General features: G+C 35.6%; 6 protein-coding genes across 6 annotated transcripts in view; 4 read left to right on the top strand and 2 right to left on the bottom strand.

Moving 5' to 3' along the window:
* The window catches only part of LOC144376689 (tripartite motif-containing protein 43B-like), a 5,675-nt gene extending 809 nt beyond the window's left edge, over positions 1-4,866 (top strand). Inside the window, exons 2-6 of the mRNA XM_078044949.1 lie at positions 359-466; positions 1,759-1,971; positions 2,565-2,587; positions 3,351-3,448; positions 4,367-4,866. Of these exons, the coding sequence (XP_077901075.1) occupies positions 359-466; positions 1,759-1,971; positions 2,565-2,587; positions 3,351-3,448; positions 4,367-4,866 (942 nt within the window). The remainder of the gene's footprint in view (positions 1-358; positions 467-1,758; positions 1,972-2,564; positions 2,588-3,350; positions 3,449-4,366) is intronic.
* Positions 4,867-74,889: 70,023 nt separating this feature from the next.
* Positions 74,890-84,809, top strand: LOC144376688 (tripartite motif-containing protein 64C-like). The gene is made up of 7 exons (XM_078044948.1): positions 74,890-75,309; positions 76,058-76,153; positions 76,804-77,034; positions 77,797-77,819; positions 78,721-78,818; positions 79,861-80,010; positions 84,355-84,809. The coding sequence occupies exons 1-7, from the start codon at positions 74,890-74,892 to the stop codon at positions 84,807-84,809; spliced, it is 1,473 nt and encodes a 490-aa protein (XP_077901074.1).
* A 30,184-nt stretch (positions 84,810-114,993) lies between these two features.
* LOC120889673 (putative N-acetylated-alpha-linked acidic dipeptidase) lies at positions 114,994-248,754 on the top strand. Its single transcript, XM_078045127.1, is given in 15 exon segments — positions 114,994-115,088; positions 115,446-115,529; positions 116,782-116,827; positions 116,829-116,904; positions 119,487-119,569; positions 120,917-120,989; positions 121,135-121,140; positions 143,871-143,907; positions 162,067-162,091; positions 239,872-239,963; positions 240,744-240,831; positions 242,640-242,904; positions 243,182-243,263; positions 246,893-246,985; positions 248,565-248,754. Coding segments are annotated over 15 exon segments (1,335 nt in total).
* On the bottom strand, positions 139,395-145,874 carry LOC144376853 (tripartite motif-containing protein 51-like). The gene is made up of 6 exons (XM_078045126.1): positions 145,464-145,874; positions 145,083-145,178; positions 142,911-143,141; positions 142,224-142,246; positions 141,285-141,382; positions 139,395-139,903 (listed from the first exon to the last, which is right to left on the bottom strand). The coding sequence occupies exons 1-6, from the start codon at positions 145,872-145,874 to the stop codon at positions 139,407-139,409; spliced, it is 1,356 nt and encodes a 451-aa protein (XP_077901252.1). The 3' UTR covers positions 139,395-139,406.
* On the bottom strand, positions 176,161-204,549 carry LOC144377447 (tripartite motif-containing protein 43-like). Its single transcript, XM_078048857.1, has 7 exons — positions 204,399-204,549; positions 182,050-182,468; positions 181,132-181,227; positions 180,313-180,543; positions 179,533-179,555; positions 177,837-177,934; positions 176,161-176,764 (listed from the first exon to the last, which is right to left on the bottom strand). Exons 1-7 carry the CDS (start codon positions 204,547-204,549, stop codon positions 176,250-176,252), a joined length of 1,533 nt encoding a protein of 510 aa, XP_077904983.1. The 3' UTR covers positions 176,161-176,249.
* A 24,420-nt stretch (positions 248,755-273,174) lies between the features above and the next one.
* LOC144376687 (tripartite motif-containing protein 64-like) lies at positions 273,175-283,112 on the top strand. The gene is made up of 7 exons (XM_078044947.1): positions 273,175-273,585; positions 274,355-274,450; positions 275,105-275,335; positions 276,124-276,146; positions 277,045-277,142; positions 278,189-278,338; positions 282,658-283,112. Exons 1-7 carry the CDS (start codon positions 273,175-273,177, stop codon positions 283,110-283,112), a joined length of 1,464 nt encoding a protein of 487 aa, XP_077901073.1.
* Positions 283,113-288,358: the final 5,246 nt, after the last annotated feature.

Raw genomic sequence — 288,358 nt, 5'->3', positions numbered from 1 at the left:
TCTGATCCTCTGGACTTAGCCTTCCAAGTCACTGGCATTTACAGACATGCACCACCTTGACCAGCTGAACAAAGCTTTTATATTGGAAACACATTTAGTAATACTAGACGAATATGAAGGAGATCAACAGGAGAGAAGCATTAGCAGATACAAATGATGAGACAAAATGCCTACCTGAAAGGTAGCCAACTTCATAAAATTTCTTAGTCTGTTGCATAATAGAAACTTAGAGGGTGAAACAGGCACACAGGTGCATTTTATTCTCACTAAAGTACTTTTATTTTACATCCCTTAACTCTGTCCATCTGTTAGGGTCTGAAATGTGTATATCTGCTTTACATTGATAATTCCCTTACAGGAGAAGCTATTGAAGCAAATGAGATCATTATGGGGAAAAATTCAAGAAAATAAGAGGAACCTGAATGAGGAGAAAAGAAAAATTCTAACATGGGATGTAAGTATCAGAGTTATTGCCCTAGGAAACAGCTTGAGACAGTTGTGCTACAAATTTTCCCTTTAAGAACTTGTGCAGAGGGCTGGGGCTGTAGCTCAGTGGCAGAAGGCTTGCCTAACATTTACTGGGTCTTGGGTTCTATCTCTATGTAAGGCAAAATGAACTGAAGTCATCATGTGACCTTAGGGTCCTCTGTAGAACTACAGGAGAAATAATTGTGCCTTTCAATGTGAGTTCACACTTATTATTTCTAGCTCCTGTATTAACAGCCACAAAAAATAACATCAAAACAAGCTCAGCAAATGGTAATATGAGGGAACATACAGGGATTTGAAGACATTCAGTAACATTAAGGAGCTCAGACAAAATGTCTGAAATCTAAGATCAATCTGAGTTTTGACAGTTGAATCAGTATTGAAGACCTGTCATAATTATTTAAGCCAGAAGCTGAGGTAGGAGATGAATTGTAGAAATTCAAGAGCATATAATTGTGCATTCAATGTATTTCTTGCTGATCAGGACAATGAGCTCTTGGAGATAGAAAGGAGGTGTGAATAGCAAAACGGGAAGTGCACCTGTGCTGCTGAAAAGATTGCACAGGAGCCAAACACTATGGGTTCAAGGAGAAAATAGAACATATTAAAAAGCTGGGGAATGGGGAGACACAACACAAAGGACTGGAGTGGATACTGAGAGGAGATAGGCAATGAAATGAGGATTAATGTTCTTAATGTAACGGGGCAATATAGAGCCTGCAACCTCAGGTAAGAAGGTAAAGTTCAGGAGGGTACTAATGCTTTTGAAACCTTAGGCTTAGATGCTTTACGAAGACCTTATTGTGTAGCTTCTAATCCTGATTGTAATATGTAATATTTCTGAAAGTTCTACATGGTCAGTTTATAGATGTAGGGAGATTTGAGAATAGAAACTAACATTAAATAAAAATCTCACATAATGATAACAATGTCAATGATTTAAAAGTAGTCTTTCAGATTTGAAGGGTATAGAAAGGGCATTTTCCAGGTATCTCAGAAACTTGCTAAAGACAAGCACTTTTGAAAAATTCCTGGATGGACACATGTTGAGGAAAAGTAGATTGATCTTTTTTATTAATAGAGGAAAATAAATAAAAAATTGTGGATTCTGAGAATTGGGAGGACCTGAATTGAGGATATATATAGCTGATTGGTAGAGGAATGAGCCAGAGAGAAACAGGTAAGGGTTAAGGAAGGAAGGAGGTTACAGTTGTCCTGAGTGTGTGACCCAGGAAATTCACATCCCTGCAGAGTTATGTACGTCATCAGGAAAACATGATCAAGACTGAGTATAGTAAGCTGTACCCGGTCCTCTGCATGGAGGAACAGAAGCATCTGGAGAGTCTACAAAAGGAAGATGAAAATATTGTAGAGCAACTCAAGAGAAGTGAAGCTAAAATGGTTCAAACTGAGAAACACCTAAAAGGAATGTATGAGGAGCTGATGAGAATGTGCCATAAATCAGGGGAAAAGCTGCTCCAGGTAAAGACTTTGTTGGTTTTAAACTCCATTTTCTACACATCTTTACTCTTCATTGTCTCTTCAGTACTAAAAATATATTTTGCCACCTTCCATACTTCTGATGGAGGCCATTCCACAAATGGGCATAATAAACTAATTCCTAACTATGAACAAGTTGTACAGAATTGTAAGAGTAGCATCCCCAGAGAATAATCTCTTCTAAAATTCTGATTTATCTTATTTCTAATAACAATATTATTGTGGACATTTTATTTTTGTCTCAAATGAGCAATATTTGGGGAAAGGTAACATTTCCTTGGCATATCCTGAATTTACATCGGCTCTATTTTGGAATACCTCAGCTCTTAGGAAAAAGTCCTTGGAAAGACCTCTTGACAGAGAGCTGATGGTTACAGAAATGCCCACTTAACTGTGGTTATCATGTCTTTTACTCACTCCTAGGGTTCCAAATGCATCAAATTTAGAGGATATCTATGTGTTGTACTGGGATTATACTTTAGAAAGGAAAAGAAAATCCAATTTAAGGGGCTTGGGCATGGTTGTGATTGGTATTTTGGAAGGATTCTTATCTTTTTTTTTTTTTCTCTTTACAGGATTTGGGAGACCTATTGATAAGGTAAATTTGGCTTTCAATGTGAACTGAAATGATAGGAGGGCTGTGAAAGATATAAAACTTTTTTTCTAACAAAATAAAGCCATTATGTATTAGATGAGGTTTAATTATGACACATAAGCAAAGACTAAGAATTATCTGTAAATACTGAAAATGACCCTCAATTAAGAATTGGAGATTCTGCCACAGACCCATGTGGAAAATAAACATCGTCTGGCAGAAGAGAGGATAAGAAATCATCAGAAGTTAGAATATTGAGGAAAAATGATTTTTCATCCATACCTGTCAAAGTAATATCACTGGTTCCATAATTAAAGAACATTTGAAAATCATATCAAATATATGTATTATATTGCATTATAAATGTATATGCATAATTTTAGTATATAGCACATCATCTAGGGTTCTCAAAAACTTTTGAATACAAGTATGTGTGTATGTGTTTTACTGCACATAGTTTCTGCCCTGTAGAATTTGCTAGAAGACAGCTACTTGCAATTTTAGGATTCAAAGCCATAAAAATCTTTAGCTACATAGACTGTTTTTTTCCGGGTAGTAGATGAGTGAGGCAAGTACATTTGGGTGCATGAAAGGAAAGAGAAAAGAAGGAAGGAATAATACCATAACAATGGTACAGTTGTAGAAGATGTTTATGGGAGTAATTCACAAGGAGGGAACATTTTCAGTTGCATGCGTATGTCTTTCCTCAAGCACTGTGGTGAATTCTTTAGCACTCAAATGACTAACTGCATTCTCCTTCTTCTAGGAGTGAGACAGTGCAACAGCATATGCCTCATCCTGTGAGACCAGTGCTCAGCATAAAACCCATCACAGGACTGATAGACAGGCTCAACCTCTGTCGTGGTGAGTGTCAGCCCACTGGTTGGACTGACTATGGAGAGTGTAGTTCAGGGATAGTTTTCTATTGAGATTGTTTCCCCCTTTATTGATCTTTCATTTAAGAGAGAAAAGGCTTCTTTCCAGGACAGGTATTTAAATGATAGATGATGATAGAATAGGTATTTATAAATAACTGTGCTGCCATAATACAGACAAAAGTAAGAGAAAGTTAGTGAATGAATAAGTCCATTCACATTTCCAATAAATTACTTGTAAAAAAAATGCACTTTGTGCAGTGGCACATGACTGCAATTCCACGAGCTTCGGAGTCTGAGGCGGGAGGATTGCAAGTTCAAAGCAACTTAGTGAGGCCCTAAGGTTCTATCTCCTGTACTTAAAAAAAAAAAAAAAGCCTCCCTTCTCTGTATAATTCATGGATTTTTCACAAATTTTATTATTATACATATATTTTTATATTTTGAATTTGAATCTGTTATTTTTCTAGCTAGAACAGCCTTTGTAGTCTTGGCCTACTTCTCAATGAAGTAGATTGTCTTATCAGAGATAATTTAGTTTTACTTTTTAAACTTAAATTTGTTTTTAACTGATACACAAAAGTAGAAATTAGAGATATCTATGGACTTCTGTGTGATATTTCAATGCATATATATATATATTGTATAATGTTTAACTTGAGTTAAACATATCTATCTCCTTAAACATTTATCATTTTTGTTTTTGGTAAAAACATGCAAACTACTTTCTTATAGCTTTTTTAAGTGTACAGAACATTATGGTTTTCTAAAATCATACTACTGCATAATACCACACAAGAAGTTACTATTAGCTAATTATAATTTTATACTCATTGATCAATCTTTTCCCCTGATAACTTTATTTTTTACAATAAATTTTGACTGGAGTATTCTTTTCTTTTCACAGTGGAAATTTCCCTCAGTAATGAAATAAGCAATCATAATATCAGGCTTTTTGAGGATGTGAGAACATTTGTACTTGGACAAGACCATCAAGATGCATCTCTGAATTCTGACAGATCCAACTATTTTGCTGCATGGGGAGCCCATATCTTCATCTCTGGGCAACACTACTGGGAGCTGGATGTGGATAACTCTTGGGACTGGGCAGTGGGAGTCTGTAAATTGTCCTGGAAAAATATTGGCACTATGCTTGCCACTAAGGAAATATTCCTCCTCCTGTGCATGAAAGAAGGTGATCATTATAGAATTTTGACCTCTCCCCTGGTGACTTGCCAATATATAGAGAAGCCTCTGGGCCGGATTGGTGTGTTCCTTGATTTTAAGAGCAAAAGTGTGAGTTTTGTGAATGTTGCTACGAGTTCCCTTATATGGACATACCCTGCTGGTTCCTTGAATTTCCCTGTCAGGCCTTTCTTTTTAACTGGCCACAATGATCAGGAATAAGTCAGGAGCTTGATTGTCTGGGAACTCCATGTCTAAGGAAGTCCTCAGTTGAAGAAAATAAATAATACTGTTCACTCTTTTACTGTTTTTCTACTTTATTGTAACCTCATTTTATTATTAAATATGAAGATAATGTAATATGCAAATTTTGGAGTATTTTAAATTCAGAGCATCTCTTCTGGCCCATTATCTAAAGTATAATCTGTGCTCGCTCACCTGCTTTGTGAGCTTACTGGAGTTCTAAATATACTAGATGTGTATTTCTAGTTTAAGGATCTAATAAAAGGAATGAAGTTTACACATTGGGAACCATCATGGTTTTTCACAATGCAAATGTCAGTCTAAGATCTTATCCCTCATGTAGTAAACACTGCACATCAATTCATCCTTAAGTGAGAGAAAAAAAATCTATTTTACAGGGAAATCTCCGGACTGCCAAGATCAGGAAAAAAAAATCTATTTTCATAACTCAGAGTAGCTGGTTCTTTTCTTTTATAATAGAATATAGTACAAAAAATAAAATGCCTTATAGTTAGTCTACATTCCTAGCAGTTTCACAATGTCTAGAACATAAGAGGAACTTAACAAATATTTGACTTATTATTAATGAGTGAACAATTGCTATGTTTTATGCAATGGTAGTTTAGCGGGGATGTGGCTCAGGGGCAAAGCAGTTTCCTGGAATGTGTGAGGCCCTGGGTTTGATCCTTAGCACTGCATATAAATAAATAAATTAATTAAATAAAGAAGTATTAAAAAAAAACAATGGTAGTTCACATTGTGCTGTTTCATAATCTCTGCTATAGCATCACATAAGACTTAATATCTTTACTAAATAACATTTATGAAAGGAAGAAAGCTATTTCTTAAAAATTATTCTTCAAAAGACCAACTAATAATAGAGAACAGTAATGAAAATAAATGCTATGAAATATTAAAAAGGCTTCTAAAACACTGGGTAAACCAATTGAATAGGACATGCTAAGACAATGTGGAATATACCAATGATCCAGGTTTGTGGTTCTCAAAGTTTGGTGCTTTTAGAAATGCAAATACGTGATGCAAGTGTGGTGTTGCAGCCCTTAAAATCCCAGGCACTTGGGAAGCTGAGGCAGGAGATTGGAAGTTAGAGGTCAGCCTCAGCAATTCAGCAGTATCCTCAGCAAGTTAGCAATATGATAACTCAAAGTAAAAGAGTAAAAAGGACTAGGGGGATTTAAAGTGGTGGTAAAGCACCCCTGGGTTTCATCCAAAAATGTTTTAAATTATTATTATTTTTTAAAAATGGGAATCAAGTACAACTAATTTCACACTAAATCTTCTCTCTCTTCCTCTCAATACATATAGAAGCAAACTTCCCAGTCAACCCCATGCAATTTTTTGGTGTTTGTGTGTGTGTTTCTTTTTCTTTTTCTTTTTTGCAAATAGCAAAACCACTTGTGCCTAATTGTACTGGACAAGTAGAGGTAGATAGAACTCTGAATGATCAATAACAAAATTCCTTTATAGAAGTCAAGCCCAGAATCTGCCAAGGTGCACTGGAGGTGAATCTCCAGGGGCAGATGCAGTTCAAATATAACAGTAATCAGAAGCCAGAAAATGTGGTGAATACAGCTCACTGTACTTCTCCTTGAGAAACCTCTACTATCTGATCCTGTCTGCCCCACACCCCCAACACCACAAGAGCTGAAATTCTGTCAGACCAAACCATTCAGATCTTGGAAGAGGAGGACGCAGCAGAGAGCCAAGGGTTTTCCTTACCATCTGTCCAGTGCTTTGCATCTGAGCTGGAATCTTTCTCAGATGAATATCAAGGTAGATGACTTACCTAGTATATGCATCAGAACCACCTGCCAAAGTTGTTTGAATATTTATTGCTGTGCTTTGACCACAGAGAGTCTTTATTCAGTAGATCTGAGATGGGAAAAAGTTCAAATTTTAAATAAATTATAAGATGCTATTACTGATGCTGATCACCGGACCATAATTTGAAAAATCTTTGATTTAGCCCAATATTAAAGATGATACTTTTATATTGTACTTGAATGGAAAACTTTTAAAAAATACATACATAAACACATATGTGTATGAATATGCACATAGTGTGTGCATGTATTTGTATGTATATATTGAGAAAACACAAAAATTGAAATATAGGCTATAGACTTACTTCTGTAGCTTCTTGTTGCCTTTATTTGGGAGAAGAAAGTGATGAAAAAGCATGAAAAACAGCCCCTTTTTTCCATATAGCTGCAGCATCTTGGGAAGGCATTACAATTCTAATACACATATATATCACAATTTTTCATATCTATGTTTGTATATAAGGTATGTTGACACCAAATTCAAATCTTCCTACATGTATTTTGTATGATGTTGACCATCACCTTCCACTATCCTTGCTATTCCCCTTACCCCGCCCTTTCTCTCTAACCCCTTTCCTATCTAGAGGTAATCTTCCTCCCATGTTCTCCCTCCCTACTCCACTTTGAGTCACCCCCCCCTTATATCAGAGAAAACATTCAGCATTTGTTTTTTGGGGACTTGCTAACTTCACTTAGCATAATCTTCTCTAATGCCACCCATTTACCTGCAAATGCCATGATCTTGTTCTTTTTTAGTTCTGAGTAATATTTCATTGTGTATATATGCCATATTTTTTAAATCCATTCATCCACTGAAGGACATATAGTTTGGCTCCACAGTTTAGCTATTATGAATTGTGCTACTATAAACATTGATGTGGCTTTTTCCCTGTAGTATAATGTTTTGGGGACCTTTGGGTAATCTGACAAGAGGAATAATTGGGTCAAATGGTGATTCCATTCCCAGATTTACTGCTTTCCACAGTGGCTGCACCAATTTGCACTCCCACCAGCATTGTATGAGTGTACCTTTTCCCCCACATCCTCACCAACACTTATTGTTGTTTATCTTCATAATAGCTTCCATTCTGACTGGAGTGAGGTAATATTCTAGAGTAGTTTTGATTTGTATTTCTCTGATTGCTAGAGATGATGAGCAGTTTTTCATATATTTGTTGATTTATTGTGTATCCTCTTCTGAGAAGTTTCTGCTCAGGTTGTTGGCCCATTTGTTGATTGGATTATTTGTTTTTTTGGTGCTTAACTTGTTGAGTACTTTATATACCCTCAAGATTAGTGCTCTAACTGATGTGTGAGGGGTAAAAATTTGCTTGCAGGATGTAGGTTCCCTGTTCAACTCACAGATTATTTCTTTTGCTGAGAAAAAAACTTTTTAGTTTCAATCCATCCCATTTATTGTTCTTGGTTTTAATTCTTGTGCATGGTGAGAGATAGGGATTGAATTTCATTTTGTTGCATATGGATTTCCAGTTCTCCAGACATTTGTTGAAGATGCTATCTTTTCTCCAGTGCTTGTTTTTGATCCTCTGAGGCCTCTATTCTGTATCATTGGTCTACCAGCCTGTTTTGCTTCCAGTACCATGCTGTTTTTGTTACTATCACTGTGTAGTATAGTTTAAGGTCTGGTATAGTGATACCACCTGTTTCACTCTTCCTGCTTAGAATTGCTTTAGCTATTCTGGGTCTTTTATTTTTCCAGATGAATTTCATGATTGCTTTTTCTATTTCTATGAGGAATACAATTGGGATTTGCTATAGGAGTAATGAGAGTAAAATTACTTAATTTTATTATTTTCTTTTTTGGAATTTTACAAAATCCTGATAATTCAAATTCATTTGTTTCTTGTATAATTGCAAGTAAAATATAAATATATTTTTGCCTTGCTTGGGGAAAAATAATGTATTGTTTACTTAAAGTTTTCAAAGGTTTTAAAGCAAACTTTTAGTTTTGCCTAAAGAAATAAACACCACTTTCCCCTGAGAAAATCTACCCAACATCCTTCCAAGATGAATCTGAAAGCTGATAACAGAGTGAGAGGAAAGGTTCAAGTATGTTTCATTTTTGTTTGAACAATTCACTGGTATCTACTGCCACCACAAAAATGAGAATAAGATTGGATTGTTATATGGCAAGGTTCTTGTCATATGGTTACATGTTATTTGTTTGTTTATTTATTTATTTACTATGAAATCTTAGAACAAGAAACCCTGAAATAAAGATTGCTTAGAAGTTGCCAGAGGTTGGATGGCAGGAGCCAACAATGAACAATAATTTAGTTTGGCAATTTTATTTTTTCACATTCTGTGCATGTTTACAAACAGACCTTGATCCTAATTTGGGGCTGGTCCTTAATAAATTTCCTTCTGCAGCTCTAACCATGAAGAATAGTCCAGCTGAGCTGCTCTCCTGCAGAGAGCTCTCCCAGGTTCCCCCACCTGAAGCTTATAGCACAATTGTTTGGCTAGACTCTCAGAGCCATAGTTGTGGCTACACCTATTTGGATGCTGGCACCCCACTTTCTGGGTCCACTAGAGGGGTTGTTAGTTCTGTCAGAGTTCTGCGTGCACTTTCACACCAAAGCCCATTCTTTGAACTGTCCTCCATCCTCCATGCTCTGTTCCTTTCTGTGTGTGAGAAAATACTGATTCCTTTCATGAATTGGATGGAACATCTTTTCATGTGTTTGGAATTTTCTTTAAATAATCTTTCCACTTTTTAATTTAGTTGTTGCTTTGTATGAACTGTTTAAATTGAAATATCCCAATCTATGGTAGATTGTCTTCTAGTTTGTGTGGATAACAAGAAGTCATTTTTATATACATACAACAAATTGAAAAATGTATTCAAAATAAAATGACTTTCTGGCTGGGTGGTGGCTCACACCTTTAATCCCAGGCACTGTGGAGGCTGAGGCAGGAGGATTGCAAGTTCAAAGCCAGCCACTGCAAATGTGGGGCACTAAGCAACTCAGAGACTCTTTCTTTAAATAAAATATAAAGTAGGGCTGGGGATGTGACTCATGTTCAAGTGCCACTGAGGTCTATTCCTGATATCACCCTCCGCAATTAAAAAAAAAAAAGACTTTCTGGACCCTACATGGTCATGAATATTCTGGCTGGTGCCTAACTTTATATCCTTCTTTATTTCACTCTTGTATCAGGGCCACTCCAGACTCAATGGTTTTCTTTAGTCATTTCAACTTATACTTTCTCCCACTTAATTATCTCAACCAAACACACCCTAATCATGTTTTATATTTAAGGTTAGATTTTTGTTTTTTTACACTGGTCTGGGTACACTCTTCAGCAATTATGATCACTGTGACTAGTATTTTTCTTTGTAACATTCAACCTTTCTGAAAGTATGTGATTACTCTTATACTCATGTATTCAATGCCTTGCTCTAAAAGTACACTTTAGCTTTCAAGAGAGCAGTTAGCTTTCCATGGAGTAATAGTCTGCTATCTTAGTAGTCTCTTCATGATGGCTAGCACATGTTGTTAATAAATAAAGAATGAAAGAATGCATTCCAATTCAGGAGTCACTGAATAAAATACATATTAACCAACAAAGTCTCTAATTACAGTGAAAGCAGACCACTTTAAACTATCAACCTTAAATAGATATGAATTTAATCAAGTAATTTGAGAGAGATATACATTTCTTTGAATAAACACAGGATTTATATACATATTTGTTTCTTTAGTTTTGTCCTCACAAATGAAACCAAGTGTACTTAACCAAAGAGCCATGTTCCCAGAATTTTTTTTTCTTTTTTTCTTTTGAGACAGGGTCTCCTAATTGACTAGGGGCCTGGTTAACATGCTGAGACTGGTGTGAAACGTGAGAGCTTCATTCCTCAACTTCCAGAGTAGCTGTATTATAGGCAGGGGCTATTATGCCTAAACATTCACATTTTTAAGAGCCTTATAGGTTGTGTATCATGGTGTGTGTCTATAATTCTAGGTCAATTGATCCCCAAAATTAAATGCTAGCAACAGACCCACACTCTGAAAAACATTAAAAAAAAAAAAACTAAATGCAATACAGTGTTTCTTAATCTATTTCAGAAAGCTTTTTGAAATTTATTCTTATTTTTTTAAATTGACAGATAATTTTATGAAAAAATGCCATAAATCTGATGGACATTTTTTAAAAATTTTTCAGATAGAAAAACAATAATAATATGTGTGTGTGTGTGTATATGCGTGTGTGTGTGTGTGATCACACCCAACTCTTTTTTTTTAATCCAGTTCATGTTGAAAATATTCAAAATCCTCCTGATTTTTAAAAATTTCTTTATCTGACATAGGTAGCTTCTTTTCAATCTCTGAAAATAGAAAGACATGAAAGAAAGGGTATTGTAGTGGTCAACCTGTGACCCTCTAGTTGCAAAAAATAGTCTAAAAATGTGCTTCTGTTGGGCAGTTTATTTTATTTTTTCTCTTTTAATTTCAGTACTGGCAACTGAAGGCAGGGCCTTAAATTCATACTATGAAAAATCATTCACCACTGAACTACATCTGCAGCCTTTTTCATTTTATTTGGAATCAGGGTCCTCCTAAATTGCCCATGCTGACCTCAAACTTTTGGCTCCCCTCCCTCAGCCTCCCAAGTAGCATGAACCACTACTGCAGTTCATTCCCTGGTCTTGATTTTCTGGCAGACCTGGGAGTGTCTATTTTCTTTCATTATAATTTTACTCCCAATTGTTGGAACATCATCCTCAGTTAAAATAAAATAAAAACAAAATGAAAAGTCCTCAGCAAACAATTTTGAGGTAGGAATGAAAAATAAAAAGTGAAAAAAATAGTAGGTGTGGTGAGACATGCTTTTAATCCTATAGATTTAGGAGACTGGGCCAGGAGGATTACAAATTGAAGGCCAATGTGATAAATTTAGGAAGGCCTTGAACAACTTAGCTACCCCCTGTCTCAAAAGAAAATAAAAAATAAATAACTAAATATGTGTGGGACATGTAGCTCATTGTTAAAGAACACCTGGGTTTAATTCCCAGTACAAAAATAAATAAGTAAGTAAGTAAGTAAATAAATAAATAAATAATTTTAAAAAGGAATGATAGAAGAATGAAAAGAAAAGCAAGAGATAAAAATTCAACAGAGATTTCAAAATTTAAACATCCATTGACTGAAAAAGCAAATTATTAAAATTCTGAAGTTGTTGTAGAACAAAGTATTACTTAATGACCTAATTGTTTCAGTTAAAAAGTCTCTTTGCCAAACCTAAGTGATGTGAACTTTCTTGCATCTGAACCCAAACCTCATCAAACTTTTTACCCTACTTCATAAACCTAATCACTGTGATCTTATAAGTTGTTCCACCAATTTCAGATTAAATAATGGACAGTGGGTGTAGTCTTAGGTCAGGCCCAGGTATTTAAGGAGAGTGCTTATCTGGAGAAATCCTCTACCTCTAAGGTACCTCTAAGGAGCAGACTGAATTTTTTGCTGCTGGGCTTTAGAGACCTGAGAGTTACTGCTGACCTTGATATTTACAAATCTTCCAGAACTTCCAGACCTGGGATCTTCCATAGCTGACTGTGGTTGGGAATTTAGAGTAAAAGCTTTCAAGCTGTCCTTTTCTCCTAAAAATTGTTTAAATTTACTTGTCAAGCTGTTTGTGTGATGTCAAAGTAAAATCCTACTTTTTTCTTGATTAAAATATATATAACTAGACCATTTGTAAAATATTGTTTTCTGCTAAGTGATTTGAGTGATTTTCATTCTATTACCTTGTGTTTTGTTAGAATTTGCAGGTCTTAACTGAAATATTTCAGCAGTTTTATGAATTTTGGAACCCCATAAAGTGCTTATAATATTCAGTATATTGTATGCATGCAATAGTTTTATGCACAAAAATTTAGAATTTTTTTTGTGATATGGTTACCAAGGATTAAACTCAGAGGCCCTCAATCACTAGGCCACATTACAGGCTTATTTTGTATTTTATTGAGTATCTTACTGGGATCCTTAGTGCCTCACTTTTACTGAGGTAATCTTTGATCTTGTGATCCTCCTGCCTCAACCTCTAGAGCATCTGGGATTATAGGTGTATGCTACACACCCAGCTTCAAATTTAAGTGTATACTTTGGATTGTAAAACCCTTGTTGTAAAAGTCCTATATGCTGTCCCTTTATAATCTTTTTTTTTTAAAAAGAGAGAGAGAGAGAGAGAGAGAGAGAGAGAGAGAGAGAGAGAGAATTTTTTAATATTTATTTTCCAGTTCTCGGCGGACATAACATCTTTGTTTTTATGTGGTGCTGAGGATCAAACCTGGGCCACACGCATGCCAGACGAGCGTGCTACCGCTTGAGCCACATCCCCAGGACCCCTTTATAATCTTTAGTTCACAAAGTAGATTTAAAATGTCATACACTAGATGCAAAAATTGTAGAAGTTTACAAGTGAAAACGTTGATCACTATAGAAATATACTAGAAATTAAGATGCATTTATCATGCTTACCAATTGCATTTCTAAACTAAAGTCTAGTCTCTCAAATTTCCTACAAAGAGGAAAGCACCATTGTTACCATTTTTAATTTATGCTCTCACTATGTTTTTTCTGTTTTTTTTCTTTTTCTTTTTTTTTTTTAACTGGGGATTGAACCAGGGCTAATCTATCACAGTATTACAACCCATTTTGAAATGGTTTCACTAAGGCTGGCATGAACTTAGTTTCCTTGTGCCTCAGTCTCCCCAGTACCTGGGATAGTAGGCATGCACCATTGCACTGAGTATCCAGTTGATTTTATTTTAAATATCAATTGATTAAGTTCTGCTGATTATTACTGCAGCATGCATACACATTATCTCAAGATATGAAGGCGCTCTCTGACAGCCAGAAATGAATCTGGGAAAAGTTATTATCTTTAATGAGAATTAATGGAAAATTTTATCTTTTTAATTTTCTGTTCAGACCTGGGGCTAAAATTCAGGACTTTACTTGTGCTGGGAAAATAAGTGCTCTATCACTGATTACATCCCAGTCTTATATTTTAATTTTAAAATTAAAAACCCTAATTCATTTATTTATTGGTTCTGGGGATTGAACACAATGTCGCTCTACAACTGAGTTATGTCATGACCCTTTCTGATTTCTTTCTTTCTTTTGTCTTCTGAGACAGGATCTCATTAATTGTTGTGGTTGGCCTCACATTTTCAATGTCACCATAGACTGCGGGCACACCTTTTGCTGACCCTGCCTCTGCCTCTGCTGGGAAGAAGCCCAAATGCCCAGGTGCTTTCCTGAGTGTAGAGAAATAGCAGAGAAGACATACTACAGGACCAACTCCATCCTCAAGAAGCTGGCCTCCTTTGCAAGTGAGGCCAGATCTCACTCAGAGAGCAGCTCTGGGGAGGAGTTCTGCAGGACATATGGGGAGACAAAGGGGCTGTTCTGTAAGGTCAACAAGAGCCTGCTCTGTTCACCTTGCTCTGAATCACCCAAACATGCAGTTCACAGCTACAGCCCAGTGTCATGTGTGACAGAGGAGTACAGGGTGAGTTATGGCCATGAAGTAATTTAGATCTTGTAGTGTACAGATGAGATAGAAAGATGAGAACCTATGTTAATGGGGCAAACGATCATGCAGATAGAGGTAGTGGTGTTTCAGTATAAATTTCAAGATAAAAATGCTTCAAATGCTTCCCAGTTTTGTAACTATGATCATAACTAAGTTCAATGCTCATGAAGGAAAGTACCCTAGTAAGATTGTCCAATAACAGAATATGGTGCCCATTCCATTTTAACTATTTAGCAAATAGAGGCAGGAGAATCTCAAGTATCAGGCTAATCTGGGCAACTGAGCAAGCACTAGCCTTTTGATTGTTTGTTTAAGAGGTTGGGGATATAACTCATGGTAAATGCTTGCCTACCATGTGTACAACCTTGGGTTCAATCTCCAGTACTGAAAATAAAAATAAATATATTGTTCAAATATATAGAATTGGGGCAGCAGTAGGGCAGATGGCTAGCACTAGCAACATAGGCTTCTTTTACTGCAGGCAGGACCCTTTCACCCTGAAGTTATGTAAAAACTGCCTTCTCAGGAAATAGACTTATTATCTATGATATCTTCAAACTCTTATTATTTTTAATTATTTATTTTATTATTTTTTCTTCTGATATTCCAAATAGTAAAATTAATTAAGATTAATTTGTAAAAATATGACTCTTCTAACTCAAGATAGCTCTTCTCCAAAACACTACATTTTTTTCCCAGTACACAAGGATGAAACCTATAAGACTGTCTTCCCTCAGACTAAAGCCTATGGTTATTTTTCAGGAAAAACTTTTAAAGGAAATGGATCCTTTATGGAAAATAACTCAGGCGATGCATGATAATCTAAATGAAGAAGTTAGGAAATCTGAGTCTTTTGTGGTAAGTATGAAAAGGTTTTCTTTCTTTTTGTACAGACTAAAATGATCCTATCAGGTCAGTTTGAGTTGTCATTGGAGGGTAGCATTTTCCTCTCAGAATAAGCAGGGAATTGTGGTACTTTTACAGTTATACTGGCTAACACAAGCTTGTGTGAAGAATACTAGTAGGTGTGGTGAATGATGCATGACTAGTATTACTTGTCCAACTTTGGAGATTTGGATAAATCTTCCCAAACACTGAGGATAAGACAGTATTGCACTACTTAGTTGGAAGGAGAGGAGAGAGAGAGATTTTTAACTATGGGTGAAGTGGAGCATTTTTATTTTTGTTTTCTTTTAATGTTTCATACAGTATGTATGTAAATATTTAAAAATATTTAGAAGAATAAGACAAAGTAACAGAAGAAATGACAGAAGATTCAGTTAAAAAAGGAAATAATAAAGAGTCATGAAAGTACCACTATGGGATTGGAGCTTGTTTTTCAGTCCTTCAAAGAAATACCATACCTATTTATGTTTATTTCCCATTCATTTCCACTGCCCAGCACCTAGAAATCTCTTAACTATTTAGGTCTTTGTGGATTTATGTTCTAGAAAGTTCATGAAAATGGCATTATATCCATCACTGTCTGTGTCTTCTTTGTATCATTTAGTGTAAAACTGTCAAGGTTCATCCACATTTCAAAATAAGTTTTTTATCTACATATTTGAGGCAAGCACTTGCAGAAGGATGAAGTGACTTATATCTTAGTTAACTAAATAACTAAAAGCACCTAAAGGTGCTTAGATTTCTCTCAAGTCTGACATAGTTGGGTAGATCCTGGTATCTGACAGATTATCATCTCTTCAAGTCCTAGTCATTCATCACATCTCAGCTCAAAAGATTTTCAGGGAAGCCATCCCTGCCTCCATGGACCAGGGCAGTTCCTCTTATTACACACTCCAAGCATAGTATACCATCTCCTAATTTCCAACAAGCTCTCATCAAATGATAGATACTTATTACTATTATACTCTAAATTCCAAGATCAGAAGGTAGTGTTTATCATGATTACTAGCATATTCCCATTATGCAAAATGCAATGCTTAGAAGGTAGTACATGATACAAATGGAGTGAAAGAATGGATTAATAAACCAATAAAATTTAACACCAACAAACACTATTATAGCATTAGAATGCTCCCCAAATTGCAGCTAACAAGTAAGGGCAGAAAATACCAATGAGTAATGTCAACAAAAGACAAGACAAGTAATAGATTGATTTCCGGGTTCACAATCTGCTATAGGTGGGATCTAAAAGTCCCTGCAAGGGCCATGTGTTTAAAGGCTTCTTCCTGAGATGAGCTGTTGATTCATCGGGTATACAACTTGTGTGATACGAATGGTGAAAAAGGAATCTTCAGATGGGTTGCCCAGCACTGTGCATAGACACAGATATTTTTCTTGGCAGTGAGTCAGATCCCTGAGCCTTCCTCACCTGGGTGCATCTGTACACTTTTTTTTTTTTTTTTTTTTTTTTAGAAATCTACATTCAATGAAGACATGTACCACTTCAAAGTGATTTTGATTGCTTAGAAAGGAGAAGGCCACAACATCTCACGTTTGCTCCCTCCTTTGCTTCTGGAGCCCCCTTCAGTCAAGTGATGTCCCTGCACCTTGTTCTGAAAATAGAGTTACAAATAGAAGCATGAGTAAGCCTGAGAAGGAATCTGAGCTGCTGTTCAAGAGGACCACCTAGAGGAGGCTCAGGCCAGTAAAACTTGGGGCAAAAAGTGATGACCAATAACATGTTTGGAGGTTGTCCTGAAGAGGTTAAGTGTCATATTAAGGAGGAAATTGATTTGCTTGCACAGCTTGGGCATCAGAGTGGATGGTATCTGGTACTACCAAGATAACAGAGCCTTTGGGCTTCAGAAGACTTCCAAGAGGAAACTAAAGTCTGACAGCATACATAGGGCCAGCCTTCAGAATGTTCTGAAATTGGCCACGGTTGTGGTCAACATGTGGAGATATATATGCTAATTGTAGGTCATGGACATCCCTTTCACGATCACATTTGATCACCAGAAACAGAAACGTAGTGTTAATATGGATATGAATATAGCCATATGCCCAAAGGGGACTGACTGTAGAACAGCGATTCTGAAAAAGTATCTTTTACAGTTTCTGAAAAAGTATCTTTTACAGTTGTGGTAACTAAGTACTAGGGGGCGCCTGGATACCTTGACTTTTGAAATGCTGATCCCATTTTTAGTTTTTTTTTGGATCACCTGTAGGCAGAATTCTTTTTCCAACAGATCAGAAAGTTATGTGATCTGTATGACTGTCAGAAGTCATGCACGTGGAAACTACACTTTGAGTGCTTTATAAGCGCATTAAAAAAAAAAGCAGTGTCAACAACTTAATTTTATAATGATTTAAAAAATGGTAGGGGATGACAATGAAAACATGATCTCCAATTTATGATTAGAAGAGCTGTGGATGACAAATATAATAAAGAAAATGTCATAATGTCATGCTTCCAACTACATCAAACCATTACTTTTCATTCAGGAGACATTCTATGCAATGGAAAAATTACATATATATATATATATATATATGTAAAATTAAAAACTAATAAAATTACATATATATATATATACATATATATATGTATATATGTACTTTTCTAGGAATATAGGCATACAGTTATTTTCTTAATTTTTGCAATTAACTCCTCCAGTAAAATCAACTTTGGGCTATCAATATTTAGGCCTCGTATTGACATAGAAATATTATGAGGCTTTTGTTATTCTTTTTCTTTTTCTTTTTCTTTTTTTTAGTGGTGCTGGGAATGAATTCAACTCAGTCCCACTAGAAACCAAAACTCCCTAGTTTACACCAGTTCTCTACCAATGAGCCCCTGCCCCAGCCTTTCCTGTGCAAATTTAAGAAATTCATCCAAGCTGGGTACAGTGGGGCAAGCCAGTAATCCCCAGCTGCTTTAGATACAGAGACAGGAGGATTCCAATATTAAAGTTAGCCAGAAGTTAACAGGGCCCTAAGCAACTTCTTGAAATATAATTTTATAATAAGAAATATAAAGTCCGGGTACAGTAGCACACGACTGAGATCCCCATGGCTTGGGAAGCTGAGACAGAAGATTTGGGAGTCCTCAGCCATAAGCAAAGCACTAAGGAACTCAGTGAGACCCTGTCCCTCAACAAAACACAAAATAGGCCTGGGGATGTGGCTCAGTGGTCGAGAACACCTGAGTTCAATCTCCAAGGCAAAAAAAAAAAAAAAAAAAAAAGACTGGGGATGTGGCTCAGAGGTTTAGTATCCCTGGGTTCAATTCTACTACCAAAAGCTGGGGCGGGGGGTAGCATTCATCCATCATGCAACTTATGAAACTTATATTCTATTGTTCTTCCAAGACTTTCCAGAGATGAAGAATAATACATAACAGAAGAAACTTTCTGTTCTATCACAGCACACCCTAGGGATATGCAGAACTCAGAGCAGAAGCTTGCCTGAGAACCCACAGGATTATGGATTCAATTCTATATTAGATCCTCTCAATGAGCAGAGATCATCAAAGCCTCTGATCAAAGGAACATTCCCCTTTAGAAACCAATGACTATATCATTGGTGACTTCTGTGGACTAAAGTCCCAAAGGCTGAACTTTCTTCTTTCTTTAAGATAACCAGAATCTTTGTATTTCTCAAGGTCTAGTGAGGAAGAGAGAGAGAATACATTCAATAATTTTAGAAGCTAGATAATGTCAGAGAAAAATGGGGAAATTTGATTTTCATATAAAATAAGTGTAGAAAAATGTTAACAGTTCTTATATCCTTAGGAGTGTAGAATAAAATGTATATCCAATTAAACCCAAATGGGAATTTTTGTCATATTTATAGGACTGAGTTGTTGCAGATGCAAATGATTCTTGCAATGAGTCCAGAGCTCACTTTAGGGCACATCACTGGAATCCTGCACATGTCAATAGCTTCAGAGGTAAGAAACAGTCCTCTGGCAGTAAGCCCTCAATTTCTTTCTTCAGTGGTTCTCTGAAAGAAGCAATCTAAATTTTTAATTTAAAAAATTGATATGAAAGCATATATTATTTTCTATAATATTTGTACCTTCTTTCCTTGTATATTCATATTACAGTGACCAAGATTGACCTTTTATCTACAGATTGTGAATGCAAAATTAAGACCACACTTTAGGTACATCTGAACACAGCCACAGCAAGGAAAAACAGAATATTAGCTTCTGTGAATATGAACAGATTCAATGCTTACTTTTCAGAGTAGCAATTAAAAGTTTGTGTTTATAGAGTTTAATTTTGGAATTTTGAGTATGGCATAGTGGTTTTTAATTTGCCCAATATTCCAATTTATCATGAAATGTACAAAACATAAATTATTCAGAAATCACAAAGTTTTGACCAAAATAATGGATATGCACAAAAAAGGAGACACAGTTTTCATAAGCAGAACAATCCCAATGCTATCAGATAGATTTCTAAACAGATGAAAGTGAAGTGATCTGTGAACATATCAAAACTGAGTTAAGCCCTTACTAGAAAACAGGTCTGTACAGAAGAAGGCTGAAACCCAGGTTAGGAGAATACCAGAGTCTCAGATAAGGCAAAGAAATAACATTCTTTACAGAAACTTCTCAACTGTGCACATATTGTCCTTCATCTATTTTTTTTTTTTTTGATGTTTGGAAAAGTAACAATCACAGCTGATCCTACTGATCCTACCTATATCATAGCAAATTGATGTCTATTTTGTAACAGTATTACAAATAACAGAATTACAGTTTTCTACAAAAGTAAAAAAAGAAACATTTAGTATTTCATGAAAATAATCAGCTAGAGGTAAACAATAAAAATAAATTGATGCTTCTCACACTTATCTACCTTCCTTCCTTCTTTTCTACTTTCCCTCCCTCCCTTCATATCTCTCTCTCTCTCTCTCTCTCTCTCTCTCTCTCTCTCTCTCTCTCTTTTCATAATGTGAAGGAACTCTGAGTTCTGCAGAGGTCATCATAATCCTGCTTCACACCTGAGTGAGGTTGAACTCTGCTCTTCTTATTCAACATTCTTTAGTGAGGATGAGAGACAAATAAAATAATAATTGAACAGAAATCCTGTGCCTCTCAGAAAAAGGTAACACAGTACTATTTGCCAATTGGAGTTTTGTCTTCTGCAGTGAATAATACTGTGACATAGGAAGTGGCTGACACTACACAAGCTGTATTAAGTATGTCAGATGTGTGACATTTGGGGATGACCAGCACAGTGCACCTGGGGAGACCCAGACAGTGCAGAGTTATGCTGCATGGGGGACTAAGGCCTTCAACTCAGGCAAGCACTACTAGGAGGTGGAGGTGCCTTCAAGCCCTGCGAACTGGATTCTGGGTGATTGTAAAGATTCCAGGACAAGCAATATTGATAAAAGTGTTGATTTTGATGAAGTACTTCTCCTATTTTCTTTGAAGAGAAACATCATTATAATCTGTCCACCAACTCCTCTCCCCTAATTCATTATAGGCGACAGCCTCTGGGTAGGGTTAGGTTGTTTCTGGATTATGACAATGGAACTGTGAGCTTGTATGATGTTCACAAAAGATCCCTCATATATGGTTCCCTTCCTTTCTCTTTCACCTCTCCTCTGAACCCTGTTCATTGTCTTGGTTCTCCATGAAGTCAAATTTCATGAGTACTAATTAGTGATCTCTCATATCAGCAAACTGAAGACCTGAGACCCACTCATGTCAGACAACAATTGTATATCTGAGATCTGTGGGCACTTGTAACTTTAGGAAACATTGTTATTCTATGGTTACAAAACAAGTTATCACATTGAATGCATTAATTTGCTTATTGAATTTCATTTTGATAAACATGTTTATTATGGAGCATTTACTAGAATGTCAGCAATTGCTTTTAAAAATAATGCTAGTGAGATAAATTCATATACCATGAAGATCATTCTTCTAGTGTATTTCATTAGTGATTTTTAGCATCTCTAGAGTTGTGCAACCACTGTAACTATCTAATTCCAGAAAAATTTTCATCACCTTCCCACAAAATACCCCATGCCCATTAATATTTATACTCTACTAATCCTCTGCCTTCTCCTGACAACCCTCAATTTATCTTGCATTTATTCAACTCCCACAGTAGGGACTGGGACAGTTGGGGGATGTTATGAGGAGCCAAAACATGAGATAAACACATTCATTTCACCTGCAACATGGAGTTTGACAGTTAGCTGCTGTCAGACTCTCATCAATCATTTTCATCTTAAAATCTTCAGTGGAGCACTACAAGCTTGTTGCTGATATGGAGTAATGAATCTTAGGATCACCTCATTGTATTTGGTGAGATGGTATTGGCAAAGTTTTTACCAGAAATCAAGAAGTTTTAAATTGTTAACAGTGCTGCCTAGATAACCAAAAATATCTATGAACTCTTGTTTAGAAAATATAGCCCATTCAGGCTCACCTGGTCATCTGCATTTCAGCTACTCTATATAACCTTTGACTAAAAGATTTAGAGAAGCCTATACCCTAAGGTCAGTAATCAACTTGATATCACCGATGGGCTGAATAGCAAGAACTCAAATGCACAGCCATAGGCCTTTTAAAACATGTGTTATTTTATGGCTCAGCTTCTTTGGAACACAGTCTACCACATTGTACTTACCAGTTTTAAAGTGCAACTGTTTCAGAGATACTCAAGAAGCCCAATTTAGAGAAGGTATGATAAGGAAGTGGATGAAGTGAAAGACTCTTCGCTTGGGGGAAACTTGGGAGTTGTATTAGATTTTCTGTTTTCTCTGAGAACTAAAAAGGTGATCAGCATTCTTTGCGCTTAAAAACAATTTCATGTGTTAGGCAATGTGTGAGGAATGAAATTGTTAACCCATGAGAATGTAAATCCACTGCAGACTATAAAGCCACCAAGTTCTAAAGGACCTCAGGCTCATTGTTTGAAAGAGCAAAAAACTGACAAAGGTCTTTTATTTTAATTTACTTTATTTTATTTTGGGGTACCAGGGATTGAACTCAGGGGCACTCAACCACTGTGCCACATATCCAGCCCCATTTTGTATTTTATTCAGAAACAAGGTCTCACTGATTTGCTTAGTGCCTCACTGAGTTGCAGAGTCTGGCTTTAAACACAAGATCCTCAGGTCTCAGCCGCCCAAGGCCCTGGGATTGCAAGCACGGGCTATCACGCCCATCCTGACAAAGATCTCTAAGACAGATTTTTATGCCAAAATCCTACTAGAATTTATTTCTCTTCTACAATGTTGTTCCCCACAGTGTGGTAGCAGGGTTTTTTTTTGTGTGTGTGTGTGTGTGAGTGTGTGTCTTTTGGGTATGAAAAAAATTGAGGTGATAAGGCTAAATAAATGCAGCACTAATTTTTATGTGTTGTGATCAGAACCTTACTCTTGATTATAAAGCTTCTTCTCTGAGACTCAGTCACACATTGATTTTAACTTCAGCTTCTCAAAATCCATACACATGCAAACAAACAAAAAACTCTATGTGAGCCTTTATTGGAATGGTCCATTTAAAGAGAATAACCATATTGTGTCTTCTAGTCCACAGATATGGGGTATCTATTCATTAAGTTGTAGTTTTAAAATTTTCTCTCAAGCTGCCAGTTGTGATGGCTCACACCTGTAATCCCAGTAGCAGGTTGGTAGACTGAAGCAGAAGCATCTTAAGTTCCAAGCCAGCTTAACAACTCAGTGAGATCTTGTCTCTAAAATAAAAATATAGGATTTGACTCAGTAGTTGAGATCCTGAGGTCAATTGTCCATTCCACCCCCCAGGGAAGAATATATATCGCAATAATATTTTTTATTTTATGTTCATAAAGTTGTACATCTTTCATTATATTTATTTCTATGCATTTGATATCCTTAAGATTTATATGTATTTGGATTTTATTTCACAATTCTGTTATTTGTAAGAATAGACTTGATTAAATTGTTTCCTAATTTCTCTAATTAATTGTTTATGGATTTAGGTAAATTTTATAATCACACAAGCATGTGATATAATCTAATGACACCAGGACCAACATTTAACAAATTATGATAGCTATTTGTAATATTACAAATTATAAATTATGGTAGATTTATTTATTTCTGATCCTTACATGATTTAATTCTCCTTACTTGTTTCTGGTCTAGTTGTAGTGATGGAGACATCCAGAATAGTGCCGAACCCAGTTGGTGAAAAGGGTACCCTCCTGTCATCCCCAGTCTATGTAGAATTTTTCAAATTCTCCATTAAATATGATAAATGGCTGTGAATTGTTACAGGCATTCTTTGTTATATTATTAAAGCTCACTATTATTTTAGTTCACTGATAGATCTTTTTAATCATGTACTAACAATGCATCATATCAATTGTTTTTCCTGTTATTGTGGTTATTTCTGATATTAAGTTACTTTTTCTATGAAAAAAAGTCCATTTGATCATAGAATCTTTATCCTATATGTGTAACTAAATTTGATGAGGTAATAACTTATTTTACAATGTTACCTCTATATTTACATGAATCTCTGTATAATAGTTTTTATTTCTTGTAATACCTTTGCAGACTAAGATATAAAAGTTATAAATAGGGAATTATTACTTCCCTTTTCCATTCTCTGCAAGACTTTCTCTAAATTTGTATTTCTTTCTAAATGTTTGGAAGAATTCACTGAAATACATTACTAAATTTTTTTGTGAGTTTTTTCTTTGTTTGTTTTAAAATAGTGGTTCTATTCTCTTTAAGAAAAATTATGCCACTAATATCTTCTTTTTTGTCAGCTTTGTTCATATATTTTTAAGGAATTTGCTCATTTCATCTGAATTGTCAACTGAGTAGCATACAATATTTCAAAACTCCTCTTACTGATTTATTAATTTGTGAGGGCATGTGCATTTGTGTTCTTATCTTGATCCTATATTCTTAATTAGAATTTCCCATCCCTTTGTTAGATGAGTACTAGAGATTTGGCAGTTAATTAATCTATTTGAAGTGCTAGATTTTGTCCTTTTTGATAGGTAGGCAGATAGATAGATAGATAAGTAGATAGACAGATTAGAATTTTCTGAAATGATTAGTAGAATTTTACTTTGTTTGACATGGATTTGCTTTTCTTTAACTCTTTCAGCCATGTCTCCTCCTCTCCATCTCCCTTCTCCCTCTCTGCCCTTCTTCTCCTTCTCCCATACTTTCTCCTTCTTTTCTTTTCTTGATGTTTCAGGTTTAGCATTTATTAAGCACCAGACACAGGGTGATAGACCCAAAGTCACATCACACCTCACAATTCTGCTGGGAGACAGGGGTTATTGTACTTTTTGACTCCAGGTTCATTTCAACTCTGTTCCATCATTTTAGAAAATATGCACATAAACTCTTCTTAGAAATTTAGAAGATTATAATTTTAAAAATTAACATGTGTGTGTGATCTGGGGTTCAGCAAAATGAGTATTCATATACTGTTAGTTCAGAGTCCCCTTTCCTCTGGCTTCTGGCAGGGGATGAGATTTCTGGTAATCAAAACCTCCTGGTACCTATTTTCTCCTCCTCTTCCCTCCTGCCTGGGTTAGAGCTACCTCTGAGGTTTACTCTGACTTTCCAGCACAGAAGAAATGGGGCTCCTAGCAATAGAATGAGCAAAGGAAAACCCAAGAGTGATGGACCCTCTCCCAGTGGTTAGCAAACACTTTGTTTTCTCTTAAGAAATTCTTAATCCTCCCTCTTGGACACACATGTGGATTTAATCAAGGCAAACCCAGAGCTTTTTGTGGTATGGGAGCAAAGCACCTGAAGAGCCACCCACTTGAGGACTAGGAGGCTTACAGCATAGGACAGAGGCCATCTTTCCTGACCACTTCAACTTAATGTGTAGGAAAATGAGGCAGAAGGAGGAAGTGAATTCCCAATATCCCAGAAATGTCAAAAAAGATGTAATAAACCTAGCAAGGAAGATTTGAATTCATAAAATCCACACATATAAAAGACAACAAGCAGGCACTGAAGTGACAGTTCTGTTTTGACATAGAACTTGAAATGCACTTCTGTTTTTTGAATACCAGGAAACCTTAGCTCAGGATTCCAAATCTATCCTATGGTCTTTTGACAGTCACTTCCACTAAGCAATTCTGCCTAGCCCTGTGCCCGAAGTAAAGGATCCACTCAGCCTTTATATCTTCCACAATTGATGCATTAAATATTGTGTACTTTCTTCAAGCACTTATTTTGTTTAGATGTATTCTTAATATTAGTCAATTAAGAATATCACCTTGGGCTAGAAATGTGGCTCAAGCAGTAGCGTGCTCGCATGGCATGCATGCAGCCTGGGTTTGATCCTCAGCACCACATACAAATAAAGATGTTGTGTCTGCCGAAAACTTTAAATAAATAAATAAATATTTTAAAAAAATTCTCTCTCTCTCTCTCTCTCTCTCTCTCTCTCTCTCAAAAAAGAAAAAAAGAACATCACCTAATTTTTCTTTAATTTATGTGTTTGCATGGGAACTACCTAGAAGGGGAGAATAGGTGTCCAGTGTTAATAAGGATTGACAGCACAAGGCAGTGACTTGTAAGACATCAGAAGATTTCATTGCATCTCCTTTACTCTACCCTGTGTCACTGGTAGCCTGATTCTGAGGGCTGAGTTTGCCAGTTTTCTCTATAAGCTGATTTTTAACAGGGACTTGTAGAATATTCAGTGAGAAAAAGAAGTCACTGGGCTTCTCCTTCTCCTGTACAGGGCACCATCTCCTCCATGCCTCTGTCCACCACTCTGGCCCAGGGGGTATGTAATATCACACTCTTCCTTCCATCTAGGGTGGTAGTGGATCTCCAATGATGCTACTTTCTGGCTTGTCCCACTGTCTGGTTTTCCTTTCAGCTCTTCCTTCTCCAGTGCAATCAACCCTTGGCATTAAATTGCCTCTGTTTTAAATGTACTGCATGCTTTCAGTTTTCTTCATTGAATTATACTGATACAAGTCCTCCACTTCATATTTTTAAAAGTCCCACAACCACAAGTTATATATATTAAAAAAGCAAGTAACAAATTATCCCTTTAAAAATGAAATAAATAAATAAAGTAGTAAATTGTCTTAAAAGGGAGTGTGACTCATTATCATTTATAAGAGGAAAGCACTGTTTTTCCCTTTTTCTTTTCAGAGATTTGATTTATACATGAGTATAATCTGTCAATCAACAGATTTAAAATATTTTTTTCCAATTTGCGTCTACAAATTAAAGGTTTTAAAGATATATAAAGTGTACTTCATTACCTGTATTCCAAATTGATTCCACATGATCCTCCAATTTACACAAAATGCTTTGTCCTTAGCACAATTTTATTTATTTATTTTTTGTGGTGCTGGGCATTGAACCCAGGGCCTTGTGCATGCAAGGCAACCACTCTACCAACTGAGCTATATCTCCAACACCTTGGCACAATTTTCAGTGTCTTGGGTTGAAGAAAAACTAAATTAATACACTCAGCATCATCAATAGCATGGTAAATGATAGGAACAGACTCCAATTTGTGAAAATATTGGTCTGTTAGCTGGTATGGTGCAGGTTAGAAATGGACTCTCAGTGACAAAATTAATGGCATTCAAATAGGTAATTAAGTTATTTTCTTAACTTAATTACCTACAATACATTCCACCTTTGGGTGAACAGGAATTATAAATCCTTTGAGGCCAGTAGCTTTGCCTAACAAAGGATGCCCTAGTTAAGTCTATAAGCAAAGGAGAATTCTGGAAGCCTGTTTTCAACTGTAAGGAGGTAGTGCCTCAGCAACCTTGGAAAGGCTTTACTCGCAGTACTTAAAAAGTCAAAGAACTCAACACCTGGCATATAAGGAGTGCCTACCCAATTAATGTTTAGCTATTATTAAATTAATAATGGTCTCCTAAAAGATTTACAAAGCCATTAATTTGCTGACCCAAAATGTGTTACATGTCATGTAATCAATTAATGGACAAAGAATTCCAGCAAGGGTTCTTAGTTGATTCTCAGAACAGAGACCTCTGAAGATGGTGCTGTGTGATAATTAATAAACACAGTCATCCTTTATGGTTATGAATCTGAAACTTCCCCTTCTGAGAATCTGTGTTGTAGTGAAGTACTGTTCTTGGTGTGGGTGGACTGCTCACTCATGCCCTTTCCAGAAGTGAAAATGAGAATCAAAGGACTCAAGGGCAAAAAAATATGACCTGATCTAACAAAGAAAATAGGCAGCTCTGGCTCTGGGTGGGAAACTGTTCTCAGGAGTGGCATTGTTGTCCTTGGTAGAGAAAATACAATATTGGCAGATGCCAAACTATTCAATAGAAAACTTCACATGCATAAAACTTCCTGGAGAATTTATTTCAAATTTCTGTTCTAAAGTTTAATGGAGAATCTTCCATATTTATTTTGTGATTACTTATGGAGGTTTGAGCATTAGCATAAAATTCTTTCAATGAAGCAATACTACCAGGTTCCATATGTGCATTAGGGTGGCTGTGTAGTAAAATTTTCTCTTTTTCTTCTATAATTTTGGCCTTTTGTGATGGTGCCATTTTACAATAAAAACCATGATTGTTTTTAGATTTTTAGCTAATATAAAGCTTTGAGATTTTACAATCTCTCTCTCTCTCTCTCTCTCTCTCTCTCTCTCTCTCTCACACACACACACACACACACACACACACACACACACACACACACACACATGCATGCACAAAGTTTTGCTTTGGGCTTGGAGTCAGAATGGTTTTGGCTTCTTCTGACCAATATGGTTTATATTTTATTTTTTTGTAATTGCAATTAATCATACTGTATTATCTTTAATTATTGCAACTTCCCCAACATTCCACACAGAAATCATTTCACCCTTTGGTTTATTTGGCCATCAGTTTCTTTCTTTAGGAATGGACAGAGGATTGCTGTTCCTTGGGGTAGAAAAATCCATAATTTGTTGACTTTTTCAATAACAAAATATTGGCAAGATAGGTGGCATCACTCATATGATCCATATCAGAAAAGCCAGGATGTATCTCTGTTATGATCACAGCAGGACTTCCTGGGTTAGCTCCTCCAGGCACTATACACAGATAACCAGTGTCAAATTGTTAGAGTTAGTATTCTTTTCAGTATTCCAAATCAGTCTGAACAGGGCCATTTTCTTCCATAAGGAGAATCAGGGTGCAAGTGATGTGAGTATTGTGGGTCACCAGATGAGGGATTTCTTTTTTGCCCACAAAGATATTTCTCACTTTGAACAAATTATACTGGGCTTCCTCAGGTGTAATGCAATGAATACCAAGGTGATCCCTGGTGTTACAGATCAGACAGAAATCATCTGTAATCTTGTCACTGCTGATGATATTATAAAATCATCAGAATAAGTCACATCAGTTCAGACACAGTCATCAGTCTTAATGAGCTGTCATGCAGACCTTCTTTGCTTCTTCTTTTGTCAGGGCATAGTTAAGTCTGTTCCATAGGAAATGTGAAGTCTATAGTGATAAGAGGAAGATATTCTCTCAACTTTTGGCATGAGTGTAAGGGAAAACATGAGTGAACAAATGATCTTTCTCTAAGATTGAATTAACAAAACTGGGAACAGTGATGCATGTCTGCAATCCCAGCTGCAAAGGAGGCTTAAGCAGGAGAATTGCAATTCACAATCAGCATAAACAGCTTAGCAAGACTATGTCACAAAATTGAAAAAAAATAAAAGAATAAATAAAAAGGTCTAGGAAAGGGGCTCAGCAATTGAGTGCCTTTGGGTTCAATCCTAGGTACAATAAAATAATAATAATAATTGAAGAAAATACTTATCATTGATCTCGTTTTCACATTATATTTCCCTGCAGTTCCAGTTCTATTTTTTTTCTCTCTTTTCAAATGTTACTTCCTTACATTCTCTCAATTAAGGAGATCTTAAAATCATAGAAAATTTGACACTAAATTTTTTTATATATTTAATTGGTGTGTTATAATTGTAATTTTTTAAATATATATTTTATTTGATAAATAAAATGGATAAAGGTCCACTGACTTGAACTACTCCTCAAAAATCAAAACCAAAAATAGAGCTATTTATGCTAAGGTTCCACATCACTAAATGAACACCAAGTTGTTCATTGGACATTTTGAGAAACCAAGAGAGAACAGCTAATCATCTAAACAGGCCAGGTTTTGCCAATACAGGAGGAGAATGTTCTGTGTTTTATCCCTTACAAGGAAAATAAGATTCTTAACCAGCTCACCTTGTCTTACACCATTTCCTAGCTTCTGCTCAAATTACATTATAAAAATATTTGTTTTGCCAAATGTGGCATAGTGCCTCTTTGTTTTTGTTTCTGTGTTTTATTTCCTTTTTTTTCTTTTTTGCAGCTCTCTATAAACAAGATGAAATTAATTAGTTGCAAATAAAGCCAATTATATTATTTAACCAAATTTGGTCAAATTTTGTCTTTCAATGAATCAAAGGGAAAATCTTAATTAAATTCAAAAGTCTTTAAATAAGCAATCATAAATAAAACAGGGCACTGCAAAATAAACCTAAACTAGTTCTCAAATCAGGCAATCCCCAGAACTAAAACAAATTCAGGGAAATCCAGTCCAGAACTTGATCTAACAGCATTTATTGAAACTGGAAGTGAGGTATAAGGACAACTTAATTGGTTAATGGGCAACAGAGGCTTCAGTGATTAATTGAACTTCAGATACTGTGGTAAATCTCCGTAATGACTTGGTCTGTTAGTCTTCTTTATTGTTATTGTTATTATCATTTGGTTCTTCGAGTTGAACCTCTCTTGAGCCACTGGAATTGACAGCTCGTGCCATAGTGCCTGGCTTGGTCTGTTAGGTTTAGGGTGGGAGCTCAGTCCAAATCAATGGCCTCCCATGAATTGTATTTAACAGACATATCCAGAAAAATAGAAAAATATGTGTGTGTGTGTGTGTGTGTGTATGAGAGAGAGAGAAGTGAAAATTGTGTATATATATATATATGAGAGAGAGAGATATGAGAGAGATGGGGGAGAGAGAGAAGAGAAAATTGGACCCCAATCACACACTAAACTTAGTTGAGCTAGAAGCACAAATAACATTTTCTGATTTAAAAGTAGTACAGTTTCCATCACCTAATGACATTAACACATAATCCTGAATCATTGGTCTTTAGCAGTAAATCAAAGTGAACATGACCACAGAGTAGTGGGAAGATTTTCCCCCAAGTTCACAGGGTCCTCAGTCACAATTGGATCCATAAAATGGATACTGCTGGTAAATTGAGGGCTCATGGGAAGCACTCCATTTATGCTGTTGACATTCCTTTGTTTAATTTTGCTATACACTGTTTTCTTTTAGCTACTGTATTTGCAAATTCAATTAGTTCCTTGACTTTTTGTTTTCTACAGTGTTTCCTTCATATTTTGACTTTCTCAGCATTGTATCATTAATGATGTTCTTTACAATTTCATCTGATGTGTTATAACTGAAACATGCCTTGTTTGCCACATAAGTTTTTATTCTTATTTCTATGAAGAATTATACTTCTGCCAAAAAGAAAAAAAAATGAGAAAACAACAAAGAGAGCCTTGTATCTTTGATGGAATTTTTAATAATTCTAGAGTTCTCGCCTTGAATTTACTTCTCTGTTTTATATTCTAAGTTATAAAAAAAATGTGGGAGTCTGAAGGAGGAAGATCACAAAATTAAGGCCAACCTCAGCAGCATAGGGACATACTATCACAAAATATAACAACAAAAACAAACGTGGGCAGTATGCTCAGTGGTAGGGTGCCATTGCATTTAATCTCCAGTACCACAGAAATATTAAGAAATAAATGTAATTAAATATACTCAGAATAATCATTAGAGTAAGAAGTTCTTGTTATAATGGTGGGAAAAAAGTACCAAATAGTTATATAATTTCTTCCTGGGATACATCTTCCCTTGTGCCATTCCCTCCCCCTCCTTATATTTTGCAGCCACCACAAGGGGAACAGTTTTCCTCCAAAGAGCAACTTTACTTTTAATGCATAGTAATGGAGTCAACCATCTATAGATTGAAACCTCGAAACCAAACTCTGAGGCTCAAATAAACTTTTCCTCCTCTATGTTGTTCTTTTCATGTATATTGGTCACAGTGAGGGAAAAGTTCAACAATATATTTAGCTAATAAAGAGCTGTATAAAATTAACAGAAGGAGAGAGAGAGAGAAAGAGTCAACTATAAACTCTGGTTTGTACAGAGAAGATGAACAATGGAATATTTCTGAACAAATTAATAATTTGGAGAATTTTTTTCCTGTGTTAGTCACCCATTTAAGAGATTAAAAACAAGTAAGGTGCTTCTTACCCAGATAATAAATGAGGAAACCCTCAACACCAGGCTTTAAAAGCAGAGTTCACTCACTCATGAACTGTACTCACTCCTGGTTGCAATTCAAAGTATCCTCTCATCCCTGAATAAAGATTACCTTGCATTCATCTGAGCACAGTGGCCCACACCTGTCTTCCCATCCACTATGAAGGCTAAGGCAAGAGGATCACATTTTCAAAGCCAGTCTCAGCAAAGTAGTGAGACCCTCGCAACTTACAGGTATCCTGTCCCAAAATAAAAACTAAAAAGGGCAGGAGCTGTAGTCCAGTGGTTAAAGCTCCTGGGTTTAATCCATGGAATAATAACAATAATAAAAAGATTACCTTATTGCACTGAACATTATCTCTTGAATGTGTGTTATGTTGAGACTATCATTTATTTATTTTTTTCTGAATAAATAAAATCTCAGTCATTGAGTCTGCAGCATACCCAGATATATCTTGATGCTTTGTGTACCATAAAGATAAGTTTGAACCTATAGAATGAAAACAGATATGCTGTGGAAAACACCAAGTCATTTTCTGAGTCGGGTCTCCTTGTAACGTTTGTTTTTCAACTTTCCTACTGGATGGAACATGGCAACAAATTGCCCATTTTTGCATACACAAATAAAAATCCAGTCATTGAAAGTCTTCCTTTTGACCATATCCTATATTTGCAGAAACCAGTGAAACAATACACTTTCCACTTACTTTAAGATTCACGTTTATTAGCCTGTACTTACACTGAGTGTCAGTGAGAAACAAACTCTGAGAACACATGCTCACACCTGTAATACTAGCAACTGGGAAAGCTGTGTTAGGAGGAGAACATTTGAGGCCAGCCTCACCAGCTTCATGAGACCCTAAGCAAGTTCAGACAACGTCTCAAAATAAAAAATAAAAATAAGCTGGGGATGTGTCTCAGGGGCTAATTACCCTGAGATCAAGTACCAGTTTCAACAGAGAGAGATAGAGCAAGAGAGAAATGAACCCACCATGGTGGAATTGAACATATTACAAATGATACAGTTCCTTCACAAGACATTATTTTTCTCATAGATATACACCCACAATAGATATTTTCTTTCTTTTTTTATAAACAGAGATATCTCATTTGTTATAAAATATGTATTCTTTTTCATCTGTATTAGTCTTTAAAATGTAAAACTTTTTGTTTTTAACATAATTTATAGCAACTTTGGCTTAGTAAGTGATTTAATAATATGTCAATTCCATTCTTGATTGTGTCCATCATTCTAGGTCAAATTTTATGCTTTCTTATCATTATAAATCTTCATATTCCACTGATACATATTTTTATCTTTGGGTAAATGTCAAATTCAACCTTACATCATAAAATAAGGTAATAATTTCAAATTCAAAATAGTGGACCGTCTTGAACATGCAAATTTGGAAATCTATCTCTTTCTTGCCTTTCATTGACAATTTTTTCTCCTAGTATGTTTGTAGCAGTTTGAAACTTTCCTCAATCTGCCATAGTATGTGCTTACACTATGTTTTCATTTCTAGTGTGAGACAGGGATACTAAAAACTCTGTAGATCTAAAAACTCATGTTAAGCATAAGAAAGGAATTTTTGTAAATATGCACTCTATAGGAAAAATTTAAACTAATTTTAGGGTTTTTTGTGAATGCAATTGAAATGCAGTAATGAAGCTACTGTCAAGGTTAAGAATACATGAGTATGAACATGAATGGAAGAAACTGCATAAATGTCATCTTATTAGCAGGGTAGGCTGCAACTTTATCTACTGAGAATAAGGATGGGAGACTGGGCATGCTGGTAGGAATTGACACTGTAGATTAGCCATTGGTAGAAAGGAGTGAAGAGAATGCATATTAAGGGCTTAATAATTATTAAAATTTTATTAATTATTAATTAATATTAATTAATAACATTTTAATATTTGCTGCCAATATTTATTTTGGATGCTCTTTTCAGTTTATGGGTGAACTCTACTTGCATTATATTATCTGAGCTCACAGTCATTGGAATGAATGTTGGTCTATCACTTAAGCCAACTCATCTGAGAGGGAACACACAGAACCCAAAGTTAAAGCTCATTTGGAGAAAATCACTTTATTTCAAGACCCTTCAATTCCTCCTGACTCTTCTTTATAATTAGTGTAGTACTGGTGGTTTTCTTGTTTTTGTTTTGTTTTGTTTGGTACTGGGTATTGACCCAGGGAACCTCACCATTTAGCTACACCCATAACTCTTATTTACTTTGGAGACAGGGTCTTGATAAGTTTCTTAGGACCTAACTAAATTGATAAAGCTGGACTTGAGCTAGTAACTCTGCTGCCTCAGCCTCCCAAGTAATTGAGTTTACGGGCAGGCTCCACAAAACCCAGCCATATAAGTGATTTTGTATTTTAAAAATACAGCATACAGGGCTGGGGATGTGGCTGAAGCCCTGCTCTTGCCTGGCAGCCTGTGGCCCAGATTCGATCCTCAGCACCACATACCAACAAAGATGTTGTGCCCGCCCAAAACTAGAAAATAAATATTTAAAAAATTCTCTCTCTCTCACTCTCCCTTTAAAAAAATACAGCATACATTTACATGTAAGGCACACAATAAATGCTCAAGAAATGTAAATTCCATAAATCTTTCCACTAGGACTGATAAGTAATGATCCAGGCAAAGTGAATGTAGGGAACATCAAGGCTACATAGTGAACACTTATTATTGGGTATGACAGACAGAAATATCTACCTTGCTTTACATTTTCATTTTTTATTATTAAACATTTGTTGATTTCTACAATACATTCAGGAAGAGCATTGGATGGCAGAAATACATTGATAAGCATATGATTAATTATGACATGACAACAATTAAACATCAACGGAGAGGCTGGGCTTATAGCTCAGTTGGTAGAGTACCTGCCTTTCATGGATAAGGCCCTGGGTTCAATCCCCAGCACCACATACACACAAAAAAAATCAATGGAATATAGTATGATGGTGTTATGGAAAATCAGTAGGGAGTACACGTCTGTATTCGCTTTCTCTATCTTCCCATCTTATGTCTCATGCCCTGTGGGATTATCATAAATCTTAAATCTCCCCACACAACAACCCTTGCTAGAAATCAAAATCTGCATGCAGAACAAATGTTCTACTTCCTAGCTATAGCCTCAGCTCATATTAGATTGACATAAAAAAAGTATGTGTGCCCACCATGATTGTAACACACACACACATACACACACACACACACACACACAGACACACACACACACCCTTACACTTTTTCTTTTTTTGGGTGAACTGATTATTAGGACTTATTAGATCTAGAGGGAGATTTTAAACTGACATGTGCATTGTGGATAGCCAGATCTCAGTAAATGTGCAAACTCTTGTGTTCCTGCAAGAACATTTGGAATCACAAACAAATGTTTTTGTAACCATACAAAGGTAACACAACATTGAATAAACCACGCCCTATATTAAAGATAATAGGCAACTAAAGAGGATTTTTATTAAAGGGAAATTGAGCCAAAAATATTTGCATTGTATCCTAGTTTTAAACTTAATAGGCCTCTCAGTGTCACCAGTTGCTGTGTGTGCATGTGGAGGATGGAGCTAGCTTGCAATAAACACCTCGTTGCTGCTTACATCAATCATGGGTCTCTGGTGGTCTTTTGGGGGTCCCGAATTTGACATAACAATGGATCACTAGGCAATGCTGAGCTGACATGGATCTGGGACAAACAGTCTGGACCTCTCAGAACACACACTGAGCCCGGATCAGCTGAATTTAAGCACTCATTCGCCTGCTTCCCGCAGACAAACTGCTGTGACTCAGCACTAATCCATCCAGCTGAAACAATTGGTTGGCCCTTCTGATCCTATGGAGAGATACCACCATGGCAGAGAACTGACGTCACCAGACTGCGGCGGAGGACATAACTTCATTGAAACCTGCAGCTACAGTAACTTCTTCCCTTCCCTTCTAATACCTTTCCTCCCAAGCATCAAATAAATTTATAGGAGTAAACAGTAACTCAGCAGTCAAACAGAACAAGAAGTAACATGAGAAGCTTGAAAAAGCAAGGAAGAAAAGGAGTACAAACAATGCAGGACAGCCTAAATATTCAGGAGAACCTAGAGTCATCAGAAGAATGGTCATATAAAGAACTCAAGGAACACCTTAGACAGATAAAATGGAACCTTAAAGAGAATACGAGACAGCAAATTCAAGCAGCAAAAGAACACATTGAGAATGAATTACATAAACAGATAAAATAAGAAGTTAAGCATCTTTATCAGGAGATAGAGATTATAAAAAATAATCAAACAATAATTCTAGAAATGAAGGAAACGATAAACCAAATTAAAAACTCAATTAAGAGTATCACTAACAGAGTGGACCAAGTAGAAGCCAGAATGTCAGATAATGAAGACAAAATATATCATCTTGAAAAGAGTCTAGCCAACTCAGAAAGGCTGGTAAAAAATCCCGAGAAAAATATCCAAGAGTTATGGGATAACATAAAAAAACCAAACTTACGAGTCATCGGGATAGAAAAAGGTACATAGATTCAAACCAAGGGAATGAGTAACATACTAAATGAAATAATTACAGAAAACTTTCCAGAAATAAAAAATGAAACAGATATACAAATTGAAGATGCATACAGGACACCGAGCACACAAAATCACAGTAGACCAACGCCAAGACACATTGTTATGAAGATTTCCAATATACAGAACAAAGAGAAAATATTAAAAGCTACAAGAGAAAGGAGGCAGATTACATTCAGGGGTAAACCAATAAGGCTAACAATAGATTTTTCATCACAGACGCTGAAAGCAATAAGGTCATGGAACAATGTATTTCAAACACTGAAAGACAATGGATGCCAACCAAGAATTCTGTATCCAGCAAAATTAAGTTTCATTTACCACAATGAAATAAAAATCTTTAATGATAAACAAAAGTTAAAAGAATTTGCAGCCGGAAAACCAGCATTGCAAAGCATTTTGAGCAAAACACTACACGAGGAAGAAATGAAAAACAATAACCAAAACCATCAGTGGGATGTGCCTCAGTAAAGACAGAGGGCGAGGGGAAAGATAATCATGGAGAAACAAACTAAATTTAAAAAAAAAGGATAAATAATCAAACATGGCTGGAAGTACAAATCATATATCAATAGTAACTCTAAATGTTAATGGCTTAAACTCTCCAAAAAAGCGACATAGGCTGGTATCATAGATTAAAAAAACAAATCCAACAATATGCTGCCTCCAGGAGACACATCTGATTGGAAAAGACATACACAGGCTGAAGGTGAAAGGATGGGAAAAAATATACCACGCACACGGTCCTCGTAAGCAAGAAGGGGTGGCAATCCTCATATCGAATAAAATCGACTTCAAGACTAAGTTAATCAAAAGAGATAAGAAAGGACATTATATACTGTTAAAAGGAAACATTCACCAACAAGACATAACAATTATCAATATTTATGCACCAAATAATGGTGCTTCGACATTCATAAAACAAATTCTCCTCAAGTTGAAGAATCAAATAGACCACAACACAATAATTATGGGTGATTTCAACACACCTCTCTCACCATTGGACAGATCCTCCAAACAAAAGTTGAATAAAGAAACTATAGAACTCAATACCACAATCAATAACCTAGACTTAACTGACATATATAGAATATATCAACCATCATCAAGTGGATATACTTTTTTCTCAGCAGCACATGAATCCTTCTCAAAAGTAGACCATATATTATACCATAGGGCAACCGTCAGTAAATATAAAGGGGTGGAGATAATACCATGCATTTTATCTGATCATAATGGAATTAAACTGGAAATCAATGATAAAAGAAGAAAGGAAAAATCCTACATCACATGGAAAATGAACAATATGTTACTGAATGATTAATGGGTTACAGAAGACATAAAGGAGGAAATCAAAAAATTCTTAGAGATAAATGAAAATACAGACACAACATATCGGAATCAATGGACACAATGAAAGCAGTTTTAAGAGGGAAATTCATCGCCTGGAGGTCATTCCTCAAAAAAAGAAAAAAACAACAAAAATGAGCTCACACTTCATCTCAAAGCCCTAGAAAAGGAAGAGCAAAACAACAGAAAATGTAGCAGAAGGCAAGAAATAATTAAAATCAGAGCGGAAATCAATGAAATTGAAACAAAAGAAACTATTGAAATAATTAACAAAACTAAAAGTTGGTTCTTCAAAAAAATAAATAAGATCTACAGATCTTTAGTCATGCTAATGAAGAGAAGAAGAGAGAGAACTCAGATTACTAACATACGGGATGAAAAAGGCAATATCACAACAGATGCTACAGAAATACAGAAGACAATTAGAAATTATTTTGAAAACCTATATTCCAATAAAATAGAAGATAGTGAAGACATCGATAAATTTCTTAAGTCATATGATTTGCCCAACTGAGTCAGGAGGAAACACACAATTTGAACAGACCAATATCAATGGATGAAATTGAAGAAGCAATCAAAAGACTACCAACCAAGAAAAGCCCAGGACCAGATGGGTATACAGCGGAGTTTTACAAAACCTTTAAAGAAGAATTAATACCAATACTTTTCAAGTTATTTCAGGAAATAGAAAAAGAGGGAGCTCTTCCAATTCATTCTATGAGGCCAACATCACCCTGATTCCGACACCAGACAAAGACACCTCAAAGAAAGAAAACTACAGACCAATATCTCTAATGAATCTAGATGCAAAAATCCTCAATAAAATTCTGGCGAATCGGATTCAAAAACATATCAAAAAAATTGTGTACCATGATCAAGTAGGATTTATCCCTGGGATGCAAGGATGGTTCAATATACAGAAATCAATAAATGTTATTCACCACATCAATAGACTTAAAAATAAGAACCATATGATTATCTCTATAGATGCGGAAAAAGCATTCAACAAAGTACAGCATCCCTTTATGTTCAAAACTCTAGAAAAACTAGGGTGACAGGAACATACCTCAACATTGTAAAAGCAATCTATGCTAAGCCTCAGGCTACCATCATTCTGAATGGAGAAAAATTGAAGGCATTCCCTCTAAAATCTGGAACAAGACAGGAATGCCCTCTATCACCACTTCTGTTCAACATAGTTCTCGAAACACTGGCCAGAGCAACTAGACAGACGAAAGAAATTAAAGGCATAAAAATTGGAAAAGAAGACGTTAAATTATCACTATTTGCGGACAATATGATTCTATAACTAGAAGACCCAAAAGGGTCTACAAAGAAACTACTAGAACTAATAAATGAATTCAGAAAAGTGGTAGAATATAAAATCAACACGCATAAATCAAAGGCATTTCTGTATATCAGCAACAAAACTTCTGAAAAGGAAATGAGGAAAAACACTCCATTCACAATATCCTCAAAAAAAAAATAAAATACTTGGGAATCAACCTACAAAAGAGATGAAAGATTTATACAATAAAAACTACAGAACCCTAAAGAGAGTAGAAGAAGATCTTAGAAGATGGAAAATATACCATGTTCATGGATAGGCAGAACTAACATTATCAAAATAGCGATATTACCAAAAGTTCTCTATAGGTTTAATGCAATGCCAATCAAAATCCCAATGGCATTTCTTGTAGAAATAGATAAAGCAATCATGAAATTCATAGGGAAAAATAAAAGACCCAGAATAGCAAAAGCAATTCTAAGCAGGAAGTGTGAATCAGGCGGTATAGCGATACCAGATTTCAAACTATATTACAGAGCAATAGTGACACAAAACAGCATGGTACTGGTTCCAAAACAGGCGGGTGGACCAATGGTATAGAATAGAGGACACAGAGACTAATCCACAAAGTCACAACTATCTTATATTTGATAAAGGGGCTAAAAGCATGCAATGGAGGAAGGATAGCATCTTTAACAAATGGTGTTGGGAAAACTGGAAATCCATATGCAACAAAATGAAACTGAATCTCTTTCTCTCGCCATGCACAAAAGTTAACTCAAAACGGATCAAGGACCTTGATATCAAATCAGAGACTCTGCATCTGATAGAAGAAAAAGTTGGCTCCGATCTACATATTGTGGGGCTGGGCTCCAAATACCTTAATAGGACACCCATAGCACAAGAGTTAATAACAAGAATCAACAAATGGGACTTACTTAAACTAAAAAGTCTTTTTCTCAGCAAGAGAAACAATAAGAGAGGTAAATAGGGAGCCAACATCATGGGAACAAATTTTTACTCCTCACACTTCAGATAGAGCCCTAATATCCAGAGTATACAAAGAACTCAAAAAATTAGACAATAAGATAACAAATAATCCAATCAACAAATGGGCCAAGGACTTGAATAGACACTTCTCAGAGGAGGATATACAATCAATCAACAAGTACATGAAAAAATGCTCACCATCTCTAGCAGTCAGAGAAATGCAAATCAAAACTACCCTAAGATACTATCTCACTCCAGTAAGATTGGCAGCCACTATGAAGTCAAACAACAACAAGTGCTGGCAAGGATGTTTCTCCACAAAATTTTTAGTTTTCTTATTTGTTTTGGGAGAATAATTTGTAGTATTTCAAATTTTGCTGGTAAACTAACTACTTGGTAGTATGTTTAATATATATATATGTGTGTGTGTGTGTGTGTGTGTGTGTGTATGAATATATATATATATATATATATATATATATATATATATATATATATATATTCCCCCCCTTTTGCTAATAGAGTTATCCTATTCCTTATGTGAAGTTTGATATTAAATTATAAGCTTGAGTGAAATAATTGCTTTTTATGTTTTATAAATTTAACTTGTGTCCCTATAAACTTTTGCATATGCATCTCTTATAGCACATAGGATACTGATTTCCACACTTTCCTGGCCACCCCTACTTGTAGAAAGTTTGTTATGTGCCTTATTGGTCTATGAATCCCTGGCATTTTCAAAGGCTCTTAAAAAGTGTAGGTGCTCCAAAAGGTATCTGAATTGCACTTGTTGAAAATTAGTTCCTTTGACTCTCATTAATAGAAAATACAAACACTTTATACTATTATTGTTCAATTATCGGTAAACAACTAGGGAATGTTAGTTTAGTTTGCTGCCTGATTTTGGTACAACTTGTAATATTCTGAGTCTAGAATTCCATAAAAATGTAGAATTGTAAAATAGGTCATGTTTTACTTCCTTATTTTTCTCATTTATGAAACCAGAAAATGAGTTTAATGTTTAACACAATTACACAAACAATTGGTTGAATAAAATATTTATATTATACTTTATATGCATATAAACACATATTACTTAATGGCTTTGACAATCTTTCTGACAAGAAGAAGTCCTCAGAAGAATACATTCTGGGGACTGGGATTGTGGCTCAGAAGGAGAGCACTCACCTTGCATGCATGAGGTGCTGTTTTTGATCCACAGCCCCACATAAAAATGAAATACAGATATTGTGTCCTCCTATAACTAAAAATATAAATATTAAAAAAGATTATATTCCCTTAACCAGTTCACTTGCTTTTATTTTTTTTCTAAGAAATGGGAAAATATATGGTTTTGAGAGTCACATAGCCAAATTTAGAAAAGTAGACAAAACAAAATTATACATTTTCTAAAGAAAATGGTTTGATAATAATTTGATGTGGTCTTTTTTTCTATGCACCTTATGGATTTTTCTTAATGTAGTCATTCCCATACATAATAACATGATAATTTCCGTTTAATGTCAGAAACTCATTATTGTAGTTCTTTTATTTATTCATTTGCTAGACCAGTGGGTGACACCCCAACTCCACAGTTTTTAAGGACTGCTAATATAAAGATTGCAATTTTTGTTTTGTGTAACTATAATTAACTCCCTGGTTAACAACAGACATGTAAGTCTTACTGCATCTATTTTTTTTAAGTATTTTCCTTTTTTCCATTAATTTGTGTAGCTTCAAAGCCCTGATGATGGTTTTCAAGGCAAATCTCTTTATGAGAGCTGGAATAAAAAGAGTTCTTCACCTGAGTTCAGTGGCATGCCCAGGTAAACAAAACAGCAACCCAGCTTTCTGCTCGATTTGATTTTTGGACTGGGATTGTTTAGAAAATATCAGAATATTTTCTTTCAATGATAAATTTAAAAATTAAAGTTCAAAATACTTTAAGATCAGATAAAACAAATGCTTGAGTCTCAAATCCAATATTATGATGTGTTTTGAAGTTAAATCTGTTGTCTATCGAAAAATGAGTGTTATTAGAAGGGGTACTTGCATATGGTACATACATATAAAGTTAGAATAGAGATAATGGTAAAAAGTAATTCTCATCATATTTCTATCACCTTATCACTTGTCTTCTTTCTGAACACCACACAGTTAACAGATACTTTGGTTACTTTAATATTGAACACAAGCATTGCTTCTGCATTGGTTGTATCCCCATAAGCAAGGGAAAAGAACTATCTCAGTTGTTTGAGAATGTTGATATCAGCAACATGTATAATTTAAAGTAATAAGGGAATAATTTACATCTGAATTACCTGAAAAAACTGGTTACTCATTTCACTTTATCACATACCACAAATACAGATGTTAAATGAAATAATCTAAAGGAAAATATTTTCAAATTTCAGGAATCTTTTTTAAAAGGAACTTATAAACTAGTCATAAAACTGGATATTTTGTGATCAAATTAATGTTTCTCTCATTTTTTTCTTCATGTTTAAGAGTGTCATACTAGGGATGGAGTTTAGTTTAATTGATCTTTAATCTAAAATTGATGAAAAATTACTCTAAAATAATTCTGTTTTTTTCCCCTAAAAGGATTAGTAAATTGTGGTCTGGTAATGATTTTAGGTGTTCTTCCAAAGACTCGGAATTGCTTTAGGCAGAGCATGATATACTAAAGATTGGGTAATTGTCTTTCACTAAATTCTTCAAGATTATTTATGAATCTATTTTAGCCAAACAAATAATTTTGACTTCAAAAAGTGGCTCAAGCATTAAAGGAGGTGAGGAATATGAAGGCAGAAAGGAGACATGGTAGGTCTTGGCAGTGCTGGTCCTTTGTGGGGTGGGTCCTGCATCTGATGTCTGGGCCCTTGTTCACTGCCCATGGCCCCAATACTCCTGACTGCAAACTTCTTTATGTTATATTAAATATATTTTCTGTTTTATTTGTTGGCATTGCATTTATAAAGTCATTTAAGTCATATAGGAATTGTCTCTTAAAATGTTTATATTAGTGCATTATAGTTATATGTAATATTTGGGTTCATTTTGATATAGTCATAGAGGCATGGAATATAATTTGTTTCATTTCAGTCCCCAATGCTTCTTCTTGCCCTCCCCTGCTCCTTTCCCATTTCACTTCTTCTAGTCTAATGACCATCCTTCTATTTATTTATCATTTTGTTAAAATCGGTGCTTTGTAGAACATAAAGGTGGAATGCAGCTATACGCACATGACATAATATCTTTAATTTTAATACAATTCAAAATTAATCCATATAAATACCTATATAAACATTTCTATTTTTATCTCTTATAGATCCAATTATTAGATTAATCTTTAAAAAACAAGTGACATAATGCACAATGAAGATATGAGTCATATGCCATTCCTTTTGTTGTTGCTGCTACTATAAGTTTATATTTTTGTTTTTATCAAAATAACATAGATGCATAGTTTATAAAACCTCATAACTAAAACTAGTAGCTTCTTATATCAGTTTGGTACTTGTCCCATTTGATTTCTATTTGTCAGGTGAAAAGTCTTTCAACTTTTAATTTTCAATATGTATCTACCTCCATCTTTATAAATTATCAACAAATAAATGGTGAATATCAAAAATTCAAGCACCTTGTAAAATGATCAAAAGGCATAAATCAGCAGTTTGAAAAGTTTTTCTTTTCTTCTTTCTTTCTTTCTTTTTTTCTTTTCTTTCTTTTGTTTTCAATGTACTGAGAGGTACTGAACTGCATTCCCAGTCCCCTTTTTACAATTTTTAGTTTGAGGCAGAATCTTCCTAAGTTGCTCAGGCTAGCCTTGAACTTATGATCCTATTGCCTCAGCCTTCCAAGTTGCTGGGATTACAGGCATGCACCACTGTGCCTAGATGAAAAGTCCTTCCTTCTTGGCTTTTTCTTATACTGTTGACTTTCCTTATACCTGTCTGACCATCCGTCCCTCTTCATAGTGTGATTCTGCATTTACTTCTGAACCCCTCACTGCTTTGACAGTCTACTTTTCCACACACTGTTCATCAGAGAATAATTTTTTAATAGAATTTCAGTCTTTAAAAATTTCACATATTTCCCTATATAATATTGTCATGTTTATTTACTTACTTCTAATAGTTCTGTCTTTTTAAATTAGTTTTATTCAAATGCAACACTTTTCTTGACTTTTCATCAGTCTCCTAAAATATTTTCACATCTCTGCTATGGTTAAAGATAAGTCTGTAAGGTGACTCCAAAAGAATGTTTTTATATTATTGTTTATGTCACACATGCATATATTTTACTTAGCACAAGACTAGAGTGAGTTTAAATATTGTAATAGTAGACCCATATTAAGTAGCACATTGAGGTATTTAAGTACTTCATTTTATTTATTATTAGTCAAACATTAACAGTAAATAAAATGCTATTTATTTTATTATAAGCTATCTTACAAGAGATATGTGTTTCTTTTCTAGAAAACGCACAAATTCAGCAGCTATCCATTGTATCATAGTGTCTATGAAACATATGAGTTGGTGTAAACATTTTATGATCCAACGTTTAAATATCACCTCAGCATGGCCCAGGTTCAAGAAGGGATGGTGTTTGAATTGGCCAATTCCATAGTGCTTCCTTTTGACTGTCGAGATTATGCTGTAGTTTTAAAAAAGTATGCTGACAAAATCTATGATATTTAAATGAAACATCCACAGGAAATGAAAACATACAGTGTATCATTTGGTATGTTGCACATCCTCTTTCCAATGTCATTATTTGTATGTCTCCAGTAATTTCTGAAATGCAATGACCTTCCTTAGGACATTTATTTTATTTTTGTTCTACATGATGAAGTATTCTGTTTACTTGTGCAAAAGTACTTTTCGTGTCATGACTGCTCATATACCTTGTAACACACAAAAGAGAATGATCTTCTATATTCTAATTTTTTTACCTATTTAACAACATCATTAGAAATTTCATTCTTAAAGCTTTTGATGATTCCAACTTCTGTTTCAGATGCACTATTTTCTGCAGTAAAGAATTTTACAGAAATTGCTTCTAAGTTCAGCAAGAGACTTCAAGATTTAGACAAAAGCAAGTAAGTTCTACATTTATTTATGTATATAATGGATATAATTAACAGGAAATAGAAGTTGACATCTTGGTTACAAAAGCATCTTTGGGACATTTTGACTGTATTTGTGTCCACTCTACATCACCCTGTGCAGGGTTACCTACCTCCTAAAGACCTATGTCTGACATTGCTTAGTAAACTGTGCTGCTCAGAGATGCCAGTGTCTTCTTGCTGCCAGCTGATGAGGTACAGCATACCACCTAAACACTGAAGGGTCCTCCATGTGTTACCCCAGCTCTCTTTTTTTTAAAATCTCTTGTTCTTTCATTGTCTGTGCATCACACTTCAACCAAATTCTCTTATTTCCAAAAACATACCTTCTTTCTACCTCTTGAAGTTATCACCTCCATGCAGAAATCCTCATCTGTACCTCCAGCTGGTAAAATTCAATTTATCCAGAATATGAATTAATTTGAAACCATTATTTATGTTAAACATTATATATGTGAAATTTATATATGTTAAACATTAGGATTAATTCTATGTAAAATCATAAATGTAAAACAATTTGAACAAAATTTTAAAGTTGATAATGTGACAATACTAAAATACTATCAACTATGCAAACTGCAAATTTCAAGACTCAGCATAGAGTTCTTATACTTCAACTTATTATTTCCACTTATTTTTTTCCTTAAGGATATAGTCTCAAGTTTTGATTAAAAATGTATTACCTAGAGAAAGATAGGAATTATAAAATTATAATATTAAATAAATAAAACAACCTAATGCCCAGTAGGGGAAGAATTTACTGAAAGATCTCCACCAATTTGATCATTTTATAACCATTAAAAATAATCATTCCCCAACACCAGACACACAAAAAGCAAAACAAAAATGATTATTATAAATATTATATATGTGAATATAATAACATGTGAGTTAAACCAAAAACATACAAATTATGTAGGTTAAATTTTTGACCAAACAGAAAAACTTCAGGGGAATAAAGCAATTAGTATAAAAATTGTGTTACATTGACAGTACTATATAGGGAGAAGATTTTTTATCCTTTATATTTTTCTCCAAGTTTTTTATGTATAAAAATAAGAGAAATGCCTTTTTAAGGGGATCCCAAACACCATGTATTCTACAAAACTGATTTTTCTATCTTTAAAACAAATTATGTTTCCTTCTCCCTCTGACAGACTACCTCATGGCTTGAATTATGTTTTTTGATGGAACTCAACTTGACTATCCTTGAGTATTTCTATTTGTTCCTGTCCTCTTTATATGATAATTAAGATACAGTGTGTGTCTTTCTTTGATGTTTGGGAATCCTGGAACACCTGTATGTTGCATATAATAACAGTATATCAAATAAGGAAATGAAGTGCATGATGAGTTTCTAGATTGAAACTTTGAAATCTAAAAAGTCACTTCTGGCCCTTCTTTTCTTACATCAATGTTTTTGCTCATCAGAGAACATGAGGTTTTGACTCTAGTACCTTCAGGTTTACATAATAGTCAACCTTAAAATATATAATTCTCTGAACCTCCCTAGAGAGGCTGGCATGCTCCAGGAGTGAAAAGACTGTTTACTTATCTGTCTTGAGTATTAGCAACCCAGGGTTACTCCAAGTTGAATTCAGTTACTATACAAAGAACCTCTGAAGACTTTTAGTGGTAGCTACAAGATGAGTAATCCAGACAGAGAAAGGGAGAGATAGAAATAGAGACAGAGATGGAGATGGAGATGGAGACAAGAGAGAGAAATATAGTTGGGTAAGAGAAAAAGGAGAGAAAGAGAGAAGGAGAAATAAAAAGAAGTGAGTGTGTGTGTTTGTGTACTTACCTGTGTGGATCCACATGACCTATTGCATTTACAGCAATGCTTTGTGAATTTGATTCAGAAACCTGTAACTTCATATTGAAATTATCTTTCACTCTAATCCCCTTTGTTTATATGGGCTGCTAACAGATAAAGTATGCCTCCTTTACAGTTTCAAAAATACTGAATTCATTATGATAAAAAATGAATGTTGAAAATAACTTAAATCTAAATTTTGGGATCTTAGTTATTTCTATTTTTGTTTTGTTTACATAGTGCAGACAATAGGACAACATTGGTGACCTCCTATTTCACTCAACAGCTTTCTATTTGTAAACTTGGGCAACTTGATAAGCTATTGATTCTTAGTTCTGTCATTTTTAAAGTGAAGCTATTGCTGGGCACAGTGATACACACGTGTAATCCTAGCAACTCAGGAGGATGAGCAGAAGGATCATCAGTTCAAGACTAGCCTCAGTAACTTAGTGATGCCCTAAACAATTTAGTGAGACCCTGTCTAAAAATTTCAAATAAAGTAGAATTAAGAGGCCTGGGGGATATGTCTTAGTGGCTAAGTACCCCTAGGATCAATCCTCAATTGATCAATCCCCAATTTAATTAAGTAATTAAAGTCAATTATAAAATTATATTTTTAAAATATGGAGGTAGTATCTTTCCAACATGAAGGATTGGCCTGAAGATTAAAAATAATATATTATGTTAGCATTCAGAACAGTAATTACTAAATGTCGTTATTGTTAAAAACAACATAAAAATTAAGAGCAAATTAAACCAATGAATAAAACAATTATTCCTTTTCTAGTTTGTTAAGTAAATTATGACACAAGCAATATATTGAATTCAAAACTCATTGTGAAACTATTTAGGACTGTTAGATTACTTTTGATTATGCTGAATCATTTTTATTACAATAACAACCATACCACCAGCGTTTGCAATACAAATTTTGTGGATTTTGTGGTATTGTTTGATACATTGTAGGCTTTCCACTACCTTTGAAAGAACACAAAGATACCATCTCTTATGCTCACGAAAGTTTACCCTAAATAACAAGAAAGCTGGGAATGTGGCTCAGGCGGTAGCGCGCTCCTCTGGCTTGCGTGCGGCCCAGGTTCGATCCTCAGCACCACATACAAACAAAGATGTTGTGTCTGCCAATAACTAAAAAATAAATATTAAAATTCTGGGGCTGGGGATATGGCTCAAGCGGTAGCGCGCTGGCCTAGCTTGCATGCGCCTGGTTTCTATCCTCAGCACCACATACAAACGAAGATGTTGTGTCCGCCGAGAACTTAGAAAAAATAAATAAATATTAAAATTCTCTCTCTCTCTCTGTCCCCCTCTCTCTTTCACTCTCTCTTTAAAAAAAAATTCTGTCTCTCTCTAAAAAAAATGAAAAATGACTCATAATAACAAGAAAATGTCATGAATTGTCACTTAAAAAATATTTATAATTTGCCTGGCACTTAACAAAACATTTATAAATTGTCTCATTTAAATATTGATATGACTTCCAAAGTAGATAATTAAGATTCCTAAGGTGAAAAACGCCTTCTCTGAATTCATTTTCTTAGATTTACCACTTACTATTTCGATTTACATAAAAATGACTATCAAATGTTTCCTTTGGCACAAGTCACTGCTTCCATAGTTTCATAAGTCTCAGCAAAATAGAATTTTATAAGATATCAAAAATATGATTATTACCTGTGTTGTTATTAATTTGTGCATTATAGGAATTTTAAATATTTTTGCTTGCTGGGTAATAAAATTTCATGCACTTATACCTATACTAATTACCTTTTTAGCCTAATATTATTGAGGATTATGAATGATCAGCTGATGTTTCTGGAACGGGCATTCATTGATCCTTTAGGGTTATCAGACAGGTCTTTCTATAGGTAAGAAAGAAAATATGACTCTTCACTTTAATATCACATTTTAAAATGTTGTGCACTGTGGAAAAAAAAATTGATTTCTTGCAAGCTAATAGAATATTTCAAAATATATATAGTGTCAAATATACTATATTGGGTTTTCAAATAATGTAATATGAGTCTTATATATCTTTCTTTTTAGCATTTTTTTTGACTGATTATAAAAAAATGTTTATTTTAGGAAATGTAAAAGATTCAGAAAGACACAAATAGAAAACAAAAATCTCTCCAATCAGGTTTATATTTTCTTACATGATTTTAGCCCTTGTTCTATTTTAAATATAATTGTTTTTATATATATGCATGATAATAATAAATTTAATAAACATGCATTAATATGTAATAAATATATATTTATTTACTCCCTAAATTTGTTATTAAAGGTTTTTGCACCTAAATTTTGTCAAATGTGCTTATTTCTGATAAGTACCCACTGCCCCCAGGTTGCCCATACTGTGAGTACTGCAAAATGGGTTATGTTATGGAACAGCCAGAAGTGGCACCACCTTTCCCTGTAGGGACTGTCAAAAGGTCAGGAGTTGGGAGAAAAGGCATCATCCAAACAGGGTGACTATTTTGCCAATGGTAGCATGGTTGTGTCTCTTTAACACTTTACCTTGTTACTTTGCAACTTATCCTCTTTCAGGGCTAGCACATGACCTGGCTTAGCCCCTACAATGAAAGTCTTCTTTCTAGGTCTTGTAAACATTACAAATGGTTTTTAATGATTCTTCATGCCTTGAGCTAAGCATTAAGTCACATTTAGAATATGACTTTTTAAAAAATAGAAAAAAGTTGGTTGGATGGTTTTAAATGGGAATTTAATGATCACAGCAGTGTTATAAGGCCAGGGGTAGTGTGGTGTAGTAAAACTCAGTACTTATTTTCTATGCACATTAAGACAAATAATTTAATTACAGTCAGTTTCGTCCTCTTTGAAACTAACAGGAACTTTGTAGAATTCACTTTTAAGAATTAGAAAAATTGGCCAGGTGTGGTGGCTCACACCTATAATCCCAGCAGTTTGGAAGGCTGAGGCAGGAGAATCACAAGTTCAAGGCAACTTAATGAGGCTATAAGCAACTAAGTGAGGCTCTGTCTTAAAATAAAATCTAATAGTAATAAAGTAAAATGAAAAAGGGCTGCAGTGGTCTTAGTGGTAAAAGCCCTTTGGATTCAATCCTCAGTATAAAAAAAAATTTAAAAAGAAAGAAAAGAAAAGAAAGAAAGACTTACAAAAAATTGTAGTAAATTCTTGAAGAATACTAAGCACAATCTATACCAGGTAATCAGCAGTTGTTTATCCTTGTTGCTACTGGTGTTAGTCTGAACAACTTTGAGCTATCTATTTAAAGTAAAAGTAGTTAATACATATTTCATAGACTAGTCTTTGGAGACTAGTGAACTTATAAGTTTGCTTGCCAAAGAGCTTACTCAAAGTATAAATTTAGGAATATGAGATCCAAGATTGTATGGTGCTCCTCTTTCTTTCTTGTATGTCATTTGTGGAACTAACAACAAAGAATTTTCTCTTGAAAAGCATGTCATCTATGCTTCAAGCAGCCACAACAAGTATGCAGGGGAATCATTCCCAGGAATTTATGATGCTTTGTTTGATATTGAAAGCAAAGTGGACCCTTCCAAGGCCTGGAAAAAAGTGAAGAGACAGATTTCTATTACAGCCTTCACCGTGCAGGCTGCAGCAGGGACTTTGAGAGAAGTAGCCTAAGAGAGTTCTCTAGAAACCTCAGATTGAATTGGTATGGTATATCAATTAATAAATTAAGAAATAAATGCGAGAGTTTTTTTTTTTTGTGTGTGTGTGTTTACCTTGTTCTTTGTTTTTCTTCCTGGGGACAAATAAAGAAGAAAATAAATATTTTTATTCTGTAATTATGTAATTCTAAAATAGAAAAGTTGGACTGAGTATTCAATGTAAAGAGAAAAACTTAATATAATAACACTCTTATCCAACATTATCAGGAAATCAAGTCAGATGCAGCCATTTCAGATCTAATCACATTACTGCACACATGGAATTCCATCAGCCTGTTCAGGAGCACATGGGAACAATGCATGAAGCTGCTCTGCCCTAAAGCCTGACCCTGCTTTTGGGAGATTCTGATCTAATCATGTTTCTAGTTAATGTAGTCACTCTGGACCACAAAGGATAATTACTTTTGTATGAATATTATATTATATATATAAATATTGTATTAAAAATCATGTATAATATTATGTATAATATATTATATATATTAATATTGTATATATAACATATATAATCAAATGAACATTTCTAAATCCAACAAGAAATATTAAGTAACATTTTCAATAGTTTTGTAACCCACGTTTTGCTGCCCTGTTGTGCCTTTTGTGCCAGACACAATCACTTTTTAAAATTTTATGTTTATCTTTTCTCAGTCTCTCTTTGTTTCCAAGTCCCTCTCTCCCTCCCTTTCTTTCTCTCTCTCTTTTTCTTTAGTACTACTTGAGATTGAAACTAGGATTCAGCGGCACTCTACCTCACTGAGTTACATTCCTGGTTCTTTTTTATTCTTCATTTTTTGGACCAGGTCTCCCTAAGTTGCCAAGACTTATGTTTCTAAGAAACATCTGAAGTGAGTAGCAGCTCCAAAGCTCTGAATGCAGGATAAACTGAGCATATGTTTGTTCCTCATTCATCCACTGGTGCACTAAAGTTGAGAGAATGTCTTCCTCTTATCACTATGGACTTCACATTTCCTATGGAACAGACTTAAGTATGCCTGGACGGGAGATGAAGCAAAGAAAGTCTGCATGACAGCTCATTAAGACTGATGGCAATGTCTGGACTGATGTGACTTACCCTGATAATTTTGTGACATCATCAGTAGTGACAAGACTAGAGATGATGTCCATCTGATCTATAACACCAGGGATCACTTTGCTATTTATTGTAATAACCTGAGGAACTCCAATATAAGTTGTGGAAAGTGAGAAAGATCTTTGTAGGTAAAAAAAAGAATCCCTTGTCTGGTTATCTACAATGCTCACACCATTTGCACCCTGATCTCCTCATGGAAGAATATAGTGATCTGTATGGGTCCTGGAGGTGCTAACCTGGGAAGTCCTGCTGTGATCATAGCAGAGAGACATCCTGGGTCTTTTGATATGATTCATGGGAGTGATACCATCTGGCTTGTCAACATATTTGTTAATGACAAAAGGGACAAACTATGCATTTTGCTACCCCAAGAAAAGGAATCCTTCTGTCCACTGATGAAGAAAGAGACTGGTGGCCAAGTAAACTAGTAGTGAAATGGTTTCTAGTGGCATGTTGGAGAATTCTCAATAATTAAAGATTATACAGTATGATAAATTGCAAAGATAAAAATATATAAGTATGTTGCTCAGAACAAGGCAAAACAATTCTGACCTCAAGCCCAAAACAAAATTTTGACTTTGTGTGTGTGTGTGTGTGTGTGAGAGAGAGAGAAAGAAACTGTGTAAAATTACCTAAAGGTCTTAAAAACCCCATGGTTTTTAATGTAAGGTGGCCCTATTACTAAAGTCAAAAATTATAGAAGGAAAACAGAAGGTTTCCCTATACAGCCATCCTGATGAACACATGCAATGTGCTAGTGTAGCTTCATTCAAAGAATTTTATGCTAATGTTCAGTCCTCCATAAGTATTAATATAAAAATATAGATGGTTCTATATTAAATATTAGAACATAACTTTGAAATAAATTGTCCAAGAAGCTTCTTGCATCTGAAGCTTCCAATTGAAGAGACTGGCATATGCCAATATTGTCTTTTCTCTACCAAGGCTAACTCTGCCAATCCCTAGAACAGTGCCCCACTCAGAGCCAGAGCATCCTATCTTCTTTGTTAAATCAGGACATATTCTTTGCCCTTGAGCCCTTTGATTCTCATTTTCCCCTCTGGAGAGGGTGTGAGTGAGCAGCCCACCCACAATGACAACAGTGCTTCATCTCAGAACAGATTCTCAGTATGGGAAGATGCAGATTCGTAATGTAAAAGGATGACTGCATTTCATAAATACCTCACTGCACTGTCTCCAGGGGTCTTAGTTGCCAGGATTAATTAAGAATTGTTGCTCTAATTCTTTGTTTATAAATTGATTACATGATCTGTAACAAATTTTGGGTTAGCAAATTAATGGCTTTGTGAATCTTTTTGGACACCATTATTATTTTAATAATAACTAAACATTAATTGGGCACTTATTTTATGGCTGGAAATGCATTAATCCTGGCTCATTTACTACTCATAACACATTTCTGATATACTAATTAACAGATAGAAAACCACACATGGTGAGAATAATTAATTCGCTTAACACCAGCCAATAATGGAGCTATTCTAGAGGCCCATTCATAAAACCAAAAGGTACCATATTAAGTTAAACATTGAGCTTTACATTCCTGATGCCTATGGTTAGTATGTTATTTGTAACTGAGTAGTTGTGAATGCCATACTTGAAATATAATCACTCATCATTCCCATCACACTATGATTTATATTACTTCATAAATCTTTTTTAAGAGAGAGAGAGAGAGAGAGAGAGAGAGAGAGAGAGAGAAGAGAGTGAATTTTTAAAAAATATTTATTTTTCAGTTTTCGGTGGACACAACATCTTTATTTTTATTTTATGTGGTGCTGAGGATCGAACCCAGTGCTCTGCGCTTGCCAGGCAAGCATGTTACCACTTGAGCCACATCCCCAGCCCCTGCCCATAATTCTTCTTATTATGATCTTATATAATTTCTTATTGAGTTTTCATGTTTATTCTATATGTAAAATGTACATAATCCATTCATTTTGTTGAGGACTAATTGCCCTCTTAGGAAATGTCCTGAATCACATTGGATTTGCAGAAACTGACCTTTTGGTAGATGACTAATAAATTCAAAGTGCTGAGTATTTACCATTTTGTCCATTCACACTGAAAGTCAGTACCAGGTTATTATAAAAGAAAGTGCTAAACATATTCTACAATACATATAGGCTTTTAACTCACCATTTGTAAAAATTAAGTAGAAAAAATTCATCTAAACTGTTCTGTAGGTTAAAGGATGTTCTTTCTGTTCCTTGACCTTTGAAGTTCTACAAGCATAACCTTGCCTAGATTGTTGAGGTGCTATCTCCTTCCATTCAACACCGGCCTTCCAGAATTCTCCTTTGCTTATTGACTTAACCAGGACATCCTCTGTAAGGCTAAAGCTGCTGGCCTCAAGGGATTCTTAATTCATATTCACCCAAAGGTAGAAAGTTCCTCTAATATATCTTAGCTTAATTACGTATTTGAATGCCACTAGTTTTTGTTAGTAAGAGTCCATTTCTATCATGTCCCACACCATCTAACAGGCCAATATTTTCACAAATTGAAGTCTATTTCCAACATTCACCATGATATTTATGATGTTGAGTATTTTTATTTTGTTTCTGTTTAACCAAGAAATTTAAAATTGTACTAAGGGATTGGGGATATAGCTCAGTTGGTAGAGTGCTTGCCTAGCATGTAAAAGGTCCTTGGTTCAATTTCCATCTCCACAAAAAAAAAATAAAATAAATAAAATTGTGCTAAGGACACAATTGTGTAAATTAGAGAATCATGTGTAATCAATTGGGAACACGTAATGAAATATACCTTATGGATTTTTAAAACCCTTAGTTTGTAGATGCAGCTTGAAAGAAACACTATTTCAAAGGTGTTGTTTGACAGATCATACTCATGTATAAATTAAAAGCTCTGACAAGAAAGCAGCAGAAACAATGCTTTCCTCTCATAAATATGAATGGACCACCCTCAATCACTTTTAAGACAATTTACTGCATTTTTTTCCCTTTTTAAGGGGAAATTGGTTACCTGATTCTTTTTTTATACCTTGTGGTTGTGAGAATTTAAAAAAAATATGAAGGGGCACTGTATCAATAGAATTTAACCAAGAAAAATGAAAGCATGCAGTGCATTTTAAGCAGAGACAATTTAATGGTAAGTATTGGTTACACTGGTGAAGGAAGAGCTGAAGGAAAAACACAAGCCAGAAAGTAGCATCACTGGGGATCTGCTACCATCCTAGATGGGAGGGAGAGTGTGACATTACCTACCCTCTGAGCCAGGATGGTGGACACAGGCATGGAGGAGATGGTGCCCTGCACAGGAAAAGAAGAAGCCCAGTGATTTCTCCTTTTTTTCAGTGAATATTCTTCCAGTTCTTGTTGGAAACCAGCTTATGTAGAAAACTGGGAAACTCAGCCCTCAGTGTCAGACTACCAGTGACACAGGGCAGAGTAGAGGGGAGAAAAAGAAAGCTTCTGGGGTCTTACAAGTCCCTGCCTCATGCAGTCAGTCCTTATTAACACTGGGCTCCTATTCTCCCCTCCTAGGTAGTTTCCATGCAAACACATGGATTAAAGAAAAACAATAATGGTGATATTTTAAATTGACTAATATTAAGAATGCATCCAAAAATAAATGCTTGAAGAAAGTATACAATATTTAATGCAACAATTATAAAATATAAAAGGCCTGACTGGATCCTTTCTTTGAGGCACAGTGCTTGGCATGATTGCCCACTGCAAGTGACTGCCAAAAGAGCATAGAAGAGATTTTGAACCCTGTGTTCTGTGTCAAAACACAAGTGTCACTTCAGCTTCTTCACTTCAGTTGTCTTTTACATGTGTGGGGATTTTTGAACTCAAATATTCCTTTCTAGGTTTCTTAGATCTTTCTTTGTCATTCCCTAGATTTTGAGAATTCACTTCCCACCTTTCACTTCATTTTCCTGCACTTTAAGATGAGGTGGTCAGGAAAGGGTCCTCTGTCACATGCAGTCAGCCTTCCAGTCCTCAAGGGGGTGACCATGCAGGTGCTTTTCTCCCAGACCACAGAAAGCCCTTGGTTTTCCTGGGTCAGATCCCACCCTGTGTGTCCCAGAGAGGACTAAGAATTTCTTCAGAGAAACCAAGAAGTGTTTGCTAGCCACTGGAAAGGCTCCAATACATTTGGTTTTCCTTTTGCTTATTCCATTGCCAGGAGTCCCCTTTCTTCTGTGCTAGAAAGTCAGAGTTGACCTCTAAGGCAGCTCTGACCTAGGCAGAACGAAAGGGAGGAGGAACCAGGAGGTCTCACTACCGGCCAGAAGCCAGACCAAAGGGGACTCTGAACTAACAGTATATGCATACACATTTGCTGAATCCCAGATTTTAATTTTTAAAATTATATCCTTCCAAATTTCTAAAAAGAGATTATTGTAAGGGTAGAAGTGAGAAACAAATATCAAGCTTATTTAATGAATTTGTGTGGATTGGGACAAACTCATATGTATATATTTTCTGAAATAATGCAATAAAGTTGAATTGAATCTGGAGTGAGAAAGAACTGAATTCAGGTCTTGATCCTATCCCCCTACTGGTGGTCTTGGCTTCTGGACTGTACAGTAACCCCTGTCTCACAGCAGAGTTATGAGGTGTGATGTGACTGTGGATCCTGAAAGCCTTGCACACATTGTTTGGCCAGCCCACTGCTTCAGGTGCTTAATAACTGCTAAACGTGAAACATCTAAGAAAAAAAAAAAAGAAGGAGGAAGTATGAAAAAAGGAGAAGCAGGGCAGGGAATGAGCCGGGGGATGGGGAGGAGGGAAAATGTCTGGATGAGTTATTAAAGAAAAGCAAATCTATGTCATACAAACTAAAGCAAAATTTTACTAATCATTTCAGAAAATGCTAATCTATCTATCTACCTATGTATGAAAAAATCCAAAATCTGTCTCTTAAAAAAGATTAATTAAATTGTCAAATTTATAGGACTCATATAAAAAAGGGATAGGAAATTCTAATTAAGAATTTAGGACCAGGAATTAAAAAATCAAATGCACATGCCCTCAGAAATTAATGTAAGTAAGAGGATTTTTTTTCAAAAATTGTATGCTGACACAGTTCACAATTTCGATGAAATGAACAGATTTCTTAAAAATGTATTGGTCAAAAGCTGACAAAAACCATATGATATTAGTGGTATGATTTTTATTAAAGAAAATTGAACCATTATTTTAAAACAAACAAAAACCTCATAAAAATTTAATGATATATATCAGTGAATCCATCTAAACATTTAGACAGAAATACAAACTTAGACAAAGTCTTCCAGAGAATGGAAAAGAGAAGTAATAATTCCCAATTTATAAATTTTATATCTTAGTCTGACAAAGGCTTTACAAGAAATAAAAACTATGATACAGACTCTCATGTAACATAGATGCAGCATTTCTAAACAAGTTTCTAGCTCATCAAATTTAGTTACAGATTAAGGCCAAAGATGCCATGTTCAAATGGAATTTTTTCCTAAAAAGTGTAACTTAACATTGGAGAGTAGAATGAATATAAATAACCACAAACAGGAAAAAACAACTGATATGATTCATTGTTGGTTCATAATTAAAAAAGGTTTCAATCAATGAATCAAAAAGAATAGTGAGCTTTAATAATCTAACAAAGAATGCCTATAAAATCTTACAGCCAAGTATCATATAGTGGAGAATTTGAAAGCTTGTATATGGAGTGTGGGTGACAGGAGGGTATTGCTATCACCAACCAGGTTCACCACTGTTCTGGGTGTCTCTGTCATAGCAACTAGACAAGAAAAGAGTCATAAAAAATAAATCACGCATGGACTAGCAAGAATTAAATCTACCATAATTTATAATGTATTATATTACACATAGCTACCATAATTTGTAAAATTATGGTTTTTGTGTCATTTTATTATATCACAAGCTTGTGAGGTTCTAAAACTTCCCCAAATCCATAAACTATTAATTAGGGAAACTAAAAGCCTATGACTGCACATTTGTGTTGTTTCCATTAAGCATATTAATAATAGCAGGTTGATTATTGACCTTAGTGTCTAGTATTCCAAAAATCTTTAAGTCAGAAGTTTCATTCAGTAGTTGAAATGCAGATGACCAGGTGAGTCTGAGTGGGGCTATTTTTCCTAAACAAGTATTCAGAGATATTTTTTGTTATCTGGGTAACACTGTCAACAATTTAAAACTTCTTGCTTTCTGGTTAAAAAAATGCCAACTGTATCTCACCAACTACAATGAGTTGAACCTGAGATTCATCACTCATCATCAGCAAAAAACTTATATTGCTCCACTGAAGATTTTAATATGAAACCAATTGATGAGAGTCTGACAGCAGCTAGACACATGTGAAATCCACATTGCAGGTCAGATGTATGTGTTCATTCTCATGTCCTGGCTTCTCATAACATCCCCCGCCTTTCCCAGTCCCTGATGCAGGAGTTGAATAAACCCAAATTAGATTGAAGGTTGCCACCAGAAGGCAGAGGATCAGTGGAATGTAAATATTAATGCATTGGGCATTTTCTGGGGAAGTGATGAAATTTTTTTCTAGAATTAGTTACAATGGTTGTACAATTCTCGATATGCTAAAAATTATGAGCAAAACACATTAGAAGAATGCTCGCCATGAATTTATATGAATTTATCTCACTAACATTATTTTTAAAGCTATTCCTGATATTCTAGTAAATGCTTCACAGTAAACAAGTTTATGAAAATGAATTTCAGTAAGCAAATTAATACATTCAATGTGGTAGATTATATTGTAGCCATGGAATAACTGTTTCTTAAAGTTACACGTGCCCACAGATCTCATACATACTCTTGTTGTCTGACTTGAGTGGGTCTCAGGATTTCAGTTTCCTGACATGGGAGCTCACCAATTAGTACTCATGACACTTGACTTCACAGGGAACCAAGGCAAAGGACAGGCTCAGAGGAGAGGTAAAGAAGGAAGGAAGGGAAGTAAACATCATACAAGCTCACAGTTCCATTGTCATAATCTAGAAACACCCTAACCCTACCCAGAGGCCTTTGCATATATTGAATTAGGGGTGGGGTATTGGTAGAGAGACTGTAATGCCTGTTCCTCTTCAAAGAAAATACGAGAAACACCCATCAAAATCAATACTTTAATCAATATTGATTGTTCTGGAATATTTAAAATCACCCAGAATTCAGTTGGAAGAGCTCAGCACCTCTACCTCTCAATAGTGCTTACCTGAGGTGAAGGCCTGGGTCCCCCTTGCAGCATAACTCTCTATTCTGTGGGTATCTCTAGGTACACTATGCTGGTCATCCCCAAATGTCACACCTCTGACATCCTTAATACAGCTTGTAGTGTCAGCCACTTCCTATTTCACAGTACTATTAACTGCAGAAAGACAAAACTCCAATTAGCAAATGGTACTATGTAACCTTGTTGTGAGAGGCAGACGATCTATGTTTAATTATTTCTTTATTTGTCTCTTATCCTCACTAACAAGAGCAGAGTTCAGCCTCACTCAGGTGTGAAGCAGGTTTATTATTATGACCTCTGCAGTACTCACAGCTCCTTCCCATAATGGAAAGAGAGAAAAAGAGAGAGAAAGAGAGAGAGGGAGAGAGAAAGAAAAGAAGGAAAAAAAAGGAAGGAAGGAAGAAAGAAAGGAAGGAAGGAAGGAAGGAAGGAAGGAAGGAAGGAAGGAAGGAAGGAAGGAAAGAAAGAAAGTAGGTAAAGTCATATCGATGTGTGGAGCAGCAATTTATTTTTGTTTACCTCTAGATAATTTGTTTCATAAAATATGAAATCCTTACTTTTGTAGAAAACTGTAATTCTGTTTTTTAATATTGTTAAAAATTCATCACTTTGCTATGATACAGGTATTCATTATGATATCAGCTGTGACTGTTACATTTCCAAACATCAAAAATTACATGACACACAATATATGCACGTTTCAGCAGTTTCTGAAAAGAATGTTCTTGCTTTGCCTTATCTGCTGAGACCCTGGTTCTAACCTTACCTGGGTTTCAGTCTTCTGCTGTGTACAGACCTGTTTTCTAGTATGGGATTAACACAATTTTGACATATTCACAGATCACTTAACATTCATCTGTTTAGAAATCTATCTGGTAGGATTGGAATTATTCCACTTGTAACAATTTTACCTTTTCTTCCTTTTTGCCTGACAATCATTTTTGTCAAAACTTTCTGATTTATGAATAATATATTTTTGTAGAATTTATGATAAATGAAACTAGAATATAGAACAAATTAAAAACCACTATTCTATATTCAAAATTCCAAAATTAAACTAAATAAACACAATCGTTTGATTGGTACTTTGAGAAGTAAGCATTGTATCATTTCATAATCATATAAGCTAAAAATTCTTTTTTACAGTGGCTGTGTTCAGATATAACTAAAGTGTGGTCTTAATTTTGCATTTGCAATCTGTAAGTTAAAAGGTCAGTCGTGGTCATTGTAATGTGATTATGCAAGGAAGGATGGTACAAACATTCTAGAAAATCATATACAAATTTTATGTCAAAAATTTAAAATTGAAAATGGGTATTCCTCATTTCAGAAGCCACTGAAGAAAGAAATTGAGTCCTGACTGCCAGACAACTGTTTCTTACCTCTGAAGCTATTCAGCATGTCCAGGATTCCAGTGATGTTCCCTGATGTGAGCTTTTGGTTCTTTTGCTTAGCCATTTGCATCTGCAATAACTTAGTCCTGTAAAAATGACAAAATTTTTCCATTTGGGGTTAATTGAGTATACATTTTATTCTACACTTCTATGAATTTAAGAAATTTTACCATTTTTTTCTGAACTTAATTTATATCAATATCTAATGTCTCTACTCTTCTCTGACATTATACAACTTCTAACATTATTGAATGTATTTCCCTCCCTGCATTCCTCACTGGACTTTGGACAATAAAAGATCCTTGGTATCTTACAGAAAGCAGAAGTTCAGCCTTTGGGATTCAGTCCACAAAAGTCACAAATGATATAGTCAATGGTGTCTAAAGGGGAATGTTCCTTAGAACAGAGACTTTGATCATCTCTGCCAATGGAGGGTATTTATTACAGTATGAAAGCCCTGATCCTGAGGGTTCTCAGGCAACCCTTTCACTCTGAGTTCTGCCTATACCTAGGGTGTTCTGTGATAGACAGGATCTGGACATTACTCCAATGAGAATGAAGCCCCCTCCTCTTCCAATCCTTAGGGAACATTCCTCTTTCCTTTTCCCCCCAATAGAGTGTCTCCAGTGTGCTCCAACTCTCTAGTTCTCAAGAATATTGGTTATCTGGGTGCCTTAGAAAAACACTCTTTATTATCTTGTTTAGCTGGGGCTTAAAAGGATAGTAGAAATGGGTGAAACAAGCCCAGAATGAGTAGGTATATTTAAATTCATCCACATAAGGAGGAAATTTCTGAGACCAAAAATCTATTGCCTTAGACCTCTTTTCAGACAAAATGCTAAATAGCCACATAGAAAAATGTTAATAATTCAAAACATATATTCTCTATCAACAAGAAAACAAATTTTTCAGAAATCAGAGATCATGGTGGAAAAATGCCTTTCCAACATGCTTTAAAATTCCTGCAAGGAAAAAAAAGAGTTCTAACTCTAACCCTAACCCTTTAGTATTGTTTGTTTGTTTTAAGAAAGTAGTTTTTCTTCTTTCCCTGTTAAGTAGCAATCAGAGCCTATGTTGATAAGAGAAACTCACCCATGAGAGACATCCTTGGTGTGTCCACTGAGAAGAAGGGAGTTCAGAAAGAGGCTTTGCATTGAGGCAGTGGGACCCAGGTTCCCTGTCCCTCACCTCCCAGTTTTATTCTCAAGGAGAGGTCTGACCAAACTGACAACAATTTAAACTAAACAAGAAAGCACATAAAAAGCAGAAAGCATGGGAATTGGTTACCAAACTCTGCAACTTTGTCTATGCATGGACAAATTCCCAGTATCTTCAAAAATTGGTTTCTGGCAAGACAAGAGAAGGTGGTGAAGTAGGTAACTTGATTTGAGAATTAACCCAATGAAGCTAACCTTCCCCTAGCCAGAGTTTTCTGTACAAGTAGTCTCCTGGGAACAAAGAAAAGTATTTTTTCCTATATTATCTAACACAAGGTGTAAAATTTCCCAAGATTACCACAATACAGAGAAACAAGTGATTGGCCCAATGTAGGGATGTGTGTGAAGGTGCACCTGTCTTTGAGCTGAGCACAATGGGCTCTGCAGTCAACATTGCCTAGACAAGAATTCCTCTCTCTTAGAATGGACCTTCCCTGGTCATCTGGAGCAATTCCATGTCAGGCTTGTGGCACATCTCAGTCAGCTCTCTGCACATTTCCTTCAGCCTTTCTGTCTTTTGGGCCATTCTGATTTCACCATCCCTGAGTTGCTGGAAAATTTCCTTTGCTTTTCTGTTCTGTGTTGCCAGTTGAAATCTCTCCTCCTTAAGAAGAAACTGATACATCATCTGATATTGAACTTGATTCATGTTCTTCCTTAAAGCCACATAGTCCTGCAGAGAGACTCATTTAAAAGGATTACATGTACTTATTCTCAAGAGAAACCTTAAAAGTACAAAAATTTGTTCCTTAACATTATCAAGAAAATAATTTATGGATTAGAAGAGAGGACCCAAAAATAAGCCCACACATCTAAAATCAACTGATTCTTGATAAAGGTACTAAAATCAAACATTGTTTGTTTTTATTATGTGAAGATTTATTCTGTCATATAGTATTCATCTCTGAACAGTTTTTGTGAGAGCAATAGAATGTAAGTTTCATAAGCTGAATGGTGGATGAATGCCTTTTTGTTCTTTTGGTAGCAGGAATTGAACCCAGGGGTATTTTACCACTGAGCCACATCCCCAATACTTTATATTTTTTACTTTGAGACAAGGTCTCACAAAGTTGCTTACAGCCTTGCTAAATTGTGGAGGCAAGCTTAGAAATTTCAATCTTCCTCCCTCCATCCCCCAAGCTGTTAGGGATTACAGGTGTGCCCTACTCAGCAAGTGTGTATGAATCTCTTACAGTTGCACAGAAAAGCCTGGGGCTGGGGCTCATTGGTAGAGTGATGGCCTGATCTAGGGAGCTCTGGGTTATAGTGGAACTGAATTGAAGCCATTCCCACCACCATTAAAAAAAAAAAAAGAAAAGAAAAGAAAAAAATCTCATAAATTTTCAACGTGGTGACGTGCCCTAACTATTCCAATCCAAGGTTTATTTTAGTAGAGGAACTGATGACAAAAATTAAGTAAAAGTGGTAAGCCTAAATTCCATTAAAAGCACATGTGGGCACACACACACACATATATATATATATATGTGTGTGTGTGTGTGTGTGTGTGTGTGTGTGTATGTATATGTATGTGTGTGTGTTTGTGTATGTATGTATATGTGTGTGTTTTTGTGTGTATACATATATATATTTCTAAATCATAGAATGCCTCCTCAAAGAAAAGTAACAGTTTGAAGTATTTGGAAACATGACATTTTCTTTACTATATATCTCATCCGCAGCTCTTCGGATCATAAATTGGAGATATGTTTTCATTGTCTTCCCCTACCTTTTTTCCAAGCCATTAAAAAATTAAATTGTTGACACTTTTTAATGCGCTTATAAAGCACTCAAAGTGTAACATCCATGTGTGTGATCATAAGTTCACATATTGTTTTTGATCTGTTAAAAAGAGAATTCTGAATACATGTGACCCCAAAAAGTTAAAAATGAAATCAGTATTTCCAAAGTCAAGGTAACCCGTTGCCCCCTAGCGGTCAGATTCCGCAACTGCAATGGCTACAATTTCAAAATCACTGTTCAATCCGGGGTTCCACAATCAGTTCCGCTTGGGCATATGGCTACATTCACATCCATATTCTTATCTTTAAATTTCGGTGATCAAATGTAATCCTGAAAGGTCCATGACCTACAAGATAGCATAAAAATCTCCACATGCTGAGCAACACATATCAGGTGGCTGATTTCAGGACACTGTAAAGGATGGCCCTATGCCAACAGATTTCAGGCTTCTCTGGGAAGTCTTCTGAAGGACCAAGGCTTTCTGGGTTGCCAGATGCCATACACTGTGATTCCCAAAGTGTGCGTGCAAATCCATTTCCTCCTGAACACCACACTTAGCTTCTTCAACCCAGCTCCCCAGACACGTTCCAGGTCATCACTCTCTTACTCCACATTTGGATGACCTGAGCCTCCTCTAGGAATAGCAGCTCAGATTCCTTCTCAGTCTTATCCCTCCTTCTATTTTTACCTCTATTCTCTTGAGCCATAATAAAATAAGAAATGCTGCTCTAGTTCTTTGTTATAAACTGATTATACATTTTATAACAAATTTTGTATTTGTAAATAAATGATATAAAATCTTTTAGGATTTTTTGCTGTCTTAATGACAGTTAAAACTTTATAGGGTGCTTACTGTGCCCCAGGTAATGCATTAATCCTGACTCTTAATATTCATAACACCTTTCTGAAGTGCTAAAATTATGGAGAAGTTAATTTTTTAAGAATGAAATTAAGCTTGAAAAAAAGAAAAAGAAGATTTAAAAAATTAAGCTAGGAGAGAATAAAGAGCTCAAGACTACCTAGTAACCTAACTATGTCTTGGGATTAACTCAGAAAATCAAGTATAGAAGAACTTAATTAAGCTTCTCATTAATATTTTCCTTCTCTAAAAACCTGAAACCAGGGTGTTACTTAAGACTGAGGACTAGAGATTGGCTTGGTGCTACACACCTTTAATTCTGTCAACTCAATAGGCTGAGACAGAGGATTGCAAGTTTAAAGCCAGACTCAGCTATTTTGTGAGATTGTAAGCAACCTAGTAAGACCTGGTCTCAAAATAAATAACTTTAACAGGCTGGAGATATAACCCAGTGGCAAAGCACCACTGGAACCAGTTTCCAATATTATGAATGAACAAAAAACTATATATATATAATCAAACAACTGAGAACAAGAAAAATACTTGAGAACAAGAAAAACACTGAAGAATAATTCTGAAGCTTTATTGGAAGCAGAATCATTCATTATTCCTCTAACGTGTTGATTTCTATTATTTCATCATTTTTAGTACAATATGGCTGTGTTTATGTGTGTGTGTGTGTGTGAGTGTGAGTGTGTGTGTGTGTGTGTGTGTGTATCTTATCATTTTCTTATCTGAAATTTTTAAAAATTCAATCCATCAGATTTAGGGCCGATCTTTCTCTTTATGAAATTACCTATGACACTTGGGTTTTATAAAAAACAGATCTTTGGTAGATGCCAAAGAAACACAAAGTGGATGAGCTTGAATGTTTACATCTATCACACTGCCAAGCTCCATCCCAGTTTATAACAAAAGAAAGTCCTAAACGTAACTCTGCCACAGGTCTGCTTTTGGTTAACTAAACATTTCTTTAATTGAGTAGAAAAAATTTACCCCAAATTTAGTGTAGGTTTGAGAAGGCTTATTTCCTTAATACTTTTGAAGATACTCTACCACTTAACTACATTTCTATAGCTGAGGTCAAATGCGTGAACCACCATGCCATACAATGTTTTTTACTGTTGGTTCAGTGGTAAGAAGTACAAAGAGAGAGAGAGAGAGAGAGAGAGAGAGAGAGAGAGAGAGAGAGAGAGAGAGAGAGAGAGAGAGAGAAAACAAAAAATGAAAAACAAAAGAAAGAAGTATCAGAAACGCAAGAAATCAAAATCACTCAGATAATTCAAACTTTAAACACCAGTAGAAAATTAAATCAATGTTTACTTGAGATGTTATTGTTGTAAAACAAAGTATTATTTAATAAAATAATTGTTTCAGTTAAAATGTCTCTTTGGAAAACCTAAGTCATGTGAACTTTCTTGTGTCTTACCCCAAATCTCATCAAAGTTGTTTACTCTATTATATAAAGCCAATCACTGTGATCTCATAGTGTGATCCAGCACTTTTAGAAGAGATAACCTATAGTGGGTGTGGTCTTAGGTGAGTCTCAGGTATTTAAGTAGGGCACTTCTCTGGAGAATGGTTCTTCCTCTGAGGTTCCTCTAAGGAGCAGCCCAAATTTTCAGCTGCTGAGCTTTGGAGACCTGAGTGTTACTGGCAAATTTTCCTCACTTCCAGACGTGAGTTTTCTTAGAGCGGACTCTGGTGAGTTGGATACTTAGAAGAAAGGCTTTTCAGTTTACTTTCTTTCCTAAAAATTGTTTGAATTTACTTTCAACTTAATTGGGTTTGTCCAAGTAAAAAACCTTCTTTGTTTTTGCTGATATATATATATATATATATATATATATATATATATATATATATATATATATTTTAAATATTTGTCTCTGTAAAGTTATCTGAATAATTTTTATTCTATTACCTTGTGTTTTATTAGATTTTCCAGGTCTGAAATGAAATATTTTTGCAGTTTTATCAAATTTAGAACCCATATAATGCTTGAAATGTTCAACATATTTTAGCATGTAATAGTATTATGCATATATATTTAGATCTTTTTTTTTTAGTGAGTACCAAACATTGCATTCAGAGGCACTCATCCATTGTGCCATGTCACCTGCCATATTTTGTATTTTTTTTTAGAGACAGGGTCCTATTGAGTTGCTTTGTTCCTAGATTTTGCTGAGGCAGGCTTTGAACACTCCATCCTCTGGCCTCAGGCTCCAGAGCCGCTGGGATTAAAGGTGTGTGCCACCATGGTTGGCTTAGAATTTTACGGTATAGATTTAATTGTAAATAAAATTCACATATTTCTTTGTTTTGATATGATAAAGTTGTCAGAGATGCTGTTTTATATACTCACCTAAGAAATATGTCTGTGGGCTCACAACTACTTGCTGCACAATTAATAATATGACAAACATGAAGGGATCAGGGCCTCCATGTGATACTGGCAGAGTTCACATTATGATTAATAATATTTGTTTTTTATATAGTCTAAGTTTCTCAGGCTGGCCTTTAACTCCAGATCCCACTGCCTTAGTCTCCCAAGTGGTGGAATTATAGGTGTGCAAAACTGACACCTGTTATTTGCTCATTATTACAAAAAGAAAAGAACAATGGAAAAAATGTGAGAACTTTGTTTATTTAATGATTTTTAGAAATAGTGTTTTAAAAAGAATAAAACCATATTGCCACTCTACCAAGGTTGATCTTTAAATCTGGGTGCCTCCCCTCCTGGCATACTTCTCACCAAGATTCAGCTGTGGGAATTCAAGGGTTTTAGAAGGAATGAGAATTTGTACCTGATCTTTTAGTCCTCCAACATACACATATGTACATATACAATTTATGATCTGGTAAGTTTCACAACTGTGCTTATTAGAAGTGATCTTGGATTTGAAAAGCACAGCTGTACTAGGGGTCCATAATCGTCAAAAACAAAGAGTTTATTTTTAATTCTAAATCAAATTTTCTAACAGCATCCACTCCTCTGTAAAATATGAAAATCTGTATTTATTAAGAAGATCTGAGCAAGAGTTGTGGCACATTCCTGTAATCCCAGGCACTCAGGAGTCCAAGACAGGAGAACCACAAATTTGAGGCCAGCCTCTGCAAGTTAGTGAGGATGAAAGACATTTAGCTAAATTCAGTCTGAGAATTTAAAAATAAGAATATATTTTATATAATATATTATATATATATATATATATATATATATATATTACACACACACAAGGCTGGGAATGTAGCTCAGTTTTAAAGCACCCCTGTGTTCAATTCCCAGTACCAATAAATAAAATAATTGAATTTTAAAATAATAAAGGGCTGGGATGTAGTTCAGTAGAAAAGTATCCCTGAGTTAGGAGAAAAAAAAAAAAACAAGTAGGAAATAAAAAAAAAACCTACTATGTATTTTCCCAAAGTATTTATAAAGTTGCTGTAAGGGTGTTGAGAATAAAAGGATTTAATTTTATTATTCTGTTTTTCAATATTTAAAAAAATCATGATGAATTAGTTTCTGCTTCTTGTGTAATTGCAAAGGAAAATCTAAATATGCGTTTGCATAGTTTGTGAGAAAACAATGATGGTTCTTGTACAATTTTAAAAAACTTGGAAAGCTGACTTTTAATTCTGCCTAGAGAAATAAGGACCACCTTTCCTGAGAAAATGTACCCAAGTTCCTTCCAAGGTGGATCTGAAAACTGATCAGAGAGAGAAGAAATGTTCAGGTTTGTTTCACTTTCCTTTGAACTCTTCACCGATCTTTTAGTCTTCCAACTAAAACCACCTGGATACACTTCCATCTAAAATCAAATGGGTACACTCTTCACTGGTATCTACTGCCAACACGCAAATGAGGAAAATATTGGACTTGTCACCTGGCAATGTTCTCTCAAACCCTGATGTTATTTGTTTGTTTTTTTGTTTGTTTCTGGTAAATCTTAGACTCAGAGACCCTGAAATCAAGATTGTTTAGAAGTTGCGGGTGGGTGGATGGCAGAAGCCAACAATGGACCATAATTTGCATATTTTCACACAGAACTGGGTCCCAATTTAGGGCTGCTCCTTGATAAATTTCCTTCTGTAGCTCTAACCAAGAAGAGCAATCCAGCAGCACTGCTTTCCTGCAGCGAGCTCTCCCGGGTTCTCCCACCTGAAGTTTACAGCGCGCGGGCTCGGATAGGCTCGCTGAGCCACAGTGGCATCATAGAAGCTGTTTGGATGCAGGATATCAAATCCTGGGTCCAGCAAAAGGGCGCCAGTTCTGCCTGTGCTCTGCATGCACTTCGACTCCGGAACTCATCCTTCACACTGTTCTACCTGCTCTGTTCTGTTCTGTGTTTGAAAATTTCGAGTCCTTTCATGCATCAGATGGAACATCTTTTCATGTGTTTGGAAATTTTTGATATCCTTTGCCCATTTTAATTAAGCCATTGCTTTGAATGAACTCTTTAAATATTGAAGGACCTCAGTCTCTAAATAGATTGTATTGTTTTCTAGGTTGTGTATATATCAACAAATCATTTCTATATACATGAAACAATGGGCATAGGGAATGTATTCAAAATTCCATATTCAATAGGGAAATGTATTCAAAATTAAGACTTGCAGGGACCTCCATGGTTCTGAATATTCTGGCTGTGTCTAACTTTATATCCTTCATTTATTCCACTCTTGTGTCAGCTCACTCCCCACTCAATGGTTCAGTTCAGTCATTTAAATACGTACACTTTCTCCCACTTGATTATCCCTGCCCACCACACCCTAATCATGTTTAGTCTCTAAAGTCAGATTTTTTTTCTTATACTAATAGGGGTAAACTCGTCAGCATTTATGATCACAGTAACAGTATTTTCCTTCATAATACTCAACCTTATTGAAGGTAAGTGATTATTCCTTACCCTATCTATTTAATGCCTTGCTCTAGAAATAGATATTTGCTCTTTCCCGAGAGCAATTCGTTTCCATAGATTCGTCTGCTTTTTTAGTGGTCTATCCTTGATGCCTAGAACATGTTGTTACTAAGTAAGGAATAAAAGAATGCATTCCAATTTATCAGTCACTGAATAAAATACATACTAACAAACAAAAAGACTTCAATTATAGTGAAAGCAGCTGACATTAAACTCTCAATTTCCATTAGACATTAACACTTAATCATGTAATTTGAGGGAGTGATATACTTCTTTGAACTAATCCAACATTTATATATGTATTTGTTTATTTACTTATGGTTCTGAAAATTTTCTTTCCCAGGAGTACTAACCACTGATCCATGTTCCCAGAACTATTTCTATTTTGTTTTGAGAGAGGGTCTCCTAAATTACTTAGGGCCTGGCTAAGTAATTTAGGCCTTGCCTGGACTGTATATTCCTCCTGCCTCAACTTCCATAGTAGCTGAATTATAGGCAGAGGCTGTCATGCTTAAATATTAATATTTTAAGAGCCATATATGGTGGGTATCATAGTGTGTGCCTGTAGTTCAAAGGAATTAGTGGCTACCTGAGCAATACAGTGAGGCAGTATAAAAAAAATTTTCTTTTAAAAAGCAAATGCAGGGCTGGGGATGTGGATCAAGTGGTAGCGCACTCTCCAGACATGCGTGAGGTGCTGGGTTTGATCCTCAGAACCACATTCAAATAAAATAAAGATGTTGTGTCCACCAAAAACTAAAAAAAATATTACGAAATTCTCTCTCAAAAAAAATCAAATGCAGCACAGTGTTACATAATCTATTTCACAAAACTTTTAAATTTGATCTTATATTTTTATTTGGCCAATAAAATCATAAACTCATGTAAACATGATACTTTGAAGTACAGACACATTGTGAAATCACCAAACCTATCTAATTAATCTATGCATAACCTATTCATCACATAGCTATTTTGTAATAAGAATACTTAACATCCTCCAGGCATGGTGGTGCAGGCTTATAATCACAGCTGTTGAAGAGGCTGAGGCCAGAGAGTCACAAGTTCAAAGTCAGCCTCAGTAACACAGTGAGGCCCTAAAGAATGCTCCTTGTTTTAATTTTTTTTTTTAAAAAATATTGGGGATTTGGATCAGTGGTTAAGTTCCACTGGGTTCTATCCTTGGTATGTATGTATGTATGATGTATAAGTAAGTAAGCAAGTAAATAAATAAATAAATAAAATACTTGACATCCACTGCTATACTATTTTCCAAACACACAATGTATTATTATTAAATATACTCACCATGTTGCACAATGGCTAAATTCTCCATATATACTAATCAACAAAAATCTTCAATTACACTGAAAGCAGCCCACATTAAATGATCAATTTGCAGGAGATATTAATTTAATCATGAAATTTGAGGGAATGCACCACTTCTTTGAACTAATACAGCATTTATGTATGTACTTGCATATTTGTTTTTGGTCCTGACAATTGAATCTAGTTAATGTCATAACAAGCCAAAAATCAGTGATGGAAAAACAAGGATTTACTGCACAGCTGCCCTGACACCCAGTAGACAATGTTTTTATTGTAGCTTAAATCAAAGACTATGTGCTTAGTGCTCAGTCATCCATAAGTGTTGACAAAAGAAGGGTCTAGGTTAAGTGGGACCAGGTTAAGCATTAATTCAGTATTTTGAAATCAGCTCCCAAAGTAACTGCCATTCAAGTCTATTGATTCTCCACCAAGACAAACTGCCAATCCTGAGAAAAGTGCCTCACTCATATCCAAAGAACTGTACCTTCTTTTTAAAAGCAGATTATAATTCTTTGCCCATGGGTTATTTGATTCTCATTTTCCCCTGTGGCGAGTGTGTGAGTGAGCAGCCCATCCACACTGACAACAGAGGCTTACTGCCCCACATGTGCTCAGTGTGGGGAGATTCAGATTCATAACCAAAAAAGGATGATTCCATTTCATAAATACCTCACAAGACCATCTCCAGGGGTCTTTGTTGCCATAAAAAAATAAGAAATGCTGCTCTAGTTCTTTGTTATAAACTGATTATACATTTTATAACAAATTTTGTATTTGTAAATAAATGATTTTAAAGTATTTTAGGATATTTTGCTGTCTTAATGATAGGTAAAAGTTTACAGGGTGCTTACTGTGCCCCAGGTAATGCATTAATCCTGGCCTTTTTAATATTCATAACACCTTTCTGAAGTGCTAAAATTATGGAGAAATTAATTTTTTAAGAATGAAATTAAGCTTGAAAAAAAGAAAAAGAAGATTTAAAAAATTAAGCTAGAAGAGAATAAAGAGCTCAAGACTACCTAGTAACCTAACTATGTCTTGGGATTAACTCAGAAAATCAAGTATAGAACTTAATTAAGCTTCTCATTAATATTTTCCATCTCTAAAAACCTGAAACCAGGGTGTTACTTCAGACTGAGGACTAGAGATTGGCTTGGTGCTACACACCTTTAATTCCATCAACTCAATAGGCTGAGACAGAGGATTGCAAGTTTGAAGCCAGACTCAGCTATTTTGTGAGATTATAAGCAACATAGTAAGACCTGGTCTCAAAATAAATAACTTTAACAGGCTGGAGATATAACCCAGTGGCAAAGCACCACTGGAACCAGTTTCCAATTCTATGAACGAACAAAAAAATGTATATATATAATCAAACAATTGAGAACAGGAAAAATACTTGAGAACAAGAAAAACACTGAAGAATAATTCTGAAGCTTTATTGGAAGCAGAATCATTCATTATTCCTCTAACATGTTGATTTCTATTATTTCATCATTCTTAGTACAATATGGCTGTGTTTATGTGTGTGTGTGTGTGTGAGTGTGTGTGTGTTTGAGTGTGTATCTTATCATTTTCTTATCTGAAACTTTAAAAAATACAATCCATCGGATTTAGGGCAGATCTTTCTCCTTATGAAATTACCTATGACACTTGGGTTTTATAAAAAAACAGAACTTTGGTAGATGCCAAAGAAACACAAAGTGGATGAGCTTGAAAGTTTACATCTATCAAGCTCCATCAACTGCCAAGCTCCATCCCAGTTTATAACAAAAGAAAGTCCTAAACTTAACTCTGCCACAGGTCTGCTTTTGGTTAACTAAACATTTCTTTAATTGAATAGAAAAAATTTACCCCAAATTTAGTGTAGGTTTGAGAAGCCTTATTTCCTTAATACTTTTGATGATACTCTACCACTTAACTACATTTCCATAGCTGAGGTCAAATGGGCGCAACACTGTGCCATACAATGTTTTTCACTGTTGGTTCAGTGGTAAGGAATACCGAGAGAGAGAGAGAGAGAGAGAGAGAGAGAGAGAGAGAGAGAGAGAGAGAGAGAGAGAAACAAAAAAACAAAAACAAAAGAAGTAACAGAAAAGCAAGAAATCAAAATCAATCAGATATTTCAAACTTTAAACACCAGTAGAAAAATAAATCAATGTTTTCTTAATTGAGAAGTTATTGTTGTAAAACAAAGTATTATTTAATAAAATAATTGTTTCAGTTAAAATGTCTCTTTGGAAAACCTAAGTCATGTGAACTTTCTTGTGTCTTACCCCAAATCTCATCAAAGTTGTTTACTCTATTATATAAAGCCAATCACTGTGATCTCATAGTGTGATCCAGCACTTTTAGAAGAGATAACCTATAGTGGGTGTGGTCTTAGGTGAGTCTCAGGTATTTAAGTAGGGCACTTCTCTGGAGAATGGTTCTTCCTCTGAGGTTCCTCTAAGGAGCAGCCCAAATTTTCAGCTGCTGAGCTTTGGAGACCTGAGTGTTACTGGCAAATTTTCCTCACTTCCAGACGTGAGTTTTCTTAGAGCGGACTCTGGTGAGTTGGATACTTAGAAGAAAGGCTTTTCAGTTTACTTTCTTTCCTAAAAATTGTTTGAATTTACTTTCAACTTAATTGGGTTTGTCCAAGTAAAAAACCTTCTTTGTTTTTGCTGATATATATATATATATTTTTTTTTAAATATTTGTCTCTGTAAAGTTATCTGAATAATTTTTATTCTATTACCTTGTGTTTTATTAGATTTTCCAGGTCTGAAATGAAATATTTTTGCAGTTTTATCAAATTTAGAACCCATATAATGCTTAAAATGTTCAACATATTTTAGCATGTAATATTATTATGCGTATATATTTAGATCTTTTTTTTTTTAGTGAGTACCAAACATTGCATTCAGAGGCACTCATCCATTGTGCCATGTCACCTGCCATATTTTGTATTTTTTTAGAGACAGGGTCCTATTGAGTTGCTTTGTTCCTAGATTTTGCTGAGGCAGGCTTTGAACACTCCATCCTCTGGCCTCAGGCTCCAGAGCCGCTGGGATTAAAGGCGTGTGCCACCATGGTTGGCTTAGAATTTTAAGGTATAGATTTGGTTGTAAAACTCTTGATGTGAAAGTTTTATTTGCTTCCCTTTAAAACCTTCAGTTTGCAATCTAGATTTGACAAGTACCCCAGTGGATGCAACAAACTTGTAGAGTTTTTCAAGTGGGAAGTTTGATCACTCGATAAAAAAACTAGAAATTAAGATGAATTGATCATCAATGCATCTCTAAACTGAAGGGTAGTCTCTGGAGAGGAAAGCACCATGGTTACCATTGTTAATTAATGCTCTTTCTCTCTCTCACTGTCACCATTTTTTTTTTTTTTGGTATTGGGGATTGAACTCAGGGCTAATCTACCACTGTATTACAACTCATTTTGAAATGGCCTCACTGAGGTGCCCAGGCTGGCCTTGGACTTAGTGTCCCTTTGCCTCAGTCTCCCCAACAGCTGGAATAGTTGGCATGTGCCACTGCACTGGGGTTTCCTGTTGATTTTATTTAAATAACAATGGATGAATTATTGCTGATTATTACTGTAGAATGTGCATCCATCTTCTGAAAATATGAAGGTACTCTGATGTTCAGAACTGATTCTGAGAAATATTATTTTCTTTAATGAGAAGTAATAGAAATTTTCTTTTTAATTTCTTATTCAGTCCTTGGGCTAAAACTCAGGACATTACAAATGCTGGGCAAGTGCTCTCCCACTGATTACATCCCCAGAATTTATATTCTAATTTTCAATTTAAAACTTAATTCATTTCTTATTGGTAATAAGGATTGAAGACAGGATTTCTCTACAATTGACTTACATTTGCAACACTTTATTTTTTTATTCTGAGACAGTATGCCAATAAATTGCTGAAGTTGGCCTCACACTTTTAATCCTCCTGTCTCAGCCTCTAAAATAGCTGGTTAAGAGGTGCATTGATACTTCCCACTTTTATTTTCTTTTTTGAAATATATTGGTTAGTTATGGTTTGAAGCATAAATTTACCTGTTTGTAGTTTCGGGTGTTGTAAGTTGAAGCCAACAGTGATTAAGTCAAACAATCTTCAAATGAATTAAACTTACTTTTATTTGTCTTTAGAAAAGTACATCTATGGGTTGAGAAGTGGAAAGTATAGACATATGTCATAAAGACTGTCTTTACATTTACTATAGTCATTGAATCAGAGAGAGAGAGAGAGAGAGAGAGAGAGAGAGAGAGAGAGAGAGAGAGAGAGAGATTTTACATGGGTATCCAGAGTAAACACGTAATGTAAGTAAGTCTGAAATCATCCTAAATTTTATTTGTCCCAGTATTATACTTGCCCAAATTAATGAGAAAGTTATTTTTTTTTAAATCTAGATCATGCTCATCTCATTTTATCATTTGTGTCATAGAAGATACTCAACCTGTCTATATTTTTTATATCTAGGTTTGTATTGCAGGAAGTTAATCGAAAGATTATGCATGACTCTACTGAAAAAGCAGTGACCAAAGCCCTTTTATAATTGTAATTTTTTCTTCAAGATAGAAGGATAACACTCTCTTGTCTTCCACTTTCCTGTCGCTTCACCCTCTATATTTTTGGTTTCAGAAACATGGATTCTCATGCCTTGCAAGACTTCCAGAGTGCACTCACATGCACCATTTGCATGAATTACTTCTTAGAACCCATTACTATAGACTGTGGGCACACCTTTTGCCGACCCTGCCTCTACTTCTGCTGGGAGGAAGCCCAAACACCCAGGTACTGCCCTGAGTGCAGAAAAATAGCAGAGAAGACAGACTCCAGGACCAACACTGCCCTCAAGAAGCTGGCCTCTCATGCCAGACAGGCCAAACCTCGCTCTGTCAGCAGCTCTGGGGAGCAGCTCTGCAGGAGAAATGGGGAGACAAAGGGGCTCTTCTGTGAGGTGGACAAGATCCTGCTCTCTGCACCCTGCTCTGAATCACCTGAACATGCGGTTCATAGCTACAGCCCAGTTGCCTGCATGGCAGAGGAGAACAGGGTGAGTGATGTAACCTAGAACCTGTAGGGTCCGGATCAAAGAGAAGAATGAAGACTCATGATAATGAGGCAGATAAGCATGCAGATGGTAGAGGTGGTGATGTTTCTGTGAAAATGTGCTGTATAAATGCTGATCAATTTGACACTAAAATCATAAGTAAGTTAAATGCTCATGAAGGGAATTTCCTCCAGAAATATTGTTTAAAAAACAGGACATGGTGGCTATGCCAATAATTCTAGCTCTTCAGCAAATGTAGGCAGGAGGATGCTAAGTTTGCGGCCAACTTGGGCAGCTTAGCAAGACACTCTCCTTCTTTTCTTTTTTTAAAGGGCTGGGATATAGTGCAGAGGTAAATTATTGAGTACTATGTGTGAAAATTTTTTTCAGTATCCAGTACCAAAAAACAAATTAAAAAGTAAATATATTGTCCAAATGGGTAAAATTGAGCATCAGTACAGCAGATGGCTAGCACTAGGAACATGAACTTCTGTAACTGAGGCCTAAACCCTTTTATAGTGACACTATATAAAAACTGCTTTCTTGGAAAATAGATTGTATTATTTATGGACTCCTTTAAAAATCTTATTTTTCTCTTCTACTTTACCTAATAGTAAAATTAATTTGTACTATTTTGTAAAAATTGACTCTCTAAAACTCAAGATTACTGTTCTAGCAAACACTGCTTTATTCTAGCTCACAAAAGATGAAGCCTACAAGACTGTCTTCCCAATCACTAAAGCCTATGGTAATTTTGCAGGAGAAAATTGTAAAGAAAATGGATCCTTTATGGCAAAAGTCTCAGGAGATGCAAGATAATCTAAATAAAGAAATTTCAAAATCTGAGTCCTTTGTGGTAAGTTTGAAAAGGTTTTATTTTTATGCACATTAAAACGATGCTATCAGCTGAATTGGAGCTAATATTGAAGGATAGTGTTTTCCTCTCAGACAAGGCATTGACATCCAGTAATATTAAAAATGTAGTGGACAACACAAGCTAGTGTTAAGAATACTAGTATATAGGGTGAATGAGGTCTGACTGTTTTTTCTTGTACAACTTTGGAGATTTGGATAAATCTTCCCAGACACTGAGAATAAGACAGTCTTAGTTTTAGAGTCGGAAGAGAAATAGATTTTCAGCTATTGGCAAAGTGGAATATTTTTTAAATTCACAAAACTGTGTGTATATAAATATTTTAAAATATGTGGAAGAATCAGACAAAGGAACAAAAATAAAAGAGAAGATTGAGGTAAAGAAGAAATAATTCATTAAGAACACTGAAGTGGCATCATAGGGAGATAGGCTGGTATCCTGCAGAGATCTTGATTTAATCAGGAGAGAGACAAAAAGTAGAAAGCCCAGTAGACAGTACTAGTAAATATTTAAGACACTTTGCAGGCATCAGGTGGAAAGTATATGAAGTACTTGCTTGATGTTAAGACAATAATATTTGAAGTTTTACATTTTCTTTTGAATGTAATCTTTTTTAATGAATATATCTGCAGGACTATGTAGTTTTAAGGAGGAACATGATCAAAGTTCAATATCAAATGATGCATCAGTTTCTCCTTGAAGAGGAGAGATTTCAACTGGAGACACTAGAAAGAGAAGCACAGGAAATTTTACAGCAACTCAGAGACAGTGCGATCAGAATGGCCCAACACAGGGAAAAGCTGAAGGAAATGTACAGAGAGCTGACGGAGTTGTTCCACAAATCTGACATGGAGTTGCTCCAGGTGACCAAGGAGGGTTTTTCCTGAGAGAGGAATTCTTGTCTGGGCAATGTTGTCTGCAGACCCCACTGTGCTGAGCTGAGTGACAGGAGATCCTTTATACCTCTCATTGTTCAATCACTTGTCTCTGTATATTCTGTTAATCTTGAGAGACTGTAAGTCATTTAGAAGGTAAATAAGACAAAATTCTTGTATCATTAAGACTATGATACCCACAGCGAATTATCCAAAACTTAGTGATCATAGGAAAGTTAATTTTGTTGAGGAAATATTCAGTTTATGTTTCCCAACTCCATTATCACACTCTATTCTCCTGCCCAAAAGCAGCTGAGGCTTTGCCCCTCTCTTAGACAAGATGTACAGAGTTTGTTTATCACTTACAATGCACTATTTTTCAAATAGGTCCCTGTTTAGTTTTAATTTTCAGAGATGGTCAAATATGTTTTGGGAACTAAGACAGGAGTCAAGTGACACTGGAAACTAGGTCCTGTTGCATCAGTGCACATATCCTTTGTAAGCTCCATCCTTCTCAGTGCACACCAAGGCTGTCTTTCACATTTAATTTTGGCTTTGGCATTAACATAGTCTAACGTGATTACTCAGAGAAAAAATGTTACACACACACATAAACACTCATACACACACACACACACACACACACAGAGAGAGAGAGAGAGAGAGAGAGAGAGAGAACAAAGCACCAGAGAAAATGCAGAAAACAGTGTTCACTTTATTAATATTATTTGTTTCTTTTTTTCCTTTTAGGACTTAGGGGACATATTTGGAAGGTGAGTTTTATGTAGTAATCTCTGGTTTATGAGAAACTTGTTTTTATCTTGAAGAAGAGAGATTTTTGTTTTCAGTTATTAACATCTTTGTCTGTAGATATTTAATATTTTGTTTGAAAAGAAGCTCTGAGGTAATATGTTCCTTGGTCTCAAAAATGTCCTTTTGTGGATGAATTCAACTATACCTAAGAATGATTTGGTGTTCTGGGCTTTGTTGCACCCATTCCTTCTATGGACTCCAGCCCAGTCCCAATAAACCTGACTAAGGAAATTTTCACAAGGTATCACACAAAAGAATCCAATTCTAGTGAGGTAGAATATAAACAAGATAGGAAAGAATAATTCTCCCTAGGATAGGAAAAGGAGGGGAGCTTCATTATCATGAGTAACAATGACCAGATCCTGTTTCATCATGGCAAAATCCTTTTTCAGAGGGGAAGGCCTGCCTAAGAACCCTCAGGATCAGTGCTACCAGGCTGTACTAGATTCCCTCCATGGGCAGAGAAGATGAAAGTTGCTGGCTCAAGGAACTTTCCCATTTATAAACCAATGACTGTATCATTGGTGACCTCTGTGGACCAAAAGTCCCAAAAGTTGAACAATCTGCTTTCTGTATGATATCCAGGATCTTTGCATTTCTCAAGGTTGATTCAGAAATACAGGGAGGGGATGGCAATTTTTTTTAAGTTTGATAATGTTTGAGAAGAATAAAGACTGGATATTAGTGCATCTGATTTAGAAAAAAAAAGTATTATACAATCCCCAAAGTGTTGAATAAAATGTATACCTAATTCACCAACATGGGCAATTTCTACAATATCTTGGATTAAAAGTGGTAATTTTGTAATGATTTTGTGTTTGATCTTTGGTTTGAAAGTGTAACTGATGTCATTCTTTACAGAATCGAGTTGCTGGAGATGCAGAAGCTCCAGCCAGTGAACCCAGAGCTCTCTTCATTACACATCACTGGAATCTTGGATATGCTAAACAAGTTCCGAGGTAGGAATGGGCCCTGTGGCATTCAGGTTCAATTATTTTAGTAGGTTCCTCAAAAAAGATGCTTTCCATTTTTAATTTTTTGAAATGAAACATTTATATCTTCTTTTCCTGTCTGGTCATAATACAATGATCTAGACCACATTGGTTAACTTGTAGTTCAGATACATATTTTAATTATGATACAAACAGTACAAGAGAAGGAATATTATTGGTGTTTTGTGGCTATTAAGCAATACAATGCTTACTTCTCAGAGTAGCCATAAATATATTGTGTTATTTCAGTTTATTCTAATTTTGAAGATTTAAATATGATATTTGTGGTTTTCAATCTATTATATATTCAAGTGTATTTATGATGTGCAATGAGCAAATAATAATTACTATTTATAAAATATAAGTTTTTAATAAACCAAAAAAATGACTAAATTTCTCATAAATGGAACAATTTTAATACCATGAGATGGAAATCAAAACAATTGAAAGGTAAGTGATCTTTGAACATGACCCAGACATGTTTGTGCCCCACTAGAGAAGAGTCTAGATATCAGAAGGCTGAAATCCAACTTTCATTGAATGTATGTTCTCAGTAGATAATGTAATTCAGAGATTCTTTTCAGTAAAGGGTACAGGTGGTTGCTTTTCCTCAAATTATTTGATGTGTGATAATGAAGCGGGCACAATCATAGCAAAGTGATGTCTACTTATTAATGGTATTAAAAACAACTCAAGAAGAGATTTCAATTAAAGAAAAAAGGACTTTTGGGTTTTTTTCTGAAACAAACCATCCAAAGGTAGATATTAAATCACCCTTCATATAGCAGAGAATACCTTCAGTTTTCTTTTGATTTCCAAAATAATTTAAAGATTTCTGGGTGCTAATGAGGGCATAGGAACCATTCTTCATACATGATTGAGTTTGAAATCTCACTACTCTCTAGAGTTTCTTTAAGGAGGAGTCAATAAAGAGATTGATTAGGTAGATAATCTTTGCCCAAGGCATGCAGACACCATTTACTGATCTGATTTTTTTTTTTTTTTGCAGTACACAATAGACTTATTCAAGGATGGGCCAATCGCTATATGAGTCTTCCTGATGAAATCAGAAATAGGATATTTGGAGGTGATGGTGCAACTGAAAATCCCCAGACACTGGAGAGTTATGTTATATGGGGTGTTGAGGCTTTTAACTCTGGTAAACACTATTGGGAGGTGGATGTGGGGAACACCTCCAACTGGATTATAGGTGTTTGTAAAGATTTTACAAGTGACAGTTTTGAATTTAAGAAAGGTTTTGTCTTATTTTCCTCAAAGAAGAACAATCACTGTATTCTCTCCACCAACTCCCCATCTTTAATTCATTATTTGCAAAGGCCTGCAGGTTGAGTTGGAGTATTTCTTGATTATGAAAATGAAACTCTGAGCTTCTATGATATTTGCCGAGGTTCCCTCATTTACAGTTTCTTTTCTTCTTCCTTCACATCCCCTCTAACTCCTTTTTTTGTCTTTGGTTCTCCATAAAATTGAGATTTTTTTAGGCATGGTTTCACATGCCCTTAATCTTTGCTACACAGGAAGCTGTGGCAGGAGGACCACAAGTTTTGAGGACAGAATGGAAATTTAAAATAGAGATAAAAATGGGGGTCAAAGGACAGTTGAAGGTCAGTAGTAGAGCACTTTCCTAACTTGTGTGAGTCTGTGTTCATCCACAGTAATGAGGAAAGAAAAAATAAAGAAAGAAATTTGTAAAAATGAAAGAAAAAACTGAGAAAATTCAAAAAACTATGATAATTTGTTGGTGAATGCCCAAGTCTGAAGAAACTGTGTTCTTGGAAGTTATGTTACATGCCTACACATGATGTCTGGGGGTCTGTTTTAACTTAAGGAAGTATAATCATTTTAAGGCCATAAATTGTGATAACCACATTGAATTTATAAATTTGTTCATTAAATTTTATTTTAATAAAGTGTTGTGAAACCACCATTAAATGATTTGAGGTTATTTTTCAGTCCCTTCAAAGAAATTCAATACCTATTAACATTAACTTCCCACTCATTCCCACTTTGCACTACCTGGAATTCTCTTAACTGTTTAGGTTTTTATGGATTTGTGTATTTCAGAAAGTTCATGAAAATGGATATGTGTTGTTTTTGTATCTTTTCTCACTTAGTATAAAACTTTCAAGGCTCATCAACAATGCAACCTATGAGTTTAATATACATTTTTTAAATCAAACCTGTGGCAGAAGGATGAAATGATTTATATCTTAGCTTCTTAATGAACAGAACGCAGCTAAAGTGATTAGATTTCTCTCAAGTCTGACCTAGCTGGATAGATCTAGGTATCTGACAGATAATTTCTGCAAGTCCTAGTCATTCATCATATTTCAGTTCAAAAGTTCTTCAACAAAGTCATCCTGCCTCCATATACCAGGATAGTTTCTCTTATTCCACACTCCAAGTATACTATGCTATCTTCTAATATTCAACAAATTCTCCTCAAATTGATATTTACTTATTGCCCCTAGACTCCAATTCCAAGATCAGAAGGGTAGTACTACCATATTTTTATTATCCAAAATGCAATTCTTAGAAGGTAATACATGGACTGGGGATGTGGCTCAAGTGGTAGCATGCTCACCTGGCATGCGTGTGGCCCGGGTTCAATCCTCAGCAGCATATACAAACAAAGATATTATGTCCGATGAAAACTAGAAAATAAATATTTAAAAAATTCTCTCTCTCTCTCTCTCTCTCTCTCTCTCTCTCTCTCTCTCTCTCTTTCTCTTAAATAAAAGAAGGTAATACATGATACAAATAAAGTGAAAGAGTGGATTAATTAACCAATAAAATTATATCAACAAATACCAGTATAGCACTAAGATTACTTCCCAAAATGCAAATAACAAAGGAAGAAAATACTAATAAATAATTTTAATAAAAGTCAAGTAATAGGTGATTTCCAGATTCATAATCTTTTATGGGCTGCATCTGAAAGTCTCTGAAAGGGCCATGGGTTTAAAGGCTCCTTCCTGAGATGTGCTGTTGGTTCAACAGTTATACAATCTTGGTGGTATGCAAGATGAAAAAGGGTTCCCAGGTGGGTGGCCCCACACCATGAATAGACCCATGAATTGCAGAAGACTGAGAAGTGTTGAAGATGGGATGCAGACTTTTGTCTCAGCAGTCAGTCAGATCCCTGAGCCCTCCTCAACTAAGCAAGTCTGTTCACTTTCTTACAAATCCACATCCAATGAAGAAAAAACGTGCCAGTTCAAAGTGGTTGCGTTATGTTCCAAAGGAGAAGGCAGCCACACCTCACCTTTGGTTTCTCCTGTTTCCTGTGGCACCCCCCACTGCTCTGCCAGGTGACTGTTATGCCCCATACTCGAGAATAGAGGTAAAAATAGAAGCACAGGTAAGACTGAGGTGGAATCTGAGCTGCTATTCCAAGAGGACCACCTAGAGGAAGGAGTCTCAGGTTATTCAAATGTGGAGCAAGAAGGTGATGATCAGAAACCTGTTTGGAGGGTTAAACTGAAAAGGCTATGTGTTGTGTTAAGGAGGAAATGGATTTGCTGGCACACCTCACAGTGGATGGAATCTGGCACCACTGGGATAACAAAGCCATTCCACCTTCATAAGATTTCTCAGAAGAAGCTGAAGTCTTATGTCATACATAGGCCCAGCCTTCAGAGTGTCCTGAAATTGGCCACCTTATAAGTCTTGCTTGCATATGGAGATTTTTATGCAAACTTGTAGACCATGGACATCCCTTTCATGATCGCATTTGGTCACTAGAAACATAACAATAAGACTATGGATGTGAATGTAGCCATATGCCCAAGCGCGACTGATTTTGGAACCCAGGGTGGAAGAGTGATTTTGAAAGAGTAGCCTTGGCAGTTGGGGAAACTGAAGGCTAGGGGGCATACAGTTACTTTGAGTTGGAAAAACGAATCTCAGTTTTAGACTTTTCGTATCACATGTGTTCAGCTTTCTCTTTTTAACAGATCAGAAAGGATATGTGAACTGCATGATTTTTAGAAGCCCCCCCCCACAGAAACTATATTTTGAGTGATTTATAACCACATTAAAAAAAAACAGTGTCAACAATGTAATTTTGTAATGACTTAGAAAACGGTGAAGGATGGCAATGAAAACATAATCTCCAATTTATGATGGGAAGAGCTGCAGATGAGAAATATAATTTTAAAAAGTTATGTTTCCAAATACTTTAAACTGTTACTTTTCTTTGAGGATGCACTCTATTATATGAAAAATTACTATATATATGGAATATAGGCTTACTGTTTTTTGCTTAAAATTTGTCATCAATTCTTCCACTAAAAGAAGCCTTAGGTGAGATAATTTGGCTTCATGACCATGTTTAAAACTTATGAGGCATTTTTTTAAATCATTCTTTTAGTGGTGGTGGGAATAAATTATACTCAGTTCCATCCACCAGAATCCAGTGTTCCCGAGATTTAGTACTCTACTAATGAGCTCAGCCTCACTATTTTCTGTCATGCCTAGTGAGCGGCACAAATCTGTAATCCTTAGCAGCTTGGAGATAGAGGTAGGTGGATTGCAATTTCAAAGCTAGACTCCACAAATTAGCAAGCCTCTGAGCACATTTGTGAAACCCAGTCACAAATATGACTCAGTAGTTAAGTACCCCTGGGTTCAATCTCTGCTACAAAAAAAAAATCATTTATCCAACATTCACCTTATGAAACTTATATATTCTGTTGTTCTCTCAAGAACTTTTCAGAGAGGAAAACTATATGAAAAAATAAACCTTCATATAATTAAAAACACAATATTTCATTTTGGTACCTTTACCAACAATCAGTTGATTTTAGATGTCTGTGCTTATGTCTGGGTTCTCTTTTAACCCATAAATTATATACAAAACGAGTCTTTCAAAGACCTTTGTCTTTAAAATAACCTCATCTTCTCTTGTCAAAATGGAGGCCATCAGTTGGCAAATTCTATTTCCTCCTCCACTAGTCTATCATCTCTACTTATTTTGTGTTTAACAAGCTGCAAACTTAAAGAAAGTTTAATTATAAACAAAATTTACTAAAATTACACAAGAGCCTGGCAGCCTTTTGACACTCTTCCTGGGCATCATATTTATGATTGTGTGTTGATGGAGAAGAAGCAAGGAAAACACTAAATACAAAGGGGAAGGATGAGGGCTGTTGGGTACTTAGTTAACAAGGAAAAACACAACATGCTGAAAAACTAAGCAGGATTTAGAAGTCAGATGAATTGTGAGTTTCTGACATGTCTTGATAACAATTTTGGACTCAATATAATTATGATAGATCAAAGCACCAGGTATGGTGAGTTAAGGACTAAGAAAATACACACATCCCAATGAAAGAGAAAGCAGCAAAGGAGACTAAGAAGGTAACTTCAGGGAACTACAGTTCATGGTATTTAAAGCAGAGCAAAGCCTGATGAGTGAAAAACAATTACTACATGAACTTTACCATAAACAATAATTCTTTAAAGTTCCTCTCTCTGTCAGTTCTCTCTGTCAGTGCAGCCACCATCTTCTCTGAGGACAGGGCAGTGGCACTCCTTGTACCTGGTGAAGGAGTGAACCCAAGCAGTGCAAGGGCCACAAGGGTATGTAGAGCTCATCATCTGCTACAGCATTTACTTCAATTGCAAGAGGAAGAGCACCTCCAACTTCAAGTGCAAACTTCAGGAATGAAAAGAAAAGCAGAAGTTTGCCCAGAAAAGAGTGGGTTTTTCAAGTTACAGGATCTTAAAGATTCTGAAGCTGTTCATAAAGTCTTCCTTGAAGAAATACAGCTTGGTGAAGAGTTACTACCTCAAGGCAAACTTGAGAAAGCTGCAGACCATCTGACAAATGCAATTGTTGTGTGTGGACAGCTGTGTCAGTTGCTGCCTGTGTTAACAGCAAATTCTTCCACCACAGGTGTTGCAGATGTTGCTAACCAATCTCCCAAAGACTAGTCACAGAGTTTTAAGCACTCAGAACTTGGTTGAAAATCCTGTAAATGAAAAACAAATGCTGAAATAATAAAGTCTCACTGAAAAAGATTTTTAAAATTCTTAACTTGAATTTCATAATTTGAAAGTTAAACAGCTCTGGGGTAGGGGAATGGCAAATATGTTTGTTATAGAATGTCCTGCACTAAAATCTACCAAAGTTAATGATTACTTTGCATAGACCCATTTGTTTATCTTTCTCTTTGAAAAAATGTATCTTGGTAGAGAATTGTTTTTCATTTAATATTTAACACACACTGTGAGTCACGAATATACCATTAAAATATACATACAATGTAACATTTATTAGGTTAAAAACACCCAGATCTCAGATTGAAGATAGACAAGAAAAAAGGATTGTAGAAGATAGCTAAAGTATAGAAATCCTTTTAAGTCAGTACATTTTATTGTAAATCAGAAAACTGCATAAAACCTTATCTTTGTGAAAACCAAAGAGTACAATCTTTGAGAGACCATTTTTTTTTTAAATTAAATCTCTTGTACACAGGAGGTCGGCTGCTATGCTCTATTAACAGATTTACCTCTGTTCTATGTATCAATCTTGAAATGTTTTATTTAAATTAGTTAGTTTAATGTGTTCAGGGTATTTTTCTTCTGCTTGCATTAATATTTTCAAATTGATCTTTTCAAAATTGCATAATATCTTGTTGATTTTCACTGGAAGTAAATAGTTCTATTACTATTCTATAAATTAATCTGAAACCTAATATTTAGTTAACAGGATGTTCATATCTCGAAGCTCACATCTGGTATTGTTAGGAGACAAACATTTTAGGTCTTTTTCTCAGGTGCCCTCTGGGGTTGTGGTCCTGAACCTTTAAACAGTGCTTCCTGCTGATGACACAGCATGCTTTAGAGGGGTGATGACCTGTACAAACAAGCTGGTTAGTGAGTTATACTGGTAGATCCTAAAAGCAGTGTGGTGATGACTGGCCAGAGTTTGAACACAGGCAAGAAATAATCCTCTGGTGAAGCTGAGAGTAGATAGAGGGTCAGAGAGAGAACAGAGGCATGAAAGGGGAGGAGCACATAGCCCAGCAGGAAAAGAATGTGCCCAGAGAAATGAGGGCTGGCTGGAGGGGTGAGGGACATCTTAGATTGACCATATTAATAATGCACCATGATCTGGGTGTCACTGGATTCTGTGAAGAAAATTGACTTCATTCCAGCATTAGAAAAGGCAGTGAGTGAGAAAGAGCATTTTTTTGTTTAAATGATAAGTTTGGAGCTTCAAAAGTAAATAACTTTCCTTTCTTTTTTCTTTTGTTTTTTTTTCTTTCTTTCTTCCTTTCTTTTTTGCACCAGGCATTAAACCCAGGAAGCACTTAACCACTAAACCAAATTTTCAGCCCTTTTGATACAAGATCACTCTAAGTAGCTTAGGGGCACATTAAGTTGCTAAAGATGACTTAGAACTTGGGATTCTATTGCCTCAGATTTCTGAGCCATTGGGATTTCAGGTGTGTGCCATTATGCTGGCTAACAACTACAATTTTTGAAAGATACCTCTGGTTAAAAACAGAAGCCAGCTGTCTTTTCCTCAGAAACATGATTGCTGAACCCTCATTATTCTTATCTTGAGTTTTACTTAGTGGTGAAACCAGGAAGTCCTGATGCTGGACAAATGATACTCAGGAATTGAGAATAAAGGAATCCTACATTTAGCAAAATAGCATCTTGAATGCCATGAGTTGACATTGCACACTTACATATAAGTGTGCAAAAATATGATAGTTAACTTTTAAAACCACAAATTTATTATTCAAAGAAGAAAATGGCCTTGATCACTTACTGCCTCTTCTACTGTTGGAGTAAAGTCAATTTTCTTCACAGAGCCCAGTGATACCCAGTTCACAGTGCACTACTACTGAGAGCCATTGCCAAGTAGGAATGATGCATGGCAATTTCTTTGTCAGCCTACTCCATGTTGCTTAGAGGAAGGACTCTCCATTGTGGAAATGGGGTTGCCTTTGGACCCAGGTCATTTGCAGTGACATTGCATGTATGCTTGAGTAAGGTGACCTTGCTCAAGGACCAGGGTGAATCCAGGTTTAGGGTGGATCAGGTTTTAGGGAGTATCCTGCTCCTTGGGTTTAGGGCAGTTCTAGGTTTAAGGTGTACCCTGCTGGGAATAGGGCATATCCTGCTGCCTCAGGCACACCGGCTCTTTGGGTCCCCATTGAGATCTCGGGGATTCAGAGAGTATTTGGGATTCAGAACATGGATTTTGCCCAGAACATGGATTTCCCCAGAACATGTGTAGAGTGCTGGTGTGAGTTGAGGAATAAAGAATTGCTGTTTGAATCTACAAGGCTGTGAGTGGCTCGTGATTTTGTGCCCAGCCAGACTGCAGCACACTACTTTGAAATGAAACCTGTATTTGGGCATATAATATACATCTTTGGGGAAAGATCAAATGTTTCATTTTAATTCGCACTTACAGTGAAAGAACAATTAAAATATAGACCATCCTGGGGATAGGAGTGCTTCTGTGAACAAATAGCTGGAACTATATTTAAATTTTAGTTGAAGTATATAAAATTCCTGTAGTGTACATGATAGGCAATCAGTAAATGTTTGATTCCTCTTATCTCTGAGTAAGTTTGATAGTCTTACCATCTTCTACCTGTCTTTATGACCATTTCAAATTGATGTAGGGACCTTAGTGTTAATGAAATTCAGAAAAGATAATGAGAAGATTGCTGTATCATGTGGATAACAATCCTCTTTACTTGCAATGTAAAAAAAAAAAAGTTTTGTTTTTGCTTGTGCACTCAGTTGTTTACAAATAAATTCTCCTATAGCCTGGCAGTCTTATGATTCCTTTCTTGGGACCTTTATGATCATTGTGTATTGAGAGAGCAGGTCATATTCACTGTGCTGATGAAGAAGAGGGGAAGAGATTACACTGAAGATAGGATGTGGACATTGTGTGTGTTTGTGTGTGTGTGTGTGTGTGTGTGTGTGTGTGTGTGTGTTATCATTGTCAAAGATGAACTTACATGAGCCAAAATTATTTTGTATTCTCTTTACCCTCTTGGATTTACTAATTCCTTGAGACTCAGCTCAGTCATCACTGGAAGAAGGGGAACCTGCCTTTCCTAAGCTGTGCTACTGGGTGTTCAACCCAGGGATAAATTTAGAATCCTTATGTCTCAACCTCCGAGAATAATTTGAATTACAAGCATGCACCCCTCTATTTTGATGTTAGTTACTGCTTTTTGAAGGTAATCATTTATTGAAACATCTCATTTATGTAATATTTTCCATATAACATTTTATTATTAGTTATATTCAGTTAATTACTACTTGGTAACATATTTAGATATAAAAATTTGTGTAGCTGAAACATATCTTTAAAAATATATTAAAGCTACCAAGTGTGGTGACACATGCCTGTATTCCCAGAGAATCAAGAGACTGAGGCAGAATGGTCCAAGGTTTGAGATCAGTGTCAGCAACTTATCAGTATCAAAATATGAAAAGTGCCAATATGAAGCTCAGTGGTTAAGTGTGCCAAGTGCCCCTGAGTGTAATCTCTGGTATCTAAAAAAAAGAAAGAAAAGAAAAGATAAGAAATCTGATATTAAAAAAAAGTCTTTGTTCATATGTCATTTTTTGAATCATGATATCGTTTGACAAATTTAAGTTTACTCAAATTGCTTCAAACAATATCATTACTTTTTTTCATTTTTGTGCCTTTGTCATATTCATAAATTCAAAATCCAATCAGCATGCCAGATAATTGAATCTGCACTTTTACTTTTCTCAAATTACCCCCAATAAATCATTGGTATTCCAATTTTCAATTCTAAAGGCTTGTAGAAATTTGGCAGGAGTGAAAGGATTTAAATGGCCAGGACAAAAGTGAAGATTATAAAGTATTCTAGATAATAAAGAAGAAAGGGCAGACAATTGTGAGAAGAGAAAGATATATTTTCAAATAGTATGTTAAAATATTATCAGCTATGAAAATAGGATTGAGAGAAAGTTGTATAATAGAAATTTAAATATAACATTTCCTCTGGGTTATATTTGAGAAATCACAGAGAGTTGGAATGTTGTTCAGTGGTAAAAAGATTGGCCTGGCTTCTATCACCAGGGCCAGAGAGAGAGAAAAAAAGATAAAAACCAGCACTAAGTGTGTTTGTAATGTATTAAGGAGATTAGTAAAGGAGTTAAATGGATCAAGGAATGGACTTGACCTTTTGTTCTTATGATACTCTATCCTGCATAAATCTAATCAGTATGGGGCTTTAACATTCCCATATAATATAAAGGTTTCCTGAGGAAAAAAAAGAATATATAGAGGCACTTGAAGTTGGCTTTACTGTGGAAATGATGTCCAGAGATTGTAGCTGTTGTCCAGAGAGCCCAGAAGACACAGAACCCCTGAGCCACTTAGATGAATTTTCTTGCAACCACTAACAAGACCAATTATAGAATTTTCAGGTGAGTACAAAATTCTCAGTAAATGAACTCATACTTTTTTCCTTACTTTTTTTTCCTAAATTCACTTGTGAGAAGGCTTTACAAATAGTTGCTGAAGCATATTTAATATAAATCATGTAATTATTTTTAGTTCATGCTTGAACTACAGAATTTTAAACTATCATTATTTTGAAATGCAGAAGTTAATATATTTTATTTTATGTTCCATGTGTGTCCAAAAAACACCTTTTGATGTCATGTAGTTCTATTTTGAGAGTGGTATCTAAGTTTAATTGGAAAACACTGAAGAATTCACAGAATGCTGTTTTCTGAAACTTCAGTTTACAGCTTTGGTATATAAAGTATCCAGTGGAAATCCAGAATCTGGTGATGGCTTTGGAAAGATAACATTGGTGAAAAAAAAATGAGATGCCAGAAATGGGAGGGTTTTCAATATGGATTCTGGTTTAGAAAGGGGAATTTTGATGACCTCCACTCATTCATTCTAAAAGCACAGTGTATTTATTGTAAAATCCAGTTGCCATTTAAACACAGTTTGCATACTTCCAAATGTGGATGACCTTTTGGAAAATAAGTCTGATATGATTGTGGATATGTTGTTCTCAAACACTTATTTTGAATATTAATTTTATAAAACTCTTTTTGAATACAAAAACTCAGAATATATTCTATGCTTTTTTTTAACTATCACTTATAAAATAGTTGGACATTTAAAACAAATGTGGTGATTTTTTTCATTGCAACCATTTTGCAGAGTAAGTTGTGACCATAAACAAAATGTAAGGGATTGTGTTTTTCATTTTTTTCTTTACTTTCTTGGGTGAATGTTATTTTATCTCAGTTATGCTCTCTGTCCTATGATTAAGTTTGTTTTTATTTTCATTTTTCAAAGGACATTGATGTAAGAGGTATTACACCAGAAAAGACAAGATTGGTAAGAGCATAGTAGCTACCATATCTGCAATGTATTCAAGTTTTCTTAGGTTTTAGATGTACTGAAGAGACTATAGAAGGGGTAAAACTTTCATTGAGTCTTCAATATAATAAACAGAAAGCCAACTAAAATTGTGAGTGCTATAAATCTCCTGAAACTTTGCTGTTTGAAAGGAGATATGCTCTAATTCTCTAGAAAATATTTGTTTCCAACTTCAGGGGCCTGAAGCATTTGTCAGTCAGTCACTGATTACAGGCTCACCTTCTACCCATAGAAAACAGCTGGAGGCATGTCTGGGGTGTTCATTGGATTATCTTGTATTATTTCCAGCTCCATATCTGCAGCTTTAGTGATACCTGTTTGGATTGCCCTTAGAAAGTGGCCTTACTTAGGGCACTACAGAAGGGAATTCCTTTCCATTTTAGAGAGTTATCTTCCTTTTGTCATATTATTCTTTCTCCAGGGCATTTTTTATTTTATCTGAAGCTTTTTGAATGAGTAGACTGGCATTTGTGTTATTGATGTATGTTATTTAAGGGAGGTTCTGCTAAGATTTAGCAGGAGCACCCAGGTTAAAAGAGGTTGAGATTTCAAATACTGTGAGTGCAACACATAAAAGGATAATAAATTTTATTTTAGAAGTAGATAATCTTCCATTTATGTTGTTAAGTCTAAACTACTTAAGGAATATATTGCAGATGAGTTTTATTTTTTTTATTAACCCTTAATGAAAGAAAGTAACATTTTGCTCTTTCTCTTTAGAAATACAGTATCACACATACTACAGGACTTCTAAAAATAATTTATCTGCTGAATTGTGAGACTGAAGAATTTTAAACTCTTGTTGAGATGTTTGCACAACTGACACTTTGTCAATGACCCAGAGGGAAATCTCAAAATATCATGATGTCACAGCTAAGGCCTCTGCTCAGACAAAAAACATCCTGAGACTACTGAAAAAATATAGAGAATAATGTCGAATATAATGATAGCAAAGCATTCAACACAATCCTATTACATCTGGACTGAGAAAATTACATAGCTTTTAAGCATTTCTGTTCAGAAATGTATAAATGTAAATGGGTTAGAGTTTTCTTGCAAATTGAGGAAGTTTCATATATTGAATGCATTAGTTCTGGAAGTCAAAGAATCTTTTAAAAAAAAATCTCATGAAAGGCAAAAAAAAAAAAATGAGAAATATCCACACTTCACCCCCCAAAATTCTGATTGCTTTTATCCACTTTTACAAAGAGAAGCAGGCCCAGTATTTCCAAGTGCACCCTGAGATGATCAACAAGGAGTTGACCAAGGTCCTCTCTGAGAAAGAAAAGCAGCTCCCAGAAGAAATAAATCAGAAATATATTGAAGACTTCCCGAAGGAGAAAAAGGAGATTGAAGAAAACCTGGTTCAATTCAGAGAAAATCACCCTGTTCTATCCCAGGACTCCAAGACATCTGATGTCTACAAGAGGTGCCAAACCCAGACCCTGAAGAGACAAGCTATGATTAGCATAAGAACATGACCAGGACAGGAGGACAAGATTCCAAGTTGATATCAATAGACCAGTGGTCTCCGTCAGCGGAAAGAAGAAAAGCAGGGTCTGAAGTCTTCATGGAGGGATTCACTGGAGGTTTCTCACATGCCTTCATCTATCAACCATCATTTCCTCACCAGGATCAAAACAGAACAATAAGGAAGAGTTTGAAGAAGAAGAAGAAAGTGACTCCTCAGTTTCAAGCAGTGAAGATGGACAGGGTGTGTATGGGGGCATTGATCCTAGCTCACTTATCATTCTCAGGGGAATCTTCAGACAGTCTTCATCTGAAATTTATTTATATTCAAAAATTATTATGGTCCTGCCTGAGAAATATACACATTAAAAGGAAGGTTTCCATGTTGGAAAGAAGGAAATATGGTGCAGTAATTTCTACACCAAGTTTGTAAACCTGGGAAAGGAAGAATCAGTGGAAGTGTTACCAAGTGGAATTACACCGAATTAAAAGTCTAAGAATACAGAGTGAGATGATTGTGCTTTGGAAGGCACACAGAACTAAACTGAATATTCTTGAAGTAAGTTCTGTTCTCATCTCTGTCTTCCAGAGGTGGTAGAGGGAATACCCATAAACCTGTCACCCACTTCTTCTATGAAATTTTCCCTCAAGATGCTTCCACTGAATCTTAATTTAGGGATATTGGATGGTAGTGGGTAGAGTTGGTGCCTTAAGAAATTTGATCAACTCCCAGTATCTCTCTCCCATATGAAATTGGGCAGAGCTATGTAGACAGAAACATCTGTATATGTATATTTAACTCCTAGTCCTCCTCAATGAGACTTTGGTCACTAATGTTTAAAAATGGATATTAAAATAATAAAAAAACATCTATTTTGTCTAAATAAACTCATCCATGGAGTCAAAGTTTTATAACTTCGAGAGCAGTTCTTATAAGTGATACCTGAATGTATTCTAAGCAGAAGCTCCAATTTCTTTCTATTTCCCCAGGTGAGTGAATCTCACCTTTTATACTCAGGATAGATAATTGCACAGATATAGACATGATAAATACACGACTCTGACTTTATCTTTTCTGACTTCAGTTTATGCACCAATATAAGAATGTATTGATTATTTTTATTGACTTGGGTTTTGATTGTATATGTAAGTCTAGGACCTTTTTATAATTTCTCCCCTGAATATTCCTTGCTATTTTTATATTTTGTCCTCATGAATGTTAGTATCATAATAGTTGAATCATATTTGTATGAAATACATTGAGTTATCAGTGTTTAAATTGTTCTGAACTTTAACAATTATTTTCAGATAATAATGGAATTATTAACAATTACTGTACCTCTGCTATCTTTTCAGGGCTAAATATGTTGCATGAGTATCTGGAACAAGGTTGGACAAAAGCACTGAAATGACATGATCCTGATTTTCAATCTAAGTTTTATCAAATTTTTGACCATGAAAATCATGCTGATATACACATTTGAAATAAATTAGGATATAGTAAGACAATGCATTATTCTTATTATTAATCAGTTTGAATATATTGTGTTTACTAATTTGTCAAATACCTTTTCTCATAGAATGAATTTTTCTTATTGTATTAGGCAGGGTTTTCTACAAAAATAGAACTCACACACAGAGATGACTTCATTATGAGGAACTGACTCACACAGTTATGGAGGTTGAGAAGTCACATGATCTCCTATATGCAAGCTGGACACTTTGTAAAACTGATGCTATAATTCAGTCTGATTCTGAAGACCTGGAAATCAGTGAAGCCAGTAGTATGAGTCACAGTCCAAGGTTAAGAGAAATACAATGAGATTTCTTAGCTCAGACAGTTTGGCAAGAAATGGTAAAACCTTCCATCATTTGCTTTTTTTGTTATATGTAGTACCTCAGTGGTATGGATGAGATTCATTCATTTGGGGTAGGTAAACTACTGACTCCACTCATTCAAGTTCACACATAAAATTGTCACACTTAGTATTATTCATAAAAAAATTGAGTTTTGACATGCCTAGTGTTATTCCTTTGTCATATTCCAGAAATGAACCCCTTTGACTTTAAAATTATGAGTACAGCTTATGCATTTTTTTCCGCTGCTCTTATGTTGGTAATATTATATTTAGACACTGCTTCTGAATGTTAAACTTACTACCTCTTATTTTTCACATTTCGTAATCTAGATTTGTATTGATACAGCCTCATGCCACTGAGTAATAAGATTTAAGGGAAATGTGATATGTACTAAATATTTACCTAAATTTCAAAGATGTCTTCTCTAGAAAAATTTTTTTAAATGCAAATAAATAAAGGGAGAAATATCTCTCACCAACTCTTCCATACACAGAGTCTGGACTGGATTAGCTTGTACCCTCTTTTACTTTGCAGGAAATAGGATAAAGTATGGAATAACAAATATACAAGTGTTCCCCTAGTTGCTATATGTTCACAGCACTCAAACTACCAGAGGAGGGGCAGGTTCCCCTTCTTCCAGTGATGACTGAGCTGAGTCTTAAGGAATTAATAAATCCAAGAGGGTAAAGAAAATGCAAAATTGTTTTGTCTCAAATAAGTTCTTCCTTGGCAATGATACCACACACACACACACACACACACACACACACACACACAAGAATTATCCACATCCTGTTAATTCTATATTCAGTGTTATCTTCTCCCCTCTTCTCCATCATCACAGTTAATGTGACCTGCTCTCTCAATCCCTGGTACAAAAAATAATTATAATAATTTAAGGAAATAATTAACCTTGTTCTCTATTCCACATTATATTCCCCTGTAGTTCCAGTTCTGTCTAAATTTTCTTCCTCTCTTTCAAAATTGTATTCCTTATGTTTTCTCAATTAAGGATATGCTTAATTTAAACTTCCACCTTAAACCAAAGACATTCTTGTAAGTTTTTGAGTTCTCAATTTTAGGTTTTTGACATCTCAAAAAAACATATGCAGTGGGTAATTGGCCTCAGTCTTTTATTTTTCCACTCAACTTTTCAAAGGAAAGATCAGAGGAAACAAAAACAGGAGATTAAATCTCATAAAATCATAGAAATTAAATGCTAAAATATTTTCTAATATTTTTAATTGTTACATTATACTTGTACATGAGTAATTTTTTAAAAGTTATATTTTATCTGTTAAATAAAATGGATAAGAGTTCACTGATTTGAACTAGTCCTCAACAATTCAAACCAAAATAGATCCACTGGTGCTAATATTCCCAACACTAAATGAAGATCAAATTGTTCATTGGTCCTTTTGAGAAACCAGAAGGGAATGACTTGTTACCTATTTACTGAGAATAAAGAAGGTGGAATGGACTTGCTGATAGCACTTGAAATTGTAGATTAGCCAGTGATAGGAAGGAGTGAAGAAAATTGATATTAAGAGTTGGGAATTATTTTAATAATATTTTAATATTTGATGCCAATATTTATTTTTGGATACTCTTTTAAATTCTAAGGTGAACTCTAATTGCATTATTTTATCTGATGTCACAATCATTGGGATAAATGTTTGTCTATCACTTAAGATGACTCACCTGAGAGAGATCACATAGAATCCAAAGTTAAAGCTCATTTAGAGACAAAATCCTTATTTTCATACTCGTCAATTCCTCCTGGCTCAGCTTCTTTTTCATTATGAGTGCAGTATTGGTGGTTTCCATTTTCTATTTTTTTGAGGGCCACTGGGTATTGACCCAGGACACCTAATCATTGAGATACACCCATAACTCTTATTACTTTTGAAACAGTGTCTTGATAAGTTACTTAGGATCTAACTGTGTGTTTAAAGCTGTCCTTGAACTAGAAACTCTGCTGCCTCAGCCTTCTAAGTTGGTGGGATTACTGGCAGGCTTTACCATTCCCAGTAGTATTATTTTTAATTTTTTTTAATATTTATTTTTTTAGTTATAGGTCAGCACACAATTTATTTTTCTATTTTATTTTATTTTTATCTGGTGATGAGGACTGAACTCAGTGTCCAGGCACACCAGGTGAGTGCTCTATCTCTTAGCCATGGCCCCAGAGCAGTGTTATTGTTGTTTTAAACAAATACATAATACATTTGTATGTAAGCCACACAATATATGTTCAGTAAATTGAAGTCTATACGTCTTTTCACCAGGACCGATTAGTAATGAAACTGGCAAAGTGAATGTAGGTAACTTCAAGGCTACATAGTGAACACTCATTCCTGGGTATGGCAGACAGCAATGTCTACCAAGATACACATTTTCATTTTTTATTAACAAACATTTCTTGATTTCTACAATACATCCAGGCAGAACATTTGATTGCATAAATACCTTGACAATAAATAAAAATCAATGGAGTATTATATCATGGCAAGATAGCAAAGTCAGTAGGGAATACAAGTCTGTATTCTGTTTTTTATCTTCCCATCTCATGTCTCATGCCCTGTGGAATCATCATAAATATTAAATACCCACACATTCACCCCTGCTAGAAATTAAACACTGCATGCAGGACAAATGCTCTACTACTGAGCTATAGCCTTAGTTCCTTAAATTAACATAAAAAAATATGTGTGCCCACCATGATTGTAACACACACACACACACACACACACACACACACACACACACACACCCCTATACTACCTTTTCTCCACCTTGGGTGAATTAATTACTAGGATTTATTAGATATAGAGGGGCATTTCACACTGACAGGTGCATTGTGAATAGCCAGATCTGGGTAGATGTGCAAACTCTGTGTTCATGTATTAGAATTTGATTTGGAATAAAAAATCTATGTTTTTGTAATCATACAAAGGTAACAGAACATTGAGTCAACCACAACCTATATTATGGATAATGGGCAACTAAAGATGATTTTTATTAAAAGGAAATTGAGCCAACAAAATTGTACATTATATCTTATCTTAATATTTAATAAAATAAGATTAGATAAAGATAAGGGAAAGATAGAAGTATAATATTATTGCTTTGCTTCGACTGAGAAGGGGTCTCTGAAATATGGATTTCTGAGGCAGAGAAGTCAGGTTCCTGAACTATTCCTGATTATATGTGAAGTGCAAAACAAAACAAAACAAAACAAACAAACAAAAAAAAAAGCAAGCAAACAAACAAACAAACAAAAAACCCAGCCTAACAGGGAAATTCAGGGACCCTGTAGGATATTTCCATATAAAGGAATGTTGGCACTATTCAAAAAATTCAATCTTTTATTATGAAAATGAAGAAACATACCAACATGATCCAGAGGTCTCTCTGTATTAGAGAAAAAATATTTGTTTTCATATATTTATATTATTCACAAATAATTCATAAATAATTGTATGCAACAAATTGATTTCTGTTAGTAAATATGTCCATAATAGCAAGATTTTCTAATCCATTACCTAACCATTCTCCCAGAACAACAGTGTTGCTTTGTACTCCCACAAGTAGAAACCATCAAGAAAGATCTTCCTAAAATCCTGTGATGATTCCAATCATGAGATGAATTAATAAATGTCTACCTTTCCTGTCTTCAGTTGTTTCTGAAGGAAGTAGACTCTCATACTTACACCCCATTGGTTGATTTTTGTGCTCTTCTCTCTCAGATTTCTCTGGTTTCCTTGGAATATTTCCCAAAAAGATCTCATTTGTTTTAGAAAATTCTCTTGAAAGACAACCAAGTTTGAGAATAGACAAGCACACAGATATTGATTTCAGAGCCACAATGATAGATTTAAAAAAAGTTTTAAGGGGAACAGAAGAATGGTGTTTCCAGTATTGATATGGGTAATTATCAATTTTAGGAGATTCAGACTATAGAAATGCAGAACTTAATAAATAATTTTCCTAGAGAAACTGACACATACAAAAGTTTAGTAAATTCTTAGGTAGTTTGGAATTTGCTTCAGAATTTGGATCTAATGACACCAATGTTCTGTGAGTTTCAAAGTACTATATTCTCTTTACAAGGATTTTGAATCTGTCCCCGGCCCATGGTGCTATCAATTGAACCCAGGGGCTACTGCATGCTAAGAAGGTGCTTTACAGCTGAGCTACATCACCAGGAATTTTTAAAAGTTATTACTGTTTTGGTTAGCATTAAGGTCTAAGCTCCCTAAGTTACCCTCAAACTGAGTATCCTCTTGCTTCAGTCTCATGAGTAGCTGGGATTACAGGGGTGCACTACCACCTCTAGCTGTACTAAATAGTTTTGTTAGTTTAGAAACTCTTTAATACTCATGAGAGCTTTGAAGTTTCGGAAGCAGTATGCCATATAATCAATTTATTATAATAAAGAATAATAAATTAGGTTCACCATTCTCCCAGTCTCCATAAAGGCAGATACAAACACATATATTATTCATAATTTTATCACTGGTATGTACAGCTCTATGAAACACTAAGTTAAGCTGGTGATTCTTGGCTTTATATTCTTAGTCATCCTGCACTCCGACTTCAAAGCATCACTTACCAGGTACTACTCAGTAGCCTCTTCAGTGGAACAGCATCTGTGAGTCCTGTGCTCCTGAGACTTGGAGCAGAGTGAAGAGAGCAGGTTTTTGTCCTCCTCTCAGAAGAACTTTTTTCTCATGGGTCACACACATGTGATCCTTAGAGCTCAGGAAATGCTTGAGACTGGCTTATCTGGCAGTGGATATGATATTCTTCAAAGGAACATTGCTCTTGAAGTGTCTGTGCTGTGATGGCTCCCTGACAGAGGGCAACAGTCAGGAGTTTGGGCTTCTTTTCAGTAAAGGCAGAGACATGCACTAAAGAAGCTATGCCCACATCCTATGGTTACTGGGTGTAAAAGGTAATTCATGCAGATAGAGCAGATGAATTCTTTCTGAAAGACTTGCAGGATGTCTGAGACCATTTATTTCTTTTGTCTCTCTCTTTTTATTTTTAAGGGCTAAAATTCTGAACAATTTTAATTTTAAACCCAGAAAAGACAAAGAATTAAGAAAAGTTTTACTCAAGTCATGATGTAATAATAATCTTATGTTTAAAGAAGAATAGAATTTACTTTTTACATGATACTAACAAAAACTGAGGCATAAAAATATCTCTCAAAATCTGTAGAAACCACTATGACTTCCCTAGTCATCAGCATTCTCATCCTATGTTTTTCTCATGCATAATCCAGTTTCATATAATTTCTAGTGCTCTTCCTTTCCAAATTGAGATGAGACAGAATGGCTCCCACAGGGAAGAGTGGTGAAAAGAAGGGCTGTTTTGCCATTAAGAAAGTGGTGACCAAAGAATACCCGATCAGCAATCACAATCCCATCCAGGGAGTGGGCTTCAAGACGTGTATCTCAGTCACTCAAGATCCAGAAATTTGCTATGAAGGAAATGAGGACTCTAGATATGCACATGGATTCCAAACTCAGCAAAAATTTCTAGAAAAGAAGAACACACAGTGTCTGAATTCTGTATGTATGTTCAATTGTCCAGAAACATAACAAGGATGAAGATTCACCAAACAAGTATTACACTTTGGTAGTCTACATTCCAGTTGTCCCATTCAAAAACCTAGACAATATGGATGAAAACTAATGGCTGATTGTCAAATTAAGTTATAAAACTGCCTTTTAAAAAATAAAGGAATCTCAGTTTCATGGAGATGTGACATTCCTCTAAACAGTTTTAAGCATGGGTGTTTAGCCCAATTTACATTTTTATAGTGTGGTTTCAGAATACCCTTAGCATTAGCCATAATGCTTACTGCCAGTAATTCACATAGAAAAGGGCATGTGAAGGCTAGGGACTTAGCTCAGTGGAAGAGTCAGGCCCATCATTGTGGAGGCCCTGGGTTTGGTTTCCAGCATCATAAAAAAAAAATGAAGAATGTGAAAAAATAAAAACGTGAAAAGGAATGGTCCATTGAACTTTTACCTTAGTCATTTTATTTAAATATTAAATTTGATAGTATTATGATTTCAACCAGAATCCACTACTCCTAAACAATTTCTAAATGTTCAAGTGCTAATGATTAAAGTTAATATTGCAAAACTGTATCAGATTTCAACCAAAGTCTACTGAAAAATATATTAATCTGTTGTGATAAAAATCCTACCTTTATTATATATTCTCCTGTAAAAAATACACACAAATTACAACAGGTACATCTTGCAAATTATTAAAACTATTATCAAGTAACATTCACATTAGAAAAATATGTATTTATCTTAATTGATGCCAGAAAACAAGCAGTGCGTTTTTTCTGTTGGAATGTATTTTGCCACACTTTCTGAACAGGACTCCATAGCTCAATAAATAAGAACCAATACATGGGATGACAGATAATTAAAAACTTTCTGTCTGCACAACAAGAAACCAACAGAGTGAAGAGAAACTACTGAACAGAAGAAAAATTTTGTCATTATCTCTTATGATAGAGTATTAATATTCAGAACAGAAAGAACACAAAACATTGAGCACTATGAAAGCAACTAACCCAATTAACAAAGTAGGCATATGAACTGAAAAGACAGTTCTCAAAAGAAATACAAATGTCTGACAACTATATGAAAATATGCTCAGTGTATAGAGGATGCACACCTTTAGAGATTGGAGAGGCTGAGAAAAGAGGTTTGCAAATTGAAGACCAGTTTCACCAACTCAGTAGACTCTAAATAACTTGTTGAGATTCTGTGTCAAAATGAAAATTTAAAAAAATATGGAGAGGTGGCTCAGTGTTAAAACATCTCTAGGTTAAGTCTCTAGTACCCAAACTTCATTAAAAAAATCAAGGAAGGATAAAAGAAATATTTAATATTTTTATCCCTCAAGGAAATTCAAATAAAAAATACACTGTGATTCTCCCTCCAATGAGAATAGAAATCATCAAGAATACAAAATAAATAACAGCAAATTCTTGTAGGGATGTGAAAAAAGAAAATATTATGCACTTTGGTGAGGATGTAAATTGGTTTTTTAAATACAAAGGAATAACAATGCAACACATAAATTATTGAAGTAAATTAATCATCAAATTAATTCCAAGGGATGTACAAAGTTAAGAAAATAGCAATCTATGCATTTCTAAGAAAGCAAAGTACATCACTTCACAGAAAATAAGTTTATTTTGCTTATAATTGAAGTTCATATATTTGCTTGCTTTGATATGGGGAAGTAGGAGGAATTGCTCTTCTGTAAACTGACCTAAGAAATATGTCTGTGGGCTCACTGGATACCTGCTGCAGAAGTAATAATATGAAGATTATGTATGGTACTGGCAGGCTTCAGAAATCTTCCAGCCAGTCCAAAAGGCACTCTGTGGGTTCTGGAGAAGAATGATTTGGGCTCTTCAAAGTTTTTTTGTTTTTTTGTTTGTTTGTTTTTGTTTGTTTGTTTGTTTGTTTGTTTTTAATTGGCCCTAAAACCATACCCACTTTCTCTAAGAGATTGCTTTCCTTGGAACTTGGGCTAGATGCTTGAATGGATGATCCATTATGTTTGTCCAAAAAGAAACTGATTTAGCTCCTTGACTAATCTCCATAAACAATCTTGTAAAAACTTCCTCTCATCAATAGCCACTGATTTTACAACACTTGAAACTTCATAGATCAATGTTCAATGTAATTTTTTGGAATTTTAAAAAATTTTTTGTTTATGAAATGACAGAAATAAAGTGTCATAAATTAATGCTTTTAGCAAGCATTTTGGGAAACTTGGAAATGTTTTGCTTCAGATTGGCTTTAATTCTGTCCTGTCTTTAGAGAGTTATGTAGTTATCCATTTGTTTATTTTTAAAAAAATTTTAATCCAAGAATATCTTTGATCCCTCTCTACACTGGCGATTTCTCCAGCCCTCATATTACAGATTTAGCTTCCCAAGGCTCCATCAAGAGACAAAATTTGATTTGGCAGTGCCTGACCCATTTCAAGAGTACATGGGAGAAAGGCCAAGATTATTCCTTGCTCAGTGAACATTGTGGGGCTATTTAATGTGTAATTTACATTATACTTATTTATTTATTTGTTTAATTTTTATATAGTCTGAGTTGCTCAGGCTGGCCTTGAACTTGATATCTTCCTTAGTGTTTTAAGTGGTGAAATTATAGATGTGCACAACTGGGACAGCTGTAATTTGCTTATTATTACAAAAATGAAAGAACAATGGAAAAATATGAAATAGTTTATTTACTGACTTTGAGAAATAGTGTTTTAAAAATAATTAAATCATATTGCCAATGTACCAAACTTAATCTTTAAATACAGATGCCTCTCTTTTCCTGGCATACTTCACACCAAGATTCAAGTGTGGGAATACAAGGGTTTTAGAAGAAATGAGAATTCATACCTGACCATTTAGTCTTCCAACATACATATATGTATATATACAATTTATGGTCTGGTTAGTTTTCATAACTGTGCTTTCTAGAAATGATCTTGGATTCTAAAAGCACAAGCTGCACTCTGGAGTCCCATAATTGTTAAATACAAAGGCTTTATTTCCAGTTCTAAATCAAATTTTCTAGCAGAATCCACTACTCTGTAAAGTATAAAAATCTATTTATTAAGAAAATCTGAGCAGAAGTTGTGCAACAAGCCTGTAATCCCAACCACTCCCTGACTAAGTCAAGAGAACCACAAGTTTCAGACCAGCCTCTGCAATTTAGTGAGTGCCAAAGAGATTGAACTAGATCTTTTCTTAAACTTTAAAAATAACATACACACACACACACACACACACACACACACACACACACACACACAGAACTGGGGATGTAACTCAGTTCTAAATCACCCCTTGGTTCAGTTCCCAGTAGCTAAATAAATTGATTAATTAATAAAAAATTTAAAAAGATTAAATTGAAATTTACAGTAATAAAAAGCTGGGATACATATAGTTCAGTGGTAAAACACCCCAGGGTTAAGAAGAAGGAAAAAAAAAAAGTAAGAAGAGGAATGAAAGAAAAAAGAATTTCCTGTTATTTTTTTCCAAAATATTTATAAAGTTGCTGTAGGGGTGTTGAGAATAAAATGATTTAATTTATTATTTTGGGTTTTTTTGGTATTTGAAAAAATTCTGATAATTAATTTCTGGTTTTTGTGTAATTGCAAAATAAACTCTAAATATCTGCTTTTTTTTTTTTTTTTTTTTTTCCGGAGAAAGCAATTGGTGGCTTTCAAAGCTTGTAAAGCTGACTATGAATTCTGTCTAGAGAAATCAGGGCCACCTTTCCCTGACAAAATCTACACAAGTTCCTTCCAAGAGGGATATTAAAGCTGATATAAGAGAGAAAGGAAAGGTTCATGTTTGTTTCACTTTCCTTTGGATTCTTCATTGGTATCTACTGCCACGAAATGAGAATAAAATTGGATTATTATATGGCAATGATCTCCACAAATCCTGATGTTACTTTTTTTTTTTTTTCTCCTGGTAAATCTTAGAACCAGAGACCCTGAAATCAGGATTGTTTAGAAGTTGCAGGTGAGTGGATGGCAGAAGCCAACAATGGACAATGCATATTTTCACAAAGAACTGGGTACTAATTTGGGGCTGCTTCTACTGAATTTCCTTTTAGGGCTCTAACCATGAAGAGCAGTCCAGCAGCGCGCTCTCCTGCAGGGAGCTCTCCAGGGTTCACCCCCTTGAAGTTTATGGCGCATGGACTAGGCTGGGCTTGAAGAGCTAGGATTGTGGAGTCATCTCAGTTGTTTGGATGCAGTACACTAAATCTTCACTAGAGGGGGCGAGGTCTGCCCGCGCTCTGGGCGCACCTAGATCCGAACCCATCCTTCGCCAGGTCCTCCTTGTTCTGCTGTTTTCTGTTTGAAAAAATTGATTCCTTTCATGCATCAAATGGAATATCTTTAAACGTATTTGGAAAATTTTATATCCATTGCCCATTTTAATTAAGTTGTTTTGTACGAACTCTGAATTTTAAAGAATCTCAACAGGCTGTATTGGCTTCGATTTTGTATACATCAGCAATCCTGAGAACAGTGCCCCACTCAGAGTCAGAGCACCATGCTGTCTTTGTTAGAGCAGGTCATAATTCTTTGCCCTCAGGTCATTTGATTCTCATTTTCCCCTCTGGAGAGGGTGTCAGTGAGCAGACCAGCCACACTGACAACAGTCCTAAAAGCACCAGAGATTCTCATTGTAGGGATATTCAGATTCATAATCATTAAAGGATGATTCCATTTTATGAATACCTCACAGGGTCCCAATTGCTAGAATCAAATAAGAACTGTTACTCCAGTTCTCTGTCATAAACTGATTATAAAATTTATAACAAATTTTGTATCTGTAAATAAATAGTTTTAAGATCTTTTAGGATTTTGCTGTCTTAATGACAGCTAAAAATTTGTAGAGTGCTTACTATTTTCCAGGTAATGCATTATTTCTGGCTCATTTAATATTCATAACACCTTCTGAAGTGCTAAAGTTAGGAAGGAATTAAGTTTAAAAAAGAAATTATGCTTGAAAAAGAAAAAAAATTAAAAAAAATAAGTTTGGAGAGAATAAAGAGCTTAAGACTACCTGATAATGCACCTACGTCTTGAGATTAACTCAGAAAATTAAGTATAGAAGCATTTCATTAAGCTTGTCATTAATACTTCCCATTTCTAAAAACCTACAATCAGGGTGTTACTTAAGACTGAGGAATAGAGATGGGCTTGGTGCTACATGCCTTTAATTCGGTTGACTTAATAGGTTGAAACAGAGGATTGCAAGTTTGAAGCCAGACTCAGTAATTTTGTGATATTCTAAGCAACCTAGTGAGACCTGGTCTCAAAATAAATAATTTTAACAGGATGCAGATATAGCCCAATGGCAAAGCACAATTGGGACCAGTTCCCAATACCCCTAACAAACAACAACAACAAAAAAGAGTCAATGAATTGAGAACAAGAAAAACACTGAAGAATACTTCTGAGGCTGTATTGGAAGTAGAATCATTCATTGTGCTTCTAACATGCTGATTTCTATTACTTCATCATTCTTAGTAGTATATGACTAGGAGTGTGTGTGTATGTGTTTGTATGTGTGTGTGTGTGTGTGTGTGTGTGTGTGTGTGTGTGTATAATTTTTCCCTATCTGCAATTTTAAAAAATCAATTCATTAGATTTATGACAGATTTTTGTCTTTATGAAATTACCTACGTCACTTTTGTTTTATACAAATAGATTTTTCGAAGAAAGCCAAAGAAACACAAGTTGGATGACCTTGAAGGTTTACATGTATTCTACTGCTAAGCTCCATTCCAGTTGTTCTGGTAGAAACTCAGGATGAGCACAGCTAGATTCCATTATCCAATTCGGTTTTAGTTTGGGAAATAATTCAAGAATGATTGAATGATTCAAGTATTTATGAAATTGAAATAACTTTTACTTTCTTGTTAGTTTGGCAAAACAGAATAGCCTCTTAATCTACTAACAAATCTCTCTATTGTCAATATTTTAGTTTCTATTTCTTTTGTGAAAATAAAATCAGCAACCTCAACCTTGGGAAGCATTTGTTATATGTAAATTAAATTATTTAATAACTGATACAGATCCTTGAACTATTTTTCAAATGTTTAAACTGTCTTTGGAGGTCTTGTGGGAAAGCTTATTTAATTAAGATGAGAATACTCTGATAATCATTTCACACATACAAATTCTTCGTAAAAGTGGACGTATACTTATAGTTTGCCTTCTACAACATATATGTCCTTTTTTAAGTATAAAGTAATAATTTTGTAAATTGGATTACTTTAGTGAATTAATTTACTTTGGAGTTTCACAGGTCATTTTTTTCCTTCAAAGATGATTGATTGATTTTCATTCATCATTGCCTCTGAATTCTTTAAGTTTCTTAGGCCCCTTTCTTTCATTTTCCCCCTATGTCTCTCTATTGAATATTCACTAAATTCTTGTATGTTTGAGGTAAGCTCATACATTTTCATAAATTTATGTGTACTGTTAATGTACTTGCTTTCCTTCTACCATGTATTTGTCTTTTGTCAGTCCAGATTGTATAGAGTTTTTATGAAGCAAGCATATGTGTTTTGCCATTATGTTCAGTCTAAAAAATGTCTCCCTTTTGACTCATTTCCACTTACACTACTTTAAATTTATAAAAATAATACAAATAAAATAAACATGAGAGTACCATCATGCACATAGATATCTATCTGATATCACTTATACTTTGTTGATCATAAGTACATTGTAGTTGTAGATTTTAATTTTTACTTTAGTATTCTGAAGGCATGCTTAAGGATGAATCAAATATTAATTAAGATGATTTCTTTTTTGGAAATATATAATTTCTTGTGAGATATATATATATATATATATACATATATATACATATACATTTCTCTAATTTCAGCAATCAATATAAAGATACAACAAATTAAGATAGAAAGTGATTAATATGCTTTGCATTCACTTCCATACACATAGATTAAGAAACATTACTTGTTTGAGTTTTCTACCAGATTCTTTGTCATATTCAACAGCATACTTTACTTTTGTAAATAAACATGAATAATCTTCTTCATTTCCACTATAAATCTATTTTAATGGAATCTCTGATCACATTTCTCTGTAATGAAAAGGCAGCTCTCATCTTTCCTATGCAGGAAAGAACAAAGAGGTGACAGATATTTGGGCCATAGCCACACAAACCTTAAATTATTTCTTCTCATGAGGAAGCAAGCTAGAAAGAGAGGTAACAGGTTCTCTCAGCATGTTCCCATCTGTGTGACTACTTTAGCTTTATTGGATCTGTGTATATATGTATTTGTGTGTGGCAGTCTTATTTTATTCTAACCTGTCTCTCCTTGTTTCCACCTATTTTTTCACTGTCTATTTTATTTTTAACTTCTTTATATTTTTCTAAACTTAGAATGGAAATTTTCTATTTTTCACTTTTAAAACAATAACTTTACATGGGTGTCCACCCTTAGAGAGTCTCAGTGGGAGTGAGGCTCAATCCTTAGGGATATCTGATGATACAGATTTCTAGGCCTCACATTGAGCAATTTTGATTTAGCATAAAGGGTCTGGGTCCCCATAATCTGGGAGCCTCACCCCTGCATAGATTGATTCAGAAAATCAAGGAACCACACTTTGATTTTTTCTTTTCTGGGAGGACATTCTGCTATTACTATATATAGTAGCTACTCTTTCATAATAATCTTCTTTCTTGTTTTAATTGCATTAAACAATTGCATTAATATTTTCAACCAAACAATTATCAACATTTTCTCAGAATTTATACTCATAGGCAGGTATAAGTATTTGGATTATAAACATATTTACAGATCTCTATTCCACAAAACTATTGTGCTTAGTTTGCTTATATTTTCATGATAGTAAGTACTGTGAATTAACAATATAGCTTCAATTACAGAAGGCAACAATAGTCCAGAAAAGAAGTATTGCTTATGTCAACACAGATTCATGTATAGAAGGTAAATTTTATTTCATTTTGATGTAAAATGTTTAGAAAGAAAACTTTACTTAGAGTAAATTTCCTTTATAGTTAGTATGCATTATACATACAATCTTCTATATATATATATAATCTTCTAATTCTACAAATTCCAACTTATTATCTATCTTGGATATTTGGTTCCTTTGAGATTATCAGTAACAACTTAATTTTCTATTTTACAAGAGAGAAAATAATAATTCATACTATATATTAGAAATAAAACTAAGCTATTTCTCCTAGATACTTTTTTGCTATATTTACCAGTTTTCAATCTTGAAGTACTACTTAGAACTATAGTATTAACCACATTTTTGCTATGGTGATATAAAAGGCATTTGGCTGAAATATTGTACAAGATATTTTATACAGAAATATTTTCTGTATTAATATTTATAGAATATTTTATGCTGATATATTTTCTATAATAAAAGGGTTTCTTGAAAAGTTGAAAAATATCTTTTGTATTTATTGGAAGACACAAATTACTTCTTTTTAAAATTTGACATACATATGCGAGTAGCCTTTTATTGAATTTTAACTTTTCTAGATTATACATACATCCTCTAACATCTCTTGATGTGCACTATTGAAATGAATGAGTGAATATAGAGTTAATTCAGTAACCTCATAGTGACTTTCCTAAGGCCCCTGACAGATACTACTGTGAGGATGAGGTCTGAATTGTGTGGAAGCTCTTGCCTCAGCCACCTAAGGCCATCTACTCCAATTTCAGCCCAAAATATGTATGGCAGATTCTCTCACTCCTGGAGAAAAAATTCCATCCTTTTTTATTCCATGGGAGTTATGCATTTGATTTAAAGACAGTTATATCTAGTTTAGAATTTAAAATAATGTTAGAATTTAGCACAACTGGATTTTCATTTGGAAGTATGAAATAGTATTTTCATTTATTTTTCAGGTAATTGTACTCTCAGAGTTGACTGTACACCTCTTCTTTACCAGTTGATGTATAAACTGACAAAAGAGGCATATAAGATCTTTCTTACTATGTTTTCTGGTGTCTGGATGCATGAATAATATTTTTTCCCTTAAATTAGTGGGATTTAATTTCAAGCTGGTGATGGTACATGCTTGACTTGTATAAATAACAAATAAAACAAAAATGTAATATGACATTTTCTATATGACATAATTATGAAGATAGTGTTTCCAGCCTCTTCATTCAATAATAGTGCCTATTATTAATCCTGCACATAGTTATAATGTATAGTAGGCCCAATGTTAATCTGACAAAGCATTTTATTTCAGGGGAAAAGAACACTGAACTGCAAAAAACAAACAAACAAACTTTTGTTTTAAAAATTGTGTTCCCCAGCAACTTCTTTCATACAACATGTTCATTGGGTGGTTACTTTGTTAGGATTCAAATATCATGTTTGGCAGCAATGATGGTAAAAATACAAGACCATCAAAAAAAATCTAAAGACTTCAAAAGCTAGATAGGACACAGACTCACTATTTTGCACAGGCTGGTCTTGAACTCCTGAGCTCAGGCTGTCCTCTTGTCTCAGCCTCTCCAGAAGCAGGACCTGTAGGAATACCACTGTGCATAAAACCCAAATTGTTTCTAACCTGAGGATTTTGGTAGTGGGAATTGAACCCAGAGGCACTCAACCTCTGTGTCACATCCCCAACACCTTTTTCTATTTTTATTAGATTCAGGGTCTCACTTAGTTGCTTAAAGTCTCCCTGAGTTGCTGAGGCTAGCTTTGGTTTTCAATCCTTTGCCCTCAGCCTCCCAAGCCACTGGTATCACAGGTGTCTGCCACTGCATCCACCAAATATATACAGCTTTACAGTGGCATAAATTTTGTTGCTTATGTTCCTAAACTCCAGTAATTGATTATTTTTTGTAGATTTCTAGCACATATATTGGTTTTTGAGAGTAGATCATTTGATGAAAATTTATTGGAAAAAGCCCTTCACCTGAAAATAAAGGTTTTCCTGGGTAAATAGTTATATGAATCTTTTCTGCCATAAGATAAATTATGAATTCCATTTTCCCCTATTTTCCATAAACAAATAATCCTTGCTAATATCACCAAAAATTGGAGTGAAGTTGATAAAGGATTCTTATACCAGATTTTCTTCAGCTAATCAGCCAGCGCAGCCAAGTTTTTTAACCTATAACAGAGCACAGATGAATATAGTTGTGCAAGTTGTTAGTAAAAATGTTTTTGCAATATTAGTAGTCACTACTTGTTATTCTTATATAAATTTTCATTGTATTATGTGCTAAATATATTTGAAAAATATAACTTCCCATAATATTGAATAAGGGAAGTAAAACAAATAATCTACTATTTCCTCATAAATTTATGAAGAGGCATGTTAGTAACCACTAAATTGTGTTGTCCTGCAATTAATTTACATTTAATATAAATATTAGTTTTCCTCTTTTCATTCATGCAACTGTAGATTCCTTGAATTTATTTTGTTGCATTAAATATCCTTTATCTGTCTGCTTCCTTCTATGTAAGGAGAGAGGAGGATAAAGAACTACAAGTGTAAATACTAGGTCCTGGGGTACATGCATTTCAATTGTAACAAATGCTGCCAAACTATTTTGGTTCCTGTGATAAGCTGTAAAAATCACATGGCTATATGTGCATATTTTTTCCTTTCAGATGAATTTCAGAAACTTTTCAAGTTCTAAAAACAATTCTTGTTGGGTTGACACTGTTCTTAAAGTCTTAACTATTGCTGTTTGCAGACATGGATCTTGAGCTTTCAGCCAAAAGCTACTTGCCATGCTCTGAGTGTGTCATGTTTCTTATATATCTGGGAATTGTTGTACATGATCTCTTAGTTGTGAATGTCATTTCTTTTTGTTCCAGATAATTCCATCTGTTTCAGAAAACTCAGTTCAAGAGTCAACTGCTTGTTGAAACTCTCCTACTTGTATCTCCCTACACCCCTGATGGAGACACTCTTGTGCTCCTAGGGTTTCCTAAGAAACAGAAAGAATGAGAAAATGGAGAGTCCACCTCTGTTGTGTAGAATCAGCTAGGGGACACCTGGCTCACAAATTTATTTTCACAGCAGATGCTTATTTGGTAAATGCTAAATGATCAGACTGTTGGAAACACTAAGGATATACTAGCAAATAAAAGAGAGTCCTGGTTCCCATGGGACTTACAGCCCATTGGGAATCAGATAACAAAATGACAACTATTTATTTATTTTCCAGGTGAGGAATTTAGGGAAAAAATAAATCAAGGGTCAGAGAGGAAGAATGTAGGTAGGATAGGGAGTGGAAGTAGCAAGCTGTTTTAGGTAAGATGGCCAGGGCATATGTGTCAGATAAGGTAACATCTTACCAGAGGAGGAATAAGAGATGTGGGATGAGAACAGTGTTTGAAAAGGCCTTGAGGGAGTATTCTTGGGAAGAATGGAAGATAAAAATGTGGAGAGTGATGTGGGTTGTTTCATATATCAAACTATGAGGCCGTGATGAAGATGGTGGGATTTATAGAGTGAGATCAGGAGCCATTCAAGAGTTTGAAATCATTTTATGTTTTGAAAGGAGCATTCCATCTAGGAAGTTAGCAGTGGTGTTTGAATAAGCAAATTACAAAGAGAAATAAAATTAAAATTAATGTATATTTTTCTGTCTTTCAGGAAGCTATACCTTAAGAGTTGATTGTATATCACTGATGTAGAGATTGGTACACAATCTAACAAAAAAGGTAAAAAGAAATACATATAACTTAAGAAAATCTAAGTTCTACAAATGATGTTTCCTTGAGGTGCCATTATGATGTTGAACCTTGGTGTTGTTTTATATAGTGTATCTTGTTTTCATGTAACAGTCCACTCCACAGAATGTCATATCTAACATGTTGCCTACATGCTACTTCATCTCCCTGACACCACATTGACATGGCCATTATGTAGCATTATGTCTACTATTTCCAGTTTGAATTGAGGAAAGAGATTGAGGAGTGATAGCCACCCTATTCACCCAATGTGTACAGATGCTTAACCACATCTTTAACTTTAAGCCCTTAATTTTACAACCAGTTTCTCCTTCTTAATATAGTGACATTAATTCTTTCAGGATTCAGAAAGAGCCATATTCTAAATGATAGAGGAAGAGGATGCATAAAAACAACCAATCATTTTGGGGCAGAGGCTAGGTAAAAACTAAGTAAATTCCTTTTCAACTTTTGCCTTGGACTCCAATCCCATGGCTGCACTGAGCCTGACTGATAGTTCAATGTTATCTTAATTCTCACAGCACAGAAGACAGTGAATTTGGTAGAACGGTGGGTACCTACATTTCTATAGAACAGTAATCTGTTTAACCCTCATAATCCATAACTTTCATCCTAATCCAAGTGAGTTAAAATGAAGGGTGTTGGCCTGACAGAGTTTTGTTTCTGCTAAATGTCTGAAAGTGACCTGAAATAAATGGAAAGAAAATAATACAGACAACAGAAAACAGGTTCACTGAATAGAATTACCAATTAAAATGTGATTTCCAAGAAAAACACAATTTCCTTGAAGAAGAATATAAGTTAGAATATATATCATTAAGCTTTAGTTTCAAAAGCATGAAATTTAACCATGTAACTTCTAAAAAATGTAAAAATATTGATTAATCTAGCATTTATGGCCTTCATAATTTGCCTGGAGTCTTATAAATTACCATGCAACATATAGTATATGAAACGCAGTATTTCATGAATTTCCACTATTCAAATAATTCACAATACATGCTAAGGAAACTTGGCTGTCATTTTGTTTGCTAATTGGATTTGTGGCCTCAAATTAGAATCACAAAAAACATTGCTATCTTGGTCAAGTTTAAAGTGTGAAGTGCTTGAAAAATTTTAATTTTGTAGTTTCTTTGCAGAGAATGATTTACAATATTTCAAATTTTGCTGAAAAAGTATTTAATGGATATATATCCATTAAATACTTTTTTATAAAAAATATTTATATAAATACTTATTTAATGTATATATACATTAAATGCTTATATATATAAAATACTAATATATATATTAAATACTAATATATACATATATATACACATTTTGGAGACTAATGGAGTTTTACTATTCCTTATATGAAATTTGATATAAAATTGTAAACTTGAGTGAAATAATTGCTTTTCATGCTATGTAAATTTAACTTATATCCCTGTAAACTATTGCATATTAATTTTCTTTTTAGCCCAGTATTATTGAGGATTATGAATTATCAGCTGATGCTTCTGGAACAGGCATTCATTGATCATTTAGGATTAACAGACAGACTTTTCTATAGGTAAGAAAGAAAATATTACTCTTCAGTTTAACATTACATTTTTAAAATGTTGTGCACCTTGGTAAAAATATCAAAATTGATTTCTTGCAAGCTAATAGAATATTTGAAAATGTATGTAGTGATAAATATAGTATATTGAGTTTCCAAATAATGTAATATGACTATTAAGTATCTTTATTTTTAGCATTTTTTGTGTCTGATTATAAAAAAAATGTTTATTTTAGGAAATGTAAGAGATTCATTAAGATAATAAACAGAAAACAAAAATCTCTCCAATTACAGTAAAATATGAAATCAAGTTTCTATTTTCTTACACATGATTTTTGCCCCTGTTCTATTTTAAATGTATTTGTTTATATATATATGCATAATAATAATAAATTCAATAAACATGCATAATATGTAATAAATATTTTTATTTCCTCCCTAAATTTGTTATTAAAAGTTTTCCCCCTAAATTTTGACAAATTTGCTTATTTATGATAAGTACCCATCCACTGCCCCCAGGTTACCCATACTGTGAATACTGCAAAATGGGTTATATTATGAACAGCCAGAAGTGGTGCCAACTTTCCCTAGAGGGATTATCAAAGGGTCAGAGGTTGGGAGAAAATAGTCATCCAAACAGGGTGACTATTTTGCCAAAGGTAGCATGGTTGTGCCTCTTTAAAACTTTACCTTGTTACTTTGCAACTTATCCTCTTTCAGGGCTAGCACATGACCTGGCTTAGCCCCTTCAATGAAAGTCTTCTTTCTAGGCCTTGTAAACATTACAGATAGATTTAATGATTCTTCATGCCTTCAGCTAAGCATTAACTCACATTTAGAATGTGAATTTTTAAAGAAGAGAAAAAAATTGGTTTGATGATTATAAATGGAAATTTAATTACCACAGCAGTGTTATAAGGTCAGGAGCAGTGTGGTGTCATAAAAGTCAGTTCTTATTTCCCATGCTCATTGAGACAAATAATTTAATTGTAGTCAGTTTCCTCCTCTGTGAAATACTAATGACAACTTTGTAGAACTCACTTTAAAGAATTAGAAAAATTGGCCAGGTGTTGTGGCTCACACCTATAATCAGCAATTTAGGAGGCTGAGGCAGGAGAATCATAAGTTTAAGGCCAAACTCAGCAATGTAGTGAGGCTGTAAGCAATTAAGTGAGGCTCTGTCTTAAAATAAAAACTACTACTAATAAAATGAAATAAAAAATGGCAGGGGATGTGGCTTGGTGGTAAAAGTCCATTAGGGTCAATCCTCAGTATCCAAAAAAAAAAAAAAAAAAGAATTACAAAATTGTAGTAAATTCTTAAAGAATACTGCCGCAGTCTGGCTGGGCACAATTCAGGAGCCACTTGTCAAAAGAAACTAACTTTATTTTTAGAACTACAAATGCCAAACAAAACAGCTCCTCAGGAAAAAAACCCTCAGAGCCCAACTGCCACCACCGGCTTCCACAAGCCTCTCACCCCCACACCAGCCTCTCAACCTCCCACAATCCTCCTGCTCTTGAGGCCGATTGGCTGGGTTGCATGGGCAGAGCCAAAAAACTTCCCCAATGATCAGCTCCGTGGAGGAGCCAATCAGCTAGATGTTGCTGGGGCCGCTGTGAGCCAATCATCAGCTGGCAGTCTGAAGGGCAGGGAAACAGCCTAATGAACATCAACGCAGAGGAGCCAATCAGCTAGATGTTGCTGGGGCCGCTGTGAGCCAATCATCAGCTGGCAGCTGGAAGTTTGCTGGCAGCTGGAAGTTTGCTGGGGCCCCTTTGGCTGTGGCTCTCAACAGAATACCAAGTACAATCTACACCAGGTAATCAGAAGTTGTTTATCCTTGTTACTACTGGTGTTAGCTCTGAACCACTTTGAGCTTTCTATTTAAAGTAAAATAGTTAATACATATTTCATAGACTAGTCTTTAGAGACTAGTGAACTTTTAAATTTGCTTGCCAAAGGTCTTATTCAAAGTATAAATTTAGAAATATGAGATCCAAGATTGTATGGTGCTCCTCTTTCTTTCTTGTATGTTATTTGTGCAACTAACAGCAAAATATTTTCTTGACAGGCATGTCATCTATGCTCCAAGCAGCCACAACAAGTATGCAGGGGAATCATTCCCAGGAATTTCTGATGCTTTGTCTGATATTGAAAGCAAAGTGGACACTTCCAAGGCCTGGAAAGAAGTTGAGAGACATATTACTATTGCAGCCTTCACCATGCAGAAATTGGCAGGAACTTTGAGAGAAGTAGCTTAAGAGAATTCTTTAGAATCCCCAGGTTGAATTGGTATGGTATATCCATGAGTGTCTTGATAAATTAAGAAATAAAAGTGGGAGGTTTTGTGTGTGTGTGTGTGTGTGTGTGTGTGTGTATGTGTTTACTTTGTTCTTTGTTTTAGTTCACTGACACTTACAACTTGTTAAATAAAGTAAAAGTTTTCCTCCAGCTAATAATGATTTTTTTTTTTCCTTTTTTGGTCCAACAGATACATGGGTGGCTCAGCACCACCAGATAGCAGCTGGAAAGTAGGTCTCAAAGTGCCTTATAATGTGGGACCTGGCTATACTGGAAAATTCTCTACACAGTTAAGAGAGTATTTCAATTTAATTCTTTAATACAGATCTTTTAAGAGACTAAAATTGTAGAGAATGACATAAAAAGTAAAATGTGTATAGCACCAGTAGGAAACAAAACTAGAGGTTGAAGTGGGCCACACTTTTAGAGGGGTTGTGGCTCAACAGTAGAGCTCTCGACTAGCACATTCGAGGAATGGGTTTGATCCTCAGCACCACATAAAAATAAATAAAATAAAGGTAATGTGTCCAACTACAACTAGAAAAAAATGGCTAGTGTAATTTAAACAATGATAGAAGATTTAAAAATTGTGGTGTTAATTTGATAACCAGGATTTTTGAGAATGTATGCTTTCTCTTTTCTTTAGAAAAGTCAAGATGCACATTGATTCCAACAGTGAAGTGACAAGGTTTTACAATGTGACTGGTACTCTCAGAGGAGCCATGGAACCAGTAAATTAACTATTTTCTCAGCAAATATTGAGTGAGAAACTCTTATGTTCCAGGTGGTGGTCTGAGCTCTGGGGGCATAAAATGAACAAAGAATATAACACTTTGCCCTAATAAAATTTACCTAAACACTATCTATAATGTAATATGGTATTGTTATACATGTTGTGAAGAAAAGAAAAGTGGAGCTAGCTTGGGGAGATGACTGAAGTGAGTGATAAACTATGAGTGTTTCAGTCAAAGAATTAAAGCAAGGTGAGCAGGGAGAGAATTTTGAGGTGTTTCTCTAAGTTTTCTTGATTTGCTTGCCATATATTTTACATAAGGAAATGTTTTAATGATAACTACAAACATCTGCACAAAAGGAAAAACTCAGAAAACTAAGATAAACTTAAGTTAATAAATTCTTTGTAGAATGTTATTTTCTACAACTAAAGTAATTGACAATATCTAGACACATGCATTCCATAGATTTTCAAATGATGTGCTGATTAATATATTTTATATATAGCCTTCTTTTAGCACATCTCAGTTCCATAGGAACTAGTTGGTTATACATTTCTTACTAAAATAGGTACATGTAAATTTTATATGCTTCTTCTTATAAGGGATCAAGAATGTTTATATCCTTCTAGTGAGTACTGAACAATGTATAACTAGCTCTTAATTGAATCTTATTTTGTATGGGCAATGTGCTAAACATTGGGACTACAAGAATAATAAAGACCTGGGATGAGGGGCCCCTACTTTGTAAGGAGAGCCGTACATTCAATTGTAATCTGTGTTTTATCAGATGTGGAAACTTGCCCTGAGAACTGGGTAGACAGAACAATTCCCTTTTTTCTATGAGAGATAAAAGTTCAGAGAGGAAAAATTAGGACCTGTACTTTGAAAATTTGTAAGAGTAGAAAGTACAGAACTGTGTTTTTTCACTCCGAAAATGTTGGAAGGAAAGTGGTAAGGTAAGAGAGAGTAATAGAGAATTGAAAAGGTAGATAAAAATAAATGTATATAATTGTCCATATACTTTGGATTACAGTAATGTATTGAGGTATGCATTTTCTCTATCACATTCATACTCTCTTCATAGAGAGGAAACATATTAAAATCAGATCAAACAGCACATTTGCACAAGATTTCAAGAAACTTGCTATTTTTCTTGAGTTGTGAGTGCTTCGTGTTTAGACATTGTTGAATCATTTGCAATTTACTCCATTATTGACCTAAAGCCACAGTCTTGCAATGTTGGTTTCTAGACAGATATGTCATTCTTGGAGGTCACCGAGACTCATGGGTCTTTGGGGGGAATTGACCCTCAGAGTGTAGCAGCTCTTGTTCATGAAATTTTGAGGAGCTTTGGAAAACTGAAAAAGGAAGGTAATATAAACAAAAAATAAAAGACCAGTCTCTTTGAATTCTCAACTAAGTCTTCTGTAGTGTTAATTTGAAAATACTATCTTAGCTGTTGCTATCTGTTGGTCAAAATAGAAGACAGCCATTATTGTTAGATAATTTATTTATTAATTTTAATTTATTACAGACTGTGATATTATTAGTAGCATAAATTAAATGATAATCTAACATGAAGGAATTGCACTGTTCTTGGCTGCTCTTCGTAATCAAGAAGATGTAACCATTTTCTTACATAAAATGTCATAAGCCAAAGCTTTTCTGTCAGAGAGCTGCAAACAGAAATTTCTGGGCTGCTTCAGTCTCACTCTTCAGGTCATGAAGACTAAGGATATAGAAGCTATGCCCAGTGAAATACTAATATGGCTGTCTAATGGGATTCTGCTCCCTGTAGGGTGTCTGTTCTCTCCTATTCTCATCCATAGACTTAGAACTACTGATTCAATCATTTTAGAATCTTCATATGAAAACCAAAATAAAAAATGTAGTATCAATGATTTTTAAAGTAATTTTTATACCTTGTGAGCAGCAAGTCTATTCTCTTTTCTGACCCTGCAAACTAGGTGTCTGAGGGCTATAAGATGCAAACATTATATTTAAGCAACAGTAAAAACAACAGTGAAAGTATGTTTAGTTTGCATGCTATTGATTTTCTTTGAGAAACAGTGTTCTCATATAAATGGCTCATTTTGACTTTATAACAACCAGGGATATGATTATGTAGTTATTTTAGTATTTCTTTTGCAGATAAGTTAACCAATTTTAGAGAATTAAATAATTTACCCAGGGTCATGTAGGTAATATGTGGCCCAGTGAGACAATCAGAGTTTAGACTGAAATTTCTGGGTTCTGGTTCACAAAGCCATATTGTCTCTAATTAAAATGAAATACAAGGGTTCTCCATTCTCTTCTCCACAGAAATATTTTAGATTTTAAGAAAATAAATGAATGGAGACCCGAATTTACATATTAAATGAATTGGTAGTATTTAATCTTATTACAAAAACAAACTTCATGATTTGAGTCTGGCATCATGGTTCCATCTATAATCCCAGGAGCTCAGGAGGCTGAGACAAAGGATCACAGTTCAATGCCTTAGTAAGGCCCTAAACAATTTATGGAGACTGTGTCTCTAAATAAAAATGTAAAAAAGGGCTGGGGATGTGACTTACTGATTAAGTGCCCCCTAGGTTCAATTCTTAGTTTGATTCTCCCACACATTAAAGTTTCATGATTTGACATGACACTGGAAAATCTCTATGATAAATGCAAAACATCTCTGTGGCAATTATAGAGTATGCTGAAACAATGAAATGTTAAGGAATAATAATAGGAAATCTGAATAATGCTGTTAAAAAACTAAAAAAAACCAGGATGTTAAATTCAACAACTATAGGATAAGCATTCTTTTTTGGGATGTGTGTATGTGTGTGTAGACACATTTTAATATAGCTTATTTAGCAACTAAAATATAAATATAAGCCAGGATAAATATTCCTAATAAATACACATGAAATATTTACTAACAATGACAGATTAGAATTTTGGGATCACTAGGAGCTTTTTGAGCATTGCTCCATTTAACCCCCAATAGTCAAGTAGTGACTTCACATTTATTCTGTTGTCCTGGTGTGATGAGGAGATAGACTTGGTCAGTTTGAATAACTCACCTCATTACACCTCTTGTAAGTGAGAGAATCAAGACTTGGACAAGATCTTTCTTTAACTCTGAGGCTAGAGTCTTACTGCCCAGCCACATGACCTTCCCCACTGAATTACACATACTTCAGCAGCAACAGGCATTGCTGTTGCTAATGGAGCCCCTGTTCACTAATACCAGAGGCTGGAGTGAAATCATACTGTCAGCTGACACTGAACATCTGTTTATGTGATGTCAGAACCACAGGGAGGAGTTGGAAATGATTTTTCAGTTCTATGGGTTGTCAGAACTCTGGCTTCACCTAGCAATATCTTCTTTCCTTTTAGGCAACTGCAGAACAGAAAGCAGAACAGAAAGCCTTCCAATGCATAGCCAATTATCAAAAATTTATCAGAATATTTTATGGCTTTTTTAAGACTATTATTGTGTCTTTATTTCTTTCTTTTCAATCATGCTATCTCACTTTGACAAATCACCTTTAAAATCTTACAAAAGAAAATTATTATTTTTTTGGGGGGGGTGGTGCTACTCCAGATTAATTCAAGGGCACTTGACCACTGAGCCACATTTCCAGACCTATTTAGAATTTTATTCAGAGACAGGGTCTCACTGAATTTTTAGTGTCTCATGGTTGCTGAGGTTTGCTTAGAACTTGTGATTCTCCTGTCTCAGCCTCCTGAACTGTTAGGATTATAAGTATGAGCCACAAAGTCTAGCCCATTATGATTCTTAAATTCAAAATTCACCCTTCCTAATCAACAAATGATGCTTTCAATTCTTTCTTTTTTTTTTTTTGTATTTGTTTATTTTCCCCCATTTGGGCTTGATAATGTCTTGGGTACAGTACATTTTTCCCCAGTATTTATGTACATATACATATATATTTTAGGATGGAGGCCTAGAAGAACAATTTTGTTTGCAAGCTGAGATGCAGAAGAATTTGGTCTTCTTGGATCTACTGAGTGGGCAGAGGTTAGTGAATAATTTGCTACAATGTTAAATTTCATAGTAACAAAGCAGTGGGCTGGGATATAGATCAGTTCTAGAGCATTTGCTTAGTGTGCACAAGTTCGGTGATTTGATCTCCAGCACCACAAAACATACCAAAACAAAGCACTTTGGACTTAATAGTTAAATTTGTAAAAATAACAGGTGAATACAGTGAGAAAATGCTCAAGCTTTTTTTTTTTAATCTTAAGCAATAAATCCCTGCTCAAATCTCAAGAAAAAACTATCTTCACTAAAGATCTAAGTTTTGTTTTTTAGAGATACAATGTTACTTGTTGAAATTAATTTATCTCTATTTTCTGAATTTATCTCTATTTTCTGGGAGCATAATAGCAAATAAATGGATATTCTGTAAACATTCATTTTCCTTGGTGGGGGGAGCAGAAATAGTGTTTTCATAGAATGTGAGGTAAAGCTTTTATATATATATATATATATATATTTGTTTTTTAGTTGAAGATGGAAACAATATCTTTATTTAATTTTTATATGGTGCTGAGGATCTAACCCAGTGCCTCATGCATGCTAGGCAAGCTGTCTACCACTGAGCTACAACCCCAGCCCTGTGGTAAAGCTTTTTACTAGAAAGATTTATGATGGTATCATAAAAAGCCTAAATGTTTTCAGGATCTGATTTGCCCCTTTTGAATTATTGTTATCATTCAGAGTTACATATTTATTTTCATTTTCATGTTATATTCAGAATGCTTAGGAAATTACATATTTTGGAGACTCGAAATCTACATTAATATCTCAAAAACATTTTGCTATACTTCCTGATAGTGTTCTAAAAGTGTTCAATTATCAACGTTTACCAGTAGGTGGAGCCATCCTACAAGATAACTTGACTTCAGGTCTACAGGATTCAACTTTATAAATTTTTCAAGCAGATTTTGAAATAGCTTATTCAATGTGAATGGGGCAATATTTTCTACTAATAATGAGATATTTGTAGGAAGATTTACACTCAAAAGTCTCCTAGATCATTTCATGTTTGCTGAGAGAATTTTTAAACTTATCTATGGACAAACTACAGTATGATTCAGAAATTCACTTCTTTTCCATGTACATAAACATGTGGACAGTTCATCTTAAATGTTAGTGTTTTAAAGTTTTGTTTGTAGTTTCTAACTGGTAACTTTCATTGAATTCTTTCAAGTCAACTCTCTTTTGAGAGTCTTATATGCTAAATTTGTTAATATGGGCCTATTTCATTCAGAAATTTATATTTAATGTGCCTTTTGCTGGAGGATGGGAGGGTGGTTATGTTGATATTTTTAAAGGTGGATTTTTCTTGTCTTTTTGTGATAGGAGGATTCCAGACTTCTTCAAGAACGTGGAGTGGCCTATATTAATGCTGATTCCTCTATAGAAGGTGAATATAGTAGTCCTCATTAAAAAAAAAAGATTGAATTAGAGATAGCAATTCAATTTATATCCTAACCAGGAAAGCAACCCTTGAACATTTGTTTAAGAAATGTGCTCCTGGTCTGTCTCACTGCTGCCTTTAACTCTGGAATGTATGTGAGCCCTAAGTGAGAGAATTTTTTTTTTTTTTCTGTTTGCTTTATACTCTAGAATGATGATTCAAGGAAGCAGCATTCTATGATGATAACATAGGTTATCTTAAACATAGCAGAAATTTATCTAATAAAATCTTTTGATGAGTAAATCAGAGCATAGTTTTATGATTTAGAATATAAAGTTATTCTCATGATAATACACATATGCTTTTGAAAAAAATGCTGATTTCCAAGATTTCATCTTTCACCAAATGTTTTTATTTTTAAGTTTTTCTTTAATTCAACAATTCAGTACATAACTGAATACTTCTCTGAACTTTTCCAGGAATCTAGGGGAATCAGAGGTTAGGAGGGAATGGTCTTATATTTGGGAGGTCATGGATCACATATATGGCAAAATAAATCAGTCTTGGCTTATAATCAGGTACTAAAAAGGATATTTAATCATTCTTCTCTTGGCAGTTTGAAGAGGAGAGTAGTAACTACTTGAGACCAGCAGTAAGAAAGGGGATAAGCATTTGAGACAGATCTTCAATAATTTGTATGCTTTTTTAAAGGCAAAGAGTCCAACTGAGAGACATTTCTAGTTGATTTTCATGACAATGAAGCAGCCCATTGTCATTGCACTCCACCCCACTGATTCCTTCTGTTCCTTGACCAAAAACAACAGCTGCTGTTCTCTGTACTCAATTGGTGTTTAACACACTCTCTTAGCTTAATTCTTTTCCTGATAGTCTCCCCTGAAATGTTGCCTTTAGGGGAGGCCATATCATTGCAGCACTCATCATTGTCATTGTTAGGTAATTACTTGTTTTATAATCTGCCTCTCTCAATAAATAATACTCTTTAGCAGTATCTTGCCTGCTTACTCCTGGATTCTTAATTTCTCATTAAGTAAGTGTTTATGGCATGGTTGCTGAAAGTGAAGAAATAAATAGGTGAAGATTGGCTGGGGTTGTAGCTCAGTAGCACCCACCTAGCATGTGTGAGGTACTATGTTTAATCTTCAGTACCACATTAAAAAAATTAAAAGATGAAGGTAGTGTATCATCTAAAAAAAAAAAAAAGAAGAAGAAGAAGAAGAAAGAAAGAAGAGAAAAAAGTGAAAAGTGAACTTTTAGAATATTTTCCTTAATGTGTTACAAATTTAGGAGAACAAACTTATTGTAGATTTGCCATGTTAACAAGTGGTATACAGTACCTTATTTATTATCAATCTATTTTTGGCTTCTATTTTTTAAAATGTTTAAAATTTGTCCCTTTTAGATATACATGACAGTAGAGTATATTTTGACATATTGTACATACATGGACTATAATTTATTCTAATTATGGTGTCATTCTTGTGGTTGTACATGATGTGAAGTTATACTGGTTGTGTATTCGTATCTGAATATTGGAAAGTTATGTCCAATTCATTCCATTGTCTTTGCTATTTCTGTCCCCCTCCCTTCCCTTTCTTTTCAATTGTCTAATCTACTGAACTTCTGAAATATAGCACTTTGATGGAGTTAGTTTGGCATTTATACTTCTTCTTTGTCCATGTGTCTGAGATACATTGTGCTAAATTCATTTACAGGGGTGCATTTCACCTATCATTTCCTCCTCCTCTTGGACTAATGTGATGGCCTGGCCTTTCACAACAGACTTGCTGAATTTATTCCTGGCCCTGCCACTTCCTTCTTATGTTCCTTCAGGTTATTGCCTTCTGCATCTATTCCTCACTTCTAAATAGATTACTGAGAGCACCTGTCTCAAAGGGTAAGTTACTAAGGCAAAAGGAGTTCATGATGGCAGAGCTCCTAGACCTTCCTTGCAGAGTAAATGTTCAAGAAATTAATCTTGATTCTTATTATTACTACTACTTAAAATATATGAACAGATGAAACATTTTTGCCCTATAGCATTAATACTCCAAACACAGTCTTCAAATAAACAATATTCTTTTCATTGTAGTTTTTAAGATTTGATTTTTCATATATTTTTAAAAATTAGTGGGTTTAGCTGATTTACAGCATCCGCCTAGAATTGCTTTATTGTATTCTTGTAGTTTTCAGGATTAAGAAGAAAAAAATCTAATATGTGATTGGATCATCACTAATCTCATTTTGTTTTATATTAAAATTTTTGTTAAATTCCCATTTCTCAAATAATACAATAAACTATATCCTTAAGTTTCTTATGTGAAGATACAAAATTTACAGATAAAGCAAACTCCAGTCATGAACCACTCTTAAATGAGGAAGTTCACAAAACTCACTTCTTCATGGTAAATATGAAAATGTGTTCTTTGTTTTTATGCAGACTAAAATGATGTTGTCAGCTCAGTTTGAGTTTTCATTGGAAGATAGTATTTTCCTTTCAGAATACGCAGGGATTTCTGGTAATGTTACAAATTGACTGGTGAACACAAGCTAATGTGAAGAATACTACTAGTATGTGAGGTGAGTGAGGCATGACTAGTATTTCCTGTCCAAATTTGGAGTTTTGGATAAATTGTTCCAGACACTGAGGACAGTATTGAACTATTTAGTTTGAAAGAGAAGATATATATAAATAAAATGTATTTTTAACTATGGCAAAGTTGAGTCTTTTAATGTATAATACCATGTTATATAATATATTCAAAAATCTTCAGAAGAATCAAACAAAGGTATAAAACAAAAGGCAGAAGATTCAGATAGATAAAAGAGGTAAAATAATGCATTAAGAACCCTGAAGAGATATCCTAAGGAGATAGCCTGAGATCCCTCAGAGGTCTTGATTTAAACAGGAAAGAGGCAAGAAACTGAGAAAGAATTTATCACAAAATGCCATTGAGGTAAAACATGAAATGCTGCACCTGAACTGGCAACCACAACTGCATCTCAACTGGGAAATAGAATAAACAGCAAACTGAGAAGAAAAGTGATCCAGGCTCAGCAGATTCAGAGGCTCAGTACTGCATGGGGCTTCATACTTCAGACACTGGCCACCACTGATGGATGATTAATTGGTGTATGTATATATTTGTAAAAATGTAAATACTTTATATAAATTTTTCTAAACATTGCTTTTTTGACTATCTAAGTGTGTCATGGAACATAGACACATAGATATCTGTGTTAAAACTTTTCAAATTTTACTTTAAAATATTTATATCTAAAGAAAAGTTAAAAATGTGATATACTGACTTAATTTGTATTTGTATTTGTGTTTCTATGGCCAGTTTCCTATTCCTCCAAAATGTTCATACATCCCATGAGACAGTTGCGAAGCATTGGAAGCTTACATTGGTAAGTTATCATGAACTAAAGTAAGACATTTTTAAAATTTTTAAAAATTACACCAGCTTGTACATGAAAATCCTATTTTCTATTCCAAGATCCAACCTAGAATGGACCATTGAATTTACTCTGATGACTCCTTTGGTTTCATTTAAAAGAGCTTTTTTCCTTACTTTTTATGACTTTCACAATTTCAAGGAATACTTGTCAGGCTTTTTGTAAAAGAACCCTCAATTTTGGTTTGTAGATGTTTTTTTCTCATGAATAGACTAGAGTTATCAGTTCAGAGAGTAAGAAAACAAGGCAAAATTCTCTCCTCTTTATAAGTATATGGTATCCACATATTCTGTGTACCAAATTAAGTTCATTGGTTATATAAAAATATATCATTCTGACAGAGGATATGGATAATGATTGAGGCTATAAACTTGTGTGTATAGAGAAGGGGCAGAGAACATGTGTAAAATTTCTTTATTTCCTCTCAATTTTGCTGTTAACATAAAACTTTTTTAAAAAATAATTAAGGAAGTCAGGACCTAATCAAATATGTTGAATATTTAGGTCTAATTTTTCTTCCATTACGTGCAGGTTATCTGGTCCAATTCCTAGATCCTTAATCCACTTCCAGTTAAGCTTTGTGCATGGTGACAGATAATGGTTTAATTTCATTTTTCTACATATGGATTTCTATTTTTCCCAGAACCATTTGTTGAAAGGGCTATCTTTTCTACAAAGTATGTTTTCAGTGCTTTTGTCTACTATCAGATAACTGTATTTATGTGGTGTTGTGTTTGTATCTTCTATTCTGTACCATTGGTCTACAAGTCTACCTTGATACCAATACCATGCCATTTTTTGTTACTATGGCTCTGAAGTATAGTTTAAAGTCTGATCTTATAATGCATGCTGATTTACTTTTCTTGCTAAGGATTGCTTTGGCTACTCTGAGTCTCTTATTTTTTCAAATGATTTTCATGATTGCTTTTTTATTTCTATGAGGAATATTGTTGGGATTTTAATTGAGTTTGTGTCAAATCTATATAATGATTTTGGTAGTATGGCCACTTTGACAACTTTAATTATTCCTATCCAAGAACATGGGAGATATTTCCATCTTCTAAGAACTTCTTCAATGTCTTTGTTTAGTCTTCTGTAGTGTTTATTTTATAGGTCTCCCTGAGAAGTGGATGCAGATACATAATGGGGGTGGAGGGTGAGAATGGAGGAACTTTGATTAGGCAAAGGGGAGGGAAGGTAGGGGAGGGAGAATGGGGGTAGGAAAGATAGTGGAATGAGATGAACATCATTACCCTGGGTACATGTATGACTACACATGTGAAACAACTCTACATTGTGGACAGGCAGAGAAATAAATGAAAAGATGTGCTCAATATGCATACAATGAATAGAAATGCCTTCTGCTATCATGTATAAGTAATTAGAATAAAAAATAAAAATAATGAAGAAAATGAAAGAAAAAAAATAGTTAAGGAAATAGTAGGGAAGGAGAAAGGGCCAAACTTTACTGGCTTCACTGAAAAATAGCTTATTATCCTGAGTGTGTGAAAGAGTTTTCCTTTTTTATTCCCTAAGGATGAATAAATTAGAATTTCTTAGATTAACAGAAAGTTGAAAACATCAAAATGGTATGTTTATTGTGGACAAATATTTCTGCTTATGATGTGAAAATTTTTCCTAAAAAATGCTATTAAACATGTATCATACATTTATGTAAATTTGTTAATTCTGAAAAACTCACAAAATACTCAAAGATCCACAGCCTATAGTGCAGATGGAAAAAAGGGACTGCAAAGCATTTTATGTGCCACAAAATATGATCTTCATTTAAAGAAAATTAATCAACACAATTTTGAATTCATACTATCTTCAACCATCTTTGTTTTTAAAAGCAAGGTGAAGTTACATTCAAGAAAACATTTTTTTCTTTTTTCTTTTTCTTGGACTGAGAATGAAACCAGAGGTGCTCTACCACTGAACTACATTCCCAGGCTTTTTTTTTTTTTTTTTTTTTTTTTTTTTTTTTTTTAGACTAGGCCTTGCTAAGGTTCCAAAGCTGGCCTCAAACTTGAGGTCTTCCAATTTCAGCTTCCTGAATTTCTAGAACTCTTGGAATTAATAAGCATGTACCACCACACTGGGCTCTAGTAAAAAATACTGAAAAAAATACTAAAGTATAATATTGTTGACTTTTATTGGGAAGGGCTGCCTGAATTACAGAATTCCTAGGCATAGAGTTTCCTGATTTATCCCTGGTTATTTGTAGCCAATATGAACAAAAGGCCTGAGTGGGAAATTCAAAGAGCCAGCAGGGTACTGCCATATAAAGGAACTCTTGATAATATTCATAAAACTCAAACTTCCACTCTCAAAAATTAAGAAACACACCAACCTGGACCTAAGGCTTCTCTACATAGTGAAAAAACACTGGTGAGGTTGTCAAGAGTCTGTAGTGATCATCCTCCTTCACAAAGAGGAGAAGAAACATGTCTTTGGAGTCAATCAGTGTGCCATTCTTCCTTACCCAGGAGTCCTTGAAGATTCCTAGATCCCTGTCCAAAGAGTCCTTCATATCCAATTTATAGTAATATTTCCCAGGGAACTCTTTGTTCCCCATGCAGCAAAATAGTTAGATCTATCAGAATTCAAACATGAACCTAGATGGACATGCTCAAATCTCAAACTTCTCACATCATCAAATAGTTTGATGTTATGATCGGTTACTGCATTTTTGAAGGAAATTTCCACAGTGGAAAGAAGAGAATATTCCAGTCAAAATCATCTTTTAAATTCCTGTTAGATGAGTAGTTATACCTTTTACTCTTTTAGGAGGAGAGATGGGTTAGAAGGCAGAAGTAAAGGGATAATTCTGGCTGACGTATTTTGCAAGTTTTCCAGAACATCTGCAGCAGAAACAAAAACCCAATGACAATGAAAACACTGTTAAAAATATGAACACTGTAACAAAATAGGTGGTCATGCCTATTTCTAGCTCATTGGTTTTCATTTTACCTGAGAACTGGAGGTCTGCATTGCCACTAAGTCCAAGGAAATTACTACTTGCTTTGGTTTCTATTTAGGTTTACCATGAGAATCTATATACTGCCTCAACTTCACGAACTCATTTTATTTTTGATGCCCATAAAATATTGCTCTGTGCATTCATTTATTTTATGTTTGTTCATGTATTTTAATATATTAAATTTAATGCATTTTATATATTACATTTAATATAATACATGTGAAATATTCAATTACTAAGATGTTTTAAGGGGAAATATTTAAATAATCTCCATCACTAACTGCACCTAATTTAAAGTGAGAACATTCTGAACTAATTTATAATTGTCTGACTGATTTAAGTGATTTTGTATCTATTCCCTGAATCACATTTATCATTATAATAGCCTGCATTTATTTTTTTTTCTTATTTAATCATGGTAATCAGTTTACTAATTGTGATTATAAATACAAATTGACAGGGCATTTCCTTTTTGGATACTAAAGGTTAATAAAGGTAAATATTTTCCACAGAAAATCGTTACTGAAGGGCACTATACTGTGTTTCCATCCGTGGGCTGATACTCACCTTGAAAGTACTTGAGCCTGTCTATCAGTCCAGTGATGGTCTGGACAGGAAGTGCTGGCTTTATAGGCTGAGGCAACTGCACTGACTCACTTCTGTAAGGAGGAAGAGGATATGAATCTTGTGGTATGAAAGATATCATAACAGTTTTTAAGGAACCAAACAACCATTCCACTCAAAATATTTCTTGAAACACTTTTCTCATCATTGTGTACCTCCATCTTCATGAGAAGGGACTATTTCTAGGAGTCTTTTTTACTTTATTTGCCAGTTAACAGCTCATTTCTCAGAGATGCCAATCTCATTTTCTAACTAGAAAAAACTATCTCCTGCACCTCATTTTATCATGTAAAATCATACAGGGTTGTATTTATGAATGTCAGCATTCAGCCCAGCAAAACATGCATCCCTCAACCACAGGAGAAAGAGAAGCTAACTTCTGATAAAGGGAACAGGAAATCATATTCACACAAACACATGCACACACAGTTGATTACTAATTACATAAAATATTTCTTCACTTTGTTGGAAACAGCTTGATCTTCTTAATAGCTCACATGGTGCGCTAGTTTTCACTAAAGACTAAACTTACTTTGTCAATAGACCTCCCAAGTCCTGCAAAGAAAACAAGAAAGGCTTATATTTTTTTAAAAAAAATAGGATGGTATTTTGTTTTTTGTAAAGTTCAGGTAAGTATCAAATATCATCACAGCAACCCTTTTAATATATTCATTTTCATCTCTCAGAACAATACTGGTAACACATATTTGAAGAAACTGAATTCTTGAAGAATTCAGCACCCAGAGGGTGAGAAAAGAGTGAGAAGGTAGGACATGGGTAGCACATAGCAGATAATGTCTCTAATGAAGGCATTTCAAACCCACAATTTCAAAACAGAAGTAAGGAACCATTAGCTTTTCCAAAATTTCTTCATATTGTCCAGTGGCAGGTAAAAATGGAATGTTGATGAATAAGTGGTTATTTTCTGATTCTTAGAGAAGCAAGTTTCAAAACAAAAATTTAAGAAGAAAACATTTCCTAGGACAGCTACTCACAAAATTCCATAAATTTTGCTTATTTGTAGTCAGAATAGAAGTTAAACTTTACCTAGATTATATCCAAAGAGGAAAGAACCTCATCATTGATGCAGGAGATGTGAAAATTTAGATGTGGCACTAAGTAATGTGGTCAAAATTGAGAATCTAGGATTATGTAAAACACTTTCACCTGCATCTCAGTGCTCACCTGGAGAAGCTCAACATAGGGTTTATGGGACATTTTCACCAGCTTTCTCTGAGGTGTGTCTTCTTTTGAACCATTTTGGCTTTGCTTTTTTTTTGAGATGCTCAAAAATTAATTTCCTCTCCTTTTTAAGACTCTATATGTAGTTTTTCTTCCCCATGAAGAATGGGACACAGTTACTTATAGTCAGCCCTCATCAGCTCTTCCCATAGATACATGTAGCACTGTAGGGATAGGTTTTCTAGATCACCTTTCAGCAAGATTTTATCCTCCTCCACTTAAACCTCTCTCTTTGGCCAGTACATTTTATCAGTATGTTACATACACCATAAATTCATATCTACCCATTTCTCAGAAATTGCAATTTTATTCCTCTTTAATCCTGATTCTTTTTCTATTCTTTATAATGATGGAAGGAACCAAGCCATACTTTTATCTGCACTTATCAACTTTTATCTGCTTCATGAGTGTGTAAAATATCTGAAGAAAAAGTTTTGACTGATAATTTATCCTCCCACATATAAAAGCCTCTATGCAAGCAATTAGAATTTATAGTTGAGTCACACATCATTATATGCAATAGTCTCATCTCTGTTTATTAAATTAATTTTAATCTCAAACCTCCCTACAACACTGCTTGGTCATTTGTTTGACCAACATAGTTGAATTTTCTTTTAGAATTAGAAACCACCAGAAAAGCTATGTCTAATATCCTTACACTATGATGTTAAAGTGACTATAGATAAATTTCTAGAATGTCTGCCTCAAGCTGAGTGTTAGGAAAATAGACTTATACTTACGATCCATGGACTGATAATTTTATTCTTTTAATTTAGATTTTTCTGATTTACCTGGGTCTTTTCTCATAATGATCTTATTTGCTTTAGCAGCTTCTCTTTTATATGCATGTATATACATATGTGTGTGTATATATATATATATATATATATATATATATATATATATATAATCATTAAACACTTAAGAAGCAAATACATTTGTTTCCATTTCACAATGATAGAATCAACAAAAAAGATATAATTACTTTTGTAGGAAGAAAAAAATTATAATACCTTCTTTTTTTTACCATTGATGATTATGAATTTTAGAAGATTTCAGGCTGCAAAAGTACAAAATATAATGTAGCCAGGGATAATGATATATATCTTTCAGATAGTGTGGCAATTCCATCAGAATTGGGATTTTCTGAGGCTCTACCACACTAATTCCAAGCACTTTATCCCTTGTGTTAGTATATATACATACTATATAGAAATATTTTGCATTTATTATTGGAGTATCCTGTAACTCTTTTCAAATGAGAACTTTCTAATGCCTTAGTGTTAAACTCAAAATTAAAGTAAGCATGTACCTTATCACGAGCCCTGTAGAAGCAAGCTCCACTAAGGCAGGTATATTTGTATACTTTATTTATTGCTTACACCTTTGGTACTTAGCTTCTTCCTTGATGCTTGGAAAATTTTGTAGCAAGCAGTAAAAAACAGGGCAATCATCATTGTGATCCTCATCTTTGTTATAATCCCTGAGTGCCCTCACTCACCCTTCACAGTGCTCTTAGGAGATTCACTTAACCTGGTACTCCTCAACAGCCCCTTCTACAGAAGGATGTCCCTGAGCCCTTTGCTCCTGAGAGCTGGAGCAGAGCAAACACAGCAGGAGCTTGTTCTCTTCACAGAAGATGTTCTTTATCTCTTTGTAGATCACACACATTTTGTTAGAGCTTAGGAATTACCTGAGACTGGCTTTTCTGGAAGTGGACATCAAATTTTTCAGAAGAATATTGTTTTTGACATATTTCTGTTGAGACGGCTCTCTGCGCACAGGGAAACAGGAAGGAGTTTGGACTTGTTCCCAGGAAAGACAGAGAAAGGGCAAACAAAAGCTGTGCCACTGCCTATGGTGACTGGGTCCATAGGTACTTCAGGCAGATGGAGCAGGTGCATTGTTTCTTGAAGGCTTGTGAGATTCCTAAGTCCATTTTCTGAAGGAAGAATATCAATAGAATTTATTCATTTATCCTTGAAGAGAAAAAGTCCTGAACAAAATTTTACTGAAGTTGTTACTGAATAGCATACTTCTGCCTATGACAAAATAGACTTCCTTTAATATATGACCAAATATAAAAATTAATAGATAACTCAAATAAATTACGCATTTAAGAGAATATCTCTCTCTACCAAGCCCAAACTATTTCCAAACACTGCTTCACACTGTGAAAATATGTAAATATTTTAATCTGTTCCAGAAAACAAAGCATCATTTATAATTTTATTTTGCTAAAAATTTGGGTTCTCATTTCTACAGTGGTTGAATTTCTAGAAATAAGAGGGAAGAAATATTCCTAAATATATTTTTAGATCTACAAGTACAAAAGTACAAGTTATCTGGAAGCTAATTTCTGAGTCCTTATAAAATACATAGAACCAACTAAGGGGTACAAAACTAAGAAAATTAAATTAAATATCACTTTAATTCCAAACTATATTCAAGTCAAGACAGAAGAAGAATGATTTTTATACTAAGTAGAGAAACAGCATCATTTCATAGAGATAACCTAATTTGAAGATCATTTATAATAGGAAATTTGACTTGATTTGTCTTGGTAAAGCAACTACAGTTCCACTATGAATTGTGTACTTACCTAACTAGTGGGTCCATGATTTCATCAGTGCTTGTTGCAGAAGGGTAAGTATGAAGTCAGCTCTAGGATTACGTGCTCCAGTTGTAGAGGAGGTAGATTAAAATGTCCCTCAGTGAGATGAGTTTCCAACTATGCCCTGGAGAAGAATGAGCTTGTCTCCAGGAGTGCCCTTTTACTGAGTGCCTGAAGACCACACCCAGTTCTTCCTTGATTGCATTTCAGGATGCTCAATCAGTGTTAGTGTAAGTAATTGGGTTAGTGTGGGTAATTGGATTAGTGTGGGTGTTTTGGTAATGTGGGGGATTAGTTTTCAGGTACAGAGTATTGATGTATCACCTTGTCTAATCTTCATAAATAAAGCTCCACAGGCTTACCAACAATGATGGATTAAAAAAAATAAAACAAAATGAATCCTCAGCTTCAGATTGTTTTTAATCTTTAGTTGTGTTCTTTTATTTTTTTGCTTTAAAAACGTAGAAAGAGGGTTTCATCAATATATGATTTTTAGTAATATATATATATATATATATATATATTGCCTGAGATTGAATTTAAATTTTATTCTGACACTTAGAGAGGGATTTAGTTTAGGAATTTTATTTTACTCACCAGGTTTGGGGGTTCATGCCTATATTCCTAGCTTTGGAAGCTGAGGCAGGTGGCTCAGCAATTCAAACCCGAGCCTCAGCAACTAGTAAGGTCCTAAGCAAGTCAGTAAAACCTATCCCTAACTAAAATATGAAAAAGGACTAGGATGTGGTTCAGTGGTTAAGTGCCCCTGGAATCAATCCCTGGTATACACACACACACACACACACACACACAAGAAAGAAAAAAGAAAGAAAATAATTTTGTTTTTCTCACCTCAATCTTATCCTTTCCAGTAAGAGACCGAGGGTCCTGCCTTCCAAGTGCTTCTAAAGGAATGACACATATTCAGTGTAAACTGCCAGAGCAAATGAGGCCACACCTGCAACCCATGCTGTTTGGAACATGAAAGATGCAACCACAAAGCCTCTACAGACTCTTGATACACTGCATGGACTTTTTCTAGAACTTCCCTTGTACACAGATTAGTGTCAAGGATGAATTTGCCCAGCTGTTACTAATTATGATCTTAGGATATAAAATCAAGACTTTTAATACAAGAATCCTGGACTTTAAGGGAGAGTGTTCAGGAGAAGTAGCTGCCCTGATATTTCCTGAGCTACAAAGGCATTAGGCTGCCCAGGAGGCCCTGTTTTTTGCCCCAGATTTTCAAAGTGTTAGATGAGGAGAACTCTTCATTTGGGGGGATCTCAAACATTCATATTTGCCAAACTTCTTCCCTAAAAGAGAAATCAAAGAGATACAAGCTCTCAGACATTGGCTTGGGTATCCATACTTTCTATCTGGAAGATGCAGTGTGGTCACAGTGATTTCTGACACCTACTATAAAGCAATTATATAAGGTCTAGCTCAGGCAAAAGAATTTGAGACTGCTGCTGTGCACAGGGGTTCATGTCAGTAATCCCAGCTACTCAGGAGGCTGAGACTAATTGGAAGGATAAAGAATTTAAGGTCAGACTGGGACTGAGCAAGATGATCTCAAAAAAAAAAAAATGTTCGGCAGGGGGGCTGGTTTCAGACAATGTTAATGCTGTTAAAAAGTTATCCATGAACTTGAGTTTCACCTGGGAGCCACCAGAGCATTCACCACTTCCTATTGAAGTGTTTGTGAGTAAAAGAGAGGAGAGACAAAAAAACTACCAAATACTCTCAGAGTCTGTGAAGTCAAGATACTTAACCTCTGAGCTATTGACTGTTTCTGTCTCCTATGATGGTGGAGGCATGTTACAGGCAGGAAGTGGAAGCTACAAGCTGAAGACCCAGACTTTTTGCACAGACAGCCAGGGTGGGACACTGTTAAACCTTTGCATGTAGCCAATAGCATGAACCTTTGGAACACACTTCAATCTTTATGTTTTTTCCCCATGATTTTTATTTTTAAAAGTTTATATCACTATCTTAACTTTTAAAATTTGCCTTCTAATATCAAACAGAATAATAAATAGCAGAATTTACCAAACTTGAAATAACTGAAATAAATGAGTGATCTGTAGAAAAGTAATAAATCTGATCTATTTACAAAAACATTGTATAAAATGTCATTTTTGTAGCCAGCATGGTAGCACACTCCTGTAATCTCAGCTACTCAGGAGACTGATGCAGTAGGATCACATGTTTGTTTATAGGCTGGGCAATTTAGCAAGGCCCTGTCTCAAACTCAAAAATGAGTAGGGCTGGAGATGTAGTTCAATGATAGAGGATCACTAAGTTCAATTCCCAGTACCACGCATACTCAAAAAGAAAATTATTTCCTTTCCCTTTCCATTCTGTGTAAGTAACCTTAAAAGTTACAAAAAAAAAAAGTCACAATTTGCAAAGACACCTTACCAACCTTTTGAAGAAGTGTGCCAACTGATCTAACTGTAAAGAGTACAATGTAGTGCTGTTGATTGCTTGGTGATGAATGGTGTTTCTTTTACTTTTTTCTTGTTTATTTTTATATATTATAATTTCCTTATAAAAATGGAACAATTCTGTGATATGTAGAATGTAAATTGACATGCTTTCTCTCATACTAGACTTTACCTGTGTGTGTTGTGTCTGAATTAATCTGGTGGGAAGTTGAGTTGGTTTTGGGATTCATTACTGATATCATTATTTCAGTGCTGCATGGGCTGCATATTCATCCAGCATTATTTTGTTTTAAGTGTTGGACTGGCTCACCAGTTTGTCTCAATATCTGCTCCACACTCTAGTTCTCCCTACAAACTCTTCTCAGGCCCTCAGACAAACTGCTTTTACATGTTACTCATCACTTGCTAGTCTCATTGTGCAATGGCAACATGAAGGATGTAGGAACATTCCTTGTGTTTCTGATGATGAAACCGAGAACTTAGGCACATTCCATGTCCCTGAGTCTTGGGAGGGGCTTTGTCAGTGATTATGTCCACCTCCACCTGTAGGTCTAGACTCACCACATATTTGTATCTACTTTAAAATTTCTCTCTGCTTTTTAAATGTCTTTATTTCCCCTTCCCCAAAGGCAATAATATATTTGGCTCTTTGTGGCTTAAAGTATTTTTAAACAGGAGAGATAATTATCCTCCTGGTGAAACAAAATATGTCCCCCTCAATTGCAATTTTTCCTATATTTTATTCCCAGTTATTACTGACCTGTATAATTATTTTCTCATGAAGTTATTTACTATTTTAAGTTTGGAGCTTGGGATACACCTCAGTTGATAGAGTATTTATCTTGCATTCACCAGGCCCTGGGTTCAATCCCCAGCACCCCCCCAAAAATATTTTAAGTTTTAATGTTACACCATAGAGTCTGAAATTTATTTAAGTAAGTTGCCATTGGTATTGTGTGTGTGTGTGTGTGTGTGTGGTAAAAGGATCTAAAATGTATTTTCTTGGTAAATATGTAATATATCATTCCTTAGATATATACAGTGGAAAAACTGTTTGAATATTTTTTTCAGCCTATGCTTTTGAAATTCGTTCATTCACATTGTTGCAATGAGAGTTTGTCCATTTTGATTGCTTCATATAATTGCTTTGCATGAGTGTACAACAATTTATCTATTCAACTGTTGGTAAGTGTCTTTGACTCCAAATTTTAGGGTATTATGAGAAATGATGAAAGGAACAACATTGCCTATAAATTTTACCTAATAAGTATATGTAGAAACTGCTGATAATATATGCTTATCCCTACTGGAAAACCTAGGCCTTAGAAAATGCTTTCAGTAAGTAAGCCAAAATTTATTTTTTCAATTAATACTTTCTCTAGCCTTGTGTAAACATTATTTATTCTACATATTATTCATCTTTAAATTTTTATTTATTCTTGACAAGGTCTAGTGATTCAATTTACGGTTTGAATTTGCAATAATCTAATGACTCATAAAGGTGAGTATTTTTTCATATGTCACTGACTACTGTCGAAGTCCAGCTCCAACAGGGTGTCTCAGGAGACGAACGGATGGTGAGGAGTAGGCAAAAGGATGGTGGAGAAACAACACAGACACCAAAGTGAAGGTGTTGATCCCAATCTTTACTTGTGAAGTTGATCATACATACTTTTCATTTTGGCAGGCACACAGTACTTTGTGGTTACAAAATAGGAATCATTATTCAGAGAAACCAAATATTACGTAGCTACAATTAGAATAGAAGAATGTATCTTGGCTTATGCATAAGCAAGCATTTGTACTTTCAGTTCGCGTTTTGCTTTGAGCTGTTTCTTCTTAGTTAACTTTTAGTAATAGTTAGAAATGTCCCAAACTATTGGCCTATACCTTGACTATTCTTTCTTGACTTACTGACTGGAACTGGTGCCATGGTTAAGGCAAGTGGTTGACTTATTATTAATTTTAATCAATCAAGAGTAAGAGCACAAACTGTTGTGCACAGGAACAAGAACAAGTTGCCCAGTACTAAGCACTAATCTGTCTTCTTAACATTAATTTTTCTTTCCTAGATTTTAATTTAATTTCTCAAAAACTTCCTTGACAGGAATACAGGGAGTTTTTCATTAGACATTAACAATTTAAGTTCCATAGCTGAATCATTGCATTTAGAGCAAACAGATCTATTCTTTAGAAGTAGTTGCATTAATTGGAAAAGTAATGTTTTTTCCTTCATACTTAATGGTCATATGAGAAGTAGCAACTATACTTATTAAAGGAATACAAAAACAAACCAGCCCATTCCCAGAAACATACTGCTCTCCTCCAGAGGATGGATGCCTTGCGCCATCCACCTCAGTAGGGCTTTGCCATTGCCTGAATCAAGGGAGGGGTGCAGCAGACTACATATGTGTATTCTGTTTTATGATATTACCATTCAAAAAACTTATCAATTTTTTTTTACCAGGTTCACTTTTCTTTATTTACCAAACTTTATGCATCTCTGTTATTCAGGCTCTCTAGAGGAACAGAACCAATAGGGAATATATGATTATTGAAAGGAGATTATTGGATTTGCTTACAGAACCAGAAGCTGTATAATCTCACAATGTCTATCAGCAGGCTGGAGAGTGGAGAAACCAGTAGATGCTTAGTCTAACACACTGAAGCTTCAGAACAAGATGGATTAATGATGTAGTCCCAGTGGGACAAAAGGCCTGGAAACAACCTGATAGTTTTCAGAGTTCACTTTGGAAGAGTGAAGGAGCTAGAGTCTGATGCTCTCAGGATTTTGTAGCAGCAATCTAAAACCCCTCAAGAGGAATCAAGCTAGAGGGCACTGATGCCTCATTTTTTCAACTTTTATTCCATCCAGGACTTCAACCTATGGCTGCCCACACTTAGAGTGAATCTGTACTTCAGTTTCCTGTCCTGTATGTCAATCATTTCTAGAAACACTTCCATTGACAAGCCAGAAGCATCCTAATATTAAGCATATTTTAATCCAAACTGACAATTCAGATCAACCAACATAGCATCTATGATGCATGCATATTGTATCTTTGATACATACTTGGTAAATATATTTTTTTTTGGGGGGGAAGGGCACTGGGAATTGAAACCAGGGATGCTTTATCACTGAGTAACATACCATGTCACTTCTATTTTTTGAGAAAGTATACTACTAAGTTGCTTAAAGTCTTGCTAAAACTCTGATCCTACTGCCTCAGCCTTCCAAATGGCTGAGATTATAGGCATCTTCCACCATGCCTGGTTCTAGCTTTTATTTTTTTGAGAAAAGTTCTTGCTTTATTGTCTTAAACACCTGGAATTAAACCAACCACCTCATTTGGCTTCCAAGTAGGTGAAATTACAGGCAGAGCTCATAGTGCATGGCAATTTACCAACTCCAGTTTTGTATGTTTACACTTTTGAAATATTATCTTTAAGCAAAAAGTCATTAATTTTAATGCAGACCGGGCAGAGGATGTGGCTCAAGTGGTAGCATGCTCGCCTGGCATGCGTGCGTGCAGCCCAAGTTCGATCCTCAGCACCACATACAAACAAAGATGTTGTGTCCGCCGGAAAAAAAAAAAGTATTAAAAAATTCTCTCTCTCTTTAAAAATATTTTAATGCAGACCAATTAAATTTTTCCTCATTGATTATTGTTTTTATGTCTTTTCTAGGCAATTTTTCTATGAGACTACTATTTTCTCTTAAGTCAACCTATAAAAGACTATGTATAGGTATGGCTAAGGTTTCTTTTTGTCCACCTGTATAACCATTTTATTTAGTACTAGATTGATTGTCCTGTGATTGCCAATGCAGAGGACAATACTAATGATTGTAAATATTCATATTTATGTTTATAATTTTAGAAAGGTGATGGGGTAGAGAGAGAAGATGTGGGGGAAGGGAAGGGGGGATAGTAGGGGATAGGAAAGGTAGCAGAATACAACAATTACTAATAGGGCATTATGTAAAATTGTGGATGTGTAACTGACATGATTCTGCAATCTGCATTTGGGGTAAAATTGGGAGTTCATAACCCACTTCAATCTAATGTATGAAATATGATATGTCAAGAGCTTTGTAATGTTGTGAACAACCAATAAAAAAACTAAAAAAAGAAAGGAAATCATCACACAGATAATTAAGAATGATTACTCAGAATAATGGACAGAATGGATATATAGTAATATGTTTTGAATATGTTTTTTTCCTCAAAAAAAAAAACAAGTTAAAGTGTAATTTCATAGAGCAGTGGTGTTTTGACATGGGGCCTTTAAGTCATTAAAAAGAATCAGTGCATTTTTCCTGGGCCTGAACCTGAATGAAAGAGTGAATTTTGGGCCCTTGGAGAGTTATTTTTAAGAAAGTAGGTTGTTATGAAGAATGCCATCCATGTGCTTTCACATTCTGCACAGGATGATTTCTCCTTCTGCTTCTCTGCTATGAGCAGATTCATCATGAAACTCACCAGAAACTGAGGCAGGATGACCTAGAACTTACCTGTTTTCAGAACTGTGAGGTAAATGAATCTTTTATTTATGATTTTCTCAGATGCAGGTTTTGTGTGAAAACAACAGAAAATGGACCAAGATGAGTAAATTAAAGTTAGATTATAAAAGGAGAAAATTATGTTCTTATAACTATTGAGTCTTTATGGTCATGCTTGTTTGGGTAGAGAAAGAGATATGTTAGTTTGAATTTTCACTTTATTAAATCATACTTTATCGATTTTTTCATTTGTGACAGTCCAGGAATAAATTAAAACCAGAAAACATATTCTATTTCATGTACTATAGGCAATTATATTCCTCAAATGAATAAATTTTAAAAAATGAATTTTAGGAATATATGAGCTTTTAATATTATCACCATAATTAATAACAAAGTAAACAAGTTTTCATAACATTAGAAGGATTGAAAAGTTAATAAAATATAACCTGTTTGATATGTTTGATAATATTCAAGGAAGAGGGCTTCCTTGGATATTTACTTTTTCATACATTGGGGCATAGTCCTTATCTATGTCTGGTCAGATGTGACTACAGCAGAAAACAGGATTGACATGGGGAGAAAAGGAACAGGAAAGAATACTGTGTATCAGTGAACTTTGAGCAACATTAATGAAGCTCACCGCTCTACCTTCATAATCCAGGAATACTCCTATTCGGCCAATGGGCCTTGGTACATATTGAAGTACAAGTGGGGAGGTGGTAAAGAGAGTGCAATGGGAACCCTCCTTAACACATCCAAGAAGGAAGAGCCCCTCCACCTCATCCATCTTGTAATTTCTGTTCTTTTTCCAATAATCATTACAGACTCCCAAAGCCCAGTTCCAAGAGTCTCCCACTTCCACCTCCCAGTAATATCTGCCAGTGGCAAAAGTCTGAGTACCCCAGGCAAGAAAGCATTCTGATGTTGGAATGATCAAGGAGGAACGTTGTGGATTGCATCCAACATTCACGCTTCTCAACTCTCCATACAGGAAGATGTGGCAGTTGGCTCTTTCAAGACACAGAGTAATATCAACTGTAAGAAAAATATTGCAGACATGTATGTAAATAATAAGAAGTTAAAGTTCTAAAAAAAATCTTTCTGAGAAGAAATAATACTACTGAAAAATGTGAAATTGTAACAGCAACAATGATTTTGGTTGTAAAATCTAATAAATATGGGCATAAATAGTACATCTACAGAACAAACAAATTCCTTGCCCTAGATACAGAAATTTGTTGAAAATGTGAAAAATCAAATATTGAGCCAAATATAAAACTAATACTTTTATTTTTTATTTCAAAATAGCTACAGAGAGGATGCCCTTAATTCTCTGGAGGCATCAAAAATAAGTATCAGAATAATATTTCTATTTCAAAAAAATGGTGTCATTATTTGGATGAGAGGTAAAGATTTTCTCTCTTGTGACCTTTTCTAGATAACTGGATAAAACTACATTTATACATTTTAGAAATTATCACTTGGTGAAATTAATTCTTATTCATAGTTACTAAATATACAAATATCTTATAAATGTTTTTGGAATCCATGTTAATCCTTTCTGTTATTCCTCAAATTCAGTAATTTTAGAAAGAATAGTTTAAAATTTATTTATGCAAAACTTTTCACTATCCCTAAGTTTTCTGCATGCTCTGCATTGCCCTTCATACCTGAGATTTAACATATAGCTCTTTATATTGAGCAAACAAAAATCAATTTTATGTGTATTTTCCTTTCTTGGTGATAAAGCTAATTTCTTATCTTAGATTTCCTATAGCTATTTAAAATTTTATGTCATTTAATCATATATACCTATGGTAAAAACAACATAAAGTTCTAGTCAAATATTTACCCCCAAAGCTTCTCCTAATAATTCAAATTAAGCAGGATGAGGCGGCTTAAGCCTGAAATCCCAGAAGACTGGGATAAGCAGATGAAAAGTTCAAGGCCAGCTTGGGCAAATTAGTGAGACTGTTTCAAAAAAAAAAAAATCTGGGGGCTGCATATCTGGCTCAGTGGTGTGGTGCTTGCCTAATATGTGTGAGGCCCCAAGTTAAACTGCCAGAACCAATTTTTTTTTCAATAATGAACATACTGAACAACTGCATAAATTTGTATGTGAAATTGAATAATGAATCTTAAATCTGAGTGTAGCTCTATTTATTAAAATTTCCAATTTTTATATAATTTTTATATAACTCAGGACATATGAGCCTGGATTCTATTTAAGTAGTTTTTTTTTAATTTTTCACTCTTTATACTATAAATTTGACTATAGAAACATACTCAAGAATTTGCAGTCAAATTATTTATTTCTAAAAATAAGTAAAATATTTAATGAAAGAGAAATTCCACTCATGTGGTCCTAACAACAAATAATAGATTGAGAGAATACTGACAATGGGCTTATGCTTACCTCGGAAGCTGTTGAGCCTGTCAACTAGTCCAGTGATGGGTCCTGCACTGAGTTCTGGATTCACAGGTTGGACTATATACAGCTGCATAGATTCAATCCTGCAAAAAGGAAGATGCAGTTAACAGTCAGAAAATCATGACTCTTCTTGATAAGACACTTTATAAAAATTCTTGCAACACATAGATGTGGAAATACAGAATTATCACTTTGTGAAATTAATTCTTATTCGAAGTTCCTAAATATTCAAATAAAATGTAAATGCTGTTGGAATCCACTTTAATTCTTTCTGTTATTCCTCAAATTCTGTAAACATACTTAGTTCTCTGTTCACTTACGTATATTTAAGAGTAAAAGTCTGGTGTCCATTTCCAGTCTGCACTGAAATCTCCCTATCTGCAGACACAAGCTTCTCTAAAAACTAGAACTGGCTGTTGCCTCCTTCACAGGGAGAATTTCTGAAGAATCTTAGGCAGGGATATCTGCTTCCTGGAGGACCCACAGAGCTCTAAAATGCTGTGAGTTTCTTTCTATTGTCATTTAAAACTGTCAGCTTATACATACAAAATTAACAAATCTCTAGAGATTTCACACATTGGAGCACTCTCTCTCTCCTGTTAGCTGCTATTCCCTCTATTAGCTCTGTGAGGTGTTTGACTTCATCACCCTTGAGAACACTTAGTACTTCTCCTTTATCTGCATAGGCTTTCCAGAATTGAAAAGAAAACAAGGAATGGAAGGATTTTTAAATAATTTCTATTTTTTTAATTGAAGCTGCTCCTAAAATCACTGAGAATAAGATATCAAGAGTAGGTATGGGAGGAAAAAAGTATATCAATGACAATAGTGACTCAGTATTCCAGTGAATCATGCACATAGTATTCTTGACTAGTACTGTAGAAACTGAATATAGCATCTGCTGGGAGGCAGGTAAACACTCACCTGTGAAGTGTGTCTCCAAAGACCTGTGAAAAGAAAAATAAAAAGTCTGAGTGATTTTCACAGGATCCCTCTACCATTAGTTACAGTGTGAGATTTTTGATACATCGCCAGAAGTTACTACATCCTTGGATGCAAGTCCCACTTCCTCTCAAAAAAATATATATATATATATATACAATCCTGTATAGAGTCCTGGCAAAGTCTGGGTCTTCAATATTCTGTGTGAGTGGAAGGGGCAGAGACTGTGGAGTCTGGGTTCTGCTGCAATCAGAAATAAGATCCAAGCCATTGTCCCAAGGCCCTGTGTCTCAGGTGAATAGCCACAAAGGAGTATTAAAAAGATCTATATTCTTGAATCACCCCATCTTGTTATGTCGGTGAGTTAACCTGAATACCCGTGTTCAGCTCACTATTTTGTGAATTTCTAAAAGTCCCAATTATGTTGTTGATTTTCAGATGGGGACTATACATTAATCATTCCATACAATTTTGTCTCTTACAGATAACCTAGGAGGGAATCCTAGATTTTTGGAAATCCTTGAAGCAGTGACCTGTTAGCAAAGTAACAGCAGTTGTGGGGAAATATGTTTATAGACCCAAACTGGAAGCAACAGGGGAAGTGGATTTCAGCTGGGAAATGCAACAGCTATACATGCTTGTCCTACATCCCCATGTATCAGTAGTTACCTGGAGTAACTCCACATCTGGTCTGTGGCATATTTCCTTCACCTCTTCATATATTCCTCTTAACATCTCTGTCATATGAGCCATTCTGGTTTTACTCTCTTTGAGCTGCTCAAAAATGTCTTTGCTCTCTTTTTGCAGCCTCTCTAAATGATGCTTTTCTTCCTCATAGTCAGTTGCAGGCATCTTCCCATATTCAACTCTAATTGCTTCTCTTCTTAAATTTATGTAGTTCTGCAGTAAAATGAAATTCATCAAAATATGGACCTATCCCTCTAACTCCTGTTGAAACTCCCTGATTCTAGGATATAACTTTCCTCTGTTTATATATGAATATACCACCAGTGAAATTTCACATCATATACTATCACAAGAATGGGATTCTAATCAGAATAAGTTATAATCTAAGTATGCATAATATGTCATAATACATCTACTCTCATGTGTATTTTAAAAGGACAAACAAAAAATAAAATAAATAACTCCCTGATTCTTGTTTATCTTATAACAATTATTTAAGCCTTCATCTTGTCAAACTTTCAGAATCCACAAATTTTTATTCCTTTCCTTCTTTTATAAATACTCATGGCTTCTTTCTTTCCTTTCTTTCTTTCTTTCTTTCTTTCTTTCTTTCTTTCTCTTTCTTTCTTTCTTTCTTTTAATTTTCTTTTTTTCTTTTTTTCTTTTAATTTTCTTAGAGAATCTCATTAAGTTGCTGAGGCTACACTCAAACTTGTAATCTTTCTGCCTTAGCCTCCCAAGCAGCTGATATTTCAGGACAGCACCACCATGTCATTTACTCTGCATCATGGTCAACAGTTTCATTCAACAAGTTACATTCACTTAATTCATGATTAAGAGTTTTATAATACAATCCTCACACAAAAATAAAGTTGTTTTATCCTTTCCAACCCATATGTGAAGAAACAACCCATTTCATACTTAAGGACTTTAGACCCCAAGGAGTGAATTGCAATCCATTCACTTTTCTTCAGTATAAGCCAAGTCACTTAAAGCCTACATACTGTAAACTCAGAGTGCAATACTAATTTCCATGTACTTCACCCAGCTAACTGTCATACTGAAGTGTCATTTAGCATCTGACTATTATCTGTCTGATACCATTTCCTTCAATTCTCCTCAAAAGTCATTCCAATCTATGACATCAACTTCAATGTGACTTCAGCAACCTCCCTCCCAATATACCAAGTGCAATTATTGGACATGTGCTTCTCTCTGGGTTGACACTCTATGGCTATGTTCCTCTTTATGTCTTAATCTCAAAGTAATTTTTTAGTGAAAAATTTTGCCACCAACTATTTAAAAAATATCAAACCTCATCTCCAGTCTCTGCCCTTGTACCTGCTTTCTACTTCCCTGCTTAATTATTCTTAAAAAACCCCAAGTTATCATTTTCTAATATATCAAGAATTTCACTTATTTACCTGATGGCCATTTTCCTTTTTTATTTTTATCTTAACCTTTCCAATGAGAGATATTTGCAGGTTGAATTCTGCCATATTTTCTAGCTTATAATTTGTCATAGTTATCATAAAACAAATTTTAAATTAATTTTCATTTAAATTATAACACACTCAGGATAAACATTCACAAAGAAAATGAATTATTTAAAAATTATTCTCAAACTTATAATCTTCTACTCAACACAAATGCTATATCACCCATCATATTTCCCCTCCATAGTTTATATTATGTTGTTAAATATTAATTAGTTGGGGTAATTTCAGACTCTTCTTATATTTGAACCATTTTGAACTATTTTATCCCTCTCTCTGAAATTTTCTACCAGGAGTCAGCTCAATCCGCTTTGTAAGCTGCATTTGAATTTTCAATGACTTTTTGCCTGTCACTTATATCTTCCCAGCATGTGACATTGTGAAATGGCCCAGTTTTTTGTAGCTGTTGTGTAAGTACTAAGTGTACATTTACCTGTAGTAAAGCAGCATGCTTTTGATAATATCTGTGTCTCAGATAGAAATACTCCCTAAGGGCCATACTGCCCTAAATAAGAACTGAGGAAATACTTTTACTATTGACCCCACCCCTTTCTTGTTTAATCCTAGGGAAAACTAGGGTTTCAGATCTATTTCCTACTTTAAACATTACACATATGTCCCCCTAAGTTCATGTTAAAGGCAGAAGCATAGAACTAACCTCCCATGAGCCCATAATCAACGTCTCCATAGTCAGGTTTCTGTAACTTTCACAATATTTGCCCCATAAACACTTCATTTTCTTCACCATATTCTCCTGTAAAAAAAAATCACAAATCATAGAAGCAGCAAAAAAAAAAATAGACCTTCACATAGGGAAGAAGCCAGAAATGAGAGATAAATTAACCCCAATGAAAATAACTGGGTCATTATGTTTTCTTTGTTTCTCTCAGATGTTTATCAAATATGGGAAGCCTGAGACTTGGAACCTGGAAGAGATTCTGAATGGGAAACATAGAGAGAGTCATGCACTCCCCAAGGAAAGAGACCCATATTGATTTCTTTGTTCTTACAGACATGGATCTTCAGAGGAATCACTTACCCTGTGTTCCTCAGCAGCAAGTTCGATTGGCCAATGTTTGTGAGCTTCATGCTCCTGGGATTTAGAGCAGAGCAAACAGAGAAAGTTCTTGTCTTCTTCACAAAAGATCTTCTTCATCTCCTGATGAGCCCCACACATGTGTTCCTCAGAGCTCAGGAATTGCCAAAGACTGTTTTTTCTGACAATGGCTGCCAGTTTCTTCATACAAATATTTGTTTTAAAGTTTCTCTTCTGTACCATCTGCTTGCATTCAGAGCAGGTAACATGATCTGGGAGGTCATGCCAGCCAAAGTAGACACAAGGCCTACAAAAGCTATGCCCACAGGCTAAGGTGACTGGATCTACGAAGTACTTCATGCAGAGAGGGCAGGTGATTTCCTTTTGGAAGGCTTGCATGGTTCTGGAATCCATGTTTCTGAGGAAGAAAAAACATGTCACTTCTGAGCCTGCTTAGGCTAAAAGGTTCTCAAGAACTATGCCTGAGGAGTAAGAACTGCATTTTATTTTCTTAAAAAATGCTCATTATAGCAAGACAAACTATGACACAAAAGGAGAACTGATGCACAAGGAGAGCCTTCAGCTTTATATCAGCCATAATTTTGACTAGATGACTCACATCCCTTCCACTCTGAGTTCCTGTTCCCACCAGAATAGAAATTTGAGTATTGATCTTCTGAATTTAGGTATAGGAATTGGATCATAAGAAGTCTACAATCATAACTGTCCCCATTCCTCTTTCCAATAACTGGAAAAAGAAAGTCTATTTGGGTCAAGGAAGTATGAGAAATTCACAGAAAGTTTTATACAATATCCATTGAGAACTAGGCATAGAAGCCCAGCTCTTTAAAAGTAAAACAAACAAACAAACAAAAGCCCATATGTATTATGGTTATCTATAGGAAGAGAACCAACAGGAAGTATAATTACAAAAAGAGAGATTTTATTAGATATGAGTATGGACACTCCTGCTTGTTTCCACAGTCCATATGAGTGGTATGATTTTTCCCAACCTTTCACCTTCAGTCTATGAATATCTTTTCCTATCAGATGCATCTTCTGTAGGCAGCATATTGTTGGGTCTTGTTTTGTGATCCATTCTACTAGCCTATGTCTCTTAATCGGTGAGTTTAAGCCATTAACATTTAGGGTTATTATTGAGATATGGTTTGTTCTTCTAGCCATATTTGTTTATTGATGTTACTAAACCTGATTTGTTATCCTCTTTGACTACTTTCCCCCCTTTACTGTCCTACCTCCCATTGTTGGTTTTCAATGTTATTTTCCATTTCCTCTTCCTGTAATGTTTTGCCAAGGATTTTTTGAAGAGATGGTTTTCTAGCCAGGAATTCTTTTAACTTTTGTTTATCATGGAAGGTTTTAATTTCATCTTCTATCCTGAAGCTTAATTTCGCCGGATACACGATTCTTGGTTGGAACCCATTTTCTTTCAGTGTTTGAAATATGTTATTCCAGGATCTTCTAGCTTTCAGAGTCTGTGTTGAGAGATCAGCTGTCATCCTGATTGGTTTGCCCCTAAATGTAATCTGCTTTCTTTCTCTTGCAGCTTTTAAAATTCTCTTCTTATTCTGTATGTTGGACAGCTTCATTATAATGTGTCTAGGTGTGGATCTCTTAAGATTTTGCACATTCGGCATCCCCCTATCTCTCGCTATGCACAAAAGTTAACTCAAAATGGATCAAGGAGCTTGATATTAAATCACAGACATGGCATCTGATAGAAGAAAAAGTTGGTTATCATCTACATACTGTGGGATCGGGCCCCAAATTCCTCAATAGGACACCCATAGTGCAAGAGTTAACAACTAGAATCAACAAATGGGACTTACTCAAACTAAAAAGTTTTTTCTCAGCAAAAGAAACAATAAGAGAGATAAACAGTAAGCCTACATCCTGGGAACAAATCTTTAATCCACACACTTCAGATAGAGCCCTAATAACCAGAATATACAAAGAACTCCAAAAATTAGACAATAAGATAACAAATAACCCAATCAATAAATGGGCCAAGGACCTGAACAGACACTTCTCAGAGGAGGACATACAATCAATCAATAAGTACAAGAAAAAATGCTCACCATCGTTAGCAGTCAGAGAAATGCAAATCAAAACTACCCTAAGATACCATCTCACTCCAGTAAGATTGGCAGCCATTAGGAAGTTAAACAACAATAAGTGCTGGAGAGGATGCAGGGAAAAGGGCACTCTTGTTCATTGCTGGTGGGACGGCAAATTGGTGCAGCCAATTTAGAAAGCAGTATGGAGATTTCTTGGAAAGCTGGGAATGGAACCACCATTTGACCCAGCTATTCCCCTTCTCGGTCTATTCCCTAAAGACCTAATAAGTGCATGCTACAGGGACACTGCTACATCGATGTTTATAGCAGCACAATTCACTATAGCAAGATTATGGAATCAGCCTAGATGCCCTTCAATAGATGAATGGATAAAAAAAATGTGGCATTTATACACAATGGAGTATTACTCTGCATTAAAAAATGACAAAATCATAGAATTTGGAGGGAAATGGATGGCATTAGAGCAGATTATGCTAAGTGAAGCTAGTCAATCTTTAAAAAAACAAATACCAAATGACCCCTTTGATATAAGGGGAGTAAACAAGGACAGGGTAGGGACGAAGAGCTTGAGAAGAAGATTTACATTAAACAGGGATGAGAGGTGGGAGGGAAAGGGAGTGAGAAGGGAAATCGCATGGAAATGGAAGGCGATCCTCAGGGTTATACAAAATGATATATAAGAGGAAAGGAGGGGTAAGACAAGATAATACAAATGGAAGAAATGATTTACAGTAGAAGGGGTAGAGAGAGAAAAGGGGAGGGAAGGGGGGATAGTAGAGAATAGGACAGACAGCAGAATACATCAGACACTAGAAAGGCAATATGTCAATCAATGGAAGGGTAACTGATGTGATACAGCAATCTGTATACAGGGTAAAGTTGGGAGTTCATAACCCGCTTGAATCAAACTGTGAAATATGATGTATTAAGAACTATGTAAGGTTTTGAACGACCAACAATAAAAAAAAACAACTTCTTTTCAGTAGTACATGAGTCCTTTCAGATAATTAATCTTTAATAAATATGTAAGTATTATTTTCTATTTAAAAAAAAAGAGATATTTTAGGTTGGTTTATGTGACCAGAAGGTGAATACTCCATAAAGGTCACGTGCAGTCCGGAGAGCTGGAAGAACCTACTGTAGCTGTGAATTCCAAGAGGCTGAAGCCTCAGAAAAAGAGGGATCTTGTTCTACCCTAGTCCAAGACTGAAATTTTCTGGATACTCCCTGGAGGCAGGCATAAGGAAAATTCAAAGAAAACCTCAGCAATACAGGGAAACATTTTCTCAAAATAAATCATACAAAAAAGCCTGGCAATATGGCTCCATGGCTAAGCACCCTTGGCTCAAATGACTGTTACAAAAAAGAAATAATAATAATAATAGGAACATCTCCTTTGTAAATTATATACTCACCCAAGGAATGTGTCTATTGTCTCACCAATGCTTACTGTAGAGGTGATATGAAGTCTGTCTGGGGATCAGTGCTTCACTTAGTAGAACTGATGTCTTTCAGGGGTCTGCAAAGCCAGGTGAGTTCCAAAACTACTCTGATCTGGAGAGGAATGAGACTAGCCCCACCTGCACTTTCTTTTTATAGAGGCTCTGAAGACCACACCCAGTTCTCCAAGTGATTAGATTTCAAGAAGCTTCCAATAGGAATTAGTATGAGTGATTAAGATTGTATAAGTGATTAGATTAGTAAGGTAGATTAGGCTAGGATGGGTTTTTAATTTCAAAATAGAGAAGACTGATTTAACACTTTGGCTAATCTTGATCAACAAACCTTTATAACACCACCTCCCACACACTTCCTGAAACACCCTGACACTTCAGACACACCCTGTCTACCCACAGTGATTTCCCTGGCATAGAAGTTTGTAAGGTTTTCTGGCTCCTAAATTTCCTCCTAATGTCTTGAGTCCCAAGTTCCCTGCCTGAACCAGGGGCTATACAGCTTTTTCTTCATTTTCTTCCACAGTAGACAGGGCATGCTATTCCTTGGCGAACTCCAGGCAAGCTTTTCTTGTTATGAGAGTATATAATATGTCTAAAAATAGAACAATAAAAAATTTTATTAACATTTTACTAGCTAGTTACACATTTCAAACATGTGCACATTCCATATATGGGCCTCAACTTGTTTTCTTACTTTGGCTCCACAAATATGAAATATCAGCTAAAATTTAAAAAAAGATCTCATTGAAAGGTACTACTCAAAATTATGAGCCTGGTGCTATGGGCACAAGTTGTAAAGTGAAAGCATGTGTTGACACCCATGTTTTCTGAGTCTAGAGCCCATTCCCAAGAAAGTGTCCCAAAATTACTTTAACTACTTACAAAAATTGCATTGTAACAACAACAACAACAAAAATTATAGTAGTGTATAAAGTAGCAAGGAATACTTTAAAAGAAATAGTTTTTGTCCCAACTTTCCCAAAACTTGATAATTGAATTTAACATGGATACCTCCATTTTCTTATGCAATCTTTTTTTAATATTTAATTTTTACTTATAGGTGAACATGATACCTTTATTTTTTCTATGTATGTGGGGCTGAGGGTCAAACCCAGTGCCTCAAACATGCTAGGTGAGCTCTCTGCCAGTGAGCCACAACCCCAACCCTTTTATGCATTCTTCAACTAAAGATTGAGCTCTGACTATGCCACATTTTTGGGATACATGGGAATTGTTACCTGATCTCTAAACCTTTTATTATAATGTTTTGTATATTTCAGGAGAATGATTGTATTGGGTTTGAACAATTGTGCTTTTAACAAATTATCTTGGATTCCAAAGGCAAAACTCATCTTTCCTGGGGACCATGATTTTTAGAAAAGCCCCCAAGAATTTTTTTCTATTGTTTTACTAATTTTTCTAGTATCATCCTTTCCTTGGTATATGATAGTATCTTCCCACAAAATAATATATATTATTAGAAAATATTGATAACTTTTATAGGATAAAAGAAATATTTGCCTCAGAAATGATTAATAGTTATGTCTGGGTTAAACCTTGTTCCAATAAAGATTTAGAAATCTTAAAGGATATCCAAAAGGATAAGGATCTTTTCAGTAGCAGATCTCCCAAATAGCACTGAAAAATATTAATAGACACACAACAATAGGCTTTTGCCTATGAGAGATATTGAGGCCTGGACAGTGATTGTGAAGAGGCAGATTGTAACATCCCAGCAGCAAGACCCCCGACTCCCAACCCTCTTCTTCTCTGCTGTCACCTCCATGGGGTCTCTGGACTAAAGTACCTTTGGCATTAATTGTAAGGCTGATCCTCCCAGGGCAGTCTTCTTCTCTGCCTGCCCTTCTTTCTGTCAGAAGATGGAGGGTGAAGGGTCTAGTCTGCCATATCTCACCTTCCCTTCCCATTGCAAATCTGCAGCCCAGAACCATGAAGAAGATAAAGTTGGGGTTCCTCTGTTTCCCAGAGTACAAAGAAGACTCCAAGCAGTACACTACATTTATTAAGAGAGAGGTGCAGAAATGCTTACCTAGATGTTCTCTGTATCATAATCTTTTGCTATGAAAAGCAAGCTATCTATATTACTGAGACAGAAACTACTCATTAGATGCATATAGTAAAATATTGAAGCATTTTTAAACTCAATGCTTTTTTATTTTTTATTTTTAGTTGCAGTTGAATACAATACCTTTATTTATTTATTTTTATGTGATGCTGGGGAACGAACCCAGGGCCTTGCCCATGCTAGGCAAGCACTCTACTGCTGAGCCATAACCCCACCTTGAAGCATGTTTTATTAAACTTTCAACAATTATTCAGCTATATAGTCTTGTATATTCCAGATATCCAGTTGATAATTGAAACGTTTTCCTCCATTCCTAAACTATTTATTGATGGCAGCTTGCTAACTGGAGGAAAAGTCCTTGACGATGAAAATGCAGGGATCTCCAGAGTGCTGCCCTTGTTACTGCATGTATTGAGTAAAGATTTGGAATGAAGGGCAGACACATAGGTGCTTATTTTGTTCAAAAAAGATGTTTTTTATCAAAACTAACATTGGATTTGTCCATCTGGTCCAAGAATATGAAATCATCTGCTCAGCAAATTTGACAATGCAAATGGTTTCTCCACTCCAGAGAAAATTTGTTCATCCTGGAACCACATTCTGTATAAAGAGAACACATGAAACTGGGCATGGTGGTACATGCCTGCAATGCCACCAACTCAGGAGGCTGAACAGGAAGAGTCTAACTTTGAGGCCAACCTCAGCAACTTAGAGAGGCCCTAAGAAACTTAGCAAGACACACTATCTCAAAAAATAAAAAGGGCTCAGGATGTGACTCAGTAGTAAAGTACCCCTTGGTTTAATTGCTAGTATCTCCCTTCCCCCTCACATAAACTGTGAATATCATTTTGGAAATATGAAAATGGTGATTGCACAGAATGGAAAATTGAAAAGCAACAATAAAGAGGGTATGAATTTGGGAGAAAAAGAAATAATACAGGTAATATTAGTAGCAATGTAAAATGGTCAAGTGACTTCTTTTTAAATTTACACTGCTTCAAATTTTGTTTCTCTAAAATTTATTAACAATTTTTTTAAGTAGACATCAAATCCAGAAGTATTTAAACACAAAACACATACCCAAATCTTTATTTTTTGTTTTAACATGAGTTTCATTATATTGCTTAGGTCCTTGCTAATTTACTGAGGCTGGCTTTTTTCCTCAGCTTCCTAGGTGCTAAAGTTACAGGTGTGTGCCATTACAGAGGGCTTAATGACCATTAAAAAAAATTTCTTCATCTGTTAATAATCTTTGAATCATGATATTATCCAACTATTCTTATTTTAGCATAATTCAGTTAATGCTTTCTTTCCTATTACCTAAGGAGGGGAAAAAGATAAACAATATTTAGTGATCAGATCAAAGGCAATTAATCAATCTAATCTAATAAGTCAATCTTATCTAATAAATCAATCTAATCTAATAATCTAACATAATCTAATATGTCAATCTAATCTAATAAGTCATTCTAACCTAGTTAACTTTTTTATCTCTGGGTTCTTCCCTATTCTAGGGGAGTTCTTGACAATCCAAAGAACCAGTACTCTGTGAAACTCCTCTGAACCAAGTTCTAATCACTAGGCTCCAGTTCAACTCTAGGATTTCCTATTTAGGAATTTTGGAGCCTATCCATGGGATCCTGAAGGAATCCCAGTGCTACGAAGTCTCTGCACATTCTTGTGGGCAGTGAACACTGTATACAAATGTTTGGTTATTTAAATTATTTAAATGTTAACAGAAAAAAAGGGGGAATAGAAAATTAGCAAACAAATTCTGAGAGATGGGCCTCTCACAGTGCCAGAGGCCTGTAAATCCAGAGGCTCCAGAGGTGGAGACAGGAGGATTCCAGGTTCAAAGCCAGCCTCAACAATTCAGTGAGGCACTAAACAACTCAATGAGAACCTGTCTCTGATCAAATACAAAATCGGGCTGAGGATGTGGTTCAGTGGTCAAGTGCCCCTGAGTTCAATACCCATTATAAAAAAAAAAAAATTCTGAGAGATGAAATCTACCAAGAAAAATAAAAGAACACGTACTTCAAAATTATTTAAATTGCTAATGTTCTTTCTTTTGAAGAGTCATAAACCCTACAACAAAAAGGAAAACAAAGGAGAAAGAAAGTTTGATGAGAAAAGAAAGAATAGGGTAGATAGGGCAAAAAGGAGAGAAAGGATTATTCCTATGTCCATGGTTAACATTCAGCATCCCAAATATCAATCAATATATTTATTGTGAAACTTTATTCCAACTTCTACATTAGACAACACCTTACCAACCTACTTGTGTACCGTTAACAAATGCAAGTCCACTATTTCTAGAACACGTGTTTTGGCTTCCTGACAGGAGGGAAATATTACTGAACTAAGGGCAGTTTCAGATAATTTAATCATAGAAGCATCTACCCATTTGTTTAAAGAATTTAAAACTTTCATTTACACCAGAGTTAACTCACAAGAGGTTTTCCCCATGTGATAAATGTGGTATAGGAAAGATGAAGAAATATATCATGGGTAATTACTCAGCATTACAGATCTTTGATGACCAACACTATAGATGAGAATATAATAATTTTGATGAATCAGGTGTTTTCTCAACCCATGAATCTTATGAGAATATTAAAACAAAATCTCTAAGTCTAAAGCAAAAAACCTAAAACAACCCGTGAAAGAAAGTAGTCTACTATATCAAAACAAAGTATTTCTCAAAGCAGTCCGATTGTAACTTACATTTTATAATTTTTTTGAATGCATGGACCAAGTATTATTATGGGTATATAAATCATAAAATTCAATTTACCTTTTTATACAATATATTCATATATCTACAAAACACTCACCTGTACAAAAAATCTGCAATATTTTTTGGTAATAGATTACCCAGACTTGTTGTTCCATGTGATTAGGAAATAGAAAATGAAGTGCCATTGGATAATTCTAAATAAAAGTTTACAAAAAGTATACAAAAAAACAGATTATTTTGGTATTGTGTGTTTGGTTTCTAATGGATGTTATATATATATTAACACACACACACACATGTATATATGTATGTATAGTAATTCCTCCACATAAATATGATCCATTATCTTTCCTTCTGCACTAAAATAAAATTGCAAATTTGTACCATAACCATATGAAAACTCATTCACAACTAAATATCCTTTCTGATTTCCAAACTCATTTCTGAAACCTCTTAGCTCCTGGGTGACCTGATTTCTCAGTCTTTGTCTTGGATCAAATAGCATTCTCTCAAGAAGGACTATTTTGACCTCTTCAATGTTATTCAACTTGCTTACCATATGAAGCATCACCCATTCTTTTTCTTGGAATTTGATAATATTTCAAATATAGCATTCACATACTCTTATTATTTTCTGTTTTTTCCAACTGTGATGGTTAATTTTACGTATCAATTCCATCAAGGTTTTAATCAAAGTAATCAAAATGTGTTGGGCAGAAATTGTTTAGACCTGTTTAACATTTAAATCAATAGACTTGGATTAAACAAGGTTATCTTCCAAAATGTGGATGGGCCTTATCCACTCAGTTGAAGGTCTTAGAGAAAAGGACTAAGGTACCCTGAGGAGAAAGAATTCTGCTTGCAGGTGGTCTTCAGGTTTCAGACTGCAACATCAACTCTTTTCTGGGCCTACAGCCTGCAACTCTACCCTGAAGATAGATTTGTTGGTCCCTACAGTCACATGGACCATTTTAGGTATACATATTCATATGGATATAGATTTGAACATAGAGATATAAACTTTTTTGGTTTCTTGGACAACCCTAATACACCCACTAAACAACCTCAGAGTTTTGAAAACTGCTGGCTTAACTCATTTTGTTGTTTATTTAGTTATTGATATGTATTGTTTCACTAATGCATAGAATGGTTCTTGAAACTTAATAAATAAATAAATGCTAAATAATAAGGTGTAGTGAACAAGCAGACCCTGTCATAGAGATGAAAAAGAGAAAAAAATTTGGATGTGTAATATCTGTTTTCTAAAACTACATTAATTATGATTTTGAAAAATTCTATCTAGAATATCTCATTTATAATAAAAATAACATTTCTCAAACCATTCACTAAAAAATTTTTTTGTGAGGTAAGGGAGAATTTCATGGTGTGATAACTTTCTGTCAGTCTATAATGTGATTGGTGTTAAGTGTTATAGAATTTATACATTAAAGAAAGACACATTTTGATGTATGCAAATACCTACAATATTTCTATATATTCAGCAAGATTTGGAGAGTACAACTAGTCAAACCTTCAAAAAACTAACTATATTGATAATGTAGCTTCATTTCATTAAAACTTCTTTCAACAATAATATTTTCTTGGACTATACTCAGACTCAAGATTCTTGAAGGGTATTTTGGTGTCTTTCTATATTTGGCTTATTTTATTGTATTTCATGCATCAAAATAAAAACAACTAAAATAAGAATAAAAAGATCCAGACTCTGAAACATTTTCAATTTATAGATGTATTCAGAGACAATTTTTTATGATTAAAACTCTCCAAGACTTGAACAGAGACATTTGCAGTCCAATGTTCTGGGTGACAGAGGCTATAAGATCACAAGTTTCAGATATCTGCAAGATCCTATATCAATTAAAAAGAAATAGGTAAGGCCTAGAGGTAGAGTACCCTTGGTTTAAATCCCTAGTACCACAAAACAAACAATTAAATGTGTCTATTTACCTGGAAAGCATACATTTTCTACACAATGAACAATAAAACAGCAGTTATGATTTTATTAACGTGTCTGTATAAAAGATTTAATTTCAGTAATGGGGAAATAAGTTAATTCTTGTGTCACTGTATTTCTGGACAAACTTCTAGTCAAATATAGAATAGACAGTATATTGGCTTTACTAAGTCAAGCAAACTCCAAACTATCCGAAGGTGGCTCCAAGGGGAGAATCTCAGTAAGATGAAAGTAATTTTGCTTTGAAGTTTACATTATTTTTTTGTTCTTGTTGCTGTTTTGTTGTACCACGGATTGAACCCAGAGGTGCTCAACCATTGGCACACACTCAGCCCTTTCATATATTTTGTTCAACGACAGGGTTTCCTTAAGTTGCTGAGGCTGGCATTGAACTTGTGGTCTTTTTAACTTGAGCCTCCTAAACCACTACCAGGTGTACACTAAAACATCTGGATGAATTTTACCTTCTTTTGATATATTTTCTTTATATCAGTGCTATAATCTTGAAGGTCATAAAGTAGTGTGACTCTGGTCTCATTATCTTTCAAAGTAAAACTCCAAACTGACAGTTTTAAACTCAGGCCTGCTCCAGTGTGTCTGTTGGATAAGGGTGAGAATACCAGATGGAGGGGGCAATTAAGACTGACCAAAATCTACACAAACAAATTTTCAAGGTTTATTTACAAACTATAAGTTGATATTTTACTAATACCAGTTTAGGATCCTTGTTCCTGGGTAGACTTTATGTGGAAAGTTCCATCTCTGTTTCACACAGTGTTTAAAGTTACCCTTTATTTTGTTTCAATCTCAGTAGGATATGTTTCCAGAAATTTGTTTAAGATATTCCAATTTATTGGCATATAACTTAAAAAAATATTTTGTAGTCATTCTTTGAATTCCAGTGGCAAATTGTGTGATGTTTCCATTTTCTCTAACTTTATTTATTTTGGTATTTTGTTTTTCTTTTGATTATTTAGCTAAAGTTTGTCAATTGTGTTTATATTTTCAAAGAACCAACTCTTTGCTCCATATATGTATTGTATTGTTCTTTTAATCTCTATTTCATTTATTTCTGCTCTGATCTTTATTATATCTTTCTATCTATTCATTTTAGGTTTTGTTTCTTCTGGTTTTTCTAAGGCCTTGAGATACATCATCTTTTAAGAGGTATAATGCTTGTCCTTTTTAGTTTTATTTAATAGGTTCAAGTGATATTTTGCAGAAGATAGAATGAAATAGTAGGGGAAGATTTTGAATAGTTCAAATCCAGCAGATGAAAGGCAAGTATAAACTCAAATCAGAAGGACTCACTTTTATAAATATAGTACTAACTAATTTATAAACTAATTTATAACTAATTTATAAATAAATTACTAACAGTAAATAAATTGCAACAAGGGACATATTGCAAGTGAAATGTGATGATTTTTCTCTATTTATCCCATGCAATCAAAATAACTCTTTTTTTTTCCTCTGCCGAAATCTGGAATCACTTATGCTACAGAAATTAAATAAATAATTTTTAATTTGTTCTAGTGAGTTATACATGAGTAGAATGCATTTTGACACATAATGTGTAAATGGAGTATAACTTCTCATTCTTCTAGTTGTACATGATGTAGAATCACACCAGTCGAGTAGTCGTGTATAGGTAATAATATCCAATTCATTCTATTGTTCTTCCTATGTCCTTATGCCCTCCCCTCCCTTCACTCCTCTCTGCCTAATTCATTCTATCAGCCCCCTCCCGTTATTGTAAATTACTATCCTAATATCAAAGAAAATATTTGGCCTTTGTTTTTTGGGGGATTGAGTTATTTCACTTAGCATGATATTCTCCAGCTCCATGCATTTCCAGAAATTTTAATTTCCTTTTTTAAGCATGAATAATATCCATTGTGTATATATATCATATTTTTTAAAATCTATTCATCTATTGAAGAGCAACTAGGTTGTTTCCATCCTTTAGCTCTTGAGAGTTGAGCACTTATATGGCTACACAACTTTAGTATGCTGATTTTAAGTCTTTGTGTATAAACCAAAGAGTGAGATAGCTGGGTCAAATGGTGGTTCCACGTCAGGTTTTCTGAGGAATCTCCATACTGTTTTCCATAATGGTTGCATTTATTTACATTCTCTCCAGTAATGTATGTGTACCTTTTTGCCCACATCCTCACCAACATTTATTTTTGCTTGTATTCTTGATGATTGTCATTCTGACTAAAGTGAGATAAAATCTTAGAGTAGTTTTGATTTGCATTTTTCTAATTCTACAGATGTTGAACATTTTTTCATATATTTGGTAATCATTTGTATTTCTTCTTCTGTGAAGTGTCTGTTCAGTTCTTTAGCTCATTTATTGACTGTGTTATTTGTTTATTTGGTGTTAAGTTTTTGAGTTGTTTTTATATCCTCGAGATTAAAGCTCTATCTGAGGTGCACATGATAAAGGTTTTCTTCCATTCTATAGCCTCTCTCTTCATGTTTGTTTTCATCTTCATGATTCTTTCATTTGCTGAGAAGAAGCTTTTTAATTTGAATACATCTCATTTATTAATTCTTTACTTCTTGCACTTTGGGAGTCTTTTTAAGGAATTTAGAGCCTAGATTAACGTGGTCAAGATTTGGACCTACTTTTGCTTCTATTAAGCAAGGGTCTCTGTAGAGCCTAAATCTTTAATCCCCTTTAGGTTGAGTTTCATAGAGGGAGAGATTGGTGTTTAATTTCATTGTGTTACTGATAGAGTTTCAATTTTCCTGGCACCATTTGTTGAATAGGCTATCTTTCCTCCAGTGAAAATTTTGGGAAACTTTGTCTAGTATGAGATAGCTCTATTTATGTGGGTTTGTCTCCATGTCTTGTATTCTAAACCATTGGCCTATGTGTCTGTTTTGTTGCCAATACCATGCCATTTTTGTTATGATCTCTTAGCATAATTTAAGTTCTGGTATTGTGATGGTGCCTACCTTACTCTTCTTGATAAAGATTGTTTTGGTTATTCTGTGCCTCTTATTTTGCCCAATAAGTATATGATGGCTTTTTCTTTCTTTATAAAGAATGTCATTGAGGTTTTAATAGAAATTTTGCTAAATATATATAGCCCTTTTGATAGTATGGCCATTTTGTTCATATTAATTCTGCCTATTCAGGAGCGTGGGAGGTCTTCCCATCTTCTAAAGTCTTATTCAATTACTTTGTTGTTCTTCAGTTTTCATTGTAGAGATCTTTCACATCTTTTATTAGATGGATTCCCAAGTATTTTTCTTTAGGTTATTGGGAATAGGGTAGTTTTTCCAACTTCTCTTTCAGTAGATTTACCACTGATGTACAGGAATGTATTTGATGTAAGGGTGTTGATTTTATGACCTGCTATTTTGACAAATTTATTTATTAGTTCTAGAAGATTTTTGGCAGAATTTCCTGGATCTTCTACATTTAGATCATGTCATCAGCAAATAGTAATGGTTTGAGTTCTTCTTTTCCAATTCATATCCCTTTAATTTATTTTCTCTGTCTAATTGCTCAGGCAGGAGTTTCAAGGATAATGTTGAATAGAAGCAGTAAAAGAATAGATGCTTAGATCAAGAGGAGAGACCTGCCTGCCCTGCCACCCCACACCTGGAGACCTGAAGAGAAGCCATGTCCATACATGGAGAGCCATACATACTGGGGTTCCTTATTCACCAAAACATGGCTCCACAGCCCAACATCAGGGTACATATAGGCTTGAAGCTGCCATCACCACAAAACTGGGACATCACCACTTCTATCAAGGAATAACAATAAGGACCTGGTAATACATCACCAAGGTCCCTGGGAAGCTGGCTATGCCAAGGGTTTCTCTACTAGGGGTGCTAACAGTTATCCTGTTGCTGAGGTAACATAGGGCCTTGCATTGGGTTGCCTATCTTTTGTTTCTCCTACTAATAGCCAACTTCTCATGATTACCCTCTCACTTTTTATATAATCTAATACTCAATGTTCTCACCATTTTATCTCATAAACATCTCAGCCAACCCCACATTCCCCCTTCCATCATTGGAAACTGTAAACCATTATGCAAACCTTTCAACTATATGGTAGAAGGTAACCAAACTCATCATTTTTTATTATAATGACAAGACTGTAAATGTAAAAATAGAAGCTAAATGATATGTGGCTGCACGTTGGGTAAATTGAGTGCTGTGATATTGATCTCTCCCTTGGAAGTGAGGTATTGGTAATCTATGGGGACACCATAAGACAATAGGGAAGAAAGTGTAATACCTTTGATCTACACTGCAAGAGATGATGACACATAGACATCATGAAAAAACAAGGGAGGAAAGTGCCCCAACCAAACCAAGATGCTACAATAGAATCCATAGATAGGGCAGTAGGTGAAATGTCAGAGAAGGGGTTCAGAATATACATAACTAAAATGATTTGTGAATTAAAGAATGACCTAAGTAAACAGATATAGGCAACAAAGAGATAAGAGAACAAGTACAGGCAAAGATAGATCACACCAACAAAGAGATAAGAGAGAAAATACAGGTTGCAAGAGAGTACTTCCAGAAAGAGATAGAGATATTGAGGGAAAAAAACAGAAACCCATGAAATTAAAGAAACAATAAGCCAATTAAAAAACTCAATACATAACATCACCAACAGACTGGATCACTTGGAAGACAGGATCTCAAAGACAAATATACAATCTTGAAAATAAAGTTGACCTCACAGTGAAGATGGTAATAAACCATGAACAGAGATTTTTTTCTCTTTCCTTTATTAATAGAATTATGGCAATGTAAAATTACTTATGGGTGTTTCCCAGATATCTTTAGAAATGTATGTTTCCCAGATTTCTTTGGAAATGGAATAACAATGCACGAAGAAGGTGTAAGATATCCATCCAAGGGGATTGTGTATGGGAACACATGAGTGAACAAATGATATTTCTCCAAAACTGTACTGAAGGAGCAGGGACCAGTGGCATATGCCTGTAATCCCAGCTGCTAAGGAGGCTGAAGCAGGAGAACTTCAAGTTCAAAGTCAGCCTAAGCAACTCTGACTCAAAATTTAAAAAATAATAATAAAAAGGGCTAAGAATGTGGCTCAATGGTTGGGTGCCTCTTGGATCAATCCCTGGTACAAAAAAAATAATAATCATTATTGAAGGAAATAATTATCATTGATCTCTTTTCCACATTATATTTTCCTCCAGTTCCACTTCTTCTTTTTTCCTCTCAAAATGGTACTTCCTTAGATTTTTCTCAATTAAGAAAATGCTGACTTTAAACTTCCAACTTAAACCAAAGGCATCCTTTAAAGTGCTGAGTTCTCAACTGAAAGATTTTGAGGTCTCAAAAAATTATATGCCTTGGTGACTGGCCTCAGCATTATTTTCTCCCTCAACCTTTCAAAGGAAAGATCACAGGAATCCAAGATGGGAAATTTAACCTAATAAAACCATAAAAATTTGACACTTGAATATTTTCATACTTTTAATTGGTATAGTGGTATATAATAAATAATTATAATTAAAATATATAATGTATTTGTTAAATAAAATAGATAGGCATCATTATCCAAAATACATGTATGAAGACATGAAGTAAATGTCAACATACTTTATATAAAAACAGAGATATGAAAAATTGTGGTATATATGTTTAATAAGAATTGTAATGCAAAAAAAGGACATGTATGAAGATATGAATTAGTGTGAACATACTTTATATGCAAAGATATGAAAAAATGCACTCTGTATGTGGAATAAGGATTGGAATGCATTCTGTTGTTGGGTATTTAAAAAAATAAAATCAATTTTAAAAATAAATAAATAATATGGATAGGAGGCTCCTTTTGAGAAAACAGGAGAGAATGGCCAATCACCTAAACAGGCCAGTTTTTATCCAAAACCTTAAGATAATGTTGTGTTAACATTAAGGGTTCTTTTCACCCTTACAAAGAGAGCAAAGTGATGTTAATCAGTTCACATTGTCTTATGCCCTTCCCTAGCTTCTGCTCAAACTGCCTTATAAAAACCAATTGTTCTGCTAGACCTGGCAGAGTGCTTCTCTATTTCTGTGTTTTCATTTCTTTGTACACTTCTCTATTTATAAATGAAATAAAATTTGTGAGTTGAAAATAAAGTGAATTAGATTATTAGACCAAATTTGTTGAAATTTTGCCTTTCTGTGAATCAAAAGAAAAATCTTAATTAAATTCAAAAGTAGTTATGTGAGCAATTATAAATAAAACAGTGCAATGCATAATAAAACAAAAGAAGTTCTCAAATCAGACAGTCCCTAGACTAAAACAATTTCAGGGAAATCCAGCCCAGGACTTTATCTAACAGCATTTATAAAAGATGGAAGTGAGATATAGAGACAACTTAATTGGTTACTGAGTTATAGAGCATTCTGTGATTACCTGATGCTCAGATACTGTGGTGAAACTCTGTAAACTTAGTCTGATATATATATATATATATCCCCTGAGAATTGAAGACCTCTTTAGCCACAGGGATCACCAGCATGCAGAATAGCAAGCACTCCATTTATGCTCTTATCATTGCTTTGCTTAATTTTGTTACACACAGGTTTTCTTTTCAGCTACTAATTCACCATCTCAATTAGTTCCTTGAATATCTGTTTTTCACAGTGTGTCCTTCATAAAACGCCTTTCTCAGCATTGTATCAATGATATTATTTTTCAATTTGTAACTCTTCCTTTTACATTCACCTGCTTTGTTATAACTCAACACATCCTATTCTTTCTGTTAGATGCAGGACAGGCTGAACTATGATTTTTTCAGGGCAGTCTGAACAAATGTTAGCTGCAGGATAGCCCACACACTCAAACCTCCTCTGTCTGATCCTTTATCACCTGTTTGCATCAAGTCTGAACACTCAACCCCACTCAAGGCTGAGCACTCAACCCCCTGCTCAAGGCTGAACACTCAACCTGCTCCTCAAGGCCGAGCACATAACCCCCTTGTGTGCCAACAAGTTAGCTTGCAAACCCAGAGAAGCTGTTAGATTTAGGCAACACAGAAGAAGGGCTATAAAAGCCTTCCCAGCCACCCCCCCACTTCTCTTTCTGTCTTTTCTCCTTTGTTGCACTGCTGCAATAAAGATCTCTTGGTCACTCCAAATGTTGTGGTCACTTTCCTTTCATTGGTGCCAAAACCCGGGAAGAGAGTTAAAACCCACTTTTGGGTCCCTCTTCCTTTGGAAGTGCCACTCACTGGGTAGCCTGAACCCATTTTTTTGACTGCCAGAACTGTATCCACCTCTGGACTTCCATTGGTGAGTTTTCCCTTCCTGGAATCCTAAACCCAATGGTGGGTTTGACCATTGATTGTCCAGCAAACCTCTTTGCCTACCAGCGGGCAGGAAAACACCCCACCACAGCCTTTAAGGCTACAGTGTGTTAGGGTCTGTAAAAAAGTCAAAATGGGGCCTGGCATTTTGCCAGAGGGAGTGGTTTGTGAAGTAATGCCAGCGAGCCATTAAGTGTGGAGATTCCTTATTGGTTGACTGCTGTTTCTAGTTTATGTTAATTAAGATAAGCTGTGTGTAATGTATATATACCCCTCCTGTTCTACAATAAATGGCTCCCACTCCTGCTGTATCAACTTACACAAGTTGTTCGTCACCCTCCGGAAATTTTGCTGCAGCTGGACTGTGGTAGATGGTAGCCCGTATGGAGAGCCTTAAGACACTCGGGGGTAAGTGACGAATAAAAGCTGCCGGTCCCAAGATAGGACGGGAGCAAATCTGCTTGTCCCTAGAGAGGGATGAGAGGAATAATGGCCATTTTGAAAAAATGGAGAAGATTGATACAGTATGTTTGTGTCTTGTTTTTTCTTGAAATGTTGTATTGTCTTTGTGACAAAAATATGGAAGGGGTGAGAAGTAAATTACTAAGGGAAGGAGGCACCCCAGTGAAACCAAGAATAGTTAGGGCATGTGCTGATAAGAGCCAAGGAACTCTAGTCAAAAAGAAAAAGAAAGTTCAGAAGAAGAAGGATTATCAGGAAAATAGCTGTAGCAAAAGGCTATTACTGAATAATTTTTGTTACTGGATGGTGCGTGAATTGGCGCATGAATTGGCATGGTGGCTGCCACGTGCGCGAGCCAGTTATGGTGCAGTAAGGACTTTCCAAGCAGTGGCATCTGGCTCTTCCCCGCCCCACCCCAGGGAGCATTACACCACTACAAGAGCCTAAATCCCAACCTGACCCGAGGCAAAGTCTAGCAGGCTCTTGCTCCCTGTGCCCAGTGGCAGTTTGAGTCGGGAACACTCTCTGGACTCTCCCCAGGGCCATCTGGGGCTGCCAGGGATGCTGCAGGCAGAAGAGGGGCCTGCATCCCTGCAGTTTGATAATGATCAAAAAGCCCAGGGCCAGTAACTACAATGGTTCTCCCACACCTGGAAGCTAATGAGTAATGAACACTATTAAGGCTTATTTCAAATGTAAAAAAACTTTGAGATAATGTACTAAATTGTTCAGAAGGTTGTTTTCTAAATGGAATGCTACAGGATTTTCTTTAGCCAGCATTGCCCAGAGTTCATTCTAGTGCTGGTGAGGACGAGGGTGGAAGAATTTCCAGTGTTGCTGAAAACCAGACGAAATTTCGGCCGAAAAACAGACTTCAGATCAAGCTAGCTGCCTGCAGAACTTACCTGGACTGTGATTTACCTGGACTGTGAGATAATCTACTGAGACACTGTTTACCCGGACTGAGACAACAAACTGTAATCTACAAGAAATTGTAACTCGGTATCTTTGCTAATGGTGTCATTGCTGGTATAATTTTTCCAAGGGCTTCTTGCTTGGAGCCATCAATTGGCTTGGTATTGTGGCATTTTGTATCCTCCCCTTCTGCTTGTAGCAGATTATTTATGGTGTTTGTGTAAAAACCACTATGGTAGTTATTTAAATTAAACAAAAGAAGGAAATGTTAGGGTCTGTAAACAAGTCAAGATGGTGCCTGGCATTTTGCCAGAGGGAGTGGTTTGTGAAGTAATGCCAGCCAGCCATTAAGTGTGGAGATTCCTTATTGGTTGACTGCTGTTTCTAGTTGCTGTTAATTAAGATAAGTTGTGTGTAATGTATATATACCCCTCCTGTCCTACAATAAATGGCTCCCACTCCTGCTGTATCAATGTACACATGTTGGGAGCCGGCGACCGCACCCTGAAAATGGTGCTGGCCTCCTGCTTCTGATGACTTAGCGGTTAGAGTTGTTAGAAGTAAACAACTCCTTGTAAGACTGTGGGGCTGGACTCTGGCCTGCTTCCCCTGCACTGTACCTATTAGACTTTTCCACGTGGTGCTAGTTCATTGGTGAGGCTGGGTACTTAAGCTAGGGCAGACCAACCGCTCACGCTCTTTCCTTGCTTGTTCCTGTTTTCTCATCATGATTCAAAGGTCCTGAGTAAACTGCTGAAAGAAGAATCCTGCGTCCTGTTTCCTTTGCTGGCGAGGGGTCGCGACATACACAAGTTGTGTCACCCCCTGGTTATTTGGCTACAGCCGGACTGCGACAACAGTGGCCCTCAGGGACTCCTGCCTTGGGCAGATTAGACTCCTGGGTTCAAAATTATTCCCCTTCCCCTTCCCAGCTGGTAGTTTACCATCACAGGCTTTGTAGGTCTCCCTCAAAGGACTGTGTAACCTCCAGGAACACAGGACAGAGACCTGAACATCACACCCCACACAGACCTTCATGATTTTGGTGGCTAGCATAAAGTCCGAGTCCTCACACCTTCAAGACTCAGCCGCTAGAGAGACACTTACCCTCCCCTTCCTCTCTCTTCCCCTGCCTCTTTCTTTTCCCTCTTTCCGGCCCTGGGAGTATCTGGCCTCTCCAGGAGGGTTCCAGAAAAGCCTTGGCCAAGGTCTTCCACAGCTCTGGCTCTGTTCAGGACAAGAGCTTTGACTGTCAGGATTAAGTGATGACAAATCTGCAGCTTGAACCTGCCACTAAGGCACTCCTGATGTTTGGCTCTAGCAGGAACACCCCTTTTGTCAATAAATCAGTTTCCGGGCTGGGGATGTGGCTCAAGTGGTAGCACGCTCGCCTGACATGCGTACGGCCCGGGTTTGATCCTCAGCACCACATACCAACAAAGATGTTGTGTCCGCCGAGAACTAAAAAAAATAAATAAATATTAAAAAATTCTCTCTCTCTCTCTCTCTCTCTCTCTCTCTCTTTCTCTCTCCTCTCTCACTCTTTAAAAAAAATAAAAAATAAAATAAATCAGTTTCCTCCCTCTCTCTTATACTATCTTTGCATCTCTTTCCCTTGCCCTTATCCTACGTTTTCATCTCCTTTCTTCTCCCCTATACTACATTTGCGTCCTCTTCCCTCCTCCTTATACTACATTTATGACATGGGTAATGTGTCCTCTCTGCTGGTCAACTCTCCCCTACAATGCCTCTTGGATAACCTCAAAACCCTCTCCTTGACACCTGACATCAAACCCAAAACCTTAATCAAATATAGCACCCAGGCCTGGCCCAATTATCCCTTAGACAACCAAAGCAGATGGCCCCCTTTTGGGTCCCTAGATCCCTCCATTCTAAGAGATCTCTACAATTACTGTGAGCATTCAAAAAAAAAAAAAAATGGGTAGAGATCGCTTATGTCCAGGCTTTCTTCTTGCTCCAATTCAATGCTGTTCTCTGCACTTCCCACAAACCTCTACAAATTTTTCTAGCTTGCAAACCAACCTCCACAACAACCTATCTCCAATCTTCTCCTCCTCAGGACTCATCCACTACTTTTGACCCTGCTGATGAATCTCCACCCTATCACCTGGCTCGAATAGGTCCTCACCCTCAACCTTCTGCCCTAGCCCCTCCACTGTCTCCCCTGACTCAACAACCTGCTTTCTCCACTCCAATTACTAAATCAAAAACCCAAACCACCTTCCTTCCTCAAACCATTGCCCCCTTGCTGAGGTAGCAGATACTGAAGTTATCCCTCCACCCACTCACCCCTCTCTTCTCCTGTCAGTGCCCACACCTGGTCCTCTTACCAGCTTACCCAAAACTCAAATGAGCTGAGTAGGGCCCTCAGACCGGTATCAGAGATCTGGTGAAAATGGCCTTTAAAGTTGCATTGTCATCACTGAAAACAGGTTACTAAGAATTGTCCCTTACAGGCTTTATGGGATGTTCACCACTGTCTTCCCCTCTGCTCTACTTGTTCTAGTGCTCAAGTTTTTGTTGGTATGGAAAATCCCAAACCCCTTTCCCATTATAATCCTACATTTCCTTGCTCATTCTCAGATACATGGGAGCTGCTCTCAGCTCCGCCTTTCCCTCTTTCTCCTTCCTACCTGACCCACAGAAAAGCCTTAACTGACTTTCTCCAGAATATTCACCATGGCTGATTTTAGGACTGTCAGCAAAAAATCTCTACAAAAGAGTTTAATGTAGATAAACTTCCTCTTTTCATATTGCCCTGTTTTACTTGGCCACTGGCTGGAAAAGTCAGCACTCCAAAAGCTATACACTCCCTTACTAGTTTTTCACAAAATATGTAAACAAGGCCTCTGGCCTTGAGCTGGGGCTTCACAGAGATGGCTACATTTCTAAGTAAAGGAAGTTACAATCTGGGCTCCATGGTATCAGCTGGCAGGGGGAGGAAAGAAAGGGAATAAAAAGCTCTCCCCTTCCCAGGTGTCCTTGAAGGGTTAACTTGCCCAGAACAGAGAAAAAAACCCCTGCTTTTTGTGAACTTCTGCAGACTATGAACTTCTGAGCCCCTTCCCTTACATGTTGGGTACAAAATTCTGAAACTACCTAAACTTGGGGTTTAGAGAATTAATTGATTATAGCAGAAGATGTGCCCTCTGAATCTGGCTGCAACCAATTAGGACTGTTTCTCTATCTTCACTGCTATCTTAGGTGCCTTGCCTTGTCCATCCCTACAACAGTATAATTCTATATACTTAGACATTGTTTATATTTTCATAAAATGGTAAACAGATGTGATTAACTATGTAGTGCAAATAACAAAATATCTCTTATTAAAATGGAATAATTTGCCTAAATTCAGAAATTTACAAGGATTGTTTCAAAGTGTGAATAAAGAAGGAGTTAACAGATAGGAAAGAGAAATTAGAAGGTTCTAAGTATGGATTTAATAGAAGGAAAATGTGTTTCTGGATAAGAGAGTCTATGCAATTAAGTAAATAAGAGGGTTTAAGGAAGTGATAAAGAAGGTGTGTGTAAGTTGGTTAAATATGTAAGTTCTTTGAGCAAGTAATCTTGAAGGAATTAAGGATTATACAACTATGGTTAAACAACAACTGTTGTTTTGCAATATTGTAATATGTTATTTCTTTAAGAGCTAAACTTGATTAATATAAAAACATCAAAGTAACTGTGGTACTATTACTTTTTTTGTATATTAAATGTGTTCATATTTTCGAGGTATATAATCATTAAGATAGAAGCTTTAAAAAAATTATATCAAGCTGCTGTTCTCTGAAGGGTTGCATGGTAATTTTAGGCTTATAAAAATAACATATTGGAGATTTACTTATATCATTTAATTTTCTACAACTGGACCTGTTATCAATAAGATAAATATAAAGTTCTATACACTGGGTACAATTTAAATGTAATATCATATTGTGTTAGCTAGTATTCATGTGACCTCAAACAATAACACATGTAAACTTTATAAAATGATATTTTAAAACAAAAATCAGCTTCAATACTAGAACACTTTACCTAAGATTTATAAAGAGCCCTGCCTTACCTGAGATAAGGCTCTGCCTCCCATCTTACTACATGTCAGAATGAATTTGTTGGATGTTTAAGATCAAGACTTAAAGTTAAATTAAAATGGCCAAGAAAACCAATATTTGGCTCTGGCCCTCTGAGTCAGCCTGAATCCCGGGAACAGGGAACTTCTCTAAAGAGCTTTGTAACTCTGGGCCACAAAACCTCCTAATCAGGGAGATTAATGAGACCACTGGAGAATGAAAAGCCAATCAGTGCACTTGCTGTGAATAGGAGGGTCATTGGAGACAGGAGACATCCCTAATGCTTCCAAGGGAAGCCACACATTCAAGCAAGACCTGGACCCATCCTAGCACAAATGGCACTAGCAGAATTAAGAAGCTGCTCTCAAGTTCCCCCACAAGCAACCCGTAAGGGGAACTCAGCTGATCTTAACAATAGACAGAAACAAAGTCAATCTTGACCAGCTTGATTTTAAACACCTACCAAACAGTTAAGCCAAAAAGTCATTCCTAGGAGTAATAAAGGACAAGAACAGCTAGAAAAGAGGAGACAGCAACTAGCCAACAGTCTCCATGGGGAATGTTCAGTCAAGTATGGCCTTGGCTCCTCCCCCTCACAGGACCCCTATTAGTCCTCTTTATGTTTCTCCTAATAGGACCATGTCTATTAAATTGCCTACAGAAGTTCCTGCAAGATCAGATACACAAATTCACCAACAAGCTGGTCAATCAATTACTTCTTTAATTCTACGAGCCCTGATGCCCAAGATGGAGACCTACGACTCATGACCAACTCCTCTGGCTCCAGAGACTCTGTGCCCATCTAAAACCTTCTCTAACCCTTTTTCCAGTTTTCACAACCCCTCTTTCTCTTCCTAGGAATGAGAACTACTCTCCATCAGGTCCACTCTGCTTATTCTGTCTGCTCTACAGTATCCCCACAAGGAAGCATCAAACCTAAACTCCCCACACCTCAGATGAGGGGCCACCAGCCAGATGAAGACTGGCAGATCAACTTCACTCACATGCCTAGACACAAAAAGCTTTGCTACCTACTTACTTTGGTTGATACTTTTTCAGGTTGGATAGATGCCTTTTATACATCCAGGGAAATTTTTAACACTGTCACATCCATCCTCATCCAGCAGGTCATTCCCAGGTTTGGACTTCCTGCTTCCATCCAGACAGCAGTCTGGCCTTCACTTCTCAGGTTTTTCAACTAGTCTCCAAAGGCCTCAACATCATTTGGAGGCTCCACATCTGCCACCAATCTCAGGTAAGGTTGAGAGGCCTAATGGCATTCTCAAGGATCATCTCACTAAATTTGCTATTGAACTCAGGCTCTTCTTGCCCAATCTCCTGCCATTGGCCCTCATGGGAATTTAGGCAGCCCTTAGAGCTCCTTCAGGCCTTAGCCCTTTTGAGAAACCCTATAGGAACCCTTTCTTAATCAACCGAGGCTTTCCAATCACTCCTCCTCCCCTTGTGTCCTACCTGCCTAATCTCAATCTTCTAGACAAACTCCTAAGGGAACAGGCAGACTGGTGCCTTCTTGGGCCATTCATTGCCTCAATCCCAGTGCAACCACGAGCTGAATTGAACCCTCTTCAACTGGGTGATTCAGTCTTATTTCAGGAACTGCATTCTCAATTGTAGGAACCTCGATGGACAGGACCCCATACAATGGCGCTTCTACATCCAAGTGACATGGCACCAGGATGACACCACCCACTCTCAATTTATGGGTCAAGGCAATTGCTCTTCCACTGGCTGCAATCAGGCTGTCACACTTAACATTACTGGATTCAACCAAGCCACCTTAGATATTTCCTAGAGTCCCTATGACAGGACCAATGACAGATACCACATATCTCCTCTGCTCAGAAATGGTTTGATGCCTGCCATTGACAAACTATGGCTTCAAGGAACCTTTATGGACTTTGTCCCTGCCAAAATAACTGTCTATAGACACTGGATATTATTTCTAGTTGCCTTGGTATTCCCAGACCTGTCCCCTGAACATTCCTTCATTTTCTCTCCTAGGTCCCAAGCGAAACACCATTAAGCAGGAAGTAGCCAGAAAATTTTACACTGCCCCCATGTCACTTAGAAAAACAAAAATGGAGGAATGCTAGGTGCAGGACAGGCTGAACTGTGTTGTCTGCAGGGCAGGCTGAACATATGTTAGCTGCAGGATAGCCCACGCACTAAAACCCCCTCTGTCTGGTCTTTTATCACCTGTTTGCATCAGGTCTGAACACTCAACCCCACTCATGGCTGAGCACTCAACCCCTTGCTCAAGGCTGACACTCAACCCACCACTGAAGGCCAAGCACTTAACCCCCTTGTGTGCCAACAAGGTAACTTGCAAACCCAGAGATGCTGTTAGATTTAGGCAGCACAGCAGAAGGGCTATAAAAGCCTTCCCCAGCTGGCCCCCCCACCACCACTTCTCTTTCTCTCTTTTCTCCTCTGTTGCACTGCTGCAATAAAGGTCTCTTGGTCGCTCTGAGTGTTGTGGTCACTTTACTTTCACATTTCCCATAAGTTTTTATTGATATTTCTTTGAAGAATTAAATTTTTGCCAAAAGAAAAATAAAAGAATTAAATGAATAAACAACTAGGAGAGTCTTTATCTTTGATGTAATTGTCAAGGATTCCAGTGTTCTTGCCTTGGTTTTACTATTCTATTCTATATCCCAGGTTATAATAATTCTGATACAGGTCTTCAAAACTGAAAGGTAGTAAGTAAATGTAACAACCTGCATGCAATCCTGCAAAACTATCATGCCAATGATTCCGGAGTCCAAAGGAGGAGGATCACAAAGTTGATGCCAACTTCAGCAGTATAATAAGATGCTGTCTCAAAAAAAAAAATTAAAAAGGGATAGGGAACGGCTCAGTGGTAGGGTGCCCTTGGGTTTAATCTCCATAACCACAAAAATGTCTTTTAAAATGTAATTAAATATTTTCAGAAGCATCATTAGAGTAAGAAGTTCTTGTTATAATGGCTGGAAAGAAATTACTAAATAGATACATAAATTTATCCTGGAGTACATCTTCCCTGTGTCCCAGTTCCTCCCACCCTGTCTCCTTTCTTACAGCTACCACAAGGGGAGCAGCCTCCCTCTCCCTCTGAAGAGCTGCTTCACTCTTAACCCAGAGTAATGGAGTCCGCCATCTATGAATTGAGATCTCTGAAACCAAACTGTGAGGCTCAAATAAACTTGTCCTCCTCTAAATTGTTCTTGTCAGGTATTTTGGTCATGGTGAGGAAAAAATTCAATAATATACTTAGTTAATAAAGGACTGTGTAAAATTAACAGGAGGAAGAGAGTCAACTATGGAATGTAGTTGGTCCGAAGAGTAAGAATAAGGAAACATTTCTGTGAAGCATTTTCATAATTTTGACAATTGTTTCTGTTTTAGTCATCCATTTAAGAGATTAAAAACAAGTAAGCTGCTCCTTGCCATATGACCTTCACTTAGAAAATAATAAGGAAACACTCAACACATTACCAAGGTTGAAGAGCAGAGTTTACCCACACTTGAAACACTCCTGGTTTCAACTCAAAGTATCCTCTAATCCCTGATTAAAGACTACCTTACTTTCAGCTGGGTGCAATGGCACACACCTGTAACCCGAGCCACTCTGGAGGCTAAGAGGATCAAAAGTTCAAAACCAACCTGAGCACAGCAGTGATATCCTCAGCAACTTAATGAGATACTGTTCCAAAATTGCTGAGGGCCATTGCCAAATAGGAATGATGCATCAAAATTTCCTTGCCAGCGCACCCCATGTTAATTGTGGTAGTGCTGGCATATCTTTGCTGATGGTGTCACCAGTGATGTAATTTTTCCTAAGGAGCCCTCAATTGCCTTGGTGTCCTGGCATTTCTGTATCCTCCTCCCTTCTACTAGTGATGGTCTAAAATCTGGGGCCAACAGAGGTGAGGCAAGAACCTCACCCCCCCCCACTGGTGCATAGGCCTATCCACAAGTATGGTTGAATGCTGGACCGGTAGTCAGTGACGGGTTGATCCGATTGCAGTGGTATCAACCTAAGACAGGAGGCTGACGCCTAGAGGTCAGTTTTCCCATGACGGGTAAGAACCATATGTTGAATTGGACAACCTACCAGGCACGGTCCTTAAGCCACATTGCTTGTTGTTTAATTAATCAGAATGGGAGAGATGCTGAGGGCCATTGCCAAATTTGAATGACACATTGAAATTTCCTTGCCAGTGTACCCCATGTTAAATGGACTTGCCTTGGAAATTCGCTGTGACATTGCATGTGTGTTTGAGAAAGGTGACCCTGCTCAAGGACGAGGGTGGATCCAGGTTTAGGGTGTATCCTGCAGGTTTTAGGAAGTATCCCGGTTTAAGACAATCTGGGTTTAGGGCAGTTTCAGGTTTAAGATTATTGCTGCTGGGAATAGAGCGTATACTGCTGCCTGAGTTCCCCTTGAGTTCTCGTGAAATTCAGAAAGTATTTGGGATGTGAATTGTGGGGCAGAACTTGGATTTCCTCAGAACGTGTTTGTACAGGGCCAGTGTGAGTTTGGGAAAAAGAATTGCTGTTTGAATCTACAAAGCTGTGAGTGGCTCATGATTCTGTGCCCAGCCAAGACTGTGGCACAAAATAAAAACAAAAAACAAAAGAACAGAGACTATGGTCCAGTGGTTAAGAGCTCCTGGATTCAATCCCTGAAATAAAAAAAAGTACCTTATTGCACTGAACATGAACTCTTGAGTATATATTCTGTTGTGCCCATTATTATTTATTTTTTCTAAATAAATAAAATATCTATCATTGTGTATCTGGCATACTCAGAAATATCTTGCAGCTGGGTGTGCCAAAAAGATAAGTTTTAACGAATAGAATGGAAACATAAAGGATGTAGAAAACACCAAGCCATTCTCCAGTGGCTTGCTTCTCAGGATATTTTTTAGCCTTTATGCTGGATGGCATGTGGCAACAAATTGACTTTTTTTGCATACATAATTACAAGTCCAGTTGTTAAAAATCATCCTTTTGACCACCTCCTATATTTGGAGAAACAAATGACAACACACTGGCCTATTCCTTTAAAATTAGCATTGATTGGCCTGTGCCCTAACAGATCGTATGAGAGACTTGGCTTTACACTGAGTACCAGTGACAAAAAAACCTTCAGACCACATGCTAACACCTGTAATCCTAGTGACTTGGGAGACTGAGGCAGGAGGAGCACCAATTGGAGGTCAGCCTCAGCAGCTTAGTGAGGCCCTGTGCAATTTAAGATGATGTCTCAAAAAAATAAAAAATGACTGGGGATGTGACTCAGGGGTAAAGTACCCAATGAGTTCTATTTCCAATACCAACAAGAAATAGAGAAATGAACCCACAGTTTGGTGGAATTAAACATGTTATAAATGATATAATTTCTTCACAACTCATTATTTTTTTTTCATGGATATACCCCACAATCAATATTTTCTTTTTTTAAAAAAAGACATATCTCACTTGTTATAAAACACATATTCTTTTTCATATGCATTTGTCTTCAAAGTATAAAAGTATTTTGTGTTTGACACATAAAGAAGATTTACAGCACCTTTGACTTAGTGATTTAATAATATGTCAATTTCATTCTCTATTGTCTACATCATTCTAAGTCCAATTTTATGCTTTCTTATCACTATGGACCTTCATATTCCCCTGGTACATTATTTTATCTCTGGGGAAATTTCAAAATCAACATTATACTATAAAATAATAATTTCAAATTTCAAAATAGTGGAACCTCCTTAAAATTCAAAACTGGAAATCTAGATTTCTTGTCTTTCATTAACATTATCCTCTAATATTTTCCTTTTCTTTTATGTTAGCAGAACTTTGGAAACTTTCCTCAGGCTAGCAGAATATGTGCTTACACTATGCTTTCATTCTAATGTTAGAAGAAAAATACTAAAATACTAAAACCTGTGTTGATCTAGAACATAACAATTCATGTTAAGCCTAAGGCAGGCATTTTTTATAAAAATGTATTCTATATGAAAAATTTAAACTAACTTTAAGTTGCTTTTTCGTGAGCATGATTAAAATGCAGAAATGAAGCTACTGTCAAGGTTAAAAATATGAGTATGAACATGAATGTAAGAAACTGCATAAATTCCATCTTATTAGCAGTGTAGGCTGCAACTTTACCTACTGAGAATAAAGAAGGTAGACTGAGCTTGCTGGTAGCACTTGACATCATAGATAAACCAATGGTAGGAAGTAAATGCATCTAAAGAAAACTAAAGTAGTTAATTATTTCTATTAATAATATTTTAATATTTCAGCCAATATTTATTTTTTGGATACTCTGTTAGGTACTAGGGTAAGCTCTACTTGCATTATATTATCTGAACTCAGTCATTAGAATGAATGCTAGTCTATCACTTAAGCTGATACACCTGAAAGGGAACACAGAGAACCTAAAGAAATCTCATTTGGAAACATCACCTTATTTCAAATCTCTTTAATTTCTCCTGGCTCAGCTTCTTTTTCATAATTAGTGTAGTATAGGTAGTTTTCTTGTTTTGTTTGGTACTGAGTATTGAACCCAGGGCACTTAACCATTGAGCTACACCCTCAAGCCTTACTTACTTTTGAGGCAGGCTCTTGATAATTTGTTTAGGCCCTCAATAAATTGATAAAGCTGGATTGAGCTTCAACCTCCCAAGTCACTAGGATTACAGGCATGTTCCACCAAGCACAGCAGTATAAGTATATTTGTATTTAAATCATACAGGATATATTTATACATAAGCTACACAGTAAATGTTCAAGAAATGTAAACTGCATAAGTCTTTTCACCAGAAGTGAAAAGAAATAATACTGGCAAGTTTACATAGTGAATACCCATTCCCGGGTATGGCTGACAAAGTCTACCAAGCTTTACATTTTAATTTTTTATTAACATTTGTTTATTTCTACAATATATTCAGGAAGAACATTTGATGGCAGAAACACATTCATAAACATGATTGAGTATGTCATGACAACCATAAAAAATCAACTGAGTATTTCTTGTATCATGGCAAGATGGAAAAGTCAGTAGAGTGTACAAGTTTGTATTCTCTTTCACTATCTCTTCCCATCTCTTGTCTCATGCCCTGGGGAATGATCATAAATCTTGAACCCCCATATACCCACTCCTGATAGAATCAAACCCTGAATGCCAGACATTCTTCTGAGCTACAATGCCTGTTCATTAAGTTAATGTGAAAAATTACATGTGCCCACCATGATGATAACACACATGCCTAGGCTACCTTTTCCCCTTTAAGGAGTATTGAATAGATCCAGAAGATTTCAAACTGACACATGCATTCTGGATGACCAGATCTGTGTAGATGTGCAAACTCTTCTGTTCCTGTATTAATCTAGACTCGGAATCACAAACCCATGTTTTTGTAATCACACAAAGGTCATGAAACATTGGATCAACAACAGCTTATATTATAGGCAACTAAAGATGGTTTTACTAAGGTAAAATTGAGCAAACAAAATTTCATATTGTATTATATTTTCATATTCAATAAAATGAGGTTACATTAAGATAGGGATAAAAAAATAGTCATAGTAATTGGTCTGCTTCAACTGAGAAGGGGTCCCTTAAATATGAAGTTCTCGGGCAGAGAAGTTAGTTTCCTGAATTATCCCTAATTATGTGTGGACTGTGGAAAATAAATGGCCTGACAGGGAAATTCAGGGACCCAATACGATATGTCCATATAAGGGAACTCCTGGTAGCATTCAAAAAACTCACACTTCCACTTTGAAAATCAAGGAACACACCAACACGGCCCATAGGTCTCTCTATATAGAGAGAAAATATTGGGGAGGTGGTCAAGAGACTGAAATGTGTGTCCTCCTTCACACATAAAAGGAGAAACATGTCCTCAGATTCAAGCAGTGTGTGGTTCTTCCTTACCACAGGATCCCTACAGACTCCCACAGCCCAGTCCCAGGAGCCACACACATCCAGCTCCCAGTAATGTTTCCCAGAAGTGAAGATCTGATCTCCCCATGCAGCAAAACAGTTTGATCTGTCAGAATTCAAAGCTTCATCTTCATCATCTTCTCCAAACATCAGTCTTCTTGCATCACACAGCACTACATTGTGACTGCTTATTTCATTACGGAAGGAAATGTTCACTGTGAAGAGAGAATAATTCAGCCAAAATCAGGCCTTCCCCCTGCCCCAATTCATACAAAATCAGAGTTGATTTAGAGACTTACAAGAAAAAACAAGCAAAGATTAATGGAAAAGCTTTGGCTAGAAAAATATCAGATTCAAGTGCTACCAGTAAATCTGAACACTTACTAACTACAGGGAAAATATTCCTAAAAATTCATTGATCATAGAGCTTACTTCTGCTGCTTATTTTTTATGACACTCGAAAATCTGGACACCTGAACATTCTCAAGTCCATAGCAATAAAATTAACCTCTCTTGTGAAAAGAAAAAGACAAAAATAAATGTAATCATGGATAGTAGATACTATGATTATTATTACATAATTACATAAATGTATCAGTGATATTACAATCTTCTAGTTAAGAAATCAAGTTTATATTTAAGAAAATCTATTTATTACAGAATTGGTTTCCCGTTGAGAATTTTCTGCCTTTTACTTTTGGTTCCATCTGACCCTTTTTCTGCTAAACTAACCTGTCAGGGTTAGGTCTACCATGGAGTTCCATATACTGCTTCACCAAGTGATGACTTACTTCATCATTGTTAATAAAATGTTCTGTGAATTCATTACTTTATATTTGTATACTGTTTATTATATCAAGTGTAATGTATTACAAATCTAGTTACTAGAAAACATTAAAGAAAATCATTTTTACAAATTTAAATTCAATAAACCCATTATCATAATTAATTGCTCTTGAAATTGTCTTGACTTGAGTCCATTAGTGTGACTCAGTGAACAAATGATATTGTATGTGGTGATGTTTCTAGGGCTTAGTGAGACTTTTTATTTCCTTTCCTTAATTGAAACTTTTGTGACAGAGCTTGTATACAACATTTCATTTATGTTTTTTCTTTACATTGTTCCATATTTTAACATGGTATACATCAATAGATATGTTTTGCATTCTTAGTTGCAGGCTGATCACTTTTATTAGGTCAAGGATTAATGAAGAGAGAATGATTACCCATAGAAAACCAACATTGTAGGGCACAGTGTAGCTGTCCCTCAAACAGATTGACACCCACCTTGGAAGTGGTTAAGTTCATCTCTCAGTCCAGTAATGGGCTGAGCACTGAGCTGTGGCCTCACAGGCTGGGGCATGTGCAGGAACACTAACTCATACCTGCAAGGAAAAATAAATAAATTGATCTTTCTGGCACCAAAGACTTCAACAATGATAGATTCAAACAGTGTTTAAGACCTAATGGTAATGGCTCAACTAAAGGTTCCTTATCAAAATCATATTCTAATGAAACCTAATGAAAAGGAGCACAGTAGAATATAAAAGAATGGAAAAATATTTATAGCCCACAGGAAGTAAGAAGAGGATGGGAGGTGTCTGAAAAGCAATGCTCTCTCCAAAGAAAGAAACCTTGAGGACTTTATTCTGGGAGTCTATACATATTCCCTTTGGGGGCCATTGCATTAGGATGTACATTTCTGGACTGGGAATATTTCTCAGTGAACTTGCCTGACACGTAGGAGGCCCTTATTGAAATCCCATGAATAAAAAGGAAGAAAAAAAAGAAAAAGATGTACATTTCTCTGTTGTCTTTTTTTCTTTCTTTCTTTCTTTTTGGTACCATGTATTGAACCTAGGGGCACTTTACCACTGAGCTATATATATAACCCTTTTTGTTTTCAGACAAGGTTTCATTAAGTTGCTGAGGCTGACTTCAAAGAATGTGCCATTCTCTTGAATTGCAGTCTAAGCCTCCTGAATTGCTGAGATTATAGGCCTGCACCACTGTGTCCAGACAAAATATGTACCTTTCTGAACTTTCTCAATTAAAGATCCATAGTTCAAGTTGAAGAGATGGCATATATTCCTTAGTTTTCTCAAGTGGAGATCATCAAGCACATGATAAAAGTTTTAAAAGGCAGATGAGAACATGTAAAGATAGCTAATGCAAACACTTCTGGCTGACAGAATAAAAAACATTGCTCAGCTAAATGATGTAATGGGTCTAAAAGAAAAAACTTAGATTACCTCAGTGACCTTTGAGATATTGGCTGAGTCTTTGTAAATTTCTCAAAATTTTTAGCGAAAATAAATGAAAGGACACTTTGACAGTATGTTCATGTAGGAGTTTTATCCTAAAGGTTCCTACATCACTTAACAATGATCTAACACTGACATTTAGTGTAACTACATAATCATGGGGTAGGATTGTTCTAGTTTTTTGTTGTTGTTGTTGTTGTTGTTGTTGTTTTGTTGATACCAAGGAGTGCTGAGAGCATCCCCCATATTTTTTTTTAATTGAGACAGAGTCTCCTAATTTGTTGATGCTGGCTTTGAACTCATGATCCTCCTGTCTCAGCCTCCTGAGCCACTAGGATGACAGGCTTGCTTCACTGTGCCCAGATCAGGATTGTTCTAGTCTTAAGGAATCTTTCTTACTTTTTTCTCTGCCTACCTCTCTCACCTATCACCTGTTAAGGACTATTCCATGTACCTCAATTTGTTTATGACTTGAAATCTAAAATTATAGATAGCTGTCTTTAGAAACCTCTGCTTAAGTTCAGCAAAAACTACACCCTTCAGCTCCAGGGAAGGAAAAGCTCAGTTTTGATAAAAAGGGAACAAGAAATCATATTCAGTAAAACACAGAAACATAGAGGAAATGTACACTATCTCAATAAGTACTTTCTTCATTGTCAGAAACACATTGGTATTCACAATCTTTGTGGTGCCCCAATTTGCATTAAAAGTCAAATTACTCTGCCAATGTGTCTTCTAAATTCTGTAAAGAAAAAACAAAAAGAAAGAAAAGCTTAAATTTCATCAGAATTAGCTATTCTACCATTAAGCCTTTGTATTTGAGAAACTTAAAAAATTACAACCACCACCTCAACACTCCTTGTAAATTAATTTTCTACCATAAAAGTAAAACAGGAAGAATCTAATTTTTGCTAAATTCAAAACCCTGAGGGTTATTCTGCAATGCTGCAAACCAGCAACTGTCTGAAAAGAGATCTTTTGCAGGACTTATTCACATAGTGACATGTGCTAAGGACAATTTGAACTAAGGACATTCAAATTATAAAAGAATGTAAAAAATGTTAACTATTTTCAAATTTCTTCATGTTGCTCAGCTGGACAAAAATGAAATACCCATGAACAAAATGCTCGTTTCATTTCTTTCTTTTTAAAATATGTTAGATGTTGATGGAGCTTTATTTAATTTACTTATTTAGGGGTGGTGCTAAGAAATGAACCCAGTGCCTCAAAGTGTTCTACCACTGAGCCCCAGCCCCAGCCGGTTTCTTTCTATTTCTTCATGAAGTAACCTACAAAAGGATAATTTCAGAAATACACATATCCTGAGGAACCTACTGTCACAGTTTAACAAAGCTTGCTTGCTGCATGAAATCACAGTGTCTGTTATTCCCAAAGGGGGAAGATCCCACCAAAAATGCAGAATGCATATAAATATGTCTTTGGTACCAAATAATGTGGCCAAGACACAAAATATTTTCAGTCATGTCCCAATTACTTACCTCAAACAGCTCCACATGTGGTTTATGGCACATTTTCATCAGCTCCTGATAGTCTTTCTTTAGCTGTTTCCCCTTTTGAAGCATTTTGGCTTTGCTTTTCTTAATTTTCTGTATAGTCAATTTGCGTTCCTTTAAAAGTGTCTCCAAATGTTCTTTTTCTTCTTCATGGACACTGGGATGCAGCATCCTATAAGCTGCCTTGGTATTCTCTCTGTGCAGATGCACATACCACTGCAAGGACACGAATTTCTCAGATCAAATATCAGGTCAACTTTACTCTCCTCCACTTTATAACATCATCTATTCATTTTGACTCATGTCTTATGCTAGTAAACTATATACATAAATTCGTGTCTTTCTATTTCTCATAAACCATTAACTCATTCTTCTCTTCCCTTCATTTATTTTTCACTCATTATTAACTATATTAAGAGGCAGAACACTCCTCTCTCAAACTCATCTACTTTGTGACTTGTTGAAACAACCAGAAAGAAAGATTTTCATTGGTAATTCCTGTATATATCTTCTCAAATCAGAAAGTCTGAATGCAAGCCATTTTGAATTCATGTATAACTCACAAATAATTGTATGCAACACTTTCATTTTTGTTAGTAAATAGGTCAATAATATCAAACTTCCCTGCTCCATAGCTCAACAATTCTCCCTGAGTAGCAGTGCGGTTTTTACTCCAGCAAGTAGAAGCTATCAAGAAAGATCTTCCTAAAATTTTGTGATGATTCCAACTCACTTGATGAATCAATAAATGTCTACCTTTTCTATCCTAGGTTGATTCTGAAAGAAATAGACTCTCATACTTACAACCCATTGGTTAATTTTTCTGCTCTCTTCTTTTAGATTTCTCTGGTTTTCTTGGATCTTTTTCCAAAGAGATCTCATTAGTTTTACAAACTTCTCCTGTAAGAGAACAAAAGTTGAACACTGGACAAGCAAGTTGATTATGTTTTCAGGCCCACAATGATGAAGAATTTCAAGCAATTTATATTTTAAAAAAAAGTTTTATGCAGCACAGAGGCTAGGGTTTCCCTGCTTGGTGTGGATAATTATCAATTTTAGGGGATTCGGACTATGGAATCACACAATGTAATAAAACCATTTTCCTAGAGAAATTGGCAAATACATGGGCAATATTAATTCTTAGGTAGTGTGGCAATTTGCTTCAGAATTTGGATCTAATGACACTAATACTCTGTGAGTTTCATTCTAATATATCCTATATAAAAACCCTTTGAATTTGTGGTACCACTTCCCTGCCCACCATACTAGCAATTGAACCTAGGGTCTCATGTATGCTAGGAAAGTGCTATGCCACTGAGCTACATCAACAGTCCTTTTAAGAAGTTATTATATATTTTAATTTTCCCAAGCCATCCTCCAACTGATTATCCTCCTGCTTCAGTCTTGTGAGTAGCTGGGTTTACGGGTGTGCACCACCACATCCAGCAGAACATTTAGTTTTGTTAGTTTAGACACTCTTATAATCATGAGAACTTTAAAGTGCCCTAAGCAGTAAAACCATATCATCAAGTTATTGAAATAGGTTATAATAAATTAGTTTCCTCACACTCTCAGTTTCCATGAATGTAGATACTCTCACATACTTTATTCATAATTTTATCACTGTTACCTATACTTGTATATGGCACTCAGTAACAATGGTTCTTGTGCCTTATAGTCTTAGTCACCTTGCCCTCTAACTATCTCAGAAGCATCACTTACCCTGTACTGCTCAACAGCCTCTTCAATGGGACAGTGTCTGTGAGCCCCATGCTCCTGGGAGTTGGAGCAGAGCGAACACAGCAGGGTCTTGTTCTCTTCACAGAAGATCTTTCTCTCCTTGTGGGTCACACACATGTGATCCTTAGAGCTCAGGAAATGCCTGACACTGGCTTTTCTGACAATGGATACCAGATTATTTAAACGGATATTGCTCTTGAAGTCAATCTGCTGTAATGGCTCCCTGCACATAGGGCAATGTGCAGGAGTTTGGGCTTCTTCCCACAAAAGGCAGAGACAGGGCCAACAAAAGCTGTGCCCACAGCATATGGTGACTGGGTCTATAAGATAGTTCATGCAGATGGAGCAGGTGAGTTCTCTCTGCAGGATGTCTGAGTCCATTCTTTTCTTCTTTTTTTCCCCTATTTTTTTAAGGGAAGAGAATCAGAACAATTTCATATATGTAGTCTAGAAAGACAAGAAACGAAGTCAACAAAAAAACTTTGGGGGGGGGCGGGTGAGGTGGTACTAGGGATTGAACTCATTGGCATTCAACCACTGAGCCACATTCCCAGTACTATGTTGTATTTTATTTAAAATCAGGATCTCACTGAGTTGCTCAGCTCTTTGCTTTTGCTGAGACTGGCTTTGGTCTCACAATTCTTCTGCTTCAGCCTCTCTTGCTTCTAGGATTAAACTAATCAAAATTGTTCTCAAGTTATGACCCAATAATAAGCCTATGTCTTGGGAGAATAGCCTTTATTTTTCATGACACAAACAGAAAGTGGAGGCATAAACAGAGCTCTCAAAAACTTTAGAAATAATTATTGCTTACCTAGTCATCAGCATTCCCATCCTATTTTTGCCTCATGCATAAAACAGAACCTTATAATCCCTAGTGCTCTTCCTTTCCAGCTTGGGCACAGGCAGAATGGCTCCCACAAAGAATGGTGGGGAGAAGGGTTGTTCTGCCATCAAGGAGTGGTGACCAAAAAATGCCCCATCAGCAATCACAAGCCCATCCAGGGAGTGGGCTTCAAGGCATGTACCTCTGGCCCTCAAGATACAGAAAATTGCTGTGAAGGAGATGGGGACCCTAGATACGAACATGGATACCAGGCTCGGCAAAGCTGTCTAGAAAACAAGACAATGAAGTGTCCCATAATTGTATCCATGTTCAACTGTTTGGGAAACATAATTAGGATAAAGATTCACCCAATAATTATTACACTTTGGTATCCTATGTCACAGTTGCCACATCCAAATACTTACAGAAAATGTGAACTATCTTATCAAATGAAGTTATAAATCTTCCTTTCTTAAACAAAGAAAGAACCTCAGTTTCATAAAAATGTGACATTCCTCTAAATGATCTTAACCATGAATGTTTGACCCAATTAGAGTTTTATAATGTGGATTCTGAATGCTTTTAACATCAATCATATTGCTCACTGCCCATAATTGGTATAGAAAAGGGCATATGAAAGCTAGGGACTCAGTGGTAGAGTCTTGCCCAAAATGGCAGAGGCCTTGGATTTGGTTCCCAGCGCTGTATTAAAAAGTAAATAAAAAATGAAAAAGAGAAAGAAATGCCCTTACCATTGAACTATTACTTTAATTATTTTATTTAAATGTCTCCTTAGATATTATCACTATTATTATTACTGCTTCTTCTTATTATTATTATTATTTCAACAAGAATTCACTATCCCAAAACAATTTCTAAATCCTTAATGTTTAATGTGATGATCATTACTATCCAAAGTACATGTATGAAGACATGAATTGGTGTGCATATATTATGTATACAACCAGAGATATGAAAAATTGTGCTCTATATATGTAATAAAAATTGTAATGCATTCTGCTGTCATATATAAATTTAAAAATTTACATAAAAATAAATACATAAATACCTAAGGGATGATGATTAAGCTTAACATTGTAAAATTGAATCAGATTTCAGCCAAAATCTACTAACAGGAATATACTAACCTCTTGTGGTACCCTCCTATCTTTATTATCTATACTCTTGTAATAAAAAAATACACAAATTACAGCAAATAGGTATATCTAGCAAGTCATTAAAATCATTACCAAATACCTATCACACTGGAAAAACACATAATTAACTTAATTGCCACCAGGAAACAAGCAGTGCTTTCTGGCAGAATGCATTTTAGCGGACTTCCTGAATAGGACCTGCTCAGCTCCAAAAATAAGAACAAAAATCAGTAAATGGGATGGCACCAAACTAAAAGCTTTCTGCACACCACAGAAATAACTGAGTGAAGAAAAACTACTGAGCGGAGAAAATTTTTGTCAATCTCTCTTCCCACAGATAATATATATAATATTATAATATATATATATATCCAGAACAGAAAGAACTCAAAAATCTAAGCACTATAAAAACAAATAACCTAGTGAACTGAACATACAGCTCTCAAAAGAGTACAAATGACCCACAATTATATGAAAAAAGGCCCAGTGTGCACAAAGTGCACACCTGTACTTTCAGAAACTAGAGAATCTGAGGCAAGAGGACTACAAATTCAAGCCCATCATCAACCAACTTAGTAGGGCCTAAGCAACTTGATGAGACCCTGTATTAAATGAAAAATAAAAAGGTCAGGGGATATAGTTCAGTTGGTAAAACACCCCTGGGTTCTATCTCTAGTACTCTCCTGCTCTTCACACACAGACACACACAAAAAAATAAAATAAAATAAAATAAAATAAAAAGGAAGGAAGGAAAAAAAAAAAGAAAAAAATTAATATCTTTAGCCCTCAGGCAAATGCAAATCAAAACTAAACTTGTGAGTCTCACTCCAATGAGAATGGCAATCATCAAGAATACTAAACAAATAATAAATTCTGGATGTAAGAAAAAGGAACTGTTGTACACTTTTGTGAGGATGTAAACTAGTTCCTTTAATACATAGTAACAACAATGGAATACATAAATTATTTAAGTAAAATTAATCATCAAATTTATTCCAAGGCTTGCAACAAGACAACAAACAGCGGTCTAATCATTACTAAGAAAGCAAATTACATCACTTCACAGAAAACAAGTTCATTTTACTGATAATTAAAATTCACAAATTTGCTTGCTTTGATATGGGAAAGTAGCAGGAGCTGCTTTTCTGTATACTCACCTAAGAAATATGTCTGTGGGCTCACCAATACTTGTTGCAGATTTAATAATATAAAGTCGACACAGGAATCAGGGCCTCTGTGTGGTAGTGGAAGACTTCTGAAATCTCTCAGCCAGTCCCAAAGGCACTCTGTGAGCTCTGGAGAAGAAGTTGGGCTCTTGCAGTGTCCTTTTATTGCCCCAGAAACCACACCCATTTTCTCCAAAAGCTTGCATTTCTTGGAGCTTGGGATAGTCTTGAGTGGATGATTGATTGGATGACTGATTAGGTGTGTCCAAAATAGAGATCTCCATAAACAATCTTGTAGAAACCTCCTCTCATCAACAGTCGCTGATTATATACCAATTTACCCTTCAAATATCAAATTTAAATATATTTTTTGGAATATTTTTATTTTTGTTTATAAAATGAGAGAAAAGAGGTATCATCAATTTATACACTTAAGAAATGTTTTAGAAAATTTGAAAATGTTTTCTTTGAGATTGGCTTTAATTCTATCCTATCATACAGAGAATGATGCAGTCATTGATGATATTTTTTTATGTTAATCTAAGAACATCACTGATCCCACTCCACCCTGGAGATTTCTCCTGTCCTCACATTCCACACTTCCCAAGGCCTCCATAAATGGCAGAAATTTGGTTTGGCACTGCCTGACCCACTTCAGGGGTGCAGGGGAGAAAGGCCAAGAAGTCCTAGCTCATAGAACTTTGTGGGGCAACTTAATGTTTAATTTACATTATAATTATTTATTTTTATTTTTTGATACACTCTAAGTTGTTCAGGCTTGAACTGGACATCATCCTGCCTTAGTCTTCTGAATAGCTGAACTACAGATGGACCTCGCTGTGTCAGTTGTAATTTGCTTATTATAACAAAAAGGAAACAACAATGGAAAAAATCAGAAATAGTTTCTTTAATTATTGATTTGGGAAGATAGTGTTTTACAAAGGAATAACTCATAGTCCCACTCTTCCAAAATGATCTTTACATCTGGGTGTCTCCCTTTCCTGGCATATTTTAAACCAAGATTTAGCTGTAGGAATGAACGGGTTTCAGAAGGAATGAGAATTCTTACCTGATCTTTTAGTTTTCCAACGTACATATATGTGTGTGTATATATGCATATATATATGACCTGCCAGTCGAGACATTTTACAATTGTGCTTTCTAGAAATGATCTTGAGTTCTAAAAGCACAGCTGTACTCTGGGGGCCCATAAATGTTAAACTCAGGGGCTTTATGTTCAGTTCTTAATCAAAATTTCTAGCACCATTCTTTCTTCAGTAAAGTCTAAAATCTATATTTATTAAGAAAATCCAGGCCAGGAGTGGTGGTGCTTGCCTGTAATCCCAGCCACTTAGGAGACTGAGGCAAGAGAACCACAAGTTTGAGGCCAGCCTCTGAAATTTAGTGAGGACCTAAGGAATTTAGCCTGTCTTATAATTTAAAAATAAACAAATAAGTAAACAAGGCTGGTGATGTAGCTCAGAGCTAAATTTCCCCTGGGTTCAATTCCCAGTATCAAAAAGGTACTGATTGTGGAACCTGGGACTGAGAAACGATTTTAAAATAGTAGACTTGGCAGTTCCAGTAACTGAACGCTAGGGGGAACCCGGTTACCTCTTTGAAGGTAACCAACTTTGAAAATGCTGATCTCATGCTGATTCAGCTTTTTGGGGGGGAATCACATGTATGCAGAATTCTCTTTTTAAAACATCGGAAAGATTAAGTGAAAAATATGATTGTCAGATGTCACACACATGGAATCTACACTTTGATCGATTTATAAGCACATTAAAAAAAAACAGTATCACCTATTTAATTTTGCAATGACTCCAACTTATGAATGGAAGAGCTATGGCTGAGAAATATACTAAAGAAAATCTCATGCTCCGAGTATATTAAACCCTTACTTTTTTTGAGGAGACATCCAATGATGGGGAAAAATTTTTAAAATTTTATTTTTATATTGGGAATTTAAGCTTGTCTTCCTTAATTAATTTTTGTCATCAAGTCCTCTACTAAAAAAAAAAAAAAACTGACTGGGATAGTTAGGCCTCATAACCACATTGAAATTATAACACTTTTTTCTTTTATTTTTTAGTCCTACTGGGAATAAATTCAACTCAGGGCCCACCAGGACTCAGAGCTCTCTAGGTTAGCCAAACACTGTCACCAAGCCCCAGTCCCAGCCTATTCTGTGCAATTTTAAGGGATTCATCTAAACTGGGTGTGGTGGGGCACACCTGTAATCCCATAATCCCAGCTGCTGGGAGCCTGAGGCAGGAGGATTGCAAATTCAAAGCCATTCTCTGAAATTTAGTGAGGCCCTAAACAATTTAGTGAGACTCTGTCTCAAAATAACAAATATAAAGGATGTGCCTCAGTGGTCAAATACCCCTGAATTCACTCCCCCTGAACTGAAGAAGAAGAAGAAGAAGAAGAAGAAGAAGAAGAAGAAGAAGAAGAAGAAGAAGAAGAAGAAGAAGAAGAAGAAGAAGAAGATTATTCATGCAGTTTATGAAACTTTTATCTCTTGTTCTCCCAAGAGTAATACATTGTTACCTCTGTTGACTGGTGCTGAGTCCTTGCTTCCCCAATGTTGAAGAATAACCCCAGAGAAGCATGCCCAGGTGCTGAGGCAAGGTCAGAGTGGAAAGTAGAAGTTTATTAAAGGACAGCAGAAAAGACTTCTCTTGGAGGAAGAAGGGGTCCCAAGAGGTGGAATCAGTGGAAGTGCTGTTGTCTCCCCTTTTTATACCTAAGGTCTTCATCTGGTTCCCCCCCCCATTCCTATCCTTTGTTCTGTTATCTTTCAGTGATGGACTGTAGGTGGGAAGGCCCAAAGGGTGGGGCACAGGTGGGCCAAAGAAATAATCTGGGCAGGAAGGACTTTTGAGTCAGCATTTTTTGTTTGCTGGGAGCTGTTTCATTAACACTTCTTTGGGATGGGCTCTGGGCCTTGTCTTTTTGCAGGACTTCATTAACATTCCAAGAGTTGTTCTGCTTTTCCTGGAATTCATTCTCAACATGGCCTCCATTTGGGATCTTACTCGATATAAGACCTGATTTACCTACCTACTTAACTTTAAATCTGGCTTCAACATGACAGAATAAACCTTCACATAACTAAAACACATACAAATCTCTGAGATTTTTGTTTGTTTGTAAACTGAAATTTCTCTGTATTGTTCAGGTTGGTCACAACTTTCCTGGCTCAAGGCTTGACTCAAGTGATCTTCCTGCTCAGCCTCCACAGTAGCTGGAATTTCACTTCATTTCAGGCTGCCATTTCATTTCAGTGTTTCTCAATCTTTGGCATGATCAGAATCCACTTGTGGTACTTGCTATACATAAATTGCTTTGTTTCTGATTCAGTAGTTCTAGGATTGACCTGAGACTTTGCATGGCTAACAAGTTGCAAAGTGATATTGATTCTGTTGGTCTGGGGACTTCATGCCAGGAACCATTTCCCTAGATAATTAAGGCTTTTTTTTTTTGTATGGTTATAAAAAGGATAAGTGTGAACTTTATTAAGTGTAAACATTAAAATATATATCCAGGTACTACAGGCATATACCACCATGTCCAGCCAGGTTTCCCAGACATTTGAAATTTTATAAAAAATTAAAATTCCCCCCAAAATCAAACAATTGTCTTACTATGGCCTATTAGATCTAACAGTAAGAATTAAGTTGTTTACATTATAAAGAAAAACTTATTATAGGGATTATAGATTCTCAGTTTTGTTTGGACCTTTCACCTAATTCTCTTTAATTTCACAATATTTTTTTAATTTCTTTTTTAAAAAATTTTTTTAGTTGCCAATGGACCTTTATTTTATTTATTGGTACGTAGTGCTGAGGATCGAACCCGGTGCCTCACATGTGCTAGGCAAGCGCTGTGCCACTGAGCCACCACCCCAGCCCTTTTTTTAATTTCTTGAAGGATATTTTGACTTAGAGAAGTTTCAGTTACCAGATGCCTAAAAAATGTGTCTCAGATTCTAAAACTAGAAATAATTGGGGAAAATGGATTTTATAAGGTCTTGGGAATGAATGACAAATATTTGATTCCAACAGTAATGCAATATTGTCTTTAAAGGAAGATGAAAAATATTGTGTACACATCAAGTAGTTTTGTTGAGATTGTTTTTTTCCAATAGAATACCTTTCTATTTCACTTTCCAGCTTTGAAGGAAAGACTGAAAAGGGTTCATATCAACCAACAATGTTGCTTTGTTAATCGTGTTTTGCAAGATGCAAATATTTGTTGAGATGTTAATAATTAGAAACTACTTTTTGATAGTGACCCCTTCTGGTATGAGCTTAATTAAAATGGAATTTTGAATGCTTGCAGATTCTATTATTAACAAAAGGCCAAAGACTTATTGAACAAACTAACTGGACTTTTCATAATGAATTGTCAAGATACAGATTACAAATGCTGCCTAATAGTGCATAATAATTTTCATATTTGAGAAAATATTGTTCCTTCTTGAAACTGTTACTTTTAATTATTTAATCATTATCTGTCTTCTCATACATTCTAGGTTTTATAAATAAAATGATACTAATTTCAGGATTAAGCACAATGAGTTGCATGCTATAGTATTTCAATAAGTGTTGGTTGAGTTAGTAAACCAACCATTTTTGGGGGAGGGTACAGAAATTAAACTTGGGGATACTTTACCACAGAGCACCATCCCTAGCACTTCTTATTTTTTATTTTGAGACAGGGTCTCACCAAATGCTTAGGACCTCACTAAATTGCTGAGGCTGACCTTAAACTGGTGATCTTCTTGCCTCAACCTCCCAAGTCATGGGATTACAGGCATGTACCACTGTGCCCAGCAGTGATTTAATTTTTATATGGGAAAATTAGCCAATTTGGAAAATTTTGCTAAATAATACATCAATTTTTCTATTAGTCAAACATCAATTAGTATAATTAAGTTAGAAGTAGAGGATCCAGATGGCAGGCTAGAGAGAGATGGCATTCTTTGTAGCTTTGTGACCTGCTGAGGGCCATTGCCAAGTAGGAATGACACATCAAAATTTCCTTGCCAGCGTACCCCATGTTGCTTAGAGGAAGGTCTCGTTGAAACCGACTTGCCTTGGACATTCGCTGTGACATTGCATGTATGTTTGAGAAAGGTGACCCTGCTCAAGGACCAGGATGGAACCAGGTTTAGAGAGGATCCTACAGGATTAGGGCAGATCCAGGTTTAAGGTTATTCCTGCTGGGAATAGGGTGTATCCTGCTGCCTGAGTTCCCCTTGAGTTCTCATGGAATTCAGAAAGTATTTGGGATTCAAAGCCTGGTGGAGTACATGAATTTTGCGGCAGAACTTGGATTTCCCCAGAACGTGTGTAGAGTGCCACTGTGAGTTCGGCAATAAAGAATTGCTGTTTGAATCTACAAGGTGTGTGGTGGCTCGTGATCTTGTGCCCAGCCCAACTGTGGCATTTGGTGGTCCGTACGCGGAACATCTGAAACTTGGAGGTAAGTGAAATTGCTCGCCCCTGAGGAAGAGCAAAAAATGGGTGACCATTTCAAAAACCAATGTGTTCTTGTTTTGATTTATTTTGTTTATATTTCAAGTTGCCTGTCCCTAGAAATTTCTCAGGCAAACTGGGAAAAATGGTTGGCTCAAGGTTTGAAGTTTGTCGGCCCTCAGGAAGAGAAAATTGATACAACGATTTTTTATTCTGTTTTTGTTTCATTCAGTTTCGATTTTGTTTTGTGTTATCTTATTGGGTTGCATTATCTTTATAGTAGATTAGAAATTAGTAAAAAAACAAACCGAAAAGGTGTTAAGTAAATTGTTAGTGGTTCAGACCATGGAGAAAGACATTTTGGATGAAGGAAAAGAGAAGGTCTCTCGAGCTAGTCAGACTGATGAAGAAAATTTAAAGGAAAAGGGGATATTAGGAAAAAGGCCACAACAGGAGGCTGTTATTAACTCCATTTTATCACCAGAGGGCGTAATTCAACCAACAGCCCCACCAATGGAGACAGCTGAGTGGCCCTCAAACCCCGTAGTTGATAAATGGGATCCTGAGACAGGACCTCAAAGATTAGCATGCCCTGTACTTGAACAGGTAGGAGGGCAGCAAATTCACCATGTTTTAGATTTTAAAACAGAGAAGCAGTTAAAGGAGGCTGTAACAACCTATGGTCCCCAAGCTCCCTTCAAGGTAAGCATGGTCGAGTCCATTACTAACTTGGACATGATGCGAGCAGATTGGGCTAGCATGTGTAAATCTGTGCTAAATGGAGGACAATATTTGTTATGGAAGGTTGTCAATGAGGAATTTTGCACGGAGACAGCTAGGTGAAATGTAATAGCCGGTTACCCTCAAAGAAATCTAGATATGTTGTTAGGAAAAGGACCTTATGAGGGTCAATGGCAACAAATTGAATATGATGCTGCTATATATGCACAAATTGCTGCAGACGCAGTTAGGGCATGGAAGACTTTACAAGGACATAGAGATTTACAAGGTCAACTAACTAAGGTAATACAAAGAGCTAATGAACCTTACAGTGACTTTGTAGATAGGCTTATTCAAACAGCTGCCAGAATTTTGGGGGATACAGAACAAGCAATGCCATTAATAAAACAACTGGCTTATGACCAAGCAAATCGTTGCTGCAGAGAAGTTATTAGACCATGGAGACATGAAGATTTAAACACATATATTAAATTATGTAGAGATATTAATGAACAAGGGCAAGTCTTGGCAGCTGCAGTACAACAGGCTTTAGATGCCAGGCCAAAAACATGCTATAATTGTGAACAAACAGGACATTTTAAAAGGAGTTGCCCCACAGGAGGAGGGTTTAACAAAACTAGATATCAAAGGAATAGAATACTGGGTATTTGCCCCTGATGCCGTCGAGGGAGACATTGGGCTAATGAATGCCGTTCTCAAACCACCATAGAGGGTACTCCCTTATCAAAAAACGGACAAGGACCAGGTATTTACCCTCAGTATCGTGGAAAAAGGCATCAGGCTCCATTGCCAAAAAACGGACAGGGGGGTCCAATGCTCCGGGGCCCACAACCACAAATATACGGGGCAGTGGAGGAACCCAGCAACACCATCAGGGTGGTGCCCAGGACACATTGTCCATTAAATCCCTCATCAGACAAACCCAAGGGAGCACAGTGTTGGACATCTGTGCCTCTCGCCAGAGTAGTACTAACTCCAGAGATGGGAGTTCAAATCATTCCTACAGGAGTAAAAGGACCTCTTCCCCAAGGAACACTAGGCTTATTATTGGGATGCAGTTCTTCTACACTAAAAGGACTTATGATAAGTTCTGGGGTAATTGATCCCGATTATGTGGGTGAAATAAAAATTATAGCTAGTTCTCCAAGAGGTATATCAGTAATTTCACCTGGAGATAGAATAGCACAGTTGTTAAGAATAGCACAGATGTTAATAATACCCAGCCTACATAATAAATTCTCTAGTTGTAGTGTAGAAAGAGGTTCCAGGGGATTAGGCTCCACAGGTGTACATTGGGCTATGCTGTCTTTAAATTTAAATTCTCGCCCAATGCTAAAACTGAATATTCAAGGACATGAGTTTAGTGGGCTACTGGACACAGGTGCTGACCTTAGCATCATATCTCGTCAAGAATGGCCAAAACATTGGCCATTACAACAAGCCACTCAAATGTTTCCAGGCTTAGGAGTGGTGACTAATCCCAATAAAAGTGCAATGATATTAGATTGGAAGGATCCTGAAGGATGGGAAGGAACTATACAGCCATATGTATTGGATCATCTTCCCATAAATTTATGGGGATGAGATATCCTATATCAACTAGGTTTGACATTAACAAATAACATCAATTCTAATACGCCCACTACTAGGGATAGACAAGGTTTTAGGAAAGAAAAAAGATTAGGAGAACAAGAACAAGGTATAGCACCACAAATTCAAATAGATCAAGAAACAGGCAGACATGGGTTGGATTTTCAGAAAGGGCCACTGAGACAATCAAAATTACTTGGAAATCAGAAAGACCAGTGTGGGTTCCTCAGTGGCCCCTGACTAAAGAAAAGATACAAGTAGCCCATGATCTGGTCAAACAACAATTAGAGGAAGGACATATACAACCTTCCATATCTCCCCATAATACTCCCATTTTTGTCATCAAAAAGAAATCTGGTAAATGGAGATTATTGCAAGATTTAAGAGCCATTAATAATGAGATGGTTGTTATGGGACCTGCTAAACCAGGGATTCCTCAATTGTCTGCTTTAACAAAAACCTGGCATGTTTTAGCTATAGATATTAAAGATTGTTTTTTTTTCTATTCCAATTTATCCTGAGGATAGTCCACATTTTGCATTTACTATCCCTGCACTAAATCATGAAGGTCCTGATCAGAGATATGAATGCAAAGTACTCCCTCAAGGGATGGCTAACAGTCCAACTATGTGTCAAATTTATGTTAACAAAGGAAACCAGCCACTTAGAAATCAAAATCCTGAACTAAAAATATTTCACTATATGAATGATGTATTATTAGCACATAAAGATAAAAACACATTGCTGGAATGTTATGCAACACTTACAAACTTATTAAAAAATTACAATATAGAGATAACAATAGGTAAAGTACAACTAAATTTTCCAATTAATTATTTGGGAGTTCTATTATCCTCAACCATGGTCCGTCCAACAAAAATTCAAATACGAGTAGATCAACTCAAACCAATTAACGACTTTCAAAAGTTATTGGGAGACATAAATTGGATAAGGCCTTATGTAGGCATACCAACAGGAGAGTTGGGACCTTTATTTGACATTCTAAAAGGTCCATCAGATCCAAATTCACCTGCATGTAAACTCCTAAAGCTAGAAAGGCATTAAAAATTATTGAAACATATATGGAAAATATGCATTTGGATAGAATTGACATAAGTTTGCCTTTATTATTTATTGTACTACCAACAAAAAATATTCCTATAGGAGTATTTTGGCAAGAAGGTCCATTATTGTGGATACATTTATCTTATTCTCCTAACACTATTCTTACTAGGTATCCTGAGGCTGTAGGAAAATTAATACTCAAAGGAATAAGAGCAGCAAAAGGGAGTGTTTGGAATTTCTCCCCCAAAAAATATTACTCCATATAGTATGGATCAAATTGATGAGTTAGCTAATGAGTTAGATACTTGGGCAATAATCATGTGTAAATCTAATGTTACATTTGACAATCATTTACCATCTAATCCTTTGTTGTCTTTTTGGTCTAAGCATCCTGTAGTTTTTCCTAAAATGACAAGAAAAACACCTATCATGAATGCTCCAAATATATTCACAGATGGGTCAAATAATGGTACAGCAGCACTAATTACCCCTGATCAAACTTTTACATTTTTAGTACCCAAACAATAAGCTCAAAAGGTAGAGCTTAATGCAGTTTTACAAGCTTTTGTGATGTTTAAAGATTCTGTATTTAATTCATTTTCTGATAATCAGTATGTAGTTAATGCTATAATATCCCTTGAAGATGCTGGTAGGATTTCCCCTTCCTCTACTGTTTTCTCTTTGTTTTCCACTATACCAAGTCTAATCTGGCACAGAAAAGATCCATTTTTATAGGATATTTTAGAGCACATACAGGATTGCCTGGAGCACTTAGTTTGGGCAATGATTTGGCAGATAAAACTACACATGACATACATATTTTCTCTACACTAGAAGAAGCTACAAATTTTCATAAAAGGTTTCATGTTAATGCTAATACTTTTCAAAAGAGTTTTAAAATAACTAAGGAACAAGCCAGACACATGATAAAACAATGTCAAAATTGTGTGACCTTTTTACCACAAGTTAATCTTGGAGTCAATCCTATAGGACTTATACCTAACCATATTTGGCAGATGGATGTCACACACTTGCGAGAATTTGGAAAATTAAAATATTTACATGTTACAGTTGATACTTCTTCCGGATTGTTGATGGGCTCCCTTCATGCTGGAGAAAAATCTAAAGATGTTATAGCTCATTGCTTACAAAATTTTGCCACTGTGGGCGTTCCTAAACAGTTAAAAACAGATAATGGTCCTGGCTATACTCCTACCCCTTTTAAACAATTTTGCTCATCATTTGGTATTACTCATATAACAGGAATCCCATACAATCCACAGGGACAAGGCATAGTTGAAAGAGCTCATCAAACTATTAAAACGTACTTATTAAAGCAAAAAGAGAGAATTGGAAAGGGGTATATATCCCCCAAAGATAAACTTAAAATAACCCTTTTTACTCTAAACTTTCTAAATTTGGATTCATCAGGACTTAGTGCTGTGGAAAGACATATGTATCCAAAAAGTGTACATAAGCCTAAGGTACTTTGGAAAAATATTCTAACAGGACAATGGAAAGGTCCTGACCCAGTGATTGTCTGGAGTTGGGGTTCTGTTTGTGTTTTTCCACAGGGAGAACAGCAGCCGATTTGGATTCCAGAGAGATTAACTAAAGCAATTTCTACAGAAATAGAAGATGATTTGACTCAAATCCATAACAGCTGATATCCAGAGCTCCAGCTTGGCTATTCTTACATCTGCGACAGTGATTCACCAGGGTGCTTTTTTCAATATCTATTTTATTATTGCGTTTTTCCCACATTATAAAGTTCTATTTTATTTTTGAGCTCATACAAACCTAGGTTAATGTTTTTCTGATCAGTTTTATTTTTTGACTGTGGAGTTTTTAAACATTGCAATGGAGATTTTATCTAGGTAAAGCTACAAGGCCTTTACTATTGTCTTATGTGTTGTACATTTGTGTGCACTCTTGTGTTTTGTGTTGTATGTCTGTATGTGCATATGTCCATATTTCATATATGAGGAGCGTTCATGAAAAAATGAATTCAAATTTTTTTTATTCATGTGATTTAAATGGTTTAATTTAATTTAGGTAAACAGCTGTTAAGGATTGTTTTTAAAGGTGGTTAACAGATTTGTTTGCTTACTAATTTAAATTAGGTAAACAGCTGTTAAGGATTGCTTTTAAAGGAGGTTAACAGATCTGTTTGTTTACTTTCACCTTTCCTTTTCATTATATTTAATAATTCTGTTCAGGATAATGTCTCTTTAGCATCATTGCCAGAATTCCCATCTCCATCCCAGTGCTGGTGAAGACTAAGATAAAACCAAACTACAGCTTCTTTGATAGATATCACACTAAACTGTATAAAGTGATGCATCAATGAATATAACTCAACAAGTAATGCTCAATCAAGGACTCAATTTACTTTGGGAGGAAATGGACATATTGATAGACTCCTCTGCTTTGAACTGCTTACAGATCTTGCCTGGACTATATATCACTTGTATGCATTGTGAACTATTATTTGATGCAGCGAATTGTGGTAGTGCTGGCATATCTTTGCTGATGGTGTCACCAGTGATGCAATTTCCTTGCCAGCACAGCCCATGTTAATTGTGGTAGTGCTGGCATATCTTTGCTGATGGTGTTACCAGTGATGCAATTTTTCCAAAGGAGCCATCAATTGGCTTGGTGTTGTGGCATTTCTGTATCCTCCTCCCTTGTACTAGTGATGGTCTAAAATTTGGGGGCCAACAGAGGTGAGGCAAAGAACCTCACCCCCCCCCACTGGCACCAAGGCTAAATTTGGGGGCCAACAGAGGTGAGGCAAGAACCTCACCCCCCCCACTGGTGCATAGGCCTATCCACAAGTATGGCTGTATGCTGGACCGGTAGTCAGTGACGGGTATGATCCAATTGCAGTGATATCAACCTAAGACAGGAGGCTGATGCCAAGAGGTCAGTTTTTCCCATGACGGTTAAGAGCCATATGTTGAATTGGACAACCTGCCAGGCAGGGTCCTTAAGCCACATTGCTTGTTGTTTAATTAATCAGAAGGGGGAAGATGCTGAGAGTCATTGCCAAGTAGGAATGAGGCATCAAAATTTCCTTGCCAGCGTACCCCATTTTGCTTAGAGGAAGGACTCGTGGAAATGGACTTGCCTTGGACATTCGCTGTGACATTGCATGTATATTTGAGAAAGGTGACCCTGCTCAAGGACCAGGGTGGAACCGGGTTTAGGGAGGATCCTACTGGATTAGGGAGAATCCAGGTTTAGGGTGTATCCTGCAGGTTTTAGAGAGTATCCCGCTCCTTGGGTTTAGGGCATTCCCAGTTTAGGACAATCTGGGTTTAGGGCGGTTCCAGGTTTAAGGTTATTCCTGCTGGGAATAGGGCATATCCTGCTGCCTGAGTTCCCCTTGAGTTCTCATGGAATTCAGAAAGTATTTGGGATTCAAAGCCTGGTGGAGTACGTGAATTTTGCAGCAGAACTTGGATTTCCCCAGAACGTGTGTAGAGTGCCGGTGTGAGTTCAGCAATAAAGAATTGCTGTTTGAATCTACAAGGTGTGTGGTGGCTCGTGATCTTGTGCCCAGCCAGACTGTGGCAGGCTTTTTTACTGAGCCACATCTCTAGCCATTTAATTTGAGTATTACTATTTACCTAAGTAAAGATACACTTGTTCAAAACTTTTCAACATCAGAGCTAGGCAACATTCTTTGTTCAGGGGGCTGTCCAATACAATGTGTCATGTCCACCATAATCCCTGGTCTCTACTCATTAGATACCAGTGGAAAGCAACACAGTATAACAATCATAAATGTTTTCAGTTGTCTATAAATGTGCCCTGGAAAGATATATCATTCCAATTAAAATTGGTGTAATACCTATTGAGAAAAAAATATATAAACACGTGACATTCATAAGGTTGTAAAAACAGTTTAGACATATGAACTGGTTCTTAAAATCTAGATGAATAGATATGGCAGTAACATATAAGATAGTAGTCTTGTTTATAATGTAAAATCATCAGCACAAGCTTTGTTTACACAATATAAGCATGCCAACGAATGAGCATATTTGTCAAAGAAATATAATAAACATCATTTACTTAAAACTTAGCAAAATATTTTCTAGGGAAAACAATTTATTGATACATAGTATGTAGAATTACAGAAGTGTATTTAAGAAAAGGATGTTGGGGAAAATAACAGCCTCTAGAGTTTATTCTTACCTGACTTTTCAAGAAGGATGTCAGTAAATTTGTATTAGAAATGATGTCAGATTGCTCTGAACTTCTACTGAAGTAGTGCTTCCTTCACTCCATAGAGGAGTCTTCCCTGCTGGGTGAGGTGAGTTGCACTTGTAATCTCATCAATTTAGGATGCTGAGACAGGAGGATCCCAAGTGTGAAGCCAACATCAGCAATTTAGAAGAAATTATTACAAAATACAAAATAAAAAGGACTAGAGATGTAGCTCAAGGGTTCACATCCAGGGCACTTTATCCCTGAACTACATCCCCAGAACTTGTTAGTTATTTATTTACTTATTTATTTTGAAATAGGGATTTACTAAATTACTGATGTCCTCTGTAAATTGCCAAGGGTGTTCTCAAAATCTGTGATTCTCATGTGTCAACCTTGAGTTGCTAGGATTACAGGAATGTGACAATGAGGCTTGATTACATTTTTATTGCTTAATAGAATTATAGTAATGTAAAGTAACTTATGGGTGTATCCCAAATATATTTGGAAATGGACTAGAGATGCAGGAAGAAGCTCAAAGATATCTAAGGGTGTGGGGGTATGGGAATACATGAGTAAACAGTTGACCTTTCTCCAAGATTGAATTGAAGCATCTAGAAGCAGTTGTGTGTGTCTATAATCCCAGGTGCTAAGGATGCTAAAGCAGGAGAATTGCAAGTTCAAAGTCAGCCTGAACAATTTGGCAAGATTCTGTCTCAAAATAAAAAAAGAGGCTGAGATAGTAATTGAAGAAAATAATTATCATAATTATCATTAATCTCTTTTCCATATCACATTTCCCTCCAGTTCTCACTAAACTTTCTTCCTCTCATTCAAAATAGTACTTAGAATTTACCAACTAAGGAATTGCTGAATTTAACTTCTAACTTAAACCAAAGACATCCTTGTAAATATCTGAGCTCTCAATTGAAAGATTTTGAGGCCTCAAAATATTATAGGAATTAGGTGACTGACCTCAACCTTCTTTTGCTCCCCTCAACCTTTATCAGAAAAGAACAGAAGAATTGAAAATGGGAAATTAAATCTCATCAATTCATAAAAACTTGACTCTTGAATATGTTTGCATATTTTAATTTGTGCACTATAGTTGTAAATAATTAAATGTTCTGTCAAATGTATATTCTATATCTTAAATAAATTGAATAGGTATTCACTGATTTGGTCTTTCCCCAATGGTCCAAACCAAAATAGAGCCACTTGTACTAATGTTCCACATCACTAAATAAAAACCAATTGTTTATATAACCATTTGAGAAACTCAGAGAGAATGCCCAATCACTTAAACAAGCCAGTTTTTACCAACACAATAAGATAATGTTCTCTGTGTTAACCCTTACAAGGAAAGTAAGGTGATGTTAACCAGTTAGCTTTTTACAGTGTAGATTCTTAATACTCTTAACATCAATCATAATACTCACTGTCAGTAATTGAAATAGAAAAGGACATATGAGTGCTAGGGACTTGGTCAGTGTTAGAGTCTTGCCCAGCATGGTGGAGGCGCTAGGTTTGATGCCCAGAACTTTAAAAAAAAAAGAAAGAATGTAAAAAAAAAATAAAATAGAAATGGCCGTGTGCCGCAGTCTGGCTGGGTACAAAATAACTGAGCCACCACAAAGCCTTGTAGATTCAAACAGCAACTTTTTATTCCAGAACTCTCACCGACACTGTACACACACTTTTTGGGAAAAATACACTCCATCCACAAGGCTCTGCATACCAATTCTCTCAGAACCACAGGAGAACTCAAGGGGAACTCAAGGAGCGGGTGCCTGAGGCAGCAGGATATGCCCTAATCCCAGCAGGATCCGCCCTAAACCTGGAGCCACCCTATTCCAGCAGGATCCACCCTAAACCCAGAGCCACCCTAATACATGAGCAGGGTCACCTTTCAACCCCAAAATGCCATGCATCATTCCTACTTGGCTATGGCTCTCAGCAGCCATGCTATTGAAATTTTACCTATGTTATTTTATTTAATTATTACATTTGATATTATTATTACTTATGACATTACTAATAATAGTTTTATTATTATTATTATTATTATTATTATTATTATTATTATTTCAACCTAAATTCACTATCCCAGAACAATTTCTAAATTCCTGAGTGAAAACACATGAATACACATGAATACAACAAATAGGTATATTTATCAAATCCTTAAAACTAGTATCAAGAACTCTTCACATTAGAAAAACATGTATTTATCTTCATTGGCACCAGGAAACAAGCAGTGCTTTCCATCAGAATGAGTTTTGCCAGACTTTCTGAACAGGACCCCCATAGCTCAGAAGAAAAGAACCAATACATGAGATGACATCAAATTAAAAGCTTTCTGTACAACAAGGAAATAAGAGAGTAAAGAGAATATACTGAGCAGGAGAAATTTTTGTCAGCATCTCTTCTGACAGTAGATTAATATCCAGAACAGAAAGAGCACAAAAAGTCAAACAGTATAAAAACAAATAATCCAATTAACAAATAGGCATATTCAACTGGACAGTTCTCAAAAGAAGTATAAATGGCTGACAGACAATTATATAAAAATATGCTCAGTGTATACAGGGTGCACACCTGTAGTCCCAGAGATTGGAGAAGCTGAGGCAAGAGGATTACAAATTCAAAACCAGCTTCAGCAACTCAGTATGCCCTAAGAAACTTGTCTCAAAATGAAAATTTAAAAGATGTAGGGATGTGACTCTGTGTTAAAACTCTTCTGGGTTCAATCTATAGTGCTACCCTACCCTTCACAAAAAAAAAAGGAAGGAAAAAGAAAAAAAATAGTATATTTTGCCCTCAGGCAAATGCAAATCAAAATTACACTATGAACCCCACTCCAATGAGAATGGCAATCATAAAGAATACAAAACAAAACAAACAAACAAACAACAACAAAAAAAAACCAAAAATGGATTCTGGTAGGGAAGTGAGAAAAAAAGAAAATATTTTACACTTTGGTGAGGATGTAAATTGGTTTCTGTACTACAAAGGAACAACAATGGAGTCCGTAAATTATTGAAGTAAATTAATCATCAAATTAATTCCAATGGATTACAAAGATAAAAAAAGCAGTCTAATTATTTTAAGAAAGCAAATTACATCACTTCACAGAAAACAAGTTCAGTTTTCTTTATTTTTTTTAGAGAGAGAGAGAGAGAGAGAGAGAGAGAGAGAGAGAGAGAGAGAACTTTTAATATTTATTTTTCAGTTTTTGGTGGACACAACATCTTTATTTTATTTGTATGTCGTGCTGAGGATGGAACCCAGAGCCCTGGGCATGCCAGGCGAATGCGTTATGCTTGAGCCACATCCCCAGCCCACAAGTTCAGTTTTCTGATAAATAAAATTCACATATTTCTTTGCTTTGATATAGGAAAATAGCCAGAGATGCTCTTCTGTATACTCACCTAAGAAATGTGTCTGTGTGCTCACCAATACTTGCTGCAGAAGTAATAATATGATAACTATGAAGTGATCAGGGCCTCCATGTGGTACTGACAGAAATCTTCCAGCCAGTCTCAAAGGCACTCTGTGAATTCTGGAGAAGAATGAGTTAGGCTTTCAAGTTGTTTTCTTTCTTTCTTTTTTCTATTGCTCCTAAAACAATTCCTACTTCCTCCAAGAGATTGCATTCTTGAATATTGGGCTAGATGCTTGAATGCGTGATCCATTAAGTATGTACAAAATAGAGATTCATTTAACACCTTGGTTAATCTCCATTTAAAAAATTGTAAAAACTTCCTCTCATTAACAGCCACTGATTTTAGAACAATTGAACATTCAACAGTCAACTTTAAGTGTAATTTTTTGGATTTTTTTAATGAAATGATAGAGCAGAGATATCATCAGTTTATGCTTTTAGTAAGCATTTTGGAAAATTTGGAAATATTTTGCTTCAGGTTGGCTTTAATTCTATCCTATCCTGTAGAAAGTGATGCAGTTATTGATTTCTATTTTTTTTCATTTTAATTCAAAAATATCTTTGACCCCTCTCTACAGAAGACATTTCTCCTGCCCTCCCATTCAAGTTCATGTTTCCCAAGAGCAGGAATTCAGATTAGCACTGCCAGACTCCATCTCAAGAGTATGTGAGAGAAAGGCCAAGGTTATTCCTAGCTCAGGGAACTTTGTGGTGCAACTTAATTTATATTTCACATTATGATTATTAATATTTGTGTTTTCTATAGTCTAATAAGTTGCTCAGGCTGGCCTTGAACTCCAGATCATCCTGCCTTAGTCTCCCAAGTGGTGGAATTACAGGTGTGCACAGCTATGACACCTGTAATTTTCTCATTATTACAGAAAGAAAAGAACAATGGAAAAAATCTGAGAACATTTGTTTATTTACTTATTTTTAGAAATAGTATTTTAAAAAGAATAAATCATATTGCCACTCTACCAAACTTGATCTTGAAATCTGGGTGCCTCCCCTTCAGGCATACTTCACACCAAGATTCAGCTGTGGGAATGCAAGAGTTTTAGAAGGATTGAGAATTCATACCAGATCTTTTAGTCCTCCAACATACACATATGTACATATATAATTTATGATCTGGAAAGTTTTCACAACTGTGCTTTCTAGAAATGATCTTGGATTTGAAAAGCACAGCTGCACTCAGGGGTCCATAATCATCAAACACAAAGACTTTATTTCCAATTCTAAATCAAATTTTCTAGCAGCATTCACTCCTCTGTAAAGTATGAAAATCTGTATTTATTAAGAAGATCTGAGCAGGAGTTGTGGCACATGCCTGTAATCCCAGACACTAAGGAAGCCAAGACAGGAGAACCAAAAATTTGAGGCCAGCCTCTGCAAGTTACTAAGGATCAAAGAAATTTAGCCAAATTCTGTTTTAGAATTTTAAAATAAGAATACACACAGACACACAGACACACGCACAGACACACACACACACACACACATGCAAGGCTGGGGATGTAGTTCAGTTTTAAAGCATCCCTGGGTTCAATTCCCAGTGCCAATAAAATAAAATAAAATAATTGAATTTTAAAATAATAAATGGTTGGGCTGGCGATGTGGCTCAAGCAGTAACACACTTGCCTGGCATGCACGGGGTGCTGGGTTCTATCCTCAGAACGACATAAAAATAAAGATGTTGTGTCCACCAAAAACTAAAAAATAAATACTAAAAAATTCCCTCCCTCCCCCCCTCTCTCTAAAAAAAATAATAAAATAAAATAATAAGTGGCTGGGATGTAGTTCAGGGGGAAAATACCCTTGAGATGGAGAAAAAAAGAAGGAAATAAAAAATAATCTACTATGTATTTTCCCAAAGTATTTATAAAGTTGCTGTAGGTGTGTTGAGAATAAAAGGATTTAATTTTATTATTCTGTTTTTCAGTATTTTTTAAAAATCCTGATGAATTAGTTTCTGGTTCTTGTGTAATTGCAAAGTAAAATCTAAATATGTGTTTGCATTGTTTATAAGAAAGCAATGATCGTTCATTCAGAGTTTTCAAAACTTGGAAAGCAGACTTTTAATTCTGCCTAGAGAAATAAGGACCACCTTTCCTGAGAAAATGTACCCAAGTTCCTTCCAAGGTGGATCTAAAAACTGATCAGAGAGAAGAAAGATTCAGGTTCTTTGACTTTCCTTTGAACTCTTCACTGATCTTTTAGTCTTCCAACTAAAACCACCTGGGTACATACTTCACTGGTATCTACTGCCACCACCCAAATGAGGAAAAAATTGGACTTGTCACCTGGCAATGTTCTCCTCAAACCCTGATTTATTTGTTTGTTTGTTTGTTTCTGGTAAATCTTAGACTCAGAGACCCTGAAATCAAGATTGTTTAGATGTTGTGGGTGGGTGGATGGCAGAAGCCAACAATGGACAATAATTTGCATATTTTCACGCAGAACTGGGTCCTAATTTAGGGCTGCTCCTTAATAAATTTCCTTCTGCAGCTCTAACCAAGAAAAGCAGACAAGAAGTACTGCTCTCTGGTAGCGAGCTCTCCTGGGTTCTCCAACCTGAAGCTTACAGCGCGCGGGCTCGGCTAGGCTCGCTGAACCATAATGGCATCACAGTACCTTTTTGGATGCAGGACATCAAATCCTGGGTCCAGCAAAAGGGCGCCAGTTCTGCCTGCGCTCTGTGTGCACTTCGAATCCGGAACTCATCCTTCACGCTGTCCTCCCTGCTCTGCTCCGTTCTGTGTTTGAAACTTTCAAGTCCTTTCATGCATAAAATGGAACATCTTTTCATGAGTTTGGAAATTTTTGACATCCTTTGCCCATTTTAATGAAGTTGTTGCTTTGAATGAACTCTTTAAATATTGAAGGATCTCAGTCTCTAAATAAGTTGAATTGTCTTCTAGGTTGTGTATATATCAACAAGTCATTTCTATATACATAAAACAATGGGCATAGGAATGTTTTCAAAATTCCATATTCAATAGGGAAATGTATTCAAAATTAAAAGACTTGCAGGGATCTCCATGGTCCTCAATATTCTGGCTGTGCCTAACTTTATATCCTTCATTTATTCCACTCTTGTGTCAGCTCACTCCCCACTCAATGGTTCAGTTCAGTCATTTGAACTTACACTTTCTCCCACTTGATTATCCCTGCCCACCACACCCTAATCATGTTTTATCTCTAAAGTCAGATTTTTTTTCTTATACTAGTTGGGGTAAACTCTTCAGTATTTATGACCACAGTGAACAGTATTTTCATCTATAGGTGTTGACAAAATAAGGACCAGTGGGTCTAGGTTAAGCATTAATTGAATATTTTGAAATCAGCTCCCTAAACAACTGCTAGTCAAGTCTATTGATTCTCCACCAAGACAAACTGCCAATCCTGAGAAAAGTGCCCCACTCAGAGCCAGAGCACTGTACTTTCTTTGTTAAAGCAGATTACAATTCTTTGCCCTTGGGTTATTTGATTCTCATTTTCCCCTCTGGAGAGAGTGTGAGTGAGCAGCCCAGACACACTGACAATAGAGGTTTACTGCCCCACAGATGCTCAGTATGGGGAGATTCAGATTTATAACCATAAAAGGATGATTCCATTTCATAAATACCTCAGAGGACCATCTCCAGGGGTCTTTGTTGCCATAGTAAAATAAGAATGTTGCTCTAGTTCTTTGTTATAAACTGATTATACATTTTATATTAAATTTTGTATCTGTAAATAAATGATATTAAAGTCTTTTAGGATTTTTTGCTGTCTTAATGACAGATAAAACTTTATAGGGTGCTTACTGTGCCCCAGGTAATGCATTAATCCTGGCTCTTTTAATATTCATAACACCTTTCTGAAGTGCTAAAGTTATGGAGAAACAAATTTTTTAAAAAATTAAGCTTAAAAAACGAAAAAGAAAATTTAAAAAATTAAGCTTGGAGAGAATAAAGAGCTCAAGACTACCTAATAATGTAACTATGTCTTGGGATTAATTCAGAAAATCAAGTATAGAAGAACTTAATTAAGCTTCTCATTAATATTTTCCATCTCTAGGAACTTGAATCCAGAGTGTTATTTAAGACTGAGGACTAGAGATTGGCTTGGTGCTACACATCTTTAATTCCATCAACTCAAAAGGCTGAGACAGAGGATTGCAAGTTTGAAGCCAGACTCAGCAATTTTGTGAGATTGTAAGCAACATAGTAAGACTTGGTCTCAAAATAAACAACTTTAACAGGCTGGGGATGTAGTCCAGTGGCAAAGCACCACTGGGACCTGTCCAATACCCTAAACAAACAAAAATAATAATCATATAATTGAGAACAAGAAAAATACTTCAGAACAGGAAAAACACTGGAGAATAGTTCTGATGCATTATTGGAAATAGAATCATTTATTATTCTTCTAACATGCTGATTTCTATTACTTCATCATTCTTAGTACAATATGGCTGTGTGTGTGTGTGTCTGAGTGTGTGTATGTGTGAGTGTGTGTTTGTGTGTGTATCTTATCATTTTCTTATCTGAAACTTTAAAAAACTCAATCCATCAGATTTAGGGCAGATCTTTCTCTTCATGAAATTACCTATGACACTTGGGTTTTATAAAAAACAGATCTTTGGTAGATGCCAAAGAAACACAAAGTGAATGAGCTTGAAAGTTTCCGTCTATCACACTGCCAAGCTCCATCCCAGTTTATAACAAAAGAAAGTCCTAAACTTAACTCTGCCACAGGTCTGCTTTTGGTTAACTAAACTTTTTTTTAATTGAGTAGAAAAAATTTACCCACATTTTTTTGTAGGTTTAAGGAGGCTTATTTCCTTAATACTTTTGATGATGCTCTACCACTGAACTACATTTACAAAGCTGAAGTCAAATGCATATACCACCATGCCAAACTATTTTTTTCACTGTCAGTTTAGTGGTAAGGAGTACCAAAAAAAAGAGAAAAAAAGAAAGAAAGAAAGAAGAAAGAAAGAAAGAAAGAAAGAAGTAACAGAAAAGGAAAAATCAAAATAAATCAGATATTTCAAACTTTAAACACCAATAGAAAAAGAAATCAATGTCTTTTTAATTGAGATGTTGTTGTTGTAAAACAAAGTATTATTTACTAAAATAATTGTTTCAGTTAAAATGTCTCTTTGCAAAACCTAAGTCATGTGAACTTTCTTGTGTCTGAACTTTCTTGTGTCTCATCAAAGTTGTTTATTATATAAACCCAATCATTGTGATCTCATAGTGTGATCCAGCACTTTTAGAAGAGGTAACCTATAGTGGATGTGGTCTTAGGTGGGTCCTAGGTATATAAGAAGGGCACTTCTCTGGAGAATGCTTTTTCCTCTAAGGTACCTCTAAGGAGCAGACCAAATTTTCAGCTGCTGAGCTTTGGAGACCTGAGTGATACTGACACTGTGATACTGACAATTCACTTCTAGATGTGAGTTTTATTAGAGCGGACTCTGGTGAGTTGGAAACTTAGAAGAAAGGCTTTTAAATTTACTTTATTTCCTAAAAATTGTTTGAATTTACTTTTCCACTTAATTGGGTTTTGTCCAAGTAAAAAAACTTAGTTTGTTTTATATATGTATAAAATTTGTGAAATTATAATAATTTGATATATATATATATAAATTGTGTAATAATGTTATATATATATATATATAATTTGTGAAATATTGGGTTCTGTAAAGTGATCTGAATAATTTTTTTATTATATTACCTTGTGTTTTATTAGATTTTGCAGTTCTGAAATGAAATATTTTTGCAGTTTTATCAAATTTAGAACCCATAAAATGCTTAGAATATTCAACATATGCTGGCTTTCTGTTCTTGCGACTAAAAGTCTCAGGGGTCACTCCAGTTAAACTGGGCTAACTGAGCTGCATAAACCATACAAGAGACACAAATACCTTTTTTCATTGGGGTCACTGTGACGGCTCCTCTGACTTTAAGTGTCCGCAGAAAGAGAGAGAGAGAGAGAGAGCACGTGCTGACCCCTTTTATTGAGGAGAAGCTATTCAAATGAGGCAAGGGGCCAGGTTTCAGCAGGCTGCGTCTATCTTCAAGATGTCCACTGTCATCAGGTTGACTGACACCTGGGTAGGCCCCACCCAAGGGCACAGTAATAGAAGGGGACACACAGAAGGTACTTCCATGGAAGATCCTATTCTAAACAGGGCAAGGGGTTGTATTACAAAGGAACAAGTGAGCATAGCTTCACCCAAGGGGCTGTAGCAAGACACAACCATATACAAGACACTGACTCTTGGACCCAACAAGGGTGGGGAAAGTTCTTCCACATTTCTGTGACTGAGTGCCTCAGCACCCAGCTGGGGAGTGTGACTCAGTCATGTGTAAGGTTGGTCTCCCACATTTATGCACATCAATTTAGATTTTTTTTTTTAGTGAGTACCAGGTATTGCATTCAGAGGCACTCATCCATTGTGCCATGTCACCAGCCATATTTTGTATTTTATTTAGAGACAAGGTTCTATTGAGTGGCTTAGTGTCTCCTTTCGCTGAGGCAGGCTTTGAACTCTCCATCCTCTGGCTTCAGGCTCCAGAACCACTGGAATTAAAGGCGTGTACCACCATGGTTGGCTTAGCATTTTAAGGTATAGATTTTTTGTGTTTGTAAAACACTTGATGTGAAAGTACTATTTGTTGTCCCTTTAAAAGACTTTATGATTGTAAAACACTTGATGTGAAAGTACTATTTGCTGTCCCTTTAAAACCTTCAGTTTGCAATCTAGATTTGTCAAGTACCCCAGTGGATGCAACAAACTTGTAGAGGTCTTCAAGTAGGAAGTTTGATCACTAGATAAATAACTAGAAATTAAGATGAATTGATCATACTTCATGAAATGCATCTCTAAACTGAAGGGTAGTCTCTGAAGAGAAAAGCACCATGGTTACTATTAGTAATTAATGCGCTCTCTCTCTGTCACCAATATATATATATATATATATATATATATATATTGGTATTGGGGATTGAACTCAGGGCTAATCTACCACTTTGTTACAACTCATTTTGAAATGGCCTCACTAATGTGCCCAGGCTGGCCTTGGACTTAGTGTCCCTTTGCCTCAGTCTCCCCAACAGCTGGAATAGTTGGCATGTGCCACTGCACTGGGGTTTCCTGTTGATTTTATTTAAATAACAATGGATGAATTATTGCTGATTATTACTGTAGAAAGTGCATACATCTTCTGAAAATATGAAGGCACTCTAATGTTCAGAACTGATACTGAGAAATATTATTTTCTTTAATGAGAAGTAATAGAAATTTTCTTTTTGATTTCCTATTCAGTCCTTGGGCTAAAATTCAGAACATTACAAATGCTGGGCAAGTGCTCTCCTACTGATTACATCCCCAGAATTTATATTCTAATTTTCAATTTAAAACTTGATTCATTTCTTATTGATAATAAGGATTGAAGACAGGATTTCTCTACAACTGACTTACATTTGCAACCCTTAATTTTTTATTCTGAGTCAGTATGCCAATAAATTGCTGAGGTTGGCCTCACACTTTTAATCCTCCTGCCTCAGCCTCCAGAATAACTGGATAAGAGGTGCATTGATACACCTCACTTTCATTTTTTTTTAAATATATCATTTAATTATGGTTAGAAGCATAAATTCACCCGTTTATAGTCTTCAGAGTTGTAAATCTAGGCCAACAGTGATTAAGTCAAGCAATCTTCAAATGAATTAAACTTAATTTTAATTGTCTTTAGAAAAGTACATCTATGGGTTGAGAGGTGTAAAACATAGACATATGTCATAAAGACTGTCTTACATTTATTATAGTCATTGAATCAGAGAGAGAGAGAGAGAGAGAGAGAGAGAGAGAGAGATTTTACGATATTACATGGGTACCCAGAGCAAACACCTAATGTAAGTAAGTCTGAAATCATCCTAAACTTTCTTTGTCCCCATAGTAAACTTGCTCAAATTAATGAGAAAGTCATTTTTTTTTTAAATCTAGGTCATGCTCATCTCATTTTGTCATTTGTGTTAGAGAAGAAACTCAGCCTGTCTATATTTTTTATATCTAGGTTTGTATTGCAGGAAGTTAATAGAAAGATTATGCATAATTCAACTGAAAAAACACTGACAAAAGCCCTTTTCAAGTTGTAAATTTCTCATCAAGAGAGAAGGATAACACTCTCTTGTCACCCTCTTTCCTCACACTCTACCCTCTATATTTTTGATTTCAGAAACATGGATTCTCATGCCTTGCAAGACTTCCAAAGTGCACTCACATGCTCCATTTGCATGAATAACTTCTTAGAACCCATCACCATAGACTGTGGACACACCTTTTGCCAACTATCTCTACATATGCTGGGAGGAAGCCCAAACACCCAGGTGCTGCCCTCAGTGTAGAGAAGTAGCTGGGAAGACAGACTACAGGACCAACACTGTCTTCAAGAAGCTGGCCTCTCTCGCCAGACAGGCCAGACCTCGCTCAGGCAGCAGCTCTGCAGGAGAAATGGGGAGACAAAGGGGCTCTTCTGAGAGGTGGACATGAGCCTGCTCACTGCAACCTGCTCTGAATCACCTGAACGCGCGGTTCATAGCTACAGCACAGTGGCTTGCGTTTCGGGGGAGAACAGGGTGAGTGATGTAACCTAGAACCTGTAGGGTCCAGATCAAAGAAAAGAATGAAGACTCATGATAATGAGGCAGATAAGCACGCAGATGGTGGAGGTGGTGATGTTTCCATGAAAATGTGCTGTATAAATGCTGATCAAGGGCTGGGGATGTGGCTCAAGCGGTAGCGCGCTCGCCTGGCATGCGTGCGGCCCGGGTTCGATCCTCAGCACCACATACAAACGAAGATGTTGTGTCCGCCGAGAACTAAGAAAAAAATAAAATAAATGTTAAAATTCTCTCTCTGTCCCCCTCTCACTCTCTAAAAAAAAAAAAAATGCTGATCAATTTGACACTAAAATCATAAATAAGTTGAATGCTCATGAAGGGAATTTCCCCTAGAAATATTGTCCAAAAAACAGGACATGGTGGCTATGGCAATAATTCTAGCTCTTCAACAAACAGAGGCAGGAGGATGCTAAGTTTGTGGCCAACTTGGACAACTTAGCAAGACACTCTCCTTCTTTTCTTTTTTTAAAGCACTGGGATATAGTGCAGAGGTAAATTATTGACTACTATGTGTGAATATTTTTACGTCTCCAGTACTGAAAAATGAATTAAAAAGTGAATATATTGTCCAAATGTGTGAAATTGGGCATCAGTACAGCAGATGGCTGGCACTAGGAACATGAACTTCTTTTACTGAAGCCTAAACCCTTTTATAGTGAGACTATATAAAAACTGCTTTCTCAGAAAATGGACTGTATTGTTTATGAACTCCTTTAAAAATCTTATTGTTTTTCTTCTACTTTACCCAATAGTAAAATTAATTTAGACTCTTTTGTAACAATTTGTCTCTTTAAAACTCAAGATTACTGTCCTCCCAAACATGCTTTATTCTAGCACACAAAGATGAAACGTACAAGACTATCTTCCCAATCACTAAAGCCTATGGTAATTTTGCAGGAGATAATTCTAAAGAAAATGAATCCTTTATAGCAAAAGACTCAAGAGATGCAAGATAATCTAAATAAAGAAATTAGAAAATCTGACTCCTTTGTGGTAAGTTTGAAAATAATTTTTTAATGCAGATTAAAATGATGTTATCAGCTAAATTGGAGCTAACACTGAAGGATAGTGTATTTCTTTCAGACAAGGCAGTGACATGTAGTAATATTACAAATGTACTGGCAAACACAAGCTAGTGCGAAAACTACTACTATGTAGGGTGAATGCGGCATGACTGTTATCTCTTGTACAACTTTGGAGATTTGGATAAATCTTCCCAGACACTGAGAATAAGACAGTCTTAGTGCTAGAGTGGGAAGAGAAATAGATTTTCAGCTATTGGCAAAGTAGAGTATTTTTTAAATTCACAAAACAGTGTGTATATTGCAGCAGTCTAGCTGGGCACAAAATCATGAGCCACTCACAGCCTTGTAGATTCAAACAGCAACTCTTTATTCCCAAACTCTCACACTGGCACTCTACACGCATGATCTGGGGAAAATTCACTCCTCCACTGGGCTCTGCATCCCAAATACTCTCTGAATTTTTGGAGAACTCAAAGAGCAGTCGCCTGGAGGAAGCAGGATACGCCCTATTCCCAGCAGGATACACCTTAAACCTGAAACCACCCTAAACCCGGATCCACCCTAAACCCAGATCTGCCCTAAACCCAGACCCGCCCTGGTCCTTGAGCAGGGTCACCTTTCTCAAACATTCATGCAATGTCACTGCAAATGACCTGGGTCCAAGCCAAGCCCATTTCCACAATGGAGAGTCCTCCCTCTAAGCAACATGGGGTAGGCTGACAAGGAAATTGCCATGCGGCATTCCTACTTGGCTATGGCTCCCAGCAGTATATAAATATTTTAAAATATGTAGAAGAATTAGACAAAGGAACAAAAATAAAAGAGAAATTGAGGAAAAGAAGAAATAATTCATTAAGAACACTGAAGTGGCATCATAGGGAGATAGGCTGGGATCCTGCAGAGATCTTGATTTAATCAGGAGAGAGACAAGAAGCAGAAAGGCCAGTAGACAGTACTAGTAAATATTTAAGACACTTTGCAGGCATCAGGTGGAAAGTATATGAAGTACTTGCTTGATATTAAGACAATAATATTTGACGTTTTACATTTTTTTTAATGTAATCTTTTTAATGAATATATCTGCAGGACTATGTAGTTTTAGGGAAGAACATCATCAAAGTTCAATATCAAATGATGCACCGGTTTCTCCTTGAAGAGAAGAGAATTTAACTGGAGACACTAGAAAGAGAAGCACAGGAAATTTTACAGCAACTCAGAGACAGTGGAATCAGATGGCCCAACAAAGAGAAAAGCTGAAGGAAATGCACAGAGAGCTGACTGAGTTATGCCACAAATCTGACATGGAGTTGCTCCAAGTGACCAAGGAGGGTACTTCCTGAGAGAGAGGAATTTCTGTCTGGGCAATGTTGTCTGCATACTCCACTGTGCTTGTAAGGGTCCGGCAAAACGTCGGAGGGAGAGACCACCCAAGAGACTGACTCCATGCAATTGGCAAAAAAGGGGTTTATTGAATCAACATGCTGAGGTTCTGGGCTCACTCAGGAAGACAAAGCAGCTCAGATCCCTGAGCAGAGGTCAAGCAGAGCTTAAGTACACTTTCTGGAGAGGGCGGTGGGCTTTGCATACATCAGAACAAATCATCATGAGGAGCAGGAAAATTGAACAACAACTCTGAGACGGGATTAGTACATTCATTGGCGGGAACAATCTGGGCAGGGGTGATTGGTCATTCCTAAGCGGGGTACAAATTTAAACTGATTGGTTTTGGAGCCTAGATGTTTACGTGCCAAGCAACTTGGAACCCTTAGCTATTAAACAACCAGAAAGTCAGTGGAAATATTTACTGGGCAGTTCCAGCATTGTCCTAACAGCTACAGAGATTACAGGTTTTGGGGGTAGCAGAGGAACTCTAACAATACCTAGTCTTTTACTTTTTAACCCAATCCCTGAACTTTGGAAATTTTAGGATGCCTGGACTTTTACACTTTTACTCAGGCTCTGCAGCTTAGAATCAGCTTAGAAATTTTACCTTTACATGCTGAGCTGAGTGACAGGAGATTCTTTATATTCATCATTATCCAATCACTTGTCTTTGTATATTCTCGTAATCTTGAGAGACTGTAAGTCATTTACAAGGTAAACAAGACAAAATTTTTGTATCATTAAGACTATAATACCCACAGTGAATTATCCAAAACTCAGTGATCATAGAAAAGTTAATTTTGTTGAGGAAATATTCAGTTTATGTTTCCCAACTCCATTATCACATTCTGTTCTCCTGCCCAAAAGCAGCTGAGGCTTTGCCCCTCTCTTAGAAAAGATGTACAGAGTTTGTTAATCAATTACTATGCACTATTTTTCAAATAGGTCCCTGTTTAGGTTTAATTTTCAGAGATGGTCAAATCTGTTTTGGGAACTAAGACAGGAGTTGAGTGACATTGGAAACTAGGTCCTGTTGCATCAGTGCACATATCCTTTGTGAGCTCCATCCTTATGAGTGCACACCGAGGCTGTCTTTCATATTTAGTTTCTGTTTTGGTATTAAAATAGTCTAATGTGATTTCTCAGAGGAAAAAAATGTTACACACACACACACACACACACACACACACACACACACACACCAAAGTACCAGAGAGAATACAGGAGAACAGTGTTCACTTTATTAATATTATCTCTTTTTTTTCCTTTTATGACTTGTGGGATGTATTTGAAAGGTGAGTTTCATGTATTAATCTCCAGTTTATGAGAAACTTGTTTTTATCTTGAAGAAGAGAGATTTTTGTTTTCAGTTATTAACATCTTTGTCTGTAGATATTTAATATTTTGTTTGAAAAGAAGCTCTGAGGTAATATGTTCCTTGGTCTCAAAAATGTACTTTTGTGGCTGAATTCAACTCTACCTAAGAATGATTTGGTGTTCTGGGCTTTGTTGCACCCATTCCTTCTATGAACTCCAGCCCAGTCCCAATAAACCTGACTAAGGAGATTTTCATAAGGTATCACACAAAAGAATCCAATTCTTTAGAGAGGTAAAATATAAACAAGATAGGAAAGAATAATACTCCCTAGGATGGGAAAAGAAGGGGAGCTTCATTATCATGAGTAACAATGACCAGATCCTGTTTCATCATGACAAAGCAATTTTTCAGAGGGGAATGGCTACCTGAGAACCCTCAGGATCAGTGCTACCAGGCTGTACTAGATTCCCTCCATGGGCAGAGATGATCAAAGTTGCTGGCTCAAGGAACTTTCCCATTTAAAAACCAATGACTGTATCATTGGTGACCTCTGTGAACCAAAAGTCCCAAAGGTTGAACAATCTGCTTTCTGTAAGATATCCACAATCTTTGCATTGCAGAAGGTTGATTCAGGAATACAGGGAGGGGATGACAATCATTTTTTTTTAAGTTTGATAATGTTTGAGAAAAATAAAGACTGGATATTGTACTTCTACTTTAGAAAAAAAGTATTATACAATCCCAAAAGTGTTGAATAAAATGTTTTCCTAATTCACCAACATGAGCAATTTCTACAGTATCTTGGATTAAAAGTGGTATCTTTTTAACGATTTTGTGTTTGACCTTTGGTTTGAAAATGTAACTGACATCATTTCCAGAATCAAGTTGCTGGAGATGAAGAAGCTCCAGCCAGTGCACCCAGAGCTCTCTTCATTACACACCACTGGAATCTTGGATATGCTGAACAAGTTCCGAGGTAGGAGTGGGTCCTCTGGCAGTCAGGTTCAATTATTTTAGTAGGTTCCTCAAAATGATGTTTTCTAATTTTAATTTTCTGACATGAAAACATTTATATCTTCTTTCCCTATCTAGTCATAATACAATGAGCAAGACCACACTCGTTAACTTGTAGTTCAGATAAATATTTTATTTCTGATACAGGCAGTACAAGAGAAGAAATATTATTGGTGTTTTGTGGCTATTAAGCAATAGAATGCTTACTTCTCAGAGCAGCCATCAATATTTTGTGTTATTTCAGTTTATTCTAATTTTGAAGATTTAAATATGATATTGTGGTTTTTAATCTATTCTATATTCCAAGTGCATTTATGATGTGCAATGAGCAAATAATAATTACTATTTATAAAATATAAGTTTTTAGTGAACCAAAAAATGATAAAATTTTTCATAAATAAAACAATTTTTATACCACCAGATGGATTTCAAAACAACTGAAAGGTAAATGATCTTTGAACAATACCCAGCCATGTTTGTGCCCCACTGGAGAAGAGGTCTAGATATCAGAGGGCTGAAATCCAACTTTAATTAAATGTATGGTCTCAGTAGATAATGTAAGTCAGAGATTCTTTTCAGTTAAGGGTACAGATGTTGCTTTCCCTCAAATTATTTGATGTGTAATAATGAAGTGGGCACAATCATAGCAAAGTGAAGTCTATTTATTAATGGTACTAAAAACAACTTAAGAAGAGATTTCTACTAAAGGAAAAAAAGACTTTTGGGTTTTTCTTCTGAAACAAACCATCCAAAAGTAGATATTAAATCACTCTTCATATAGCACAGAACACCTTTAGTTTTCTTTTGATTGCCAAGATAATTTAAAGATTTCTGGGTGCTAATGAGGGCATAGGAACCATTCTTCATACATGATTGAGTTTGAAATCTCTCTACTCTACAGTTTCTTATAGGAGGAGTCAATAAAGAGATTGATTAGATAGATAATCTTTGCCCAAGGCAAGCAGAGGCCATTTACTGCTCTGATTTTTTTTTTTTTTTTGGCAATACACAATGGACTTATTCAAGGATGTGCCAATCACTATATGAGTCTTCCTGATGAAGTTAGAAATAGGATATTTGGAGGTAATGATGCAACTGAAAATCCCCAGACACTGGGGAGTTATGCTATATGGGGTGTTGAGGCCTTTAACTCTGGTAGATACTACCAGGAGGTGGATGTGGCGAACACCTCTAACTGGATTATAGGTGTGTGTAAAGATTTTACAAGTGACAGTTTTGAAGGTAAGAAAGGTTTTCTCTTATTTTCCTTGAAGAAGAACAACCACTGTATTCTCTCCACCAACTCCTTGTCCTTAATTCATTATTTGCAAAGGCCTGTGGGTCGAGTAAGGGTATTTCTTGATTATGAAAATGAAACTATAAGCTTCTATGATGTTTGCCAAGATTCCCTCATTTATTGTTTCTTTTCTTCCTCCTTCACATCCCCTCTAACTTTTTTTCTTGTCTTTGGTTCTCCATAAAATTGAGTTTTTCCTAGGCATGGTTTCACATGCCCTTAATCCTTGCTACAAAGGAAGCTGTGACAGGAGGACCACATGTTTTGAGGAGAGAATGAACATTTAAAAGAGAGAGAAAAATGGGGGTCAAAGGACAGTTGTTGTTCTGTTGTAGAGCAGTTTCCTAACTTGTGTGAGTCTCTGTATTCATCCACAGTAATGAGAAAAAAGAATATAATTTTAAAAAATGAAAAAAAAACCCGAGAAAATTAAAAAAACTATGATAATTCATTGATGAATGCCCAAATCTGAAGAAACTGTGTTCTTGGGAATTTATCATGTTATGTCACATGCCTACACATGATGTCTGGGGGTCTGTTTTAATTTAAGGAAGTATAATTATTTTATGGCCATGAATTGTGATAACCACATTGAATTTATAAATTTGTTCATTAAATTTTATTTTAATAAAGTGTTGTGAAACCACCATTTGAGGTTATTTTTCAGTCCCTTCAAAGAAATTCAATACCTATTAACATTAATTTCCCATTCATTCCTACTTCACACTACCTGGAATTCTCTTAACTCTTTAGGTTTTTATGGATTGGTGTATTTCAGAAAGTTCATGAAAATGGATATGTGTTACTCCTTGTATCTTCTCTCACTTAGTATAAAAGTTTCAAGGCTCATCAACAATGCAAACTATGTGTTTAATATACATTTTGTATCAAACCTGTGGCAGAAGGATGAAATGATTTATGTCTTAGCTTACTAATGAACAGAAAGCAGCTAAAGTGATTAGATTTCTCTGAAGTCTGACCAAGCTGCCTAGATCCAGGTATCTGACAGATTATCATTTCTTCAAGTCCTAGTCATTCATCATATCTCAGCTCAAAGGTTTTTCAGGAAAGCCATCCCTGCCTCCATATACCAGGATAGTTTCTCTTATTCCACACTCCAAGTATACTATACTATCTTCTAATATTCAACAAATGCTCCTCAAATTGATATTTACTTATTGCCCCTAGACTCCGAATTCCAAGATCAGAAGGGTTGTACTACCATATTCTTATTATCCAAAATGCAATTCTTAGAAGGTAATACATGATACAAATGGAGTGAAAGAGTGGATTAATTAACCAATAAAAGTCATATCAAGAAATACCAGTATAGCATTAAGAATACTTCCCAAAATTCAGCTAACAAGGTAAGAAAATACTAATAAATAATTTTAATAATAGTCAAGTAATAGGTTGATTTCCAGATTTATAATCTTCTATGGGCTGGATCTGAAAGTCCCTGAAAGGGCCATGGGTTTAAAGGCTCCTTTCTGATATGTGCTGTTGGATCACCAGTTATACAATCTTGGTGGTGTGTAAGATAAAAAGGGTTTCCCAGTTGGGTGGCCCAGCACCATGAGTAAGTAGACCCACTGAGACTGAATTGCAGACAACTGAGAAGTGTTGAAGATGGGATGCAGATTTTTGTCTTTGGCAGTGAGTCAGATCCCTGAGCCCTTCTCAGGTAAGCAAATCTGTTCTCTTTCTTACAAATCCACATCCAATGAAGAAAATTGTGCCAGTTCAAAGTGGTTGCATTTTGTTAGAAAGGATAAGGCAACTAAACCTCACCTTTGGTTTCTCCAGTTCCCTGTGGTGGCCCCCACCACTCTGCCAGGTTACTGCCATGAGCCATACTCAGAGAATAGAGGTAAAAATAGAAGCACTGGTAAGACTGAGGTGGAATCTGAGCTGCTGTTCAAAGAGAACCACCTAGAGGAAGGAGGCTCAGGTCATTCAAATGTGGAGCAAGAGGGTGATGATCAGAAATGAGTTTGGAGGGTTAAACTGAATATGCTATGTGTTGTGTTAAGGTGGACATGGATTTTCTAGTACACCTCACAGTGGATGGAATCTGGAACTACTGGGATAACAAAGCCATTCACCTTTAGAAGATTTCTTAGAAGAAGCTGAAGTCACATAGGGCCAGCCTTCAGAGTGTCCTGAAATTGGTCACCTTATAAGTCTTGCTCGTGATGTGGAGATTTTTATGCAAACTTGTAGACCATGGACATACCTTTCATGATCGCATTTGGTCGCTAGAAACATAAGGATAAGACTATGGATGTGAATGTAGCCATATGCCCAATCTTGACTGATTTTGGAAACCAGGATGAAAGAGCGATTTTGGCATTTGCAGAAACTAAACGCTAGGGGGCACACAGTTACCTTGACTTGGAAAAACTGATTTCATTTTTAGCCTTTTTGTATCACATGTGTTCAGCTTTCTCTTTCTAACAGATCAGAAAGGATATGTGAACTGCATGATTTTTAGAAGCAACACACACACACACACACACACACACACACACACACACGGAAACTGTACTTTGAGTGATTTATAACCGCATTAAAAAAAACAAAAAACAAAACAGTGTCAACGATGTAATTTTGTAATGATTTAGAAAACCGTGAGGAATAGCAATGAAAACATAACCTCCAATTTATGATCGGAAGAGCTGCAGATGAGAAATATAATTTTAAAAAGTTATGTTTCCAAATACATTAAAGTGTTACTTTTCTTTGAGGACGCACTCTATTATATGGAAAAATTACCATAAATATGGAATATAGGCTTACTGTTTTTTACTTAAAATTTGTCATCAACTCTTCCACTAAAAGAAGCCTTAGGTGAGATAATTAGACCTCATGACCATGTTTAAAACTTATGAGAACTTTTTCTTAAAACATTCTTTTAGTGGTGGTGGGAATGAATTATACTCAGTTCCATCCACCAGAATCCACTGCTCCCTAGATTTAGTACTCTACTAATGAGCTCAGCCTGAGTCTTTTGTGTCATGCCTGCTGAATGGTACACACCTGTAATCCCTAGCAGCTTGGAGATCGAGGTAGGAGGATTGCAATTTCAAAGCTAGCCTCCACAAATTAGCAAGGCTCTGAGCACATGTGTGAAACCCAGTCACAAATATGACTCAGTAGTGAAGTACCCCTGGGTTCAATCTCTGCTACAAAAAAAAAATCATTTATCGAACATTCACCTTATGAAACTTATATATTCTGTTGTTCTCTCAAGAACTGTTCAGAGAGGAAAACTATATGAAAAAATAAACCTTCATATAATTAAAAACACACAATATTTGATTTTGGTACCTTTACCAACAATCAGTCTGTGCTTATTTCTGGGTCCTCTCTTTTAATCCATAAATTATTTTCTTGATGATTCTAAGGAAAAAAAATGAACTCTTATCTTTTCTTTGGGAATAAGGACATCTAATTCTTTTAATTGAATATCTCTGCAGGACTATGTGTCTTTAAGAAAGAACATGATCTAAGTTCAATATCAGATGATGCCCCATTTTCTTCTTAAGGAAGAGCAATTTTAACTGGTAACACTGGACTGAGAAGCAAAGGAAAATTTTCATCAACTCAGGGGCAGTGAAATCAGAATGGCCCCAAAGAGGGAAAGGCTGAAGGAAATGTAGAGAGAGTTGGATGAGATATTACACAAACCCTAAATGGCATTGTTCCAGGTGAGGAGAGAGGATCCATCCTCAGAGATAGGAATTCTTGTTTGGGCAAAGTTGCTTGCAGAGACCACCATGCTCAGTGGAGGGACATGTGCTCTTTCATACCCAACCCTACATTGGGTCAATCACTTATTCTGTGCATTCTGGTAATCTTGGAGAATATTTTTAGTAGCTAATAGAGGATAAAATATTTTTCTCTGTGTCCAGGAGACTATCATACAGAAAACTCTGGCTAAGGGAATATTAACTTCATTTTTTTTCCTCAAATTATGTTACCTAATTTACCACCATCTGTTGTCTGACCAGAAATTAATTTCTGAAGACACTGAGCATCCATCCATGCCTAAGCAAAGTTGCATAATCTGTAACCAATTCCCATGCCTTCTTCTTTTATATTCTTCCCTGTTTGGTTTTAATTGTTGTAAATTTGGTCAGACCTCTCCTTGAGAATAAGACACTGGGTGACACTGGGTTCCTGGGTCCCATCACCTCAGTGCACAACTTCTTTCTGAGCTCCCTCATTCTCAGTGCACACCAAAACTGAGTATCATGGGCTATTTTAGATTCTCTTATCAACAAAAGCTCTGATTGCAAATTACAAGGAAATAAGAAAAATACTTTATTAACACATATAAGTAATACTAAAGAAGCAGAAAGGCAGAATTCTGATTAACATTATTTTTTTTTCTTACAGGAATTGAAAAGCACATAAAAAAGGTATTTTTACACCATGATCTCTGATTTTTGAGAAATTTGTTTTCTTGTTGATAGTGAAGATATATTTTGAATTATTAACATCATTCTTTGTGGCTAGTTAACAATTTGTCTGAAAATAAGTTGTGAGGTAATAGGTTATTTGACTCACAAATTTCCTTCTTATGTGGATGAATTTAAATACACTTATTTATTCTGGGCTTTGTTTCACCCACTTACATTATCCTCTCCAGCCCCACCTGAACATAATAAGAGATTTGTTCACAGGCACCTCAAGGAACCCATGTTATTCAGAAGTAGAAGGTGAAAACAAACAGACACACACACACACACACAAACACACACAAACACACAAAGAAACATTCCCTAAGGATGGGAAGCAGGGTGGGGATGGGGTGGGGGGTTCATCACCATGGTATCAATACCCAGATTCTACATGCCCTAGGTATACGGAGAACACATAGTGGAAGGGTTGCCAGAGAACCCTCAGGATCAGGGATGCAATGCTGTACTAGATCCCTTCCATAGGCAAAGATGATTAAAATCTCTGATCCAAGGAAAATTCCCCTTTAGTAATCAATGACTATGTCATTGTTGACTTATGTGGACTGAATTCCCAAAGGCTGATCTTTCTGCTTTCTGTAGGATACCCAGGATCTTTGTATTTTCCAAGGTCCATTGAGAAATACAGGAAGGAAATGATATTCAATAATTTTAGAAGTTGGATAATGTCAGAGAAGAAAAAAGGCATTAGATTTTCATATAAATTAAGCTTACAAAAGCCATAACATTTCTTATATCTCCAGGAGTTTAGAATAAGAAATATAACAAATTAACCCCAAATGGAAAAATTCTGTCATTTTTTACAGAACTGAGTTGTTGCAAATTCAAATGCCTCAGCCAGTAAACCAGGAGCTCAGTTCAGGGTACATCACCGGAATCCTGGGCATGCTGAGTAGTGTCAGAGGTAAGAAACAGTCCTCTTGCAGTGAGGCCTCTATTTCATTCTCTTTTATTTATTCTAAATTGTTATATATGACAGCAGAATGCATTTCAATTTATATTGCACATATACAGGCCCCTTCATGTTCAAAATGCTAGAACAACTAGGGATATCAGGAACATATCACAACATTGTAAAGCTATCTATGCTAAGCCTCAGGCTGACATCATTGTAAATCAATCAATCAATCAATAAATAATAAAACCAAAAGACCTTGGAATGTAGCTCTGTAGTAAAGAACTTCTGGATTCAATACCCAATACTAAAAATATGATAAAAGTAAAATAAATTCACAGATTAAATAAATTATTCATCCAGATTTCCTTATCTAAAATAATTTGTAGATGACATTAGCTTTCTAGATCTTTCTCTAGTTTCCAAAAATCCTAGTCTGAAATTGACTAAAAACTCTGAAAGTTTCAAACCTTAAAATCTAACTCATAAAACTGAAAGGTATCACTTTACATACTCCATCTAAAAATGAGTATTTTTGATTAATTCAGCAGATTAAATTTTTAGCATTTTATGTATACCTGCACACAAACATATACATAAATATACAAATAGCATAATATTAAGTACTTGAATCATGTATGGATCCTATGATAAAACAATACAATTATAATGTGTATAGCACCAGCTAAAAAATTAGAGGTTACCTGATGACAGTTATCTTCTGAATGCTCACAATACATACCAATCAGGTTCTACAGAAAATAGAGCAAAAAATATCAATCCAAAATATACACAGAGAAATCTACAAATGTACAAAAAGTAAGTTTAAAGTAATCATAGAATTTATAAGCACTGTATTTTTAATTTGAAAACAACCCATCCTGGTGTGGTGACACATGTGTGTGATCCCAGCAATTCTGGAGGCTGAGAATGAATGATTCCAAGTTTGAAGCCAGTCTCAACAACTTAGTGAGATCCTAAGTAACTTAGCATAATCACAAAAAGAAATTTTAAAAGTGCTGTCTATGTAGTTCAGTGTTATAATGTCTCTAGGTTCAATTCTTAGTACAAAACAAACAAAACAAAACAACAAAAAAACCTATGCAGAGAAATTATTTTGTGCAAATTATGCATTTACCTGTGGGTATTGGTAATGGGTTTTTTCACTGTCATTCGATAAGAAATCTGTTAAAATCTGCTTAGTTGTTCACCTAATGGTTGCACTAAACTTCAGAGGTATCCACAGTCCAGCCAAATCTAAACCCAGTAGCTCTTCAAAAGAACAAAGTTGGTCATTTATAAAAGGTTTTATGGTTTCCAATGACCACACCCTTTTCATCAAAGTATAGATGTATGGGATTAGATTTTCCAATGGCAGACACACCCTGATGTCAATGATTGTATTAAAAAAACCTTTAACATACTTAATCAAGTTACCAAATCCAATCTTTAGCAGGAAGCCATCCCTTAAATTAATCTATGTAAACCAGAATTTGTTATACGTAATAATAAATGAGCACCTAGGGAGGCTGAGGAAGGGGGATCATGAGTTCAAATCAGCCTCAGAACCAGTGAGGCAGTAAGCAACTCAGTGAGACCCTGACTTTAAATAAATACAAAATATAGCTGGGGATGTGTTTTAGTGACCAAGTCCTCCTAAATTCAATTAGTGGTATCCCCAAAAATAAATTAAAAAATAAATACCCCAATCAAAAATGTCATGTCTGTTTTTAGGAAATCCTATTCCAATCTCTTGTTTCATCCTATGATTATTCCTAAACCTAGGTTTTCTGTCTGAATCTGTATTTGTTTCTTCCCTTTATTTCTTTTCAGAACACATAGGCAGTTTGCAACCAAATGCTTGTAAAAGGGTGACTTGATCATCTCATTCCAAGTATCAGTGGGAATAATTCTTAACAATTGCAATCCCATTGTTTACAAATTATATACAATTGTTTAGATATGTCATGTTTTGTCTTGCTTTATTTGTTTGTTTAATTTTGTTTTGTTTTTGTATTTTGGTACTGGAGATTGAACCCAGAGGCACTCTACTTAGCTACATCACTAGCCATTTTTTATATTTTATTTTGAGACTCAATCTCCCTAAATTGACCAGGTTTGCCTAGAATTTGAGATCCTTCTGCCTCAGCCTTCAAACTGAGATTATAGGTATGTGCCACTGAACCTACTTATGTTTCCTCTTTTATATTTCTAATAAAGCTGAACATATTTTCTTAAGTTCAACGGAAGGTGTTCATCTTATTTTTTGGGGGTGTATTTTATTTTGGTGGGCATTTGTTTTAATATATTCATACATGAACACAATAAAACAATATAATTTGATCAATTTCATTCCCCAGTATCTCTTTTTTACCTCTCTTAGTTCTCCTCTTTACCTTCTTCTATGCCACTTGTTTATATATATATAATTTGTTCTAATTGGTTATACATGGCAGTAGAATGCATTTTGATATATTGTACACAAATGGAGCTTCTCATTCTCTGGTTGTGCACATGCAGAGTAACACAAGTAGTATTATCATACATGTATACAAGGTAATAGTATTAGTCTGTCTCATTCTACCATCTATCCCCCCACCTCTCCCCTCATTCTCCTTTACATAATCCAAAGTTCCTTCATTCTTCCCTGCCTTCACTAGTCCACTATGTATCTGTGTCTGCTTATCAGAGAAAATATTTGGCCTCTGGGTTTTGGGGATTGGCTTATTTTACTTCGCATAATATTCCCAAGCTCCATCCACTTACCTGCAAATGACACAATTTCATTCTTCTTTAAGGCTAAGTAATATTCCGTGCACCCATATTTTCTTCATCCATTCATCTGTTGAAGGGCATCTACGTTGGTTCTATACTTTAGATATTGTGAATTGGGGTGTTATAAACATTGATGTGACTACATCACAGTAGGATTCTAACTTTAACTCCTTTGGGTATAAACTGAGGAGTGGGATAGCTGGGTAAAATGTTGGTTTCATTCCAAGTTTTCTGAGGTATCTTAATACTGCTTTCCAGATTGGTTGTACCAGTTTTCTGTCCCATCATCATGTATGAATGTGCCTTTTCCCCCACATCCTTGCCAAGAAAATCATACTTCTCATATCACTTTCAATTGTATGGATTTTGATGAAGCTTCTCCTTTTTAGAATCAGCCACATAAGAAGGGCCATTAACCCTATTTCCTTGGTTTACTCCAGAGATTTCAACCATCTCAGCTGCATGTCAATTATTTCTTCCCTTTCTATTATTTTCTTTCATTTTAAGGCAAAAATAAAAACCACCAATAATTTGGATTATAAATTTGAAAATAGTAACCATATGCACCTTTGGAGAGCATTTGTGCTTTTCACCAATAGAAATCATACTATTTATGAGAGCCCAGAAAACTACTAGGGTAAAGTATAATGAATGAAGGAAGTGAGGGAATTCTCTTCTATGGCATGGTATGAATAAACTTTATATTAAGACTTTTTATTACCAGGTGTGGGATAGTGCCCATGTGTAATACCAGCTTCTCCAGACACTGAGGCAGCAGAAGCCCAAGATTGAGGCAAACCTGAGCAACTAAGTGAGGACTTATGTCAAAACAAACAAACAAACAAAAAACCTGGAGATGTAGCTCAGTGGTAGAGTGCTTTCCTAGTATATGCAAGACTCTGGGGTCAATCTCCAGTACTTCAGGGAAAATAATAATAGTAATAATAATAATAATAATAATAATAATACTCAAAATCCATTCCATTGGCTTTTATTTTTGAATCCTCTTGTTGTCTAGAGTTTAAAATCTAATATTATATTGTATATAATGAAATAAGGGTCTGGGAATGATTTGTAATCAAAGTGATTAAAAGAGGAAGAAGAGAATGGAAAGTAGATTTTCATTTCATTCCCAAATGTTCTGATTCTTTTAATATCTTCATCTACTACTAACATTAGATTTATATACTATCCTTGGTTTTGAAAATTGGGAGGCATCTTGCCACAAAGCCATGAAAAGCTAATTTCGGCTTTACTATAAATTACTGCAAATTCTGAACCTGCTTGGAATGCCTGCCCGTGCCTTGAACTCACCCACGCCTGGCTCTCTGACCAGATAGCAGCCCTCTCTGAAACTTTAGTGACACCTCATAAATATTGGCCTTCCCTGGCCAGACAATGACCCTCTCTGAGGCTCTAATGGTCCTCATAAATTCTGATGTTGGGGCCAGCAAAAAAAAAAAAGAAAAAAAATGTAAACTACCATTAGTGTGATGCTTGTAAGAGTTCTGTTATCTGTAACCCCCCCCTTTTGTGTAACTTTTTGGGCTATAAAGCTGGGCTGTAGGAAAGGTGAGGTTGCTGTTTTGTTCCCTCCGTTTTGGGAGGGAAAGGCAGCCCGGCCGGTCGAAATAATAAGCTTGCTTTAATTTGATTTTCATTGAAGTCAGTGGTCTTTTCTTGCGTCCTGGTCTAACAGTTTGTCTTGATTCCATAATAGTTAAAGTCAGGATTACCAAAGTTCTAACTTTCTTGATTATCTGTTAACATGTGTATGTATATCATTTATGCTTGCTCTCCATTTGTCAACTTAATATCAGGCAAAGGGTCAGTCGGTCCCAGGAAGAGGAAATCCTTTTGATGTGGATGCACTTTTTTTTTTTTGTAAAATTTGAGGAGTTATGATTACAAACAGAAATATATTATTTGGAGTGGGATGGCAATGGCAAGGGTGTTCACCACCTCCTGTATAAATATTTCAGAAACTTTGAATCAGTAACCACAGTGTGGCAAGCCTAGTCCAGGTTTGAGTGGGTTTGGGTTTACTTTTGCATTATTCCCAGTCCAGCTTTCTCTTGTGATCTCATGCATCTGATTCCCTACTTGGCTGACATCTTTAGATGCATCCTGGGCACATTTTCAGATTTCAAGGCAATCTTCTTCCTCCTCTTCATCATCATCATTAACTTCATCATCCAAGAAATATTCTGTCCTCTATTTGGATAGGCTGCAGGGAATCCATCTTGGTTTAAGGAAGATTTAGAGAGCCAGATTGGATCACCTGGAGTGGGGAAGTGCTGAGGACCCTAAATGGTCATACTAATGTGCTGAACTCAGTGATCAATTTTTCAGTAATCCCTGCAAGCCCCTTTGCACCCCTGAGCCTGGAGAAATTGGTTGTGTACTCTGCTTCCTGGTTTGAGTCCATGGACAACACTGCATCTCCAGTGTCAGGGAGGATAAGCACTCATTTTGGCATCATGGCACTCCAGTGTGTTCTCTAGCCCTGGCAAGCTGCAGGACCCAAGCATTTTGCTGTTGTCTTCATTCTCAATTCTTTGGTTAAATCTGAATGCGCAGTAACTGGGACAACAGGACACCCAAGGACAAGGCAGAAGTCCTGTAGTCTTGCAGAGAACCAGCTTCCTCTGTAAGTCTCAGGGGTGGTTCATCTTTTTGAATATTTCAGTGGTTTAAGATAACAAATTCTTAACCCGATCCCCTCTTCAATGGCACAAAGTGCACAGAGAGAAAGTAGGATTCCATTTAATCCTAAAGTTGTGGATAAACTTGAGCCTGTGCAAATAGCCAGTGGTTCCTTACAGCCCCCCTATCCCCCACTGTTGAGGGCCACAGCTGAGTTGGGAAGACACATGGCATTCTGCCAGAATGGAGTGGTTGAGAGGTGATGCCAGGGAGCCATTGAGATGATGATGGTTATGTTAAGCTGTATATTCAGTTGTATATGGACCCCTGCTGTCTGACAATAGGGTGGCTGGGGGGGGGGGTGGAAATAGGGAGGCTCTGTGAATAGGGTGGTTCCTGCTGCCTCAGGTCCCACTACTTTGGAGTTCCCATGGAGTTCTCTTGGGGTCCCAGTGGGGTAGGCATGGAGCCTGGGGGAGAGCTGAGAGAGTTCCTGGGGAGTTCCTGTGGAGTTCAGGCAATAAAGTTTCCTGTTTGAACATACAAGTGCTTTGTGGTGGCTGCGTGATTTGTGCCCAGCCAGACTGCGGCACCCCACCCCAAGACATTTAGCCTTCATGATTTCTCCAGTTCACATATGTAATATTCCCAGTAAGCAAAATTTCTCACCATTATTAACAGGAACACAGTAAAACTTCAATTCATGTCTTCCCCTCAGAGTAAGACAGCTACCACAAACATTTTCTCATCTCCAGCATTCCCTTACTAGTTAAATTGAATAGTTAAAGTCAACCCTTTGGGGGCTTATACTGTCAAACTCCATGCCCCAAGGATAGCTGATTTACTTGAATCATTTCCTAAATCCAAAAACTCGTGATAGAATTACAGGTTAGATGCTGGAGCTGACTTCTGATCTTCAGTTACACATACCAGATTTCTTTGTATGAAGTAGAAAAGTAATGATCTGGGGGTGGCAGCATCATATAATTTAGGATCCTGTGCACTCCACATGTGAATCTGGATGGATAGAATGATGGATGGATAGATGGAGATAGTAGATAGATAGAGATCTATATCAGGGATTCTTGAATGAGGCATTTTTTGAGCAAGGACAGGTAGAAAGAGTGTGGGTGGGGTGTGTTGCAGTAAGAACTAAAAGAGGAAGTTTGAGGAGGAGATCATCAGGAAAGAGTAAAGGAATTAACTGTCAGGAACTGCTTGAGGTGAATAATCACAGTTGACCCAGTGAAGTGGGGTCAGGGTTTTCAAGAAGGGAACTGACAGGGTGGCTCACATGTAATTCTTCTAGGATTGGGACTGCAGTGAACAACCTCATTATAATCATATGACCAAGGTTCTTTCAGGAAGTTTAGAACCACTACTAAAAATAAGGTCTATTATATTTTGAAAGGTCCTTTCTTTAGAATATTTGTAAGTATAAATGAAAATGTTCTCTATTCTAATTATCTTTATGAAATTCGTCTTTTTAACTTTTATGAGACAAGGATTGGTCAAGATAGCTTTTCTAGGATCCTCAAACTAGAGCTAACCTGTTGTGAATATGCCAATATTTGATATGTTACTTATTACCCTCTCTTTGTTCTGTTTCTTTCTCCCACTTATTTTATAAGAATATCTTCTATCTCTGATTATTTTGCACCACCTTCATTTAATATGCATTTATTCTTAGTACCTTTTTCTACATAGAGAGATTTGTTGTGGAAGGTTTTTAGGGCTAGTTATGTGTGAGAATTATACTAACCACATTGTCCCAATCCCTTCATGTCTTATCCTAGACTTCTTGCACATTGGAATGAACCATGACCCTACTAAGTTGTTAAAGTTTCCCTTCACACTTTTTGATGAATCCTTGTTGCTGACTTTTGACATTCTCAAATCTGCCAGATGTTCTGTTATGTTCCTGTGCTTCATCCTGAAAAGATTCTGACACCCCATGAATCTTGTAGTTATCTTTGGTTTGCCTGTACCTGTACCCATTTTGGCATTTTGGAAAGCATGTTGTACTCCAGTTTTGTTATAGACATGGTTCATAAGCATTGATTTTGTTAACTTGATTTTTCTTTTTATGTTTATTTAGCTATTTGGAAATATATTAAAAGTACTATACATCTCTTTATTTCGGAACTCCCACCTATAACTTTTATAAACACATGAATCAATAATTCTTACAACTTGGATCTTAATGTTTTAGCATATTTAGTACCTACAAGTTGTGCATAAGAGATGACTAGGATAAATAAATTGTAGAAATTGTTATCCAAGTTTGGGGAATTAGTTCCCACTGTCCTCATATTACTTTCAATACTTCTCTCCTAATTAGCATTTATTTGATTAAGAAAAAAAACTGTGTTAATTGCATTTCAGAGAAAATTTGTACATATTTAAAAATACAGGGCACTTTCTACCAAGAGCTATTGCTATTGTGGATAAGGCTTTCTTGTTATTGTCTGTGTGTTCATGTATGCTTCATTTTTAAAAAGTTTTTGAGTACTACTTTAGGTAAAAGTTGAGAGAAAATTGTAGCAGGGCTACAGTTCTTTATGACATATCCATTAAAGAGATAAAAATTGTTCATTTTAATGTATTTTTTTAAAATTTATTATGTATTACATTAGGATTTTTTGATGGAATTAAAAGAAAATGTATGTGATGGGTAGAATAAAGGAAGAAATGGTGGTACAAATCAACCTAAAGTTTTCTGGGAGATAAACACTTTATTTTATTTTTTTAAGAGAGAGAGAGAGAGAGAGAGAGAGAGAGAGAGAGAGAGAGAGAGAGAGAATTTTTTAATATTTATTGTTTAGTTTTTTGTGGACACAACATCTTTGTTTGTATGTGGTGCTGAGGATCGAACCCGAGCTTGAGCCACATCCCCAGCCCGAGATAAGCACTTTATACACATAAATTATAATCTTATATCAAATGTAATTGTAATTTTATGTCTAATTCATGAATGTGTGAGTTAAGAAACAGATAAGCAAAGAGCTGATTCTTGTAAGCAATGCCATCTTTTTATAACAGCAAATTTAGAAGTTTAGAGTGTAAAGGTAAAATTTCCAAGCTGATTCTAAGCTGCAGAGCCTGAGTTAAAGTGTAAAAGACTAGGTATTGTTAGAGTCCCTCTGCTACCCCCAAAACCTGTAATCCCTGTAGCTGTTAGGACAATACTGGAACTGCCCAGTAAATATTTCCACTGACTTTCTGGTTGTTTAATAGCTAAGGGTTCCGAGTTGCTTGGCAGGTAGGCATTGCAGGACCTAAACCAATCAATTTGAATGTGTACCCCACCTAGGAGCACCAATCACTCCTGCCCTGATTGTTCCCGCCAATGTATGCACTAATCCTGACTCAGGGTTGTTGTTCAATTTTCCCGCGCCTCATGATGATTTGTTCTGATGTATGCAAAGTCCCCCACCCTCTCCAAAAAGTGTAATTAAGCTCCGCTTGAACTCTGCTCTGGGCTCTGGGCTGCTCTCCCTCCTTGAGTGAGCACAGAGTCCCAGCGCGCTGGAATGGATCCCCAATAAATATCCCCTTTTGCCAATTGCATGGAGTCAGTCTCTTGGGTGGTCTCTCCCTCCGACATGTCTCCAGACCCTTACAAAAGTTTTGGATTACAGTATTGTACTTAATTGAATGAATAAAGCTGACTCTTAATGTGTGGTAATGTCAGCAATGTTATTTTTATCTCTGAATCCCATATAGTGAAATCAAGGTTTAAAAATCAATAGATGCTAAATGAATTCTAAAATGAATTATTTAAAATGCATGCAGATCTCCATTTGAAGTCATACATCTCAGTTTCTTTTTAAAAAATTTTTATTTGTTTTAATTAGTTACACATGAAATTACAATGACCTTGACATATCACATATTTGAATCAGATGGGATATAATTTGTCATTTTTCTGAGAGTACAGGTTGCAGAATCACATTGGTCATGCAGTCACGTATATACACAGAGCAATAATAATGTCTATTTCATTCTACTATCCTTCCAGATACACATCACTTTCTAACCTCTGCTATCAGCCTAACTCCCATCTTGTGCCTTGCAATTTAAAGTGCTTGCTTGCATGCATAATACTGGTTTCAAACCCTAGTAGCATACACACACACACACACAAAAAAAAAATGTTCGTGTAATATATGTTCACAACCATGGTAAAATTCTATATTAAATGAAAATTCAAACAGCACATCCCCCATCACCCACTTTACAACACAGGAATATCAAAATTTTCACTTATTGCATATAATTTCACTTTTTTTTAAAGAAAGGCTGGTTAACATGGAAAAGACTCTAGTCTCATTGTTTTTCTTTTGCATATATGTAACAAAACTATTAAAGATCTCCTAAATACTCAAAAAAAAATAAGTAAAAAGAGTCAGGTATTTTTCTGACAGTGCAGAAAACTGATAGATTCCTGGCTACCAAGCATGAGGCCCTGAGAGTAAGCTCAGAGGGCAGAGAAGAAATGAATATAAATCAGAAACATATCTTTGATGATTGATTGATTGATTGATTGATTGCAGTGCATGGAACAAATCCAAAACCTCACATATGCTAAGCAGGTGCTATACCACTGAGCTCTATCTCCAACTAGGATTCTTTAATTTTATTTTTTTCAAATTTGGTGTCAACAATGGAAATAATGGACTCAATTTGCAACAGCTTTTTTCAAATAAATTCAATATGTTAGCCGTCTAGAATTTATATAGAATAGTCTAAATTCCCAAATGGTGTTAAGAAAACAAAAATATATTTATACCCAACATACTGCTGAAACTGCCTTTAAGACTCTATAGACAATACAAGTATTAGTCATTTTTTGGGTTCCAAACACCTTGCACATTATTTTCATTTTTGTTTATTTGATTAAAATTCAAAACAGTATTCAATAAATTTTTGTTTAATAAAATGTGATAGAAGAGTCTCCACTGTGCAAAATAAATAAATATGCAATTATATACAAAATGAGTCTTTCAAAGACCTTTGTCTTTAAAATAATCTTATCTTCTCTTGTCAAAATTGAGGCCATCAATTGACAAATTCTATTTTCTCCTCCACTAGTTTTTCATCTCTACTTATATTGTGTTTAACAAGCTTCAAAACTTAAAGAAAGTTTAATTATAAAGAAAATGTACTAAAATTACAGTAGAGCCTGGCAGCCTTTTGACACTCTTTCTGAACATCATATTTATGATTGTGAGTTGATGGAGAAGCAAGGGAAACATACTAAATACAAAGGGGAAGGATGTGGGCTGTTGGGTACTTAGTTAACAAGGAAAAACACAACATGCTGAAAAACTAAGCAGGATTTAGAAGTAGGATGAATTCTGAGTTTCTGACATGTCTTGATAACAATTTTGGACTCAATATAATTATGATAGATCAAAGCATCAGGTATGGTGAGTTAAGGACTAAGAAAATACACAATTGCAATGAAAGAGAAAGCAGCAAAGGAGACTAAGAAGGTCACATCAGGAAACTACAGTTTATGGTATTTAAAGCAGAGCAAAGCATGATGAGTGAAAAACAATCAGTACATAAACTTTACCATAAACAAAAATTCTTTAAACTTCCTCTCTCTGTCGGCACAGCCACCATCTACTCTGAGGACAGGGCAGTGGCACTCCCTGTACCTAGTGAAGGGGTGAGCCCAAGCAGTGCAAGGGCCACAAGAGTAAGCATAGCTCATCATCTGCTATAGCATTTACTTCAATTGCAAGGGGATGAGCACCTCCAACTTCAAGAGCAAACTTCAGGAATGAAAAGAAAAGCAGAAGTTTGCCCAGGAGAGAGTGGGTTTTCCAAGTTACAGGATCTTAAAGATTCTGAAGCTGTTCATAAAGTCTTCCTTGAAGAAATACAGCTTGGTGAAGAGTTACTACCTCAAGGCAAACTTGAGAAAGCTGCAGATCATCTGACAAATGCAATTGTTGTATGTGGACAGCTACCTCAGTAGCTGCCTGTGTTATCAGCAAATTCTTCCACCACAGGTGTTGCAGATGTTGCTAACCAAGTTCCCAAAGACTAGTCACAGAGTTTTAAGCACTCAGAACTTGGTTGAAGATCATGTGAAATGAAAAACAAATGCTGAAATGATAGTTTCACTGAAAAAGATTTTTAAAATTCTTAACTTTTGAATTTCATAATTTGAAAGTTAAAGAGAGGGGGGAGAAATGGCAAATATGTTTGTGATAGAATGTCCTACACTGAAGTCTACAAAATTAATGATTACTTTGCATAGACCCATTTGTTTATCTTTCCCTTTGAAAAATGTATCTTGGTAGAGAATCTTTTTCTCATTTAATACACACACTGTGAGTCACCAATATACCATTAAAATATACAGAGTACATAATATTTCTTAGGTTAAAAACACCCAGATCTCAGTTTGAAGATAGGCAGGAAAAAAATTGTAGAAGATAGCTGAAGTATAGACATCTTTTTAAGTTAGTACATTTTACTGTGAATCATAAAACTGCATAAAAACTTGATCTTTGTGAAAACCAATTTGAGAGACCATTTTTTAAAAAAATTAAATATCTTATACACAAGGGGTAGGCTGATATTCTCTATTAATACCTTTACCTCTGGTCTATGTATCAATCTTAAAATGTTTTATTTAAATTAGTGAGTTTAATGTGTTCAGGGTGTGTTTCTTTTGCTTGCATTAGTATTTTCAAATTGATCTTTTTAAAAATTTCATAATATCTTGTTGATTTTCACTGAAAGTAAATAGTTCTATTACTATTCTATAAACTAATCTGAAACTTAATATTTAGTTAACATATCTCTAAACTCACATCTGGTATTCTTAGGAGACAAACATTTTAGGCCTCTTTCTCAGGTACCCTCTGGGGTTGTGGTCCTGAACTTTTAAACAGTGCTTCCTGCTGGTGACACAGCATGCTTTAGAGTGGTGATGACCTGTACAAACAATCTGGTTAGGGAGTTATACTGGTAGATCCCAAAAGCAGTGTGGTGATGACTGGCCAGAGTTTGAACACAGGCAAGAAACAATCCTCTGGTGAAGCTGAGAATTGATAGAGGGTCAGAGGGAGACTAGAGGCATGAAAGGGGAGGATCACATAGTTCAGCAGGAAAAGAATGGGCCCAGAGAAATGAGGGCTGGCTGGAGGGGTGAGGGACATCTTAGATTGACCATATTAGTAGTGCACCATGATCTGGGTATCACTGGACTCTGTGAAGAAAATTGACTTCTCCAGCTTTAGAAAAGGCAATGAGTGATAGAGACCATTTTCTTATTTAAATGATGTTTGGAACTTCAAAAGTAATTACCTTTCCTTTTTCTTTTTTCTTTCTTTCTTTCTTTCTTTCTTTCTTTCTTTCTTTCTTTCTTTCTTTCTTTCTTTCTTTCTTTCTTTCTTTCTTTCTTTCTTTCTTTCTTTCTTTTTCTCCTCCTCCTCCTCCTCTACCTCCTCCTCCTCCTCCTCTACCTCCTCCTCCTCTACCTCCTCCTCCTCTACCTCCTCCTCCTCCTCCTCCTCTTCCTCCTCCTCCTTCTTCTTCTTATTCTTCTTCCACCAGAGATTAAACCCAGAAGGCACTTAACCACTAAACCAAAATTTCAGCCCTTTTGATTCAAGATCACTATAAGTTGCTTAGGGCCACATTGAGTTGCTGAAGATGACATAAAACTTGGGACCCTATTGCCTCAGATTCCTGAGCCATTGGGATTTCAGGTGTGTGTTATTATGCTGGCTAACAACTACCACTTTTGAAAGATACCTCTGGTTAAAAACAGAAATCAGCTGTCTTTTCCTCAGAAACATGATTGCTGAACCCTCATCATTCCTATCTTGAGTTTTACTTAGTGGTGAAACCAGGAAGTCCTGATGCTGGACAAATGATACTCAGGAATTGAGAATAAAGGAATCCTACATTTAAGTAGTGAAATAGCGTCTTGAATGCCATGAGTTGACAGTGCACACTTACATACAAGTGTGCAAAAATATGATAGTTAACTTTTAGAACCATAAATTTATTATTTAAAGAAGAAAATGGCCTTGATCACTTACTGACTTTTCTACTGCTGGAGTGAAGTCATTTTACTTCAGAGAGCCCATTGATACCAACTCACAGTGCACTACTTTGAAATGAAACCTGTATTTGGGCATATGATATACATCTTTGTAAAAATATCAATTGTTTTATTATAATTTGCACTTAAAGTGAAAGACAAATTAAAATATAGACCATTATGGGGGTAGGAGTGCTTCTGTGAACAAATAACTGGAACTATGTTTATATTTTAAGTGAAGTATATAAAACTTATTGTAGTGTGCATGATAGGCAATCAGTAAATGTTTGATTCCTCTTATCTGTGAGTAAGTTTGATACTTTTACCATCTTCTACCTGTTTTATGACCATTTCAAATTTATGTAGGGACCTTAGTGTTAGTGAAATTCAGAAAAAATGATGAGAAGATTGGTGTATCATGTGGATAACATACCCAATTCTTTTTACTTGCAATGTAAAAAAAAAAAAAAAAGTTTTGTTTTCGCTTGTGCCCTCAGTTGTTTACAAAAAAATTTTCCTATAGCTTGGCAGCCATATGATTTCCTTCTTGGGACCCATATTATGATTGTGTATTGATAGAGCAGGTCACATTCACTGTGCTGATGGAGAAGAGGGGGAAGAGATTACACTGAAGATAGGATGTGTACTGTGTGTGTGTTTGTGTGTGTGTTATCATTGTCAAAGAAGAACTTATATGACCCAAAATTATTTTGTATTCTCTTTATCCTCTTGGATTTACTAATTCCTTAAGACTCAGCTCAGTCATCACTGGAAGAAGGGGAAACTGCCTTTCCTAATTTGTGCTACTGGGTGTTTAACCCAGGGATAAATTTGGAATCCTTATGCCTCAACCTCCCAGAATAACTTGAATTTACAAGCATGCCCCCCTCTACTTTGATGTTAGTTACTACTTTGTAAAGCTAACCACTTATTGAAATATCTCATTACTGTAATCTTTTCCATATAACATTTCATTGTTAGTTATATTCAGTTAATTACTAGTTGGTAATTTATTTAGATATAAAAAATGTGTAGATGAAATATATCTTTAAAAATATGTTGAAGCTACCAAGTGTGGTAACACATGCCTGTATTCCTAGAGACTCAAGAGACTGAGGTAGAAGGGTCCAAGGTTTGAGGTCAGACTCAGCAACTTAGTGAGGCTCAGTCTCAAAATAAAATATAAAAAGTACCGATATGAAGCTCAGTGGTTAAGTGTGCCAAGTACCCCTGAGTGCAATCTCTGGTACTTTATAAAAAAAAAAAGAAAAGAAATCTGATATAGCCAAATAGTCTTTGTTCATATGTCATTTTTTTGTATCATGATATCTTTTGATATATTTAAGTTTACTCAAATTGTTTTCAACAAGATCATTAATTTTTTTTGTGTGCTTTTGTCATATTCCTAAACTCAAAATCAAATCAGCATGCCAGATAATTGAATCTGTACTTTTACTTTTCTCAAATTATCCCCAATAAATCATTGGTATTCCAATTTTAAATTCTAAAGGCTTGTAGAAATTTGGCAGGAGTGAAAGGATTTAAATGGCCAGGACAAAAGTGAAGATGATAAAGGATTCTAGATAATAAAGAAGAAAGGGCAGACATTTGTAAGAAGAGAAAAATTTATGTTCAAATAGTAGGTTAAAATATTATCAGATATGAAAATGGGACTGAGAGAAAGTTGTATAATAGAAATTTAAATATAACATTTTCTATGGGGTATATTTGAGAAATCACACAGAGAGTTGGAATGTTGTTCAGTGGTAGAAAGATTGGCCTGGATTCTATCACCAGGGCCAGAGAGAGAGAGAGAAAAAGAGAAAAACCAGCACTAAGTGTGTCTGTAATGTATTAAGGAGATTAGTAAGAGTTAAATGGATCAAGGAATGGACTTAACCTTTTGTTCTTATGATACTCCATCCTGCATAAACCTAATCAGGATGGGGCTTTAAGAGTCCCATATAATATAAAGGTTTCCTGAAGTAAAAAAAAAAAAAAAAAAAAAAAAAAAAGAGGCACTTGAAGTTGGCTAGACTGTGGAAATCTCAGGAGGTTGCAGCTGTTGTCCAGAGAGCCCAGAAGACATAGAACCCCTGAGACACTTAGATGAATTTTCCTGCAACCACTAACAAGACCAATTATAGAGTCTTCAGGTGAGTACAAAGTTCTAAGTTAATGAACTCATACTTTTTCCTTACTTTTTTTTTCTAAATTCACTTTTCAGAAGGCTTTGCAAATAGGTGCTGAAGCATATTTAATAAAAATCATGTAATTATTTTTAGTTCATGCTTTAGCTACAGAAGTTTAATCTATCATTGTTTTAAAATGCAGAAGTTAATATATTTTATTTTATGTTTCATGTGTGTACAAAGTGTAAATTTATGAAGAAAAAAAACTTTTAATGTCATGTAGTTCTATTTTGAGAGTGGGATCTAAATTTAATTGGAAAACACTGAAGAATTCACAGAATGCTGTTTTCAGGAACTTCAGGTTACAGCGTTGGTCCTGAAATGGTAGAAAGGTGGATACCTAAATTTCTATAGGACAGGAATCTCTTTAACCTTCATACTCCATAACTCTGGTCCTAATCCAAGTTAGTAAGAATGAAGGAGGTTTGGGATGACAGATTTTTGTTTCTGCTAATTGTCTGAAGTGAATAGAAAGAAAATAATAAGGACAACAGAAAACCTGTTCACTGAATAGAATCAGAAATAAACAATGTAATTTCCAAGGAAAACAATTTTCTTCAGGAGGAATTATAAGTTATAATACATGTCATTAAGCTTCGGTTTCAAAAGCATGGAATTTAACCATATAACTTCTATTGAAATTGAACAATCAATTTGAAAACATTTATTAGTCTAGAATTTATGAGATCCATTGTTTGGTTGGAGTTTTATAAATTACCACACAACATACAATATTTAAGTATCTGAGACCTGGTATTTCATGAATTTCCAGTATTCAAGTAATTCACAATACATGCTAAGGAAACTTGGCAGTTATTTTTGTTTGCTAACTGAATTTGTGGCCTCTGGTTATAATTGCAAAAATGTTGCTCTCTAGGTCAGGTTTGAAGTGTGTAGTGCTTGAAAATTTTTAGTTTTCTTATTTGTTTTGGGAGAATAATTTGTAGTATTTCAAATTTTGCTGGTAAACTAACTACGTGGTGGTATATTTTTTATTTTTGGTATATTTTTTACACTGTTTAATATATATATATATGTGTGTGTGTATGAATATATATATATATATATATATATATATATATATATATATATATTCCCCCCCTTTTGCTAATGGAGTTATCCTATTCCTTATGTGAAGTTTGATATTAAATTATAAGCTTGAGTGAAATAATTGCTTTTTATATTTTATAAATTTAACTTGTGTCCCTATAAACTTTTGCATATGCAAAAGAGTACAGCACATAGGATACTGATTTCCACACTTTCCTGGCCACCCCTACTTGTAGAAAGTTTGTTATGTGCCTTATTGGTCTATGAATCCCTGGCATTTTCAAAGGCTCTTAAAAAGTGTAGGTGCTCCAAAAGGTATCTGAATTGCACTTGTTGAAAATTAGTTCCTTTGACTCTCATTAATAGAAAATACAAACACTTTATACTATTATTGTTCAATTATCTGTAAATAACTGGGGAATGTTAGTTTAGTTTGCTGCCTGATTTTGGTACAACTTGTAATATTCTGAATCTAGAATTCCATAAAAGTATAGAATTGTAAAATAGGTCATGTTTTACTTCCTTATTTTTCTCATTTATGAAACCAGAAAATGAGTTTAATGTTTAACACAATTACACAAACAATTGGTTGAATAAAATATTTATATTATACTTTATATGCATATAAACACATATTACTTAATGGCTTTGACAATCTTTCTGACAAGAAGAAGTCCTCAGAAGAATACATTCTGGGGGCTGGGATTGTGGCTCAGAAGGAGGGCACTCACCTTGCATGCATGAGGTGCTGTTTTTGATCCACAGCCCCACATAAAAATGAAATACAGATATTGTGTCCTCCTATAACTAAAAATATAAATATTAAAAAAGATTATATTCCCTTAAACAGTTCACTTGCTTTTATTTTTTTTTCTAAGAAATGGGAAAATATATGGTTTTGAGAGTCACATAGTCCAATTTAGAAAAGTAGACGAAACAAAATTATACATTTTCTAAAGAAAATGGTTTGATAATAATTTGATGTGGTCTTCTTTTCTATGCACCTTATGGATTTTTCTTAATGTAGTCATTCCCATACATAATAACATGAGAATTTCCATTTAATGTCAGAAACTCATTATTGTAATTCATTTATTTATTCATTTGCTAGACCAGCGGGTGACACCCCAACTCCACAGTTTTTAAGGACTGCTAATATAAAGATTGCAGTTTTTGTTTTGTGTAACTATAATTAACTCCCTGGTTAACAACAGACATGTAAGTTTTACTGCATCTATTTTTTTAAAGTATTTTCCTTTCTTCCATTAATTTGTGTAGCTTCAAAGCCCTGATGACGGTTTTCAAGGCAAATCTCTTTATGAGAGCTGGAATAAAAAGAGTTCTTCACCTGAGTTCAGTGGCATGCCCAGGTAAACAAAACAGCAACCCAGCTTTCTGCTCGATTTGATTTTTGGACTGGGATTGTTTAGAAAATATCAGAATATTTTCTTTCAATCTTAAATTTAAAAATTAAAGTTCAAAATGCTCTAAGATCAGATAAAACAAATGCTTAAGAGTCTCAAATCCAATATTATGATGTGTTTTGAAGTTAAATCTGTTGGCTATCAAAAAATGAGTGTTATTAGAAGGGGTACTTGCATATGGTACATACATATAAAGTTAGAATAGAGATAATGGTAAAAAGTAATTCTCATCATATTTCTATCACCTTATCACTTGTCTTTTTTCTGAACACCACACAGTTAACAGATACTTTGTTTACTCTAATATTGAACACAAGCATTACTTCTGCATTGGTTGTATCCTCATAAGAAAGGGAAAAGAACTATCTCAGTTGTTTGAGAATGTTGATATCAGCAACATGTATAATTTAAAGTAATAAGGGAATAATGTACATCTGAATTACCTGAAAAAACTGGTTACTTATTTCACTTTATCACATACCACAAATATAGATGTTAAATGAAATAATCTAAAGGAAAATATTTTCAAATTTCAGGAATCTTTTTTAAAAGGAACTTATAAACTAGTCATAAAACTGGATATTTTGTGATCAAATTAATGTTTCTCTCATTCTTTTCTGCATGTTTAAGAGTGTCATAATAGGGATGGAGTTTAGTTTAATTGATTTTTAATCTAAAATTGATGAAAAATTACTCTAAAATAATTCTGTTTTTTTCCCCTAAAAGGATTAAAATTGGGGTGTGGTAATGATTTTAGGTGTTCTTCCAAAGACTCGGAATTGCTTCAGGCAGAGCATGATATACTAAAGATTGGGTAATTGTCTTTCACTAAATTCTTCAAGATTATTTATGAATCTATTTTAGCCAAACAAATAATTTTGACTTCAAAAAGTGGCTCAAGCATTAAAGGAGGTGAGGAATATGAAGGCAGAAAGGAGACATGGTAGGGCTTGGCAGTGCTGGTTCTTTGTGGGGTGGGTCCTGCATCTGATGTCTGAGCCCTTGTTCACTGCCCCTGGCCCCAATACTCCTGACTGCAAGCTTCTTTATGTTATATTAAATATATTTTCTGTTTTATTTGGTGGCATTGCATTCATAAAGTCATTTAAGTCATATAGGAATTGTCTCTTAAAATGTTTATATTAGTGCATTATAGTTATATGTAATATTTGGGTTCATTTTGATATAGTCATAGAGGCATGGAATATAATTTGTTCCATTTCAGTCCCCAATGCTTCTTCTTGCCCTCCCCTGCTCCTTTCCCATTTCACTTCTTCTAGTCTAATGACCATCCTTCTATTTATTTATCATTTTGTTAAAATCAGTGCTTTGTAGAACATAAAGGTGGAATGCAGCTATACGCACATGACATAATATCTTTAATTTTAATACCATTAAAAATTAATCCATATAAATACCTATATAAACATTTCTATTTTTATCTCTTATAGATCCAATTATTAGATTACTCTTTAAAAAACAAGTGACATAATGCACAATGAAGATATGAGTCCTATGCCATTTCTTTTGTTGTTGCTGCTACTATAAGTTTATATTTTTATTTTTATCAAAATAACATAGATGCATAGTTTATAAAACCTCATAACTAAAACTAGTAGCTTCTTATATCAGTTTGGTACTTGTCCCATTTGATTTCTATTTGTCAGGTGAAAAGTCTTTCAACTTTTAATTTTCAATATGTATCTACCTCCATCTTTATAAATTATCAACAAATAAATGATGAATATCAAAAATTCAAGCACCTTGTAAAATGATCAAAAGGCATAAATCAGCAGTTTGAAAAGTTTTTCTTTTCTTTTTCTTTCTTTCTTTCTTTTTTTCTTTTCTTTCTTTTGTTTTCAATGTACTGAGAGGTAAAATCCATGGGATTTTACCACTGAACTGCATTCCCAGTCCCCTTTTTACAATTTTTAGTTTGAGGCAGGATCTTCCTAAGTTGCCCAGGCTAGCCTTGAACTTATGATCCTATTGCCTCAGCCTTACAAGTTGCTGGGATTACAGGCATGCACCACTGTGCGTAGATGAAAAGTCCTTTCTTCTTGGCTTTTTCTTATACTGTTGACTTTCCTTATACCTGTCTGACCATCTGTCCCTCTTCATAGTGTGATTCTGCATTTACTTCTGAACCCCTCACTGCTTTGACAGTCTACTTTTCCACACACTGTTCATCAGAGAATAATTTTACTAGAATTTCAGTCTTTAAAAATTTCACCTATTTCCCTATATAATATTGTCATGTTTATTTACTTACTTATAATAGTTTTGTCTTCTTAAATTAGTTTTATTCAAATGCAACACTTTTCTTGACTTTTCATCAGTCTCCTAAAACATTTTCACATCTCTGCTATGGTTAAAGATAAGTCTATAAGGTGACTCCAAAAGAATGTTTTTATATTATTGTTTATGTCACACATGCATATATTTTACTTAGCACAAGCCTAGAGTGAGTTTAAATACTGTAATAGTAGACCCATATTAAGTAGCACATTGAGGTATTTAAGTACTTCATTTTATTTATTATTAGTCAAACATTAACAGTAAATAAAATGCTATGTATTTTATTATAAGCTATCTTACAAGTGATATGTGTTTCTTTTCTAGAAAATGCACAAATTCAGCAGCTATCCATTGTATCATAGTGTCTATGAAACATATGAGTTGGTGGAAACATTTTATGATCCAACGTTTAAATATCACCTCAGCATGGCCCAGGTTCAAGAAGGGATGGTGTTTGAATTGGCCAATTCCATAGTGCTTCCTTTTGACTGTCGAGATTATGCTGTAGTTTTAAAAAAGTATGCTGACAAAATCTACAATATTTCAATGAAACATCCACAGGAAATGAAAACATACAGTGTATCATTTGGTATGTTGCACATCCTCTTTCCAGTGTCATTATTTGTATGTCTCCAGTAATTTCTGAAATGCAAAGACCTTCCTTCGGACATTTATTTTATTTTTGTTCTACATGATGAAGTATTCTGTTTACTTGTGCAAAAGTACTTTTCGTATCATGACTGCTCATATACCTTGTAGCACACAAAAGAGAATGATCTTCTAAATTCTAATTTTTTTTACCTATTTAACAACATCATTAGAAATTTCATTCTTAAAGCTTTTGATGATTCCAACTTCTATTTCAGATGCACTATTTTCTGCAGTAAAGAATTTTACAGAAATTGCTTCTAAGTTCAGCAAGAGACTTCAAGATTTAGACAAAAGCAAGTAAGTTCTACATTTATTTATGTATATAATGGATATAATTAACAGGAAATAGAAGTTGACATCTTGGTTACAAAAGCATCTTTGGGACATTTTGACTGTATTTGTGTCCACTCTACATCACCCTGTGCAGGGTTACCTACCTCCTAAAGACCTATGTCTGACATAGCTTAGTAAACTGTGCTGCTCAGAGATGCCAGTGTCTTCTTGCTGCCAGCTGATGAGGTACAGCATACCACCTAAACACTGAAGGGTCCTCCATGTGTTACCCCAGCTCTTTTTTTTTAAAATCTCTTGTTCTTTCATTGTCTGTGCATCAAACTTCAACCAAATTCTCTTATTTCCAAAAACATACCTTCTTTCTACCTCTTCTTGAAGTTATCACCTCCATGCAGAAATCCTCATCTGCACCTCCAGCTGGTAAAATTCAATTTATCCAGAATATGAATTAATTTGAAACCATTATTTATGTTAAACATTATATATGTGAAATTTATATATGTTAAACATTAGGATTAATTCTATGTAAAATCATAAATGTAAAACAATTTGAACAAAATTTTAAAGTTGATAATGTGACAATACTAAAATACTATCAACTATGCAAACTGCAAATTTCAAGACTCAGCATAGAGTTCTTATACTTCAACTTATTATTTCCACTTATTTTTTTCCTTAAGGATATAGTCTCAAGTTTTGATTAAAAATGTATTACCTAGAGAAAGATAGGAATTATAAAATTATAATATTAAATAAATAAAACAACCTAATGCCCAGTAGGGGAAGAATTTACTGAAAGATCTCCACCAATTTGATCATTTTATAACCATTAAAAATAATCATTCCCCAACACCAGACACACAAAAAGCAAAACAAAAATGATTATTATAAATATTATATATGTGAATATAATAACATGTGCGTTAAACCAAAAACATACAAATTATGTAGGTTAAATCTTTGACCAAACAGAAAAACTTCAGGGGAATAAAGCAATTAGTATAAAAATTGTGTTACATTGACAGTACTATATAGGGAGAAGATTTTTTATCCTTTATATTTTTCTCCAAGTTTTTTATGTATAAAAATAAGAGAAATGCCTTTTTAAGGGGATCCCAAACACCATGTATTCTACAAAACTGATTTTTCTATCTTTAAAACAAATTATGTTTCCTTCTCCCTCTGACAGACTACCTCATGGCTGGAATTATGTTTTTTGATGGAACTCAACTTGACTATCCTTGAGTATTTCTATTTGTGCCTGTCCTCTTTATATGATAATTAAGATACAGTGTATGTCTTTCTTTGATGTTTGGGAATCCTGGAACACCTGTATGTTGCATATAATAACAGTATATCAAATAAGGAAATAAAGTGCATGATGAGTTTCTAGATTGAAACTTTGAAATCTAAAAAGTCACTTCTGGCCCTTCTTTTCTTACATCAATGTTTTTGCTCATCAGAGAACATGAGGTTTTGACTCTAGTACCTTCAGGTTTACATAATAGTCAACCTTAAAATATATAATTCTCTGAACCTCCCTAGAGAGGCTGGCATGCTCCAGGAGTGAAAAGACTGTTTACTTAGCTGTCTTGAGTATTAGCAACCCAGGGTTACTCCAAGTTGAATTCAGTTACTATACAAAGAACCTCTGAAGACTTTTAGTGGTAGCTACAAGATGAGTAATCCAGACAGAGAAAGGGAGAGATAGAAATAGAGACAGAGATGGAGATGGAGATGGAGACAAGAGAGAGAAATATAGTTGGGTAAGAGAAAAAGGAGAGAAAGAGAGAAGGAGAAATAAAAAGAAGTGAGTGTGTGTGTTTGTGTACTTACCTGTGGGGATCCACATGACCTCTTGCATTTACAGCAATGCTTTGTGAATTTGATTCAGAAACCTGTAACTTCATATTGAAATTATCTTTCACTCTAATCCCCTTTGTTTATATGGGCTGCTAACAGATAAAGTCTATGCCTCCTTTACACTTTCAAAAATACTGAATTCATTATGATAAAAAATGAATGTTGAAAATAACTTAAATCTAAATTTTGGGATCTTAGTTATTTCTATTTTTGTTTTGTTTACATAGTGCAGACAATAGGACAACATTGGTGACCTCCTATTTCACTCAACAGCTTTCTATTTGTAAACTTGGGCAACTTGATAAGCTATTGATTCTTAGTTCTGTCATTTTTAAAGTGAAGCTATTGCTGGGCACAGTGATACACACGTGTAATCCTAGCAACTCAGAGGATGAGCAGAAGGATCATCAGTTCAAGACTAGCCTCAGTAACTTAGTGATGCCCTAAACAATTTAGTAAGACTCAGTCTAAAAATTTCAAATAAAGTAGAAATAAGAGGCCTGGGGGATATGTCTTAGTGGCTAAGTACCCCTAGGATCAATCCTCAATTGATCAATCTCCAATTTAATTAAGTAATTAAAGTAAATTAGAAAATTATATTTTTAAAAAATGAAGGTAGTATCTTTCCAACATGAAGGATTGGCCTGAAGATTAAAAATAATATATTATGTTAGCATTCAGAACAGTAATTACTAAATGTCGTTATTGTTAAAAACAACATAAAAATTAAGAGCAAATTAAACCAATGAATAAAACAATTATTCCTTTTCTAGTTTGTAAAGTAAATTATGACACAAGCAATATATTGAATTCAAAACTCATTGTGAAACTATTTAGGACTGTTAGATTACTTTTGATTATGCTGAATTATTTTTATTACAATAACAACCATACCACCAGCGTTTGCAATACAAATTTTGTGGTATTGTTTGATACATTGTAGGCTTTCCACTACCTTTGAAAGAACACAAAGATACCATCTCTTATGCTCACGAAAGTTTATCCTAAATAACAAGAAAGCTGGGAATGTGGCTCAGGCGGTAGAGCGCTCCTCTGGCTTGCGTGCGGCCCAGGTTTGATCCTCAGCACCACATACAAACAAAGATGTTGTGTCTGCCAATAACTAAAAAATAAATATTAAAATTCTGGGGCTGGGGATGTGGCTCAAGCGGTAGCGCGCTGGCCTAGCTTGCATGCGCCTGGTTTCGATCCTCAGCACCACATACAAACGAAGATGTTGTGTCCGCCAAGAACTAAGAAAAAATAAATAAATATTAAAATTCTCTCTCTCTCTCTGTCCCCCTCTCTCTTTCACTCTCTCTTTAAAAAAAAATTCTGTCTCTCTCTAAAAAAATGAAAAATGAATCATAATAACAAGAAAATGTCATGAATTGTCACTTAAAAATATTTATAATTTGCCTGGCACCTAACAAAACATTTATAAATTGTCTCATTTAAATATTGATATGACTTCCAAAGTAGATAATTAAGATTCCTAAGGTGAAAAACGCCTTCCCCGAATTCATTTTCTTAGATTTACCACTTACTATTTCGATTTACATAAAAATGACTATCAAATGTTTCCTTTGGCACAAGTCACTGCTTCCATAGTTTCATAAGTCTCAGCAAAATAGAATTTTATAAGATATCAAAAATATGATTATTACCTGTTGTTGTTATTAATTTGTGCATTATAGGAATTTTAAATATTTTTGCTTGCTGGGTAATAAAATTTCATGCACTTATACCTATACTAATTACCTTTTTAGCCTAATATTTTTGAGGATTATGAATGATCAGCTGATGTTTCTGGAACGGGCATTCATTGATCCTTTAGGGTTATCAGACAGGTCTTTCTATAGGTAAGAAAGAAAATATGACTCTTCACTTTAATATCACATTTTAAAATGTTGTGCACTGTGGAAAAAAATACAAAAATTGATTTCTTGCAAACTAATAGAATATTTCAAAATATATATAGTGTCAAATATACTATATTGGGTTTTCAAATAATATAATATGAGTCTTATATATCTTTCTTTTTAGCATTTTTTTGACTGATTATAAAAAAATGTTTATTTTAGGAAATGTAAAAGATTCAGAAAGACACAAACAGAAAACAAAAATCTCTCCAATCAGGTTTATATTTTCTTACATGATTTTAGCCCTTGTTCTATTTTAAATATAATTGTTTTTATATATATGCATGATAATAATAAATTTAATAAACATGCATTAATATGTAATAAATATATATTTATTTACTCCCTAAATTTGTTATTAAAGGTTTTTCCACCTAAATTTTGTCAAATGTGCTTATTTCTGATAAGTACCCACTGCCCCCAGGTTGCCCATACTGTGAGTACTGCAAAATGTGTTATGTTATGGAACAGCCAGAAGTGGCACCACCTTTCCCTGTAGGGACTGTCAAAAGGTCAGGAGTTGGGAGAAAAGGCATCATCCAAACAGGGTGACTATTTTGCCAATGGTAGCATGGTTGTGTCTCTTTAACACTTTACCTTGTTACTTTGCAACTTATCCTCTTTCAGGGCTAGCACATGACCTGGCTTAGCCCCTTCAATGAAAGTCTTCTTTCTAGGTCTTGTAAACATTACAAATGGTTTTTAATGATTCTTCATGCCTTGAGCTAAGCATTAAGTCACATTTAGAATATGACTTTTTAAAAAATAGAAAAAAGTTGGTTGGCTGGTTTTAAATGGGAATTTAATGATCACAGCAGTGTTATAAGGCCAGGGGTAGTGTGGTGTAGTAAAACTCAGTACTTATTTTCTATGCACATTAAGACAAATAATTTAATTACAGTCAGTTTCGTCCTCTGTGAAACTAACAGCAACTTTGTAGAATTCACTTTTAAGAATTAGAAAAATTGGCCAGGTATGGTTGCTCACACCTATAATCCCAGCAGTTTGGAAGGCTGAGGCAGGAGAATCACAAGTTCAAGGCAACTTAATGAGGCTATAAGCAACTAAGTGAGGCTCTGTCTTAAAATAAAATCTAATAGTAATAAAGTAAAATGAAAAAGGGCTGGAGTGGTCTTAGTGGTAAAAGCCCTTTGGATTCAATCCTCAGTATAAAAAAAATTTAAAAAGAAAGAAAAGAAAAGAAAGAAAGACTTACAAAAAATTGTAGTAAATTCTTGAAGAATACTAAGCACAATCTATACCAAGTAATCAGCAGTTGTTTATCCTTGTTGCTACTGGTGTTAGTCTGAACAACTTTGAGCTATCTATTTAAAGTAAAAGTAGTTAATACATATTTCATAGACTAGTCTTTGGAGACTAGTGAACTTATAAGTTTGCTTGCCAAAGAGCTTACTCAAAGTATAAATTTAGGAATATGAGATCCAAGATTGTATGGTGCTCCTCTTTCTTTCTTGTATGTCATTTGTGCAACTAACAACAAAGAATTTTCTCTTGACAGGCATGTCATCTATGCTTCAAGCAGCCACAACAAGTATGCAGGGGAATCATTTCCAGGAATTTATGATGCTTTGTTTGATATTGAAAGCAAAGTGGACCCTTCCAAGGCCTGGAAAAAAGTGAAGAGACAGATTTCTATTACAGCCTTCACCGTGCAGGCTGCAGCAGGGACTTTGAGAGAAGTAGCCTAAGAGAGTTCTCTAGAAACCTCAGATTGAATTGGTATGGTATATCAATTAATAAATTAAGAAATAAATGCGAGAGTTTTTTTTTTTGTGTGTGTGTGTGTTTACCTTGTTCTTTGTTTTTCTTCCTGGGGACAAATAAAGAAGAAAATAAATATTTTTATTCTGTAATTATGTAATTCTAAAATAGAAAAGTTGGACTGAGTATTCAATGTAAAGAGAAAAACTTAATATAATAACACTCTTATCCAACATTATCAGGAAATCAAGTCAGATGCAGCCGTTTCAGATCTAATCACATTACTGCACACATGGAATTCCATCACTCTGTTATGGAGCACATGGGAACAATGCATGAAGCTGCTCTGCCCTAAAGCCTGACCCTGCTTTTGGGAGATTCTGATCTAATCATGTTTCTAGTTAATGTAGTCACTCTGGACCACAAAGGATAATTACTTTTGTATGAATATTATATTATATATATAAATATTGTATTATAAATCATGTATAATATTATGTATAATATATTATATATATTAATATTGTATATATAACATATATAATCAAATGAACATTTCTAAATCCAACAAGAAATATTAAGTAACATTTTCAATAGTTTTGTAACCCACGTTTTGCTGCCCTGTTGTGCCTTTTGTGCCAGACATAATCACTTTTTAAAATTTTATGTTTATCTTTTCTCAGTCTCTCTTTGTTTCCAACTCCCTCTCTCCCTCCCTTTCTTTCTCTCTCTCTTTTTCTTTAGTACTACTTGAGATTGAAACTAGGATTCAGAGGCACTCTACCTCACTGAGTTACATTCCTGGTTCTTTTTTATTCTTCATTTTTTTGGACCAGGTCTCCCTAAGTTGCCAAGACTTGTGTTTCTAAGAAACATCTGAAGTGAGTAGCAGCTCCAAAGCTCTGAATGCAGGATAAACTGAGCATATGTTTGTTCCTCATTCATCCATTGGTGCACTAAAGTTGAGAGAATGTCTTCCTCTTATCACTATGGACTTCATATTTCCTATGGAACAGACTTAAGTATGCCCGGACAGGAGATGAAGCAAAGAAAGTCTGCATGACAACTCATTAAGACTGATGGCAATGACTGGACTGATGTGACTTACCCTGATAATTTTGTGACATCATCAGTAGTGACAAGACTAGAGATGATGTCCATCTGATCTATCACACCAGGGATCACTTTGCTATTTATTGTAGTAACTTGGGAACTCCAATATAAGTTGTGGAAAGTGACGGAAGATCTTTGTAGGTAAAAAAAGAATCCCTTGTCTGGTTATCTACAATGCTCACACCATTTGCACCCTGATCTCCTCATGGAAGAATATAGTGATCTGTATGGGTCCTGGAGGTGCTAACCTGGGAAGTCCTGCTGTGATCATAGCAGAGAGACATCCTGGGTCTTTTGATATGATTCATGGGAGTGATACCATCTGGCTTGTCAACATATTTGTTTATGGCAAAAGGGACAAACTATGCATTTTGCTACCCCAAGAAAAGGAATCCTTCTGTCCATTGATGAAGAAAGAGACTGGTGGCCAAGTAAACTAGTAGTGAAATGGTTTCTAGTGGCATGTTGGAGAATTCTCAATAATTAAAGATTATACAGTATGATAAATTGCAAAGATAAAAAAATATAAGTATGTTGCTCAGAACAAGGCAAAACAATTCTGACCTCAAGCCCAAAACAAAATTTTGACTTTGTGTGTGTGAGTGTGTGAGAGAGAGAGAAAGAAACTGTGTAAAATTACCTAAAGGGCTAAAAAACCCCATGGTTTTTAATGTAAGGTGGCCCTATCACTAAAGTCAAAAATTATAGAAGGAAAACAGAAGGTTTCCCTATACAGCCATCCTGATGAACACATGCAATGTGCTAGTGTAGCTTCATTCAAAGAATTTTATGCTAATGTTCAGTCCTCCATAAGTATTAATATAAAAATATAGATGGTTCTATATTAAATATTAGAACATAACTTTGAAATAAATTGTCCAAGAAGCTTCTTGCATCTGAAGCTTCCAATTGAAGAGACTGGCATATGCCAATATTGTCTTTTCTCTACCAAGGCTAACTCTGCCAATCCCTAGAACAGTGCCCCACTCAGAGCCAGAGCATCCTATCTTCTTTGTTAAATCAGGACATATTCTTTGCCCTTGAGCCCTTTGATTCTCATTTTCCCCTCTGGAGAGGGTGTGAGTGAGCAGCCCTCCCACAATGACAACTGTGCTTCATCTCAGAACAGATTCTCAGTATGGGAAGATGCAGATTCGTAATGTAAAAGGATGACTGCATTTCATAAATACCTCACTGCACTGTCTCCAGGGGTCTTAGTTGCCAGGATTAATTAAGAATTGTTGCTCTAATTCTTTGTTTATAAATTGATTACATGATCTGTAACAAATTTTGGGTTAGCAAATTAATGGCTTTGTGAATCTTTTTGGACACCATTATTATTTTAATAATAACTAAACATTAATTGGGCACTTATTTTATGGCTGGAAATGCATTAATCCTGGCTCATTTACTACTCATAACACATTTCTGATATACTAATTAACAGATAAAAAACCACACATGGTGAGACTAATTAATTTGCTTAACACCAGCCAATAATGGAGCTATTCTAGAGGCCCATTCATAAAACCAAAAGGTACCATATTAAGTTAAACATTGAGCTTTACATTCCTGATACCTATGGTTAGTATGTTATTTGTAACTGAGTAGTTGTGAATGCCATACTTGAAATATAATCACTCATCATTCCCATCACACTATGATTTATATTACTTCATAAATCTTTTTTGAGAGAGAGAGAGAGAGAGAGAGAGAGAGAGAGAGAGAGAGAGAAAGAGAAGAGAGAGAGAGAGAATTTTAAAAAAATATTTATTTTTCAGTTTTTGGTGGACACAACATCTTTATTTTTATTTTATGTGGTGCTGAGGATCGAACCCAGTGCTCTGCGCTTGCCAGGCAAGCATGTTACCACTTGAGCCACATCCCCAGCCCCTGCCCATAATTCTTATTATTATGATCTTATATAATTTCTTATTGAGTTTTCATGTTTATTCTATATGTAAAATGTACATAATCCATTCATTTTGTTGAGGACTAATTGCCCTCTTAGGAAATGTCCTGAATCACATTGGATTTGCAGAAACTGACCTTTTGGTAGATGACTAATAAATTCAAAGTGCTGAGTATTTACCATTTTGTCCATTAACACTGAAAGTCAGTACCAGGTTATTATAAAAGAAAGTGCTAAACATATTCTACAATACATATAGGCTTTTAACTCACCATTTGTAAAAATTAAGTAGAAAAAATTCATCTAAACTGTTCTGTAGGTTAAAGGATGTTCTTTCTGTTTCTTGACCTTTGAAGTTCTACAAGCATAACCTTGCCTAGATTGTTCAGGTGCTATCTTCTTCCATTCAACACCGGCCTTCCAGAATCCTCCTTTGCTTATTGACTTAACCAGGACATCCTCTGTAAGGCTAAAGCTGCTGGCCTCAAGGGATTCTTAATTCATATTCACCCAAAGGTAGAAAGTTCCTCTAATATATTTTAGCTTAATTACGTATTTGAATGCCACTAGTTTCTGTTAGTAAGAGTCCATTTCTATCATGTCCCACACCATCTAACAGGCCAATATTTTCACAAATTGAAGTCTATTACCAACATTCACCATGATATTTATGATGTTGAGTATTTTTATTTTGTTTCTGTTTAACCAAGAAATTTAAAATTGTACTAAGGGATTGGGGATATAGCTCAGTTGGTAGAGTGCTTGCCTAGCATGTAAAAGGTCCTTGGTTCAATTTCCATCTCCACAAAAAAAAATAAAATAAATAAAATTGTGCTAAGGACACAATTGTGTAAATTAGAGAATCATGTGTAATCAATTGGGAACACGTAATGAAATATACCTTATGGATTTTTAAAACCCTTAGTTTGTAGATGCAGCTTGAAAGAAACACTATTTCAAAGGTGTTGTTTGACAGATCATACTCATGTATAAATTAAAAGCTCTGACAAGAAAGCAGCAGAAACAATGCTTTCCTCTCATAAATATGAATGGATCACCCTCAATCACTTTTAAGACAATTTACTGCATTTTTTTCCCCTTTTAAGGGGAAATTTGTTACCTGATTCTCTTTTTATACCTTGTGGTTGTGAGAATTTAAAAAAATATGAAGGGGCACTATATCAATAGAATTTAACCAAGAAAAATGAAAGCATGCAGTGCATTTTAAGCAGAGACAGTTTAATGGTAAGTATTGGTTACACTGGTGAAGGAAGAGCTGAAGGAAAAACACAAGCCATAAAGTAGCATCACTGGGGATCTGCTACCATCCTAGATGGGAGGGAGAGTGTGACATTACCTACCCTCTGAGCCAGGATGGTGGACACAGGCATGGAGGAGATGGTGCCCTGCACAGGAAAAGAAGAAGCCCAGTGATTTCTCCTTTTTTTCAGTGAATATTCTTCCAGTCCTTGTTGGAAACCAGCTTATGTAGAAAACTGGGAAACTCAGCCCTCAATGTCAGACTACCAGTGATACAGGGCAGAGTAGAGGGGAGACAAAGAAAGCTTCTGGGGTCTTACAAGTCCCTGCCTCATGCAGTCAGTGCTTATTAACACTGGGCTCCTATTCTCTCCTCCTAGGTAGTTTCCATGCAAACACATGGATTAAAGAAAAACAATAATGGTGATATTTTTAATTGACTAATATTAAGAATGCATCCAAAAATAAATGCTTGAAGAAAGTATACAATATTTAATGCAACAATTATAAAATATAAAAGGCCTGACTGGATCCTTTCTTTGAGGCACAGTGCTTGGCATGATTGCCCACTGCAAGTGACTGCCAAAAGAGCATAGAAGAGATTTTGAACCCTGTGTTCTGTGTCAAAACACAAGTGTCACTTCAGCTTATTCACTTCAGTTGTCTTTTACATGTGTGGGGATTTTTGAACTCAAATCTTCCTTTCTAGGTTTCTTAGATCTTTCTTTGTCATTTCCTAGATTTTGAGAATTCACTTCCCACCTTTCACTTCATTTTCCTGCACTTTAAGATGAGGTGGTCAGAAAAGGGTTCTCTGTCGCATGCAGTCAGCCTTCCAGTCCTCAAGGGGGTGACCATGCAGGTGCTTTTCTCCCAGACCACAGAAAGCCCTTGGTTTTCCTGGGTCAGATCCCACCCTGTGTGTCCCAGAGAGGACTAAGAATTTCTTCAGAGAAACCAAGAAGTGTTTGCTAGCCACTGGAAAGGCTCCAATACATTTGGTTTTCCTTTTGCTTATTCCATTGCCAGGAGTCCCCTTTTTTCTGTGCTAGAAAGTCAGAGTTGACCTCTAAGGCAGCTCTGACCTAGGCAGAACCAAAGGGAGGAGGAACCAGGAGGTCTCACTACCGGCCCGAAGCCAGACCAAAGGGGACTCTGAACTAACAGTATATGCATACACATTTGCTGAATCCCAGATTTTAATTTTTAAAATTATATCCTTCCAAATTTCTAAAAAGTGATTATTGTAAGGGTAGAAGTGAGAAACAAATATCAAGCTTATTTAATGAATTTGTGTGGATTGGGACAAACTCATATGTATATATTTTCTGAAATAATGCAATAAAGTTGAATTGAATCTGGAGTGAGAAAGAACTGAATTCAGGTCTTGATCCTATCCCCCTACTGGTGGTCTTGGCTTCTGGACTGTACAGTAACCCCTGTCTCACAGCAGAGTTATGAGGTGTGATGTGAGTGTGGATCCTGAAAGCCTTGCACACATTGTTTGGCCAGCCCACTGCTTTAGGTGCTTAATAACTGCTAAACGTGAAACATCTAAGAAAAAAAAAAAAGAAGGAGGAAGTATGAAAAAAGGAGAAGCAGGGCAGGGAATGAGCTGGGGGATGGGGATGAGGGAAAATGTCTGGATGAGTTATTAAAGAAAAGCAAATCTATGTCATACAAACTAAAGCAAAATTTTACTAATCATTTCAGAAAATGCTAATCTATCTATCTACCTATGTATGAAAAAATCCAAAATCTGTCTCTTAAAAAAGATTAGTTAAATTGTCAAATTTATAGGACTCATATAAAAAAGGGATAGGGAATTCTAATTAAGAATTTAGGACCAGGAATTAAAAAATCAAATGCACATGCCCTCAGAAATTAATGTAAGAGGATTTTTTTTTCAAAAATTGTATGCTGACACAGTTCACAATTTCGATGAAATGAACAGATTTCTTAAAAATGTATTGGTCAAAAGCTGACAAAAACCATATGATATTAGTGGTATGATTTTTATTAAAGAAAATTGAACCATTATTTTAAAACAAACAAAAACCTCATAAAAAATTAATGATATATATCAGTGAATCCATCTAAACATTTAGACAGAAATACAAACTTAGACAAAGTCTTCCAGAGAATGGAAAAGAGAAGTAATAATTCCCAATTTATAAATTTTATATCTTAGTCTGACAAAGGCTTTACAAGAAATAAAAACTATGATACAGACTCTCATGTAACATAGATGCAGCATTTCTAAACAAGTTACTAGCTCATCAAATTTAGTTACAGATTAAGGCCAAAGATGCCATGTTCAAATGGAATTTTTTCCTAAAAAGTGTAACTTAACATTGGAGAGTAGAATGAATATAAATAACCACAAAACAGAAAAAAACAACTGATATGATTCATTGTTGGTTCATAATTAAAAAAAGGTTTCAATCAATGAATCAAAAAGAATAGTGAGCTTTAATAATCTAACAAAGAATGCCTATAAAATCTTACAGCCAAGTATCATATTTAGTGGAGAATTTGAAAGCTTGTATATGGAGTGTGGGTGACAGGAGGGTATTGCTATCACCAACCAGGTTCACCACTGTTCTGGGTGTCTCTGTCATAGCAACTAGACAAGAAAAGAGTCATAAAAAATAAATCACGCATGGACTAGCAAGAATTAAATCTACCATAATTTATAATGTATTATATTACACAGAGCTACCATAATTTGTAAAATTATGGTGTTTGTGTCATTTTATTATATCACAAGCTTGTGAGGTTCTAAAACTTCCCCAAATCCATAAACTATTAATTAGGGAAACTAAAAGCCTATGACTGCACATTTGTGTTGTTTCCATTAAGCATATTAATAATAGCAGGTTGATTATTGACCTTAGTGTCTAGTATTCCAAAAATCTTTAAGTCAGAAGTTTCATTCAGTAGTTGAAATGCAGATGACCAGGTGAGTCTGAGTGGGGCTATTTTTCCTAAACAAGTATTCAGAGATATTTTTTGTTATCTGGGTAACACTGTCAACAATTTAAAACTTCTTGCTTTCTGGTTAAAAAAATGCCAACTGTATCTCACCAACTACAATGAGTTGAACCTGAGATTCATCACTCATCATCAGCAAAAAACTTATATTGCTCCACTGAAGATTTTAATATGAAACCAATTGATGAGAGTCTGACAGCAGCTAGACACATGTGAAATCCACATTGCAGGTCAGATGTATGTGTTCATTCTCATGTCCTGGCTTCTCATAACATCCCCCGCCTTTCCCAGTCCCTGATGCAGGAGTTGAATAAACCCAAATTAGATTGAAGGTTGCCACCAGAAGGCAGAGGATCAGTGGAATGTAAACATTAATGCATTGGGCATTTTCTGGGGAAGTGATGAAATTTTTTTCTAGAATTAGTTACAATGGTTGTACAATTCTCGATATGCTAAAAATCATGAGCAAATCACATTAGAAGAATGCTCGCCATGAATTTATATAAATTTATCTCACTAACATTATTTTTAAAGCTATTCCTGATATTCTAGTAAATGCTTCACAATAAACAAGTTTATGAAAATAAATTTCAGTAAGCAAATTAATACATTCAATGTGGTAGATTATTTTTGTAGCCATGGAATAACTGTTTCTTAAAGTTACACGTGCCCACAGATGTCATACACACTCTTGTTGTCTGACTTGAGTGGGTCTCAGGACTTCAGTTTCCTGACATGGGAGCTCACCAATTAGTACTCATGACACTTGACTTCATAGGGAACCAAGGCAAAGGACAGGCTCAGAGGAGAGGTAAAAAAAGGAAGGAAGGGAAGTAAACATCATACAAGCTCACCGTTCCATTGTCATAATCTAGAAACACCCTAACCCTACCCAGAGGCCTTTGCATATATTGAATTAGGGGTGGGGTATTGGTAGAGAGACTGTAGTGCCTGTTCCTCTTCAAAGAAAATATGAGAAACACCCATCAAAATCAATACTTTAATCAATATTGATTGTTCTGGAATATTTAAAATCACCCAGAATTCAGTTGGAAGAGCTCAGCACCTCTACCTCCCAATAGTGCTTACCTGAGGTGAAGGCCTGGGTCCCCCTTGCAGCATAACTCTCTATTCTCTGGGTATCTCTAGGTACACTATGCTGGTCATCCCCAAATGTCACACCTCTGACATCCTTAATACAGCTTGTAGTGTCAGCAACTTCCTATTTCACAGTACTATTAACTACAGAAAGACAAAACTCCAATTAGGAAATGGTACCATGTAACCTTGTTGTGAGAGGCAGACGATCTATGTTTAATTATTTCTTTATTTGTCTCTTATCCTCATTAATAAGAGCAGAGTTCAGCCTCACTCAGGTGTGAAGCAGGTTTATTATGATCTCTGCAGTACTCACAGCTCCTTCCCATAATGGAAAGAGAGAAAAAGAGAGAGAAAGAGAGAGAGGGAGAGAGAAAGAAAAGAAGGAAAAAAAAGGAAGGAAGGAAGAAAGGAAGGAAGGAAGGAAGGAAGGAAGGAAGGAAGGAAGGAAGGAAGGAAGGAAGGAAAGAAAGTAGGTAAAGTCATATCGATGTGTGGAGCAGCAATTTATTTTTGTTTACCTCTAGATAATTTGTTTCATAAAATATGAAATCCTTACTTTTGTAGAAAACTGTAATTCTGTTTTTTCTTTAATATTGTTAAAAAATTCATCACTTTGCTATGATACAGGTATTCATTATGATATCAGCTGTGACTGTTACATTTCCAAACATCAAAAATTACATGACACACAATATATGCACATTTCAGCAGTTTCTGAAAAGAATGTTCTTGCTTTGCCTTATCTGCTGAGACCCTGGTTCTAACCTTACCTGGATTTCAGTCTTCTGCTGTGTACAGACCTGTTTTCTAGTATGGGATTAACACAATTTTGACATATTCACAGATCACTTAACATTCATCTGTTTAGAAATCTATCTGGTAGGATTGGAATTATTCCACTTGTGACAATTTTACCTTTTCTTCCTTTTTGCCTGACAATCATTTTTGTCAAAAGTTTCTGATTTATGAATAATATATTTTTGTAGAAGTTATGATAAATGAAACTATAATATAGAACAAATTAAAAACCACTATTCCATATTCAAAATTCCAAAATTAAACTAAATAAACACAATCGTTTGATTGGTACTTTGAGAAGTAAGCATTGTATCATTTCATAATCATATAAGCTAAAAATTCTTTTTTACAGTGGCTGTGTTCATATATAACTAAAGTGTGGTCTTAATTTTGCATTTGCAATCTGTAAGTTAAAAGGTCAGTCGTGGTCATTGTAATGTGATTATGCAAGGAAGGATGGTACAAACATCCTAGAAAATCATATACAAATTTTATGTCAAAAATTTTAAAATTGAAAATGGGTATTCCTCATTTCAGAAGCCACTGAAGAAAGAAATTGAGTCCTGACTGCCAGACAACTGTTTCTTACCTCTGAAGCTATTCAGCATGTCCAGGATTCCAGTGATGTTCCCTGATGTGAGCTTTTGGTTCTTTTGCTTAGCCATTTGCATCTGCAATAACTTAGTCCTGTAAAAATGACAAAATTTTTCCATTTGGGGTTAATTGAGTATACATTTTATTCTACACTTCTATGGATTTAAGAAATTTTACCATTTTTTTCTGAACTTAATTTATATCAATATCTAATGTCTCTACTCTTCTCTGACATTATACAACTTCTAAAATTATTGAATGTATTTCCCTCCCTGCATTCCTCACTGGACTTTGGGCAATACAAAGATCCTTGGTATCTTACAGAAAGCAGAAGTTCAGCCTTTGGGACTCAGTCCACAAACGTCACAAATGATATACTCAATGGGGTCTAAAGGGGAATGTTCCTTAGAACAGGGACTTTGATCATCTCTGCCAATGGAGGGTATTTATTACAGTATGAAAGCCCTGATCCTGAGGGTTCTCAGGCAACCCTTTCACTCTGAGTTCTGCCTATACCTAGGGTGTTCTGTGATAGACAGGATCTGGACATTACTCCAATGAGAATGAAGCCCCCTCCTCTTCCAATCCTTAGGGAACATTCCTCTTTCCTTTTCCCCCCAATAGAGTGTCTCCAGTGTGCTCCAACTCTCTAGTTCTCAAGAATATTGGTTATCTGGGTGCCTTAGAAAAACACTCTTTATTATCTTGTTTAGCTGGGGCTTAAAAGGATAGTAGAAATGGGTGAAACAAGCCCAGAATGAGTATGTATATTTAAATTCATCCACATAAGTAGGAAATTTCTGACACCAAAAATCTATTGCCTTAGACCTCTTTTCAGACAAAATGCTAAATAGCCACATAGAAAAATGTTAATAATTCAAAACATATATTCTCTATCAACAAGAAAACAAATTTTTCAGAAATCAGAGATCATGGTGGAAAAATGCCTTTCCAACATGCTTTAAAATTCCTGCAAGGAAAAAAAAGAGTTCTAACTCTAACCCTAACCCTTTAGTATTGTTTGTTTGTTTTAAGAAAGTAGTTTTTCTTCTTTCCCTGTTAAGTAGCAATCAGAGCCTATGTTGATAAGAGAAACTCACCCATGAGAGACATCCTTGGTGTGTCCACTGAGAAGGAGGGAGTTCAGAAAGAGGCTTTGCATTGAGGCAGTGGGGCCCAGGTTCCCTGTCCCTCACCTCCCAGTTTTATTCTCAAGGAGAGGTCTGACCAAACTGACAACAATTTAAACTAAACAAGAAAGCACATAAAAAGCAGAAAGTATGGGAATTGGTTACCAAACTCTGCAACTTTGTCTATACATGGACAAATCCCCAGTATCTTCAAAAATTGCTTTCTGGCAAGACAAGAGAAGGTGGTGAATTAGGTAACTTGATTTGAGAATTAACCCAATGAAGCTAACCTTCCCCTAGCCAGAGTTTTCTGTAGGAGTAGTCTCCTGGGAACAAAGAAAATTATTTTTTCCTATATTATCTAACACAAGGTGTAAAATTTCCCAAGATTACCACAATACAGAGAAACAAGTGATTGGCCCAATGTAGGGATGTGTGTGAAGGCGCACCTGTGTTTGAGCTGAGCACAATGGGCTCTGCAATCAACATTGCCTAGACAAGAATTCCTTTCTCTTAGAATGGACCTTCCCTGGTCATCTGGAGCAATTCCATGTCAGGCTTGTGGCACATCTCAGTCAGCTCTCTGCACATTTCCTTCAGCCTTTCTGTCTGTTGGGTCATTCTGATTTCACTGTCCCTGAGTTGCTGGAAAATTTCCTTTGCTTTTCTGTTCTGTGTTGTCAGTTGAAATCCCTCCTCCTTAAGAAGAAACTGATACATCATCTGATATTGAACTTGGATCATGTTCTTCCTTAAAGCCACATAGTCCTGAAGAGAGACTCATTTAAAAGGATTACATGTACTTATTCTCAAGAGAAACCTTAAAAGTACAAAAATTTGTTCCTTAACATTATCAAGAAAATAATTTATGGATTAGAAGAGAGGACCTAAAAATAAGCCCACACATCTAAAATCAACTGATTCTTGATAAAGGTACTAAAATCAAACATTGTTTGTTTTTATTATGTGAAGATTTATTCTGTCATATAGTATTCATCTCTGAACAGTTTTTGTGAGAGCAATAGAATGTAAGTTTCATAAGCTGAATGGTGGATGAATGCCTTTTTGTTCTTTTTGTAGCAGGAATTGAACCCAGGGGTATTTTACCACTGAGCCACATCCCCAATACTTTATATTTTTTACTTTGAGACAAGGTCTCACAAAGTTGCTTACAGCCTTGCTAAATTGTGGAGGCAAGCTTAGAAATTTCAATCTTCCTCCCTCCATCCCCCAAGCTGTTAGGGATTACAGGTGTGCCCTACTCAGCAAGTGTGTATGAATCTCTTACAGTTGCACAGAAAAGCCTGGGGCTGGGGCTCATTGGTAGAGTGATGGCCTGATCTAGGGAGCTCTGGGTTATAGTGGAACTGAATTGAATCCATTCCCACCACCATTAAAAAAAAAAAGAAAAGAAAAGAAAAAAATCTCATAAATTTTCAACGTGGTGACGTGCCCTAACTATTCCAATCCAAGGTTTATTTTAGTAGAGGAACTGATGACAAAAATTAAGTAAAAGTGGTAAGCCTAAATTCCATTAAAAGCACATGTGGGCACACACACACACACATATATATATATATGTGTGTGTGTGTGTGTGTGTGTGTGTGTGTATGTATATGTATGTGTGTGTGTTTGTGTATGTATGTATATGTGTGTGTGTGTGTGTGTATACATATATATATTTCTATATCATAGAATGCCTCTTCAAAGAAAAGTAACAGTTTGAAGTATTTGGAAACATGACATTTTCTTTACTATATATCTCATCTGCAGCTCTTCGGATCATAAATTGGAGATATGTTTTCATTGTCTTCCCCTACCTTTTTTCCAAGTCATTAAAAAATTAAATTGTTGACACTTTTTAATGCGCTTATAAAGCACTCAAAGTGTAACATCCATGTGTGTGATCATAAGTTCACATATCGTTTTTGATCTCTTAAAAAGAGAATTCTGAATGCATGTGACCCCAAAAAGTTAAAAATGAAATCAGTATTTCCAAAGTCAAGGTAACCCGTTGCCCCCTAGCGGTCAGATTCCGCAACTGCAAAGGCTACAATTTCAAAATCACTCTTCAATCCGGGGTTCCACAATCAGTTCCTCTTGGGCATATGGCTACATTCACATCCATATTCTTATCTTTAAATTTCGGTGATCAAATGCAATCCTGAAAGGTCCATGACCTACAAGTTAGTATAAAAATCTCCACATGCTGAGCAACACATATCAGGTGGCTGATTTCAGGACACTGTAAAGGATGGCCCTATGCCATCAGATTTCAGGCTTCTCTGGGAAGTCTTCTGAAGGACCAAGGCTTTCCCGGTTGCCAGATGCCATACACTGTGATTCCCAAAGTGTGCGTGCAAATCCATTTCCTCGTGAACACCACACTTAGCTTCTTCAACCCAACTCCCCAGACACGTTCCAGGTCATCACTCTCTTACTCCACATTTGGATGACCTGAGCCTCCTCTAGGAATAGCAGCTCAGATTCCTTCTCAGTCTTATCCCTGCTTCTATTTTTACTTCTATTCTCTTGAGCCATAATAAAATAAGAAATGCTGCTCTAGTTCTTTGTTATAAACTGATTATACATTTTATAACAAATTTTGTATTTATAAATAAATGATATAAAATCTTTTAGGATTTTTTGCTGTCTTAATGACAGCTAAAACTTTATAGGGTGATTACTGTGCCCCAGGTAATGCATTAATCCTGACTCTTAATATTCATAACACCTTTCTGAAGTGCTAAAATTATGGAGAAATTAATTTTTTAAGAATGAAATTAAGCTTGAAAAAAAGAAAAAGAAGATTTAAAAAATTAAGCTAGGAGAGAATAAAGAGCTCAAGACTACCTAGTAACCTAACTATGTCTTGGGATTAACTCAGAAAATCAAGTATAGAAGAACTTAATTAAGCTTCTCATTAATATTTTCCTTCTCTAAAAACCTGAAACCAGAGTGTTACTTAAGACTGAGGACTAGAGATTGGCTTGGTGCTACACACCTTTAATTCCGTCAACTCAATAGGCTGAGACAGAGGATTGCAAGTTTGAAGTCAGACTCAGCAATTTTGTGAGATTGTAAGCAACCTAGTAAGACCTGGTCTCAAAATAAATAACTTTAACAGGCTGGAGATATAATCCAGTGGCAAAGCACCACTGGAACCAGTTTCCAATATTATGAACGAACAAAAAATATACATATAATCAAACAACTGAGAACAAGAAAAATACTTGAGAACAAGAAAAACACTGAAGAATAATTAAGAAGCTTTATTGGAAGCAGAATCATTCATTATTCCTCTAACATGTTGATTTCTATTATTTCATCATTTTTAGTACAATATGGCTGTGTTTATGTGTGTGTGTGTGTGTGTGTGTGTGTATCTTATCATTTTCTTATCTGAAATTTTAAAAAATTCAATCCATCAGATTTAGGGCAGATCTTTCTCTTTATGAAATTACCTATGACACTTGGGTTTTATAAAAAACAGATCTTTGGTAGATGCCAAAGACACACAAAGTGGATGAGCTTGAAAGTTTACATCTATCACACTGCCAAGCTCCATCTCAGTTTATAACAAAAGAAAGTCCTAAACGTAACTCTGCCACAGGTCTGCTTTTGGTTAACTAAACATTTCTTTAATTGAGTAGAAAAAATTTACCCCAAATTTAGTGTAGGTTTGAGAAGGCTTATTTCCTTAATACTTTTGAAGATACTCTACCACTTAACTACATTTCTATAGCTGAGGTCAAATGCGTGCACCACCATGCCATACAATGTTTTTTACTGTTGGTTCAGTGGTAAGAAGTACAAAGAGAGAGAGAGAGAGAGAGAGAGAGAGAGAGAGAGAGAGAGAGAGAGAGAGAGAGAGAGAGAACAAAAAATGAAAAACAAAAGAAAGAAGTATCAGAAACGCAAGAAATCAAAATCACTCAGATAATTCAAACTTTAAACACCAGTAGAAAATTAAATCAATGTTTACTTGAGATGTTATTGTTGTTAAACAAAGTATTATTTAATAAAATAATTGTTTCAGTTAAAATGTCTCTTTGGAAAACCTAAGTCTTGTGAACTTTCTTGTGTCTTACCCCAAATCTCATCAAAGTTGTTTACTCTATTATATAAAGCCAATCACTGTGATCTCATAGTGTGATCCAGCACTTTTAGAAGAGGTAACCTATAGTGGGTGTGGTTTTAGGTGAGTCTCAGGTATTTAAGAAGGGCACTTCTATGGAGAATGGTTTTTCCTCTGAGGTTCCTCTAAGAAGCAGCTCAAATTTTCAGCTGCTGAGCTTTGGAGACCTGAGTGTTTCTGACAAATTTTCCTCACTTCCAAACGTGAGTTTTCTTAGAGCAGACTCTGGTGAGTTGGATACTTAGAAGAAAGGCTTTTCAGTTTACTTTCTTTCCTAAAAATTGTTTGAATTTACTTTTCAACTTAATTGGGTTTGTCCAAGTAAAAAACCTACTTTGTTTTTACTGATATATATATATATATATATATATATATACACACCTTTTTAAAAGTATTTGTCTCTGTAAAGTTATCTGAATAATTTTTATTCTATTACCTTGTGTTTTATTAGATTTTCCAGGTCTGAAATGAAATATTTTTGCAGTTTTATCAAATTTAGAACCCATAAAATGCTTAAAATGTTCAACATATTTTAGCATGTAATAGTATTATGCACATCTATTTAGATTTTTTTTAGTGAGTACCAAATATTGCATTCAGAGGCACTCATCCATTGTGCCATGTCACCAGCCATATTTTGTATTTTTTTTAGAGACAGGGTCCTATTGAGTTGCTTTGTTCCTTGCTTTTGCTGAGGCAGGCTTTGAACACTCCATCCTCTGGCCTCAGGCTCCAGAGCCGCTGGAATTAAAGGCGTGTGCCACCATGGTTGGCTTAGAATTTTAAGGTATAGATTTAATTGTAAATAAAATTCACATATTTCTTTGTTTTTATATGATAAAGTTGTCAGAGATGCTCTTTTATATACTCACCTAAGAAATATGTCTGTGGGCTCACAACTACTTGCTGCAGAAGTAATAATATGACAAACATGAAGGGATCAGGGCCTCCATGTGATACTGGCAGAGTTCACATTATGATTAATAATATTTTTTTATATAGTCTAAGTTTCTCAGGCTGTCCTTTAACTCCAGATCCCACTGCCTTAGTCTCCCAAGTGGTGGAATTACAGGTGTGCAAAACTGTGACACCTGTTATTTGCTCATTATTACAAAAAGAAAAGAACAATGGAAAAAATGTGAGAACGTTTGTTTATTTACTCATTTTTAGAAATAGTGTTTTAAAAAGAATAAAACCATATTGCCACTCTACCAAGGTTGATCTTTAAACCTGGGTGCCTCCCCTCCTGGCATACTTCTCACCAAGATTCAGCTGTGGGAATGCAAGGGTTTTAGAAGGAATGAGAATTTGTACCTGATCTTTTAGTCCTCCAGCATACACATATGTACATATACAATTTACGATCTGGTAAGTTTTCTAGAAGTGATCTTGGATTTGAAAAGCACAGCTGTACTAGGGGTCCATAATTGTCAAAAACAAAGACTTTATTTCCAATTCTAAATCAAATTTTCTAACAGCATCCATTTCTCTGTAAAATATGAAAATCTGTATTTATTAAGAAGATCTGAGCAAGAGTTGTGGCACATTCCTGTAATCCCAGGCACTCAGGAGTCCAAGACAGGAGAACCACAAATTTGAGGCCAGCCTCTGTAAGTTAGTGAGGATCAAAGACATTTAGCTAAATTCCGTCTGAGAATTTAAAAATAAGAATATATTTTATATAATATATATTATATATATATATATATTACACGCACATAAGGATGGGGATGTAGCTCAGTTTTAAAGCACCCCTGTGTTCAATTCCCAGTACCAATAAATAAAATAATTGAATTTTAAAATAATAAAGGGCTGGGATGTAGTTCAGTAGGAAAGTATCCCTGAGTTAGGAGAAAAAAAAAAAAAACAAGTAGGAAATAAAAAAGAACCTACTATGTATTTTCCCAAAGTATTTATAAAGTTGTTGTAAAGGTGTTGAGAATAAAAGGATTCAATTTTATTATTCTGTTTTTCAATATTTAAATAAATCATGATGAATTAGTTTCTGGTTCTTGTGTAATTGCAAAGGAAAATCCAAATATGCGTTTGCATTGTTTGTGAGAAAACAATGAAGGTTCTTGTACAATTTAAAAAAACTTGGAAAGCTGACTTTTAATTCTGCCTAGAGAAATAAGGACCAACTTATCTGAGAAAATGTACCCAAGTTCCTTCCAAGGTGGATCTGAAAACTGATCAGAGAGAGAAGAAATGTTCAGGTTTGTTTCACTTTCCTTTGAACTCTTCACTGATCTTTTAGTCTTCCAACTAAAACCACCTGGGTACACTTCCATCTACAATCAAATGGGTACACTCTTCACTGGTATCTACTGCCAACACGCAAATGAGGAAAATATTGGACTTGTTACCTGGCAATGTTCTCTCAAACCCTGATGTTATTTGTTTGTTTGTTTGTTTGTTTCTGGTGAATCTTAGATTCAGAGACCCTGAAATCAAGTTTGTTTAGAAGTTGCGGGTGGGTGGATGGCAGAAGCCAACAATGGACCCTAATTTGCATATTTTCACACAGAACTGGGTCCCAATTTAGGGCTGCTCCTTAATAAATTTCCTTCTGCAGCTCTAACCAAGAAGCGCAATCCAGCAGCACTGCTTTCCTGCAGCGAGCTCTCCTGGGTTCTCCCACCTGAAGTGTACAGCGCGCGGGCTCGGATAGGCTCGCCGAGCCACAGTGGCATCATAGAAGCTGTTTGGATGCAGGATATCAAATCCTGGGTCCAGCAAAAGGGCGCCAGTTCTGCCAGTGCTCTGCATGCACTTCGACTCCGGAACTCATCCTTCACACTGTCCTACCTGCTCTGCTCTGTTCTGTCTTTGAAAATTTCGAGTCCTTTCATGCATCAGATGGAACATCTTTTCATGTGTTTGGAAATTTTTGATATCCTTTGCCCATTTTAATTAAGCCGTTGCTTTAAATGAACTCTTTAAATATTGAAGGACCTCAGTCTCTAAATAGATTGTATTGTTTTCTAAGTTGTGTATATATCAACAAGTCATTTCTATATACATGAAACAATGGGCATAGGGAATGTATTCAAAATTCCATATTCAATAGGGAAATGTATTCAAAATTAAGACTTGCAGGGACCTCCATGGTTCGGAATTTTCTGGCTGTGTCTAACTTTATATCCTTCATTTATTCCACTCTTGTGTCAGCTCACTCCCCACTCAATGGTTCAGTTCAGTCATTTAAACGTACACTTTCTCCCACTTGATTATCCCTGCCCACCACACCCTAATCATGTTTTGTCTCTAAAGTCAGATTTTTTTTCTTATACTAATAGGGGTAAACTCGTCAGCATTTATGATCACAGTAACAGTATTTTCCTTCATAATACTCAACCTTATTGAAGGTAAGTGATTATTCCTTACCCTATCTATTTAATGCCTTGCTCTAGAAATAGATATTTGCTCTTTCCCGAGAGCAGTTCGTTTCCATAGATTCGTCTGCTTTTTTAGTGGTCTATCCTTGATGCCTAGAACATGTTGTTACTAAGTAAGGAATAAAAGAATGCATTCCAATTTATCAGTCACTGAATAAAATACATACTAACAAACAAAAAGACTTCAATTATAGTGAAAGCAGCTGACATTAAACTCTCAATTTCCATTAGACATCAACACTTAATCATGTAATTTGAGGGAGTGATATACTTCTTTGAACTAATCCAACATTTATATATGTATTTGTTTATTTACTTATGGTTCTGAAAATTTTCTTTCCCAGGAGTACTAACCACTGATCCATGTTCCCAGAACTATTTCTATTTTGTTTTGAGAGAGGGTCTCCTAAATTACTTAGGGCCTGGCTAAGTAATTTAGGCCTTGCCTGGACTGTATATTCCTCCTGCCTCAACTTCCATAGTAGCTGAATTATAGGCAGAGGCTGTCATGCTTAAACATTAATATTTTAAGAGCAATATATGGTGGGTATCATAGTGTGTGCCTGTAGTTCAAAGGAATTAGAGGCTACCTGAGCAATACAGTGAGGCAGTATATAAAAATTTTTCTTTTAAAAAGCAAATGCACGGCTGGGAATGAGGATCAAGTGGTATCGCACTCGCCAGACATGCGTGAGGCGCTGGGTTTGATCCTCAGAACCACATTCAAATAAAATAAAGATGTTGTGTCCACCAAAAACTAAAAAAAAAATTACTAAATTCTCTCTCAAAAAAAATCAAATGCAGCACAGTGTTACATAATCTATTTCACAAAACTTTTAAATTTGATCTTATATTTTTATTTGGCCAATAAAATCATATAAACTCATGTAAACATGATACTTTGAAGTACAGACACATTGTGAAATCACCAAACCTATCTAATTAATCTATGCATAACCTATTCATCACATAGCTATTTTGTAATAAGAATACTTAACATCCTCCAGGCATGGTGGTGCAGGCTTATAATCACAGCTGTTGAAGAGGCTGAGGCCAGAGAGTCACAAGTTCAAAGTCAGCCTCAGTAACACAGTGAGGCCCTAACGAATGCTCCTTGTTTTAATTTTTTTTTAAAAAAAAATATTGGGGACTTGGATCAGTGGTTAAGTTCCACTGGGTTCTATCCTTGGTATGTATGTATGTATGATGTATAAGTAAGTAAGCAAGTAAATAAATAAATAAATAAAATACTTGACATCCACTGCTATACTATTTTCCAAACACACAATGTATTATTATTAAATATACTCACCATGTTGGACAATGGCTAAATTCTCCATATATACTAATCAACAAAAATCTTCAATTACACTGAAAGCAGCCCACATTAAATGATCAATTTGCAGGAGATATTAATTTAATCATGAAATTTGAGGGAATGCACCACTTCTTTGAACTAATACAGCATTTATGTATGTACTTGCATATTTGTTTTTGGTCCTGACAATTGAATCTAGTTAATGTCATAACAAGCCAAAAATCAGTGATGGAAAAACAAGGATTTACTGCACAGCTGCCCTGACACCCAGTAGACAATGTTTTTATTGTAGCTTAAATCAAAGACTATGTATGTGCTTAGTGCTCAGTCATCCATAAGTGTTGACAAAAGAAGGGTCTAGGTTAAGTGGGACTAGGTTAAGCATTAATTCAGTATTTTGAAATCAGCTCCCAAAGTAACTGCCATTCAAGTCTATTGATTCTCCACCAAGACAAACTGCCAATCCTGAGAAAAGTGCCTCACTCATAGCCAAAAAACTGTACCTTCTTTTTAAAAGCAGATTACAATTTTTTGCCCATGGGTTATTTGATTCTCATTTTCCCCTGTGGAGAGTGTGTGAGTGAGCAGCCCATCCACACTGACAACAGAGGCTTACTGCCCCACATGTGCTCAGTGTGGGGAGATTCAGATTCATAACCAAAAAAGGATGATCCCATTTCATAAATACCTCACAAGACCATCTCCAGGGGTCTTTGTTGCCATAAAAAAATAAGAAATGCTGCTCTAGTTCTTTGTTATAAACTGATTATACATTTTATAACAAATTTTGTATTTGTAAATAAATGATTTTAAAGTATTTTAGGATATTTTGCTGTCTTAATGATAGGTAAAAGTTTACAGGGTGCTTACTGTGCCCCAGGTAATGCATTAATCCTGGCCTTTTTAATATTCATAACACCTTTCTGAAGTGCTAAAATTATGGAGAAATTAATTTTTTAAGAATGAAATTAAGCTTGAAAAAAAAGAAGATTTAAAAATTAATCTAGAAGAGAATAAAGAGCTCAAGACTACCTAGTAACCTAACTATGTCTTGGGATTAACTCAGAAAATCAAGTATAGAAGAACTTAATTAAGCTTCTCATTAATATTTTCCATCTCTAAAAACCTGAAACCAGGGTGTTACTTAAGACTGAGGACTAGAGATTGGCTTGGTGCTACACACCTTTAATCCCATCAACTCAATAGGCTGAGACAGAGAATTGCAAGTTTGAAGCCAGACTCAGCTATTTTGTGAGATTGTAAGCAACCTAGTAAGACCTGGTCTCAAAATAAATAACTTTAACAGGCTGGAGATATAACCCAGTGGCAAAGCACCACTGGAACCAGTTTCCAATATTATGAACGAACAAAAAAATATATATAATCAAACAATTGAGAACAGGAAAAATACTTGAGAACAAGAAAAACACTGAAGAATAATTCTGAAGCTTTACTGGAAGCAGAATCATTCATTATTCCTCTAACATGTTGATTTCTATTATTTCATCATTCTTAGTACAATATGGCTGTGTTTATGTGTGTGTGCGTGTGTGAGTGTGTGTGTGTTTGAGTGTGTATCTTATCATTTTCTTATCTGAAACTTTAAAAAATACAATCCATCGGATTTAGGGCAGATCTTTCTCCTTATGAAATTACCTATGACACTTGGGTTTTTTAAAAAACAGAACTTTGGTAGATGCCAAAGAAACACAAAGTGGATGAGCTTGAAAGTTTACATCTACCACACTGCCAAGCTCCATCCCAGTTTATAACAAAAGAAAGTCCTAAACTTAACTCTGCCACAGGTCTGCTTTTGGTTAACTAAACATTTCTTTAATTGAATAGAAAAAATTTACCCCCAATTTAGTGTAGGTTTGAGAAGCCTTATTTCCTTAATACTTTTGATGATACTCTACCACTTAACTACATTTCCATAGCTGAGGTCAAATGGGTGCATCACTGTGTCATACAATGTTTTTCACTGTTGGTTCAGTGGTAAGGAGTACCAAAGAGAGAGAGAGAGAGAGAGAGAGAGAGAGAGAGAGAGAGAGAGAGAGAGAGAGAGAGAGAGAGAGAGAAACAAAAAAACAAAAACAAAAGAAGTAACAGAAAAGCAAGAAATCAAAATCAATCAGATATTTCAAACTTTAAACACCAGTAGAAAAATAAATCAATGTTTTCTTAATTGAGAAGTTATTGTTGTAAAACAAAGTATTATTTAATAAAATAATTGTTTCAGTTAAAATGTCTCTTTGGAAAACCTAAGTCATGTGAACTTTCTTGTGTCTTACCCCAAATCTCATCAAAGTTGTTTACTCTATTATATAAAGCCAATCACTGTGATCTCATAGTGTAATCCAGCACTTTTAGAAGAGGTTATCTATAGTGGGTGTGGTCTTAGGTGAGTATCAGGTATTTAAGTAGGGCACTTCTCTGGAGAATGGTTCTTCCTCTGAGGTTTCTGTAAGGAGCAGCTCAAATTTTCAGCTGCTGAGCTTTGAAGACCTGAGTGTTACTGACAAATTTTCCTCACTTCCAGACGTGAGTTTTCTTAGAGCAGACTCTGGTGAGTTGGATACTTAGAAGAAAGGCTTTTCAGTTTACTTTCTTTCCTAAAAATTGTTTGAATTTACTTTTCAACTTAATTGGGTTTGTCCAAGTAAAAAACCTTCTTTGTTTTTGCTGATATATATACATACCTTTTTAAAAATATTTGTCTCTGTAAAGTTATCTGAATAATTTTTATTCTATTACCTTGTGTTTTATTAGATTTTCCAGGTCTGAAATGAAATATTTTTGCAGTTTTATCAAATTTAGAACCCATATAATGCTTAAAATGTTCAACATATTTTAGCATGTAATATTATTATGCGAATATATTTAGATCTTTTTTTTTTTTTAGTGAGTACCAAACATTGCATTCAGAGGCACTCATCCATTGTGCCATGTCACCTGCCATATTTTGTATTTTTTTTAGAGACAGGGTCCTATTGAGTTGCTTTGTTCCTAGATTTTGCTGAGGCAGGCTTTGAACACTCCATCCTCTGGCCTCAGGCTCCAGAGCCGCTGCGATTAAAGGTGTGTGCCACCATGGTTGGCTTAGAATTTTAAGGTATAGATTTGGTTGTAAAACTCTTGATGTGAAAGTTTTATTTGCTGTCCCTTTAAAACCTTCAGTTTGCAATCTAGATTTGACAAGTACCCCAGTGGATGCAACAAACTTGTAGAGTTTTTCAAGTGGGAAGCTTGATCACTGGATAAAAAAACTAGAAATTAAGATGAATTGATCATCAATGCATCTCTAAACTGAAGGGTAGTCTCTGGAGAGGAAAGCACCATGGTTACCATTGTTAATTAATGCTCTCTCACTCTCACTGTCACCATTTTTTTTTTTTTTTTGGTATTGGGGATTGAACTCAGGGCTAATCTACCACTGTATTACAACTCATTTTGAAATGGCCTCACTGAGGTGCCCAGGCTGGCCTTGGACTTAGTGTCCCTTTGCCTCAGTCTCCCCAACAGCTGGAATAGTTGGCATGTGCCACTGCACTGGGGTTTCCTGTTGATTTTATTTAAATAACAATGGATGAATTATTGCTGATTATTACTGTAGAATGTGCATCCATCTTCTGAAAATATGAAGGTACTCTGATGTTCAGAACTGATTCTGAGAAATATTATTTTCTTTAATGAGAAGTAATAGAAATTTTCTTTTTAATTTCCTATTCAGTCCTTGGGCTAAAACTCAGGACATTACAAATGCTGGGCAAGTGCTCTCCCACTGATTACATCCCCAGAATTTATATTCTAATTTTCAATTTAAAACTTAATTCATTTCTTATTGGTAATAAGGATTGAAGACAGGATTTCTCTACAATTGACTTACATTTGCAACCCTTTATTTTGTATTTTGAGACAGTATGCCAATAAATTGCTGAATTTGGCCTCACACTTTTAATCCTCCTGCCTCAGCCTCCAAAATAGCTGGTTAAGAGGTGCATTGATACTTCCCACTTTCATTTTCTTTTTTGAAATATATTGGTTAGTTATGGTTTGAAGCATAAATTTACCTGTTTGTAGTTTCGGGTGTTGTAAGTTGAAGCCAACAGTGATTAAGTCAAACAATCTTCAAATGAATTAAACTTACTTTTAATTGTCTTTAGAAAAGTACATCTATGGGTTGAGAGGTGGAAAGCATAGACATATGTCATAAAGACTGTCTTTACATTTACTATAGTCATTGAATCAGAGAGAGAGAGAGAGAGAGAGAGAGAGAGAGAGAGAGAGATTGATTTTACATGGGTATCCAGAGCAAACACGTAATGTAAGTAAGTCTGAAATCATCCTAAACTTTATTTGTCCCAGTATTAAACTTGCCCAAATTAATGAGAAAGTTGTTTTTTTTTTAAATCTAGATCATGCTCATCTCATTTTGTCATTTGTGTCATAGAAGGTACTCAACCTGTCTATAGTTTTTATATCTAGGTTTGTATTGCAGGAAGTTAATCGAAAGATTATGCATGACTCTACTGAAAAAGCAGTGACCAAAGCCCTTTTATAATTGTAATTTTTTCTTCAAGATAGAAGGATAACACTCTCTTGTCTCCCACTTTCCTGTCGCTCCACCCTCTATATTTTTGGTTTCAGAAACATGGATTCTCATACCTTGCAAGACTTCCAGAGTGCACTCACATGCACCGTTTGCATGAATTACTTCTTAGAACCCATTACTATAGACTGTGGACACACCTTTTGCCGACCCTGCCTCTACTTCTGCTGGGAGGAAGCCCAAACACCCAGGTGCTGCCCTGAGTGCAGAAAAATAGCAGAGAAGACAGACTCCAGGACCAACACTGCCCTCAAGAAGCTGGCCTCTCACACCAGACAGGCCAGACCTCGCTCTGTCAGCAGCTCTGGGGAGCAGCTCTGCAGGAGAAATGGGGAGACAAAGGGGCTCTTCTGTGAGGTGGACAAGATCCTGCTCTCTGCACCCTGCTCTGAATCACCTGAACATGCGGTTCATAGCTACAGCCCAGTTGCCTGCATGGCAGAGGAGAACAGGGTGAGTGATGTAACTTAGAACCTGTAGGGTACAGATCAAAGAGAAGAATGAAGACTCATGATAATGAGGCAGATAAGCATGCAGATGGTAGAGGTGGTGATGTTTCTGTGAAAATGTGCTGCATAAATGCTGATCAATTTGACACTAAAATCATAAGTAAGTTAAATGCTCATGAAGGGAATTTCCTCAAGAAATATTGTTTAAAAAACAGGACATGGTGGCTATGCCAATAATTCTAGCTCTTCAGCAAATGTAGGCAGGAGGATGCTAAGTTTGCGGCCAACTTGGGCATCTTAGCAAGACACTCTCCTTCTTTTCTTTTTTTAAAGGGCTGGGATATAGTGCAGAGGTAAATTATTGAGTACTATGTGTGAAAATTTTTTTCAGTATCCAGTACCAAAAAACAAATTAAAAAGTAAATATATTGTCCAAATGTGTAAAATTGAGCATCAGTACAGCAGATGGCTAGCACTAGGAACATGAACTTCTGTAACTGAGGCCTAAACCCTTTTATAGTGACACTATATAAAAACTGCTTTCTTGGAAAATAGATTGTATTATTTATGGACTCCTTTAAAAATCTTATTTTTCTCTTCTACTTTACCCAATAGTAAAATTAATAGTAAAATTAATTTGTACTATTTTGTAAAAATTGACTCTCTAAAACTCAAGATTACTGTTCTAGCAAACACAGCTTTATTCTAGCTCACAAAAGATGAAGCCTACAAGACTGTCTTCCCAATCACTAAAGCCTATGGTAATTTTGCAGGAGAAAATTGTAAAGAAAATGGATCCTTTATGGCAAAAGTCTCAGGAGATGCAAGATAATCTAAATAAAGAAATTAGAAAATCTGAGTCCTTTGTGGTAAGTTTGAAAAGGTTTTATTTTTATGCACATTAAAACGATGCTATCAGCTGAATTGGAGCTAATATTGAAGGATAGTGTTTTCCTCTCAGACAAGGCATTGACATCCAGTAATATTAAAAATGTAGTGGACAACACAAGCTAGTGTTAAGAATACTAGTATATAGGGTGAATGAGGTCTGACTGTTTTTTCTTGTACAACTTTGGAGATTTGGATAAATCTTCCCAGACACTGAGAATAAGACAGTCTTAGTTTTAGAGTTGGAAGAGAAATAGATTTTCAGCTATTGGCAAAGTGGAATATTTTTTAAATTCACAAAACTGTGTGTATATAAATATTTTAAAATATGTGGAAGAATCAGACAAAGGAACAAAAATAAAAGAGAAGATTGAGGTAAAGAAGAAATAATTCATTAAGAACACTGAAGTGGCATCATAGGGAGATAGGCTGGTATCCTGCAGAGATCTTGATTTAATCAGGAGAGAGACAAAAAGTAGAAAGCCCAGTAGACAGTACTAGTAAATATTTAAGACACTTTGCAGGCATCAGGTAGGTGGAAAGTATATGAAGTACTTGCTTGATGTTAAGACAATAATATTTGAAGTTTTACATTTTCTTTTGAATGTAATCTTTTTTAATGAATATATCTGCAGGACTATGTAGTTTTAAGGAGGAACATGATCAAAGTTCAATATCAAATGATGCATCAGTTTCTCCTTGAAGAGGAGAGATTTCAACTGGAGACACTAGAAAGAGAAGCACAGGAAATTTTACAGCAACTCAGAGACAGTGCGATCAGAATGGCCCAACACAGGGAAAAGCTGAAGGAAATGTACAGAGAGCTGACGGAGTTGTTCCACAAATCTGACATGGAGTTGCTCCAGGTGACCAAGGAGGGTTTTTCCTGAGAGAGGAATTCTTGTCTGGGCAATGTTGTCTGCAGACCCCACTGTGCTGAGCTGAGTGACAGGAGATCCTTTATACCTATCATTGTTCAATCACTTGTCTCTGTATATTCTGTTAATCTTGAGAGACTGTAAGTCATTTAGAAGGTAAATAAGACAAAATTCTTCTATCATTAAGACTATGATACCCACAGCGAATTATCCAAAACTTAGTGATCATAGGAAAGTTAATTTTGTTGAGGAAATATTCAGTTTATGTTTCCCAACTCCATTATCACACTCTATTCTCCTGCCCAAAAGCAGCTGAGGCTTTGCCGCTCTCTTAGACAAGATGTACAGAGTTTGTTTATCACTTACAATGCACTATTTTTCAAATAGGTCCCTGTTTAGTTTTAATTTTCAGAGATGGTCAAATATGTTTTGGGAACTAAGACAGGAGTCAAGTGACACTGGAAACTAGGTCCTGTTGCATCAGTGCACATATCCTTTGTAAGCTCCATCCTTCTCAGTGCACACCAAGGCTGTCTTTCACATTTAATTTTGGCTTTGGTATTAACATAGTCTAACGTGATTACTCAGAGAAAAAATGTTACACACACACATAAACACTCATACACACACATACACACACACACACACACACACACACAGAGAGAGAGAGAGAGAGAGAGAGAGAGAGAGAGAGAGAGAGAGAACAAAGCACCAGAGAAAATGCAGAAAACAGTGTTCACTTTATTAATATTATTTGTTTCTTTTTTTCCTTTTAGGACTTAGGGGACATATTTGGAAGGTGAGTTTTATGTAGTAATCTCTGGTTTATGAGAAACTTGTTTTTATCTTGAAGAAGAGAGATTTTTGTTTTCAGTTATTAACATCTTTGTCTGTAGATATTTAATATTTTGTTTGAAAAGAAGCTCTGAGGTAATATGTTCCTTGGTCTCAAAAATGTCCTTTTGTGGATGAATTCAACTATACCTAAGAATGATTTGGTGTTCTGGGCTTTGTTGCACCCATTCCTTCTATGGACTCCAGCCCAGTCCCAATAAACCTAAGGAGATTTTCACAAGGTATCACACAAAAGAATCCAATTCTAGTGAGGTAGAATATAAACAAGATAGGAAAGAATAATTCTCCCTAGGATAGGAAAAGGAGGGGAGCTTCATTATCATGAGTAACAATGACCAGATCCTGTTTCATCATGGCAAAATCCTTTTTCAGAGGGGAAGGCCTGCCTAAGAACCCTCAGGATCAGTGCTACCAGGCTGTACTAGATTCCCTCCATGGGCAGAGAAGATGAAAGTTGCTGGCTCAAGGAACTTTCCCATTTATAAACCAATGACTGTATCATTGGTGACCTCTGTGGACCAAAAGTCCCAAAAGTTGAACAATCTGCTTTCTGTATGATATCCAGGATCTTTGCATTTCTCAAGGTTGATTCAGAAATACAGGGAGGGGATGGCAATTTTTTTTAAGTTTGATAATGTTTGAGAAGAATAAAGACTGGATATTAGTGCATCTGATTTAGAAAAAAAAAAGTATTATACAATCCCCAAAGTGTTGAATAAAATGTATACCTAATTCACCAACATGGGCAATTTCTACAATATCTTGGATTAAAAGTGGTAATTTTGTAATGATTTTGTGTTTGATCTTTGGTTTGAAAGTGTAACTGATGTCATTCTTTACAGAATCGAGTTGCTGGAGATGCAGAAGCTCCAGCCAGTGAACCCAGAGCTCTCTTCATTACACATCACTGGAATCTTGGATATGCTAAACAAGTTCCGAGGTAGGAATGGGCCCTGTGGCATTCAGGTTCAATTATTTTAGTAGGTTCCTCAAAAAAGATGCTTTCCATTTTTAATTTTTTGAAATGAAACATTTATATCTTCTTTTCCTGTCTGGTCATAATACAATGATCTAGACCACATTGGTTAACTTGTAGTTCAGATACATATTTTAATTATGATACAAACAGTACAAGAGAAGGAATATTATTGGTGTTTTGTGGCTATTAAGCAATACAATGCTTACTTCTCAGAGTAGCCATAAATATATTGTGTTATTTCAGTTTATTCTAATTTTGAAGATTTAAATATGATATTTGTGGTTTTCAATCTATTATATATTCAAGTGTATTTATGATGTGCAATGAGCAAATAATAATTACTATTTATAAAATATAAGTTTTTAATAAACCAAAAAAATGACTAAATTTCTCATAAATGGAACAATTTTAATACCATGAGATGGAAATCAAAACAATTGAAAGGTAAGTGATCTTTGAACATGACCCAGACATGTTTGTGCCCCACTAGAGAAGAGTCTAGATATCAGAAGGCTGAAATCCAACTTTCATTGAATGTATGTTCTCAGTAGATAATGTAATTCAGAGATTCTTTTCAGTAAAGGGTACAGGTGGTTGCTTTTCCTCAAATTATTTGATGTGTGATAATGAAGCGGGCACAATCATAGCAAAGTGATGTCTACTTATTAATGGTATTAAAAACAACTCAAGAAGAGATTTCAATTAAAGAAAAAAGGACTTTTGGGTTTTTTTCTGAAACAAACCATCCAAAGGTAGATATTAAATCCCCCTTCATATAGCAGAGAATACCTTCAGTTTTCTTTTGATTTCCAAAATAATTTAAAGATTTCTGGGTGCTAATGAGGGCATAGGAACCATTCTTCATACATGATTGAGTTTGAAATCTCTCTACTCTCTAGAGTTTCTTTAAGGAGGAGTCAATAAAGAGATTGATTAGGTAGATAATCTTTGCCCAAGGCATGCAGACACCATTTACTGATCTGATTTTTTTTTTTTTTTTTTTGCAGTACACAATAGACTTATTCAAGGATGGGCCAATCGCTATATGAGTCTTCCTGATGAAATCAGAAATAGGATATTTGGAGGTGATGGTGCAACTGAAAATCCCCAGACACTGGAGAGTTATGTTATATGGGGTGTTGAGGCTTTTAACTCTGGTAAACACTATTGGGAGGTGGATGTGGGGAACACCTCCAACTGGATTATAGGTGTTTGTAAAGATTTTACAAGTGACAGTTTTGAATTTAAGAAAGGTTTTGTCTTATTTTCCTCAAAGAAGAACAATCACTGTATTCTCTCCACCAACTCCCCATCTTTAATTCATTATTTGCAAAGGCCTGCAGGTCGAGTTGGAGTATTTCTTGATTATGAAAATGAAACTCTGAGCTTCTATGATATTTGCCGAGGTTCCCTCATTTACAGTTTCTTTTCTTCTTCCTTCACATCCCCTCTAACTCCTTTTTTTGTCTTTGGTTCTCCATAAAATTGAGATTTTTTTAGGCATGGTTTCACATGCCCTTAATCTTTGCTACACAGGAAGCTGTGGCAGGAGGACCACAAGTTTTGAGGACAGAATGGAAATTTAAAATAGAGATAAAAATGGGGGTCAAAGGACAGTTGAAGGTCAGTAGTAGAGCACTTTCCTAACTTGTGTGAGTCTGTGTTCATCCACAGTAATGAGGAAAGAAAAAATAAAGAAAGAAATTTGTAAAAATGAGAGAAAAAACTGAGAAAATTCAAAAAACTATGATAATTTGTTGGTGAATGCCCAAGTCTGAAGAAACTGTGTTCTTGGAAGTTATGTTACATGCCTACACATGATGTCTGGGGGTCTGTTTTAACTTAAGGAAGTATAATCATTTTAAGGCCATAAATTGTGATAACCACATTGAATTTATAAATTTGTTCATTAAATTTTATTTTAATAAAGTGTTGTGAAACCACCATTAAATGATTTGAGGTTATTTTTCAGTCCCTTCAAAGAAATTCAATACCTATTAACATTAACTTCCCACTCATTCCCACTTTGCACTACCTGGAATTCTCTTAACTGTTTAGGTTTTTATGGATTTGTGTATTTCAGAAAGTTCATGAAAATGGATATGTGTTGTTTTTGTATCTTTTCTCACTTAGTATAAAACTGTCAAGGCTCATCAACAATGCAACCTATGAGTTTAATATACATTTTTTAAATCAAACCTGTGGCAGAAGGATGAAATGATTTATATCTTAGCTTCTTAATGAACAGAACGCAGCTAAAGTGATTAGATTTCTCTCAAGTCTGACCTAGCTGGATAGATCTAGGTATCTGACAGATAATTTCTGCAAGTCCTAGTCATTCATCATATCTCAGTTCAAAGGTTTTTCAACAAAGTCATCCTGCCTCCATATACCAGGATAGTTTCTCTTATTCCACACTCCAAGTATACTATGCTATCTTCTAATATTCAACAAATTCTCCTCAAATTGATATTTACTTATTGCCCCTAGACTCCAATTCCAAGATCAGAAGGGTAGTACTACCATATTTTTATTATCCAAAATGCAATTCTTAGAAGGTAATACATGGACTGGGGATGTGGCTCAAGTGGTAGCATGCTCACCTGGCATGCGTGTGGCCCGGGTTCAATCCTCAGCAGCATATACAAACAAAGATATTATGTCCGATGAAAACTAGAAAATAAATATTTAAAAAATTCTCTCTCTCTCTCTCTCTCTTTCTCTTAAATAAAAGAAGGTAATACATGATTCAAATAAAGTGAAAGAGTGGATTAATTAACCAATAAAATTATATCAACAAATACCAGTATAGCACTAAGATTACTTCCCAAAATGCAAATAACAAAGGAAGAAAATACTAATAAATAATTTTAATAAAAGTCAAGTAATAGGTGATTTCCAGATTCATAATCTTTTATGGGCTGCATCTGAAAGTCTCTGAAAGGGCCATGGGTTTAAAGGCTCCTTCCTGAGATGTGCTGTTGGTTCAACAGTTATACAATCTTGGTGGTATGCAAGATGAAAAAGGGTTCCCAGGTGGGTGGCCCCACACCATGAGTAGACCCATGAATTGCAGAAGACTGAGAAGTGTTGAAGATGGGATGCAGACTTTTGTCTCAGCAGTCAGTCAGATCCCTGAGCCCTCCTCAACTAAGCAAGTCTGTTCACTTTCTTACAAATCCACATCCAATGAAGAAAAAACGTGCCAGTTCAAAGTGGTTGCATTTTGTTCCAAAGGAGAAGGCAGCCACACCTCACCTTTGGTTTCTCCTGTTTCCTGTGGCACCCCCCACTGCTCTGCCAGGTGACTGTTATGCCCCATACTCGAGAATAGAGGTAAAAATAGAAGCACAGGTAAGACTGAGGTGGAATCTGAGCTGCTATTCCAAGAGGACCACCTAGAGGAAGGAGTCTCAGGTTATTCAAATGTGGAGCAAGAAGGTGATGATCAGAAACCTGTTTGGAGGGTTAAACTGAAAAGGCTATGTGTTGTGTTAAGGAGGAAATGGATTTGCTGGCACACCTCACAGTGGATGGAATCTGGCACCACTGGGATAACAAAGCCATTCCACCTTCATAAGATTTCTCAGAAGAAGCTGAAGTCTTATGTCATACATAGGCCCAGCCTTCAGAGTGTCCTGAAATTGGCCACCTTATAAGTCTTGCTTGCATATGGAGATTTTTATGCAAACTTGTAGACCATGGACATCCCTTTCATGATCGCATTTGGTCACTAGAAACATAACAATAAGACTATGGATGTGAATGTAGCCATATGCCCAAGCGCGACTGATTTTGGAACCCAGGGTGGAAGAGTGATTTTGAAAGAGTAGCCTTGGCAGTTGGGGAAACTGAAGGCTAGGGGGCATACAGTTACTTTGAGTTGGAAAAACGAATCTCATTTTTAGCCTTTTCGTATCACATGTGTTCAGCTTTCTCTTTTTAACAGATCAGAAAGGATATGTGAACTGCATGATTTTTAGAAGCCCCCCCCCCACAGAAACTATATTTTGAGTGATTTATAACCACATTAAAAAAAAAACAGTGTCAACAATGTAATTTTGTAATGACTTAGAAAACGGTGAAGGATGGCAATGAAAACATAATCTCCAATTTATGATGGGAAGAGCTGCAGATGAGAAATATAATTTTAAAAAGTTATGTTTCCAAATACTTTAAACTGTTACTTTTCTTTGAGGATGCACTCTATTATATGAAAAATTACTATATATATGGAATATAGGCTTACTGTTTTTTGCTTAAAATTTGTCATCAATTCTTCCACTAAAAGAAGCCTTAGGTGAGATAATTTGGCTTCATGACCATGTTTAAAACTTATGAGGCATTTTTTTAAATCATTCTTTTAGTGGTGGTGGGAATAAATTATACTCAGTTCCATCCACCAGAATCCAGTGTTCCCGAGATTTAGTACTCTACTAATGAGCTCAGCCTCACTATTTTCTGTCATGCCTAGTGAGCGGCACAAATCTGTAATCCTTAGCAGCTTGGAGATAGAGGTAGGAGGATTGCAATTTCAAAGCTAGACTCCACAAATTAGCAAGCCTCTGAGCACATTTGTGAAACCCAGTCACAAATATGACTCAGTAGTTAAGTACCCCTGGGTTCAATCTCTGCTACAAAAAAAAATCATTTATCCAACATTCACCTTATGAAACTTATATATTCTGTTGTTCTCTCAAGAACTTTTCAGAGAGGAAAACTATATGAAAAAATAAACCTTCATATAATTAAAAACACAATATTTCATTTTGGTACCTTTACCAACAATCAGTTGATTTTAGATGTCTGTGCTTATGTCTGGGTTCTCTTTTAACCCATAAATTATATACAAAACGAGTCTTTCAAAGACCTTTGTCTTTAAAATAACCTCATCTTCTCTTGTCAAAATGGAGGCCATCAGTTGGCAAATTCTATTTACTCCTCCACTAGTCTATCATCTCTACTTATTTTGTGTTTAACAAGCTGCAAACTTAAAGAAAGTTTAATTATAAACAAAATTTACTAAAATTACACAAGAGCCTGGCAGCCTTTTGACACTCTTCCTGGGCATCATATTTATGATTGTGTGTTGATGGAGAAGAAGCAAGGAAAACACTAAATACAAAGGGGAAGGATGAGGGCTGTTGGGTACTTAGTTAACAAGGAAAAACACAACATGCTGAAAAACTAAGCAGGATTTAGAAGTCAGATGAATTGTGAGTTTCTGACATGTCTTGATAACAATTTTGGACTCAATATAATTATGATAGATCAAAGCACCAGGTATGGTGAGTTAAGGACTAAGAAAATACACACATCCCAATGAAAGAGAAAGCAGCAAAGGAGACTAAGAAGGTAACTTCAGGGAACTACAGTTTATGGTATTTAAAGCAGAGCAAAGCCTGATGAGTGAAAAACAATTACTACATGAACTTTACCATAAACAATAATTCTTTAAAGTTCCTCTCTCTGTCAGTTCTCTCTGTCAGTGCAGCCACCATCTTCTCTGAGGACAGGGCAGTGGCACTCCTTGTACCTGGTGAAGGAGTGAACCCAAGCAGTGCAAGGGCCACAAGGGTATGTAGAGCTCATCATCTGCTACAGCATTTACTTCAATTGCAAGAGGAAGAGCACCTCCAACTTCAAGTGCAAACTTCAGGAATGAAAAGAAAAGCAGAAGTTTGCCAAGAAGAGAGTGGGTTTTTCAAGTTACAGGATCTTAAAGATTCTGAAGCTGTTCATAAAGTCTTCCTTGAAGAAATACAGCTTGGGGAAGAGTTACTACCTCAAGGCAAACTTGAGAAAGCTGCAGACCATCTGACAAATGCAATTGTTGTGTGTGGACAGCTGTGTCAGTTGCTGCCTGTGTTAACAGCAAATTCTTCCACCACAGGTGTTGCAGATGTTGCTAACCAATCTCCCAAAGACTAGTCACAGAGTTTTAAGCACTCAGAACTTGGTTGAAAATCCTGTGAAATGAAAAACAAATGCTGAAATAATAAAGTCTCACTGAAAAAGATTTTTAAAATTCTTAACTTGAATTTCATAATTTGAAAGTTAAACAGCTCTGGGGTAGGGGAATGGCAAATATGTTTGTTATAGAATGTCCTGCACTAAAATCTACCAAAGTTAATGTTTACTTTGCATAGACCCATTTGTTTATCTTTCCCTTTGAAAAAATGTATCTTGGTAGAGAATTGTTTTTCATTTAATATTTAACACACACTGTGAGTCACGAATATACCATTAAAATATACATACAATGTAACATTTATTAGGTTAAAAACACCCAGATCTCAGATTGAAGATAGACAAGAAAAAAGGATTGTAGAAGATAGCTAAAGTATAGAAATCCTTTTAAGTCAGTACATTTTATTGTAAATCAGAAAACTGCATAAAACCTTATCTTTGTGAAAACCAAAGAGTACAATCTTTGAGAGACCATTTTTTTTTAAATTAAATCTCTTGTACACAGGAGGTCGGCTGCTATGCTCTATTAACAGATTTACCTCTGTTCTATGTATCAATCTTGAAATGTTTTATTTAAATTAGTTAGTTTAATGTGTTCAGGGTATTTTTCTTCTGCTTGCATTAATATTTTCAGATTGATCTTTTCAAAATTGCATAATATCTTGTTGATTTTCACTGGAAGTAAATAGTTCTATTACTATTCTATAAACTAATCTGAAACCTAATATTTAGTTAACAGGATGTTCATATCTCGAAGCTCACATCTGGTATTGTTAGGAGACAAACATTTTAGGTCTTTTTCTCAGGTGCCCTCTGGGGTTGTGGTCCTGAACCTTTAAACAGTGCTTCCTGCTGATGACACAGCATGCTTTAGAGGGGTGATGACCTGTACAAACAAGCTGGTTAGTGAGTTATACTGGTAGATCCTAAAAGCAGTGTGGTGATGACTGGCCAGAGTTTGAACACAGGCAAGAAATAATCCTCTGGTGAAGCTGAGAGTAGATAGAGGGTCAGAGAGAGAACAGAGGCATGAAAGGGGAGGAGCACATAGCCCAGCAGGAAAAGAATGTGCCCAGAGAAATGAGGGCTGGCTGGAGGGGTGAGGGACATCTTAGATTGACCATATTAATAATGCACCATGATCTGGGTGTCACTGGATTCTGTGAAGAAAATTGACTTCATTCCAGCATTAGAAAAGGCAGTGAGTGAGAAAGAGCATTTTTTTGTTTAAATGATAAGTTTGGAGCTTCAAAAGTAAATAACTTTCCTTTCTTTTTTTTTTTTCTTTCTTTCTTCCTTTCTTTTTTGCACCAGGCATTAAACCCAGGAAGCACTTAACCACTAAACCAAATTTTCAGCCCTTTTGATACAAGATCACTCTAAGTAGCTTAGGGGCACATTAAGTTGCTTAAAGATGACTTAGAACTTGGGATTCTATTGCCTCAGATTTCTGAGCCATTGGGATTTCAGGTGTGTGCCATTATGCTGGCTAACAACTACAATTTTTGAAAGATACCTCTGGTTAAAAACAGAAGCCAGCTGTCTTTTCCTCAGAAACATGATTGCTGAACCCTCATTATTCTTATCTTGAGTTTTACTTAGTGGTGAAACCAGGAAGTCCTGATGCTGGACAAATGATACTCAGGAATTGAGAATAAAGGAATCCTACATTTAGCAAAATAGCATCTTGAATGCCATGAGTTGACATTGCACACTTACGTATAAGTGTGCAAAAATATGATAGTTAACTTTTAAAACCACAAATTTATTATTCAAAGAAGAAAATGGCCTTGATCACTTACTGCCTCTTCTACTGTTGGAGTAAAGTCAATTTTCTTCACAGAGCCCAGTGATACCCAGTTCACAGTGCACTACTACTGAGAGCCATTGCCAAGTAGGAATGATGCATGGCAATTTCTTTGTCAGCCTACTCCATGTTGCTTAGAGGAAGGACTCTCCATTGTGGAAATGGGCTTGCCTTTGGACCCAGGTCATTTGCAGTGACATTGCATATATGCTTGAGTAAGGTGACCTTGCTCAAGGACCAGGGTGAATCCAGGTTTAGGGTGGATCAGGTTTTAGGGAGTATCCTGCTCCTTGGGTTTAGGGCAGTTCTAGGTTTAAGGTGTACCCTGCTGGGAATAGGGCATATCCTGCTGCCTCAGGCACACCGGCTCTTTGGGTCCCCATTGAGATCTCGGGGATTCAGAGAGTATTTGGGATTCAGAACATGGATTTTGCCCAGAACATGGATTTCCCCAGAACATGTGTAGAGTGCTGGTGTGAGTTGAGGAATAAAGAATTGCTGTTTGAATCTACAAGGCTGTGAGTGGCTCGTGATTTTGTGCCCAGCCAGACTGCAGCACACTACTTTGAAATGAAACCTGTATTTGGGCATATGATATACATCTTTGGGGAAAGATCAAATGTTTCATTTTAATTCGCACTTACAGTGAAAGAACAATTAAAATATAGACCATCCTGGGGATAGGAGTGCTTCTGTGAACAAATAGCTGGAACTATATTTAAATTTTAGTTGAAGTATATAAAATTCCTGTAGTGTACATGATAGGCAATCAGTAAATGTTTGATTCCTCTTATCTCTGAGTAAGTTTGATATTCTTACCATCTTCTACCTGTCTTTATGACCATTTCAAATTGATGTAGGGACCTTAGTGTTAATGAAATTCAGAAAAGATAATGAGAAGATTGCTGTATCATGTGGATAACAATCCTCTTTACTTGCAATGTAAAAAAAAAAAAAGTTTTGTTTTTGCTTGTGCACTCAGTTGTTTACAAATAAATTCTCCTATAGCCTGGCAGTCTTATGATTCCTTTCTTGGGACCTTTATGATCATTGTGTATTGAGAGAGCAGGTCATATTCACTGTGCTGATGAAGAAGAGGGGAAGAGATTACACTGAAGATAGGATGTGGACATTGTGTGTGTTTGTGTGTGTGTGTGTGTGTGTGTGTGTGTGTGTGTTATCATTGTCAAAGATGAACTTACATGAGCCAAAATTATTTTGTATTCTCTTTACCCTCTTGGATTTACTAATTCCTTGAGACTCAGCTCAGTCATCACTGGAAGAAGGGGAACCTGCCTTTCCTAAGCTGTGCTACTGGGTGTTCAACCCAGGGATAAATTTAGAATCCTTATGTCTCAACCTCCGAGAATAATTTGAATTACAAGCATGCACCCCTCTATTTTGATGTTAGTTACTGCTTTTTGAAGGTAATCACTTATTGAAACATCTCATTTATGTAATATTTTCCATATAACATTTTATTATTAGTTATATTCAGTTAATTACTACTTGGTAACATATTTAGATATAAAAATTTGTGTAGATGAAACATATCTTTAAAAATATATTAAAGCTACCAAGTGTGGTGACACATGCGTGTATTCCCAGAGAATCAAGAGACTGAGGCAGAATGGTCCAAGGTTTGAGATCAGTGTCAGCAACTTATCAGTATCAAAATATGAAAAGTGCCGATATGAAGCTCAGTGGTTAAGTGTGCCAAGTGCCCCTGAGTGTAATCTCTGGTATTTAAAAAAAAGAAAGAAAGAAAAGATAAGAAATCTGATATTAAAAAAAAGTCTTTGTTCATATGTCATTTTTTGAATCATGATATCGTTTGACAAATTTAAGTTTACTCAAATTGCTTCAAACAATATCATTACTTTTTTTCATTTTTGTGCCTTTGTCATATTCATAAATTCAAAATCCAATCAGCATGCCAGATAATTGAATCTGCACTTTTACTTTTCTCAAATTACCCCCAATAAATCATTGGTATTCCAATTTTCAATTCTAAAGGCTTGTAGAAATTTGGCAGGAGTGAAAGGATTTAAATGGCCAGGACAAAAGTGAAGATTATAAAGTATTCTAGATAATAAAGAAGAAAGGGCAGACAATTGTGAGAAGAGAAAGATATATTTTCAAATAGTATGTTAAAATATTATCAGCTATGAAAATAGGATTGAGAGAAAGTTGTATAATAGAAATTTAAATATAACATTTCCTCTGGGTTATATTTGAGAAATCACAGAGAGTTGGAATGTTGTTCAGTGGTAAAAAGATTGGCCTGGCTTCTATCACCAGGGCCAGAGAGAGAGAAAAAAAGATAAAAACCAGCACTAAGTGTGTTTGTAATGTATTAAGGAGATTAGTAAAGGAGTTAAATGGATCAAGGAATGGACTTGACCTTTTGTTCTTATGATACTCTATCCTGCATAAATCTAATCAGTATGGGGCTTTAACATTCCCATATAATATAAAGGTTTCCTGAGGAAAAAAAAGAATATATAGAGGCACTTGAAGTTGGCTTTACTGTGGAAATGATGTCCAGAGATTGTAGCTGTTGTCCAGAGAGCCCAGAAGACACAGAACCCCTGAGCCACTTAGATGAATTTTCTTGCAACCACTAACAAGACCAATTATAGAATTTTCAGGTGAGTACAAAATTCTCAGTAAATGAACTCATACTTTTTTCCTTACTTTTTTTTCCTAAATTCACTTGTGAGAAGGCTTTACAAATAGTTGCTGAAGCATATTTAATATAAATCATGTAATTATTTTTAGTTCATGCTTGAACTACAGAATTTTAAACTATCATTATTTTGAAATGCAGAAGTTAATATATTTTATTTTATGTTCCATGTGTGTCCAAAAAACACCTTTTGATGTCATGTAGTTCTATTTTGAGAGTGGTATCTAAGTTTAATTGGAAAACACTGAAGAATTCACAGAATGCTGTTTTCTGAAACTTCAGTTTACAGCTTTGGTATATAAAGTATCCAGTGGAAATCCAGAATCTGGTGATGGCTTTGGAAAGATAACATTGGTGAAAAAAAAATGAGATGCCAGAAATGGGAGGGTTTTCAATATTGATTCTGGTTTAGAAAGGGGAATTTTGATGACCTCCACTCATTCATTCTAAAAGCACAGTGTATTTATTGTAAAATCCAGTTGCCATTTAAACACAGTTTGCATACTTCCAAATGTGGATGACCTTTTGGAAAATAAGTCTGATATGATTGTGGATGTGTTGTTCTCAAACACTTATTTTGAATATTAATTTTATAAAACTCTTTTTGAATACAAAAACTCAGAATATATTCTATGCTTTTTTTAACTATCACTTATAAAATAGTTGGACGTTTAAAACAAATGTGGTGATTTTTTTCATTGCAACCATTTT

This window comes from Ictidomys tridecemlineatus, chromosome 4 (assembly GCF_052094955.1).
Source record: "Ictidomys tridecemlineatus isolate mIctTri1 chromosome 4, mIctTri1.hap1, whole genome shotgun sequence".
Classification (NCBI taxonomy): Eukaryota; Metazoa; Chordata; class Mammalia; order Rodentia; family Sciuridae; genus Ictidomys; species Ictidomys tridecemlineatus.
The sequence above is the reverse complement of the archived record's forward strand: the minus strand, read 5'-3'. Positions and strand labels throughout refer to the sequence as shown.

Excerpts from the sequence above, each read along its gene's own strand:
- LOC144377447 (XM_078048857.1), bottom strand. The coding sequence starts at position 204,549 with ATGAAAGGACTTGAAAGTTTCAAACACAGAACGGAGCAGAGCAGGGAG. Across the intron at positions 180,544-181,131 it reads GAAAAATTAACCAATGGGTT|TGGTATGTGCATCTGCACAG; the intron begins GTAAGTATGAGA and ends GTGTCCTTGCAG. Across the intron at positions 179,556-180,312 it reads CACATGTGGAGCTGTTTGAG|AATTTAGAAGACACATTGGC; the intron begins GTAAGTAATTGG and ends TTTTCTTTACAG.
- LOC144376687 (XM_078044947.1), top strand. The coding sequence starts at position 273,175 with ATGGATTCTCATACCTTGCAAGACTTCCAGAGTGCACTCACATGCACC. Across the intron at positions 274,451-275,104 it reads GAAAATCTGAGTCCTTTGTG|GACTATGTAGTTTTAAGGAG; the intron begins GTAAGTTTGAAA and ends ATATATCTGCAG. Across the intron at positions 276,147-277,044 it reads TTAGGGGACATATTTGGAAG|AATCGAGTTGCTGGAGATGC; the intron begins GTGAGTTTTATG and ends CATTCTTTACAG.
- LOC144376688 (XM_078044948.1), top strand. The coding sequence starts at position 74,890 with ATGGATTCTCATGCCTTGCAAGACTTCCAGAGTGCACTCACATGCACC. Across the intron at positions 76,154-76,803 it reads CAAAATCTGAGTCCTTTGTG|GACTATGTAGTTTTAAGGAG; the intron begins GTAAGTTTGAAA and ends ATATATCTGCAG. Across the intron at positions 77,035-77,796 it reads CTGACATGGAGTTGCTCCAG|GACTTAGGGGACATATTTGG; the intron begins GTGACCAAGGAG and ends TTTTCCTTTTAG.
- LOC144376853 (XM_078045126.1), bottom strand. The coding sequence starts at position 145,874 with ATGGATTCCAGAACCATGCAAGCCTTCCAAAAGGAAATCACCTGCCCT. Across the intron at positions 143,142-145,082 it reads TGATTATGGGCTCATGGGAG|AACTACATAAATTTAAGAAG; the intron begins GTTAGTTCTATG and ends ATTTTACTGCAG. Across the intron at positions 141,383-142,223 it reads TTTGGAGACACACTTCACAG|GATTGAATCTATGCAGCTGT; the intron begins GTGAGTGTTTAC and ends TCCTTTTTGCAG.